This window comes from Monodelphis domestica, chromosome 1, assembly GCF_027887165.1.
Source record: "Monodelphis domestica isolate mMonDom1 chromosome 1, mMonDom1.pri, whole genome shotgun sequence".
Lineage (NCBI taxonomy): Eukaryota > Metazoa > Chordata > Mammalia > Didelphimorphia > Didelphidae > Monodelphis > Monodelphis domestica.
Genome location: NC_077227.1, coordinates 101,244,304 through 101,532,661, shown reverse-complemented (window position 1 = coordinate 101,532,661; position 288,358 = coordinate 101,244,304). Strand labels below are relative to the sequence as shown.

Below are 288,358 nucleotides of genomic sequence, written 5' to 3'. Positions count from 1 at the left end.
TGGGGTTGGGGTTGGGGTTGGAGTTGGGGTTGGGGTTGGGGTTGGAGTTGGAGTTGGAGTTGGAGTTGGGGTTGGGGTTGGAGTTGGAGTTGGAGTTGGAGTTGGGATTGGGGTTGGGGTTGGGGTTGGGGTTGGGGTTGGGGTTGGAGTTGGAGTTGGAAGTTGGTGAAGGATCTCCCTTGTGGACCTGTGACTCTGAAATTTGGTGAGACTGTTCTTGAATCTCTCCCTTTGAACTACCACCTGAGTGAGGGAAAAGGCTGGCTCTTTTTCCTGAAATTTTTCTCAGATAATTTTAAATTTTGGATTTTATGGCAATTTTATACCTCCTCCTGATCTCCTTGGCCTCCTTCAAGTCCCACCTATCTTCTACAAGGAGGTTTTCACAATTCCCCTTAATTCCAGGGCCTTCCCTCTGTCAATTATCTCCCATTTATCCTGCCTCTAGATCATCTGTACAGAGTTATATTTGGATGCTGTCTCCCCATTAGACATTAGTGAGTTTCTTGAGAGCAGGGATTATATATTGCCTTTCTTTGTATCTCTATCTCTGACACATAGTAGGCACTTAATCAATGTTTGTTGACCGAATGATTGAATATAAAGTTTTTAAAAATCAAGAGTTTCTTTAATGGCTTTGAATTCTAAATAAACATGAATACCTGTATAATGAAAGTCTGTGATATTTACAGAAATGTTATTTTGAAAGACAAGTCTGTTTTTATGAATTACCACTTATTCCCATGTACTTCATGTTTATTATTAGTAGTATTCTCTATACTTTATATGTTGTTCCATTTTTCACTTTTACCAGGGTATGTCTGCTACAAATGCTAAAACTTCGTAGAGCCACAGGTGAGATTTAGAGACAGGTGGACACCAAAGGTGGATGAGCAGGACTGGAAAAGATTCCATGATCCCTCACAGTAGAGGTGCTAATCCTTCCTGAACAACTCATACACTCTGCTTTCTTTGTAGAAAGATCACCATAGATCTAAAGCTGGAAGGGTACTCAGAGTCCATGTAATTAGTTGTCCACTCCTTTGATTTTGGAATCCCTACATGTCTTGGTTTTAATATAAGGGAAGTATGTAGACTAAGCTTCCAGACAATAGAGATCTATTTTGTAAGCCAAGAAGGAGCCATATAGATGAGCACACATATATGTTGGTTGTCTCTCGAACCGAAGAAGACGATTGTCTTTGTGCGTTTTTGTACACAAAGACACCTGTGCTTGAAGATTAAAGTGGAAAAGTCAATGCACAGAGACAGTCCCACTCTCTCGGTGTTGGAAGCCTGGGTCCAATGGCACGAAAGGTCGTTACACCTGGAGACTTCCTCAGCTGCATTGGATGGCCGTGTTGTCTTTTGTGCTCCATCACGCCCTAAGCACTTCACAGTGCCTTGCTGCATCGCCATCTCAGCCGTTGAACCTTCTTGTTGGTTTCTTCCGCCTGTTCTGCCGAAGCAGTCTTCACATGCTGGGTGAGCAAAGCCCTGGTTCACCAGGGATCGAGGTTGACCCAATGGCTACCCTCACAAGGTTTAGCCGGCCTGTCGAAGCCATTGCCCGGGTGTGGCTGCTGCCGCATGCTAGCAACTACTGGGAGCCACAAGTGAGAGCTGGGTGTCAGGTGAGGGTCAGAGGTTGGAGAGCAGCCCTAGAAGGGCACGACAAGCCCTCCATACCAGAGATATTACACCTCCCTGAGCACCCATATGCATACACACAAACACACACAATTAAAATACTGAATTGGATTGAAATGTGTTAGCAAAATAACTAAGTGAAAATTTAGCAGTAGAATTATAATTCAACCCCACTCCATAAGCAAGTAAGAATAGTCTCCCAGGGACTCACACTCCCAATGGGAAAAAATAATCAATCTCTTACCCACCACTTATTCCCCAGAGAAATTCATATGCTAAGATGAGGGAAAGCTACCTTATCTTGTAGCTGGGAGGTCCCTGCAAGCAACAATCCTTATCTCCTAAGTTATCATTTGCCAAATCTTTGTCTCCAAGGCAGCCATTTACTATAGCTGCCACATGCCTCTATAGCTGTGTTTCGTAAAATCTCTGATTCTAGAACTTTCACTGAGGCCACATGGTTGGTAAAGGGCTACCTTAGATTTTGTTGTTGTTGTTGCTTAATATAAATGGCTGTTATACTTTTATCATCTTATCAGAATCAGGCCAATTGGGCCATATCTCTGGGAAGTTATCTGCCACATTTCTGGTCTGTCTTTTTCATCTGTCTTCTCTACCTAGTTCACACCCAGAAAGTCCCCACCCACCCAGGCAACTTCTAGTAGATACTTCCTCATTCTTTACTACAAAAAGTTCTCAGTTCTTACTATCAGCTGAATGGGAGTAATTTTCTCTTATCAGAGACATTGATTTTCCCTATATTATATGAACCTCATATGTGTGGATTTTTTTTTAAGGCTAGGAGTAAACATGTTGACCTTTCTTCTTTGGTTCTTTTTATTTCTCTTTCCCACCCTCCAATCTAACCAAGCAACTTTCCAATTTCCTTCAGCTACTCTACTTGGTTTAAACTCTCTGCCTCTGCTACAATAGATTTGCCACTTAAATACCATCATCATAAATATTTGATTCAGTTTTGATATTCAATACCATCTCACCACCCTTAGTTGGAGGGCAGAACAAGAAACTCTAAAATAGCCCTTTAGAGAAGACTCAAAAATTTCCAGCTAACTTCCTATTTTCCATCAATTGCTCTGCCTGGTTTAGAGTCAAAGAACAACATCTCCACCTATACCATATCTCTCCCCTTCTTTTCAGCTTTATTTGATATATTGTCTTCCCCCATTAAATTGTAAGCTCCTTCAGGATAGAGACCATCTTTTCTTATTTATATTTCCAGCACTTAGCACAGTGCCTGACATTTGATATAATAAATGCATATTGACTGTTATATTGATTAGTTTCCTATAGGAATTAACTTAAAGGTTTGCTGTACCTGAAGAAAGTGCCAAAACACTGGTGGTGAAACATGATCTTCTGGTCTTTTTATGATATTCCTTCTGATGAAACCACATTTCTTTGGAGATCTCATAAAATTCAGACTCTTCACCTTCAAACTAGACAACCTCTTTACCTAGCCCTGAATCAGAGGGATTTTATTGCAATTGAACAGTAGTTTTATCTACTTTCAATCAAAAATAAGGAATGAATAGGTTGTCCTTTGTTCATAAGATATATACTACCAATCTGTCTTTAGAAAAGAGCAATAGAAACAAGCAGGAATTGGCCCAAAAGTAGCAGTGCTGAATGTGGACATGGCCAATGCAAGTCTGGCAGGGCAAATTGAATTTTTGTGGACCAAACAATTTTTGGAAAACTATTTTCAAGGCTGTATTTGTTGGCTACTCTTGTTATTTATACTTAGGATTCAGAACTTTGGATCCTCCTCTACATTATATTAAGGCTAGAGATGTGATGGTCTGTGTAAAAAAAAAAGATGGAAAATTTTGTTAGGAGAAGAAAGAGTTTTTTCCCAAGGACATTCTCTAATCCTTCCCTTCAAAAAACTATGCATTGTTTGTGAAAAACAAGTTTTGTTTCTTTTTCTTTGGCTTTAATATTCTTAACTATAGCTGGCTTTAGGATATAGTTGAATTTCAGTTAACAGTCATTTATCTTGGTGAAGCAAAGATGGCAGAGTATAGGCAAAACACCAATGAATTATCCCAACAAAACCCTCTAAGTAACTTTAAAATAATTCCCCAAGTCAAATTTTGCAGAGGCGCAGCCAATCAAAGGTCAATGTGAGACATTTTTATAGTCTGGGACAACTTGGGAAGTCAGCAGAAAAAGTCTGTGATAACTGGATAGGGACTTGCCCAGGCTAGGGCAGGAGCACCAGCAGGAGATCTTAGAGGATGTGGCAGTAATGTCAGGAATCACTTTGGAAGCTCTTAGTCAAAGATACAAAAGGCATCAAGCAACTAATCAAAGATATGGAAGTCCCTTTACTGGATACAGCTGGTTCTGATTGGCAACTCTAGTGATCATAAACAGTTATGTGTCACAGTTCCAGGGTAGAGAGGAGTGCTTGTGGTCAGTCATAACATTGCAGTGGCCAGGGTGACTGTTCCAAGGTGGAGAGAAGTGTTAGTGTTTGTAACTGCAGGGGAACAGGGGCCCTTCCTGGGTAAAGATCAAAGCACAGATCAGGAGAACAGTGATCACACCTCTCCCTACATTTTACCATTTTGGAAGCACCAAAACCTTAAGGCCTACAGAACTAATTCTAAAAAAACCGCAATTTGAAAAAAAGACTGAAGCCTGGACAGTGCTTCCCCACCTCCTGGATGAGCAGAGTCCAACTTTATCATAAAGTTGAAAGTCAATAATCAGACTGTAAAAAAGAACAAACAACAATGAAAAAAGAATTTGACCCAAAAAAAGCTACTACAGTGGCATGAAAGACCAAGACATAAAATCAGAAGACAATGATGTGAGAATAGCTAAAAGCAATATCTCAAAGAAAAATAATAATTGTAACCAAGGTCAATAAGAATTCCTGGAAGAGTTAAAGAAATAAAAGTGATAGAGGAAAAATTGGGAAAAGAAATGAGAGTGATACAAGAAAATTTTGAAAAGAGAATCAATGGTTTGGTAAGGGAACCCAAAAAAGTACTGAATAAAATAATGCCTTGAGAAACAGAGTTGGCTCAGCAGTAAAAGAGACATAAAAATTTCCTATAGGAAAAAAAAAACTTTTAAAAAACAGACTGGTCTGAATTGGGAGGGAGGGAGAGAGTACCAAAACTCACTGAAGAAAATAATTCCTTAAAAATTTGATTTGGACAAGTGAAAGGTAATGACTCATGTAATGTCAAGAAATAATAAAACAAAATCAAAAGAATGAAAAATAAAAGAAAATATGAAATATCTCTTAAAAACAACTAATCTAGAAAATAGATCAAGGAGAGCTAACTTAAAAATTATTAGACTACCTTAAAGTCATAATAAAAAAAAAAAGCCTAGATACTATATTTCAAGAATTTTTCAAGGAAAACTCCCCCAATATTTAGATCCAGAGGTTAAAAGAGAAATTGAAAGAATCCACCAATTATCTCTAGAAAGAGATCACAAATTGAAAACTTCCAGTAATATTATATCCAAATTCCAGAGCTCCCATATCAAAGAGAACATATTGCAAACAAACAAAAAGAAACAATTAAAATACCATGAAACCACAATCAGAATCATGATTTTGCAGGTTTCACTTTTTTTGTTGTTATTGTTTCATATTCCATGTTAGAGAAATAGAGGGCTCAGAAATGATATTGTGGAAGGGCAAATGAAGTAGGATAAAAACCAAGAATTACCTACCCAACAAAATTGAGTATATAATTAAATAGAGGACTTCCAAATATTCTTCCTATAAGGGCCAGAGTTAAATAGAAAATCTGGCCTTCAAATAGAAAATTCAAGTGAAATATAAGGTAAACATGAAAGAAATTGCTTATATTCCTATATGGGAGATGATAAATATAACTCCTAAGTACCTTATAATTGTTAGGGCAGTTAGAAGGAGTCTACATAGAGGGCAGAGGACACAGGCTTGAGTCAATTATGTTGGAATGAACTAAAAAAAAATTAAGAGATGAGAAAATGGAATATACTGGGATAAGGGGTAAGGGAGATGTAAAATGAGGCAAATTTTTTGCATATAAAAGAGGTTCGAAAGGAAAATTTTTATAGTAGAAAAGGAAAAGGTGGTGGTGGGGACAGTGCTCATACCTCAGTCTCAACAGAACTATTTCAAAGAGAAGAGAATATACATACTCATTTAGGTATAGAAAAATATCTCACCCAACAGGTGAATTTTGAATTTTTTGAGAGTAGACAAAATTATATATTTGCCCAAGATCAGGTAGCTCCTTGGTCTATTTTCCATAGGGAAGCAGGTAATGAAAGTGAAGGTGGATTAAAGGAGGCAGTGGTCAGAAGCAAGACAGACTTTTGAGAAGAAAGAGAATAAAAGAGAATAAATAATCAAAAGCAAATATGATAAAGAGAAAGAGTGAGTTAATCATAACTATGAATGTGAATGGGATATGTTCACCCACAAAAAAATGGAACAGGCAGCAGAAACTATATTCAAATAATTTGCTATTATCAAGAGAAATGCTTAAAACATAAAGACATACATAGAGTTAAAATATACAGCTGGAGCAGTATCTATTATACTTCAGCTGAGGAAAAAAAAGACAAGGATAGCAGTCATGATTCAAAAAAAAGCAAAGACAAATTTGATTTAATTAAAAGAGATAATTGGGAAACTATACTAAAAAGTACCACAGACAATGAAGTGATATCAAAAATTTTACAGCAACTTTCTCTGATAAAGGCCTCAGTTCTCAAATATACAAGGAAAGAAGTCAATTTTATAAAAATAAGAGGCATTTCTTAATTGTTAGTCAAAGGAAATGAATAGGTGGTATTTGTAGTCATATTTTTATAATGTTCTAAATCACCAGTGATTAGAGAAACCAACCTCATACTTATCAGATGTGACAAATGCTAGAGAGGATGAAGAAAAACAGGAATACTGATGCATTGTTGGTGGAGTTGTGAACCAGTCCAATGGAGGAGAATTGGGAACTACTTCCAAGGGGCTATTAGACTGTGCATACTCTGTGAACTGTCAATACCATTACTAAGCAGTATCCCAAAGAGATCAAATGAGAAATAAAAAGACTCATATATTAAAAAAGATTGATAGCAGTTCTTTTTGTGGTGGGAAGAAATGGAAATTGAGAACGTGTCCATCAAATGAAGAATAATTGAACAAGTTGTGGCATATAATTGTGATGGAGTAATATTTATGCTAGAAGAAATGATGAAGAGAATGGTTCCAGAAAACAACAACAACAAAACACCTATATAAACTGATGTAAAGTGAAGTGAGGAGAACCAGAATATTTACACAGTAAGGGCAATATTGTAACAATGATCAATTGTGAAAGACTTGGCTACTCTGTTCTGTTTAGTGATCTAAGATGATTCCAAAGGATTTATGATGAAAAAATGCTATTCCCAGAGGGATAACTGATGACTTCTTAGTACAAACCAAATTATAATTTTCTTAATTTTTTAGCTTTTATTTCTTTTTATATGGCTAATAAGGAAACATGTTTGGCATTTCACATGTATAATTAATTGGTATCATATTATTTGCCTTCTCAGAGGACATGGAAGGAAAGAAAGGGAAGAAAAGAATTTGGAACTCAACATTTAGAAAGAAAAAAATGTTAAAAATAAATACATATTTTTTTAAACTCTCATTTATCTTGTGCCTACTTGCTATCTCTTTAATTAGGAGAATCTAGTGGTTCTCTGTTGGGAAGAATTTAAGCTGTGCCACATGTATTTGTGATGTCATTACAGTGAGCAGACAACATGTAGCTGGGGTACATAAGGAGAATGGAAGGCAGAAGAGTGATCTATGAAAAAAAAGATAATTGTACTTTTAAAATAAATACTTACATGTGAATGTGTTTTAAAAAATGCAAGCTCAATGAAGGCAGAGACTTGACTTTTTGTTTTTGTATTCCCTGTGTCTAGTACAGTGCCTCACACCTAGCAGGCATTTGATAAGTGCTAGTTATTTTATTGATTCAATTATAGGATAGGAGACTCATTGTACCCTTGTAAGGATATTGGATTATGCAGAACCTCGGACCAGGCTATACCAGAGTTTCCAGGACTAGGCATGACAGAGCTTGTTTAACAAAGATCACAAGTGAGGCAGTTGTTGCTCCAAATACCTGGGCATGTTTTGACTTTCTCTTGATGCCCAAGGAATTAGCTAAAATAGGAATTTTATTTAAAACTACTTAAATGTGTCTAAAATAGGACATTATCTTGTCAGCAATTAAAGAGAGGCTTGCTTCCATTTTCTGTTCCTGATTTCTGGAGAGAAGCCCAGTTTAAAAATGTTTATATCCTCATGGCCTCCCACTCCAGAAAGCATAATAAAGATTCAAGTTAGAATTAGATTTATAATATGAAGACTCGAGATTTCATTTCTAATAAGATGTACTACATTCCCCTTAATAAACTTATATTTCTTCTATATAAATAGCTATCATTTGCAGATGTCCATCCCCTACCCTCAATCCATGAAACTGCAAAATATTTTTGATTCTATTTGGCTGCTTAAGTGCTGACAGATTTGTTTACAAGCTGAATTCAGTATTATTTTCAAGCTTTCTAATCAAAACTGAAAGCCTTTGTAATCATCATCAGGAGTGTGCTTAATCATAACCTCCTTACATTATTACTTAACTATTTCATGGGTGGGGTTTTATCTCCCCAACTGGATTATTAATCTCCTAGAAGAGAGATACTCCATTATATTATTTTTTTATAGTCACATTCTTATAGAGTGAATACTATCATATTTGAGTCTGAAGGCATAGGTTTGAGTCCTAGTTCTTTCGGTTAATGATACATGCTACATGATCTTGGGCAAGTGTATAACTTTGCTTACTCTAAAAGTGAAAAATCAACATTCATTTACTCAACATTTGTTAAGCACCCAGTAAGTACTATACCAAATACTGTACTCAGTGCTAAGAGAGATATAAAGTTTGTATGACAGTCTTTGTCCTCTTAATTGTCAGTCTAATAGCAGTATAAATCATAAACAGTAGAGTTTATAACAAAAATTATAAATGCACTAAACAGTTGAAAACAAAGTGCAAAGGTGAGGTCAGGAAGGGGAGAGGTCATTGTTTGTCATGGGATCAGAGAAAATCATGGAGAAAGTGAGAGAGGAACTTTAGAGTTCTTTTACCTACAAGATGTTACATTGCTCCCAAAATTAACTGCTTTTTTCCAAACCTGGTTTAGCTGTAGAGAGACTGACCCAAGAAGAAACTGATCTGAAGATACTCCATTTCCAGAGAATCTAACCTTAGAATTATGTGTTTGTTCTCTTCTGACCCATTGGAAAGAAACCAGGAATGAAGGGAGACAGTTGAAGCTATTTTTTTCCACTCACTCTTATTTACTGGGTCTGTGCTTAGTATCTATCCTAGCTCAATGGGGTCAATTCACTAAAAATCAATTCACTGAAGAAAAGAATTTTTTAAAAAGCAAAATTGGCCAAATGGAAAGGGAGGTACAGAAATTCACTTACAAAAAAAATTCCTTAAAAATTAGAATTGTATGTTGAAGCTAATGACTCCATGAAACATCAAGAAATAACAAAATAAAGTCAAAAGAATTTTAAAAGTAGAAGAAAATGTTAAATATCTCATTGGAAAAACAATTGACCTATAAATAGATCAAGGAGAGATAATTTAAGAAATATTAGACTATCTAAAAGCCATGATAAAAAAAAGCCTAGATATTATATTTCAAGAAATTATTCAGGAAAAGTCCCAAATATCTTAGATCCAGAGAATGAGAAATTGAAAGAATCTATCATTCACTTCTGGAAAGAGATTCAAAAATGAAAATTTCCAGGAATTTATATATAAATTCCAGGGATTCTACATCAAGGATGACATATTTCAAGCCAGTAAAAATAATATAAAAATTGGGAAGCCACAATAAAGATCATACAAGATTTAGTAGTTTCTATGTTAAAGGAGCAGAAGTCTTGGAATATTACATTCCAGAAGGCAAAGAAGCTAAGATTACAAACAAGAAATACCTACCCAATAAAACTGAATATAAACTGTTTATTTTTCCTTCAAGAAAAAAGGATTATTAAGAAAATAGAGAATTTTCAGGTATTCTTGATAAAAAAGACCACAGCTCAGTAGAAAATTTGACATTCAAACAGAAGGAAGACTCAAGAGAAGCATATAATCACAAGGAACTAATTACACACACATATGCACACACACACACACTCAATTATTTATAAAACTCTATCTTACCCAATAGAGAAATGAGAGCAGAAGGATGTAAGAAAAATGGGGGAAGGAGGTAGCAATTGGATAAGCAGTGGTCAAAAGTAAGACAGTCTTTTGAGGCAAGACAGGATAAAAAGAGAAAGAGAAGGAAACACAGAAGAAAATGGGATAGAGAAAAATGTACAATTAATGATGATCATAACTATGAATATGAATGAGATGAGTTACCCCATATCAAAAGAAGTGAATAAGAAAATGGATTAAAAAGACAAATCCTTCAATATGCTTCAGTCAAAATAAAAAGCAAACAAACAAAAATAGGAGTAGCAATCATGATCTGAGACAAAGCAGAAACAAAATTACATTTAATTGAAAGATAGTTTTTTTCTGGTTTTAATTTTTCTTACATTTTACTAAAAGGTATATCATAAACAATGAAGTCATTTTTTAAAATTTACAGTAATTTTCTCTGATAAAGGCCTCAGTTATCAAATATATAGATAATTGAGTCAACTTCATAAAAACAAGAGCCATTTCCCAATTCATAAATGATCAAAGGATATGAATACCCTTTGATTCAGCAAAACCACTTCTAGGTCTGTATCCCAAAGAGATCATAGGAATGACTACAATGATCCAAGATCATTCCAAAGGACTCATGATTTTAAAAAAAAGGTGATATCCATCTTCAGAAAGAGAACTTTGAGTGCAAATTGAAGTATAATTTTCTTTCTTTCTTTTTTTTTTTTTGCTTTTTTGTGATACAACTAATATTGAAGTATGTTTTGCATGGTTTTACATGTGTAACTGATATATTGTTTGCCTTCTTAGTAGATTGAAGAGGAGAGGAGGGATGGAAAAAGCTGGACCTCAAAAATTAAAAGAAAAGAATGTTAAATATGTATAAATTTTAAAAAATGAAAGATCTCAAAAAAAGATTAAATCTGTCTCTCTGTGATTTCCACCCATCATTCTACTTTCTGGGGCCCAGAAGAAGAAATCTAATCTCTCTTTTAAAGTTCAAATTTGACCTCAGATACTTTCTAGCTATGTGACACTGGGCAAAGCATTTAATCTCTCTCTGACTTAGTTTCCTCGACTCTAAAATGGAGATATTAATAGTATCAACCTGAAAGGATTAAGAAAATAATTTGAGATATTTGTAAAGTCCCTAGCATGCCATAGGTGCTTAATATATACTTAATAAAAAATTATATGAAATTAAATTTTTAAAAGAGTAAGACTTTACATTTATCCCTTTTATTATCATATTATCCCATTTATCATCATATTATATTAAGCTCAGCATTGTAGGATATCAATATCTTTTGGGATCTAGATTCTGTCATTTAACATGTTTAGCTATGTGCCATCTGCAAATGTGTTAATTATACTAACTACACCTTTAACAAAGTCATTGTTAAAATTTCTAAACAGATTCCTTAGGAAACTTTACTAGACTGTCTTCCAACTTAACATTAAATCAGTAACATTTGCTCTTTAAGTCTGGTTATTAAATTGATTTTGAATTCACTAAGTCTTTTTTTCACTTCATGCCAGGTACTCATATTCAGTGACACTGGCTTCTTGGATGTTCCACAAATAAGACTCCATTATTTGGGCTCTTGTAGTTTTCTCTGACTGTCCCTCCTGCCTGGAAAGCTCTTCTTCCTCATCTTTACTTTTGTATCTATCTCTGGTTTTCTTTAAGTCTTATAAAAAACTTTTATTTCTACCAGAAGACTTTTCCAATCTTTTTTAATTTTACTGTCTTCCCTCTGTTGATTATCTCCAGTTTATCCTGTACATAGTTTGCCTCCTTCAATAGAGGAAGTCCAAAAAGCCATTAAACAAATGAGTGCAGACAAGGCACTCGGTAAAGACGGGATCCCAACCGAGGTGTACAAGGCCTTAAATGGAAAGGCGCTCCAGGCATTCCACATAGTGCTGACCAGCATATGGGAAGAGGAAGACATGCCCCCAGAACTCAGAGATGCCTCCATCGTAGCCCTATACAAGAACAAAGGCTCACAAGCAGCCTGTGACAACTACAGAGGCATCTCACTACTCTCCACTGCTGGAAAGATCCTCACCCGTGTTATACTCAACAGACTCCTGTCATCTGTTTCAGAGCAGAACCTGCCTGAATCACAATGCGGCTTCCGACCAGATCGCAGCACCATCGACATGGTCTTCACAGTGAGGCAAATGCAGGAAAAATGCCTTGAGCAGAACCTGAGTCTCTACATTGTCTTCATAGACCTGACAAAGGCTTTTGACATAGTGAACAGGGACACATTGTGGGTGATCCTCAGCAAGCTCGGCTGCCCAGCAAAATTCATCAAACTGATCCAACTCTTTCATGTCGACATGACAGGGGAAGTCCTATCTGTTGGAGAGACTTCCAATCGCTTCAACATCTCCAGTGGCGTGAAACAAGGTTGTGTCCTCGCTCCGGTACTATTCAATCTATTTTTCACCCAAGTATTACGACATGCTGTGATGGATCTAGACCTGGGCGTCTACATCAAATACCGACTGGATGGCTCTCTATTCGACCTTCGCTGCCTGACTGCAAAAACAAAGACAACAGAGAGACTCATCCTGGAAGCTCTCTTCACAAATGACTGTGCTCTCATGGCCCACCAAGAAAATCATCTCCAAACCATTGTGGACAGGTTCTCCACTGCAACAAAACTGTTTGGCCTGACTATCAGCCTCAGCAAAACAGAGGTGCTGTTCCAACCCACACCAGGGAGGCCAACAAACCAGCCGTGCATTACAATCGACAGCACGCAGCTTTCTAATGTCAGCACCTTCAAGTACCTGGGCAGCACCATCGCCAACGACGGGTCCCTAGACCATGAGATCAATGCCAGGATCCACAAGGCCAGCCAGGCACTCGGGCGGCTGCGCTCCAAAGTCCTCCAACACAGCGGTGTAAGCACTGCGATGAAGCTCAAAGTGTACAATGCAGTGGTCCTCAGCTCGCTCCTGTACAGTTGTGAGACATGGACACTGTACCGGAAGCACATGAAGCAGTTGGAGCAATTCCACCAATGTTCTCTCTGGTCAATCATGAGGATCCGATGGCAGGACCAAATCACCAATCAGGAAGTCCTCGACAGAGCCAACTCCACCAGCATCGAAGTCCTGGTCCTCAAAACCCAGCTATGATGGTCTGGACACGTCATCCGCATGGACCCACAGCGAATACCAAGACAGGTATTCTATGGTGAACTGTCAGCTGGACTCAGGAAACAAGGTCGACCAAAGAAAAGATTCAAGGATCAGCTAAAGTCCAACTTGAAGTGGGCTGGCATTACACCAAAGCAACTAGAACTCGCTGCCTCTGTCAGAAGCAGCTGGCGAACCCACATTCACCATGCCGCCACCACCTTTGAAGATGAGCGACGTCGACGTCTTGCCCCTGTGCGTGAACGCTGACACCAGGCCACAACTGCACCTCCCTTAACAACTGGCATCCCATGCCCCATGTGCCACAAACTGTGCGCCTCAGCCTTTGGACTCCCAAGCCACATGAGGGCACATCAATAGATGATAATGCACAAAGACAGTAGTCATTCTTGGTCACTGAGAGACTACCACTACCACTATCCTGTACATAGTTTGTTTGTACATAGTTGTTTGAATGCTATCTTCCCCATTAGATTATAAGCCTAGAAGTAGCAGGGTTTGCTTTTTATTTGTTTAGGTTTATCCCCCCCACCTTTTTGTATTCCCAGTTTAGTCCACTGCCTAGCACATAGTAGGCACTTAATAAATTTTGTTAACTTCACTTTACTTATTATTATTCTACAACCTAATTTTGGGCTATATTTCCAATTGGGATGAGTTTTACTAAACATAAATCTCATCTTTTGTCCATTTTTCTTAAAGAAGAGAAGGCAGCTTGCCCTTTGATTCAGCCATAGCACTGCTGGGTTTGTACCCCAAAGAGATAATAAGGAAAAAGACTTGTACAAAATTATTATAGCCATGCTCTTTGTGGTGGCAAAAAATTGGATAATGAGGATGCCCTTTGATTGAGGAATCGCTGAACAAATTGTGGTATTTGATGGTTATGGAATATTATTGTGCTGAAAGGAATGATGAACTGGATGTGAACTGGAACAACACTCCAGGAATTGATGCAGAGTGAAAGGAGCAGAACCAGGAGAACATTGTACACAGAGACTGATACATTGTGGCACAATTGAATGTAATAGACTTCTCTACTAGCAGCAATGCAATGATCCAGGACAATCCAGAGGAATTTATGAGAAAGAATGCTATCCATATCCAGAGAAAGACCTGTGGGAGTAGAAATGCTGAAGAAAAAAACATTTGATCAATCACGTGGTTTGATGGGGATATATATGATTGGTGTATTGGCATTAAAAGATCACCCTACTGCAAATATGAGTAACATGTGAATAGGTTTTGAACTGTCAGCTACAAGAAGGGACAGGGAAAGGGAGTGGGAAATCATGTATCATGTAGCCATGGAAAAATATTCTAAATAAATAAATTATAAAAATTAATTATTAATTTAAAAAATTAAAATTATTCTTTTTTTTACTTTTAAAATTATTTTATTTGGTCATTTTCAAACATTATTCATTGGAAACAAAGATCATTTTATTTTCCTCCCTTCCCCCCCTCCCTCCACCCCTTCCATAGTCAACACGCGATTTCACTGAGTATCACGTGTCCTTGATCCGAACCCATTTCCATGTTGTTGGTATTTGCATTAGGGTGTTCATTTAGAGTCTCTCCTCAGACATGTCCCCTCAACCCCTATAGTCAAGCTGTTGCCTTTCCTTGGTGTTTTTACTCCCACAGTTTGTCCTCTGCTTGTGGGTAGTGTTTTTTTCTCCTTGATCCTTGCAGGTTGTTCAGGATCACTGCAATGACACTAATGGAGAAGTCCATTACGTTCGATTGTACCACAGTGTATCAGTCTCTGTGTACATTTGTCTCCTGGTTCTGCTCCTCTCGCTCTGCATCACTTCCTGGAGGTTGTTCCAGTCTCCATGGAATTCCTCCACTTTATTATTCCTTTTAGCACAATAGTATTCCATCACCAACATATACAACAAAAAATTAAAATTATTTTTAAAATTATAAGAAAAAGAACCTTCTAAGGTAGAAGATAAAGGTTTATAGAAAAGAAGAGGAGGCAACACTCAACTTGAATTTTGAAGAACTAGATTTGAATTCAAGCTTTACTATTCACTGTGACCCCTGAGAAAAGTCTTATCCTCTCTAGGTCTCAGGATTGTTGGGGTTTTTTTTAATAAGTAAACTGAGAAAATTGGGCTTTTGAATACTGAATGCTCTTAAAATATGGTTATGTTTGTTCCCTTCAGCATTATAAAGTCATAACTTGGTGTCTGAATTTCAAGTGTTTCTCTGAGTCACATACTCTATATAGGATATGTGAAAAGATCATTAAATAAATAAATGTCAAAAGTCAATATAAGAAAACCAGGATACTAAGAATTGTATATGATTAATAAGGAAATAATTTTTGTGGAATAGAAATGGGCAATTTTATATTTTAAGGACCAGATTCTAAAAAGTTGTGAAGTTTCAGGTAAGCTATTTAACAAGAGAAACATCTGATTAACTAAGTAAAGTCAATTAATAGAATTAGTATTTGTTTCCCTTTAAATATTAAAACAGGAAGAAGCATGCATTGTATTGGCTCAGAATGTATGTTTTTGGTATCAGTAGTGACTCAGTGTTCTCCTACCTGAAGGGTGCATTTCCTCAGTATGATGAATCATAATATCCAATATCTAATTATGCAAAAATGGAATGACTCTTCATCCACCAAACCACAGACCTAGAAGATGATACTCCTTCAAATATATTTTCATATTTCCCTAGGCAGGAATCTAGGACCCAAAATAAACTGAAGTAAAATAAATGTAGATGTAACGGAATGATAAGGATGAATGAGAATAGCTCTCTGATTGATATTTTAAAATAGTGGATATCTTTAGGGAGCTGTTCTACATCCAGTAAACTCTAAAGGCAGAGATTGTCTTTGTATTGTATTGTATAATATGTGCATATTGCTTTGCACATAGATAGATCAATAGACAGAGCATTTAGTAAATGTACACTATGTTAAAGGTAGTATGCCAACAACCACTGGAAATACAAATACAAGCAAACAAGGGCATCCCCAAATCCTCAAGGAACTGGCATTCTAATGAGAGAATATAATACATAAAAGGGAACAATAGAATGGGGCAAAGTGGTTGGTGAAGAGGTGGATAAAAATGCTATAAAATGAATCCATCTGGGGTGAAGTGAACATAGTTGGGGCCCTCTGTAAAATGAAGCAGTCACCAATCAAGAGAGCAGAACTTCAGAAATGTTTGTCAAATTGAATAATTGTACAGATTTGTTTTTAATGGTTGGATGACTTCCTTCATTACAGCCCTCTCTATATACATTCTTATCCAGTGGTATTTTTGTTCATGTCTTTCAGAATACCTACCACAGAGAATCCACCTAATTCATTGGAGACTTTCTTCTGGTTCTTTTCATAGTTAATGGAAACTGGGGCAGCTAGGTTGCACAGTACTTAGAGTCAGGAAGTCCTAGATTCAAATTTGGCCTCAGATACTTTCTACCGGTATGACCTCAAGGAAGTCATTTAATTCCCATTGCCTACCCCTTACCACTCTTCTACCTTGGAACCAATACTAAGACAAAAGGTAAGGATTAAAAAGAAAAACGGTTAATAGAAATCATTGCAGCACCTGTCAAATGTCCTTTTTCAATTTATCCATGTCCTTGATATGATGCCATTTCTAAAATGCAAGTTAGGTTTGGTAATTTGCTTTAGTCTATATATGGCTACCATTCATTTTCTTTGTATTAATCCCAATTTTGATTCTTCAGAGATGGTGGTGTTCATAGCTCAAAGCCATATGAAGTCACTGGGAAAATATTAGCATTTAAAAGGTAGGTTTTGTATAAAGAGTAGCTTTGGTTTCATTGGAAATAAAGTACCATTAAAAAAAAAATCAAAGTAGCACATTTGTTTCCTCCTATTTAATTCTAAACTCATCTTTTTGTTCTTATATAATGACTATCAGCTAAAAAATTAAAGAAGTGGCCCATTTAACAAATTTATTCCACTCATAATCAAAACAATATATTCTATGAATAGGAACTTCTAGAGGAGTTAACTATCTATAAGGAATCCCTTTTCTTTCCTACTTGTATTTGGGCAGGATATCTTCCACAAAAATAGTGAATGCCTATATGGTTGCCTTTTTTGTATCTCTCCTGCTATTGATAATAAGGTTATCTCTGTGCTTTAAGATGTAAAGAAATATTACATGACTTTAATATGTAGTTATAATTTCTTTTTTAAAAATTCATTTACGATTTTTCTGTGCCCTCGTAAATGGTCTATTTTTGGTCTATTTTTGCAAATACACCATATGGTGCCAGGGAATATGTATATTTTTGATGTTCCCATTCAGAAAATGTCTTGTCACTTAGTTCTAAATTTTCCAACAGCTTATATAGTTTTATATTTTCCCTTTTTTTTGACTTTCCACCACATTTCTCCCATATCAATCATCTTTTCATGATAATAATGTCATCTATTACTTTTTGCATTCCTTTGACATTTTTATCTATTAGAGATATCTTGAAAATAAATGTTTATCTTCAAAAGTATGTAAATTCAAGCACAATTTTTTTGGTATTTTCTTGTTCAAGCCAAGTAATTCTTCTCAACTTTATCTTCTAAAGTATCAGTTCCGCTTTGTCATGTAGCACATTGGGCACTAAAGCTGTAGAAGCCAAAAGTGATGAGCCTGCTGTCACTGATATTGAGAAGTGATTACTAATTCCACTTTGCATTTCTTGATTGTCCTCCTTCCAGTTATTTCAATAGATATTTATGAAATGATCTTGCTAAGTTATTCTTCATGCCAAGCTTTTTATAGGTTTACCTTTTCCTTTCATTGATAGTCAACATATTAATCTTAACAGATTCCCCACTTTTCAGATTCAACAGCTTGTTTAAATAGATTACATTGAAGTTGTAATGTCATAGTATCTTTTTTTCACCTTTATTCTTTTTTCTAATTTGGTTTTGATTTTCACCTTTGTTCTATTTGATGTCTTACTCAACAGTTTGCAAACTCCTTGAGGATAAGAACTGCCTTTTTCCTTTTTAAAATTTGGATCCCCAGAGCTTAAAACAATGTCTTACACATAACAGGTTCTTAATAAATGCTAATTGAATAAGTGACTAATTAATTGATGGAGAGAAATGGAGGAGGAATCATGGAATGCATTTCTATATACACTCATTCAGATATTATTTAAGGAGAAGAAACAATGATAATATTCTTGGTGTATTAAATTTAGCTCCCACTATTAGGTAGACTCAATTTTCAGAATCAGAGAAAAACAGGGAAGGGAAAAGGTAGAAAATTTGTTATAACAAGGCAGTACCCATTCCTTGGTCTCAGAATTCTGCTACTACCATTGTGAATGGCCAATCTCCCTGTTTCCATTAACTAATCTATAAAATGAGTAGATAAAACGAATAATATTTTACCTTTATATGATGTTTTATATTTTATCTCATCCTAAAGAAAGTCAGGGTAGGAATTATTAACCCCAAGTTACAGAGTGAGGACCTGAACCTAAAATCCCCTTCAAAATGACCATAATCTAGTTTTAGGTAGCAAAATATATCTTTCTTCAAAGGTAAAAGTAGGGATTTAGACTGGGTGATCTTTAAAATCCCAGCTCTAAATCTTAGAATTTTGATTATTTCAGTTTATGAGTAATAAGCTTAGATGCCATCACAGAACAGTAATGTTGCCAAGGGCTGTCAACATGGACACATGATTTTAATGGAAAAGTAATCAGTAAATAGCAATAAAGTCAGTATAATAAAAGAGATTAAATGGGCAGATTAGAATGTCAGACATTCAGTAGAAACTTTCTGAAATGATTCTCCCTGATATTTCACTCAGTGGAGAATTCCCTGTTATTGGAAATTTTCATTAACCTGAAATGTATGACCTTGAATTCAAATAGCTAGCTAGCTGGCTAGCTATAAAGATAGATAGATAGATAGATAGATAGATAGATAGATAGATAGATAGATAGATAATTGTATTTCAATATAATTGGTTATTAAATATAATCAGTACTTCAATATAATTGGGTCGATTATAATGCTTTATAGTACATTCTTTGTGCTATTAAAAACACTATTCTGAAAAGACATCTATATAGGCTTCACCAAATTACTAAAGGGGTTCATGAAACCACAAAGGCCAAGGATCTCTGTTCCTAGAAAGAATTCATGCATCTGCTATGTGAATTTTAGATTTACTCCCCCCTGCTTAGTCTAACAAAACAGGAATGTCTACACCCCTACTTAAGGATTAAGTGTTGAGAAGGATGGCCTATAACAGACATGGTAGCAAATGACAAATCAGAAACAACTAACAGACCCTCTGGGCTGTCCTAAGTCAAGCTTAAGCTACCATTGGTACATATGAGATGCAGGAAGTGATGTAAAAATGGTCTATATAATTTGTGTCACTTCCTCTCTCAGGGTTATTTTTTGTGGAGAGGTGACTCTGGCTCTGGTGGCAGAGAGGTGGCTGATGGCAACGTGCTGAGCGTCTTGGCATCTTGGTGTGGCTGCAGCTATTGTCTGGATTTGGTGGTGAGCATCCTTAATACAATACTGGGAGAAGCTTAGTAGCCTAGTTCAGGTGAGGCATCTTCACTGAGCTCTCTCGGAGTTTAGGCTGATTCTTTTTTTTCCTCCTTTAATTTCCCTAAAAATGCTATCCTCCTAGGAGGCCCCTCATCTTGGAGGAGGCCTCGTGGCTGGAAGGTCTCTGAACTCCCCTTGGCTCAGGCTAAGCCGGAGAAATCCTATACCCTTTTCCCTCGCTCTTCTTCTTAATTCCTTCCCTCTATATTAATTAAACCACCATAAAATTTCCAAACTGACTTGAGTATTTTATTTGGAATTTGAATTAAATCCCTGGTGACCAATTAAATTTATATTCAATCTCAACCCTAAATTTACCCTTACATCTGTGTATAGGGAATGGGTGAGTGGGTAAAGTAGATGACCTCTAAGGTCACATCCAACTATGAGATTCTATGGTTTTATTAAACTGTTCATATGTTATTCTACATTCTACATCTTTCCTGAAAAACTCATGGTATGTATTGATTCTCTAATATGTTTTCATTATCAAAGTTGGATGGCTTATAAGCATCATCAACAAAACACTCTTATGGGACATGTACTATATTCAGGACTGAGGACTATGCACTAGCTAGGTTGTTTTGTCACTCTGAAAAGGAGGTCTAAAACATGAGGCAGATCATAGGAAAATTAAAAAAAATAACATTACTAAATTATTTTCTGTAGTTTTTCACTAAAGCATAAATTCTTAACCTGGCATCTGCTTCTTTGTTAACATTTTGATATTGTATTTCAACATAATTGATTTCTTTTGTATTCTTTTGTCTTTCATTTCATGCATTTGAAAACATGATTCTTAAATGAAATCCTTAGGATTACTCAGGCTACCAAAAGGGTCTATTACAGATACAAAAATGGGGGGGGGAAATCTGCATTAAAGTCTTACTGTGATGCCTCAGTTGATGTGGAGAACACTTTGGGTTCTTGAAGACTGTATGGTGGACCTCTTTCTCTTCTTGTATCAGGACCAGCTGAGGCAAGTTAGGAGAGAGCCATCACTTAACTGGATAAGGGGAGATGAAATTTTATTTGCCCATAACAACTCTCAAAGACTTTGGAGGTACATGTTGGTTTGCTGTTTTCTTGTATCCAAAATGCCAGCAGAATGTCATGTATGTGGCTCGTACCAAATAAATGTTTATTAAATTGAATACTACTACATCTCAGAGGAGTTGTGTTCTGCTACAATGGAGAAAGTTCTCCCTCAGACTAAATGACAGGCAATTGAGGCACAGAAAAGGTACTTCCTTTGAGAAAAGGAATATAAGAACAAATAGTTTGTTGTCAATCTACAACAATTTAGAGCAAATATGAAATGTGAATAACATGGAATCTACAGAACAAGAGCTCAACTCAAGGATGTTTTCCTAGCCTAAATACATTACATATTTCATATTATAGATTTGGAGAAGTAATTTCCTATTAAGAAAAACTCTTTTTAGTAAACCTTGTAAAACATCACTTAGAAGGAATCAGGACAAATATACTGCTTGCTAATCAACACATTCCTTTATAAAACTGCACACATAAGACAAGAAGTATTATTTTCCACCCAACTCACTCATCAGTCTCATGTAACCTTTATTTCATTGACTCAAAACCTCACTTACCACAAAATAATTTATCAATAAAACTTTGTTGATATTTGTTCCTTTTTCTTTGAACATTCAGTTCTATAGCCCAGCTGGCAATTTGAAATAACCATCTCTCTAAATCCTTTCTTAGCTTAATGTTAAACAAGAGCAGTATTTTTTAAAATTTTGCTTATACCCATAAAGAATGAATTTTTAAAGATAGGACAAATGATGGATACAATGGGGAAAAGCACGGCATTTTCTGGCCTTTGGTTATTCCTAGATGCCAAGCACTCGAGTATGCTGAGAAGCCATGTATTATAATAGACAAAGTGATAAACTTGGTCTCAGATAGCTCGAAAGCTGGAAGGTACCTCAGAGTCTGTACAGTCTATTTCCCCCATTTTACAGAATGAGAAAATTGAGACCCAGGGAGGTTATGACTTGCTCAAGGTCACAAAAGTTGTAGACACTGGAGACAGGATTTGACTGATGACAGTGTCACTGCTCTTTCTACTGTATGACACCATTTTCCCTAAAACAAGAAACATTCAAAGATTCAAATCCCAACTTTTTTTGTATGAGACCATTCCCTCTAAATGAAGAAACACACATTCAAATCCCAACTGTTTTGTTGTTATTATTCAGTCATTTCACTTGTGTCTGATTCTTTGTGACCCCAATTGGAGTTTTCTTGGCAAAGATACTAGACTAGTTTGCCATTTGCTTTCCTAGTTTATGTGATGGATGAGAAAACTGGGATAAACAGGGTTAAGTGATTTGCTTACACACAGCTACCTTTGATTGGATAATCTGTGATCACACAGCTAATATGTGAGGTCATATTTGAACTTGGGTCTTCCTGACTCCATGCCTGGCACTCCATCTCCTAGCTGAGTATGGTGGCAAATAGAATGATCTTGGACATCAATAAACCTCTATGAGCTTCAGTTTCTTCATATATAAAATCACCATAATATGTTACCTACCTTATAGGAGTATTGCGAGGAAAGCAATCTCAGAGCACATTACGAATGGAAAGTGTTTTTACCATGCTTATGTTTACTGGGTAGATCATCTTCCATTGTACTGCCAACCCAACATCCCTAGGGTTTCCACTATCTTTGCCAGTCTTTAGCTCACAAGTCCTGGAAACTCTTATATGTTTGACCTAAAAGTAGAGGTTAAACAATGTGTGCTCCATCAAGCTTAACAACAAAGATTTTTAATCCAGCGGGCACTGGATTCCAGGGTTTTCTCTGCAGAGATCAGGATACTAGTAAAACAATTGATATTCCAAAGCCACAAGATTCAAATATTCTGAGAGTAAATGGTGATATTTTCTCAGGTTTAAGAGATAGGAGCCTCTACGCAAAATCCAGCCAAGTCCAAAGCCTAGCCATTCCACATCAGACTAAAATCAGGTATGGTTTAATCAAGTGAGATCTTATAGAGTCACAGAGTCAAGGACTCAGCCCTAGTTTGACAGTTAAGATGAAGGTTGGAATCCCAACTCAGGCACTAACTTCTTATTGATCTAGAACAAATCTCCCTATTACATTGGGATTCATTTTCCTCATCTGAAAAATGAAGATATAGGATTATTTCTGAGGACCTTTCAAACTCTGGCATTCTGGTATTCCTTAAACTTTTTGCTTTTAAATTTCAGGCCTGGAATCTCTCTGGGAGAAGGAAATAGCCCCTTTGGGGGGGGGGGTAAGCCATTAAAGTCTTAATTACTTATAAATTACATGTGCAAAGAAAGTTTCTACTGAAAGGAAAAGCTAAGTGTTTAAATGTCTATCCTGTTGTTTAAATGTTAAAACTGCAGAAAGATTCCCTTCTGCAACATCTGTACAAATATGTTTTTGCAGTGCTTCAGGAATATGACCAAATCCATTCCAAGTTTTTAAAAGCTTATTGTGAAGGACTAAAATGCTCTTTGAATGTTTCCTCATGGCATGGAATTAATCCAAGATTGTCAAAGGTTATGCCAACGAAGCACAAGCCTTAGGAAATCATTAAAGTCCTAACTTTCCATATGTACATATTTCCCCTTCATACACTGCTTGGTCTGGGCAAGTTGCTTTTATGTTACACTTTACCTCCTGTCTCTGTGTCCTTCCATTGCCTGTCCCCCATGGCTAGAATACATGCCTTCTTCATCTCCACCTCCCCGAATCCTTCATTTCTTTCAAAGCTCAGCACAAGTACCACCTTCTATAGAAATCTTTCCTGAATCCTCAGTTGTTTAACACCCCCCCATAATTATCTTGTATCTAGTTTATATACACTAAATGTGTATATATGATTTTCCCTAATAGATTGTAAGCTCTTTGAGGGGAGAGACTTTTTTTATTTGTTTCCTTAAATGCTTGGCACTTAATAAACACTCAACTGATTGATTAAAAGATGGCCCCATAGAAACTTGTCTGTGGTCCATTGCTCAAGTTCAAAGAGGCTCATCACCAGATTGCACAAAGATTGGCCAAAGTGTGTCCCAAAATCCAACTACTACATCCTAGAGGAGTTGTAATTTACATTGGTGAAGGTGGTGTTGCAGCAACAAAATCATAACACAGAAGTGTTGTCCCTGGAGTCAGGATGACCAAGGTTTGAATCATGCATCAGACACTGACTAGCTCAGTGACCTTGGGAAAGTTACTTAACCTTTCCTAAGGAATTGTATTTTGGATATTTTGGATGCATTGCAAAAGATCAGCAGGTATCCTAGTACTGATGCTGAACAAAACAGGAGATAATAGTTAATATATTCTATCAGTCCCTTTTTCTTCTCTTCCTCTTTCTCTCTTCTCTTAATCTCTTTTTTTTGATGTGCCCTTCACACACACATATTTTATTTGAATTTTAAAACTTCAGGGAAAAGAGATGAAGCTTCACCCTCAATCAAGATATAAAACAAAAGCACGGAGCCACCAACAAATATTAGGATCTGGGGGATTTTATACTGAGGCTGACCAAAGGACGTGGTATATGCTCTACAAATGCACTCATATAGAGTAAGCAGACCTCAAGAATCTTTGCATACACCAAGGGAGAAGAAGCATCAGCCTTTCTACCTACATATTCCCTTTCTTCCCTCCAGATGAAGGGCAGGAATCACCTGCCTATTCCTTAAGCCCAGAAATGACATCTAAAGGCATTAATTAGCTAAAACTTTTAGGACTAAAGAGATTTCTGTGCCTTTTATGCAATCAGTATCTTGTATGTATTTTATACCTAGATACTCAACTGTACTAAGCGTCATTCTCTCCCAATCTCTACACATATTCAGTTAATCGTTCAATTAAATTTATACTAAATACCTACTGAGTGCATTATGTTATGCTCTGTGAATATGAAGATGGAAAATGCCACTGTCTCTGCTCTCAAGCATCTTGAACTATAATAAGGATGAGTTCAGCTCACAAACACTTTAGCCCATGAGGAGTTAAAAAACATCCTTGTATGAATGAATTGGACATTCCTCAATAGAAGCCATCTGGATACCTTCCAAACAGATGACATGGGCATGTGCTTTATTTCAAAAGATAGTCACATTTCATCACCCTGGGGTCTTACTTCTACAAAGAAACATTTTTCATCCCATCTAAGTAATGGATGCACTTCCTTCTTTGAGGGACTCATTTGATATCTGCCAATTAAACATTTTAATGTAGACAGAGAAGGCAGGAATCAAGTTGAAGATTAGCACGGTGATATAACATTTTGGAAATATTGGTTGGAAGAAAGAAGAGGGATCAGAATGACCAGTGCCCCCAAACTTAACTTAATAGTGAGTAGAAAAGAAAAATGCATATGAATTTTTCTAGAATAAATCAACACACCCACTTTTAATTATTAAGTAGTCTGTATGCAGGCAGGTGGCTCAGTGGATGGATAATGCATCAGATCTGGAATCAGGAAGACCTGAATTCAAATCCCACCTCAGGTGTTACTAACTGTATAAACCTGACCAAATCAATGAACCCTGTTTATCTGTTTCCTCATCTTTAAAATGAGCTGGAGAAGGAAATGTCAAATCGCTCTGGTATCTTTGCCAAGAAAACTCTAAGTTTGCTCACAAAGAGTCAGACATGATTGACAAATGACTCAAAAACATCTAAAAATAGGCATATATGGATAAATCAGTATTAGTGAAAATAAGGAGCTGAGACTTGACGCCCTATTGGTCTTATTCCATAGGGTAAGAATTCCATTCCCCAAGCATCATTCCATTTGTGGTTTTCATGACCCTGATATATATTTTTTCTTCTTCTATTGGTCGGATAATGCCTTCTCAGTCTTTTAGATCCACTCACTTTAGCTCTGTGCTAGGATTCTTCTTTATCTTGAACTCTAACCTGGCATTCTATCAATTAAACATCTCTAACTGGAGGCATCATAGGCATTTCAAATACAATATATTTAAAACAAAACCCATTATCTTTCTATCCAAACTTGTCACTTTTTCTGTCTTTGTCCGGGGTACCCAAGTTCACAACCTCAGGGCCATCCTTGATTCTTTTTTTCTCTCTCATACAACTTATAGTCAATCAATGGATGTCTTATTGACTCTACTGCCATCATGGGCTTCATATCTGCTTCCTCCTCTCTATTTACATGGCCACTGCTCAATGCATCCACAGTGGATGGAGTGTTAAAGCTGGAATCGGGAAGACCTCAGCCTGAATCCTGCCTCAGATACTTACCAGCTCTGAGACCTTGGGAAGGTTATTTAACTCCTCCTGCTCTTAGTTTCCTCATCTACTGAATGGGGATAATAAAAACACCCACCTCACAGGTTTGTTATGAGGTTCAAATTAAATAACATAGGTAAAATGCTTCGCAAATATTAAAGCACCACATAAATGCTATTCTTATTATGCTTAGATCAGACCCTCACCCTCTTTCTTCTGGACTATTAAAACAGCTTTCTAATTGGCCAGCCTGCTTCAAATTTCACCCCTTTCTCATCTATACTCTACCCAATTACTAGTGTAATCTTGCTAAAGCACAAGTCTGACCATGTCACTCTCCTGCTCAAAAAGCCCCAGTGGCTCCCTATTACCTCAGGAACAAAATAAAAATTTCCTATCTATGCACTTAAAGCTTTTCATGATCTGGTTCCAATCTACTTTATAACTTCATGGACTCTATGGTCTATGGTGTACTGGACTTTTTGCTCTATTCCATTTATTTGATATTCTAACTCCCATCTCTAGTCTGTTCCCAATTCTTGGAGGCACTCCTCACCTGAGTTCTTTGTTCCCAAACTTCCTTTATAATTCAGCTCAAATGCTAATCCCTATATAAGGCAGTTTTTGCTATCCATCCTCCTCCCAAATTACATTGTACGTATTTTATATTACTTCTCTGTATGCATGTGTTTTTCACTGTTTGACTGTAAGCTCCGTAGGGTTAGAACATTTGTTTTAATCTTTGCATTCCTACTTCTTAGCACATTTTAGGTGCTTAATAAATACGTATTGACTGACTGACGATGAAGACCCTTTCAGACATGGACTAAGACATTGCTCACTTACTAGACAAAGATCTTCAGAGCTTCTCACCCATGCTAAACAAACTCCAATCCATCTGTGAGCAGGAGCTATTGAAATAGCCCTATAGGTCTTACTAACGTGTAAAATGAGAAATCAAAGTGTTGCATATCTAGATTAGTCACCAAGGCAACCCCACTGCTAGAGAAGGGAGTTGTGCTTTTGAAGTAGATGCTGGAGAATTTGAGGGTAACAAAGATGAATTTATGAGCTTGCTAACACAGGCAGAGCTATTTACAAGCAAAGTCTGCCCTTCTTTTATCAGTGAGGCAAACCAGCTGGCTAAATTTGTCTTGACACTGAAATCTGAGGAAAGGGATAGAAATTGGTTCACAACATGATCTCTCATCAAGCCAGGAAATGATAAAGAAATGCTGCCATGGTCTCTTTTAGGTATAAACACGGATCAAAGATCCTAATTCCTTAGAGACTCAAGTCTGGGGTTAAAAAACAAGCATGGTTAGAAAATTGACTGGATCCTAAATATTGGCCGTGTTTGGAATATAAACAATTGGTTCCTTTCTTGGGTTGTAGGTCCCGTCCAGAAGGGCTAATCATTTCCAAGAGTTTAATCAACAAGCTGCTGTTTTATTCCAAAATTATTTAGCTCAGATCTTTCTGAGAGACTTCTCTACCTTGCTAAAAAGTGGATAGCTACGCTAGAGAATTAAAATTTTCAACTATACAGCTGGGCAGTAGGAAGGAGGAAGAAAGGAATAAGCGTTTATTCAGCACCTACTATGTGCCAGGCACTGTGCTAACCCCTGGAGATACAAAACAGAGGCAAAAGACAATCTCTCAAGAAGCTCACGATTTAATGGCAGAGACAACAAATAAACAAACATGTCAGCAAACATGTTGAATATGGCAGAATGGTAGGGGAAATAGCCGAGGATGCAAATCACATAATATTTAGACCCTCTAAAATAGTAAATATTGTTACTAAAATGTTGTTTGATAACAAGTACATAAAATATGGGAGGAATTTAATCAGTATAACATTTTCATAGTACATAAACCCAGAAGATAGAAGGAAATTGTGATTAGAATAGCTCATAGCTTTTCTTTTGGAGAGACTAATAAATTAGCTGGCAAAATATCTCATCATGAATCCAAAAGCAACCTCCTTTCATGGAACATTCTGTCATCTCCTATTTCAGTGCTTATAACAGATATTTGCAGTTTATGCAACATCTATTGAAGAATATGAAGAAGGAAAGTAATTCAATTTAAGAATTCAATATGATTTTCCCAATTAAATTACTATACCCTTTGACTTAATGGCTTCAAAGCAAAGACAGGAATAGTTGAGGACAGCAAAACATGTCTGAAAATGTGGTTCAGAAATAAAGAATAAGAGAGGCAAAAACCATACAATAGACCATAGGTAATTCTCACATCTATAAACCATAAAAAACTACTTGAGAAAAGAATTAAAAGGTACTGGCATATAGAAAACCAAATTAAATTAATTAAACCAAATTAAAAAATTAAATTAATTGTATTATAATGAACAGGAAATTATCTCTTGAAAGAGGTGTTGCTCTTGAATGCCATCTCTATGTAGTCTGACCATCATTTTGTTGGGAAAAAAAAGATCAAAATAATAGAAAGCTAAATGAAAAAAAATGAGGAAAAGTTATAGTTTATAATTAAGAACTTTGGTCTTTAAAAAAAAGTTATTAATGCCCCCTCCCTCCAAGGAAACAAATGGAAAAAAAGATTTAAATACCAACTATAAAAATTTAATACAGGAAGTTAGCCAATATAAATTCATTTCCATAACGAAGAGACCAAGAGAGACCTTAGTCAGCAAACACTTTTACTTGCCAAAAAGAGACATATGGCAGCCAAGGGTAACACTGGTTTAGAATATAAACTTGCTTGTAAAATCTTATGGAGAAAGATTGTGGAAATGATGAGCAGTATCATTTCATAAAACAGTGAATCAGTGGAGGGGAAAATCAGTTAAAAGAAAGGTTGGAAAGAGATTCAACTCAGAAAACGCCTCTAAAGGGCTTCAAGATGTAAATCAAAAAAGAAGACATCAAAGAAATGAAAGAAAATATCTGGAAGTTATTTTATAATTAATTATTTTCACCATCAAGGAGCTACCATATTTGTACTCTAAAATCACTGTCTTTTTTGTGTTTCCCAAGGAAGTGGAATGATACTTTCCAAAAATGGAAAAGTTAACTAAGCAAACTAAGTATACTGGAGGAAGTCTGTGCTGAAGATGATAAAATATTGAGAGGATTTAATGATTAGTGTTCATGGTATCTGAAAAAGGAAAAAATTCTAAGAACCCTGAAATTACAATTTTTAAAAAATGTGATAGATCATCAGTGACTAACAAACCTTATGTTTACTTTCTTTTCTGCAAAAAGTTTTTATGAATATAATCTGTATATACATTTATAGTATTATAAAAGATCAGAAAGGGTTGCCTAAATAAAATTTCACATCTTTACCATTGTGCAAATATGTAAAGAATACAAAGACCCATTGTACTTACTGTTTGTTAACTATAAATGAAAAGCTTTTGGTAGAACAAAATACTACTTTAAAGGCTCCCTTCCAAACTGCATTATAAACTTTTTTTTTCTCTATCACTTGAAGTCTATACAATCAAAAAGTAAATAAAGCCCTGATTTGTAGCATTGGCCAATTTCTGATTTGTAAATGTTCACACTGAAAATTTGACAATTGATTTATTTCGCACCTGTAGAAGCTAACTGCAGCACATTCCTGTTTAGGTGAGCAACTTTTGGAACTAATTTATTAGTATATATAGCTACATTGGTATTAAAAAGTGTGACAGAGGCAGGCACATAAGAAAAGTGCCAGGCTGAAGGGTGTGTGGAACTGATCACCTCCACCAGGGAGGGGTCCCAGGGAGTTTGGAATCTGGAGGACAGTAGAAGATTCTGTCTGGGAGAGCAGTTGGTCTCTCAGTAGAGAGAAGCCAAAGAGAGAAGATTGAACAAAACTTTCTCCTTAGGGTCACCCACTTTTTCCTGCTTGTGACTGGAAATCTTTCCCCCCTCCCCCAACATTTCCCAATTGAAAAAGACTATTGAAGAGAAACCTGAGAAAGACATTTTGAATCTCTGTCAGATTTTACCTTAGCTCCTGTTGCCCTGGGTTTGAACTGTGGCCAAGGGGCAAAACCCAGGGTCAACCAACCTGAATATCTCTCAGAGGGTTCAGGCTGTCAAAGCCTGAGTTCCCCCCAAACTTGAGGAGGGAAGGGAAAGGGTTTTAGACAGAGACAGGGAACCCCTTTTTCCATTTTCCTTTCCCATTCTTTTCCTGCCAGTTTCCTTTGTATTACCCTGATTGAGTTGACATTAAAATATTTATCTTTTCCCCAGGCTGTGAATCAAGTGTGAGTGAACAGATCAAGGGGGTACATTTGGTCTTGAGTAGTGGAGGGGGGACAAGAGGGACAAAAGCAAATCTGGGAGAGCAGCCATTGATAAGGAAGGAATGCAGAAGGGGGCAAATCTTCGAATTCCCTCTCCTCTCTCTAAGCCAACCTAAACATCAACTGTCTCTCCTGAACCCCACTTTTAGAAAGGAGGTCTCCATTCTTTTCTCTCTCTATTCTGAAAAATGGAACCCTGTCGACTACAAAAGATGGAAATGTGTATTTTCCACCTTTTTAATACTAATTATTTTCCAGTGATGTCTTTCCATCTGTAAAATGGCTGTGTCATGAAGCACAATAGTTTTGAGAATTTTAAATGTAAAGTCATCCAAAGAGAAAGAGTGGAAGACATATTGAGAGTCTGCGCATGCTGTAATACATAGTAATCAAAGAATTACAGTAAAATTTATCATTAAAATAAATGTATCAGCAAAACACAAATGTACTAGTTATTTGATGAAACTAAGGGATAGTGGATCAACTTAGGTACAAAACACACAGAAGTAAATAATACCAGTAGTCTAGTATCCAATAAATTTAAAAAAAAAAAAACATTGGCTACTGGGATAAGGACTAGATAAAAACTGTTGGGAAAAATAGGACAGAAAAATGGAAGAAATTGGATTTAGACCAAAATGGATATGTTACCTAGATTTAAGAGGTCACATCATAAACAAAAATGTGGGAAAATATACATCAGATCTATGAACAGAGAAAAAAATGTTCAGAGTTCTAAAAATGATCACAGATGACAAAATGGATCATTTTTGATTAAATAAAATTTAAAAGTTGTATCCCCCAAATTCAAAAATGCTAAGATATAAATGAGAGCAACTAGTAAAAATCTTTGCAGCACATTTCTCTGATAAAGGTCTCATTTCCAGAAAATACAGGGAATTGATTCAGATTTATAAGAATTCTAGCCATTCTCTAATCCTGAAACAGTCTAAGGATATGAACAGGCAGTTCTCAAGGGAAGAAACTCAGGCTACTTCTAACCATATTTAAAAATGTTCCAGATCACTAATAATTAAAGAATTTCAAATTAAAGCAATTTCAAGGTTCTGCCTCCATAAACAGTCTGAGCATATGAACAGGCAATTCTCAAGGGAAGAAACTCAGACTATTCATAATCATATTGTTTTTTAATGCTTCAGATCACTAATAATTAGAGAAATGCAAATTAAAGATGTTTTGAGGTGTCTGCCTCACACCCTTCAGACCAGCAGAAAAGATAAAAAGAAAATGACAAATGTTGGAAGGACTGTAGGGAAACAAGCACACTGATGCATTACTGGTGGATATGTAAATGAGTAAAACCATTCTGGAAAGCAACTTGGAATCATACAAATGCCCTTTGACCCAAATGCAAAGAAGCCAAAAAAAGAGAAAAAAAGATCTTATGTTTTCAAAAATAGCTATAGCAGCACTTTTTGCAAAAGCTAAAAATCAGACACAATGGGAATCAGTTGGGGAATAACTAATTGTCTTAAACCATTCTCTAAGATAAGGTCAAAATGAATACATGATATAATTATAAAAGGGGATATCGTAAGCAAATTAAAATAACAGGGACTATATTACCTATCAGGTTTATGGAGAGGAGATGAATTTATTAATAAACAAGAGATGGGGAGCATTAGGAGATATAAATGGATAATTTTGAGTACATTAAACTTAAAAGATTTGTATATATAAATAAATATTGTTAAGATTATAAAGGAAGTGGAAAATTGGGGGAAATTTTTCATAGACAGTATCTTGGATAGGAACATATGTAAAATATATAAAGAACTTTGTCAAATTTATAAGAATAAGAGTCATCACCAATTGGATAAATGGGCAAAAGACATGAACACACAGTTTTTAGATGAAGAAATCAAGGCCATGTATAGGTATATGAAAAAAATGCTCTAAATTACAACTGATTAGAGAAATGAAAACCAAAACAATTCTGGGACATCATCTCACACCCATCAGATTGACTAAAATGACAAAAGGGCAAAATGACAAATGTTAGAGGGGATATGGAAAAATGGAAACACTAATGCACTGTTGGTGGGCTGTGAACTGCCAACCATTTTGGGAGAGGCATTTGGAATTATGTCCAGAAAGTAATAAAACTGCTTATACCCTTAGATCCAACAATAAAGAATCTATACATTCCAAGATGCTTATAGCAGCTCTCTTTGTGGTGGCAAAGACCAGGAAATTGAGGGAATGTCCATCAATTACAGAATGGCTAAACAATTGTGGCATATGATTGTGATGTTACTACTGTGTTATAAGAAAGATGGCAATATTTATATTTTTTTAACTTGGAAAGAACTACATGAGATAATAATGAATCAAATAGAACCAAGATAATATTATATAAAGCTACAGATTTGATATTATAAAAATAATTATGAATGTTCACCTCCAAAGAATAAACTGAAAAATGGAAGCATGAAAGACATAATCCATATATAATTCTCTCTTTGCTGGATGATGCCTTATGTGGTATGGGAAAGGTAGAGAGAGGATGAGTTGTCTGGAAATAAATTTTATTAAAAAATTTTAAGTGATGAATTTAGTTTCAGAACACCTAAGATCCTTGGTTCAGCTTCTTGCTACTTCTATAATCTTGGATAGGTCATTTAAACTCTCTTGGTCTCAGCTTCTCCATCAGTAAAATAATGTGGTCAGACTACATGATTTCTAAGATATCTTCTGATTTTATTTTATTTTTTATCATTAACTTAAACATCAATATTTTATATACAAAGAAAAGTAAACAAAAGGATCATTTAAGAAACTGTGAACTTCTGTTATCTATAATTTTTCTCCTCTGATTTTCAATCGATGATCCTAGGATTAGCTCTCCATCTTTTTTTTTTATTATTTTGAATTTTTTTACATCAAAAGGAAATCAACCAAAATAATGGCTGGGCCACTTCCTAAAATCTTTGGATATTACAAGCACCTTGGCTCCAAGACAGAAAAGAAGCCCAGGATTCTCAATTGTATGGCTGTTTTCCCAATTTCCTAATTTGAGTCAAGGGCCCTGCTGTGAAACTTCAACAAGCTGTGAAAGCAATAAGACATTCTGGCTTCCAAGAATGGAAATCTGCAGTTTGTCCTGAAAGTAAGAAGCCAAAATAAATTAGCTTAAAACAGTTTCTCTTGCAATTAAAAAAAAAAGTGTATTTTTTTTTAAAGAATGGTTTTGTACTTCTTTCAAGAATGAAAAATCCTTTGGAGCTATATCATCCCTCCATCCCATTGTGTCAATTTACTGAACCAATTTAAATAACATTAGTCATGATCCCATATAAACTTGCAGAAAAGTACAAAAGTACTCTCTGGAGGGTTAATAAATACTTGATTGGTGACTGAGCTAAGCACTACCCCCCCCCCCCAACAATCCTACTTCCAACAATCCTACTTTCACAAGACATTTTCTATTTTTACAAACCTCGTTTACATAATTATCTCATTTTTGCTGGCTTTCTCTCATTCCTGGAATTCTCTACCACCCCCCATCCTTTCTCTGTTTTCTGGCTTTCTCTCAGCTAAAAGACCACCTTCTCCTTAATGCTCCCCAAGCGCTTTTTCTCATATAAGCATAGTTTACAAAGCAATGAGCTTGCAACTGCAACTCCTGAGTCCTCTCCTCATCATGAACCCATACTAGTTTTCACAACCCATTGTATGAAGTTCACTATGCTTTATCAGTGATGGCAAAAATTCTCTGCTTTGCTGGTAGCCTGGCTCTCTGTATGGACCCCACACTGTGCTTTATACTCTCACCTACAATCACATTCTTTATATTCTATAAAGTGATCTTATTTATACAATAGATTTGATCATGTCACTCCTTTGTGTAAAGATCTTCACTGGTACTCTCTTATCTAGAGCCCTTATCTACTTGTCGTTCAAGGTTTATCCAATAATTTCAAACCAGTTACCTTTCCACTAAGGAAAGTCCTAAAAAGAAAACTCCTATCTCACTCTGATCTTTCTAAAGCTTTATTAAAGCAAAAGCAACCAGTGGGGGTTCAATGAAATTAACGAACACTTTCACTTGAACTAACAAACACACCCTCATTCAGGAGAGAACCCCCCCTTCCTAGGCCCAGGATTGGTCCTTATATAGACCAATCACTCGCCTGGAAGGGGTAGGGTGGCCCCTCCCTAGCACCGGATTGGTCCAATTCAAAACAAATCCCACGCCAGGAAGTAGGGGGCGTGGCCCCTCCGCCAGCATGGGATTGGTCCATTCAAGACGAATCCGAATCCCATGCCAGGAAGTAAGAGGGATTCCTGAGGCATGTTAGGGGATTCTCCGCCCCCTCCCCCAACATTTTGAAAGTCACACTAGCTTTAACACATAAAATTCCCCTCCACATAGTCAATGGAGGATTCTTTTCCACACCAAAGATACATTTTGCTTAACCATTACCATTACTTTGATCATAGTATTCCCTATGCCTAGAATGTCTTCTCTCTGTTTCATTCCTGTTTGAATTCCTATCCGTACTTCAAAGTAATTCAAATTTCACCTTCTTAATGAAGCATTCCTTCAGTAGTGAGTGACCTTCCTTCTTAGACATTACAGAATACTTTAGTAATTATCTAATGCATTTTATCATTTAATGTGTGTATCTTGATTTTTATTTTTATTTTATTTTTTCACTCACAGGTAGAAACATTTTTTGACAATTATCTTCTGACATTTTGCTATTCAGATTATCTCCCTCCCCTTCACTTTCTCACAAAGGTCAAAGTGGTAAATAGGCCGATATAGGTTATGCAAGTGCTTTCTTGCAATATGAATTTCCATATTCCATAACTAGAGACATATATCACAAACTAGTCCAGTATCTTTGCCAAGAAAATCCCAAGATGGCGTTGCTCAGAGTCAGACACAACTGACATGACTCACCACTAACAACAAAATGGTGGTCATGGGGAAGAATCAAGAATCAATGAACAAATAAATAAATAGAGGAAAAAATATGGGGGAATGGCAGAATTTAGGAGGAAGACTAGGAAGGTGGAAAGTCCTCCATTCAGGTCCCATTATCCCTCTTTGCTCTCTTGGGGATTTCTGCTATTGTTATCATAACTTTCCTGAATAATTCTATCATGGTTTATTTTATGCTTCTGAGCTCCCAACAAATCAAGATTGAGCTAATTTCATCCTCAGCATGAAAGTTGTCATCTTCATGTCAGTTACTTTTCTTAAGCCCTTAACTTCTACATATCACTGGTTCCAAGGCAGAAGACTGGTAACAAAAGTGGCAGAAGAACTATAATAACTGCAGCTAGCATCAACCTCAACAGCAACACTAAAATCTACACAAGCAAGCTGATCTATTTCAAGAGTAATTGCAAAAGAAAGGGGGCAGCTGCTTCTCACACTGTGAAAGTGTGTGCTGTGCCAGGGATTATCACTACCTATATGTTACTAACACAAATAGGTATGTGTTTGATAATGCTTATGCAAAGGCAAAGTGCACAGATGGATTTTAAATGTTATCACGAAAAGAATATTGGATATGAAATCAGAAGACTTCAGCTTATCATGTTGATATCCATGAAAATGCATATAGTTTGGAGGAGAATAAATGCAACAAAAAGAATGAAATCAAGGTAACCAACATCCTCATATAAAAATTTTGTCAACTGGTACTTTGTTTCTCACAGCAGACCAAACAGCTGTAAAATGAATGTCAATAATCTACGTTCACCAAACTTGTCAATTAGCCAAATTAATCAAAAAGTCAATTAACATTTTCAAAAGTTGTGTAAAAAAAAGAGAAATATAAAACATGAAATGATGAAACAAAGAAAGAGGCGTTAATTAAACAGAAGGAAATAAGACATTCAGAGACACAAAAGGATGATTTTATTACATGAGATTGAATTTGATATATATTTTAAAACTATACATAATAGTTTCTGACTTCATTAAAAAGTGAGTGAATAAATGAAAAAGATTTATTAAGAATTTACTATGTATTATTCCTTGTGCTAGAGGTTGGGGATAAAAATACAAAAGGCATTTTGTATTTGAGGTAATCTTGACCCTTTAGAAACTATATTCTAAGAGAGACATAATGGGTTTATGGTAATAGTGGCCAAGGAAGGATACTATCATCCGAAAAGTCATAGGGATAGTGAGTAGAATCCCTAGGAAGTAGATTCACCAGCCCTTGCCAAAAGCAATGGTAGTATCGAATTGATGATACTTTCCAAAGGAGTATATGTGCATACATATGTATGCATGTATGTATGCATGTTTTGTGTGTGGCAACAAGGCAATTAGTAACATAGCTAGGGTGAAGGCTGGAAGCAGAGTCTGGGGGTTTGTGACCCACTAGATATAGCAGGCTGGCTACCTAAATTTGGGTTCATTGACTCATCAATCTGGCCAGGGAGGCTCCAAGGTAAAAGTTCTAAAATTAGGTAGAATAAGTCCCCTAAGACATATCTCTGGAGTACTCGTGGCTTAGGTGACCCAGTGGTGGATGGTGGAGTGATGAAATCATGTATCCTTTAGCCAAGGCATTTTGGAAACATTTATCTATATGTTGAAAACTGATAGGAAACTTCTGGCTGCATAATTTCGAATATCATGAAAGCTCATTCATTATTTTAAGTCCTTTTTTAAAAAAGAGTAAGGGTAAATTTTGCAGAAATTCTGAACGTTTGAACTCACTCTTATTCCCTGTATAAAACACACCCTAAACACAAAGCAGAAACAGTTTAGGAACAGAAGGTTTGGCTTGATGGGAATTCACATTGGGAAATGGCACAAACCAGTCTCTGTCAGCTTGCTGATAGTGAACTGATTGTAAATGTGACCAAGTGGAAAACTTTCTCTGCTGCCAAACTATTCATTGGAACTTTGATAAGGTGATAATTTAGTAGTGGGTAAAAGTTCATAGAATTACTGAACTTAGAGAAGGATTTTTTTTTTCATTTAAATTCTTTGTTATAGAGGAGTGCTCTCTGGGACTGGGAAAGGGGAAGAATGTGGGGGGAAATGTGGGTGTTATACCAACAAAAGATATCAGTAAAAATCTATTTTTTAAAAACAATTAGAGAAGGAAAAGATGTGTTCTATCATTCTATCCTTTGTCCTGCATCACAAAATGTACTTTGTTATGTATCTTAAAGCATTTCAAATATGGTGAGAATGCTATCTGTTCTCACCTCTGCCCCCTAAAATCTCTGGCTTCCTTCAAGGCTCAGTCAATCCTTCTGCAGGATATCTTTCCCCATATCCCCAGCGGCTAGTTAGCTAGAACCTTCTCCTGTAAAATTACCTTCATTTATTCTCTATGTACCATATTATTGTTTAGTTGTTTCAGTTGTGTCCAATTTTTTGTGACCCTAATTGGGGTTTTCTTGGCAAAGATACGGGTGTGGTTTGCTATTTCCTTCTCAATCTCATCATATAGATGAGGAAACTGAGGCTAACAGGATTGAATGATTTGCCCAGGATCCCAAAGCAATTTAATAAGTATCTGAGGCCAGATTTAAACTCAGATCTTCCAGACTTCAGGACTAGTGCTCTATCCACTGCCCCACCTATGTATGTAGGTAATTATTTACATTCTTTCTCCAACCATTAGAATATAGGTAATTATGTCATCTTGGACAAGTTCTGTGTCCTCTGTTTGCCTCAGTTTAGTTTCATCAATCATAAAATGGTGGTAAGAGCATCTGCCCTTACAGAGTTGTTGTGAAGATTTAATGATATATTTGTAAAGTAAACACAGTGCCTGGCATAGCATATATGTGCAAATGCTCAATATTGTTATTGTATCTAAGTTCCTCGGATTTAGGGTTGGGGTTTTGCATTTATTGGAATCCCCAGTGTTTAGCCTAGAGACTATGGCATATTATATGGGATTGATAAACATTTGGTAATTGATTAATTCAAATATGGTTACAATCACCCTTTTTCTTGAAAAAAAAATTCGCAGATTAAGATTTTCCTCAAAGTAATTTTCTATTAATAAAATTTAAACTCATTTGAATTAGATTTCAGGTTGATAACCTTTAACTGTCCTCTCCCTTCTTTCTATTCCATCTATTTTTAAAGTCAAATTCAATTCTCAACTAACCCTTCCAGTAAGATTTCTCCAGACTAGTAAAATGGACTTCTCTCTAAGGTCAGTTCTGCTCTCACTTTCACTTTCACTTTCACTTTTTTTTCTGGTAGGGGGAGACCTTGAAAAAGGGGAGTGGGAAACCCCAGACTCTGAGCCATGGGGCAGGAGCAGGAGGAGAGAGAGCACATACATATAGGAGTCAGCAGGTGTTTGCTCATATCTGTGATATTGGCCATCCACGGTAGGTCTTGGATGTATATTCCAGGGTCTTGCTGTATTAAAAGTTGGCATGTCTATTTACTGTGGTTTCAGGCATATTATTTAAATATATTAATATTATTAATTACATATTTAAATATATTATTAATTATAGTATTAAATGTATTATATATTATTAATTAATAAATTAATATATTTTAATGTAAATTCCTTGAGTGCAGACCATCATATATACAGAAGGTACTTAATGTTTGTTGTTTCTTAGATCACTCACTTATTGGCACTTAACCTCATTAGTGTCACAGACTTAGAGCGAAAAAAGACCTTCCAGGGCATTGAGTCTATCCACTATGCTTTCCAGATGAGGTTCAGTAATTTACACAATGTCACACAGCTAAGAGTCAAGATTTGAAGTCAAGACTTCTTGACTCCCATTCTATCTATTTTGCAACCAAAAAATCAAATGCCCTTTTCAGTTTGTGACTAAGATATATTAGCGATTTCCAAATTCAAACTACCTGATGCACTAAAGGAAATCTCAGGAAAACAATTTTTCCTATAAGGTAGCAATATTTAAAGTCAAGTCAATCACCTTCTTCAATTTCTGTAGCCCCATCTAGTAGAACACAGGATAAAGGGCCTCGCCCAAGTGTGGGGCTTGGTAGGCACACCTACTAACCCATCACTTTCTTCTAGACATAATTCAACATCAAAACGATATTTATCTTTTTTCTCCCAGATTGGTTTATTTGGTGCTGCTGATGTTAGAACTGAAGCCATCTGTCCTCCCTTGTTAAGGAATTTCAAATGGTGACAAAAAAAAATCTTGGCACTGAACTTCTAATGACTTCTGACTTCTCACCTGTTTTTTGTCAAAACGTTGCTTTAAAAAAAGTCAAATGCATATCTGTAAATGTACCAAGACAACTTGGAATCAGGACAAGTTTCTTATGTATAAAAGTCAACAGTCTTAGGAAAGAAAGTTTAGGGAAGAGTTTCTTGGACAATCTTCTCTGTTGACACAAGAATAGGTGAGATATTTAAAATAATGTGTGGTTTTATGCAGGTGCTTTCAAAATGTTTGATATTAACCAGTGATGAGATAACGATAATATCTGGGGGTTGGAAGGACCCAGAAAAGCCATTTATTCTATTCCACTGCCTTCAGAGAGGATTTTATTTAGAGTCTCAGTTGTCTGGGATATATCATACTTTATTTTAAGATAGAATTGGAGGAATGCCTCTGTTTCCCCAACTTCACCCCTCCAGACAGTCATGTCAATACTTAAGAATCAGGATGTTGTCTAACCAAAATTCCTCAAGCTCCTAGACAAAGAGACCAGCTGGTCACCATCTTTGGTATAAGCCTTTTGCTTATACAATTTTGCTTTAAGATTCATATTAAAACACTCTTTTCTCCAGTCAAAATAATCTGAGATCCATTTATCTTTATTCCTCAAGTCTTATTGCCCAACCCTTGGTCACCTTTATGCAGTTCTTAGGAAGCCTTTCCAAGGTCTCTGCTTCCCTCTGGTTCTAAGAAACTGAAGAAGATATGAATGCCAGAGGAGGGAAGTAACCAGTGCTTTCAATTTGCTACATTCTAGGCAGGCTATCTATAAGAATCTACTGTCCTTTTGAATTTGGATAACCTAAATTGTATTCACAAAATAAGATTCCATGAATGCCACCTGGAAATATTCAACCAATGAGAATTTATTAGGTGTCTACTACGTACCAGGCACGGCGCTAGGCATTGGAGATACAAGACAGGAAATGAAATAATTCTTGTTCTCAATAGCTTTTATATATATATATATATATATATATATATATATATATATATATAATTATATTCAGAATAAATCTGTACAGAATAAATTTTTTTAAAATACGAGGTAGTTAAATTTAAAGAATATAGGGGAGGAGGAATTGGAAGGATCAGGAAAGGCTCCAACATGGTGTTTAATTGAATCTTGAAAAAAGTGAGGCAGTGATATAGAATGAATGCAATCTGGACATAAAAGATAGCCATAGCAATAGCAGACCAACATAATGGGAATAGGGCATCTAGATGATACAGTGGCTAGAGCACTAGGCCTGCAGGCAGGAAGACCAGAGTTCAAATCTGGCCTCAGACACCTCCTAGCTGTGTGACCCTTGGAAAGTCACTTAACCTATCTGCCTCACTTTTCTCAACTGTAAAATGGGAGTAGCCATAGTGTCTGCCTCCCACGGTTAAGCATTTCTCAGACTGCCTGGCACATAGTAGGTGCTTAATAGTGGGAAGGGAATAAGCATCTGTATAGAGCTCACTAATAAATGCTTGCTCCTTCCTTCCTTCCTTCCTTCCTTCCTTCCTTCCTTCCTTCCTTCCTTCCTTCCTTCCTTCCTTCCTTCCTTCCTTCCTTCCTTCCTTCCTTCCTTCCTTCCTTCCTTCCTTCCTTCCTTCCTTCCTTCCTTCCTTCCTTATCTCTCTATAATCTCTCTCAGTGACCTCTTCAATTCTTGATAGATTTAATTCTCATATCTATGCAACGTGGCTTCCGACCAGATCACAGCACCTTCGACATGGTCTTCACGGTGAGGCAAATGCAGGAAAAATGCCTTGAGCAGAACCTGAGTCTCTACATTGTCTTCATAAACCTGACAAAGGCGTTCAACATAGTGAACAGGGACACATTGTGGGTGATCCTTAGCAAGCTCGGTTGCCCAGCAAAATTTGTCAAACTGATCCAGCTCTTTCATGTCGACATTGTAATAATTAAAATAGTGGAAGACTTAAATTGTTGCAGATAAAAGAGTTGGAGCTTAAATTGTGACCGCAGAAAATATGGTTTCAAGACAGTGTCTTGTTTTAAATCAAATATAAGGTGGTCACCAAGGAAAAATTCCCAATTATTAAATATACCCAAGTCAGCTGGGTTTTATAGAGATTTTAATTCATACAAATGAGGAATTAAAGAAAGGGAGAGAGAGATAAAAAAGGAAAAATAGAGAAAAAAGATAGGCCAGCCCAGGCCAGCCCAGTCCCAAACCCTAAGAGAGAGATCAATCAGTCTTTTATCCACTCACCACAAGATTTGTCCAAGCAAGCATTCTAGTGTTCAGAGAGACACCAGTTCAGCTTCCTCCAATTCAGCTTTCCTAGCTGACTCTTCTGAGAGAGAGAGACCCCAGAGGGACAGAGTCTCCTCAGAGGGAGTTCCAGCGAGAGTCCTTGAGATTGTCCTGAGAGTCAGCTTTTCATCTCCTTTTAAAGGGAATTTTCTCCTATGTCACCTTCCCTAAGTTCTCACATCTACCAATCACAGTAGACGTTTTCCAAAGGACAGACCATTCTTAATTCACACCTAAGAAGGCTTGAACTTTTCATTAAGTTAACACCTGAAAAACCTCTGAGTAAGTTTCTCACCTCTTTGCTCCTTGTAAATTCACAAGTTTACTGACCTTTATAGGTACTTAGCACCCTTTTGTATTAGATCTAAAAATAGGCACAGCTTAAGAACTTTTTCCTTACTATAAGTATGGGTTTAAGTATTTTTCATTGTTCAGCAAGGAGTTTCTTCCCCTAAAGCAGGCTTAAGTAGGGGTGGAGTAGAGATCTCACATTCCTGATATAAGTTCCTTCATTGTTTAAAGTGGGGAATGGTCTTAACCAAATCTTATGAAGTAGGGTCTGAGAATTTTTAAGGTTCACAACATGGCAGGGGAAGTCTTATCTGGTGGAGAGACTTCCGATTGCTTCAACATCTCCAATGGCATGAAACAAGGCTGTGTCCTCACTCCAGTACTATTCAACCTATTCTTCACCCAAATATTATGACATGTTGTGATGAATCTAGACCTGGGCATCTACATCAAATAACGACTGGATGGCTCACTATTTGACCTTCGCCGCCTGACTGCAAAAACAAAGACAACAGAGAGACTCATCCTGGAAGCTCTCTTTGCAGATGACTGTGCTCTCATGGCCCACCAAGAAAATCATCTCCAAACCATTGTGGACAGGTTCTCTACCACAACAAAACTGTTTGGCCTGACTATCAGCCTCAGCAAAACAGAGGTGCTGTTCCAACCTGCACCAGGGAGGCCAACTAACCAACAGTGCATTATAATCGACGGCATGCAGGTTTCTAACGTCAACACCTTCAAGTACCTGGGCAGCACCATCGCCAACAATGGGTCCTTAGACCATGAGATCAATGCCAGGATCCACAAGGCCAGCCAGGCACTCAGGCGGCTGCACTCCAAAGTCCTCCAACACAGTGGTGTAAGCATTGCGATGAAGCTCAAAGTGTACAACGCAGTGGTCCTCAGCTCACTTCTGTACAGTTGTGAGACATGGACACTGTATCGGAAGCACATGAAGCAGTTGGAGCAATTCCACCAACGCTGTCTCCGGTCAATCATGAGGATCCGATGGCAGGACCAAATCACCAACCGGGAAGTCCTCGACAGAGCCAACTCCACCAGCATCGAAGTCCTGGTCCTCAAAACCCAGCTGCGATGGTCTGGACACGTCATCCGCATGGACCCACAGCGAATACCAAGACAGGTATTCTATGGTGAACTGTCAGCTGGACTCAGGAAACAAGGCCGACCAAAGAAAAGATTCAAGGATCAGCTAAAGTCCAACTTGAAGTGGGCTGGCATTACACCAAAGCAACTAGAACTCGCTGCCTCTGACAGAAACAGCTGGCGAACCCACATTAACCGTGCCGCCGCCACCTTTGAAGATGAGCGACGTCGACGTCTTGCCGCTGCGTGTGAACGCCGACACCAGGCCACAACCGCACCTCCCGTAACAACTGGCGTCCCATGCCCCATGTGCCACACACTGTGCGCCTCAGCCTTTGGACTCCAAAGCCACATGAGGGTACATCAATAGATGATAATGCACAAAGACAATTGTCATTCTCGGTCACCAAGAGACTACCACTAACTAACTATCTATGCAACAGATTCCCAGATTTAGCTAAATAGTGTCTGCCTCTCTCCTGAGCTTCAATGTCCCATTACCAGTTATCTATTGGTCATTTTAAACTATATATCCTAGAGAAATCTCAAAGTCAACATGCACAAAAGAGACTTCATTTCTATTTATATATACATATGACAGACCATGAAAATATAATATCAATAAAATAAAGTCTCTTTTGTACATGTTGTTATGGATTTAGATAGAAAGATAGATAGATACAGATATAAATAAATGGAAAGAGAGATGATAGAGAGATAGATGGGGAGATAGAGAGATGGAGAGATAGATGGATAAATAGATGATAGGAGATCTTTAGGGAGGATAGAGAGACAGGTTTGGAGATGATTTTCTTGGTGGGCCATGAGAGCACAGTCATCTGCAAAGAGAGCTTCCAGGATGAGTCTCTCTGTTGTCTTTGTTTTTGCAGTCAGACCAATAAATAGATGAGAGAGGGAGGAAGAGGAGGAGGAGAAAAAGGAGGAGGAGGAGGAGGAGGAAGAGGAGAGAGAGGGGGGATAGAGAGAGAGAAGGTAGAGAATTTTGGAACTCAAAATTGAAAAAATTGACTGATACATGATTAGCTAGTATACCTTGACAGAATGTAAACCCAAGAACAGGGCATGTTTTATTTTTATATTTCTTTGTATTTCTAATGCTTAGGATGGTGTCTGGTACAATGTATACATTTAATAAATTCTTGCTGATTTGTGTTTTTTCATCTATAAACTAGATAACCTCTAAGATTTTTCCCCAAATGTATACTGTGAACTTCTTTATTATAGCCTAGCTGTCAGTAAACATTTTAACCATGAGCATCCACTGAAGGCAAACATCAACTCTTCGAACAATGTTTTTAGACCCTGTTTCAAGAACAGGGGCAGTTGAGAGAACGTCTCATGGCTTTAAAGCAGGGGTGCTGCTGCTAAATGTTGAATATTGGGCTCTCAAAAAAAAAACCCACCATACCACCACAGCAAAAACCAACACACACACACACACACACACACACACACACACACACACACACCAATGTAGCTTCTTGAGGGCTTGGATTATTTTTTACCTCTTTTGGTAGACACAGGACTAGTACAGTGTCTGGAACAGAGTAGGTGATTAATAAATGTTTAATAAATAAATTGAATTGAAATGCACACTTGACTTAAATCTATAACATTTTCTCTGTCATTCACTTTCTTATGTCTAGACAATCAGTGCAATAGTAAGTCAAGCCCAATCTGTGGCCTTTGTGTATTTCTGCTTACACTGAAAATTTAACAGTGGACTCTTTTAGTCTCACCAGCATACCCCTGCTATAAAGTCACACCTTTTCTATTTAAATACCTAAAAGATTTGTGATTCTTTCATAGCAGGGGTTCAGTGACTTGTCCAATGTCACATAAACTAGTGGTATATTTCACAGGTAGCTTTCTTGATGCCAATCCTAGCATTATATTTACTATGTCAGCAGTCTTTATATTTTAAATATTGGATTAATTACATGCTGATTACTTTAAAGACACTTTGGGGGCTCAATGTGAATTAACATTAAAAGTGAATTATTAGGTAGTAGTAAAAACCACTATTAAAATATGTTAAACTAATTTAAATGGGGAAAGAGTAGAGATAACTCACTGTTTTGGGTTAATGCTTCTCAGTGTCCTATACTTAGACATTCTATCCAGTCTTCAGAATCAGAGTAGTAGGAATTTGGGGAGTATATTACAGGATTATTATTATTACTATTATTTGTCACTAGCTATTATTTTTACCATGTACAGAACTGTTGAGGTAGAAATTCACTGCCACTGATAGACAACTCATCTAAGTCTTTTTTCTCTTTCTAATTTTCTATAAGCATATATTGGCCCCCAGTGTTCTCTGAACCAAATATTACAGAATGAGACTAATAGCAAAGCCCAAATATCAGAGTAACAAAATTTAATCATTGAGATGAAAATGTATGTAGTAAATATAGCAATGTAGCAGGAAGTAACAATGACTTGTCTGTATGCCCTGAACTGGTGTTCTCCAAGCAAATTCTTACAACACAAATCTATTTAGTTCTGATAAGAAAAAAAAAAGTTCATGGAACAAGTCATCAAGGAACTTCCTAAGGAAAAAAATCCCCAGAACCAGATGGATTCACAAGTGAATTCTACCAAACATTTAAGGAACAACTAATCCCAATATTCTACAAACTATTTGACAAAATAAACAAAGAAGCTGTCTTACCACATTCTTTTTATGACACAAATATGGTACTGATTCCCAAGCCAAGAAGATAAAAAACAGTGGAAAAAAAGTATAGACCAATATCTTTAATGAACATAGATGCAAAAATATTAAATAAAATACTTACTAAAAGACTATAGCAAATGATCACGAGGATTATTGACTATGATCAGGTGAGATTTATACCAGGAATGCAAAGCTGGTTTAATATTAGGAAAATCATCCATATAATTGACCATTTCAATAACCAAACTAAAAGAAACCACATGATTATATCAACAAATACAAAAAAGCCTTTGATAAAATACAACACCTATTCCTATTAAAAAACACTAGAAAGTATAGGAATAAAAGACCTTTCCCCAAAATAACTAGTATTTATTTAAAACCATCAGCAAGTATCTTCTGCAATGGGGACAAGTTAGAAGCCTTCTAAGTAAGATCAGGAGTGAAGCAAGGATGTCCGTTATCACCACTACTATTTACTATTGTACTAGATAAGCTAGAAGTAGCAATCAGAGAAGAAAAAGCAATTGAAGGGATCAAAGTAGGCAAGAAGGAGACTAAGCTATCGCTCTTTGCAGATGGCATGATGGTCTACTTAGAAAATCCAAGAATATCAACCAAAAAAGCTAGTGGAAATAATTAATAACTTTAGCAAAGTTGCAGGATACAAAATAAACCACATAAATCAAAATCATTTCTATATATTTCAAACAAAACTCAGCAGCAAAAATTAGAATGAGAAATTCCATTTAAAATCACTCTAGACAATATAAAATACTTGGTAATCTATTTGCCAAGACAAATTCAGGAATTATATGAGCACAACTACAAAACACTTTTGACACAAACAAAACTAGATGTAAGTAATTGGAAAAACATTAATTGCTCATGGGTAGGATGAGCTAAGATAAAAAAAATGACAATTCTACCTAAATTAATTTACTTATTCAGTGCCATACCTATCAAACTACCAAAAAACTTTTTATATAGAATTAGAAAAAAATTATAACGATCTGGAAGAACAAAAGATCAAGAATACCCAGGGAAATAATGAAAAAAAAATGTGAAGGATGGAGGCCTAGCAGTAACAGATCATAAACTGTAATATAAAACAGTGGTCATCAAAACAAATATGGTACTGGCTAAGATATAAGAAGGGTGGATCAGTGCAATAGACTTGGAGTAAATGATATCAGCCAGCTACTGTTTGATAAACCCAAAGATCCCCGCTTTTAGGACAAGAACCCACTCTTTGACAAAAAACTTCTAGGAAAATTAGAAAACAGTATGGGAGAAATTAGGTTTAGATTAACATCTCACACCCTATACAAAGATAAATTCAAAATGGGTAAATGATTTAAATATAAAGAGGCAAATTATAAGTAAATTAGGTGTATTCCTGTCAGATCTGTGGGAAAGGAAAGAATTTAAGAGCAAGCAAGAGATAATAGAGTATTATAAAATGTAAAATGAATAATTTCCATGATATTAAATTAAAAAAGCTTTGTACAAACAAAACCAATTCAACCAAAATTAGAAGGGAAGCAACAAATTGGGAAAAAATTTCATAACAAAAACCTCTGACAAAGATCTAATTTCTCAAATTTATAAGGAATTAAGTCAAATGTATAAGAAATCAAGTCATTTCCCAATTGACAAATGGTCAAGAGACATGAATAGACAGTTTTCAGATGAAGAAATCAAAACTATTAATAAGCACATGAAAAGATGTTCTAAATCTCTTATAATCAGAGAGATGCAAATGAAAACAACTTTGAGGTACCACCTCACACCTTGTAGATTAACCAATATGACAGTAAAGGAAAATAATAAATATTGGAGGGGATGTGGCAAAACTGAGACATTAATGCATTGCTGGTAGAGTTGTGAATTAATCCAACCATTCTGGAAGGCAATTTGGAATTATGTCCAAAGGGCTTTAAAGGAATGCATACCCTTTGATCCAGCAACACCACTACTGGGTTTGTACCCCAAAAAGATTATAATGAAAAATGTTTGTACAAAAATATTTATAGTTACATTTTTTTGGAGTAGCAAAAAATTGGAAAATGAGGGGATATCCCTAGATTGAGGAATGACTGAAAAAATTGTGATATCTGATGGTGATGGAATACTATTATGCTGAAAGGAATAAAGAACTGGAGGATTTCTATATGAACTGGAAGAACCTCAATGTTTAATTAAATTTTATTATTTAAAAAGCAGAACCAAGAGAACATTGTATACAGAAAGTGAAACTTTGTCAAAGTATCCAATATAATTGACTTTACTACTAGTAGAAATGAAATGATCCAGGATTATCCCGAGATACTTATGAGAAAGAATGCTATCCATATTGAAAGAACTGTGGGAGTAGAAAAACAGAAGAAAAACATATGACTTATTATTTGCTAATATGGGTATATGATTTGGTATTTTGGTTTTAAAAGGTTGCTCTATTGCAAAAATGAATAACATGAAAGTAGGCATCGAGTGATAACATTTGTATACCCCAGTGGAATTGCTTGTCAGCTCTATGAGGTAAAAGGAAAGAGGAGAGGGAGAGAAAATGAATCAAGTAAATATGGAAAAAATAGTTTTTAGAAAATAAACATTTAAAATGGAAGAAAATCCATGTATCCAAGTACTACAAGTGTAAAATGGAGATTTGAACCCCAGACTTCAATTCCCAGAAGTCCTTGGTAGTTCCAAATATTCCCTATAATATCACCCTGAGTCCTCACCTGAGTGTGAGAACACAATTTGTATTTAAACTGACTCTCCACCTACTTCGCCTCTCTCTCTACTTCCGCTTCTAAGCACACGCATCTCTCAAGATGTAGAGTAAGTGGCGGTGAATGGACTTTTCAGTCCTCCTAGACACATGCCTTTCTTATTTTGTATTTTCTTTATTTCTTAATCTTTAATAAACCTCATAAAAATATAATATTTTTAGCAGAGAAACTAATTTTAACTGTTACAGTTATGGCGACCAATGTGAGATTTAAAATGGTTGAGGTCTTAAACTGTAGTGATTTAAATAGTAGAAGATATAAATTGTGATAGATATAAGAGAGGGTGAGTAAATTTGACTTCAGAAATATGTTTGTTTCACTACAGTGTCTTGGGTTTTAAAATCAAATATAAGGTGGTCGCCAGGGAAATATTCCCAATTATTCAAATACCCAAGTCAATTGGGTTTTATAGAGGTTTTAATTAATAATACGAGTAATCAAAGAAAGAGAGAGTAAGAAAGGAATAAGTGTGAAGGGCCTCAAGCCAATATGGCCTAGACCTGAGTCTTAAAAGAGAAATCAGTCAGTTTTTTTATAATTCACCATAAAATCTGTCTAAGTAAGGATTTCTAATGACACCAGGCCAGCAGCATCTCAGCTGCTTTCACCAGCTCCCTCCTCCATCTGAATGTTTCAGAATCAGTCTCCTCAGAATGAGTCTCTCCAATCTGAATGTTTCAGAATCACTTCCGAGCTCTTCCCTGAGCTCTTATTTTTAAGGGCAAAATCTTCTCTGTCACCTCCCCTAAGTCCTTACATCTACCAATCACTGTAGATGTTTCTAAAGGACCGCCCATTCTTAGTCCACACCTAAGAAGGTGTGGATTTTTGAGTAATTCACACCAGGAAAGCTCTGAGTAAGTTTTCCGGTTCTTTGTTCCTTGTAAATTCACAAGTTGCTTGACCTTTATAGGTACTTAGCTTAAGAAAAGTATGGGTTTAAGTACTTTTCATTGTTCAGAAAAGAGTTTACAACTTTATCTTCCCCTAGGGCAGACCCAAGTAGGTAAAGTAGAATTCTCACATTCCTGCTTTAAGTAGAGTTCACTGCCCAAATGGGGAATGGTTTTAATCCAATCTTATAAAGTAGGATCTGGGAAATTTTAAGGTTTACACCAAGTGGGACGAGAAAACTCTCAATTAAAAAAAAAAAGATAGCCTAGATAGTGATTTTTAAGCTATGTTTCTCCAAGGCTTTTCATAAAAGTCTCAAGATCTCCTGCCTGCAGCCATCTGCTTTAGACTTTCTTGATTCAATATCGCTCACCTGGTCTCAGCCCTTCCGGCCCAGCTCAACCCAGCTCTAGGACCTGTTTGACCCAGATCTCACTCACTTGGTCACAATCTACCCACCTGGCCCCAGCAAACTCTAGCCTTGGAAGCAGATTGCTCATCGCCCCAGGCCCAGGACTCACTTCCACCAGCTGGTAAAAAACAGGGGTGATTCTCCTTAGGCTACAATTAGCCTCCATGTGGCAAGGGGCAAGGGATAGCAGAGAGGGAGAAAGAGGAGAAGGAAGAGACTTTTGAACTTATAAGCATGACTACTTTAAAAGGATACCATTTGACTATATTGATTCTTTAACTTAGCTCACCTGGGAGTCAGGGGGAAAATTCAGCTCCCTGCAACTCTTTATCCAAATTTGAGATTCCTAAAATCCACCCTTTCTATGGGGGGACAACACAATGGCTCGGTGGATTTAGAGCCAGGCCTAGACAGGGGATGTCCTGGGTTGAAATCTGGCCTCAGACACTTCCTGGTGGTGTGACCCTGGGCAGGTCATTTAACCCCCATTGTCTACCCCTTACCAATCTTCTGCCTTCTGACGATAGGCATCTAAATGGATAATAAAAAAAAAAATAAGGAACTTTAAAGAGACTGGAGGTTATATTTTTAAGGCATTTCAGATTCTATGTTTTATAAAAATCTCAGTAATCTATTGCATTTTGCTGATTGTTTTGTTTAAGGTTTAACTTTGTGATTTTACGTTCATATATTACTTCATTCAATACTATTCTGTTACACTGAATCATTTTAATGTACTGGGTTTTAACTACTATTAAATTCTGTTTCTTTTCCCCTATAACTATACTGAACAAACATTATTGAGTAAGCTCATATAAAAACAGCTTTTCTATTTCTGACTTTGTAAATTGTCACATAGAGGATAGGTGGACTTCATCAGAAAATTGCTAACAACCTTTGGAAAATTTAATGAGCTAAATATCTCAAATTGATTTTAAGGGTTCTTTAGACACGATTTTTAGAATTTTTCTTAACAATCTCTGGTCATTTTGCTTGCCCCTAACACAAGGTAAGGCACATTTTAGTAGCTGAAGTGAAATACAATTATAATCCCAACTCCCACATTTATAAAAAATGTAAATGGAAGCTGGGAAGTTAATCCCAGGGCATTGTACCCCTAGAATCCTCCCCCCCCAAAAGGGAGAATTTCTCATTTATAACTCTTCATCTCACTACTTTACTTCCACCATAATGATATCTAGATTTCTTGTATTCTATATTTTCTTAGCTGACACAGTGTGTCAATGATTATAAGCTACATTTTTGAATTTTTAAAACTCTTTTATTATATTTCTCTTGCATGTGCAAAATACTATTTCAGTTTTTTTCTCCCCTTTTTATATTTGAAGCACATGTCACCAGTATTAGGATTTTCTTTAACTTTTTTGATTTTGTAGTAATAGAAGTTTAAAATACATTTGCTATAATGTCAATGCTTGCCCCAAAAGCTTGAGACTATAAAAATGATGCCACTAATTGTTTTAAAAAATTATGGGACTTTGCTTAATGATTCTGTCTGATTCCAGGACAAGATATACAAAAGAGCCATTGCACAGGGCCAAAGAAACCAATCCAGGAAGGATTGATGCACTTCTAAGCCAATACAAAGAACTTGAACCTAATGTGAAGATTCCACATTGTGACACTTAACATACCTTAAGACGTAGGCCTTCCTTGTAGTCACACTCATTGTGAAAATACTTACAGACGAGTATCCCAAACTTGGCTCCTTACCTGGCTCCTATAATCTAGTCCCTTTTCTGTCTTCCATAGTGTGGCAAACTTTCTGTAGTCCTGGCTACTGTCTGGGTAAATGCTTACTTGCTTAGATCATTTTAATTAGACCCTGATTCAAGGACCTGTTATAGATTTATTTTTCCTTTACTTGGAATTTTTACACACAAGACTTTGATAATCTATATTTTCATCCAGAAATTGTCTTTTTTATTTGGATTTTTCTGATGTCTTTTTAATTTCTCTTGCCAGTTGCTTCATATACCTCATAACTCAGTCATGCATCCCTAAGTGATCCTGTGTTTTACAATCACCCTCTTCAAGGGGGAATGTAAAAATATTATTATTTTAAATTTCAAAGTTTAAATTCCTTTTGAGAAGAATTTTAGGTTAAGAAACATACTACCTCTCCAATCCAGAAACTGAACTGTTTGAGAAGACACCATGAAGATGCCTCCAGACCACAAGCTGCACAAGAAGCTCAAGAATGAACTTTGGGTTAATAAACTTCATAAAAATATAATACTTTTAGCAGAGAAATTAATTTTAACTCTTACACAAGTAGACTTGGTTACAATGGGAAAATAATACATTTTCCAAAATGCTGAGGAATCAAAGGGGACAGGTGAGAAAGGTACCAAGTAGGAACCTTTTGAGAGAAAGATGGAGGGGAAGGTCAGAGAGAGGGAGAAATAAATGGAAGCTGTTTAGAAGAGGAAAGAAAGTCATCTGTGCATGATGATGGGTGTCTCATACAGGGATGCAGTGAAATGGAGGTGACTAACAGGAGCAGGGTCAACATTGGTAGTTGGGTCACCATATGAGACTTCTTGAGCCAAGGTAGGATCTGCAGATGAAGCTACTACTAAAATGGACTTTATTTTTTTTATTTGAAAAAATGTCATTTAATTAATTAATTTAGAATATTTTCCCATGGTTACATTATTCCTGTTCTTTCTCTCCCCTCCTCTCACTACCTCCTGTAGCCAATGAGCAATTCCACTGGGTTTTACTTGTGTTATAGAATGGACTTTATAGATAAGCAGAAGTGACAGACACAAATAGAGAGATATTCCAAGAGAGAAGAGAGACTTGTTAGTTAAGAGGGGTTACTGCTGTGCTCTTCACTGAAGCAACATTAATGGAACAGTTAATTTCTGGTGCAGCTTATATATTAGACAGTTTCCTAGATTCTAACTAGATCCAAGTCTGCATTCATTACTGCAGTTCTAGGATCCAGAGTTCTTTCTTCCACACTGTTGGTCCTTTTGAAAAGATGACTCAAAGTCTTCTTTTTTATTGACTGATCAAGTTTTGTGTGTGTGCATGTGCTCCTCTGTGTGTGTGTGTGGGGGGGGGGTTGAGGAAGGATTCCTAGTGAATATACTTTTTGTTTCAATATGATATTCCAGTTTTTCCTTTTATTTCTTTTATACACAGAATAATCATGTGATATTTCAAGTTTTTGAAAACCTGCAAGTACCAGAGAAATTCATATTTGATCTTGTAGGTAACAAGCCTTAGAATTTATTGGGGAAGGGGATGTGGAACGATAAGGTCTAGAATGGGGAGAAACCTCAGACAATTAGGAGACAATTGTGAAAGTCTAAGGGAGTGGTGATGAGGGTCTAAAGTTATGCAAAGTCTCTGAATAATGGAGAAAGGATTAGATATAAAATGTTGTTGAGGATTAGCAATATTTAACAATCAATTGCTTATATAAGATGGGGGAGAGTGGAGAATCAAGGATAATGCTGCAGCGGGGAATCTGGGATGCTAAAAGAATGGTGGTGCCCCTGACTCAAACAGGAAAATTCAATAAAGAAGTAGGTTTGTGGAATAGCTATTAAGTTATGGTTTGCATCTATTAAGATTGAGGTTTATTCTGGATATTTAGTTTGGAATGTCTAATAGGCAATTGATGAGAACTTGAATTCAGAACTCTTGGTGGTTGGATATATAGATCAGTTAAATAATTTGTCCAAAGATGATAACTTATCCATAGTAAACAATAAAGTCTCCAAAAGAACAAAAAAGGAAACTGAGCATACATCCACAAAGCTAATACATTCCCCATATCTGGGGATAGTGGCAGATTCAGGGAGTAAGATTTCCTCAAGGGAAAGAAAAGCTCTGACTATGGGTTTAACAGAGGCACCACCAGTCCTTAGAGGCTAGAAGAGAGCTACACACAAGAGAAACTTAAAAAGGACTTTATGAAGAAAGAAATTCAGGAACCAGAAATTTGTCAAGTACCCCTTTGGCACATGTGTTCTCAACATGCGTGTCTTGCTATCAATGTCCTTTAATAGTAAAAATCCACTCTTTTTTCCTTTAAATCTTTACTTTCTGTCTCAGTAACAATTGTAAGAAAGAAGGACACGGGCTACTGGGAAAATAGGATGAAATGACTTGCTCAGAGTAACATAGCTAAGAAGTGTCTGAAGTCAGATTTAAACCCAGGTGCTCCCCACTCCAGACCTGGCTTTCTAGCCACTGTGCCACCAGGCTGTCCACTCTTCCAAGGGATCTTGTGTATGCAATATATCCCCAGTATCCAGGGGGTGGGAGAGAGATTCATTCCAACTGTTGTTAATATATTTGTTTGGTAAATATCTTTTGTAAAAGCTAGATAAACCTAATTGATAGTTAATGGGAAGTACGCCAATGGAAGCATGTAAATGACAATACTAGACACTCCAAACTTTGGGGGTTATCCCTAGAACCCTGAGAAGAAAAGCAATCAACTGACCTTCTGGGAATCCCAGTGTGACAAAGTGATAAGATAAGTAGCTCAGAAGGGAGTGCTATAGTCACACAATTATTAAATTTTAGTTCAAAGCAACTATATGACACTACCATACATAATGGATTCTTATTTCAGATGAAATGATTAAATAAAAGTAGAAGCTCTAGACAAAAGATAAACTAAATTTTAAATCTGGCAGAATTGGAGAATATATTACTCTTAGGAGGATGTTACCTTTGAATGCCACTTACAGATTAATAATAATAAAAATAATAATGTTTCACATTTACGCAACACTTTATGTTTTGCACGGTACTCGATTATCTCATTAGACTAAACAAATAAAGAATAAATGAAGTTACTCAGGTTTTAAAAATTATATGAAAGTTTTATGGAGATACTCTATATCCCTAGCTATGTTTTGAAAACTAGATCGTTGATTCAAGGGAAGCTTGTTTTATTTACTATGATCTGTAACTATCTTTCTACAGACTTTAACACTGTCCACTTAATGTTCCCTTTCATTTATGCAATTTGTTTTTTTTCTTTTCCAATCCCTAACCTTAAAGGGAAAGACCTAGCATCCTAATAGTTTGCATCTACCCTCACAATGAACCTGAATGAATTGTGTGAAGATTGGATTTGGCTATCTCCTGATTGTAACAATGAAGGTACTTAGCTCTTCCTTGACAGCGAAAATAAAATTATAATCCCCTATCTATTCTTATATTTTTAATACCCAAAGTGTTAACTCAGTATTTAAAGTAGATCTACCCATTTTAACTACAAAAAAGGTGTTAACTAGCCAAAAGAGGTGTTAACTAACTACAAAAGGTGTGAACACCCATTCCATACATTGAGTGGGCAGTTCTGGAGAGGAGCTCATCTGCTGTGATTGGTAGATGTAAAATTTAGGGGAGGTGACAAAAGAGAAAAAGATCTTTAAATAGAGGAAACAGAGGCACACAGAGATCTAAGGATCAGTCACTCAGAGTTGGACTGGGAGAATCAATCACTTGAAGCTGGACTGAAAGACAGACACTTGAGGAGAGATTAGAAGACAGACACTCAGACTTGGAGTAAAGACACTTGGCTGTGGAACTGGATCCCTGGAGGAGCTCATGCAAAAGACCTCAGACTGATTTCCTTTTAGATGGTTACCATGGTCTTAGAGACTTCCAGTCAAGATGGCGGCTTAGAGAAAGCTAAAGTTCAGATCTCCGGAAAACCCTTCCCGACCGATCTCAAACTATAAGCTCCTAAGGAGCCGAAATTCAAAACGATCAACAGCATAGACCCTGGGAATCCTCCTCCTGGACCTGGACCTGGATCAGAAGGCACAGCCCCCCCTCAAAAGCCAGAACCCGAGATCACTCGGACCTAAGTGGTAGGAGCGCAGAGTCCAAGGCTCCGGAAAGCCACAGCCCCGCCCCACTCAGAGAGCAGGGTCATCTGAAACAACAACAACCCTCAGGGCCTTCTATCCGAGTCCCAGTGAAAGTCACTGCCTTGTCTGAAACAACAGCAACCCTCAGGGCGGGCAAGACAGCCTCACGGGCTGGATCCTGCTATCCAAGTCTCAGTGAAAGTCACTGCCCTCGGAGCTCCGGGAAGCCGCAGCCCATCCCCTTGCAGGCCGACGAAACAGCCTCACAGCCAGCTATTCTGAAGGCAACTTCCGGAAAGCAACCCGACCCAGAGAGCCGGGGGAGAGTGTGGCCTCCTGGTCCGACCCTTCCACTCCAGTTCCAGTGAGGCATACTCAATTTAACCCAGGGAAACCTCATAGAACCGACAATCTGCCCAGGACTAAAGCCTCTGAACACCAGACAGAGATAAGAAAAGCTAATCCTCCACATTCAGAGATGGCAAACTCCACAGAAGCACAGAAGCCCCAAAATACCAAGAAAAATAAGAAGAAAGGGGCGACTTTGGACACATTCTATGGAGCCAAAATACAAAACACAGAGGAGATAGAATATGATATACAAGAAAATGCTCCAAAATCTTCCAAAGGAAATGGAAACTCTCCACAAACCCATGAAGAATTTGAATCAGAAATGACCAAAAAGATGGAAGCCTTCTGGGAGGAAAAGTTGGAAATAATGCAAAAGAAATTCACGCATCTACAAAACCGGTGTGATGAAACTGAAAAGGAAAACCAGGCTTTAAAGGCCAGAATCAGGCAGCTGGAAGACAACGATCGTGTAAAAGAGCAAGAATTAATAAAGCAAAGCCAAAATACCAAGAAATTAGAAGAGAACATAAAATATCTCACCGACAAGGTGACAGATCTGGAAAATAGAGGGAGAAGAGATAATTTAAGAATAATTGGACTTCCAGAAAAGCCAGAAATAAACACCAAACTAGACATGGTGATACAAGATATAATCAAAGAAAATTGCCCAGAGACTCTAAAACAAGGGGGCAATACAGCCACTGACAGAGCTCACAGAACACCTTCTACACTAAACCCCCAAAAGACAACTCCCAGGAATGTAATTGCCAAATTCCAAAGCTATCAAACAAAAGAAAAAATCCTACAGGAAGCCAGAAAAAGACAATTTAGATATAAAGGAATGCCAATCAGGGTCACACAAGACCTTGCAAGTTCTACTCTGAATGATCGTAAGGCATGGAACATGATCTTCAGAAAGGCAAGAGAGCTGGGTCTCCAGCCAAGAATCAGCTACCCAGCAAAACTGACTATATACTTCCAAGGGAAAGTATGGGCATTCAACAAAATAGAAGATTTCCAACTTTTTGCAAAGAAAAGACCAGAGCTCTGTGGAAAGTTTGATACCGAAAATCAAAGAGCAAGGAATACCTGAAAAGGTAAATATTAAGGAAAGGGGAAAAATGTTATCTTCTTCTTTTACTCAAACTCTCTTCTATAAGGACTACATTTATATCAATCTATGTATACTAATATGTGGGGAAAATGTAATGTATAAATAGGGGGTAAAGAAAGACCAAATAGAATAATCTTTCTCACACAAAGATTCACATAGATGGTTACCATGGTGAGTGAAAGGCTGACTTAGTTTCCTTGTCTTTTTGGAGGTGTGAACCTTTGAGAAAGGCCCATTGCCTTAAGACTCCTTTCCCCTGGCTGGGGCTTAGAATTTCTACCTGGTTCTAAGCAGAGAGCTCTCTCTTTCTCGCTTGCTCTCTCTCTCTCTCTCTCTCTCTCTCTCTCTCTCTCTCTCTCTCTCTCTCTCTCTCTCTCTCTCTCTCTCTCTCTCTCCTCCCTTTCATCTCTTCCTTAATATCTTCCCTCTATTATAAATAAACTACCATAAATTCCTTTAGTAATTCATTTGGGATTTAGAAATTAAATCCCTGGTGACCACCAATTTAATATTAAGTCCAACCAATGAATTTTAACAATTGGAGAGGTATAAGTAGTTCAATTTAATTTTTAGTAGATTAAGCCTTAATTTAAAAAGAATTTTATTTTAACATTGCAGGCTTGTCCACATACATCCCATATAAATATATAAAGGTGGGGTCAAAACTATCTGACCTCATTTAAGCCTTGGTACCTTAATTTGATGAGCATTTGTCTCAAACAATCAATAATGGAAAGATCTTAGACAAAGTGATAAAAGGTCTTTGAGCTAGAACAAGAAATAAGTTTGGAAAGTCAAGGAAATCTGGCCATACTCAAAGAATTGTCTATAAATTATCAAGGCAATTGAGAAGGAATTGCTTGCCAGAAATTGGAGAAAATGTAGATTTTTAGCATGCTATTGAGAAGGAATATCCCACTTTCCCTCCCACCTACCCAAAAAAAGAGGTAGAAACTTCATCTTTAGTGTTGGTCAGATCTCCCTGCTGCCTCCCTTCTACCCATTCTTTGCCTAGAGGAGGGCTTCAAGGAATGTGAATCATCTAAAGCAGTGGTTCTCAACTTTTCTTATGCTGTGACCCCACAATACAGTTCAGTTCCTCATGTTGCAGTGACCCCAAACCAAAAAATTATTTTGTTGGCTACTTCAAAACTGTAATTTTGCTACAGTTATGACTCGGAATATAAATACTTGATATGCATTATGTATTCTCATTGCTACAAATTGAGAGGTTGAGAACCGTTGATCTAAAGGATTTAGATGTCCCATCTTCCCATCACTATCCTAGCATGATCACTCTGAGATAGCAGTGGTTAACAGTAATGTTTGCATCAGGAACCAAGAACAATCTGGACTCAGCTCTATAAGGAGTCAAAGAAGGAAACTATACCATAACTGAAGAAAACTTCTTGAGCATCCTACGAATAGCAGTAAAGGACTTTAGACAATCCAGGAACTGTGAGTTACATCTTTGCCACATATATTTTCTAAGTCTGAGTCTACTTTTGCTCAGACTCTGCAGGTACTTACAAGAGAGTTGAGTAAAGGTGTTTGGGGTGTGGAGAAGGATGTTTTGTAATAACTGTTCTTATTGTATTATCTTAGTAAATAATTCTCTTAAAAATCTTCTTAGAGGTTAGTGACCAAACTGATTCTCAATGGATAATTTTGGGGAAGAAGTATACCAGTGTTGGCTCAAGTCAGTAGCATTAGAGATTTAAACCACAAATTTAAACCTTTAGGGGTATTCTAGAACCCTGAACGGAAGATGAAGTCAAGCTCTGAGGATCCACTGGAACTTTGATAGGCTACACATTAATACATTAATACACACACAAAGGCACAAATAAGTCTTGGCTTCTGAGCAATGTACTAGGCACTTGGAAATACAAGTATAAAAATTGTGACAGTTCCTTATGTGAGCAACATACACATATACATATATAATTATATATGCACATATGTGTATTTCCTATATATAACTGGTACATGCATATAAATATATAAATTTATGTGTATGTGTACACATAAATATGTGTGTGCGTGTGTATAACTTGGAACTATTATTATTTGCATTTTAACCCTAGTAAAATTGCAAGTCAATTAGAGACCAAAGGCTGAGATAATGACGGTTTTGTTTGGATTTTAGATATGTTTTGTCATTTATTTGATTGAATTTTCTGTAAATCTGTTTTTTTGTAGATTGTTTTTCAACAGGAATAGGACAAGGCTCAGAAAAAGAAAGTTATACTATTTCCATGGATTAAAGATACTAATAAAAAAAAATCTGGCTAATTTAGCAAAACAAGATTATTTAGCCTTTTTTCCCTTTCCAGACACTGTTGCTCTACAATTTTATCTTCTTATGCCATGTGATATGAAATCAGAGCCCAGAGCCTCAATAGGAAGTTCATAGTACTTCTTTCAAACAAACTCGAGTAACAGTTTAGTAACATTATCTAACAGCTTGTTAAGTTGTTTTGGTACCATCTTTGTGGAATTCAGCCCCCGCTCCACATTTTTAAATGCCGACATGTTTGTAACCAATCACATAATGTCCAGTTTATTGAACTCCATTTTAAAAGTTGGAATATATTTGGGATAAAGCAAATACCCTTGTGAGTTATTTGGAATAAAATAACAATAGTTTACAATAGACCTTTGATAACAAAATAATCCCCAAATATACAAGGTCTACTTAATTTAAATGGGCTTTTGAAAGACTTTATTCATCTTCACTAACTTCACTCCTGGTAATTATATGTATATAATTATTATATATAAACATATATAATAATATATATGTTTTAAGAATGTTCTTGTCCTTTTTATGTTTTAGCAATGAATGGATTGTTTTTATTACTTCAATATTCTCTCTTTTCTCACATGTATGGTAACATAGTACCATAGTATCATATGGTTTAGCATTCAAATTTTCTAAAATACATTCAGTAAGTCTCCCTTAACTAGACTGTGAGATTTATGAAATCAGAAGTCATTTCCCAGTAGGTTTTTAAATTCCATATACTACCTAGCACAGCACTAGGCATATAGTAAGTAGGCTGTAAGTAAATATTTAAATAGGGCAAAGATCTCATTAATAAGCTCATTTCCTCCAATAATTCTGATTGCTGTAACTCCCTTTCATGTCTGTCATGGCAGAGGGTCAACCCAATGTTCTAGTGGACTTTTCTTCCTTAAGTTCTCTTTATAGTCTATGGATGTCCATAGAAGATACAGGCTGTCCATCAGTCACCTCTCATTCTTGCTCTAGAAGTCCATCATTTTTGCCTTATGTACACATTCCTTGGATGTCATCAACTAGCGGTGATGAAGGCTTGCACTAATGCCAAAGAAGACAATGGGAAGCCTATGGGAGATGGTCTAAAGGAATAATCAACAGGATGTGGAAACAGAATGGAAATGGAGCTGAGGGAGAGAATGAGGAGTTGCAAAGCTGGGTGATGGGGAGGATGTTGGTGTATTTGACAGTAACCAGGGAAATAAGAAGAGGAGAAGATGTGGGTGGAAGGAAACAGATTCGTTTGGAGGGTTCGGGGAAAGATGTTGAGTTTGGTTTGGGATAGGTTAAATTTAAGATATCTACAGGACATCATTGAGATGTCCAAGAGGTAGCTAATGTGTGTAACTCCTTGTTTGTAATATGTTACTGCCTGCTCACCCCTACACTGTGCCTTCTGAGTGAGCATCAACACCAATTCTTCACAGCCTGGGGTAGTCCATGACTTACAGCTATACCTTATCATCAAATCATTAGTGTTAGAAGAAGGACCTTTGTTTCAGAGAGAAGCTAGGAGTCATTAAAACATTTTTTTTTAATTTTTCAAAGGCAATCCAATTCATTCCATTCTCCTGTTCAATTCTTATCTAAATTTATTGTTTATTTCTAATCCAATAATCCAATAGATATTTATTAAACAATGACTAGGGGGACAAACAGAGTACTAAGCATTGGGGATATAATTGAGAAAGACAATTCCTGCTTTCAAGGAGTTCACAGTCTAATGGAGTGTAGCATTTGCCCAGTCCTTTAGATTGTAATCCCCTTGAGTGCAGGGACTGTTTCTTAGTGTATATATACATATTTATATATATATATATATACAAATATATTTGTGTATAAATATCTTTATGTATGAATATATACACATATGTAAATATATTTATTTATATATACACATTGAACATATATGTTTGTATGTGTATATATATATATATTTTTTTCTACATAGATGGATGAACATTCTAAGCAAACAATACCACTGCATGTCATAATCTGGATAATAGGTTTTCTTCATCTACTTGCTTTTCCAGTGTGGGTACTTAGGGCAAACTCTTGTAAGTACTAAAAGCTATGTTGTTTATAGATCATTTAAAAATTGTGATTTTTATCACAGGAGAAATAAATGCTATTTGATTTATTTATAGAAGGGGAAAGGAGTGAGGAGGAAGGAAACAAGTATTTATTAGATGTCTATGATGGGCCATGCAGTATATTAAGCAATTTACAAATATTATTTCACCTAACCCTATATAGGTGGGTGCTCTTATTAGTCCCATTTTAGAGTTGAGGAAGGCTATCAGGCATTAAAGGCTTAAGGACTTGCCTAGGGTCACACAACTAATAAGGACGTGATACCTGATTTGACCTGAGGTCTTCCTGACTCCAGACCTGGTGCTCTATCCACTGTCTACCCTATCTGGAAGGAATCTTAATTATCCTCCCATTGCAACCCAATTGGTTACCAACTCATCAAAAAGAGTTGCTTCTATGGAGTTCACTTTCTAATGTCAAGGATAAGTTCTGGTCATGTTGCTCCTTAGTGATGTGACTTTGGCTAAATGGAAGGACTGAGTTCAAATCCCACTGATGACTGATACTACTTGAGTGATCTACTTAACCTGAGCTTCAGGAAACAGGAGAGACGGCCTCTGAGGTCTCTTTTACCTCTAAATCTATATTCCTGTGGTCTTGTTGGATCTGGCGTGCAAACTGGGGAGCCATTCTAGATAACCTCTAAGCTTCCTTTTAGATCTTTTAAAAATATAACTACGTTCAATGAAACAGGCATTGTAATGCATAAACATAAGGAACTGGATGTTTTGTGTCAGAAACTCAGATTTCCAGTGAGCTATATATAACACTCAAGGGAAATTTTTATTTCTCTTTGCTCCAGAATACATCAATACACATTTGGTAAAACACTTCTTAGAATCTAGATGGATTTTCAACTTTCAAATAAGATCTCAAAATATTTGGCTTATCAGAACATGAAAGATAATGTTACAGGGATAGATTATTGGGCTAAAGACTATTTAAATGTCTTTTCCCTCCCCACTTGAAAAATTCAGAATGTGATGATATTCAACTTGCAAGTCCAGACTGGGAAAAAAGGTATAACATAAAATTTTATTTTGGAATTCATCATAGGTACAATCTAAAAACCAAAGCAGGATAATGAAGCCCTATTTATAAATGTTTATGGAAACAATCACTTTAGATTTTGGTGACAAAAGTAGTTATATGTCAATAACTGGTTCATAAAAAATTTTTTAAATAGAACTATAAAGTCTCGGGGAAAGTTACTTTCATAATATAACATGAATTATTTGAAGTAGGAAAATGAGTCAGAAGTCAAGTAAAGAAGAAAAAATGATGAGATTGAGTACGTTAAAATACCAAGAAGTTGAAAGTCTGTCCAAGTAGTCATAGACTTAAGCTGAATCTCATACACAAACCATTCTACTATTATCCATAATACTTTTTCTGATTTAAAAGGACTTCTATGTTAGCATCTGTTCTAGATCACTGCAAAATGAATTGGTTGAAAAGCTACACATTGGCCAGAGAAGCTGTAAACGCCAATGTCAATGACGTTTCCAAAATAGATCATTTTTGTGGTTAGTTTCAGAAGATGATTCTCTTTTGAAGTTTCTTTTTCTGGCTAGTGCTACCTATTTTCAGGCTTAAAAGAGGAAATTTTGAATGCATTCATTGCACTTAATTAATTTTCAAATATCTATTGGGCAACTACTATGTCTGTGGCCTACAGCCAGTCAGACCGTAAATAGAATGATTATACAAAGCAACAGTTGTGAATAAATAAGCTCTATCAAAAACTTGGTTCACTTGAGCCATACATTTTAAAATGCAGATTTACAAGGCTCTGACATCAAGTTGGTTCAGCATTTCAGCAATACCACATCACACAAACTTAAGGCAGTCTTTGGACACTGCACCTATGAATTAAAAGTGCCAAATGAATAAGGGGTTGTCAGAATGGTTTCATAAAAATGGAATAAGCTAATGACTTCGTTGCATCTGCTTCCTTTTACTTTTCTCTTTACATGGATTTTAGGCCACTATAGAGTGGATCCCACCTCTGAAACATATTGCCCATGTGATCTTGGGTAATATATGTAACCTTGTTATTTTCTAGGCAACTCTGTAAGACTAAGTGGTGGTGATAATGCCGACTTGCTTTGATAGCAGGGATTTTTCTCCTTTATAAACAAAATCACAAGTCCAGTCTCCATCCCTATTCTATAAAGCAGTTACTGATTTTGCATGTGTGAATAGAATAGGGAGAAGAAAAAGGCAATAGAGTTATTGGCTCTTAAAATACTTTAGCATAAAAATCCACCAACAAAGACTTAGTTAGTCATTGTTTTAGACAAGGAGCACTTAATCTTTTTGGTGTCAGGGAACCCAGTGGCAGTCAGAGGAAGCCTATGGATCCCTTCTCAAAAGGTTTCTTAATGCATAAAGTAAATGGGATTTCAAAAGAATCCAGACTTATGGGTAAACATGGTGGCAGTTTAGATGCAGGACTCTTCCTCTCCTCACCACCTACCAATATAGACTACCTCAAAAAGCCAAAAAAATAACCCCAAATTCATATGAACGAAGGGACTCTACAGTAGGGCTCAGCATAGAAGGTATGTGGGATTTGGGCATTTCCATACCATAAGGAGGTGAAAAAGCTTCCACCAAAATGCGAGCTGATTAACCCTTCCCAACCCCACCTATGGAGCCAGAGTCAGAGCCAGTGCACACTAGAATCAGTGAGTGAGGAAAGGGCACCTCTGGAGCGAGTGAGGGGCACCTCTGGGTCCTTAGCAGCTGATTGAGACTACTGAGGACCTACCCCTGAGAGCAGCTAGACATGAGGCCCCAACAGGCTGAGGAGCACAGACCATGGGCACTGTCAGGGAGAAAGCACAGAGAGGGGGGAGCAAACAGGGAAAGCTGCATAGACTTGAGAGCTATCCTCAGCCAAAATCCTTGTTCTTTAGCTCCATACACAGAGAGCCTGCCCATCTCACTCAGATTTCTAACTGGAAAGGGAAGGAAAAACCATCACAGTAATGGCAAATAGTGCCCAGGAACAACTTCCCAACACCAAGAAAAACAAGAAGAAGGGGTTGACCCTGGATGATTTTTACAGAGGAAAAACTCAGGCTACAGAGGAAATAGAAGAGGAAATACAAATAAATGCACCAAAACCTTCCCCCCAAAATGGAAATTGTCCACAAGCTCTTGAAGAATTTAAATTGGAGTTTATCAAAAAGATGAAGCCCTCTGGCAAGAAAAGTGGGAAATAATTTAAAAAGAAAATAACAGTTTAAAAGACAAGAACTCCCAATTGGAGAAACAGCTCAAAGCCATGAAAATCAAAATAGACCAAACTAAAAATGAAAACCAGTCTTTAAAGACCAGAATTAGGCAATTGGAAGCCAATGATCTTGCAAAACAGCAAGAATTAATAAAGCAAAGTCAAAAGACTGACAAAAGAGAAGAAAACATAAAATATCTCACTGAAATGATGATGGATCAGGGAAACAGAGCATGAAGAGACAATTTGAGAATCACTGGTCTACCTGAAAATCCAGAAATAAACAGAAATCTTGATATCATACTACAAGAAATTATCCAAGAAAATTACTGCCCTGATGTTCTTGAACAAGGGGACAAAATAGACATTGAAAGAGGTCATAGAATACTCTCTACACTAAATCCTTAAAAGACAACTCTCTGGAATGTAATTACCAAATTCAAAAGCTTCCAAGCTAAGGAGAAAATTTTACAAGAAGCCAAAAAGAGACAATTCAGATATCAAGGAGCACCAATCAGGATTGCACAAGATCTGGAAGTTTCCACACTAAAGAACGGCAAGGCTTGGAATATGATATTCAGAAAGGCAAAAGAATTGGGTCTTCAAGGATCACCTATCCATCAAAACTGACTATATACTTCCAGTGGAAAGTATAGGCATTCAACAAAATAGAAGATTTCCAAGTATCTTTAAAGAAAAGACCAGAAATAAGTTGAAAGTTTGATATCCAAACACAAAGATCAAGAGAAACATGAAAATGTAAATAAGAGAGGGAAAAGGGGGAAAATGTTTTTTATTCAAACTTTCTTTTTTAAGGGCTTCAATAAGATCAAATTATTTATATCAGTATATGGGGAAATGTTATTTGTAACTCTCAAAAATTATATTCACTATTATAGTAATTAGAGGAATCATTCCCAGAAAGACATTGGGATAATAAGTGTTATAAGATGATATGCAAAAAAAAAAAAGAAAAAGGGAGGGGAGAATCAAGGATGGCACCAAGAGATACTTGAAGAAATAAAATAAATAGGATAATCTTTATCACATAAAGATACACATGGGAAGGGGAGGGAAAGAATACTCTTATAAGAAGGAGAGGAAGAGAGTGCTAATAGGTAATACTTAAACCTTACACTCAGTGAAATCATTTCTGAGAGAGAAGAGCATCTAGATCCACTGGGGTATTGAATTCTATCTTATGCTACAGTGAAAGTAAGAAGGGAAAACTAAGGAGGGTGGGGGGCAGGGAATACAAAAAGGGAGGAAAAGATAGGGGGAAGGGAACTTAACAGACACTGAAAAAATAAGAAGGGAACAAAAAGGGAGGGGCCAGAAAGGGAAGCTTATAAAGGGCGGGGATTAAGGGGACTGATTAAAAGCAAACCACTGGTTTAAAAGGATATAGCAAAAAAAGAAAGGACTGAACCAGGAGAGGATATCAAAATGCTGGGGAATACATAAGTGACACTTGAATGTGAATGGGATGAACTCACTCATAAAATGAAAACAAATAGGAGAGTGGATTAGAAATCAAAATCCTACCATATGTTGTCTTCAAGAAACACACTTATGGGGGGTAGACACTCACAAGTTTAGAATTAAAGGTTGGAGCGAAACGTATTGGGCCTCAACTGATAGAAAGAAGGCAGGAGTTGCAATCATGATATCTGACAAAGCCAAAGTAAAAATAGATCTGATTAAAAGGGATAGGGAAGATAACTACATCCTGATAAAAGGCAGTATAGACAATGAGGAAATATCACTAATTGACATGTATGCACCAAATGGTATAGCATCCAAATTTCTAAAGGAGAAACTAGTGGAACTGAAGGAGGAAATAGATAGTAAAACTATACTAGTGGGAGACCTGAACTTATCACTATCAAATTTAGATAAATCAAATCAAAAAATAAATAAGAAAAAGGTAAGAGATATAAATGAAATCTTAGAAAAATTAGTTAATAGATATATTGAGAAAAATAAATAGGGACAAAAAGGAATACAACTTCTTTTCAGCAGTACATACTACATTCACAAAGATTGAACATGTACTAGTTCATAAAAACCATGGCAAACAAATGCAGAAAAGCAGAAATAATAAATGCAACCTTTTTCAGATCATAATGCAGTAAAAATAATAATCAGGAAGGGAACATGGAGAGGCAAATAAAAAATTAATTGGAAATGAAATAATAGGATTCTCCAAAATCAGTTAGTTAAAGAACAAATTATGGAAATAATAATTTCATTGAAGAAAATGACAATGATGAGACATCCTTTCAAAATTATGGGATGCAGCCAAAGCAGTACTCAAGGGGAAATTTATATCCCTAGCAAATTATGAAGGGTGGAGGTCAATGAGTTGGACATGCAAATCAAAAAAAACTTGAAAGCAAACAAATAAAAAGTCATCAGATGAAAACTAAATTAGAGATCCTAAAAATTAAGGGAGAAATTAATAAAATCAAATAATAAAATTAATAAAATAAAAAGTGAAAGAATTAATGACCTAATAAATAAGACTAGAAGCTGGTTTTGAAAAAACAAATAAAATAGACAAAGTACTGGTCAATATAATTTAAAAAAAAGAAAAGAAGAAAACCAAATTAACAGTATCATAGATGAAAAGGGAGACCTCACCTCCAATGAAGAGGAAATTAAGGCACGCATTAAAAACTATTTTGCCCAATTATATGTTAACAAATATGGCAATCTAGGTCATATGGATGAATATTTACAAAAATATAAATTGCCTGGATGAACAGAAGAAGAAATAGAATTCTTAAATAATTCCATATTAGAAAAAGAAACTGAACCAGCCATTGAAGAACTCCCTAAGAAAAAAATCACCAGGGCCTGATGGATTCACAAGTGAATTCTATCAAACATTGAAAGAACAACTAATCCCAATATTATACAAACTATTTGACATAATAAGCAAAGAAGGAGTTCTACAAAATTCCTTTTATGACACAAATATGGTACTGATTCCAAAGCCAGGCAGGTCAAAAACAGAGAAAGAAAACTATAGACCAATCTCTTTAATGAACATAGATGCAAAAATATTTTTTTAAGTTTATTTAGTCAACTTAGAACATTATTCCTTGGTTACAATAATCACATTGTTTCCCTCCTTCCCCTCCACCCACTCTTCCCGCAGCCAACAAGAAATTTCATTGGGCATTACATGTGTCCTTCATCAGAACCCATTTCCATATTGTTTACACTTGGATGTGCATTTAGAGTCTACATCCCCCACAATATGCCTTCAACCCATGTATTCAAGCAGTTGTTTTTCTTTGGTGTTTTTACTCCCAGAGAGTTTCCTCTGGATGTGGAAAATGATTTTTCTCGTAGATTCCTCTGAGTTGTTCAGGGTCATTGCATTACCACTAATGGAGAAGTATATTTCATTCTATTGTACCCCAGTGTATCATCAGTCTCTGTGTACAATGTTTTCCCTGGTTCTGCTCCTCTCTGCAATAGATGCAAAAATCTTAAATAGAATACTAGCAAAAAGATTCCAGCAAGTCATCACAAGGGTCATTCACTATGACCAGGTAGGATTCATACCAGGAATGCAAGGATGGTTAAATATTAGGAAAACCATCCACATAATTGACCATATTAACAAGCAAACTGACAAAAATCACATGATTATCTCAATAGATGCAGAAAAAGCCTTTGACAAAATACAACTCATTCCTATTGAAAACACTAGAAAGTATAGGAATAGACAGTTCTTTCCTAAAAATAATAAACAATATATATCTAAAACCATCAGCAAACATCATCTACAATGGGGATAAACTTGATGCATTCCCAATAAGATCAGGAGTCAAATAAGGATGCCCATTATCACCTCTATTATTTAACATTGTACCAGAAACACTAGCAGTAGCAATTAGAGAAGAAAAAGAAATCGAAAGTATTAAAATTGTCAACAAGGAGACCAAGCTATCACTCTTTGCAGATGATATGATGGTCTACTTAAAGAATCCTAGAGAATCAACTAAAAAGCTATTGGAAATAATCAACAACTTTAGCAAAGTTGCAGGATACAAAATAAACCCACATAAGTCATCAGCATTTCTATATATCTCCAAAACATATCAGCAGCAAGAGTTAGAAAGTCCATTTAAAATCACCCTAGAAAATATAAAATACTTAGGAATCTATCTGCCAAGACAAACCCAGGAACCATATGAACACAACTACAAAACACTTTCCACATAATTAAAACTAGATCTAAATAATTGTAAAAACATTAATCGCTTATGGGTAGGACAAGCTAACATAATAAAAATGACCATTCTAGGCAAACTTATTTACTTACTTAGTGCTATACCCATCGAACTACCAAAAAACTTTTTTTTACTGAATTAGAAAAAAAAAACATAATAAAGTTCATTTGGAAGAACAAAAGATCAAGGATATCCAGGGAAATCATGAAAAAAAATGCGAAGGAAGGTGGCCTAGCAATACCAGATCTCAAACTATTCTATAAAGCAGTGGTCATCAAAACAATATGGTACTGGCTAAGAGACAGAATGGAGGATTAGTGGAATAGACTTGGGGTAAGTGATCTCAGCAAGACAGTCTATGATAAACCCAGAGATTCCAGCTTTTGGGACTAAAATCCACTATTTGATTAAAAACTGCTGGGAAAATTGAAAGACAGTATGGGAGAGATTAGGTATGGATCAACATCTCACACCCTACACCAAGATAAACTCAGAATGGGTGAATGACTTGAATATAAAGAAGGAAACTATAAGTAAATTAGGTGAACACAGAATAGCATACATGTCAGATCTTTGGGAAAGGAAAGATTTTTAAACCAAGTAAGAGTTAGAAAAAAAATCACAAAATGTAAAATAAATAATTTTGATTACATCAAATTAAGAAGTTTTTGTACAAACAAAAGCAATGCAACCAAAATTAGAAGAGAAGTAACAAATTGGGAAAACACCTTCATTAGAAAAACCTCTGACAAAGGTCTAATTACTCAAATTCATAAAGAGCTAAATCAATTGTACAAAAACTCAAGCCATTCTCCAATTGATAAAAGGGCAAGAGACATGAATAGGCAATTTTCAGATAAAGTAATCAAAACTATTAATAAGCACATGAAAAAGTGTTCTAAATCTCTTATAATCAGAGAAGTGCAAATCAAAACAACTCTAAGGTATCACTCCACACCTAGAAGATTGGCTAACATGACTGCAATGGAAAGTAAAGAATGCTGGAGGGGATGTGGCAAAGTTGGGATATTAATGCATTGCTGGTGGAGTTGTGAATTGGTCCAACCATTCTGGAGGGCAATTTGGAACTATGCCCAAAGAGCGATAAAAGACTGTCTGCCCTTTGATCCAGCCATAGCATAGTTATGTTTGTACCCCTAAGAGATAATAAGGAAAAAGACTTGTACAAGAATATTCATAGCGGCACTCTTTGTGGTGGCCAAAAATTGGAAAATGAGGGGATGCCCTTCAATTGGGGAATGGCTGGACAAATTGTGGTATATGTTGGTGATGGAATACTATTGTGCTCAAAGGAATAATAAAGTGGAGGAATTCCATAGAGACTGGAACAACCTCCAGGAATTGATGCAGAGCAAAAGGAATAGAACCAGGAGGACATTGTACACAGAGACAGACAAAATGTGGTATAATTGAATGTAATGGACTTCTCCATTAGTGGCAATGCAGTGATCCCAAACAATTATGAGAAAGAACACTATCCACATTCAGAGGAAAAACTGTGGGAGTAGAAACACCAAAAAAAACCACAACTGCTTGATTATATGGATCGAGGGGATATGGTTGGGGATGTAGACTCTTAATGAACATCCTAATGCAAACATCAACAACATGGAATTAGGTTCTGATCAAGGACACATGTAATACCCAGTGGAACTGTGCATGCGCTACAGGAAAGTTGGGGTTAGGGGAGGAAGGATAGAATATGATTCTTGTAACCAAGGAATAATGTTCTAAATTGACTAAAAAAAAAGGAATCCAACTATACTGAAATGAAGTTATCAAAGTTATAATTTTTTAAATGTTATAGATCCTTTGTTAAGAATCCTCACATTAGACAGACTATTATAGAAAGTAGGTTCTATGTGTGAATTATTTGTAGAGTTATTCAGTTATAGTCTTTAAATATAATGTTTCATGCTTTAGATCAAAAGCTACAAAACAAAAATTATTTCTGGCTGCCATTAACAGTGATGTTGGGACACAGAGCTGTCTTCACATAAGATAATAAAAAGGTTGAAGCTGTTCTTATAACAGCATGCCTGGATTTTAAAAGAAAAACATTCCAAATGTCCAAAAAACTTCTTGCCAATGGAAAAAAAATGATAGTCATAAGAAAAAGTAGTTACTTGGGAATAAAATGAAAATGAGTTGCAAATACCTCCAACATCATTCCATATTTAGGCCTCCAAACACGGGCATTTTTAAAGAATTTACTTAAAATCTAGTCCCTAAATAGTTTTTAATGAAAATGCAAATAATTATGACAAAATTACTTGTGATATTTTATAATTGGGAAAGTAAATTAAGAACCAATGCGGACACAAGAATTTCTATTAGGAAACTACCTTCCCTCTGAGTAGAATGGGAAGTAGTACAGGATTTGGAAACAGGGGAATATAAGTTTGTGTCCATGCTCTTTGTCATTACTTGTGAAACTTTGGACAATTCATTTCCAGACTTCAGTTTCCTCATCCTTTAAAATAGAGATTGAAATAAGATCCCCTACAGCTGTAAATTCTATAATCCTTTACTACTTTCCTCTAAAAATGGGCATTATACCATTCTAAAACCCAAGAAGACAAGAAAATAAGAATTTAAAGGAATTCATTTTATTATAGGGAGAACTAAAATGATTGTACTAAATGTGTTTTCCATAAAAGTATATATTTAGAAAGCTAAAAATGGACACTATTAATAGGGATATAAACTGTTTAATTTGTTGGGGAGAAAGATTTATCTTAGATCAGTTACTCCAAGTCTAAGAGACAAGTTTAGAAATAAATTAATTCTTATTTAAAATAACATGGATACAATGAAAATGATAAAAAAAAATACATAACATGTAATAGAAATAACCCAATCCTTAACTATCTAAACAAGCAGTTGATAGCCAAAAATTGGAGATGGACAAGATAAATTACATTGACACTAAGTATAACTTTATTATACTCAGCAAACATCTGGCTAAATTGCAAAATAGAGAAAATGTCTGCTAAACACAATACCAAGTTACAATATAAAATCATTTGTAAAATGCTAGGAAGGATGATAGATGATTATGAACAATATCATCTCAAAAGGCAAGATGAAAATGGACAAGGTAGCATCGGCTTTTTAAAAATTTGGCAAGGTAATTGCCAAATTCAAGAGCTTCCAAGAAAAGGAGAAAATCCTACAAGAAGCCAAGAAGAGGAGCTTCAGATATAAGGGGGCTCCCATAAGGATCACACACGACTTAGCAGCTAACACACTAAGAGACTGCAAAGCATGGAACACGATATTTAGAAAGGCAAGAGAGCTGGGTCTCCAACCAAGAATCAACTACCCAGCAAAACTGACTATATACTTCCAGGGGAAAGTATGGGCATTCAACAAAATAGAAGATTTCCAAGCATTTGCTAAGAAAAGACCAGAGCTCTGTGGAAAGTTCAATATCCAAGCACAGAAAGCAAGAGAAACATGAAAAGGTAAATATGAAAGAAAGGGAAAAGGAGATAAATCTTATCTTTTTCTTTAAGCCAAACTCTCTTCTATAAGGACTACATTTACATCAAATTATATATATTAATATGTGGGGAAAATGTTTTGTGTAATTCTCATAAATTGTAGCATCATAAGAGTAGTTAGAAGAAACATGCATAGGGAAAGATTGGGGCATTAAGAAGATTTGGGGAAAGTGGGGACAAAGAAAGGAAAAGGGAGGGGGGAACCACGATAATACTAAGATTAACTTCAAGAAATACGGGGGGACTCAATAGAATAATCTTTCCCATATAAAGATACACATGGGAAGGGGAGGGGAAGAACTCTCATATGAGAAGGAGAGGAAGAGAGCTTGAAGTGGAATTACTTAAACCTTACTCTCAGTGAAAGCAAACCTGAGAGGGAAGAACATCTAGATCCAGTGGGATCCTGAATTCTATCTTATCCATTAGGGCAAGAAAGAAAGGAAAATTAAGGAGGAGGAGAGGGGAGGGAGTATAAAAAGGGAGGGAAGGAGAAGGAGGAGGGGAAGGGAGCATAAAAAGGGAGGGGATAGAAAGGGAAGCATCTCAAGGGAGGGGACTAGGGGGACTGACCTAAAGTAAATCACTGGTTCAAAGGGAGAAAGCTAAAGAAGAAAGGTCAGAACTAGGGGAAGATATCAAAATGCCAGCAAATCCACAAATGACAATCATAACTTTGAACGTGAATGGGATGAACTCACCCATAAAACGTAGACAAATAGCAGAGTGGATTAGAACCCAAAACCCTACCATATGTTGTCTTCAAGAAACACATATGAGACGGGTTGACACTCACAAGGTTAGAATTAAAGGTTGGAGTAAGACCTTTTGGGCCTCAACTGATAGAAAGAAGGCAGGAGTTGCAATCATGATATCTGACAAAGCCAAAGTACAAATAGACCTGATCAAAAGGGATAGGGAAGGTAAATATATTCTGCTAAAAGGGAGTATAGACAATGAGGAAAGATCACTAATCAACATGTATGCACCAAATGGTATAGCATCCAAATTTTTAATAGAGAAACTAGGAGAACTGAAGGAGGAAATAGACAGTAAAACCATATTAATGGGAGACTTGAACCAACCACTATCAAATTTAGATAAATCAAACCAAAAAATAAACAAGAAAGAAGTAAAAGAGATGAATGAAATCTTAGAAAAATTAGAGTTAATAGACATATGGAGAAAAATAGGGAAAAAAAGAATACACTTTCTTTTCAGCACCACATGGCACATTCACAAAAATAGATCATACACTAGGTCATAGAAACATGGCACTCAAATGCAGAAAAGCAGAAATAATAACTGCAGCCTTTTCAGATCACAAGGCAATTAAAATATTGAACGGAAAAGGTACATGGAGAGCCAAATCAAAAATTAATTGGAAATTAAATAACATGATCCTCCAAAATCGGATAGTTAGAGAAGAAATCATAGAAACAATTAACAATTTCGTTGAAGAAAATGACAACAGCGAAACATCCTTTCAAACCTTATGGGATGCAGCCAAGGCAGTACTTAGAGGAAAATTCATATCCCTGAGTGCATATATTAACAAATTAGGGAAGACAGAGATCAAGGAATTGGAAATGCAAATCAAAAAACTTGAGAATGAACAAATTAAAAACCCCTAGAAGAAAACCATACTAGAGATCCTAAAAATTAAGGGAGAAATTAATAAAATCGAAAGTGACAGAACTATTAAGCTAATAAACAAGACTAGAAGCTGGTACTTTGAAAAAACAGACAAAATAGACAAAGTACTGGTTAATCTAATTAAAAAAAGGAAAGAAGAAAGGCAAATTAACAGCATCAAGGATGAAAAGGGGGATCTCACCTCCAATGAAGAGGAAATTAAGGCAATCATTAAAAACTACTTTGCCCAACTATATGGCAATAAATATACCAACCTAGGTGATATGGATGAATATTTACAAAAATATAAATTGCCTAGACTAACAGAAGAAGAAATAGTTTTCTTAAATAATCCCATATCAGAAAAAGAAATCCAACAGGCCATCAAAGAACCTCCTAAGAAAAAATTCCCAGGGCCTGATGGATTCACCAGTGAATTCTATCAAACATTCAGAGAACAGTTAATCCCAATACTATAGAAACTATATGACATAATAAGCAAAGAGGGAGTTCTACCAAACTCCTTTTATGACACAAACATGGTACTAATTCCAAAGCCAGGCAGGCCAAAAACAGAGAAAGAAAATTATAGACCAATCTCCCTAATGAATATAGATGCAAAAATCTTAAATAGGATACTAGCAAAAAGACTCCAGCAAGTGATCAGAAGGGTCATCCACCATGATCAAGTAAGATTTATACCAGGGATGCAGGGCTGGTTCAACATTAGGAAAACTATCCACATAATTGACCACATCAACAAGCAAACCAACAAGAACCACATGATTATCTCAATAGATGCAGAAAAAGCCTTTGATAAAATATAACACCCATTCCTACTAAAAACACTAGAAAGCATAGGAATAGAAGGGTCATTCCTAAAAATAATAAACAGTATATATCTAAAACCATCAGCTAATATCATCTGCAATGGGGATGAACTAAATCCATTCCCATTAAGATCAGGAGTGAAACAAGGATGCCCATTATCACCTCTATTATTTGACATTGTATTAGAAACACTAGCAGTAGCAATTAGAGAAGAAAAAGAAATTAAAGGCATCAAAATAGGCAAGGAGGAGACCAAGTTATCACTCTTTGCAGATGACATGATGGTCTACTTAAAGAATCCTAGAGATTCAACCAAAAAGCTAATCGAAATAATCAACAACTTTAGCAAAGTTGCAGGATACAAAATAAACCCATATAAGTCATCAGCATTTCTATATAATTCCAACACAGCTCAGCAGCAAGAACTAGAAAGAGAAATCTCATTCAAAATTACCTTAGACAAAATAAAATACTTAGGAATCTATCTCTCGAGACAAACACAGGATCTATATGAACACAACTACAAAACACTTTCCACACAACTAAAAACAGACTTGAACAATTGGAAGAACATTAACTGCTCATGGGTAGGACGAGCCAATATAATAAAAATGACCATCCTACCCAAACTCATCTATCTATTTAGTGCCATACCCATGGAACTTCCAAAAATTTTTTTTACTGATTTAGAAAAAAACATAATAAAGTTTATTTGGAAGAACAAAAGATCAAGGATATCCAGGGAAATAATGAAAAAAAATACAAAGGAAGGGGGTCTTGCAGTCCCAGATCTCAGACTATATTACAAAGCAGCAGTCATAAAAACAATTTGGTACTGGCTAAGAGACAGAAAGGAGGATCAGTGGAATAGACTGGGGGCAAGCAACCTCAGCAAGACAGTATATGACAAACCCAAAGATCCCAGCTTTTGGGACAAAAATCCACTATTTCATAAAAACTGCTGGGAAAATTGGAGGACAGTGTGGGAAAGATTAGGCTTAGATCAACACCTCACACCCTACACCAAGATAAATTCAAAATGGGTGAATGACTTGAACATAAACAAGGAAACTATAAGAAAATTAGGCGAACACAGAATAGTATACATCTCAGACCTTTGGGAAGGGAAATACTTCAAAACCAAGCAAGAATTAGAAAGAATTACAAAATGCAAAATAAATAATCTGGATTACATCAAATTAAAAAGTTTTTGTACAAACAAAACCAATGTAACCAAAATCAGAAGGGTAGCAACAAATTGGGAAACAATCTTCATAAAAACCTCTGACAAAGGCTTAATTACTCAAATTTATAAAGAACTAAATCAATTCTACAAAAAATCAAGCCATTCTCCAATTGACAAATGGGCAAGGGACATGAACAGGCAGTTCGCAGCCAAAGAAATCAAAACTATTAATAAGCACATGAAAAAGTGCTCTACATCTCTTATAATCAGAGAGATGCAAATCAAAACAACTCTGAGGTATCACCTCACACCTAGCAGATTGGCTAACATGACAGCTATGGAAAGTAATGAATGCTGGAGGGGATGTGGCAAAGTGGGGACATTAATTCATTGCTGGTGGAGTTGTGAATTGATCCAACCATTCTGGAGGGCAATTTGGAACTATGCCCAAAGGGCGATAAAAGAATGTCTACCCTTTGATCCAGTCATAGCACTGCTGGGTCTGTAGCCCAAAGAGATAATGGACAAAAAAACTTGTACAAAAATATTCATAGCTGCACTCTTTGTGGTGGCCAAAAATTGGAAAATGAGGGGATGCCCTTCAATTGGGGAATGGCTGAACAAATTGTGGTATATGTTGATGATGGAATACTATTGTGCCAAAAGAAATAATAAAGTGTAGGAATTCCATGGAGACTGGAACAACCTTCAGGAAGTGATGCAGAGCGAAAGGAGCAGAACCAGGAAAACATTGTACACAGAGACTGATACATTGTGGTACAATCGAAGGTGATGGACTTCTCCATTAGTGGCAATGCAATGTCCCTGAACAATCTGCAGGGATCTAAAAAATACTACCCACAAACAGAGGATAAACTATGGGAGTAAAAACACCAATGAAAAGCAACTGATTGAGTACAGGGTTGGAGGAGATAAGACTGAGGAGAGACTCTAAATGAACACTATAATGCAAATTCCAACAACAAGGAAATGGGTTCCAGTCAAGAACACATGTGATAATCAGTGGAATCATGCGTGGGCTATGGGAGAGGGAAAGGTGGGGGGGGGAGGGGAGGAAAAGAAAATGATCTTTGTTTCCAGTGAATAATGTATGAAAACTACCAAATAAAATAATGTTTAAAAATTAAAAAAAAAAAATTTGGCAAGATATCCAGCTAGGCAAAAGGGTATTTAAGGACTAAATTAGAAAGGGGACAAAAAAGAGAAGAAAAATAGAAATGATTTGTAAAAACTGATCATAAACTATTTTCACCATCAAGTTCAGAGGACCACTACACTTGGATATTAACATCTCAGTATCAAAAGAACTCATAAAAGATATGGAAATAGTACTAAAAACAACAAACAAGTGAAAAGTAGCAGAACTGAACCAAATATGCATAGAAAATCACTAAAAGCAACACAATTGAAAGAATGTTGTAGGATCAATATATGAAGTATAGGAAGGAAAAGAAAGCAACAATATTATGGAAAAGTATTAGACCTTATTCATACCAGGAAAAAATGAGCAGAACATTATCATTACTCTTCTTCTATATGAAAATTTATGAGTTATCCATCTATATTCCTACATGTAATCTTGCATAAGGTTTATAAGTAGGAAATAAGCAAATTTTCACAGAAAAGTAAGGTTAGCACTTGAAGTGACAACATTCTAAATAAATAAACCAAAATCTTCCTGCCCTTACTGCTCTTTTGCTTTGAACCCAATGCTTAGTATTGATTGTAAGATAAAAGGTAAGGGTTTAAAAAAATCTTATACATATAATAATAAAGGGGTATAAAATGAGAGAACAGACATGTAAAGCACTGTAGAATTCAAAATTTTGTTGGCCTTGGCATTCTTTTACACTTTACCTTTTATTGTGACATGTAGAAAAAGCCTAGTTAAAACGCTATTTTCATAAAACAAAAAAGAAAATCACAAGTCTTAATCTCCAAAACAATAAAAAAAACCACACATCTCTGTGAGCTCATTTTACTTTTTATTTTTAAAATATATAGAGTATAAAAATTCCAGCTTGCAAAAAATGGAATGAATTTTATCATTAAATGTGTTACTACATATATAATAACGAATATGTAATACTTCTTTGTTGTTGTATACATTGCTGTGGTTCCTTTTTGTTGTACATGCTGTGGTTTCTCTTCTTCCCAGGAAGTAATTTGGAAATGAGGATAACTAAATATTCATCTGCAATGGCCAGATAAGGTCCTAAGAGTTACAAAAAGAGAAAAGAAACTTCTTGAAAATGGCCAATAGTCTGCTCTTGCTGTCTTCTCCTAGGCTACAGGCAAAAGATTTAAAGGAAGCTTTACACAGAGGGGAAAAATTTTTCACTTTCTCACTGAAGGCTCAGAGTGGTAGGCAGTCAATATACTGGATATCTTATTGCAAATGTAAATTATGGATGTAGAAAAACGACACTCATGTGGTTTTTAAAGTGCATGTGTATTCATGGTAAGAAGGTGGAGGAGGGACAAGCAGAGGGGATATATAGGCTAAGGGGGAAAAATCCACATCTGAGGTTGGTAAACGTAATGTCATTTTTCAGTTTTTTAATCAATAGCCAGCTTCATGCTTCCATTCATTAAAATATTTCTGCATTGTTTTCCTAGATTCCCAGGAACCAACATTTACTGTAGATATGATTTTCTGTGGCTTTAGCCACTGGACAAAGCGCTTCATTTCCACGTAGCTACTATGTTCACTGTAAGGAATTCCTGCAGTACAAAAAAGAAAATGGTCTTTGCTTTACTAAAATTGTATTTGCCAAAAAACAAATTTTAAATACAAAAATTTTTTTAAATTTCAAAATCTTTTGCCAAACACATTTCCTATCATACGTAAAAAAGATTTGTTTACAAGCAAACTAACTAATCTATATCTTTGCTAGATAGATATGGAATATCTGCTTCTATGAAGATTCTCTGAATCAGGCCCCTCTTCCTCATCTTAAGATTTTCTCCTTGGATAACTCTATTTTTGGTTAATAGTTTCGAAGTGTCTGGAATAAAATATGGAAGAAGAACAAGAAGGATGAAGAACATGAAAATTTTGATATCTGATAAGTCAAAAAAAAAGAGGGAAGAGAGAGAGGAATAGAAAGCTTCTCTTTACTGTCCCTGGCAGGCCAATGATTGTGGGGGAGCCACACTGAAAGAGATAGAGGTCTAAAACTAGAAATGCAGTTTTTAAAGGCTAAATGATATGCAGAAGAATATTTGTTTAAGCTTGCCTTTTACTGAAGAATGACTTTTGGTAAGAAAACCTGAGAAATTAAAACTAACAATAACCTAATGTCAAAGGTCTAAAAGTTAAAATCAATTTTTACCACAATACACAAAACTTGACACCTCCTGTTTTTAAGCTTAAAATAAAAAAAGAGTCTGAGCTCCCTGGTTATTGTCATTGTCTGCTATTTCAAGAGTTTTCACAGTTCCTTTAAATGTATCATTAGTGATGAAAATCAAGATAAAGATATTACTTAATTCTATGGTAGACAGATTCCTTGGCATCATTGAGTAATTTTACAAAATTTATAGGCATCTTTTTAAATAAATATATCTTAAAGAGCATTTAAAACACAGAATAAAATCTTGAAACACTAATGGTTTCTTAATGTATGCTAAAATATTCTGGAATTAGCAATTAATGTGTTAATTCTTGCTAAATCTTGTTTCAGTCTCTACTAAACTGTAAAGTCATCATGGATATGAAAAGTGGAATTAGCTTAATCACATACCATATATCGAAATATTTCCCTTGGTTTGGGGAACAATATCTGTTATAGAGTCAAATTTCTCAGAATGTGTCCATCCTGTAGGTCGGAAAGCCAGAATGCAATCATATTTCCCACCACACTTGTTCAAATGGTTCTGCAAATCCTGTCAAATGTAAACAGTATAATGATGTAAGGCATAAGCTGATGAGTAGTATGAAAATATAACAAAATTTTAAAAGTTGTACTACATTAACAGGGCTCAACCACAGAAAATTTCCATTTTTTCACTTGTTAAATGTCAGGTGGCAACAACTAAGTAACACTCCTAAAAATATCAAAATATTTTTCTTTGTTTACTTAGCTAAATCTAAACATTAAATCTAAAAACAGACTTGAAAAGATAGGAGACTGTAAATACATTCAGAGAATATATTTATCATTAAAAGTGTCCTTAGCCAGTTTAACTGCTAGGGACTAGATAAATAAAATGAGGACCAGGGGAGTTAAGTAATTTGCTTAAGGGCATACAGATACTAGATAGAAGAGTTGAGTCATGAACTTGGCTTTTCTGACAGTAGACATCAATGGGACCTGAACCTTCTGAAGAGAGGCAACTACTGATTCTCCAGGGAATATAGATCTATATCTATTCAGGGGCTTGATTTAAATAATAGAATGTCTTGAAACATTTGGAAAATATCACTTCATCTATAAAAATCTCATGTATCTCTTTGTTTTATGCCTTGCCTAAATATTAATGACAGATGATTGAAAAAGGTTATCTTCACTGTTAAAATCTTTCAAGGAATCCAACGTACTTTTTTTTTTAAAACCTTTACCTTCCATCTTGGAATCAATACTGTGTATTGGTTCCAAGGCAGAAGAGTGATAAGGGCTAGGCAATGGGGGTCAAGTGACTTGTCCAGGGTCACATAGCTGGGATGTGTCTGAGGTCAGATTTGAACCTACGACCTCCCATCTCTAGGCCTGACTCTCAATCCACTGAGCTGCCCCCTATATTTTTGATGTACATAAACAAGACATTTTCTTGAAAAATAATTTTTATGCCAGTGTTTTGTTCTAATACATTTTTTAAAAAGGCAATTTTCAGTCCATTGCATAATGGTAAGAGGTGGTCTACTATGTCTACCTGTCCTTACTAATTTCCTTCATTAAGCCTTTGATGCATGTATAGATTATTCTCATAAAATTTTATGTAGATGGGAAAGGCAACATATAGGTTGGTAGTTGTTGATATTCTCTTAGATTGCTGGGTTTTTTTTTCTATTATAGTTTCTGATATAAAAGGTTTTGGCACATGCCAGTAGGAATATTTTTTCAGTTTCCAAAGAATTGTGTAAAAATACAAGTTAATGTTTTACTACATTCATTTAGCACTAGGGATGTAGTCAAGAGACAGTGGCAAACTACAGAATATATATTTGAATTTCAAGGGGTTTGACCTAGATAACATGCATTGATGTTATTTGCACTGTTCAAAAGATATGCTTGTCCTCTGGATACAGGTTTGCCTTTTTAAAATGCTACCATTTTTGATGCAATGGAACAAGTTGGTAAAAGTTAGCATTAATCATCAACTAAGTATAACCTCACAGGACATACCTTTTCTGTTCTTGTTTTGTACTGATATTATAAAGTTACTAAATTGGAAGTGATCTCTGAGGTCACTAAATCCAATTCATACATGAACAAGAGATTCTCTACTATTCCCCACAACAGCTACTGATAATTAGTTATTGCAGTCTTTTCTTAAAGAACTTAAGTGAAAGGGAACCCATTTTTTCCCAGAGCAGCCCACCCTACTCTTGGATAGGTCCAATTATTAAGAAGTTAAAAAAAAAAGAAAAGAAGTTTTTCATTATGTTGAGCCTAATTTTTCCTTTCTAAAGTGTCCAATTCAGTGCTTATAATTTTGTTCTTTGGGGCCAGGTAGAATAGTTCAAATCTATCCTCCCCACAAAAGCCTTTCAAATATTGGAAGATAGCTATCATATCACTTCTGGGCCAAATATCCTCAATGTCAAATGGCTGAAATTGTCATCCATTTCTAATTATCTTGATGGGAGAGGTTCAAGGAAAAGGACTACTGAAGAGAAATACCCCCAAAAACAGATGACAAAAGAATGATTTAGTCTGATTTCAACCATACAATGAATAAGTATTTCTTGAAATTTATACAGAAAAAATATTTAATTTGTTGTTCAAAGTTTTACTTTAGCATAAATCTAGATATATGGTTATTAATTATATAAGAGACAACCAGAAGGCAATATGTGAAAGTCACATGTTGTTAGGGAATTGGGGGAAGAGACTGAATATAAGGATTACAGAACAGTTGCAAACCTGCACTAGTAGAGAGAATTTCCTCAGTGAGAGATCCCCACACTATTGAAAATATAGGTCCAGATTTTATTTTAAAGCAGCAAGTTCAAACTTGAGATAGATTTCAAATAGAATATGGTACAGTCTGGATCACAGATAATGTGAATGAATTGGATAATTGCATCCTAAAAAATTTGAATTCTTGAAAAAATAAAAAAAACCTTGAAAAAATAGCTCCTGAAAAAATATGCAAAATCAGTAAATCAGAAGGCATGGTGGAAGGGGAAGGTAGTATCTATTGGAACTTTGGGGTGGGAGGGTTGAAGGAAATGGGAATAAAGAATTGGGTGGTGAGGTATGAAAAAATGGAGGAGACAACTTAAAAAAATCAGTAACCTCAATAAGAAACAAAATAAAAAAGACAAATTTGGAAAAATATGACAGAACTGAAGTTTTAGAGCTGGGAGTTTATAAGTCATATAATCCAACCTTCTTCAATTTGCAGATGAGGAAATTAATACTTAGTGACTTGTTTAAGGTCACACATATCAAGAGGGAGAACCAGAATTTGAATTTGGATCGCCAACTATAAGTTCAGCACTCTTTATAGTGCATCCATATCTAAAAAAGGGGTGGATTCTAAGGATTAAGTAATAGTCTGTAAGGTTCCTTACAGTTTAACATCTATGATAGGTCATTTAGGCAGAATAGTACATAGAGTGCTAGCCTGGAATCATGAAGACTTGAGTTCAAATTTGGCCTCAGACATTTACTAGCTGTGTGATCTTGGGCAGGTCACAAAACCTATTGACCTCAGTTTCCCAATTACAAAATGTGGTTAATAGTAGCAGCTATCTTTAAGGGTTTTTGAAAGGATTAAATGAGATTATATTAATAAAGCATTTAATATAGTACCTGGTACATGGTAAGCTTTATATAAATGATAGCTGTGACTATCAAAAACAAATGGTCTGGAAAACAAGGTATAGAGAAAGAATTTAAAAATTACTGAGCAAAAAAGAAAAGCAAGATTAAACAAAATATCTGGATGCCAAGATTCAAGAAATTATCAAAGAAAACTGACCATATTGACCCAGAGCACATAGTGAAATAGTTAAATTCAAAAATGTGGCAACCAAATGTCAATTTCCACAATGAAAAAGTTCTGCAAAGGTTCTGTCCTGGGCCCTCTTCCCCCCACCCCCTCCATTATATTATTTTACTTGATGATCTCATCAATTCTTATGGATTTCAATATCATTTCTATAGAGATGATTCCCCAAATCAGTTTATCCAGCTTTAATTCCTCTCTCGACCTCCAGTCTCATATTTATTTCCACCTACCTATTGAGTGTCTCAAACTGTCTCATAACAATCTAAAATTTACTATGTCTAAAAATGAATTAATTATATGCCCCTGTCCTCCAAATCCTATCTCTTCTTAATTTCCCTTAATTTGTTGAAGATATCACTTCATCTCCACCCAATTCTCTATTCTCATTCCCCTCAACCTTCAGAGTTTTAACTGAACACCACACTTCCTTTCTACTAGGCCTTCTGGAATCCCACTTTCACAGGTAATAAACTTCCCTTTATCCTAAAATCTTTTCTTTTTCCCATTCTAAAACCTGGCTCCTCAGTAGTGACAGCTTACCTGGTGGAGCTTCATTTTTCTCAATTTATGGATCAAGACAAGGCAACTGGAATACTCCTTCCTCCCTGTGGACACTTTCAGGTTCTTCTCATACTTCCATCAACCAGTAAACCCTCTTCCTTTTAAGTTTATGAAATCCAAATCTCTCACTTAATCTATATTCTGGTAGCTATCCCTTTCCTCAATGAGTTCAATACTTGGCTCACAATTTTTCTCCTCTCAAATTTTTGCCCCCATACATAGGGAGTTCAACACACATATTGATTTCTACCAACACCGTAACAGTTGAGTTTTTCATATGTCCTTCCCATGGCCTTACCTCAGCCATATACAGTGGGTCAAACCTTTGAACTGGCAACACAAATGTATCACCTCCACATGCAAAACAAATGTACCACAAAGATCCTGAAATCCCCTTATCTGACCGCAATTTTTTGGCCTTCTACCTATATATTTCCTTCATTGAACCTTACACTTTGTCAACACCATGATGTGTAATCACTCTGACCCTTCAGTCTTCTCTCAGGTCATCATCCCTGCACTAGCCATTTTCTCTTCTTTTCCCCATCTTGATCTTTTAATAAATCAGTTAAACTCTACATTGTCCTGATTTCTTGAGCCTCTAGCTCCCTTATCATAATGCCAATTATGTTCTTCCAAGGCTCAACCTTGTATCACTCCCACAATCAGCCACCTGTTTTTTACACACATGCTGCTAAAAAAGGTGGTGGAAAAAAATAAAACCATTCTGACTGGGTCTACTACAAATTTATGTTGAAAAAATTGCTGGGTCCTTACTGCTAAGAAATCCCCTTATGAACTCATTATCCCACTCCCCAAAATAGCTCTTCCAAACCTTTTCATCCCTCCTCAAATATCCTTGGTTCCCCTACCCATGCCCTCTCAGCTGAGAACTTTGCCTCATATTTTACATAAAAAAATTGAGGCCATTTGCCATGACTCCCTCAACTTTCCTCTTTCTAATTTCATATCATTAAGATGTCTTCTCCCACTATCTCCTCTTTCACCCTTGTCTCACATGAAGAGGTGATTCTATTTCTTTCCAAGGCAAACCCTTCTACCTACATAAGTAAATCTCTACCATTCCATCTCCTCCAACAGATCACCCCTTCTTTCATTCCCACTCACACTCATTTATCCTCAGTCTCTTCCTGTTTATTGGCTGCTTCTCTACTTAATACAAACATGCCCAGGTCTCCTCCATCCTCAAAAAAACCAACCCTTTCTTGATCCTTATATCTCTGCTATCATCTGTGATCACCCCACCCCCCTCTAGTTTTCTTACACCTTGCTACCCAATACATACTCTTCAATCCAGTTATATTGGCCTCCTTGCTGTTTCTCACAAGATTATCCATCTCTTGGCTCTGGAAATTTTCTCTGGCTGTCCCACTAGTAGAATGCTTTACCCTCCTCTGTTCCAACTATTGATCCCCCTGATTTCTTTAAGATCCAACTAAAATCCTTTCTTCTATAAGAAGCCTTTCCTAACTCCTCTTAATTCTAGGACCTTCCCTCAATTTACTATTTATCCTGTCAATAGCTTGTTTTTACATATTTGTTTACTTGATGTCTCCCCTTGATTGTAAGCTCCTTGAGGATAAGGTATCCCCAGGATTTAGCAAGGTGTCTGGCACATAGCAGGTACTTAATAAAAATTTATTCACTAAATTGGAAATATAAAAGAGGGTAAATCTCAGTATTCATAAACTCTAGTGGTTCCCAGTTACCTACAGGATCAAATATATAGTCTTGTAGCTTTTAAATTTTTCTCCACTCCAAGATATTCCATTTTCCATCTCACTGCATTTTCACTGGCTTCCCTTTAGGCCTAAAATTTTCTCCTTTTTCCCACCTCCTACCTTCATTCAAATTTGAGTTAAAATCCCACCTTCTGCAAGGAATCTTTCTTTATCCTCCTTAATCTTGGTGCCTTCCTTCTGAGATTATCTCCAATTGATTCTGTATCTATCTTGTTGTTTGTATGTTGTCTCTACAGTTAGAATGTAAGCTTCTTGTGGCAAACAAAACCAAAAGAGCAACATAAACCTTTAATACAGTGATCAATATTATTAACAGAGATTTCAGAATGACATATGTAACCTTTTTCTTAGCAGAGAAGTAGTGGACTACAAATGCAGAATGATATATGCACTGTCAGACATGGTCAATGTGTTATTATGTTTTTACTGAACTGTACTTCTTTGTTACAAGCAAGGATTCTACTATGTGGAATACTGGAAAATAGCAATGACATTTTTATAAATTCTCAATAAGACATTTAAAAAATAAGATGGTAAGAAAGTTTGATGTTGATATTCTTGGCTGTCTTTACTAACCTTTCATGTAAGTCAAATTAGAATGGGACGTATATATTTAAATTAGATATAATTTAAATTATACACACATACAGTCACTGTTCTTCTCAAAGCATTCCTATAATTACATTAAATAGAAGAAGGGTTATATCTTTTCATAGACAACTTTGATTAGTGAGCCCAAGATTAAAAAAAAATGTTTACAAGGGTGGTTTAAACACGATTGGTAAAAATTGAGATTTGTATATGCATTGGAATTTTAATGTACTGTAGAGTAATGGAAATCAGCTAGAAAAGTGTTACTATCCAGAATAATGGAGAGTTGAATAATTAGGCTAAAGTGAATTGTTTTCCTCTTCAAAGAGAGACCATAATAACCCTTTTTAATAGTAAATGAGACAACATAGTAAATATCATAATTAATATAGATAATTAATAATAATATTAAACCATTTCTTAAAATTCCTTAAACAAACCTGCTTTTGAATATCTATTACTTTGACCAAGTTCATCTAGAAAATAAAGTTATATTACACTACATTTTGATTAGGTCTTTAAAATATATAAGAATTTCATTTGCATTATGATCTTAAATGTCAAAATACTAGATAGGATTAAAAGATGACAAGTGAAAAGCCCTGAAGATATATGTAGCAGTTATATGTTTGCAGAATTACCTTAAAATTAATTTGCATCATAGGAAGAAGGTGTACTAATGCACTATTCCAGTCTGTAGTAATGAGAGAATTAACTTCTTGAAGCTCTAAGCACTTTAGCGTTTTGTACTTTTCCTGGGACATGCTCACTTTGGAACCTAAAACATCAGCAATTGCTATTGGGGAAAAAATGAAATAACAAAATAAAATGTAAGATTAAAAAGTACAGATAATTAACTTGAAGTTAAATTTTTAAAAATTCAGCAAAATATAATTTTTAAATACCACCTCAGGAAAAAAAAATTAAGAATTTTATCAAATAAATTATATGAAATAAATTGTTGGAAAGGAAAAAAAAACCTATTTGTTACAGGGGTAGAGAGTGATAAGGAATACAGATAATATAGAATCTAAGAGTTAGAAGAAACCTCAAGGATCTATAGTTTAACTCATACCTTAATAAAAAGCCCCCCTTCAATATCAACTGTAAGTAGTTATCTAGATCTCACTTGAAGACATCTAATGAGGAGAGGGACTTAGCACTTTTAAAGTAGTCTGTTCTACTTTTAAATAGCTTTAATTCCTAAAGAAGTTTTTCCTTATAGTAAGTCTGAATTTATCTATCTCTTTATAATTCCTGTCATACTAAATTATCTTGATTTTTAAAAAGGTCATCAAATTATTTCACATCTCAGTTTTCTTGAATGAAAATAATTAAACCTATGGATACTTTAGAAGGATTAACAGATAAAGAAATGGATTTCACAAGATACTAAAGTAGTATAATAATAAAATGTCAAAAGACTTTATTGACTCCAAAAAATTTATAACTTCATCAAGTAAAATATTTAGTTTTAATTAGTCTAGCATGAAGGAAAATAGTTAAATGATAATCATTTTAAGAAACTTCACATTGGATCAATCATCTTTCAGGAAATTAAATGCTATAGAATATGAGTGTTCTCAAAACAGTTTCTAAATATCAAAAATGCCAAAAACATGCATCTCAAAATATGTCCACTATGCTAAATATTTTAAAGTTCAAATACATTTTATACAAATTTCATCTTCAACTCAAAAAGTAAAATGCAAATATTTTAAGGGATTTAATAGAGAAAAGTATTACACAAAAAGAATTAGACCATTATATGTTGATATAAATAAATGCAGATACATGCTACCACACACCTAGGAATACTTTCTCTTTTCCAATAGCATAAGTTCCACAGACAACAAGAGTACGTGGGGCTAAGGTTACAGACTCAAAGGCAATGTTGATAGCAAACTGGATAACTTCTTGCTGAGAAGGAAAAGTATATTCTGGGCTGCAATATCTGAAATATAAAAATAGGATCTGTATTAAGAGAACAGCCATGCCATTAAGCAGCAGTATAGTATATTAATATGACTGCGGTTTCTTTAATTATCTGCTGCTATTCCATTTGTTCTCAGCTAATGGTAATTTATTATTTCAATTCAGACATTTATAAAGCACCATGTAAAAGGTACTGAAATAAGTGGTAGGTAATTTCTTATCAATTTCTAAAATTTTAACTTTTAACCACAAATTTCATACCTATATACTATCTATTCTATTAAAAAACTCTTTGAGGAATATTTCTATCTGGCAAGTTGTTTTTATTATGCTATACATGATTCATTTTTAAAAATGCTACAATTATTTTAAAAGAAAATGTTTATTTTATTTTAATTTTTTTACTATACTGGGGCTAATGACTCAAATTGTATTTTGGATATAATTCAGGAATCAAAGAACTTTAATTTAAAAAAATAAACAAATTGTATAATTATTCCAGTGCCACATAGTGTCATGGAGGTTACCAAAGTTTATGCCAGTACAACACAAATTCTGCCATGTCTACTAAATGAAAAAGGCTGGTTTCTGATTGTATTTATGTATCTATATTCCTACATATATGAACATACAGATATACATGCAGCATATATTCCATAAGGGCAGAGACTGTTTTCATTTGTTTCTGTTCTCAGGCTATTTTTATTTCCTCTTCTTCCTTCCTCTGTAGACTTAGATCCAACCCCTGGGTCCTTTATTTTGCTAGAGGCCCCAGGTCTACCATATCACGTTATGCCATCTCCTCACCAATATGCTGCATGTTTCCTTCCCCCAGATTCCAGTGCCTCTTTATTGGTTATCTTCCACCTTTAAAATGCAAACCCCTTTAAGGCAAGAACTATTATGTTTGTTACCTTAGTGCTTAGCACATTTCTTGCCACATAGCAAGCATTTAATAAATGTTCTATCTATTTCAAGCACTCCGCACAGTGCCCCATCCATAGTATATTAAGATAAAATACTTGTTAAGACTTGGCCAGATTCCAGTCAAGCCTTCAGAAAATATAGGCAGCACCCCATTTATCCAGATATATAATACTATATAAACATAGCCTATGAAGTATAAATCATTTATAGTTCATTCAAACAATTATGTGCTGTGCTTAAGGAACTATGCTAGTGATATACCTGAGAATTTAACTTTACCAGCTACTCAAAGAAGCATCTGAATTTCAACAGTTTCACATACCCCATGGTTTCCAAAGAGAAGTGTCATTAAAAAATGTCATTTAACAACTAAGGGAGCACTCTCTTCAATGAAGGAACAAAGTAAGAAGTATCCTGCTCGATTATACAGTCCCTGGAAAACGAACAATACACAAACAAACCCTTCTTACGTTGTGTCTAAGTAAAGTGTGTGGACCTTCTGGTTAGCGAGAAGAGAGTAGCGTTCCATGGAAGGATCTGCTCTGAAGTCTCCAGTGTGCAGTATAACAGTACCATTTGGAAGATAAAAAAGGATCATGACAGCACCTGGACAACTAAAAACCAAGACATTATAAAGGAACAATTCTTGCAAAATACCCACTTCAGTGACAATAAATTAACATAAATTATTAATTGATCATGATACAAAATTGTATTTCATAGTAAAACTCTAGTAAAAAAGTGTAGTATTTGAAGGATATCAGCAGGAGTTTTGAAACTATTCAAAATTCTGGGAAGCAAGAAACTTCTGATTAAAATGAATCACAGGGAAATAAAATCACTATTTTTGGCAAAAAAAAATTTACTCCTCTTAACATCCTAACAAGAGAATTGTTGTGGTGGAGGAAGCAGGAGAGTGGAATGAACTCTTAATTTAGCATGAGAGAACTTGCACTCAAATCCCAACTCTACTACTTCTATCTACATGACCCTGAGTAAGACACATAGCATCTCTAAGCCTAAATTTCATCATCTTTAAAATGAAGGAGTTGGACCAGAGGGTTTCTAAAGTCCCTCCTAGATCAAAATCTATTGCTGGAACTAGATTTAGAAGATTTACATGTGTGACTGTAGGTAAGTATATGCATATACTTTTAAGATTACTAAGAATATCAAGTGAGAAAGAGTATACAAATGGTATATATTAAGTCAAGAAGCATTTATTAACTGCCTATTATGTGTAATTATAACATACAATAACTATGTACAAACAAAAGACATATAGAATAAAGTAGAAATAATCTCAGAGGCAAGGCACTAAGGTTACAGAGCACTGGGAAAGGCTTCTTGCAAAAGGTTGGATTTCTGCTTGAACTTGAAAGAAACCAGGAGGTAGAGAAAAGGAGAAAATTTCCCAAATGGAGGATGGACAACCAGTGAAAATGCACTAAGCTGGGAAATGGAGTATCTTGTTTGAGGAACAAGGAAGCCACTGGTATTGAATGACAGAGTGGAAAAAACTGAAAGAAGACTAAAAGATAGAGTGAGAGAAACCAAGATCATCAAACTATGAAATATAAAGGAAGAAGGGATGAGGGGGGTAGGACATAGTCTTGGGAGATATCTATAGTTAACGGGCAAAACCTGGATATAGATATAGTAAAGAAGATTGAAAAGGAAAGGGGGGAAAGGGAAGGGAAAAAACATTTTTATAGCACCTATTTTATGTCAAGCACTGTGCTAAGTGATGCTTAGTACAGAGTAGTGTTGTTTTTTGTTTGTTTGTTTTCTTTTTAACAAATATAATCTCATTCGATCTAATTTGAGCAGGAACAGTAAGACAGCAGTCAGAATAACCTTGAGAGATACCATGGTAGATCTTAATTGCCCTAAGTTAATATCATTGAATGATAAAGGATTGATCAAATATTCTTTAGAATAGAAAAGTCTCAACCCGTCTTAGAGTATCTTTAGATATTTACTTAAGGAAAATATCTGTTTCCAGTCAGCTCACAGGAAAAAGGTTATATCATGGCCCATCCTTAGTTCGCACAAGTAAAACTATTCTTAGGTACCTCCTTTGTCCATGTTAACCGTCATTATCTGTCTTTTAAATTCTCCTTAAATGTTCTTAAATCAGCAACCACACAAAAATAATAATACTCTCATATTTGTGTAATACTTGAAAGCATATGATTGATACACAAGGACCAATTCTATTGCTACAAACATTTTATAATTTTATATTGACAATAATCTATCAGGTTAATACTTTATTTTTCATAGTTTGGGTGAAAACAAATTAATGTGAAAAACTAAAAAGAAGGAAAACTAAAGAGACAACTTTTAATAACCAAGTAAACACTGTCCCCACATTCCAATAAATTCTAATACCCCAATTCACTTCAAATTCCAAGAAAACATGCTTTCTAAGGTTTAAGAATACCAAAAGCCTAAAATTTAACTGAAGGAAACCTCAGATGAATGGAGAACATGCTTATCTAGTAATATCAACTTACTTCTCACTAATGAAAAGATATTTTATATAAACATATATGTGTATATATGAGGAGAGGATGGTAATTTATAACTTCAGTTATAACATAAGATATAATCTTCAAAAAGAGATATAAAGAATACCATCAACAGTAGGCAAATCTGTTTTTATTTGGAAAATATTTAAGGAAAATAACATTAACTCTTATCTGTTAAGAACAGTTCAGATACAAGTTAGCACAGCCATAAAATGATAATTATAATTCCCAGAGATTCCTGTCACTTTAACAATTTCTGATTCTGTGACAACTTCTACTATTGTTTTAAGAGAGAGAAAACCCTCATTACTCAAAAAGTAATAGTAGAGTTTAAAAGTTGTAGCTATAGAAATGAGAAGCATGAGGCTATCAGAAAAACTTGGAAAGACTTACATGAACTGATGCAAAGTGAAATAAGCAGAACTAAGAGAATTGTACACAATAACAGCAATCATGCACAATGATCAATTGTAAATGCCTTAGCTATTCTCTGCAAAAAAAAAATGATTCAAGAGAATTCTGAAGGACTTAATGCTGAGAAATGGTACAAAAAGAGCTGATGGGAGTCTGAATGCAGATCAAAGCATATTTTTAAAACTTTATTTTTTCTAATTTTTTTATGGTTTCCTTTAAAACATGAATAATATGGAAATATTTTGCATAACTGTACATGTATATATAACCTGTATCAAACTGCTTGCTGTCTGAGAAGGAAAGGAGGAAGAGAATTTGGAACTTAACATTTTTAAAAGTGAATGTTAAAGGAGGTGGAGTCAAGGTGGCAGCTTAGAGACAGCAACAGTTCAGACCTCCATAAATCCTTCATCACTGGTCAAAAACACAAAGCTCTGAGGGGACTGAAAATCAAATCTAACAACAGGACAGAGCTAGGGAACCCTCATCCTGGACCCAACTTAAAAAGGTACACTCCCAAAAAAGCCTGATTTCTAGAACATGCAATTTTAAGGGGAAAGAAGAAGGTCCCAGGACCCCTCTCCCATCCTATAGCTCTGAGCCTCCAGAGGTGGCTGGAATCTATGGGCAGGCAAGGGCCCTAGTCTGGAGGGAGTACCTTGCGAGCAAATCTCTGCCAGGCTCAGGGCATAGATCACAGGTGGAATAGAGGCAGCTAGAGGAGAAATGCAGAGCAGGGAGCCCAATTCCAGCCAAGACACTCCATCTTACCCCCCCCCCCCGCCTTTCTGGAGGTTTTCGCCTGAGGGCACATCCAGCTTTGCAGATCAACTGCTCCTCCCTGGATCAATCTCATTAATAGGGCAGATAAGAAACCTTCAGAAGGCAGGGAAGCTCAAGCTACAACATTTCTCCCTCACAGACTGATCATAAAGCCTTTCTCACTAAGCTCTAAGGGCAAAAGCTGCAACAAACTACAGGCAACAACCTTGACAATAATGCGAGAAACCCAGTTCCTTTTCAGCTTCTGCTATCCACCTGGGTAGCTCTGACTAACCTGATCAATCAGCAGGACAGAGAAGAAGCCCCTTCAGGACAGAACAGTACAAACCCACTGATCCAGCACATAATGAGAGGAGCAAGACTACAGGCAACTACAGCGGGGAAAGAAGGGGGAAAATATGAGTAAATAACCGAAAAAGAAAAAAGAAATTATAATCAACAGCTTCTATCCAGGCAATGAACAAAGAGCAAATGGAACAGAGGAAGATCAAGGAACACCAAGCAAAAACACAGAAACTCCAGGGAACTGATTTCTGAAGAACTCAAAATACAATTCAAAAAACAATTGAGAGGTTGGAGACAACTGGGAAAAGAACTTAAAAGCAAAATAAATCATCTGGAAACAGAAAATAGTGTCTTGAAATCCAAAATTAATCAGTTTGAAAATGAGGCAAAGAAGATGAAAGATGAGGCAAAGAAGATGAAATATAACCTCCAAAGAAAATCAGACCAGAATGAGAAGGATGACCAAAAAGCCAGGGATGAAATTCAGTCTTTAAAAACTAGAATCCAACAACTAGAAGCAAATGACTTCACAAGGCAGCAGGACACTATAAAACAAATCAAAAGAATGAAAAAATCAAGGAAAATATGAAACACCTCATCCACAAAACAGAAGATGTAGAAAACAGGTTCCAGGAGAGACAACTTAAGAATCATTGTTCTACTGGAAGATCATGACAAAAGAAAAGGCCTGGACATCATTCTACAGGAAATTACCCAAGAAAACTGCCCCAACATTCTTGAGCAAAAGGGAAAAGTGGAGATTGAAAGAATCCACAGATCACCACCTTAACTGACAAGACCCAGGAATGTTATAGTCAAATTCAAGAACTACCAGACCAAGGAAAAAATATTACAAGCTGCCAAGAAGAAGTCTATTCAGATATCATGGAACCACAGTTAGGATAACACAGAATTTGGATGCATCTACACTGAAGAACCAGAAGGCAGGAATATGATATTCCAGAAAACGAGGGAACTAGGTCTACAACCAAGAATCAACTACCCAGCAAAATTGACTATATTCTTGTAGGGGAAAGTATGGTCAGTTAATAAAATAGAAGACTTCCAAGCATTCATGAAGAAAAGACTGAACTTGTACAGAAAATTTGATTCCCAAACACAGAACTCAAGAAAATCACCAAAAGTTAATTAAGAAAAGGGAAAAAACAAAAAAACAACAAAAAAACCCCATAACTTTTTAAGGGACCCAATAAAGTAAAATGATTTCTATCCCTACAAGAAAAGAGGATATTGGTAATTCTTAAAAACTGTTATTATCACCTGGGTAGGTAGAAGAATTATATTTAGAGGGAATAGTGACAAACTGTATAGGATGAAATGCCAATGCATATATACATGTGTGTTTATATATATATATAAATATATATAAAACTAGAGGTAAAAAAGGAGGTTAATACTAAGAGAAATGGGAAAAGAAATAAATTGAGGTAAATTTATATGTAATAAAGAAGCTCATGGTGGGAGTGGGGGAGAACACCAATACACTAGAAGGGTAAAGAGTCTGGAGATAGGAAACACTTAATTCTTAAGTGTACTGAAATTGACTCAAAGAGGGAAGAACAATCAGATGCATTGGGGTAGAGGATTGATTCACACCCTATAGAGAAGTAGAAAGGTAGCAAATGGACTGGTGGAGAGGGAAGCAATACAAGGGAGGGAGAGGGTAAGGAGGTAGTTTAAAAAGACCATAAAGAAAATAAGAGGGGAATAATAAGGGAGAGTGGTAGAAAGGGAAGTAAAATAAGGATGGGAATTAGGGGGACTGAATAAAAACAAAACATTGGTGTAGAAGGAAATAAAAGAAGAAAGGACAGCACTAGGGGTGAAAATCAAAATGTTGGGAAATACACAGCTGGTAATCATAACTCTGAATATGAATGGAATGAACTCACACATAAAACACAAGCAAATAGCAGGCTGGATTAGAAACCAAAATCCTACCATATGCTGTCTACAAGAAACACACATAAGGAAGGTAGACACACATAGGATAAAGGTAAGCAGACAGAGCAAAATCTATTGGACATCAACTGAGAAAAAGTAGGCAGGAGCCATAATCACAATATCTGACAAATCCAAATTAAAAATAGATCTAGTTAAAAGAGATAGGGAAGGTAATTACATCCTGATGAAAGGCAGTATAGACAATGAGGAAATATCAGTACTCAACATGTATACACCAAATGGCATAGCATCCAAATTTCTAAAGGAGAAACAAGTACAGCTCAAGGATGAAATAGATAGAAAAAACTATACCACTGGGAGACCTGAACATTCCTCTATCAGAACTAGATAAATCAAACCAAAAGATAAATAAAAGGTAAGAGAAGTGAATGAAATATTAGAAAAATTAGAATTAGTAGATATGTGGAGAAAAATAGGGACAAAAAGGAATATACCTTTTCAGTATCACATGGTACGTTCACAAAGATTGACCATGTACTAGGGTATAAAAACATTGCAAACAAGTGCAAGAGAGCAGAAATAATAAATGCAACCATCTCAGACCACAATGCAATAATAATTAGTAAGGGAGGCAAATCAAAAATTAATTGGAAATTAAATAATAAGATTCTACAAAATAAGTTAAAGAACAAATCATAGAAACAATGAATAATTTCATTGAAAAAATGACGAGACAACCTTTCAAAATCTATGGAAAGCAGCTGAAAGCAGTACTTAGAGGGAAATTTATATCCTTGAGTTCATATTATATATTTATATCCTTGAGTTCACAAATTAGGGAGGGCAGAGGTCAATGAATTGGGCATACAGATTAAAAAACTAGAAAGTGAACAAATTAAAAATCCTCAGATGAAAACTAAATTAGAGATCCTAAAAACTAAAGGAGAAAATAATAAAATTGAAAGACAAAGAACTATTGATTTAATAAATAAGACTAGAAGTTGATTCTTTGAAAAAATAAATAAAATAGACAAAGTACTGGTCAATCTAATTTAAAAAAAAGGAAAGAAGAAAACCAAATTGACAGTATCCAAGATGAAAAGGGAGACCTCACCTCTAATGAAGAGGAAATTAAGGCAATCATTAAAAATTATTATGCCCAATTATATGGCAATTTAGGTGATATGGATGAATATCTATGAAATTATAAATTGTCTATATTAACAGAAAAAGAAATAGGACACATAAATAACTCCACATCAGAAAAAGAAATTGAACAAGCCCTCAAAGAACCCCTTAAGAAAAAAATCACCAGGACCAGATGGATTGACAAATGAATTCTATCAAACATTCAAAGAATAACTAATCCAAATATTATACAAACTATTTGAAAGGATAAGCAAAGAAGGAGTTCTACCAAATTCCTTCTATGACACAAATATGGTACTGATTCTAAAGCCAGGCAGGTCAAAAACAGAGAAAGAAAACTATAGGCCAATTTCTCTAATGAACATAGATGCAAACATCTTAAATAAAATACTAGCAAAAAGACACCAGCAAGTGATCATGCGGTTTATTCACTATAATCAGGTGGGATTTATACCAGGAATGCAAGGATGGTTTAATATTGGGAAAACCATACACATAATTGACCATATCAACAAACAAATCAACAAAGTCACATGATTATCTCAATAGATGCAGAAAAAGCCTTTGACTAAATACAACATTCATTCCTTTTGAAAACACTAGAAAGTATAGGAATAGAAGAACCTTTTCTAAAAATAATAAACAGTATATATCTAAAACCATCAGCAAACATCATCTACAATGGGGACAAACTAGAAACCTTCACAATAAGATGAGGAGTGAAACAAGGATGCCCATTATCACCTCTATTATTTTACATTGTACTAGAAACACTAGCAGTAGCAATTAGAGAAGAAAAAGAAATTGAAGGTAATAAAACAGGCAATGAGGAGACCAAGCTATCACTCTTTGAAGAGGATATCATGGTCTACTTAAAGAATCCTAGAGAATCAACCAAAAAGCTAGTGGAAATAATCAACAACTTTAGAAAAGTTGCAGGATACAAAATAAACCCACCTAAGTCATCAGCATTTCTATATATTTCCAATACATCTCAGCAGCAAGAATTAGAAAGAGAAAGTCTATTTAAAATCACCCTAGACAATATAAAATACTTAGGAATCTATCTGCCAAGACAAACCCAGGAACCATATGAACACAACTACAAAACATTTTTCACACAATTAAAACTAGACCTAAATAATTAGAAAAACATTCATTGCTCATGGGCAGGATGAGCTAACATAATAAAAAAGACAATTCTACCCAAACTAATTTACTTATTTAGTGCCCTCCATACCCATTGAACTACCAAAAAACTTTTACTGAATTAGAAAAAACCATAACAAAGTTCATTTGGAAGAACAAAACATCAAAGATATCCAGGGAAATAATGAAAAAAATGTGAAGGAAGGTGGCCTAGTAGTACCAGATCTCAAACTATACTATAAAGCAGTGGTCATCAAAACAATATGGTACTGGCTAAGAGACAGAAAGGAGGATCAGTGGAATAGACTTGGGGTAAGTGACCTGAGCAAGACAATCTATGATAAACCCAAAGATTACAGCTTTGGGGACAAAAATCCATTATTTGATTAAAAACTGCTGGGAAAATTGGAAAACAGTATGGGAGAGATTGGGTTTGGATCAACATCTCACACCCTACACCAAGATACTCAGAATGGATGAATGACTTCAATATAAAGAAGGAAACTATAAATAAATTAGGTGAACACAGAATAGTATACATGTCAGTTCTTTGGGAAAGGAAAGATTTTAAGACTAAGCAAGAGTTAGAAAAAATTACAAAATGTAAAATAAATAATTTTGTTTACATTAAATTTAAAAGGTTTTGTACAAATAAAACCAATGAAACCAACATTAGAAGGAAAGCAACAAATTGGGAAAACACCTTCATAACAAAAACCTCTGACAAATGTCTAATTACTCACATTTAGAAAGAGCTAAATCAATTGTACAAAAAATCAAGCCATTCTCCAATTGATAAATGGGCAAGGGACATGAATAGGCAATTTTCAGTTAAAGAAATCAAAACTATTAATAAGCACATGAAAAAGTGTTCTAAATCTCTTATAATCAGAGAAATGCAAATCAAAACAACTCTAAGGTATCACCTCACACCTAGCAGATTGGCTAATATGACTGCAATGCAAAGTAAAGAATGCTGGAGGGGATGTGGCAAAGTTGGGATATTAATGGATTGCTGGTGGAATTGTGAATTGATCCAACCAATCTGGAAGGTAATTTGGAACTATGCCCAAAGGGTACTAAAAGACTGTCTGCCTTTTGATCCAGCCATAGCACTACTGGGTTTGTATTCCTAAGAGATAATAAGGAAAAAGACTTGTACAAGAATATTCATAGCTGCACTCTTTGTGGTGAAAAAAAAATGGAAAATGAGGGGATGCCTTCCAATTGTGGAATGGCTGAACAAAATGAGGTATATGTTGGTGATGGAATACTATTGTGCTCAAAGGAATAATGAACTGGAGGAATTCCATGTGAATTGGAATGACCTCCAGGAATTGTTGCAGAGTGAGAGGAGCAGAACCAGGAGAACATTATATACAGACTGATACACTGTGGTACAATCATTTGCAATGGACTTCTCCATTAGTGGCAAAGCAGTGATCCAGAACAATTCGGAGGGATTTACCAGAAAGAACACTATTCACATTCAGAGGAAAAACTGTGGGAGTAGAAATACAGAAGAAAAACAACTGTTTGATTACATGGGTCAGTGGGGATATGATTGGGGATGTAGACTCTAAATGATCACCTTAGTGCAAACATCAACAACATGGTATAGGTTTTGATCAAGGACACACTAATACCCAGTGGAATTACGTGTCGGCTACGGGAAGGGGTGGGAGTTGGGGGAGGGAAAGAATATGATTCTTGTACCCAAGGAAAACTGTCCTAAATTGACTAATTAAATAAAAATTTCAAAAAAAAGTGAATGTTAAAAATTGTTGTTACATGAACTTAAGAAAAAATTAAAACATTTCTTTAAAATAGTAGCTATAATAAATTGAATCTTCCAAATTAGTGGATACTAAAATCTAACCAAGTAATTATTCTTTTTTCTAAACATTTGAAGAATAAGCCCCCTTTGAGGCAACTTTCATACTTACTGATTAGCATCAAGCAAAACAACTTTGATATCATTCACTATACACACAGTATCCATTGGTAGGGGATGGAGGTATTGCTCTTGCACACAGAGCTTGCTCTTTACTAAATTGCTTGTTATCTGTAAAATAGAAAATATGTGTTATGGCTGCATTAAAAGTTTAAATCAGAATAATGTTCTTCCTCAAAGCTGGATCCAAACCCTTTATAGAATATATGAAATAAAAGTTCAGGACCCAGTGCCAGCTATGATACTGGCTACTAATACCCTATATAATGCAATGAGTGACTTTAAAAAAAATAATTTAGAGGCTAATACAATGCTTTTAGTAATTTCTTTTCTAGAATGGGTGAAAGGTCAATCATCATTCTCTTCAAACAAATTGCTTATATAATTGTAGATTCTTTATAAGTTCTTCCATGTTAATTTTAAGGCCACAAAGTTTTTCAATTTCTTACCTTACTACAATAAACTGGAAATGTAAACTTTTTTGACAACCCAGCATAATGGTCCGAATGAAAATGTGTCAGGAAATAAGCTGTACAACCCTCTATTGCTCCATATTGAAAGGCATCAACTGTAAAGCCAGTTCCTAAAATAAATTGTAAGTGGAAAAGGTCACATGAGACCCAAGACAATTAAAAAGATATTCAATTTTGAGCGAATTCAGTATTATTATCCTCAGTCCTCCAGCCTATTTCTAATCAATTGTTTTGGTTTACAGAAAGCTGAGCATACTGTAGACAAAGGACAAGGAATAGTGGCCCTTTTGAGCAAATTAAGTCTAATAAGTAGATTGAAAAGTCTGTTGTAAAGCTTTTTTGTTGTTGTTTTTTTTTTGTAAATGTCTGCATCAAATAAAGCAAAGCATTAAGATACTAGTCAATTTTAAAATATACAAATACTTGTCCTTATGGAAATCCTTTACTTCTGGAATAATTGACAAAAGAAAACTATTAAGATCTTGTATCTAATGAGGACTGATGCTATGACAGCAGGCAAAGAAACAATCTCACAAAATTTCCCTAGTGCTTCAATATTAAAGTACAGTGTGAAAATTCTGGGCTGACTCTACAATAAAAACCAATCATGTTAACTTTGTTCTAAAATGAAATGGCTCTATGATGTACACAAAAAGGTAAGGGGGTGTGTGCTTGTATATATGCATACGTGTGTATGTGTGCATATTGTGTGCATATATATATATATATATATGCACACATGCTCAGGGCTAAAATGTAAAGAAAGACTAGCACAATGGCCAAGATCTAGAGCTAAAAGAGCACTTAGAGGCCATACAGTTCAATCTTGTCACTGAAGGATAAGTAAATTGAACTTCAAAGAGGTTGTGACTTACCCAAAGTCACATAGGTAGTAAGAAGTTGAGCCAGGTTAGGAATTAAGTCCTCTGTCTGCATTACCAATGCTCTTTCCATTGCATCATCTTGCCTCCTGTAGGCACACTTTTTTTGGTGGGGGTGGGCAGATGATTTCCGTTATGTTTTTAAGCATGAAATTATTCACTTCAATTATGTAATTCAACTAGCATTTCCCTATTAAAATGGCTATACTTCCTTTTATATGAAAAAAGCAAAGATGAATAGCCAGTCTGATTTAAGAATTTCAGTAATATTATGTATACTATGTTGCAAAAAGAATGGAGAAAGTTCCAACTTTAAGTTTTCACAACATGTCTCCTGAATAAAAGATGTATTCATAAAAGCATACATTGTTTAAAAAAACAGAGGAAGAATGAAGCTCAGAAATGGTATGTGCATATGTGTGGAATTTACTTTAAGTATATATTAGAATATCAACTTACCTGGTATTTTCTTATAGAAGGGACATTTCTTTTTCCTCAATCCTCCTTCAGTAGTAGAAAATGAATCTTGCAACTTTGTTCTCCACCTCTGTGAACCACCTCTAGCTACTTTATTTGTAACTAGTTCTCTGTTATTCATGAGCTCATCAGTTTTTTTCATTTGTGTCTTTTCTACTGTAGATGACTTTCTAAATCTTTTTCTCCTTTGTGACTCTTCATGGGGTGATTCCACAGAGGTTTTAGTTCTATTTAGGTCCTGAATGTCAAGTTCTAAATTACCCAGAGATCCTTCCCTTTTCCTCTTGCTCTGTCCTGAGAGCTTTTCATTAGGACTTTCATTTTTTGTTCTTTTTGAAGCACTTTTCTCTGGTGTTTTCTCTTCCTTTGCTTTGGGAGGTAACCCAAAAAACACACCTATATCCATTTGTTTTAATACCTTAGTAGATGATGGTCTTGTATTAGAGCTAGGAGCACATGGCAGCAATATCTCTGTAGATATATGTGCAGTAGTTTTATTAGGAAAAGTTTCCATCTCTAAAATTGAAGCCTTAGTACTTGGCTTGCTATCCAATTCTTCCTGGCAGAAATTTATTATACGACTATTACTTTTACCATAGAAGGATCTATTTGATTTTTCTACAATTTCACTTTGAGTTGAACACAGAGAAAAAGTCTTTTCTTCCTTGCTTTCCAAGGACTTTGACATTTTACAGTGAAGTAATTGTTGAGAAGCCCGATTGCAAGCAGCTGATTCTTCAATAGGCATATTCCCTCTACTTGATTGGGATGAGAACAATTTTGACTCATCAGGGCCCTCTTTATTGACTTGATAATTAGTAGAATTCAGCTCCTCAGCTAAAGAAGTTGGAAAGCATTTGAAATGATTAGTAGCACATGCTGGCTCACAAAACTTGATCCTCTCATTATTTTGGGAAATAGGTTTAGACAAATCACTTAAACTGTGGGCTATATTCAATTCTTCATCATATTCATTTCGGTTTATGTAACTGTTCATTTTCTGGCAGTTAGGTTCATACTTCTCCTGTAAGGTTCTACAAAGTCTTCTAAACAAGATACAGCTGTCATCCTCATCTTCAATGCCGTAATTTTCAGAGTTTTCAGCAATAAACAGTTCCTTTTGTGAATCTTCTAGTTTCTCCTCTATGTCATAAGTTTCTTCATCACTTTGGAGTGGAGAAAAAGAGATTTCACAGTCACTGAGATCAGCTTCTGGCAGTGGAAGGTTCAAATGTTCTGAGCTATTCTGTCTGTCTAATTCTCCATCAGCAAGAGGCAAACCAGAGCTCTCAAGTCTGTCATTATCAACAAACTCTGTGAACTGCAAAGTCTGTTGGGATTTTGAGCCGTTTGTGGAAAGAGAAATTTTTTTATTGGTTTCAGTTGGAGATTGAAATTTTCTTGGACTCAATGTTATCAACAAGGGATCAGTTGAATCATTTTTTGCATTCTCTGTTTGTTTCTGACATTGAGTCCATCTTTCCTCAAGGCTACAGAGAAAGCCTGATTTAGTATCATTGGAACCAATGAGCTTGCTGTTTGGCATATATGTTGGAGAGCTAAAATGAACATTCCCCGCTCTACTTTGAGCTAGTAGGAAATGAGCATAGCGTGTGTAATGAGAAGGATTTGTAGAAGTACAAAGAAGACCATCAGGACACTCTAAAAAAAATTTTTTTGAGAGAAAAAATTAGGATCAAGTCATAGATAACACTCAATTATATTTGCAATATCAGATACAGTAAAATTTTTCTCCTCACAGATGGCTCACCATTTCTCACCTCTGTACCTTTGCATTGGCCATCTAACTTCTGCTTCAAAGTTCCTCTCAATCAACAAGTATTTATTAAGCCCCAAAGTGTCAGGCATTGTGTTTGGGGGGTTACAAATACAAAGAAAGAAAGAATGCTGGAATAGAGTTGGGCCAGAGCCCTAAGCCAAAGATCTGACTTTTATTTTATCAGCACAAAATACACAAGCCAGAGGTACGCAGACATGCCCAGTTTGTGTGGTCTGAGACATCTAGATTCTATTGATTTTTTAAGCATAGGCAATGATTCAAAAGAGGTTATGAATCGGGCCAGGCATTCAGAACATGAGTTCTGTACAGGGGTCCTGAACAGGGTTGATGAAATGGATTTTTAAAAATAGATTCCAGTGAAAAGAGTTATGACCAAAGCACCTCCCCTCTTTGGTGACTTAGTAATGACAGTGACCATCATCCACTTGTTGCAGCCTCTATGTGGCAAGTTAAGGGAAGTGGTACAAGCATTTTTCATGATCTCAGAAGCTCTAAATTTTATTAATTACTATTTTATTCTAACCCTTCACACCACATCTATTCCTTTCTACTCATAATTAATATTGTATACACAGGTATTTTTAATAATTAGGTCTAATACTTTCTATAAATCACAGTTATAGTTTATTAGCTAAGAAATAATATATGATCATTCAGGCTGATTAATGACATTAAAAGCAATAAATGGCAATTTCCTTTTTAATACCTATTTATAATGAACTTATATGTTAATAGAGATAGTAATAAGTACAAATATATTCAGTGAAAATGCAATAAATATTATATTATATATATGTATATAAATATATATATATATATTTATATACACACACACACACACACACACACACACAAAGTAGTTAAATACAAGGTAATATGGGAAGGGCGATACTAGAGATTAGGAGTTAGAGAGACCAATAAAGATCTCATGTAGATGCTGACACCCAAGCAGCTTCTTAAAAGGAAGAGAAGGGCTCAAAGAGGAAGGAATAAGGAGGAAGTGTATTCTTGGAATGGGAATCTGGTGCAAGGAAATGGAAGTATATGAGTGAGAACAGAGAGAAGGCTAGTTTGGGAGGATCACATTGTGTGTTAGGAGTAAATAATCATGACACCAGAAAGAAATGATTTAGGGCCAGGATGTAAAGTTTAAAAGCTAAACAGGTAAGTTTATATTTCATCCTGGAGCAATAGGAAGTAACTAAAATTGGTGAAAAAAGATAGTCACAAGAATGTGGGCTAGAAATAGAGTAAGTAAAGACTTGCATCAAGACCTGGTAGGAGGCAGTTGCAAATGATCTAGGTGAGAGGTGATGAGGTCCTGAATGGATTTTTAGTTGCTCTTCAAGATGCTGCTCTAACCATCTTCTACTTCAAACCTTTCATGGTTCCCCCCTACATATTCATCAGTGCCATCTCTCCCAAACTACTCAATATATTTGTGTGTACATATACACACATATATGAATAAAAAACTTTGTATATATTTGTACTAATTCATTTTATAATTATTCTGCTTATATTTATAAGTTTATATGCCATATATATTTATAAATACTGTCTCCAACATTAAAAATGTAAACTCCTTGCTAGTAGAGTATCTTTGAGATTTGTATTCTTTGAAGTTGTTTCATTGGTGTGCTGGCAAATATTTAACAATCACATCTCAAAAAAATGTACATAAAACACAAGTATAATCTGCATTATTAACATTTTTTTCCTGCCACTGTAGGTCTAGAAAAATCAACAAAACAATTAGTTAATCCCTGATTTGTAGCCTTTGCTAACTTTCAAAGTATTTCTGTTCACAATGAAAATTTAACAACAGTTTTTGAGAGCTAGCTCCAGACAGTCTCTGGAACATAGAAGGTCCTTAATAAATATTTCTTGATTGCTTCCAAATTTCAATAGTCAAAACAGCAGGAAATTCCTATCCTTATGCTATACAATTCTAATTATAAAAGACAACAGATTCCTAAACAAAAAGATGACAAAATTTTGACAATTTGTGATTTTAAAATACAAGCAATAGTCTATTTTTCCTGTTTAAAAAAAATGTCAGGGAAAATTTCCTTTTTCCTTTCCAATTTTGGCTATAAAGGCTCTTCAAAATTTATGTTCCTCTTTTTTTATATTCCTTCAAGACAGGCGGCATGGAATCATGGATAGAAGTTTAGACTTGGCCTTCAAGGTGACTTAGTTTTAAGTCCTTCCTTGGACAAATACTAACTAGATAAACAACAAAAATGTCACCAATTTTCTGTGTCCCAAGCAACTCTGTAAACAGTAAATTACAAAATGAGTTGCCAATTTGAATATGTAAAAGGAATTTCCCCACAGGAGAGTTCTCCAAACAACTGAGATCACAGGTTATGGCAAAAAAACCAAACAAACAAAAATCCTTCAAAGGGAAAAAATAGATGGTAGCTAAATTCTCATCACTTTTACTACTGAGCTGCTCAACAGGAGGGCAAGAAAGTCAACTAGTATAATTATCTTGTAGAACTGTAGAATATAAAATCAAGTTTAAGAAATTGTCAGTTTTCAGTTTTACTGATCAAAGGATCTGCTATTAGAATATATTCTCCCACAACCATATTTTTGTAATGAAGTTAAACAAAGCTTAAGAAAATAAGAATTTTAACAGGATATTGCTCTAATGCGTAACATTCAGTTATATTCAGAAATTACCTTATATAAATATCTCTGCCTATATTTAGACCTAAATTAGAAATGAAGACTAAGCTTGTAATAAAAATTAGTGTGACAATTAGGTCTTCTCATTCTAGAATAATTGATTCATGAAACTTGGAAAATATTTGTCATATCCCAAACTTAATACAATCGGAATACAGATTTACTAGGAATACTGTAGAAAACTTCTTAGAGGTTCCATCAGAAGGCATCATTCATTATAGCTTAAATTATGTTCAATAGGATCTTCATATCATACATAGTATATTTCATTTGTTATTAGTCTGTTGATTATATGTCACATGCCTTTGGACAAACTAACTTCTATGGTTTTGTTTTTAAAAATGGAGAAAATATTTGCACTATCTACTTCACAAGGTTATCATGATCATATGTAACATTTATATAAAGCAAATTGCAAATCTTGAAATGCTACATAAATACTAGCTATTAGCAGTTACCTTGTCTCCCAGTTAGGATCACAGACTCTTGTCCATAGACCCCTCAGGTAGTCTAGTGAAACCTACTACCAGAATAATGTTTTTAAATGCAAAAAATATATAGGAATACAAAGAAACCCAATCATATTGAAATAGATTTACTAGGGTTTTTTTTAAGTTTACAGATTAGACCCTGGTTTAAGAATTTATATACATTTAGACAAATCTGGAAGGTCATTCCTTATATTTTATAGATGGGAAAACAGATTAAGTTATTTGCTCAAGGTCACATAAATACCAGGGTTGGGACTCTTAGGATTTTGTTATGCCAGTTATATTGCCTCTGTACCTGAAACCTTCTGAGGATCTTCTACATATTTTATTATGATGAATGCATTGTGCACATTTATTGGTTTCAAAGCTAATATAATTATAATTTCTTTAGTGTTTTCATCAAATTTTATGGTAAAGGTGAAGATTTAAAAAAAACAAAACTTCTCACAAAAAGCTTCCTTACAAAATTATTCCTATTTGTACCTTTATTTAGAAGAGTTCCTTTGATAATTGACACTTTTTTGCCCTTCTCAAATCTTTTAAACTGTATTCTTAATATGTTCAAGTTAAAACATTTTCCTCATATTAATTTTCTTTCTTTACTATAACCAGGTAGCTCCTGTCCATCCTGGGGTTCCACTGCCTGATTCATTTTAACTTTCTGATGTAAATCTGGCACATCCCATCATTTTGATGGCTATAGGTCATTTTCCTTCACTGTAAAAGCTTACCTCTTTCAGAAGACTGTGGAGCATCCAAACATTCGGAAACATGCCACCGAGGTGTTTGACCCAGCAATAAAGAAAAAGGCATTTGGCAGCTTGGGCAGTATCCACTGTAAACCGGTTGCTGCTTTGTTGGGGTTAGTTTTTTATTTGTCTTTCCAAATTTTGCTTTTGTAGTTACCTTTCCCTGGGACTGCTGAATATTATCTCCACCACTTAGATTAGGATCAGACACAAGTGTCTGAGAACTTCTTTCTCCTAAACACAATTCATCATTCTTAGATTTTCCCTTAACTTCCACAGTTCTTTTGTTTCTTTGTATTTTACATCTTTTTGATTTGTACTTACTATCTCTTGCCTTTAGAACAGAGTTAGAAGCATCTGAATTTTCCAATTTTGATTTTCTTATGGATTTATATTCCCAGATATCTTCTTCAAATAAGTTTTCTTCTGACATGATAAAACAGTAGTATCATTAAAACAATATAATAAAAAAAGCAAACTTACATGAATTAAGCTCAAACTTTCATAGAAAATTATTGTAATTGCAATTAATGTCCTTTAAAAAGAAAAGAAAAAAAATCCCCTGAAAAAAGCTTAGCTTTAGAAATGAGTACAGTGTATCAATTTCACTGACCTTGGGAAGCCACAAATTTTGCTTCGAAGAAAAATTTGTAGTTTTTATACCACAATAAAATTTTAAAGGTTTCACATATGACTAGTTATTTGTAATCCCTGATTTATTCTGATGGTTAACTTGAGTAGTAAATATGAAAAGTCATATTCCTAAATCTATAAATTAGGACTATTTCCAAGTTCAAGAACTTAAGGAAATTTCAGAATTCCTAGTGAACAACTTTCTCCAAAATTCACTATTCCAACATAGAAATAGTTCTTTAAAAGGGATATCACTCTGTCCCAAATGTGCATAAGTCTAAATTACTCTCAAAACAAAATCATTAAAATTTTCTCCTAGTAACTAGGACAAGAACTGTTCCAAAGAGGAAATAGCCATATCTTCTTGTTTGGAGGTGGGTAAACAAAATGAGGATGCCTTTTAGCAGCAAGAAATCGCACTACTTTTATTCAATGAAGTGGACACAGAACAGATTCGGCTTCCGGGAACAATCCAGCATCTTCCACTGTACAAAGAAACAGACAGAATTCTGAAGTGTGAAATGCCTGGGTTCAGAGATCATATCCCTAACTCCTAGTAAATGAATCTCCAGAGGAGTCTGATTGCGAGGTGGCCACACTCTCCAAGCAAAGGGGAGCCACTTGATACCTTTCTCTAGCACCGCTTACCTACTTAAGAGTAAAGACAGAGGGGGCCCTCTAAGTGCCCAATGGTCAAGGCCTGGTACCATCCCTGTCCCAGGAGTGGGGGAGGGGCAGTGAGCCAGCATCAAGCCTTTTATTTTATCAATCTAGGAACCCGGCCCTCTGGGACCCCCGCCTGGCAGAGATCCCGGGGATATCCACACCTGTGCTTTTAGGGGCCCCTCCTCTCCCCACAGAACTGCAGCTGCATCCTCTCCCCCGCCTGCTTTCCCCACTCTCTCCCCTCAGTTCCCTTCATCTTCCAGCGCGTTCGGCACTAACCTTTCGTTCGTTTCAGCACTTTCCACACCTTGGAGGCCACCGACAGAATTCTTTGCTTATAATTCATGTGTAAGTCTTTTTGTCCACCCCAACTCAAAACGTAACTTCTTCCAATCTACTCACACTCTGATTTTCTTATTTTGTGCTTCTTTTGAGACGGGAACATCTTCCCGCTCCAAGAGCGGTGCCGAATCGGCCTATCTTGAACAAATACAGGGAGGTGGATGGGGGCTTCAGAGAAGAAATACTATTACCCGAGTCCCAAGACTTTGATTTAAGTGCGCATTTCCTTTTAAACCTAAACGTCTGAGATAAATTCATTTACCAAGGGCCTCTTTAGGATTGTATTTCCCGGGCGTTTTGTTCTCGAATCTGCCATTGGGAATACGTAACGTCCAGATGTAGGGAAATTATCTCAAAAAGGTAAAGGGGGAAAAGGGGATACATTAAATTCGTGTTGTGGTGTTTTAAAACGATTAGAAAATTAGTGTTTAAAACTTTAAAATAAAACAAAACGTAGTCCAGAGATGAATTACGCTGCAGTGGGCGAGGCGAATGTGCCGTGCTGAAACCTAAGGGCTTTTTAAGCTTTCTCTCGCTCTCTCTCTCTCTCTCTCTCTCTCTCTCTCTCCCTCCCCCACCTCCTCCACCCCAGGGCCTTAGGGAAGGGATCCTGCCCGCGCAGCCAGGAGAGACGCCGGGAACATGGCGGCCTCTGGAGCCGCGGGCCTCTCGAGCCTGCTGCACGTCCAGACCCCTCTGGAATACGCGCTGCTCGACGCCGTCACCGCGCAGGAGAAAGATAACCTGGTCTACCAGTATCTGCAGAAGGTGGACGGCTGGGAGCAGGACCTGGCCATGCCTGAGTTCCCGGAAGGTGAGGGGACCCTGGGCAGCCCCTCCCCTGCCCCGAGGCGGCGGGGAGTGAGCCAGACGCTGGGGCTGGGTATACCTGGCTCTCTGTTCACTTGATCCCTGTCTTATAGGAGGCGTCTAATAAATGCTCCTTAACTGTCAGATGTCTTTCCACCGGTGCTCCACCCCTCCCCTCGGCTTCTATCAACCCAGGTGTCTATGGATCTCCTTACCCCTGGATATCCTTTGGGTTGTGCTGCTGGGCTTTGTGCTAAAACTCTAGGGAAACAAAGCAAGCCCGAAACAGCCTCTTCCTTCTAGGAGCTTAGAGTCAATGAAAAAGTTACCCGGGACCTCATTTCACGATTTTTGCGCCCCACTAAGTGTGCTCCCACTGCTCTACAACTCACTCAGGGGTGCTTCCACTGTTATGCATCTTACTGAGTACAGCCAGAGCTCTTGCACCCAGTTGAGGGGTACGCCCACTGAATCTCATACTTCAGAAACGCCCATTTTGAAGGTTCCATTCTTGGAGATAAGGCACCCACTGCTGTTCCACGAAGCCCCTCTTTGGCCCTTCCTAACAGAGTGAGCGGAGAACTGAGAGATCATACATTGTTAATAAACTGAAAGTGGTTAAGCTCAGTTATCATAGTCTGGGAGGCTGGGGACCTTGCCTTTCCCTTGACCAAATGGCCCTCTTGTTGCCTGGCAATGATAGAATACTCTTAATAACCCTCTTCTTACCTAGAGCAGGGCCTGCTTTTCTTTGAGGAAGCCCTACTGGGTTTTTCACAAAGAAAGTTAAAGTCATATACTCAGGTTATAGATCTAAAAGTCAACAAATATCTTTAGTTTTTACTATGTTGCCAGGCACTGTGCTAAAACACTGAGGATTTAAAGAAAGCCTGAAGCATCTCCTGCTCTCAAGCTTACGATCTATAAACTAGATAGAACCAGATACCCATCCTCATATTTTACAGATGAAGAAACTGAAGCATAGAGGTTAAATGATTTGCCTAGTGTCACAGAGCTAGCTAGTTAGCATGAGTCAGAATTTGAAGGCATGTCTTGAGATTCCAATTTTAATGCTCTGTTATATCATGCTGCTTTTCAGTTCTACTTAAAAATGGACATTATAGAAGATACAGATTTCTTTTGTTTTATAGAAATTCTACTGTAACATGTACTGCTTAAAATAAATGAACCATTGGCAGGAGTTTGGAATTTTTTAATGATGACTTATTTTGTTGTAATGGTATTTGACTTCTAAAATACCATACCACTAAAGGCCATTGTTTGGTGCATGGCTTCTGAGGGTCAAGGGAAGCTGAGATTTATTACAAATTGTCCTTTTTTGTTTAAATTTCCCTTGGCTTCACATTATTTTTCTTGCTATAGATAAATATTTCAACATTGTACAATACTAAATTTTAGTAGGACACCCTTTGAAATAAAGTAAGATAGATAGCCTATCAAAGAAAATATACACAGTCTGTGTCCATGTTTGCCACAGATATATTATACCCAGAATACAAAAGCGTCTGATCATGATGAACAGAATATTAAAGCATTTTCTGTCTTGATTTGTTATTTTTTAAATTGATTTTGTAACATATAAATACTTTACCAATAAGAAAAGCTATAAGCAATAAATGAATGTCAGAAATAGTATGGTTCCTTTTGGCCCTTTTTTGGAAAAAGTTGGGACTTAACTAACTCATGATCTTATACAAATAAGCTATAAGAAAGACATTATGTCTTTGAGAAAAAAGGGACTAGACTTGGTGCCAGGAGACCTGGGTTCGAATTCTGCCTCTGATCTATAACTATATTAGTTTCCTCATCTGTAAAAAGAGTTCAATAATTGACATTTATATAATACTTTAAGGTTTACAAATTGCTTTGTATATAGTCTTCTATCTGTTCTTCACAGCAGCCTCTTTTAGAAGGCACTCCAAGGAATATCCCTCTTTAAAGGATGGTGTTTGTTATATCCATTGATACTTCTTTTTTTAAATTTTCTTAAGTTGTTGTAGTATATAATTCTAACTTGTATAAAGTTTTTCAGAATAGGAATTCAGTAATTGTTAAGGTCCCAAAACATTTAATTGCCTCATGTATGAGGTATTGTGCTAGATATCTAGGGCACAAAGACAGAAAGAAAAACAAATAAGGAAACCCCCAAAGATCAGCAACTATAGGTGTAAATTCAAGGTGAATAAGAAGAAAAAAAGCACTAAAGAATCAAGAAGAACTTCAGAGGAGAGATCACACTTGAAACCCAGAGGAAGTCAAAGGATTTTGAAATATAGAGAAGAGAAGGGAGTATATTCTAAGCATGAGATAGCCTTAAATGCTAGGCTGAAGAGTTGTTATTTCTGTGGGCAGTGGAATGTATGAACACTTTTGAGTAAAAAATCAAATCAGTGCTTTAAGATGAGCATAAGAGGTGATAATTGCCTATATTTGGGTAAGGGTAGTGGAAGTTGAGTGGAAGGTATAGATTTCAGAAATATGAAGACTTGGCAACTGATTGGGTTGGGGCAATGGAGAGAGGAATGGCATCATGAGTTAAAGTAACTGGAAAGATGATGATAACCTTTCAACCAGTCTGTAAACATTTTTAAGACCTTCAGCCTTCTAAACACTGTGTTAAGTTCTAAAGATACAAATATATAAAAAATGAAATTATCTTAATCTTGAGGAGCCTATATTTTTAACATAGAAAACAGACAAGGGCATGTACATCCTTGAATATATGTGCTTATATGTATATATACTTATACATACATACACAGAATATAGTTAAATGATATTTTGGGAGGGAGGACACTAGCCATTAGAAAGATTAGAAAAGAAGACTTAATGATGGTTGAGGTATGCTTTGAGGGAAGAAAAGTATTATTTGACTCACGTGAAGAAAGAGAGCAGTCTAGGTGTGAAGAACACAGGAAAGGCCAGTTTGGTTAGGTTGAACTGTACAGAAAGAGGAGTAATAGTGAGATTGGTACCAGACATTAAAAAAGTTTAAAGAAGGAGTGGGTTTAAATAAAATATAAATGCATTCCATTTTTAGACATACTGAGCTTGAGTTGCATTTGTAATATCCAGCAGGAAGTTGGCAGTGCAAGTTTTGAATTTAGGGGAGACATTAAGATTTGGGAGTCAAGAAAACCAAGGACCAAGACAGGGTCCTTGGGGAACATAATATCAGAGACACAACTAGGAGGCTGACCTTGACCAAAGGGGCCACCTCTATCCCAAAAAATTTAGCAAAGTGGAAAGGATCAGAAAAGATAGTGGGGAACTCGAAGCTCACTGGCTCACTTTGATTCTCTCAGTAAAAGGTAAAGTAATCTGCTGAGAAGAATTAGTGAAGTTAGAGCATTAATTCCTATTAAGGAATAAAGAAGTTAAAGAGAGGAAAAGGTTTGGAATTGCCACTTTCTGGAGTTGATGGAATCAAGGAAGATTGAAAGGACATATGTGCTGCAGAGACAGGCCAGTGGAAATTAATATGAATTTCTAGTGAACCCATTGGCATAGCTGTACAACTTCCTTCAGGAGCATCCAGTGACATAATCACCCAGGGTTAAGGGTAGGCATGGTGAAAGTGATAAGAGGAAGGGATTCAAAGGTTGAAGTTAATATATTGAACTAGTAAGCTTCAGAATTGAAATTAGAGAGAGGAAAATTAGGAAAGAGATGATGGGTTGGGTGAACTGAATGAGGCAGAGGGACATCATGATGAAAGTAAAGAGGGAGATTTAGTAGTTAAGCAAAAGAAGAAAGAAGGATAGGCCATTAGGATGAGAATGGGAAATTTCAGAGTGCAGGGTATTAGAAAGCATGATTGCTATTCTATCAGCATCTACTTGCATATAAACTTAAAAGGTCAGTGATTTCTTCGGTGTCGGTGTTCATACTACTGTATAGATCGAACTCCTTGACACCTTAATAATTCACAGTTGTGACCAACAACATGACCATGACCCTATCTAAGTTGTTAGGGTCATCTAAGAAGACCATAAACTCAATTGTAATTTAGAACATGGATTGTTCTGGACTCAAAAGCTAAAAAATTTCAGTATGGCAGATTCTGCTCAACTCTCTTCCTGGACAGAATAATTTGAGAAACCAATTAACACGTTGGAGTAGGACTTTATTTGAGTTAGCAATTTAACAACTACTAAAAAATTGTTACTCTGATACTCTGTAATCTTTATGTTTATTATCTATATAGCAAAACCTTTTTAATAGAGCAATGTTAAGCTTTTCAGTCTAGATTAAATTATCTTGAATCTAAATTAGTGGAATACAAATTCAATCAGGCATTACTGTTTTTGAAGACAAGGGAATGAATTTTTGCTGGATGTATTAATACTAGAAATTTGGCTTTTTCCAGAAGACTTAACATCTTTGGTCCCTATTTCTAGTGATGATTGAATCTTCTCTCAAATTGATGGGTATATTGAAACAGGAGGACAAGTTGACATATGACTTGCCACTTCTAAGTCCTGCCTTTTACAATTGCAATCTTTTCCCTCTTTGAAGGCTAATCTGCTCATTAATGTTGCTTGTTCCAAATCTTTGTTGATATTATCCACTATCTTCCACATAATTCTTTGTCAAGGCATTCATTATTTTACTCAATCTTTCTTTTTATCCTATCACCTACCTTTAGTTTTGGGGATTTAGTATATCCTTGGATGTCATGTCTTAAGACCCTGGCTTCCTAGCTTGTCAATCCTTTCTTCTCCCAAAGGCCTTTAGACTTATTCAGCCAGGAATAGTGCTAATTTTATCTTAGATCTAAACATCATCTGATTCTTGCTCTTTTTCCTCTATTATTTTGAACTTTGAAACTTTCTACCTTCATCAAAATTTTCTTTTTCTGGATTGAGAGCCAGACCTAGAGATGGGAGGTCCTAGGTTCAAATATGGCCTCAGCCACTTTCTAGCTGTATGATCCTGGGCAAGTCACTTGACCCCCATTGCCTAGCCCTTACCACTCTTCTGCCTTGGAGCCAGTACACAGTATTGACTACAAGACGGAAGGTAAGGGTTTAAAAAAATTTTTTTTCTTTTTTTTCTTATTGCCTCATGCCTAAGCCTATTATTCTTCCTCATCATTATGTATGATCCTACACCTCATTGCTTTCCCAGTTAATCCTGCTTGTTATGATCTCACTATATTTTCCTCACAATCTTACCCCTATGACCACCCAATATACACTATCCTTTGTCCTTGAATCTTTCATCTTTCTTTCACATTCACACTGTCCCTATACTTAAATCTGGGTTTCCCTACCTCCAGCCTTCTCAGCTACTATACCCATCACATAGGTATTGTTACTGGATCCACATGTTTTCTGTCTCAACTGGATTCTCACTGTGGTACTGAACTACTTTTATTCTTCTCTAATTGACTCCCTTATTTTACTCTTGGAGGTGAATAATTAAAACTTTTCTTTATCTCATTAAACCTTTACCATATGACTTTCCCTTCTTTTTTCTGTAGAAAGCTCTGACGCTTGCTTTACTGAAAGAACCAATTAGTTGACAACAATTTATTAATCAATTTGCCAGACACTGCTAGGTAAGTGCTAGTTGTAGACAAAAATGAAACAACCCCTGTCCTTATAGAGATTTAAGTTCTCTTGTGGGAAACAACAGACATTTTTTATATATTTCTTGGCAACAAAAACTTTTTAATCAAAAGCATTTATTATGGATGCCTGTTCTGTATAGGGGCTTAGTATACAAAATCAGAAGTCAAACTCGAATAGCCTACATTCTTGCACATATATAGTTAAGTATAAAACCCATAAAAGTCTATAAACGCATGCTCAATTGAGTCATCTTTTAAAGTTTTTGGCTTGTACCACAGTTACTAATTTTTTTTATTTTTTTTCTTTACAGTTTTAGTTGAATTATCCATTATTATAGTTAAATAATTAAAATTCTTTTATATTAATTACAGGACTAGAATGGCTGAATACAGAGGGTTCCATTTCTATCTACAAGGATCTTTGTGGAAAAGTAGTTGTTCTGGATTTCTTCACTTACTGCTGCATCAACTGCATCCACTTGTTGCCTGATCTTAATGCATTAGAACACAAGTACACTGATAAAGGTATTGTACTTTAGTTAGCTACTAACAGAATTTCCTGGCAAGCATAAAGGAAGTATAGCTGAGTCACTTCTCTATGGGTGACTAAACATTTGGCAAGACTTCAATGATTCTAAAAATAATTTCTTATCTCTGCTAAAGAGAACTTCATATATTCTTTCAAATTATCACAAAGGGTTAAATTTAGTTACTATGATCTGACTAATCAGAGAACCAACATTTAAAATATCATCTTATCCTGCCTTATAATTATAAAATGGTTTATTTTGTAATTATACGTCAGGATATGTTATATTGTGTTTCTACTATATATCTAAATGTATTTTTAAAAAATATTTTAAGTTAAACCATATAACCAGCATTCATAATTTTTTATTCTTTACTACATTATGGTACAGTTTTGAATTCAGTGTTACTGCTATCTGTTTAAATATAATATGACATGGACTAAAATATTCTACAAAGTACTATAATAGTTACCTTTTCTTTGGTTACAGCTACATATAAAATTTGTTTCGCATAACCCACTATGTCCAGTGTGGTGATCTGCCCCTGGCATGTGAATAGATATTAAGCAATATGTGGAATATTTGAGGAAACCTCACAGAATGGAGTAAAGGGAGAATGATTAGTAGGAAAGTTGAAGGGAATGTACCAAAAGGAAAAGTAGCAAGTACAATAAAACTTTATTAATTGAATTACTTAGGCAATATGGAGTTGCAATTTATTATTTTTTTTAACGACCAATAATGCAAAGGATATTGGACTCTAGTTAGAAAGCTGAGTTCCCCTTTTGGCTGTGCTACTAACCTTGTGACATCTAAAATGGGGGTTAGATTGGATGATTTCTAAGGTCCCTTCTAGTTCTAAAAATCGGTTATTCTTTAGGTGATGTAACTTTAAACTTTCTAAGGCAATTCAGAATTTTATCATACTCTAAGGATCACCTTTATGATTACCTAGTAAACAATATTATAGATTTCAAAGATATAAGAAATTATGCCCCTTTTCACTTGAACCTAGAATATTGCCTAGAAGATGTTTATTTTAAACCACTAATTTCAGATTTTTTTTTCCCTTTACTACAATCTTGATTGATAAATACATAATTGAGAACAAAAAATTCTAATTTATTTTTAATGGAGCTCCCCTTTTCCTTCTGGATCAAAACCAAATTTCCAACAAAAGTTTGGCATTTAAAGCCCTTTGCAACCTGGCTATAACTTTTCAAAGCTTTTACATTATTCTAATTTGCCACTTGCATATTCAAATTGACCATATTGCTGTTCCTTACACTCAGCAGTTCATCTTCTATCTCTGTACTTTTGCATAGGCTGTCCCTTAGGCTCCCTGTTTGTTCCTTATACCTGGAATGTACCCTTTCCTTATTTCTGCCTCTTAGAATCCCTAATTTAGTTAAAGGTTTAATTCATATACCACCTTATATATGAGACCTTTTCCAACCCCCCCTTTAGTTACTAGTACTTCCCCTTCTAAATTACCTCATGTTTATTTTGAACATATTTTATACATGTATGTACGTGTTTCCCTAAAGTAATGCAAGTTCCTTGAGGACTAGGACTGTTTCACTTGTTCCAGATATGTAGCAGTTTTTTAATAAAGTCTTTTTGATTAATTAATTGGTTCCCAATAGTTTTCAGTTTAACTGAAGGAGAAAAAGAAAGAAAGGAGTTTATTGACAGTGTAAGACTAAAGAAAGCATTGTCTGTGGGGGGATGGGAAGTAAAATTTACATAGAAACGAATGGCATCTTTTAATTTTAGAGGAAAAAAAGAGAGGATTGGCAGAAATAATTAGAAACTGCTTATATATTGGTTATCAATTTGGAATATGTAGCCATGTCTATTCTTTGCCAAGATAGGTTCCTTGGTGAATTTTTGCTCCCCAGGTAATTTATACTTAAAGTTTATTTAAAACATTTCTTAATCCTTCATGTGTTAAAGTAACAATATTATTTGACCATCCAAGGAATTCATTTCATACTATAATTTTAAAAAATCCTTACCGTATGTCCTAGAATTAATACTAAGTATTGGTTCCAAGACAGAAGAACAGTAAGGACTAGGCAAGTGAGGTCAAGTGTTTTGCCCAGGGACACATAGCAAGGAAATGTTTGAATCCAAATTTGAACTCAGGACTTCCTATTTCCAGACAAAAGAAGATACTGGTCAATATTAGAGAGATTATGAAAGGGCAGGCATGGGAATGTTTTGTTGATGGAGATAATCTGTATGATGATTCTGGAACTCAATCTGGATATGAAAATAAAGTGACTAAAATGTACATCCTCGGAAATTCCACTGGTAGTCATATACCCCAGAGAAGTCACTGAGATAAAGAAAGGCCCCATATATACAAAAATATTTATTGCATCATTTTTTGTGGTAGCAAAGAACTGCAAACCGCAGTTGAATTGGAGAATGTCTAAATAAATTGTGTATTGGATTATTTCTGTGCTATAAGAAACAAACATGATGAATCTAGAAAATAATGCAAAAACTGGCATGAATTGATGACAAAGTGAAGTAAATAGAGCTAAGAAGATATACACAATGACTACAACAATGTAAATGAAAAGAACAAACATAGAATGATTGAATATGAATGTTGCGAAATGATAAAATACAAGCTTGACCCCCAAGAAGAGACGTGAAAATACACTTTCTTTTGTTTTCTTTATAAAGGTGAGGGATCTGTAATTGTGGATTATGTTGCATATAACACCAGATTTTTTTGGATATATTGGTGAATTTTGCTGATTTTTTTCCTCTTCATCTTTTAAAAAAAGTTATAAGGGATAGTGTTCTAGAAGTAGAGGGAAGGGATACAGAAAGAAATCTAGTAAAAATAAATGATACAATAAAGTCTTTATTGAGAACTCAGCAGATGTTAAGACATTTTACAAATGCCTTTTCTCTCAGTGTTTCAGCAAACATTTATGGAAAAACTAGCATGCACCTATCCTTTGCTAAGTGATAAATAAACAAAGATTAAGCTAGACACTAATTCCCTGGATTTAGAGAGTTTATAATCCAGAAGAGAGAAGACAAAAGCATGTGAGAATGACAAACACATTCAAGTATATTTCTTGAATAGGCGATGGAGGGCTATTGTTTTTGAGAACTATTCTTCCTGATGTATATATTTGATCCTATTACGTTATTACATTTTGATAATTTTGTATGGAAGTAATTGTTCAGGCTTAGATACCATATTTTAGGATGTACATCAATAATTTGTAAAGTTTCCATAGGATCAGAATTGTAAATAACTTCAAGTTTGTGCCATAGGAGAATTGGTTGAAGTAAATGGATTTTCAGGATCGAGAAGAGCTGAGTGATTGTAGCTAGAAGTGTGATACCTATCTTCAAGTGTTTGAAAGTTTGTCATGTAGAATTAAGATTAGACTTGTTCTGCTTGGCCTTAATAAGTCATTACCATTTGCGGATGGAGAAGAAAAATCAACATTGCTTTAGTTCTCCATTACCATTGAGCTTCCTACCCCAAATAGGACCAGTGTATCAAATATCTGCTAGTCTTCTCACTTACAAGATCCTCCCAGAACCAAGCCTTAGCTAAGTACTAGGCCTGAGGCACCAGTTCTACCAGGAGACAAGTACAACCTAATATATAGTAGTAGTAGTAGTAGCAGTCTCTCGGTAACCGAGGATGACGATTGTCTTTGTGCGTTTTCATCTATGGTGTATAGATGAGTGTGCACAAAGACACTTGTGTGTGAAGGAGATTTAAGTGGAAAAGTCAATGCAAAGAGACAGTCCCACTCTCTCGGCGTTGGAAGCCTGGGTCCAGTGGCACGAAAAGTCGTTACACCTGGACACTTCCTCAGCTGCATTGGATGGCCTTGTTGTCCTTTGTGCTCCAACACGCCCTAAGCACTCCACAGTGCTTTGCTGCGTCGCCTTCTCAGCCGTTGAACCTTCTTGTTGGTTTCTTCCGTCTGTTCGGCCGAAGCAGTCTTCACATGCTGGGTGAGCAAAGCCCTGGTTCACCAGGGGTCGACGACCCAATGGCTACCGTCACAAGGTTTGGCTGGCCTGTCAAAGCCGTTGCCCGGGGTGTGGCCGCTGCCACATGCTAGCAGCTACTGGGAGCCACAAGTGAGAGCTGGGTGTCAGGTGAGGGTCAGAGGCTGGAGAGCTGCCCTAGGAGGGCACGACAAGCCCTCCACACCAGAGATACTACCCCTCCCTGAACACCCCATATACCTCTTCACAAACCATCTTAGAATGAAACATAAACTGATGCAGAATATGAGTTCATCAATTTCCTGGGGTGCCTATTACTATTTATTTCCTATCTCTGATGGCCATTCATTCCCAGTATTTGAGAGAGAATCCAGTGACAGTCTTCCTATCATCACAGCACCCACAATAGGTGGGAACTGAAGTTGAATGATACTTCTCCATCCTAATACTAGCAAATTTCCCCTTTATTTGCTAAGGGATTGTGATTGAGAATCAATGGCTACCTGGGGAAAATTTCCTTTTTATAATACTATCCACTCCATCCTCATCAGTCCTACCCTCCCCAAATTCTGGGCTGTTTTAAAGTCCCCACCCCTCTTTCCATTGTATCCTGTTCTAAATAAATTTCCCTTTATCTTAGGTATCATAATCTTTCCATCTTGCACTTATAGAAAAGTGACTTTCCCCAAAATACAATATATACTAGACCACCCTCTATAGTACCATATGTACTTTCTAATATACTTTGATACATAGATCCAGGTTGAATGACCAACTTTTGTTCTTCACTGCTATTTCTAGATCATCATTCTGCTATTGTCACTTAGCAACTTCTCTCAAGCTATGTCACTTTATCCAGATCTGTTCCTAATTATCTGCCAACCCTCAGGTCGTTCTCTTAAAGAGTTCAGATCCTGGATTGTAGTGTTCCTCTCTGCCCTAACACCTGCCCTGATATTGGGAGCATTTAATATATGTAGGTTGACTTCCAGTCAATATTTCAGTAACATGGCATGAGACCTAAAATGCTTATAATTGGAAAGTATACTAGTTCTATTTCTAATGATGATAAAAATTATAAATTTATATTAACAGAAGCAAAATATACTTCATGTTTTCATATGTAATTTTAATGAATTTTTACTAAACAAAATTTGCTTCTCTGGATGAAACTGCCTCTTCATATCATTATCTGATGTGACTTTGTTCTTTGGTAGTGCTATTTCTGTTCTTGAAGTGGCATTCCCCAAGCTATTTAAAATTCCAGTGGTTCAGTTCATGGTATCAGTAAGCCAAAAATGGTCAGCTGTGTGAGAAAGTACTTACTACTTCAAAAATAGCCTGAACAAGTATTAACTTTATAACTAACCTCCTTTCTTTATAAAACAAAGCTTTAAAGCTGTATATATAGTATCATAATGAATGATAATCATTTTTATAGTGACAGTAAAAGTTAATGATGAATATTAAGAGGCCTACTAGATACCAAGTAAAAGATGAATTATTGTATTGAATAGTTCTAGAGTTGAAAGATTTTTTTAAATTGCATGCACCATTGCTCTAATTCATAATTTAACACATTTACATCAAATTGTCCTACACCTACTTTTCTTATGCTATCTATTCACCAAAAAAAAAAATTGTGCACAATAAGGATACAAAAATCTATAGGATTACCTAATTTACAAAATTAGCATGTCAGCCATTGCTAGAGGAAAAAATGGTTTATTAAATTCAGTTTATTGTTTTATAAGAGCAAAAATCTTTTGGGAAATAAGTTAGAAACTGCCTTTTTTCGAAAAGACTTGCTAAGTGGGTATATCAATGAATAATCAGATTGGTTAGATTTAGCAACATATAACCAAACACAACTTGCAGTTTGTTTGGGAAGAACAATTAATTACTAAATTAACAATAAAAATGAGTGCTGTGGAATAAAAGTTGAGTGACTAATGCTGAATAATTATTTTTCTAATTGCTGAATAAATACAGATATCATCATAGAGTAATCCAACATGACAAATATTTTTTAATGTATAAAACAAAATATAGCTTTCTATATTAAATTTAATACATTTCCAAAATAGTTTTTTATGTGGGGAGAAGGCAAAGATTTAAACAATGAAAGTCCGTTCCCTAGAGTTCAAGTGTGAACAAATGCTGAGGTACTAAGGGCTCCTTTTCAGGACCTGTTATAAGTTAGTGAGTGGTTAGAAAAGCCCTCAACAAGTCTCACTAAATCAGAAAATTGGATGATACGTTGCCATTTCTTCTCTGACTCATTGTTTTTATCTTTGTAATCTGTTTCTCCTTCCCTCTGCCATTTGTAGTTAAAGGAAAAAAAAAAGAATTATTTTTCTAATAATTGTTGTTTCATCTACAGAAAAGAAGATAGAACAATAGTGATAGCACCTGTATTTCCTTGCCTCTTTTTTTTACTACTCTTTTTCGTTTGCTACTTCTATAACAACCTAATTTGGGAGAAACAACTTCATAGGCCTATCAGTTCCCAGACCCTTCTTTTCCAAAATCAATTTATCTCCAATTTATGAATGAAAAGTCAATTCATTGTGTAGAATAATACTTAAAAGTAAATTTTTAAGGATCATATTTATTCTTTGTTTTCTTAAACTGTTACATGCCATTTTATTTTTTACAGCTCTGAAACAGATATATAAAATAGAAAAGTTAAAATGTTATATAAAATTTAACCAGCTTACAGAAAACTTTAAATTGTCAGTACAATTGAAATCCAATGTATTGTGATAGTAAAGGATTAGGAAAAAAAAGTAGATGCCCATTTACTAGCAAATAATTAAACATATTTTGTTAAACAAATAACAGTATTACTGTAGAGTAAGAAATGCTGAATATCAGTATGGAGAAAGCAGAGCTAAAAAGCAATGTACACAATGACTACAACAATATAAACAGAAAGAACAACCACTAGAAAATCAAAAGTGAATGTTGAAAAATTATACAGAAAACAAGCATGACTTGAAAACATATATACAAGATATACCCCATCTCCTGGCTGTACATTGCACATTTTTTAAAATGACTTTTTCAGTATATTGAAGAGTTCTGCAAAATATTTTTTCTTGTTTTAAAAACAATTTTGTCTTACAAACTATTTGTTATGGAATTGTTCTTTGGGAAAAGAAAAGGTATTTATTTTTTTAGTAATGCAAAAAACAAAAGACATTAATAAAAACTTATTTCAAAATAAGGGATTCATTGTAGTCTTTGTCAATTTCTTGGCTAACCTCCACCAGCCATATTCTTTCATGATTTAAATCCATTTACCTTCATGTTTTTTTCCTGTCAAAAATGCATGACTATCTTAATTATTAAATTTTCAAAAAGCTCTTAGCCAGTCGGTGGGTACCATGTTTCATCATGAGTCTTCTGGAATCAATATTGTTTATTGTGTTGATCACAGTTCTTGTTTCCAAGGCAGAAGAGGGGTAAGGACAAGGCAATAGGGGTTAAATGACTTGTTCAGGGTCACTCAAGTAGGAAGTGTCTGAGGTTAGATTTGAACCCAGGACCTCCCATTTCTATGCTTATTTCTCAATCCACTGAGCCACCTAACTGCCCCCATCTTTACAATATTATTGTATGTTGTTTCTGTTCACTTTACTCTGCATCTATTCATTGATATTTTCCTAGGTTTCTCTGAAAAAAAGTCCCTGTTGTCATTTCTTACAGTACAGTACTATTTGAACTCATTCATATATCAAGACTTGTTCATCCAGTTCCCAATTGATGGCCACCTTTCAGTTTCCAGTTCTTTGGCATCAGAAAAAATCCTGTTACAAATATTTTTGTGCATCCTTAGGGTTTGTTTTGCTCAAGAACAATCCCTCCTTTAATCAGTCTTTTTCTCTTATGCTTTGCTTCTATCAAGCATTCTGATGGTGAAATCTAAGGGCATGATCCCTCTAGTGACTGCATTGTAAAAATTTGGTTCATCATAGTTGAGAATATTTGAGAACTAGAAGGCCAACATGCTTAAGAGATTATTTGCATAATATTGAAGTACTCAGGAATGAAAGTTGGATTTGGGATGGAGATGGGAAGATATCAGGTACTGAACTCCTTGAGGAGAGAGAGAAAGTAATTTGGAGACCAATAAATAGGTTGTAACAATAAGCAACTAGACTTTGAATGATAGAGATGAATGGAGTATCTTAAAAATAGTGAATTTCTTGGTGATAGTGATACAAGATAAAAGTGGCAAATATGCCTAATTCTTTTCCTGGCCCATGGGTTGGGTAGTTTGCAGTATTAGAGAAAGTAACCAAGGATACAATGTCTCACAGAAGGAGCCAGGTTTCCTTTGTGGAAAGGAAACAAGATTAACAGTTGGTGGGGGAAGGAGCAACTGGGAGTGGCAGTTGGGTCTTGTGACTTGCACTTCCTTCTTGCCTGGAGTGGCAGTTGGGTCTTGTGACTAGAACTTCCTTCCGGCAGGGTGGGACTGGCTTCCTGGTGTTGGAGGAGAGAAGAGCTTCAGCCCTGTCTGGAGTGGCATGCTCTTCTTGGTTCAGCCGGAAGACACAGGCTTCTGAAGGTTAGACCGGTTCTTGTTTGCTTTCTATCTACTGCTAAGATTCTGAATTATACAAAACTGGATGATATAGAGTAGAAGGGAGTGGGACAAACCCTCCGCCAGCCTCTGTGGCCTGGCCTCAGGTCTGAAGCTGAGAAAAAAAAAACTCCAATTCCAACTGGTTATTAAACTTTATATTATTTTAATTCGCAGTCAGATAAGTGGACTATCTTTTCTGGTCATAGAGGGAGCTGAACTTCAGTTCAGTCATTCAAAGACAAACAATCCTTATCGGACCCCTGCTGTTTCCTCTCAGCAGGGGGCATCTCCCTCCCTTGATTCATCAAACAATATACCCTCTCTCCTCTTAACTCCTCCTTACCCCATACAAACCTCCCATTATCCCTCATTTTTCCAATCCCATTTCCTTTCCAATAAATATTACACCTTAAACATAAGAAGTTTGAAAATGAGAAGAAGAAATATAGGACAAAGAGACAAAGAGGAGGAGTTGTGTGTGTGTTAATAGAATCCTTTGTTATCTGTCCAGTTTTATGTGACAGTTTGGACAATAGAAATTCTTGGCTGGGGATTTTGCTAAGTAAAATTTTTGAGTGATAAAGGATATCATTTTATAGACTGTATATTATTTTGGGACTCTGAAAACTGCATAAAACCATCTACAAACAGGAATATCTGGAGGACCTCACCATTTAGAAGGAATTCTCATTGATTGAAACTCTGTACTTAATCTTCCACGACAGTGTCAAACACTTAACAAACCTGTGCCTTCCTCTTTGCCATAATTTGGCACAGATAATACTTTTCTTATAGGAGAAATAGACTCTGGTATCATGGTCATGATTCAGTTTTGTTTCCTTAGCTAAATTATAAGTTTGAGGAAAGAACAGCATCTGGTACTTTTATATTCTTCCCCATACCCAGTGATTAACACATAGCATTCAGTAAAATGTGTGGTTGATTAATTTTTTAAAAACTTTTTCTGCTTTGGTATATCAATTCTAAAACAGAAGAGTGATGAGGGCTAGGCATTGTGAATCTTAAAACTGCTCAGACTCTACTTCAGAAGATTTGATTAAGCTATTCCCCATTTTTAACAATGGAGGTACTTGGTCAGGAATGTATTGAGAACTTTTAAAATTACTCCACTCTACTCAGATAGTGCCTTAGGGGAAGATAAAGTTGAAAACTCCTGATTGAACAATGAAAAGTCCCTAACTCATACTTATAGTGAAGCTAAAACCTTAAGCTAGGTCTATTTTTAGATCTAATACAAAAGGGTGCTAAGTACCTATAAAGGTTAAATTAGTACCTAAAAGGTCAAACAACTTGCAAAAGGCAAGCTTAACAAAACAGGTGTGAAGTACTCAGTAGATTTTATCTAATCAGAGAAGGTGAGAACAAAAGAAGATGAGAACTAAGAATGGGCAGTCCTGGGGAAAAGTGTCTACTGTGATTGGTAGATGTAAAAATTTAGGGGAGGTGACATAAGAGAAAATTTCTTTAAAAGGAAGGAACTTAGGAAATCACCTTAAAAGACTGATATAGATTTATTTAAGGTCGCCAAGGAATTCAGCTATGTAATTCCTAAATGAAACACTCAAGTCAGCTGCCAATTTTTATGGTGTTTTAATTACAAACAGGAGGAAGAAAGTATTAGAGGGAGAGAAAGAGAGAGGGAAAGGGTAGAGAAGGAAATAGGGCTTAACTACCCACTCTGCTTAGGCTGAGCCAAAGCCGGCCCAAGGCCCTGGATAGCCAAGGCAAAGAAAGAGATCAGTCCCTATCACTCACATGACCAAAATGGAGAAAACAGTCTGTGGGCTCCTCCAACTCCAAGCGCCAGGCTCCAACTCACTCTCTCCCTCCTCCCAGGAAGTCCCCAGAACTCCTGAGCTGTCCTCTACCTCACTTCCTGTGTCTCACATGTGCCAATGGTGGCTCTCGCTTGACCTAGGACCGCCCAGAGGTCTGTCCTTTTTGCACATGTCTGTTGAAGGCCATATTTTCAAATAATTAAATCTTGAGTTTTGCTGCAGCCCTTCCTAATCTTGTTACCCTTGAGTATGGTGGAGATTGTAGTTTCCAAGACCTGATTCTGTTATTGCAAGTATCTCTATTGTTATTGATCAGGAAATAGCTAAATCCCATCTTCTAAAGAATGGTCTGAATAGGGTTGAGTAGTTTTGAAATTCACACTTCCAAACTTTGATCTTTCCACCTCTATCTACCTGTAATGTGTTTTTATCTTACAATTTATTTTGTTATAACACCCAGTGCCTCGTTTGATCTTTTGTTGCCATTGGAACACAAATTTGGCAAATCTTCCCAAGCTAAAAAAGCTTTTATAGTGACAGAAGTCCAAGAATTGTCCTAGCATTCAAGACTCTTATCACCAGAAAACTGGTCACTGGTTGATGGGGGTTTGTTTGTTTTATAGCCACTACATTTCATAAAGACTGTCTGTTAAGTGATTTAGGTCAGATTTGCAATAAAGTATTTGTGGAAGAAGTTCTCTCACTGACTGAAATGCTGAAGGCAATTAAATACAAGCTTATGTGATCCTCACTACCCTGAGGCATTGATAGTGTAAATTTTATCTTTTGTTTTATAAATGAGGGCACAAGAAAAAGAAACTTACCCAAGATTAATGAGTTAATGTCAGAACTGGTACTCAAACTCAGGTGTTCCTGGCTCATGATGCTGTTTGTTTTTTCAGGAAGTCTTCTCTAAGTCTTTGGGGTCTCACTGAAATTAAGTGCTCTACTGTCCTCCTATCACTCACAGTCTGTCTCATATGCCTCTGTTTATGTGGTATGGTAGAAAGAACACTGGAATCTGAGCCAGGAGCACCTGAGTTTGAATTTTGGATGGCATTGTTCTGTTTGTATCCAGTACCAGAATCTAAGACTTCTTAATAAGTTTTATGGCCTCCAAAGATAGGGGCCTGACAGACCATAAAATAAGAAAACCAAATGGATGAAGAATGTCTTGTTGAGCTTATGAGATGTATTTGTATGAGCAGTACATTACTAGTCAATAGGATCATTTATCTTTATGTTGTTACTATAAAAATAATATTGCTAAAATATTGGTGTCACCAAGGTTTACAACAGGTACTACAAATAGACTTAGCATTAAATGGAAAAGGAGAATAAGTTGGATTACATTTGGTAAATTGCACAGTCAACAAAAACAAAAGCCAGAAAGTCTCTCTCTTTAAGGAGTTTGCATTTTACTTACAGACATCCCATATTTTTCATGATACAAAAACTTACAGATCCAGCAAAGTATCAAGGTATTTTTATAATAATACCAAAACAGGATTTGTGGAAGCATTTGGTTGTGAGATTTAACATAAATTCTGTGAGATTTAAAATAAAAAGTTAATGATGTGTCCTTAAATATATCTTTTTCTACCCTGGCTTGCTGACTCTGGCTTCCCTGGGTTTCCTATTTATCACAATTACTCTTTGCCCTCTACTTGAGCATTTGCATTTTCTCATATTCCTAGATTAAAATTGCAACCAGCTTTTGGAACAAAAGGCTCTCTCTAATAGTTTAATTATGCAGGGGTTATTATTGCACCTTATATGCATGATCACATAAGAGTTGAATTGAGAGTTTATTAATATACTTTGCACCTTAATTTCAAGAGAGGTTCCAGTTCAAAATATTATAGGTCAAGGTAAGTTATAAAAGAAAAAACATTTTATTTCTTGTATTATGTATCTCAGATTTAGAGATAAGAAAGTTTCTATTCAGAAATGCAGTCAGATAGGTTTTCAAATCAAGTTACATTTTTTATAATATAAAAATTAAATTAATTTGACATTTTTAACCCCAGTTTTTAGTCAGTTTCAAATAGTGACTTTCAAAACTCATTTGGAAAAACACTCTCAGTCCGACAGTGGTATTCTATTTATTATTTTTTTAATAAGCAAGTTTTTTACCTAAAGTATTACCAGCATAAAACTTTAGAAGAGACAAAATTATTTTTCAACTTGAACTTTTATTTGTAAAGTATTCTGATATTTTAAAGTATTCTGATTCTGTTCCTTTAGTTACTTCATATATATTTATATATACACAGAGACATATTTACAACTAAGTTGGCTTTTTCCTATTTTGAAATTTATGACTTCTTTACAGAATGACTGGGAATGTTACTAGAATGTTCCCTAAACAAATAGAGATTTTGGTGTACTAATTCACATATTTTCATAATCCATGGTAAACTAATTAGTTGACTGGCTCCACAGTATTTCTAATTTAAGACAAAGTAGGACTTGGATGATGTCTTAGGTGGTATGTTCATCAAATTTGCAAACACCACCAGCACAAGGATCCAAAAAGTTCATGACAGGCTTGAGCATTGAACTTAATCTCTTAAGACATACAATGTGGATAAATGTAAAGTCTTGCCTTTCAGTACAGAAAATCAAATTCATTGGGAATGTTTAGTATTTAGCAAATATCAAGTGCTTGAAAAAAGAGAATAAACTTTAAGTTTTATAGATGGTAGAGATATTTAAGAACATTTCAATTTGTGCATTAAACTACAGAATAAAAATGCTATGCATTGTCTGAAAGTCAGACATAGATAAGTTAATGATATCTATGGTTTCAGATCATTAAAATTCAATGTGGAATCCCTCAATCTTTTTTTCATCTAGAATGAATGAAATGTAGAGGTGATTTTTTTTTCTTGTTTAAAGTGTTTAAGGCAATCATTTTAGGGCTTTTTTTTTTTAAATTGTAAAACTTGATTCTTTTTCATTTCTCTAGATGGAATTAAATTTCTAGTTTAGAAATGAAGCTTATCAACTTCCAGTAAGGAACATATTATTCCTTGTTAGAATGAGAGAAAAAAATTTAGTGATTTTATAATCAAAATGACTTGCATTCAAAGCCACATACCGGAACTGTGTAACTAGAGATTCCTTTGTGAATATATCTGTTATTCTAGTACACTTATCTCAGTAAGGATGGAGAGTTATATAGAGTTCACTATGAACAGGCTATGGATCATTTAAGATTTTTTTCCTTGCCAAAAAATAAAAAATGTCATGGACAAAATAAAGAAAATAGTGCTTGAATTATTTTCAGAGCTAAAAATCATATTATAATTGTCAAGACTTTTTTGTCTTCACTAATGGCAAAAAACTTAATTTTTTGAAATTAAATAAATAACTGATTGTATACGTATGATTTGTTATTGAGATTTTAAATGAAATCTTTGAATTTTGGTTTAAGACTAGATATAATTGAGATGGTAATATATACTTTTGATGTCATTAAAGCATATGTAAAATATAGTTTTATTATAACCAAAACCTAACTAGTTTTGGCTTAATTTCCAGATCTACATTTATATTGTGTCTGTATTTCTTGACCTGCAAAATGGAAAAGAGCTTGTGGAACCAATTTTTTAATGATGATTAGGTTTTCCAAGAACCAATTTAAAAATGAAATAATAGGTTCAAAATTTTAAGTTTTGAAAAAAAGTGTTTTCAGCCCCAAGAATTTTTTTTAACAGATAGTATGTCAGAATTTTTCCAGCAAATATTCAAAAGACAGCATTAAATGTATACAAAGACATATATATATATATATATATATATATATATATAGTTGCTCAATAGATACAATCTCCAAGTATTTTTCCTATGCTTATTTGACATACTATACTGATTATATAATAGAAAGCTCTAGTCCTTAGGTTTTTTCAGTTGTCTTACCTAAAGAAAAGTGTTGATTATCATGACAGTTGAAACAAATTTGAAAGTTTGTGTCAAGAAAACATCTTGTTCAAATTGATATTACTCATTTATAATGCTTGGAAGGTGTCAGGTCTTGGGAATTCAAATTTTAAAAGAAGGAAAAATGATAACAGTTTCAAAATAACCCATTTCAAGTTATATAAAGTAGATGTTTTGTTGCAGTCTGTTTCCAAGGGATTTAAAGAATTTCTAAATGGAAGAAAAATTTCAAAATTTAATTCCTTCTGAAAAATCAAGGAAATATTATAAATTGTTTTTGGAACAAGATATATTTACATAATGTGGAAATATCAGTAGCTCTTTTTTCAGAGAAACATACCATTTCCAATGCCAGAAGTAAGACTATAACATTGGGTTGAAACTACCTTTTTCTTATATACTACAATGACATTTCCATATAATGAGTTTTAGTAACCTAAGAGAAAGAGGTCCTTTATCTGCTTAAATTTCTTTTTTGTGGAATATTAATTTTTATTATGTGTATTCTTAAACATATGTAAAGAGCTTCTTCATATACAAATATGGTAATTTGTACATGTTTTAATTGAATTAAAATATTAATACACTATTAGCAGATTCATCTACTTTTATGTAATTTTTGATTAATAGTATTCTTTCTATTAGTAAAACATTAATCCTTTTAAAAGTGTGAGAAATTTGTGCTCATACAATGTAGCATTTAACATTTTGCTTTTTCTCTTTACCCTTTTCAGATGGCCTTCTCATTGTTGGTGTTCATTCAGCTAAGTTTCCAAATGAAAAGGTTCTGGATAACATTAAAAGTGCTGTTCTTCGATATAACATCACTCATCCTGTGGTTAATGATACTGATGCTATTCTTTGGCAAGATCTGGAAGTTTCTTGTTGGCCAACCTTGGTCATCCTTGGACCCCGTGGAAACATCCTTTTTTCTTTGGTTGGAGAGGGACACAAAGAAAAATTGTTTTTATTTACTTCAGTGGCTTTAAAGTTCTACAAGGAGAAAGGGCAGATCAAAGATAATAAAATTGGAATAAAACTTTATAGAGATTCCTTGCCACCTTCTCCTTTACTTTTTCCTGGCAAAGTAACAGTAGATAATTTGTCTGATAGATTAGTGATAGCAGACACCGGCCATCACAGAATTTTGGTTGTGAGAAAGAATGGACAAATCCAGCACAGCATCGGAGGTAAAAAATGCATAAAATATGATGTGTAATAAACATTTTTATACTGCAAATTGTAAAAATGAGATAATTAAAAGTGAAAATTATGAATAAAAATAATTCCTAGAACATGTAATAAAATAATTTTAGCTTCTTTGACATGAAATTAATCCAGTATGACAAGTTTAAATGAAGGTGGTGAATACCACACTTGACCATCAGTATCATAGAATTGTGGTTGGTCATTGTTAATTCACTCATAATTTTGTCTCTGAAGAAATACAATATCATGATTTCTGAAAGTAGTTTTGTTTATAGAAATTCAAATGACATAAATGTATATTACTTCACTTTTCTATTAAAATACCTCTGAAAGTTATGGAATCTAGAACTTCATATTTAGATTATAAGATTTGGAAATGTAATTTGTTTAAAGGCTAAGAAGTAATGAATACAAAATAAAACTCAAATTTTAATTTCTGTAGAATGTCTATGTGTAGTAGCTTTTAGGATTTTTGGGAAAAGTGAGATTAATTTTCTAGCAGAAAACCACCATAGTGCAGTGAAAAACCTGTGTCAAAGGATGTAGATTGAAATCTCTTCTCTGATCCTTAAAATCACTGTGATCCTAAGCAAATAATTTCATCCAGCACAATGTAAAGAGTATTCTTTCATTTTACTTTTGCAAAATAAACATTGCCATAGCATAAACCATTTTCTTTAACAACTCTAGTTTCTTGACTAACTGCTACTTATTTAGCCTATTTTTAAATAATATCTGTTAAGACATTGTAAAAACAAACAACTTTGAAATACTTAAGAACTCTTCACAATATAGTGGCCAACTAATTCCAGAGGACTTTGGATGAAACATCCTAGCCACCTTTTGACAAAAACATGATGGTTTCAGGGTGCAAATTAAAATTTATTTTTGGACATGGCCAGTGTAGGGATTTGTTTTCCTTTACTCTGCATATTTGTTGCAGGGGTTTTATATTTTAGGAAATAAGGGAAGAAAACAAGCATTTATTAAGCTCCTATTCTCTTCCAGGCACTGTGTTAAGTACTTTACAAATAAAGTCTTATTTCATCTTCACAACAACCCTGTGATATAAGGGATATTTCTATTCCAATTTTACAAGTTTGAAGAAACTGAGGCAGAGTTAAGTGATTTGCCCAAGGTCAAACAATTAGTAAGTGTCTGAGGCTGTTTGAATTCAAGTCTTCACAATTCCCAGTTTAGTGCTATATCTTCTGAACCATCTAGATTTTTCAGTGTTAGGACAGAAGGTAGAAAGGGGATAAAAAAGATTTATTCATTGAAAATTCAATTTCAAAATATAAAAGTTAGGCTTACCTGCTATGTTCAACTAAAGCATCACTTTCTACAAGAGGCTTTTAATCATCCCTTCAACTGTTAGTGCCTTCCTCTCCCCATTACCTTGTATTTGTTTTGTTAATATTTTTTATTCAATTAATTTTTTTTATTTTGCTTCCCCTCAAATCCAAAATTCCCTCTTGTCATAAGCAGAGTAATTTTCATCATTTGGGAGCTTATTCTTTCACTTCATAGAACTAAGACTTAGTTACTTTGAAAATGTGTTTGTAATCTAAGACAATAATAAGAAAATTCAGGAATGCTCACAAAAGGTTTTATTTTAAAAGTTTCTTGGGAAAGAACTTTTGTATGCATTGAATGGGTATTTTGTATGAGTATGCACTGAAGTCAGGAGATGGTTCTCTCCAAACTTAGTGAGACTATATCGCAGGGGATGGACTAATAAATCTGTTGCTTTGCTACAGTTTGGAATTTTCACACTTTAATAAGAATTCCCAAAACTTGAACTTTGTTGTCATGGCCTTTTGGAATTCAGGGTCACCTCTACACCATAATCTGACAAAAAAGTAGGACTTTTGTGAAGTGGGAAAGGGGTGTAAATGGAAAAAATGTATTCGTATTTCTCTTTTAGAGCTCTGTAGCAAACTTTAAATGGCTCCAAGTCTATACTGAGAGACTATATATCATTATTTAGTAGATGATTAGCAACCCATCATTATGACCACATAAAAGTTTATCATGGGGGGCAGCTAGATGGTTGAATGCATTGAGAGCCAGACCTAGAGATGTGGGTCCTGTGTTTAATTCTGCCCTCAGACACTTCCTAGCTTTGTTACCCTGGGCAAGTAACTTAATCCTCATTGCCTAGTCCTTACCACTCTTCTGTATTAGAATCAATACTTTGATTCTAAAACAGAAGATATGGGTTAAAAAAAAAGTTTATCATGTTAGATGTAAGTATATATCATTAAAATATTTTGAGAAATGTAGAAATAAGTTACAGGAATATTTTTAAAAAGTGACATTTCCCCCTTTTATCTTGTTCCTATTTTGATTATGAAGATTGTACTGACTGACTTGTTTTGTATTTTAGGCCCCAACAGTGGAAGCAAAGATGGGACATTTTTAGAGTCAACTTTCAATTCTCCACAAGGTGTGTCTATAAAGAATAACATCATATATGTAGCAGATACAGAAAATCATTTGATAAGAAAGGTAATTGTTCAGTTTTTTTAAATTATCACATGCCACTTTTAAATATTCTAAATTATATAAACCGTGTTTTCTACTTGCTGCTTTATTATTTTAAATTCAAAGAAATGATTATAAATTTTAAATATGTCCATGTCAGTCCCATCTGTCTGAAAATAATCCTATTGTATTGAACCTATTCAGTCTTTATCTAGATTGTGTTCCCTTCAAAGCTTCCAATTTTGAGGGACATTAAAAAGGCAGAACAAAGATTTGCAGGCTATGTCATATGAGGAACAGCAGAATGAATTTGGGAATGTTTAGGTTGGAAAAGAGAATACTTAAGGGGCTAGGATAACTGAATTTAAATATTTGAGGGACTTTCTTGAGAATAAGGTTAGAATTATTTTATGTAGTTTTAGGAGGCCAAATTAGGACTGATGAATATTGGAGCCAGGATGATCAAATAGGAGGAAGAAGTATAGTCTACCTTCTTCAACACACCTTCTCTAAAAAGTCTGGAAAAGGCTCTAGAATTCCTGACCAAAAAATCCCGGAAAAATCAAAATGAGACATTTTTCAACTCAGGTTCTCTTAGAGAGACAAAGAAGTCCTGTGGACACTTAGAATGGGAGTTTATCCAGGATCATGTTCTATAGAACATTCTAACACCAGGAACTGAAAGAGGATAAGGCTGTGTACCAGGGCAAGATGAGGTCCCAGATTTATATTGGATCACTGAGACCTCATGTAGGAACAACAGTAAACTGACAGTTCTGCTACTAACCCCCTACCCAGTTCCAGATCAGAGATCCAGGGCAGACGTAGGTATGGACCTAGGAGTCTCGTTCTAGGGCGGGGGGTGGTCAGGAGTCCTCGGGAGGAATAAATATAGAAGTGAACAATCAGCTATGTGGCTCTGACCCCAGGAACAGAATGAGATGTCCCTGCCTGGAAGTTCTAGAAGACAGATTTTGAACCCAGTCATCTCAATAGCTGAGAAGTTTTAGAGTGACAGAACTTCAGGCTCCTTTTGGGTCTGAGACTATTTTTCTGGTTATTCCAGTTGGGCATAGAGTAGGTGCTTAAGTCATGCTTAACTCACATTTAGAACACCGATAGTTAATATTTATAGGGAGGCTAGAGACTTTGCAATATCATTCATCTGCCCCATTTTCTTCTGTCTGCAACTATCACTGTAGAAGTAGGAAAGGGGTTACAGAGGCTTAAAGACCATTTTGTATTTTTCTTTTGTTCATTTTTTGCCACAAACAAAGAACTCATCAAGTGATCAGCCTACTGATAACAACCCTTTTCCCATTTAACTATTCTAGTCTTTGGAAAGTAGACATAGTCTGTTTCTAGGATCATAATTAAGCCTTTTGAGCATAGCAGAATCTAGTAAGTTCTGTGATCTGCTGGCTTAGTCCTCAAGAACTTGGAATTTCTGATTTACTAACATGCTGTGATAGGGGTTTAAGAGTAGAACTTTGTGAAATCTGACTTTTCTCAAATATATGTAGTTTTTAGAGAATTGTGAATTCATAGACTTTCCTTTTCAAAGTTTCAACATTAGCCATTTCTGCATTAAAACTTAATGGCTGCTACAATATTAATCATTATATGTTTATGCCACTTGATTCTGAAGAAGAGCTCATGACATCATGACAAATTTTAGTTTTTGTGGACTTTTTCCATTCTCGAATTTGTTTAGAATCTATAAAAGGAGTAGCTTTATTATTCCTTGAATCAGTTCCAAGCTCATCTTAGTTTCCTTTTATTATGCTCCTAAGAGTCAAGTAGAAATTTTTAAATGCTATTTTAAAAAATCTCAGAAAAAAAGAAGTAAGAATTTTTATAATGTAGAATATTGAAATTTTAAGAAATAAAATAAAATTAAAAGTTTTATGCCTCCTGAATAGAATTAGCAACATATATTCAATGTGTAATCATCTTTATCAGGCACTAAGTATTTTAATTTAAAGTAAGCTTTAAAAATCTTAATTTCTTCTCAAATATTGGCGCCTTAGAGCATTCTTAACCCTTTTTGTGTCATGAACTCTTTTTGTGCTCTAATAAAGCCCATGGGCCCCTTCTGAGAATGATATTTTTAATGCATAAGATAAAATAATACGATTAAAAAGGAAACCAAATATATTGAAATAAAGTTATCAATTTTTTTTTTTAATTCATGGAACCAAGGTTAAGAATATCTGCTTTCAGGTTGTTAAGTTGCATTTTTTGGGTAATAGGAAGGAGGATAGAAGAGGAACAGAGCATTTGTAGAGAATATAATTCTTAATCAAGTAATAATGTAAATGTTTATTAAGTATCTATTATGTGACAGGCACTGTGCTAAGCACTTTAGAGATATATTTTATCTTTGCAAAAACCCTGTGAGGTAGTTGTGTTTGTGATCCCCATTTTATAGTTGAGGAAACTGAGGCAGACAGAAGTTAAGCGACTTGCCTGGATAAATATCTGAGGTTGGACTTTGAACTCAGGTCTTCTTGGCTCTAGGCCCAACCTTGTATTCACTGTACCGTCTGGCTGTGTAGATTATATAACACTGAATAAGTATTCATTCTACATTTTCTATTAAGATTCTTATACTCAGAGGGAAGGTGGAAAATATCATGAACCATATTAATTATGGACTTAATTTTCTATAGATTGATCTAGAAACTGAAATGGTGAGCACAGTGGCTGGCATTGGAATACAGGGTACAGATAAAGAGGGTGGTGCAAAAGGAGAGGAACAGCCCATCAGTTCACCCTGGGATGTTGTTTTTGGAACATCAGGTAAATTTTCTTACTTTGAGCATTATTATCTATGAAAGTCTACTTATGTACATTAAAAAATTTGTCTTTTTTAATGAGATTTTTTTAATACTTATTTAATTCTCCAGAGTAATGCCAAAATGGACTATCATTCATATTTGAAATATTTAAATTTTAAAAGAAATTAAAAGCACGTGAATTTCTAAATAATTGGGCATATGTATGATATCATTAAAATTGGACTTCAAATAGAAATTTTGACTTTTTATATTGGTGATTTTTTTTTTGTAATGGCCACCTGGTCCATAATCTTTTCTTTATTTTTAAAAGCATGATTAGCATATCACTGAACTCTAAAAGTATTTTGTAACTACAAATTGTTTGTCTTATTGTATCTATGCCAGGTTTTAAAAATATGTCTTTAGTTTTCACCAACTCGGCTTGTACAGTGAGAGATTCGTGTCTTAAAGGTCAACAACTGTCTTTGGGTGGCTTTTGCTGTTACCTGAATTTGAACCTTTTGCAAAGAGGATAATGTACCCATATCCCATTAACCTTCTTGACCCTTTAATCAGTATTCTCTTCAGAGAGTAGGTTAAATGTACTTATATGACCTTTAATGGTTGAGATCCAACCAATTTAGTGTACTATTCAGATAATCTGCGGTATGTGAAGTTATCTCTTTAGATAATATGCTGTGACTATTCTGTCATTTCCATTAACGTACCATAAATATCAAGTGAAGTATATTTATTCTTTTAAGTTATCCAGGTAATGTAGATTTTCTGTGAGAATAAATATAATGCTATGAAGCAAATATATTTCATTATTTATTGAGTAGAAATTATAAGATTTAATATTTCATACTTAAGGTTTGAGAAAACTCTTATTTTCACCAAGTTATTTCTTTAATTTAGGGAAGACAAAATACTAGTAAAATAAAATAGAATTTGTGTTGATCATCACATATTAAGGTCCTGGTAACAGCTTTTAGGTAAAATATCTAGATGACTATTGATAAAGAATTTGATACATCAATAAAAGTATATATTGTTTCTACAGATCAATATATTCTTGCTTTTTAAAAATGAGAGCTAAATAAAATAGCTTTTTCAATAACAGTGTTTTGATCATTTAAAGTAACTACCTTAATTGAAAACAATTAATATACAAAATGTATGTGTGCAGTCAAGATCCAGAACAATCTACTTTTTTTCCATTTGGAAGTTAGGATAAGAACCCATCATACTTGTCAATAAAGTAGAGAAGAGCTGAAAAAAGTAAAGAGTTATATAGGAATTGCTCTCAATTCCTGTAGACACAGGGACATAATAGCATATTCAGATCTAGACTGTGGTAGATATCTCATTGCAAGAACCTCTCTAAGCTTCTATTGCCAAGGAGACATATTTCTCCAGAAATATTTACCTATTTTAAAATGTATTCCAGGTAACCCTCTGTACTTGTTAGCCCTCTACCAGTGCTAATTAAGATCTTTGTGATATTGGGTAATCCTTTCTTCTAAAGAGAAATGGTGATAAGTAGCTAATCAATATTTTACTATTATCTGCTATTTTTCATACCATTTCACAGTTTATGCTATCATCATGTTTTGAGATACTTCTTATATTCCAGATAGGAAATTATATATCTTTAGCTTGTAAAAATAATAAAAAATATAATAAAAATAATCATTTAAAAACGCAGCTTTTTGGTTCATGGAGGTCAGGAAGAAAACAGACTATATCAATGAATAACTTTTTTTTTCCTGCTTTCTACAGTTTCAGATATATTTCAGGGAAGACTTAAAAGGGAATCAGTGTATAAGCTCAATATATAACAACTTATGTTCAGATTTCCCCATTCTGGGGCCAAAGGGAGGACTTTTCTTGACCTACTTAGCAACTCATTATTATTGTGTCTCTTCTTTTAACTTCCTAAAAAAAGTAGTACCTGCACTTTTGTCATCATCCACTCCATCCTCCCTACCTTGACAGTCTGTCTCTATTTTCCATAGGGTTCCCCAAACTGCTATCAGTAAGGACACTAATGATTTCATCTCCAAATCCTACGACCTTTGTTCTCACCTCATCCTACATAATACCCTTCTTTACCAGTAGTTCTATGATTCGATACTCTCATGGTTCTCCTAGCTCCTTAGTAGCTCCTACATTCTTTGCTGACTCTTCATCCTTCTTTCCCCCTTTATGTGAGTATCCCTAAAAGTTCTCTTCTTGATCCTCTATCTCTCCCTTGCTTTCATTCACTCTCCTGACTTTAATAATATAGAGGATTGATAAATATATAACCTTAGCCTCATTCTCTGCCCTTAAAGTGCTAGTTCTGATTTTCAACTGCCTACTGGATATTCCATTAAATTCAATATGTCTTAACCACTAAATTCATAATTTTAAAGTCATCTCTGATCCTTTTTTCTCCCATACCCCTCATATCTTTTTACTTAACAACTCCTGTCAAATCTACATCAAATATATTTCTTATATTTATCTCCTTTTGTTTCCAGTGCCATTAGGCTATTTCTGGCTCCCATCTCTTCTTCCATAGATTGTTGTTATAGCTTTCTAATTTATCCATTCTCATTCCTGAATATATCTGTCATATAACTGTCCACATAATCTTCCTAAGCTACCATTCTGATGAGGTTATTCCTGTACTCAGGGATCTTCATTTTGTTTTGTGCTGCCTACCTAATATAAACAAACATTTAATCTTGGCCACTATTATCTCACAATACTCCCATTCACATACTCTTTACTCAAGCTACCTGGACCATACTCCATCCTTATTTATTGTTCTGCCCTCTGCCATCTCTATACCTTTGCTTCCAGCAATCTCCATAACTGAATGAACAGTTTCCTAAATCCCTGTCCTTCCACAGTGTCCACTTGTTGAAGTTCCCTTCTTTCTTTAAGGTCCAACTTAAGTACCATCATCTCTATGAATCTTTTCTTGATTCCCATCTACTCCAAAAGTGTAAGTGTTTTCTCCTACCTCAAATTGCTCTACATGCTCTCTGTTCTCTCTTTTCTTTGTATTATAGTTATTTCTGTGCACAATTTCTCTCTCTTTACAGTTACATTGTAAGTTTAATATCTCTAATGCTTTGCAAATGGCATATATTTAATGTGTGTTGTATTGAATTATGTTTTTATGAAATTAGTATTTTTAAAATAAGATCTTCATCCTACATTTCTGATGATTCTGTCACTTTTTAAGTAATTAGGTTATCTGAATATATTCCATAAAGATTTCTCCTTTTAAATTCTAATTTGAGTGAGGTACTATAGTTTTTCAGTTTTAGGAAAGGTATCTCATCATGCCATCATTGAATTTGAATTAAATAAGAAAGAAGTAAAAGCAGTTAAATTTTCTGCACCACCATGTGCTATATTTTTTTTAATTTTATAATATTTTATTTGATCATTTCCAAGCATTATTTGTTAAAGACAAAGATCATTTTCTTTTCTTCCCCCCATTCCCCATAGCCGACGCGTGATTCCACTGGGTATCACATGTGTTCTTGATTTGAACCCATTGCCATGTTGTTAATATTTGCATTAGAGTTTCGTTTAGAGTCTCTCCTCAGTCATGTCCCCTCAACCGCTGTATTCAGGCAGTTGCTTTTCCTCGGTGTTTCTACTCCCACAGTTTATCCTCTGCTTATGAATGGTGTTTTTTCTCCTAGATCCCTGCAGATTGTTCAGGGACATTACACCACCCCTAATGGAGAAGTCCATTACATTCGATTATACCACAGTGTATTAGTCTCTGTGTACAATGTTCTCCTGGTTCTGCTCCTCTCGCTCTGCATCACTTCCTGGAGGTTGTTCCAGTCTCCATGGAATTCCTCCACTTTATTATTCCTTTTAGCACAATAGTATTCCATCACCAACATATACCACAATTTGCTCAGCCATTCCCCAATTGATGGGCATCCCCTCATTTTCCAGTTTTTGGCCACCACAAAGAGCGCAGCTATGAATATTTTTGTACAAGTCTTTTTATCCATTATCTCTTTGGGGTACAGACCCAGCAGTGCTATGGCTGGATCAAAGGGTAGACATTCTTTTGTCGCCCTTTGGGCATAGTTCCAAATTGCCCTCCAGAATGGTTGGAACAGTTCACAACTCCACCAGCAATGAATTAATGTCCCTACTTTGCCACGTCCCCTCCAGCATTCATTACTTTCCTTTGCTGTCATGTTAGACAATCTGCTAGGTGTGAGGTGATACCTCAGAGTTGTTTTGATTTGCATCTCTCTGATTAGAAGAGATTTAGAACACTTCTTCATGTGCTTATTAATAGTTTTGATTTCTTTATCTGAGAACTGCCTATCCATGTCCCTTGCCCATTTATCAATTGGAGAATGGCTTGATTTTTTGTACAGTTGATTTAGCTCTTTATAAATTTGAGTAATTAAACCTTTGTCAGAGGTTTCTATGAAGATTTTTTCCCAGTTTGTTGTTTCCCTTCTGATTTTAGTTACATTGGTTTTGTTTGTGCAAAAGCTTTTTAATTTGATGTAGTCAAAATTATTTATTTTACATTTTGTGATTCTTTCTATGTCTTGCTTGGTTTTAAAGCCTTTCCCCTCCCAAAGGTCTGACATGTATACTATTCTGTGTTTACCCAATTTACTTATGGTTTCCTTCTTTATGTTTAAGTCACTCACCCATTTTGAATTTATCTTGGTGTAGGGTGTGAGGTGTTGATCTATTCCTAGCCTCTCCCACACTGTCTTCCAATTTTCCCAGCAGTTTTTATCGAATAGTGGATTTTTGTCCCAAAAGCTGGGATCTTTGGGTTTATCGTATACTGTCTTGCTGAGGTCGCTTTCCCCCAGTCTATTCCACTGATCTTCCTTTCTGTTTCTTAGCCAGTACCAAATTGTTTTGATGACTGCTGCTTTGTAATATAGTTTAAGGTCAGGGACTGCAAGGCCCCCATCATATGTGTTTTTTTTCATTATTTCCCTGGATATCCTTGATCTTTTGTTCTTCCAAATAAACTTTATTATGTTTTTTTCTCAATCAGTGAAGAAGTATTTTGGTAGTTCAATGGGTATGGCACTAAATAGATAAATAAGTTTGGATAGGATGGTCATTTTTATTATATTGGCTTGTCAGATCCATGATCAGTTAATGTTTTTCCAATTGCTCAAGTCTAGTTTTAGTTGTGTGGAGAGTGTTTTGTAGTTGTGTTCATATAGTTCCTGTGTTTGTCTCGGGAGGTAGATTCCTAGGTATTTTATTTTGTCTAAGGTGATTTTGAATGGGATTTCTCTTTCTAGTTCTTGCTGCTGAGCTGTGTTGGAGATATATAGAAAAGTTGATGATTTATGTGGGTTTATTTTGTATCCTGCAACTTTGCTAAAGTTGTTGATTATTTCATTTAGCTTTTTGGTTGAATCTCTAGGATTCTTTAAGTAGACCATCATGTCATCTGCAAAGAGTGATAACTAGGTCTCCTCCTTGCCTATTTTGATGCCTTCAATTTCTTTTTCTTCTCTAATTGCTACTGCTAGTGTTTCTAGTACAATGTCAAATAGTAGAGGTGATAATGGGCATCCTTGTTTCACTCCTGATCTTATTGGGAATGCATCTAGTTTATCCCCATTGCAGATGATATTAGCTGATAGTTTTAGATATATACTGTTTATTATTTTTAGGAACAACCCTTCTATTCCTATGCTTTCTAGTGTTTTTAATAGGAATGGGTGTTGTATTTTATCAAATGCTTTTTCTGAGTCTATTGAGATAATCATGTGGTTCTTGTTGGTTTGCTTATTGATGTGGTCAATTATGTGGATGGTTTTCCTAATATTGAACCAGCCCTGCATCCCTGGGATAAATCCTACTTGATCATGGTGGATGACCCTTCTGATCACTTGCTGGAGTCTTTTTGCTAGTATCCTATTTAAGATTTTTGCATCTATATTCATTAGGGAGATTGGTCTCTAGTTTTCTTTCTCTGTTTTTGACCTGCCTGGTTTTGGAATCAGTACCATGTTTGTGTCATAAAAGGAGTTTGGTAGAACTCCCTCTTTGCTTATTATGTCAAATAGTTTGTATAGTATTGGGATTAACTGTTCTCTGAATGTTTGATAGAATTCACAGGTGAATCTATCAGGCCCTGGGCATTTTTTCTTAAGAAGTTCTTTGATGGCTTGTTGGATTTCATTTTCTGATATGGGATTATTTAAGGATTCTTTTTCCTCTTCTGTTAGTCTAGGCAGTTTGTATTTTTGTATATATTCATCTATATCCCCTAAATTGGTGTATTTATTGCCATATAATTGGTATGTATTTTTTTAAATGTATATTTTAAAAAAGTATTTTTTCATGATTGCCTTAATTTCCCCTTCATCTGAGGTGCTGTCCCCCTTTTCATCTTTGATGCTGTTAATTTGCTTTTCTTCCTTCCTTTTTTTAATTAGATTGACCAGTACTTTGTCTATTTTGTTTGTTTTTTCAAAGTACCAGTTTCTAGTCTTATTTATTAAATCAATAGTTCTATCACTTTCGATTTTATTAATTTCTCCCTTAATTTTTAGGATTTCTAATTTGATTTTCTGCTGGGGGTTTTTAATTTGATTGCTTTTGAGATTTTTTATTTGCATTTCCAATTGATTGATCTCTGCTCTCCCTAGTTTTTTAATATATGCACTCAGGGATATGAATTTACCTCTGATTACCACTTTGGCTGCATCCCAAAAGGTTTGAAAGGATGTCTCGCCATTGTCATTTTCCTTGATGAAATTATTAATTGTTTCTATGATTTCTTCTCTAACTAAACGATTTTGGAGTATCATATTGTTTAATTTCCAGTTAGTTTTTTATTTGGTTTTCCATGTACCATTACTGATCATTATTTTTATTGCCTTGTGATCTGAGAAGGCTGCATTTATTATTTCTGCTTTTCTGCATTTGTGTGCTATGTTTCTGTGACCTAATGTATGGTCAATTTTTGTGAATGTGCCATGTGGTGCTGAGAAGAAGGTGTATTCCTTTTTATCCCTATTTATTTTTCTCCATATGTCTATTAATTCTAATTTTTCTAAGATTTCATTCACTTCTTTTACCTCTTTCTTATTTATTTTTTGATTTGATTTATCTAAATTTGATAATGGTTGGTTTAAGTCTCCCACTAATATGGTTTTACTGTCTATTTCTTCCTTCAATTCTCCTAGTTTCTCCATTAGAAATTTGGGTGCTATATTATTTGGTGCATACATGTTGATTAGTGATATTTCCTCATTATCTAAAGTCCCTTTTAACAAAATATAATTACCTTCCCTATCCCTCTTGATCAGGTCTATTTTTGCTTTGGCTTTATCAGATATCATGATTGCCACTCCTGCCTTCTTTCTCTCAGTTGAGGCCCAGAAGGTCTTACTCCATCCTTTAATTCTGACCTTGTGGGTGTCAACCCGCCTCATGTGTGTTTCCTGAAGACAACATATGGTAGGGTTTTGGATTCTAATCCATTCTGCTATTCGTCTACGTTTTATGGGTGAGTTCATCCCATTCACTTTCAAAGTTATGACTGTCATTTGTGGACTCCCTGGCATTTTGATAACCTTCCCTAATTCTAACCTTTTTTTCTTTATCTCTACCTTTTAGTTCAGTGATTTACTTTGAATCAGTCCCCCTTGTCCCCTCCCTTGATATGTTTCCCTTTTTAGTCCCTCCCCTTTTGTTTCCTCCCCCTCCCCCCTCTCTTTCCCTCCCCTTTTGTTTTCCCTCTCCCCCTCGCCCCCTTGGTTTTCCCTTCTCCCTACCCTTATTGGGTAAGATAGAATTCAAGATCCCAATGGATCTGGATGTTCTTTCCTCTCAGAGTTGATTTCCCTGAGAGTAAGGTTTAAGTAAAAACTCTCTTCCTCTCCTTCTTAAAAGAGTTTTCTTCCCCTCCCCTTCCCGTGTGAATCTTTGTGTGAGAAAGATTATTCTTCTATTTGGTCTTTCTTTTCCCCCTATTTACACATTACGTTTTCCCCACATGTTAGTATACATAGATTGATATAAATGTAGTCCTTATATAAGAGAGTTTGAGTAAAAGAAGAAGATAACATTTTTCTCCTTTTCCCTTTCCTTAATATTTACCTTTTCAGGTGTTCCCTGCTCTTTGTTTTTCGGTATCAAACTTTCCACAGAGCTCTGGTCTTTTCTTTGCAAAAACTTGGAAATCTTCTATTTTGTTGAATGCCCATACTTTCCCTTGGAAGTATATAGTCAGTTTTGCTGGATAGCTGATTCTTGGTTGAAGACCCAGCTCTCTTGCTTTTCTGAAGATCATGTTCCATACCTTACGATCATTCAGAGTAGAACTTGCAAGGTCTTGTGTGACCCTGATTGGCATTCCTTTATATCTAAATTGTCTTTTTCTGGCTTCTTGTAGGATTTTTTCTTTTGTTTGAGAGCTTTGGAATTTGGCAATTACATTCCTGGGAGTTGTCTTTTGGGGGTTTAGTGTAGAGGGTGTTCTGTGAGCTCTGTCAGTGGCTGTATTGCCCACTTGTTCTAGAATCTCTGGGCAATTTTCTTTAATTATATCTTGTATTACACTGTCAAGTTTGCTGTTTATTTCTGGCTTTTCTGGAAGTCCAATTATTCTTAAATTATCTCTTCTCCCTCTATTTTCCAAATCTGTCACCTTGTCAGTGAGATATTTTATGTTCTCTTCTAATTTCTTGGTCTTTTGGTTTTGCTTTATTAGTTCTTGTTTTAAGACCTGGTTTTCCTTTTCAGTTTGGTCAAACTGGTTTTGTAGATGCGTGAATTTCTTTTGCATTATTTCCTACTTTTCGTCCCAGAAAGCCTCCATCTTTTTGATCATTTCTGATTCAAATTCTTCATGGGTTTGTGGAGAGTCTCCATCTCCTCTGGAAGGCTTCTGAGCATTTGCTCGTGTTTCCTCTTCCGTCTCCTCTGTGTTTTGTATATTTGCTCCATAAAATGTGTCCAAAGTTGCCCCCTTCCTCTTGTTTTTTTTTTGGAATTTGGGGGCCTTTGTGCTTCAGTGTAGTTTGCCATCTCTATATGAGTGGGGAGGATTAGCTTTTCTTATCTCTGTCTGGCGTTCAGAGGTTTTAGCCCCAGGCAGATTGTCTTTTCTATGAAGTTGTTGTTCTGTCTTCCTGGGGAAAGCCAGGAATTGCTGGTGTGTCCCTGTTACTGCTCTCCTCAGTTCCCTCCCGATGTTTCTCCGTTGCCTTACTTCCACGCTCTAAGCCTGGCTTGGCCCTTGTTTCTGTGCCTTAGCCAGCCAGATGAGCCTGCTCTCTGAGGGGAAGGACCCTGGTTACCTGGAGCTCCGAGGGCTTCTGATTAAGATTAGCTTTCTCTGGGTTGAACTGAGTTTGCCTTGAGGCAGGGATGTCCCTGAGACTAGGATGAAAGGATCCAGCCAGGGGGTTACAAGCTCCCCCCTCTCTCTCTGTTTCCCTGCTGTCTGGGTGCCCCTGCGACTGGGTCAGGTTGTTTTCAGGAAGTGGCTTTCAGAATAGCCGGCCCTGGGGTCCTTTTGCCAGCTCTGCGGGTTACTGTTGTTTCTGAAGACCCTGCTCTCTGAGGGGGAGGGGCCGCGGCTTCCCTGAGCTCTGGGTGAGGGCTCCTGATAAGAAGATTAGCTTTCCCTGGGTTGAACTGAGATTCAGAATGAAAGATCCAGCCAGGGGGTTACGAGCTCCCCCTTCTCTCTCTGTTTCCCTGCTGTCTGGGTGCCCCCGCGACTGGGTCAGGTTGTTTTCAGGGTGCGGCCTTCAGAATAGCTGGCCCTGGGGTCCTTTTGCCAGCCCTGAGGGTTACTGTTGTTTCTGAAGATCCTGCTCTCTGAGGGGGAGGGGCCGCGGCTTCCCGGAGCTCTGGGTGAGGGCTCCTGATGAGAAGATTAGCTTTCCCTGGGTTGAATTGAGTGTGCCCTGAGGCAGGGACCTAAGACTCAGATGGAGGGATCCAGCCAGGGGGTTACAAGCTCCCCCCTCTCTCTCTGTTTCCCTGCTGTCTGGGTGCCCCTGCGACTGGGTCAGATTGTTTTCAGGAAGAGGCCTTCAGAATAGCCGGCCCTGGGGTCCTTTTGCTGGCTCTTAAGTTCCCACTGCTGCCTCGGACTCAGCGCTCTGGGTTGGGGGGGATGGGACCTGGGACCTTCCTTCTGCCTACCCCTTAGGTCCGAGTGATCTCGGGTTCTGGCTTTTGGGGAGGGGCGTACCTTTTGATCCAGGTCCAGGAGGAGGATTCCTGGGGTCTATGCTGTTGATCGTTTTGAATTTCGGTGCCCTAGGAGCATTCGGTTTGAGATCAGTAAGGAAGGGTTTCAGGAGATCTGGACTTTAGCTTTCTCTAAGCCGCCATCTTGACCGGAAGTCTCCATGTGCTATATTTTATCTTGTTTCTCGTTTAAAGAACCACTATATTGTACCTTAGAAGTAACTGCATTTTCAAAGTAAATGCTGTCATTCCTTTTGGAAAGATGAGGAAAATGGGGAATGTATTTCTATAAAGAGTTAGAATATGTAAGGGGGAAAAGGGGTTTATTTTTAAAAGAGTTGGATTTTATATTTTAAGAGTGTGGTCACCAGGAATTTAATTAATTCCAAAGAGATTTTATTTACAATTTTATTACAAAATGTAGAAAGAGTGAAGCAAGAAATTAGAGAGAGGAGGAGGTAAGATATCTAGCCTGAGCACTAAATAATTTACTCCTGGCCCCTCTAGGCAGGGAGAATTAGTTTCAGACAGTCTCAGCAAAGCTGAGGACCCAGGAAGTGTCTCTCAAGAGTAGTTCTCTCTAGAGGATAGGTTTTTTTTTTGTTTTTTTGTTTTTTCAGAAAAATCCAGCAGTTAAGAGTCAGCTTTTCATTCACCATGTGTCAGTTCAAAGGATTAGGATCTCAGGTCCAGTCAGCAGATCAGAAAATGAAGAATTCTTCAAATCTTCACTTCCAAAAAATGAAGAACTGAATCTCACAGGAAATAACAGCTCCCTTTCAAGGCGCTTCTTTTGTGTCACTTCCTGTGTCTTCCCCTAATTTTACATCTACTAATCACAGTTGATGCTTTGTTTTAGGACTGCCCAGAAGGCAGTCAGTCGATTCTGATTCATCATCCACTGTCATACACATGGGTCATAGACCTTCCCCACTCAACCTATGAAATGGAGTGTTTGCACTTTTGGTGATTAAATCTAAAAATGGGTAGATCTCCATACTTAACTTTTAAGTACCGTGTTCTAAAAATAGACAAGGATTACAATTTAATCTTCACAATCAGGGGAGAGTTAAATATTTTCATTGTTATAATCAGGGGAGTATTAAATTTAATCTTCACAAATAGCATGAGGGAGGAAAAATCACTATTTGAATACAAGTCATTGTCCAGAAGTATGTCATATTTTGATTACTGAGAAGTGATTTATTTACTCTTTCATTTTCTCTGCCCTTTGTTTTTACTATATATTTCTGCTTTATTTTTGGTCATTTCATTCCTTGATAGTACCCGTGGCATGGCAAAGAAATAAAACTCAAAATAAGATTTGTCATTTAGGTAATTAAAAAATTTTTGTATTAGATTTTTGAAGATTTAAATATATCCCCTGGAATTTTCAAAACTGGAATTGGGCCAACAAAAAGCTAAATATGTAAGAACTGAGAACTTTTTTAATATAACCTAGGTACTAATAATAATCTGTGTATATATTATATTAACACTATCCTTGAAATTATTATATAAAGAGAAAGATCCTGTGTTCTACATCGCTCTCTGAATGCTTATTCAGGTGTTCTGTAAATTTGTTAAATAAATGAGAATAAATTTAGCAACTAGTAGTTTCATAGAAGTTGAAAGGTGAGCTTAAAATATTTTAAAACTTTAAATATGCAATTTTTTATATTCTGAAAAATTAGGATTTCATGCAGCACATTATTAGTCCCCTTAATTTATAGTCAATAGTCAATAACTAAGAATTGTAAAACTTAAAATTAAATCTTAAATATAGTAAATTGTGTACAATCTGACTTTTTGTGGTTTAAATAGAAGATGATTTTTCATTCCAGCTATATTTTTTCAGGAAGTTTTAGAGGATGGCATGTTAATTTCTTTTTTACATAGGTTTTTTATTTATTTAGTTTTCTTTTATTGTTAGATGAAAAATCGGATTGATTTTATTTCCATCTTCAATTTTTAATATTATTTTCAAGCATAACAAAAGTTATCATCACCTAACTAGGTTTGATTTTGGTTGAAAGATAAATTGAATGAATGGAAAAACATTTATTAAACATTTATTATGTAGTCACTGGATACAAATACAGAAGTGAAATAGTATCTACCCTCAAGGAACTTACATTCTAAAAGAGGGAAGCAAGTAATGGCCAAGGATGGAGTGTTTTGGATTGTAAAAGTTAAAGAGGGTGAAATGAGCCATAAGAGAGGTGATAGATATGTCTTTTCTTTTAATATTCATTTGATTATGATTTCAATGCTGGAAGAGGATTGAAGGAAGGGCAAGAAGATAGCCAGGGTGAAATTTAAAGCATGGCTGCCACTTGTTTTATTGTGAGCCATGTAACACACTTAGGAAACACAGTGTGGACCTTAGGGCAGGAGTTCCAGAGGATAGACCATAGAACATGGTCTCTGGAAGGTTATAGAGTTCAACAGCAGGGTAAATGGCAGAGCACAGTAGTCTGGTGGGTTGCATTAGAAAGCTGAATAGATGGCAAGAAGATGACTGAGGTGGAAAGTGAATCATGTCTGCATTAGGCAAAGTAACATGAGCCATAGGACGTATTCAATTCAGATGGGTCCTAGGTAGGAATGATGATCCTTTTTATGTGTGCTATCACTTCAATGGTTGATAATGTATGAATTTAATGTGATCTACATATATATATGATATCTATATATATTTAATGCCAGGAAATAATTTAAAAATTCATTATGGAATCAAAACCTCGACCTGCTTGTGAGTTTATTTACAGTTATATGTTGATAAATGAAGACCAATTTACCTCAGTGTGAAAATTTCCATTTAAATTACTTTTGAAAAAAGTCTCAGAATGGATTTATAACTATTACTTATTTAAGTGTAAAGTACTTTTTAGAAGTAGGTTACTTTGTCATTTGTATTTTTAAAAATAAATTGACTTAGATTTTATCTTAAAAGAATAGATTTGGGCCTACTGTTAAAAGTTAGAAAATAGAATGATGGAAAATTATTTATTTGAATTTATCTTTAGTTGGGGAAAAAGAGTACAACCTTTTCTTCTCTTTTACTAAGTTCTCTAACATAGATGGCTTATTTTACAGTATTTGTAATACAACTAATTATTAGAAATCATTTGTTTTCAAATACATTCTTGAATTAGTTTCTAAGCCTAAAGTCCAACTCAAGAGAGTACATGTTTCTTGACCTATTAAAGGACAAAGATCTGTCCTTGAAAATTGTTCAAAGATCACATTGTTGAAACAAAGTTGTGGTGTTTGTCTAGTGTTATTCCAATGCCAAATGCTCTTGACAGAAATGAACCTATTTTCTCTACAAATGAAATAAATCTAATTATTTTAGGCTATGATCAGAGACATGGAGTGACATTATTTCTTAGGATACTTTATAAATGTTACAAACTGGTATAATATGAAACAAAATGTCTTAAAATGTGTCTTGTGGAAGTTATAAAGTGAATTTTCAAATAGTTTGTAGCCCTCTACCCAAGTAAAATTAGGGAGCCTGAAAAACATGTTAGTGCACTCTCTGTATCTGAAACCATTAAGCAATCAAATTACTTTTGTTTTCAAGAAATATATTCTACCTTTTATTTACTTTATTAAAATTTCAGAAGACTCTGGAGATGATGTTCTATGGATAGCTATGGCAGGAATTCATCAAATCTGGGCACTTATGTTGGAAGATGGGAAACTACTAAAGAAAAGGTAAGCTATAGAGTATCTCATTAAAGGATTAAGAAATCTCACATAAAATCCTATGACAATATCAGAGTGTAGTGTCTTACATATCATAGGTACTTAATATTCTTTGGATGAATGAATATATAAATGAATGGCAGGATGTTAAACAACCAGAAAGAGCACTGGACTGCTATGGCAATTTTTAACCACGGGAAAATAAGTTATTTAAGGTACTATTTTGTTTTCATTGCATTTTAATTCAAGTTATCCTCAGTAAAATAATTGGGTAAATGCTATTGTAACAGAGTTCACCTAATTATTTATCAGTGGAAAAGGATATAAATAATAGAAGGTATGAGATTATTAGTTCAGCACCTACTACCTACAGATACAGCCTTTATGCTTGGTTAAGGTTAAAAAGTGAATTGACTAATCAGCATGCATTTATTAAGCTCTTGCTGTGTGCCAGGTTTTGTGCTAAATTCTTAAGTACAAATAAAGATCCCCCAAAACCAATCCTTGACTTCAGATCATACTTTTCTAAATGGATGTTGTGTGAGGAAAGAGATAATATGGAAATAGAAGACATGTTGGAGTAATCTGCAAAGGGAAGCAGTACAGGAGAACTGCAGTCTGTGCAGTTTGAGCTGTCATGAAGTAAACCAGGGAAACTAAAAGGTAAACAGGATAGCCAATGCAATGATATGAATGAAGGAAGCATTACACAAATGGAGACTAGACTATAGAAGATAAGATACAAATAATTGTAAGATATAACATCAGAGTATAATAAGAAAACCAAAAAGTTGAGACTAATGAAAAATCACAATGTCAAATGTGTGTATTTAGCTTTGGAATATGTTTATATGATGTTTTTACAATTGGTTTACCTTTTCTAGTTTTGTTTTATGTAATCAATAAATATTTATGCAGCACATCCTACACAACGTGCTTGGTGATAGGAATACAAATGCAATCAATGACATAATTGCCATAAGCAAGGAACTTACATCCTAATGAGAGACAAGAACATATATAAATAGAGATAGAATGAATACACAAAGTAATTTAAATGTAAGGCACTTGTGGTGGGGAGAAGAGGGAAACTAATAGTTCAAGGGATTAATTAAGGCTTCCTGTAGAAGGTAATGCTTGAGTGTATCTTGAAGGAAGAGAGGCATTCTCCAAGGAGGAAATAAGGAGGTAAGCTATTCCAGGCATGGGTGATAGCCATTGACTTTCAGGTATGAGTGACATAGAGATAAGATCAGTTGGGCTGAATTGCATAGTATAGGATTTGGAGTAACATACATTGAGAATGGAAAGGTAAGATGGGGACAGATTATGAAGGGCTTTAATAGCCAAACTAAAGAGCTTGTGTTTTATTGAGAAGCAGCAGAGAGTCATTGGAGTTTACTGAGTAGGTAGCTTTGCTCAAGGAAATTCACTGTGGCAGAAGGGAATGATAAGTTTAAATGAGGAGACTTGGGTCAGAAAGACCACGTAAAAGTTTTTTGTAATAATTGAGGCAAGATGGAACAAGGGTCTGAAATGGCAAGATGTGGCAACTAATTAGATATGGAAGGTGAGAGAGAGTGAGGAGTAGAAGAAAATGATGCTTCATCTTACTCTTCCCTATGTCTGGAAATCATTCCCTTTTCATTTTTCTGGTTTCATCTAACTCAACTAAAATTCATCAATTACTGGAAACCTTTCCCACCCACTCCTAATTCTAGTGCCTTCTTTTTCTTATTTACTTCCTTTTCATCTGCTGTATAGCTTATTTGTACTTACTTGATTGCTTATCTCCCTCAACAAATTGTGAGCTCCTTGAGGACGGGGACGGTCTTTTCCCTTATTTTGTATACCCAATACTTAGCACAGTGCCTAGCACATCAAAGGTGCTTTAAGTGCTTATAGTCTAACTTCCAAACCTAGGAAACTAGAATAGTCTCAGAAATTTTTTTTTACTTTTATTTTTTTATTTTATTCCACAGTTACATGATTCATGTTGTCTCCCACCCCTCTTTCCTTCCCCATTTATAGAGCTGAAAAAGCAATTCCACTGACTTATATATGTATTATTACCCAAACTCTATTTCCATATCATTCATTTTTGTAATAGAGTAATCTAATAAAACCAAAACCTCAAATAATATACCCATATAAACAAGTGATAAATCATATATTTTCTTCTTCTTTTCTCCTCCAACAGTTCTTTCTCTATAGGAGGATTGCATTCTTTATCATGAGTCCCTCAGAATTGTCCTGGTTCATTGCATTGCTATTAGTAGCAAAGTCTATTACTTATGATTGTCCCACAGTGTCTTCGATTACTTTTGTATAATGTTCCTCTCATTCTGCTTATTTCACTCTGCATCGGTTCCTTTAAGTTTTTCCAGTTCTTAAAGAAATCATCTGGTTCATCATTCCTTATAGAATAATAAATTCCAACACCAACATATACCAGAATTTGTTCAATCATTCCCCAATCAATAGACATCCCCTCATTTTCCAATTTTTTACCATAGCAGGGGCATCTTCAACAGAAATAAGAAAATTTGAGAAAGAGCAGAAGATTGGAAATGGGGGAGCAAAGATGATGAATTCTATTCTGGACATATAATGGTTAGTTTGAGTTGTGCCTATGACATGGAGTTTGAAATATATAATAGGCAAATTAGTAATGTGGGGCTGAAGCTCACTGAGGCTGGACATATAAATTTGGAAGTGTTGGCATAGATATAATAATGAAATCTGTGAGGAGCAATGAGGTTATTAAAAGGAAATATATTGAGAAAGAAGAGGACCTGGGATAAAAATGTGGGGCTGCAGAAGGGAAACAAGGAAGGGGAAGCCTCAACAATTCAAAGGGATAGTTATCCAGCAAAAAAAAAAAAAGATCAAGAAGAATAAACAAGAAAGTCAGGGAAGGTTACAAAAACCCAGAGAGGAAAAATTATTTAGGAAGATTGGGTAATCAGGAATGTCAAATGAAACAGAGAGAACAAAAAAAGATGAAGACAGAAAACACCAGCAGATTTGGCTATGAAGACATCTTTGGCAACTATTGATAGTATTTTTAAAAATATTTTATTTAATTAGATCATTTGGAATAGTTCTCTATGTTCTTTCCCTCCCCAACCCCGACCACCTTCCCGTATCTGATGCACAATTCCATTGGGTTTAATGGGTCATTGATCAAGATCCATTTCCATATTATTAATATTTGCACTAGAGGGATCTTTTAGAGTCTACTTTCCCAGTCATAGCCCCATCAACCCATGTGATCAAGCAGTTGTTTTTCTTCTGTGTTTCTTTTCCCACAGTTCTTCCTCTGGATATATGGATAGTGTTCTTTCTCATATATCCCTCTGAATAGTCCTGGATCATTGCATTGCTACTAGTAGAGAAATCCATTACTTTTGATTTTACCACAGTGTATCAGTCTCTGTGTACAATGTTCTCCTGGTTCTACTCCTTTCACTCTGCATAGTGATAGTGGTATTACTTGATGAAGAACCAGTCTGGAAAGATTTGAAAAACGAGGGAGAGAACAGGATGTGGAAGCAATAAGTACAGATAAATTTTCCTAGGAATTTTCTGGAAAGGGATGAGAGGTATAGTAGGACAGTTTGAGGGAATGGGAAGAAAGAGAATGTGTGTGCACTAAGTGTAAGTGTTCCTTGCTGAGCAATGGAAATGATGATTGCAGCACATTACATTCCAAAATTTATCCTTTTTCTTAAGTGAAAATGTTGAAGTATTCCTGGAAAATTCTATATAGAGCAATTTTTATACATTAAATCATTATAGTTTTGGTTACAAATTATTTTATAATTAATAATATTGAAAGATATTAGGCCTTAATTTAAAATAGCTTTTAACAATCTTCTGGTTTTCCCCTACCCCTATTTCTCTGTCACTATCAGTTGTTCACTCTTCCCAATCGCTCTGTATTTATTTTTTATGTATGTCATAATTTATTTATTTTACATATATTATTAGAAAGTCAGTTCCTTGGTTATTGGCTTGCTTTTGAATATGTATCTCTAGGGTTTATTACAGTAGCTGGCACAAAATATGAGCTGTTAATGTAGATTGAAATAAAAAAAACATTTATTAAGTGCTTACTACATATCTAGCATTATGCTAAACCTTGGGAATACAAATACAAAAGTGAGATAGCTCTTATAGTCAAGGATTTTAAGAGGCTATTTACAGAGAGAAATGGTGGCCAGAAAAGCTTCACAATTCAGAGTCTCTAAAGCAAATTTCTCTATTAAAGGTCTCATATCTATGATATATAAGGAACCCACAAAAGATAAGTGGTCAAAGGATATGAACATGCAGTCTTTAAGTGAAGAAATAAAAGCTGTCAGCAACCATTTTTTTAAAAAATGCTTGCCAGTAATGATAAGAGAAATGCTCTGATATTTTATCTCACATCCATCAAATTGGCAAAGATTATAAGAAGAAAATGGCAGATGTTAGAGAAACTGCAGGAATTAAACAATGAATTGGTTTAGCCAATCTGGAAAGCAGTATTGGAACTTGCCCAAGAAGGCACTAAATTGCCCATTTCCCCTTCAGCAATACTGTTTCTAGGTCTCTTCCCAAAAATGTCAAAAGACAAGAATCCATATGTACAAAAATATTTATAGCAATCCTTTTTCTTAGTACTTAGTAACCCCAAACTGAAAGTTAAAAAGGACAAACATCTATTGAGGAATGGCTAAACACATTATGGTATATGAATTTGTAAAGGAATATTATTGTAACATGAGACATAATGGAATGGATAGTTGCAGAGTAAATTGGGAAGACTTTTATGAACTAATACAGAGTAAAGTAAATAAAACTAGGTGGATAATTTGTACAAAGACAACAACCTTATAAAGAAATACAACTTTGAAAGCCTTTAGAATTGAGATTAATGATAAATCATGATAGCAGAGGACTGGTGAAACACACCCCTAAGTAAAGGACTGAAGAATGAGATTTTTTTTTTAATGTTCAGTGTGAGAACTTGTTTTGTTGGACTATACATATTTCTTATTACTTTAAGATTTTTTTCTTAATATTCAATTGGGAAGCATGGGAAAGAAAAGGAGCAAATAATAAATGAATGCAAATAAATTAAATGAAATAAAAAAGGAAGAGTGTTTCAGCCTGGAAAATCTAGTGAGTAGAGCCATCAGACAATTAATGAATCCTTTATAGGAGCAGTAGTAGTATTGATTTGAGGTAAAAGGCTGAGTGTGTGTGTATATGTGTGTACATATATGTATTTGTTCATTACACATATGTACACATACATATATTAGTATTTTTAAACAGAAGACAGCTTAAAAATTATTGGGTGTCTGAGGTTAGCTATATATCATATGCTCTCATGTTAAAGACAGCATAGCCCCAAGTTAAGATCTGGGATAATGATAGAGAGGGTGATGAATAGATTAACTGAGCTAGTTAATGATACATAAATATCATGAGACCGTTTACTACTTAAATCTAACACTATTGTAGTCAGATGTCTTATAATAAACATTCCCTGAATACTTGTCTTCTCCAATTAATGCTTTATATTTGTTCAACAATTTTTTTTTATTTACTATGTGCTAAATAATTCTAAATATCACTTCCAAGTCAGAAGAGCAATAAGGGTGAAGAAACTGTGGTAAAATGACTTACTCAGGGGTCACATAGCTAGAAAGTATCTGAGGCTAGTTTTAAACACAGGACATACCAATTCCATTCCTGGAGTTCTAGCCATCTAATTGTCTTTACTTTAGGTAAATTTTAAGATACCTTCCATTTTCTAAAATTTTTTGATGCTAAGATGCAGTCACAATTGTTAAAGTGTGAATCAGTTGCAACCTTTATTTTTCTTTTGAAAGACTATATCTAGCTAGTGCTTATAGTCATTTTGTCTCCTAATCCTGCCTCCACATTCAAAGTCTTGGTTGACCTTTGGAAAATTACTTCAATTCTTTATTACCAGTTTGTTTTGATGAAAAGTAAAGAGGATTTTTCATATAATTTAGTTAATCATTTGGAAGTGTTATAGAAAAAGAAATAAAACTGGAAAATGTCATGTGTGCATGATGGGTAAAAGATGACTCAGTTCTCACATGTGTTTAACATGCCAAGATTACAGGACATTGTAGTTTTGTTTAATAATCATTGATTTTGTTATCTGCATGTATTTTGTTTAGTAATTGAATTGTTTAAAACATATCAGTCTTGGTAAAATGCCTATGAATTTATTTTTGTTAGTGACTTGATAAAAGGAACTTGCCTAAGTTTTGCTGGAAGTGGAAATGAAGAGAACCGAAACAATGCATATCCCCACAAGGCAAGTTTTGCCCAGCCCTCAGGTCTTTCTGTGGCTTCTGAAGAACCTTGGAACTGCTTATTTGTAGCAGATAGCGAGAGCAGTACTGTCAGAACTGTCTCACTGAAAGATGGAGCAGTGAAACATCTTGTAGGAGGAGAGAGAGATCCCATGGTAAGGAAAATTACATTTTTCATATGTAATTTTATTATATGCATTGTGAATATGTCAGTATTAATTGAGCTTCAAAATTACCCCTGTTACTTGGGAAAGAGAAGGCCTAATTCTTACTCTCAATCTAATGTTGAAGTCACTACAGAAAGATCCAAATATATGACAAAAACACATCAAATACAGCCAACCACTGCAGACAGCTAGCTATTATCTACAGTTACATATATATGCTAAGCATACAAAGTAGAAGGAAGGATAATGGATAAATTGTATGAAATATTGGAGATGAGAGATTGCTAGAGATATCATAAAATTATAGACTCAGAGCTGGAATTACTATATGCCAGGCACTGTGCTAAGTTCTTTACATATATTATCTCATTTGGTACTCAGGACAACCCTATGAGAAGGGACCCTAAAGACCATTGATCCAACTTCCTTGTTTTACAAATGAAGAAAATGAGCCCCAGAAAGGTTGGACAGGCATCATTTTGTCATGTAGGAAAAATTAGACTGACTACTCAATCATTTATATGAACCTACAATCTTAGCAAGCATTATAAGGTAATAGAAGTTAGATGTTTTGTCAGCATTACTAGTCTTCCCATTTAAGGTATCCATTCAACCCTAATTAGACATAAAAAAGAGCTTTTCTTTGCCTCAACTTAGATAAATGAAAATGTTGTCTAACTCTGTCTAATATAGTTAACCAAAATACCATAGCAGTTTAATAACAAATGCTTTTTTTTTTTTCTACAAAAGAATTTATTTGCTTTTGGTGATGTTGATGGAGCAGGAATCAATGCAAAGCTCCAGCACCCACTTGGAGTGACTTGGGATAAGAAAAGAAACTTACTTTATGTGGCAGACTCCTATAATCACAAAGTAAGCATAATTATATAATACCCTATTTTTCATATAGAGCAATTAAAATGTTTAAAAATCTGTGAAAGCCTCCTACAAATGCCATTTTAAAATATATACTACTTTTAGTGAATCTTGACAAGCATATTCATTATTTTATTCTGGTTTCTTGATTTCATTTTTAGAAAGGATGCTATATCAGGGCCTTAAAAATGGGGAAAACATAAATAGATTTACAGTGGCCGTAATCAAGTATCATAAATTGCAGCTAATCAAAGCTACCTATTCAGTAAATGGGAGAGAGTGCATGTGGAAATATAGAGGTGGAGGGGAGGTGGAAGAGAGGTGGATGTGAAATACACCAGAAAAAAATTATCATGGAAAGAGACAAAGGAAAATAAGAAAAAATTGCTAGAAAGCTAAACAAATATGAATGTTTGTGTTGAAAAACATTTTCAGATATAATGCTGCAATTTTTCCCCTCTGTTTACAGAACTACACAAAGCACACAAACATAGCTTATGTGGTTTGTGACATCACACAGAATACTAATATTAAGTTTTAACACTACAGTTCACATTTGTTTATTTCTGGGACATCTTATTGAGAATTGATTAGTATTACTACTAAGTTAATAAAATTGTCAGTAATTATTCTTAGGAGAGAATAAAATTTCTTTCATGCCCCAATTTTGATTGAAAGATAAAAAATTTGACAGATCCTAATAGTTCTGGGGTTAATTTTTCTCAAGATGCATTTTACCCGTATGTTAGAAATTACAAAAAGACAACCTTTTCTTTTTTTGGAAATGATTGTTTTCTTCTACATATATGTAGTAGAGTATTGATAATTCAGAATTCCAAAAACTGGTAGAGTTCATCTAACACATCTCTTTTTAATCATTCTGAGAATAAGGCTAAATAAAGATTGGGTAAATGAAATCTTGGTGATACCTGAGAATTTTTGGACTTGAATTGCCAAGTTTCATGCATTCTTTATTATGTCTAAAGTCTTATAAATTTCAAAAATTTAAAGCATTTTGCTAAGTTATTACTGTTGTTAGTTTTGTCTTTAATTAGAAGAGAAATTTAAGGTTTTGGTTTTTTTTAGGGAAAAAAAACCTACTGTGATCCATCTTGTTTTTCTTGTACTACACAAAAAGATTTCTAAAATACTAATTCTTTTTTGAATATTCTTAAAATGGCTTCAGTATAACTCACCTAAATTATCTCCAAATGGCCTATTATAATAATGTTAGTAATGATATAACAACATTTTTTTTTAGAGAATCACAAATTGCTTTTTCATACTTGGACTATTCTCTTCTTATCCAAAAAAAGAAAAAGAAAAAGAAAAAAAATTGGTTCATTGTCTCTGAGGATCTCAGAACATATTTCTGATTTTGTAGTTGGACATTTGGTGGACTTTTGGGGTTTTAAAAATATTTACAGGGAAGAATTAGGGGGAAAGTGGAGATCAAGGACATTATTAACAAAAGTATATCTGCTTAATTATTACTTAGAAAAATTGGCAAAAATGCATGTGTCAATTTTGCTTTAATATTTAAGCCATTAGTAGTAATATAATAAACATACCTTGCATATGTTTTTCTGAATTGTTCACTTAAAATTTTTCATTTTGATTAAATTTTTTAAAGATTTGAATAAATAATGAATGTTTTACATAGTAAATTTCCTTCATCCTAAGAAAAATAGTTTAGGAGATTTTGAGTTTCTTGTAGTATTTATTCAACAAATATTAAAATTTAGATTCTTAAGTTTTCAACAGCTCACTTCACATAATGGCTAGATGTAGTCTATTATAAAAATGTTGTCTCTTAAAAGTCTATAAATTCCCTTCTCATATTTTCAACAAGGATATTTATCCATGATGTATGTGCATAGGTCATTTAATAAATATTTTGTAGCAATAAGAAAATAGGCATTTTGGAAGCTGCTGATGTCTTTTTGATAACTTTTTAAATTAAAGCACCTTCTGTATTGTTTTCCATTCTTTTCATATTTTCTCTGTCTTCTGATATCTTGAAAATCAATCCCTTAATGCTTTAAAATCCAGCAATAATTATTGTCTGTTGTTTGATCTTTTTTACAAAGCCTTTACCTTGATAGAATATAAATTTACAGGTTCCCTTAAACAACATGTTATGTTAAATGCAACAAGATTGTCTGGCAAATAAGACCATGGCAAAAATAATTTTGTTCAACAATCTCTGAATATCATGATGAGTCAAGAGGTCCAATGGAAAGAGACATGGGTTCAAATAATGACTACAATACAGCTATATTGAAGGAAGAATCTCAGTTTATTCATAGTTGTCTTAGATAAAACTAACTAAAAGTTAAACATGAAAGAAATTTAAAAATGAATAGAATCTTCTAAATCATGAATAGAATTGAACATTGGTGATTATTTAATGGAAATAGATTGTTGAGTAAAGTTATTTCTTTGATTGGATTTGCCAGAGAATCTTTGAAGAAAACCTGTAAACTCTATACCAAATTGCTTGCCTGCTCAAGAAGAGGGGAGAGGGGAAAAAGGATGAAGAGAATTCGGAATTCCAAATTCCATTCTTCTCCCCTTTCCCTCTTCCCAGGAAGGCAAGCAATTTGGTAACGATTATATAAATTGTCATGCTAAGCATATATTTCTTTATTGGCCAAATTGTGAAAGAAAACACAGACCAAAACAAAAACAAGAAAAGTAAGAAAACTCAAAAAAAGTATGCTTCAACTTGCATTCAGACTCTACTTGTTCTGGGTATATAGTTAGCATTTTTCATCATAAATTCTTTTAAATTTTCTTAGATCATCATACAGTATTACTGTTACTGTGTACCATACTCTCTTGGTTCTGCTCACTTCATTTTGCATCAGTTCATACAATTCTTTCCAGGTTTTTCTGAAAGCATCCTTCTCATCATCTTGTATAGGTCAGTAGTATCCTATTGAAGTCATATACCACAACTTGTTCAGCTATTCCCCAATTAATGGCATTCCCTCAATTTCCGATTCCTTCCCTCCACAAATCAGGCTATTATCAATATTTATGGACATCTAGGTGCTTTCCTAGATCTCTTAAAAAAAAAAACAACAACTCCTTGGGGTACTGTGAAAAGGAAAACTAAATCAAGTTTTGGACTTTCTGCCAATAAGGTGGAACAAACAGCAGTTGGAATGTTAGAAGATATTGACAAGAATGACAGTTGGTGGGGGGGAGGGGCAACTGGGAGTGGCAGTTGGTCTCCTGACTCTCTTTCTTCCTGGCCCTCGGACTGGAAGGAGCCTCTCTCCCTGCCTCTGGATAGAAGTGCCTCTATTCCTCATTTTCCCAACTGTGTGCTCTACCTGAATTCCTGTGATCATGTCATTAGACAAAAGGATTTAAGGGGAGCCGTTTGAACTGTAAGGCTGGTCTTTAAGGGCATCAGCCCAAAGAGACAGGCCCAACCAGCTCTGAAAGTTAGAACTTTTCTTTCTCTTGCTGTCTACTGCTAAGACTTTGAACTTAAGAAAACTAGGACAGATTAGCATAGATAGAAATAAAAGAAATCCTCCACCAGCCTGTGAGGCATGGCCTCATCTCAAAAGCTGAGAGAGACTCAAACCTCACTTAGGGAAATCCTAATTCCCTCTTCCCTGATACCTCCCTATAATCCAAACTTGTTATTAAAATTTATCTTTATTTAAATAACTGCAGTCAGAGAAGAGGACTATCATTTCAGGCTACATAGAGGGCACTGAACCTCAGGACAGCCATTCAACTATAAGCTGTCCTTATTGGATCCCTGCTGAGTGACCTTGGTCTGGGGAGAGGCTTGTCCCTCAGGGGTATCTTCAACATCACTCCATAGAGAAGACATCCCCTCAGGCTATCATAAGTGGCCCATTTCTCAGGAACCCCATTTTTCAAAAATAACATCTTAGCGGGGGGCATCTCTCTCCTTTTACCTCACCGGCAGCCATATTCCCTCTCTCCCTTCAACTCCTCCATTCCCTGTTACAAAACCTTCAGTATCCCCTGTTCTTCAATCCCAAACACATTTTTCCTATAAATATTACAGTACATACCCAGTAAGTAATATTACAGGGTCAAAAGGCATGCACAAAGGGGTGGAGCCAAGATGGCAACTTAGTAGCAATGGAAGCTGAAACTACTCTGGCAATCCTCCTACCAATCTTTTAAAAACTCCTCAAAATGGCAGGAGTCAAAAACCAACAGCAAGACAAATGAGGAGGCTCTCTTGCTGAACACAAATTGAAAGGTAGGCAGAGAGAGTTGATTTTCATGATATAGGGGGAACTGAAAGCAAACTGCAAAATTGCTGGCCAACCCCCACCCCCACCCCACCCCTCACCTACTGCACCAGGTTCTGTGACTGGGCATAGGTTTACTTTGGGATCTCAGGACAAGGGCTACATCAACAAAAGAGCACTTCAAACCCGCCCCTTTGAAGTCCCAGGTCTTGACACCAGCCCACAGAGAGGCCCAGAAATCATAGAACTGGACCCTTTCAAGCCTGCATTGCAGAGTTAAAGATATAGCCCTAGGACAAAATAACTCACAGTTCTGATCCCAGTAAGCCAGCAACAGAGGAGAAAGAATCAGCAGCTTTCAGAATGCCCAGTCCATAGGCAAAAAAATGCTGGGAAAATGAGCAAATAGCAAAACAAATATTTAACCCTCAAAGATTTCTATGGTGACAAAGAACAAAGCACAAAACCAACAGGGGATGGTGAGATACAAGCAACCACATGTACAACTTCAAAGAAAAACTGGGATTGGTTTCAAGCACTGAAAGAATTCAAAAAGGAAATCAAAGTCTAATAAGACTGGTCAAAGAAAAATGGGGAAAAGAAATGAAAGTAATACAAAAAGAAAATGACAGCTTAAAAAGTAAAATTGGTCAACTGGAAAAAGAGGCAGAAAAATCCTGAGAAGAAATGAGTTTTCTAAAATACAGAATTGACCTACTGGAAAAAGAGGCAAAAAAAATCCAACGAAGAAAAGACTTCCATGAAAAGTAGAATGGACCAAATGGAAAAGGAGGATCAATAAAATCATGGAAGAAACTCAGTCTTCAAAAATTATGCACAATTTTATAGCCCTTTGGGCATAGTTTCAAATTGTTAACCAGAATGGTTCAATCAGTTCACAACTCCACCAAAAGTGCATTAATGTCTCAATTTTTCCATATTCTCACAGCACTTGTCATTTTCCATTTCTTTAATATTAGCCATTCTGATGGGTGTGAAGTAATACTTTAGAGTTGTTTTAATGTGCATTTCTCTAAGAAAAAAGTGAGAGCATTTGTTCATATGACTATAGTTTTGATTTTCTTTTCATGTAGGAATAGTATGCATAGGCTCAACTGATGATTCATTAGTACATTTTAAATAAATGTCACTGAAAAATATTAAAAATCAACTAGAGAATATGCTAAAATTGTTAGATAAAAGAACAAATCATTAAAATGATAATCAAAATTTTAATCATTGAAATAATAATCAATTTTGTTAAAAATAACAATAGAGAGACATTGCAGAGTTTTAGAGATATAGCCAAAGCTACCCTTAGAAAAAAATTTATCTCTCTCAATGATTATTCCCAAGAAGGAGAAAAAAAAGATTAGTAAATATGGAATGTAGCTAAAAATATTAGAAAACCAATAAAATTTTAAAAATCAAAATAGGCATTCTAAAAATCAAATTAGCAGAATTTTAAAAAATGAACTAACAAATAAAAAGAACTAAAAAGGTGACAAAAAGGAAAATAACAAAGATTGGGGGCTGTGAAAAATCAGACACATACTATTGATTGATCTGTAAATGGGTACAGTTTTTCTAGAAAGCAATTTGAAACTTATACTCAGAAACTATGACCTTTGACCCAGCTAGAATACTGCTAGGCCTATACCCCAAAGAGATCAAAGAAAGAGGAAAAGACACTATAAAATGTATTTATAGCATCTCTTTTTGTGGTGGAAAAAAAAACCCAAAACCAAGCAATTGGAAATTTAAAAAATTCCCAACAATTTAGAAATTCTGAATACATTTTTATATGCACTTTGATATAAGAAATGAGGAAGCTGATGATTTCAAAAAGATGTGGACAGACTTATGTGAAGTGAGCAGAACTGAAGAAAAATTTATACTATAGCATCAGTGTTACAAAAGTGAATAACTTTGAGAACTTCTATAAATTAATGAAGAACAAAATGAGCAGAACCAAGAGAAAAATTTATAACAATAACACTGAAAAGAACTTTGAATGGTGTAAGTCCTGTGATCAAACAATGGCCATTTACAGTTCCAAAAGATAGATGATGAAATATGTTTTACTTTATTATGCATATTTGTTATAAAAATTTTGTATTTCTTTTCCCCCCTCGGTGGAGTGAAAGTGGGAAGGAGAGAAAATGGATTTCATTTTTTTTTTTTAATTAGAGAGGTAAGGGGCAGTTTCAAGTGTGAAATGTTGCATTTACTTCATATGGAGTTACTATTATTAGTTTTAATTCTTTTACTTAGTTATAAGAGATCTTTCTCAAAAAGGGATAATCTATAAATGTTTGTAATGGAAAAACAAAACACAATAAGATTTTTTTTAAAAAAAAGTAAAACATGGTTCATATTTAGGTCCTTCAGTTTGCAACAGATAAGGTTATTCCATTTGTCATCTATGATAAATTGGAATAAGATATACTCACCATAAACAGTGAAAATATAGTATCCTACTTCAGAGTCTTTAAATTATTATTTTTTTTCCTTAGATTAAAGTTGTGGATCCCAAAACAAAAAACTGCACTACAATTGCAGGTACCGGAGAGGCAAGTAATATTATTAGTTCAACTTCTACAGAGTCAACTTTTAATGAACCTGGAGGCTTGTGTATTGGAGAGAATGGTAATTTGCTATATATTGCCGATACAAATAATCATCAAATTAAAGTGATGGATTTGGAAACAAAAATTATTTCTGTGGTAAGTAGAAATTTTTTAATTTATAAATTAAATATTTTACTAGATTAAAATGATTATCACACTTCTTATAGAATGTAAAGCATTAACTAGACAAAATCCCTCTATATCAAATGATTGAAGAAAATTCAGAATAGTAAATAATTGCCCATGATATTTTTTGATAACCAGACTAGCAAGATTGCTTTAAAGATATCATATTGTTCTGAAAATAAATGTTACATCTGTGCTGAGAATTTGGAAAATATATTGATGCTTGGAGAAATATTGATGGTCCTACTAAAATAAAGTGGAGTTCTAGTTTTTTGTTTTGTTTTTTATTACCATTATTTGCATATATATCTTTATTTGTATTTATATGTGAACAAGAGAAGCAACCTAGTATAAGGGATTGAGACCAGCCTTGAAGTCAGAAAGAACTATGTTCATATCTTGCCTAGATACATAAAAGCTATGGGATGATGGGCAAATCACTTAACCTCTCAGTGTCCTCAGGCAATTCTCTTTTAAGACTAAAAAAATGTTCTCATTTGCTTTGCTGGAGAGAATTCTCATACCAGCAAGTTCTAACATTGATGAAATCATAGGCCTGGCATTATATAGCTACATACATATGTGTATGTATATATATGAATATAGAATACAATCTTTCTGGAAAACAATTTGGAATTTATACACAGAAATTTACTAATTTACATGCTCTTTGACTTAGCTATTGTTAGACCTGTATCCCAAAAAGATCAAAGAAAAAGGAAAGAGTACTTACTCTATATGCGAAATTATTTTTTATAGCATCTCTCTTTTTTTTTAATTTTAAACATTATTTTATTTGGTCATTTCCAAACATTATTCACTGGAAACAAAGATCATTTTCTTTTCCTCCCCGCCCTGCCTCCCACCACCTTTCCCTCTCCCATAGCCGACGCATGATTCCACTGGTTATCACATGTGTTCTTGACTCGAACCCGTTTCCCTGTTGTTAGTATTTGCATTAGAGTGTTCATTTAGAGTCTCTCCTCAGTCATATCCCCTCAACCCCTGTAGTCAAGCAGTTGCTTTTCATCAGTGTTTTTACTCCCACAGTTTGTCCTCTGCTTGTGGATAGTATTTTTTAGATCCCTGCAGATTGTTCAGGGACATTGCATTGCCACTAATGGAGAAGTCTATCACCTTCAATTGTACCTCAATGTATCAGTCTCTGTGTACAATGTTTTCCTGGTTCTGCTCCTTTCGCTCTGCATCACTTCCTGGAGGTTGTTCCAGTCCCCATGGAATTCCTCCACTTTATTATTCCTTTTAGCACAATAGTATTCCATCATCAACATATATCACAATTTGTTCAGCCATTCCCCAATTGACGGGCAGCCCCTCGTTTTCCAATTTTTGGCCACCACAAAGAGTGCAGCTATGAATATTCTTGTACATGTCTTTTTCCTTATTATCTCTTTGGGGTACAAGCCCAGCAGTGCTATGGCTGGATCAAAGGGCAGACAGTCTTTTATCACCCTTTGGGCATAGTTCCAAATTGCCCTCCAGAATGGCTGGATCAATTCACAACTCCACCAGCAATGAATTAATGTCCCCACTTTGCCACATCCCCTCCAGCATTCATTACTTTCCATAGCTGTCATGTTAGCCAATCTGCTAAGGTGTGAGGTGATACCTCAGAGTTGTTTTGATTTGCATCTCTCTGATTATAAGAGATGTAGAGCACTTTTTCATGTGCTTATTAATAGTTTTGATTTCTTTGGCTGAGAACTGCCTGTTCATGTCCCTTGCCCATTTGTCAATTGGAGAATGGCTTGATTTTTTGTACAATTGATTAAGTTCTTTATAAATTTGAGTAATTAAACCTTTGTCAGAGGTTTTTATGAAGATTGTTTCCCAATTTGTTGCTACCCTTCTGATTTTGGTTACATTGGTTTTGTTTGTACAAAAACTTTTTAATTTGATGTAATCCAGATTACTTATTTTGCATTTTGTAACTCTTTCTAATTCTTGCTTGGTTTTGAAGTCTTTCCCTTCCCAAAGGTCTGACATGTATGCTATTCTGTGTTCACCTAATTTTCTTATAGTTTCCTTCTTTATGTTCAAGTCATTCACCCATTTTGAATTTATCTTGGTGTAGGGTGTGAGGTGTTGATCTAAACCTAATCTTTCCCACACTGTCCTCCAATTTTCCCAGCAGTTTTTATGAAATAGTGGATTTTTGTCCCAAAAGCTGGGATCTTTGGGTTTGTCATATACTGTCTTGCTGAGGTTGCTTGCCCCCAGTCTATTCCACTGATCCTCCTTTCTGTCTCTTAGCCAGTACCAAAATGTTTTGATGACCACTGCTTTATAATATAGTCTGAGATCTGGGACTGCAAGACCCCCTTCCTTTGTATTTTTTTTCATTATTTCCCTGGATATCCTTGATCTTTTGTTCTTCCAAATGAACTTTGTTATGTTTTTTTCTAAATCAATTAAAAAAATTTTTGGAAGTTCCATGGGTATGGCACTAAATAGATAGATGAGTTTGGGTAGGATGGTCATTTTTATTATATTAACAACAATATAAATAAAATGAATGACTCTTTAACAAAATAGAAAATAACCAGATTATCAGAACAAGAAAAGAAAATTTTATAAACATATTTTAATGGGAAAAATTGAACTATCCATAAATGAACTTCCAAAGAATAAAACCTGAGATTGAGATAGAGATAGAATTTTGTTATAATTTTATCTTGCCCAATAAAAGTTCAGATAATAAAATTAGAAGAAAATCAAAGTAACATCACAGTTATGTATAGGGGAAGAGTTCTTGACCAAGCAAGGGATAGAGAAATTCATAAAGATTAAATGGATAATTACATAGCATCCCTTATAGCTATGAATTTCTTTTTGTTGGTGAGAATCAATTTCCAGGCCCTCTTTGGCCCGTCTAGCATTTGAAAGGTGAAGTTAACAATTTCTTGACTTCTCTAACTAGAGAGAAAGGGTGAAGTGGATGTCCAGATAATTAAAGCATACTATTATTAGTATATAATGCTTCTGCAACAGACTTTTGATCTGACTCCAAGATTATTTATCTGATACATCTTTTTGTTTCTCTGTTCTCCCCATCCTCTTCTTTCTAGATTTCCCTTAATATACAGTGCTACTCTGCTCTTCTGATCTACCCCTATTTTAACTCAGTTTGTTCTTTTTCTATAAGGTTTATTTTTCCCAAGCTATATTCCAGTCTTGGGCTTCATTTTAAAAAGTCTTACTGATATTAATTTAAAATTGTCTTTTTTATTTAGTTCACCTTCTTTATTACCCACACCTTGTGCATTTGTGTATAGCTATGGGAGACCATGAGTTTTATTTGTCTCCTTTTGTTGAAGTTTCTATCTTATGAATTTGCAAGTATCTCTCTCTACACTCTAGGTAGAATTATTAATAAAGTAACTCTTCAAACAAATTTGTACTTAGTAACTTTTAAAAAATATTTATAGCTCTCCATCATCAATTCAGAAACTGCTGTTGTTGATGGCCCATTTCTCGAAAAGCAGAAGACAATAAAACTACCCAAACTTCCTAAATCTTCTCCAAATGTTAAGCTTTCACCATTGACTGTATCACCTGGACAGAGTCTTCAGCTTATACTAAGATTAGATCTTCCTGCAGAAACAAAATTAACTGAAGGAGCACCCAGTTTCTGGTTTCTAACAGCTGAAGGTGAGTACATTAGTAATATTACTAATGACATATTATTAACATGCTTCTCCTCCCCCTTTATCATCTAAAATGATGTAAATATACACTAAATTACATTGGACCTGGAGTCAGAAAGATCTAAGTTCAAGTCTTGTTTTAGATACTAGCTTTAACTTCTTTATCTCTAAAATGGAAATAATAATATTTCCCAAGATTGCTGTGAGGATCAAATGAGATAGTGTACTAACTGCTTTGTGAGTTTCAACACTTATTAATATCTGTCCCTTTTTTGATAACCATTTTGGTGATCTTCATTACTCTTTAATGAATTTAATGAATTAAATTACTCTTTCTCTCATATGCTAAAAGATAATAATCCACCTGAAGCTACATATTGACCAAATTAATCAGAATATATATCTCTGAAATTATTCTTTGCCATTATTATGTTTGTCTTCAATGGAGCCACTATGAACAGGAAAATTTAAATGAGGAAAAACAATAGAAACTGCAGATTATTGGACTAGAAGATTTTTGGTCCAGCCCTGTCACTTGCTGATGTATGATATTAAACAAATGACAAGTTCTCTGGACCTCAGTTTTCTTTTCTGTAAGATGATGTTAAATTGGCTATGTAGGTTCTAAAATTCTGTGATTCTATGAAACTGCCCTTTACTCATTCACTCAGAGGAAGCAAAAAGAAAATAGACAAAAAGGATATAGAGAAAGACATTTGGATAAGATTCAAGAGGATTGAGTGAAAATTCATTTATATCTCAACTAGTGGCTAGAAGCTACTATCTACCCTGACAAACCAATATGTTATACTCCTAAAATTTCTGAAGAGCTTCTCCTATAAGTCATGATTGCTACCTCAGTGTTAAAAGGGAATGAAATTATGTAGAGAAGTTCTTTTTAAATTATATTTTTTTGTCATCATAGGTAGTAAGACTGGACACTTTAGTAAGTAAAATGATTGGCATTCATTGCCAGCTGAAGAAGAGAATCATGTGCAAGATTTCTTGTTAAGCTTAAACCCTGAAATCATTATCACTAGAGACACTGAACATAAGAGAAAGAGTGCTGAAGAAGAGACCAGAAAGCCTGGAATATTACCCATCCCTACATCTGATTCATAATTTGTAGAGGACTACTTCTCTTTCCATTTATTCATCTGCATGCCTCCCTTTCATGGATGTGTTGAATAAGAAAAGTTATGTGAACCTTCTTAATCATATAAGTTGTTATACCAATGCAAGGAGTTGTTATTATATAAAGAAATGTCTTTGATATACATTTTGCTTCCTAGTTAAACTTTTTGCAGGTTATTTCTATTTTAAAGATACTTGTCATAAAGATTAAATATACTTTTGTCTGAGATAGGTACAGAACTGATTTCAATAAGCTATTGGTCAAAACAAGGATTTCTTTGGAACAGATTTTGTTTTCACAGAAAAAGTTCAAAAGTTTTAAGTAGATCACTGAAATGTCACATCTGCAGGATTCCTTGTGAAAAGGACAATACCACATTAAGTGTTCAGTGGTACCTTCCATAGTTTATCTGAAAACATTCATTAATATTGCCCTTTGCTGGGTGCCTTCTATGTACCACTGTTTGCAAAAGCTTCATCCCTGGGTGTCTGTTCCACATCCCTTTTTTTTTTTTTTAAACTTAGTATGTTGGGTATGCAGGCAGGTTTTAATTGTTGGAAAAAAGCAGGGGGACACAATCAACCACTTTCAAACAGTAAGTCGTTTAAAATTACATATATTTGATTTGGAGTTTGAGTTTTCTGTAGTAGACATTTCACATCCCTCATTTACATCTTCTGTAAGCTCATATTAAAATTATTTGTGTTTGTAGAAATACATTTAGCTTATGCTTTGATCTTCCTAAAGTGCTGAACTGGCCATAAACTGCAGGGGCTCTCTGTCAGGATTAGATATAAAATTCTCTGGCATTCAAAGCCCTTTGTGATATATCTCCTTATAAACTTTTTTGTCTTCTTATGCCTCACCCAGAGATTTAGGACACTGGCCTCCTCAACAAGATACATCCTCTTCTCCCAGCATGGTACATGCTGGTACAGTCACATTCAGTGGCTGTCCCCCATGCCTGAAATTCTCTCCTCCTCTTCATTTCCTTATCTTCCCTGGCTTCCTTCAAATCTCAGCTAAAATCCCACTTTCTACACAAAACTTTCCCAATCCTTATTGCTAGTGCTTTCCTCTTGTTGATTACCTCTAACTGATCATAGACATGTATATATGTATTTGTAGGTCTTCTTTGTACATAGTTGTTTGCATGTTGTCTCCCCCGTGTAGCTGTGAACTTATTGAAAACAGAGAGATTGTATTTTGCCTTTATATCCCCAGGCTTAGTACAATCCTGGATGGATGGATGGATGGATGGATGGATGGATGGATGGATGGATAAAAGTTAGAGAAAAAGTACTGATGTACAAATAAACCATAGAAGATGGTCTCTGCTTTTAAGGAACGTATTGGCTAGGTTGCACAGAGGATAAAGAACCAGACCTCGAGTCAGAAAGATCAGAGTTCAAATCCAATCTCAAACACTTCCCAGCCCTGTGACTGAGCAAGTTACTTAACCTCCATCTACCCTAGATTCCTCATCTGTAAAACACGGATAATAATAGTATGTACCCTGAAAAGTTACTGTGAGAATCAAATGAGATATTTGTAAATCACTTAGCATAATTCCTGGCTTGTAGTAAGGGCTATTCAAATGTTGGCCCTTAGTATTAATGAGGGAGATAGCACAAGTGGAAGGTTTCATTTGCAAGTTAGATGGGAGAAGTCCTATGATCTTTAGGATATATCAGCTAAGTAGATATTAGTGCTTCTTCTTTAATGTGTTTTCTATTGATAGAACCATAACTGATTGTGTTAATTTAATATAAATCATGCCCTCTTATTCTGTCTGAAAACCCATCCTTGCTATTAGCCCTACCCTTTGGCCACACACACACACTATGGCAGGACAACAGGGCTCCCCGGCTCCCCTAAGAAGCTGGCGCTAGGTCCCATGTGACTCCTGGCATCCCAAACACTTGGGTCTGGCCCAGGCTGAGACACAGGCTGAGTGGCCTCATAAGATAGGGGCTGGAGCAGGCTTGTGCTCTCTTTTTGGGCTGAAGACTCTTGCTTGTGGAGTCAGGTAGCATGGTGAGTGGTTAACAATTAGGATGGCCAGGTGATCATATGATCTTTCTTTCTCTCTGGCTTTTTACTAATATATAATTATAAATTAACATATAGTCTCCAGAGAAATTTAATCATAAGTTTCTAATGTTGGATTATTTGATAGTGCTAAGGACTTGAGTGACAAAAATTTTTTTCCCCAAATCTCTATTAGTACCCACAGGAGCAATTGGCAGTGCTACATCTCCGTTGCTTCCCAGGATGACTGAGGCTACTGGGCTGAAAGCATGGCTGTTCCCAAGGCTCTTCTTAGGTTCAGGGACTTGTGATGGTTGTTTAACTTAGCTGGCATCTGTGACCTCCTGTCTCTCCCTTAGGTTGCCCAGCTTCTTCTGCTAGGCTGGCCCGCCTGCCCTGAATGTGGTAATTGGTTGCCAATTGATGGTATAGCTAGTTCCTTGTCCACAGGAGTTGCCTTCCCATATAATGACTGGAAGTAGGACTGTTAGTCTAGAATGTGTTGCCATTCCCAGGGCTCTTCTACTTGCCCACTTAGTTGTAGTAGTTCAGCAATTATTGCTGGTAGTAATGAGGAAGCTGGGTCTCCTCTGTACAATGAATTCTCCCCCCACTGATGACTGGAAGGAGGTCTGGTCATTTGGGAAACGCTGCTCTTCTGAAGGATCTTGGGCGCAGGCTCTCTGGGGAAATGATAGTCAAGTTGCTGGTAGTGGTAGTTTGACTTGTCTGTACATGCTGCCTCCTGTCTCTACCTTAGGGTGCCTTGCTTACCTTTCTTGTTTGACCAGAGAAGGACAACTGTTGGGCCTAGTAGGTGGAAGGAGGAGGAGAACTTGGAATTTTAAAACATGCTTTGGATAATTCATTCTTGGAGAATCAATAGTTATGTGAATTCAGACCATCCCTCCTGTTATCAAAAATAAAATAAGCATAATGAATATTACATTGGATTTAGAATTGAATCCCTAATCATTAGTAATGGAAATTATATTGGGGTTTGAATTGAACATCACATTAGTGATAAAGTCAGGATTTTAATTCCCACAGAACACATCACTTCCCATCTCCATATCTCTGCTCAGGCCTATAATGCCTTCCCACCTCGCCTTTACTTCTTAGAATCCCTTGTTTCCTTCAAAACTGTGCTCAAGGGATACTTTATATGTGAAGCCCTTCCTGACCCCCTTCCCCAACTGTTCCTGTCCTGTTCCCAAAAAAATGTCCTTGTATTTAATGTTGTATTTCATATTATTTTTGTACATTTTTTCTCTCCCACTAGAATGTGGCCTCCTTTCTTTAGGGCAAAGACATATCTTTTGTATTTAGAATACCTAGTACAATGTCTGACACATAGAAGGCACTTAATAAATGCTTGTTGATCCATTTATTGCCCAGTTACACCATCTAATACTGCTCCTCTGGCCATGGGGACACAGAGATGAGAGAGAGAGAGAGAGAGAGAGAGAGAGAGAGAGAGAGAGAGAGAGAGAGAGAGAGAGAGCGAGCATTCAGTGGAGAGGATAAGAGAAGTAACCCTGTGAAATGAGTCTAAAAAGACACATTGTTGTAAATGTATTCAATACACAAAATGTAATCATTGAATTAGCATGAGCCATCTTTATTGGGTCATGTTTCACTAATCTGCATATTACTTCTTTCCTGATATCCCAGGTGAAAAGAAAGCAATTCATTGATTGGTCTCTTTTTGACAAATTGTCTACCATGTAGGTTCTGAATTCAATAGAACTTAAAATATAAAAGAAATATGTCAGTGATGTAAACAATCAAAATTCAAAATATCTCTAAACTTAGGTTGCATGTTATGTATAATCATGAAAATTGTCTCATTTTGTTTTTTAAATTTTGATCAAATATGCAAACATGTTAATTTGGATGATCAAGACATAAACTTAATGGTGTTAAACTAAAGTAAAATTTCCAACAAAGAATACACATATATTATTATCTTTGCCCAATATATTTAGTGGCATTTTAACAAAACGTATTAAAATGTTTTAGACCAATCTCTTAATTTTGCAGGATTTAAAGATTTTGGAAAAGATGTACTTACCTTAACATGAAGTATTTACACACTTGTGATTAAAAAATGTTTTCTCTTCGTAGTTCATTAGAGGCTGAAGTATTTATTTTCAACTGAATTTACATTTACTACATATTGATTCCAAGGCAGAAGAGGGGTAAGGGCTAGGCAATGAATGTTAAGTGACTTGCCAAGTCACACAGCTAGGAAGTGTCTGAAGCCAGGTTTGAACCTAGGACTTTCCATCTTTAGGACTGGCTCTCCATCCACTGAGCCCCCCAGCTGCCCCCAGGAAGTTGGATTTCTAACAACTTCACCTGTATAAAACACAATTATCTGGAAGCGTCGGAATACAAAAGTCAATGAATATGAATATGACTTCTCACAATGCAAAATAATTGCCAAAAAGCAATAGCATTAATTCTGTACAAATTATTGCTTTGGTATCTTATTTATTTGATGATATTTGATTGTTTTCAGTCATGTCTAATCCTTTATGATCCCACTTGGGGTCTTCTTGACAAAGATACTAGAGTGGTTTGCCATTTCCTCCTCTAGTTCATTTTACAGATGATAAAATTATGGTCAATGGAGTTAAGTGACTTGCCACGGGTTACACAGTAAGTGTCTGAGGCCAGATTTGAACTGAGGAAGATAAGTCTTCCTGACTCCAGACCCACACAGTACTATGTTCATTTCATCACCTCACTGACCCCACCATCTGCCAGTGAATTTTCCTCTTATTCCCAGACATACTTATTTCATACAGGCTTTCCTCATGTGGTAATGAAGGAACTCTTTCCATTTTGTTTCTAATTTATTTGTTGATATTAAATTCTTAAAGATTTTAGTTACCTAGTTTCCTAGCCAACAGAATTTTATAAGTAGTTAACTAGATTGGAAATGAATTAACACAGAATTATATGGAACAGATACTTGGATTTCCCAGACCAAATGTCTTGTATTTTTTAATGTTCTGAAGAATATTTTTTAATCAGAATATCGTTTTTAAGTAATCTTAACATTTTTATAGAAAATTTGAGTTATTACAGCATTTTTGCAAATAAGACTTAATTTTGGTAGCATAAAGGCATTAGATTATGTATAATTGGAAAACTGCATTTCCCAGTAGTCCACTGACTTCCTGTCATTATGTACTTCTTGTAGGCAGAGGTATAAATTCAGTGGGGTTCCTGGTCTTGCTCTCTTTGCTTCCTAGGTTGCAACCATGGTAGTAAGCAGGGTTTTTGAACAGGTAGATTAGCCATGGTACATGGGTTTTATTTTGTTACCTTTTTATTCCTTTATTTCTAATGACCATTAATAAATCTTTTAAAATATATATTTTAATTATTGTATATTAATTTTAATTTTTATAATTATAAATGAAATTACCTAGAATTATTTGAAATAATTCTACTTCAATATTTGGTACAACTCCATTTCAATAAAGTGAGATTTATAAGTTTAATATAGCATTATTCACATAATGGAAAATATGAAGGCATAACAAAAGAGACTTTATTTTTATATATAAATGTTTATGATCTTAATGATTTATTTTTTCTTTCTCAGGTAATGAATGGCTTCTTGAAGGACAAACTCCATCAGGAGAAATTAGGAGTCTTTCTACACAACCAGTGATATCACTGAAGATTCCACACAGTTGCTTGTCATTTGAAGTGATTGTGTCCATCTGTGTGTGTCTTTATTATTGTAGTTCAGACAGCAGCGCCTGTATGATGAAAGGAATTTTATTTAGTCAGCCTTTACAGATTGCTAATACACACCACAGTAACATGCCTTTAGTAGAGCTGAGATATGTGTTTTAGGCAACTAATCTTCCACAATGCAGCCAGTCACTTTAACTTATTGCTCACTATTTTTATACAAGCAACCAAACAGATGGCTTTCCTTCTGTCCCTTATCACCTAGAGTTTAAGACAAAATAACTTGAAATTCATTACTTTGTGACAGCATCTGCTATTGAAGTGAAATTATGTTAATTTTCTACCTATTTATTATGTGGAAAAATTCAGTTTGTGGACTGGTTAAGTCCTTGATTATAGTTTGAATTATGGTTCTATAACATTACTAAGTTCTGAAAAGAAAAGTCATGTTTGAGGTCCATATTAGAACTAATAAAATTAGATGTAGTTAATAAGATATGAAGTGCTTTATCTAATTTGCCTTTATTAAATTCCCTAGTATCTTTCAGTAAATCTAGAATACCTTTCAGAGGAACCAAGATTAGGTCTACAATTTTGTAAAGAATTACCTCAATCCAAATTATAGGTTGTTTCTTTAATTTAAAATGGTTTGTTGATCATAGTTTAATTTTAAAGAGGAGCTAATGAATTTACTCATTGTTCTCTTCTGTGAATATCTGAATTATAATATGTATTTAAAATATAAATTTACCTATTTTATGCAAGTTCAGTCTGCTGCTCTTAATACCATCATGTTTGCCTTATGTGAAGAGAATAGCCTTACAACAAACAAACAAAAAATGCAGAGATTGCATTTAAATGCTACTGTTTTGAAAGCTACTTTTTGAACTTGGGCTGAAATACTTAGTTATACCAAACAATGAATGTGGTTCAGCAAATTTTGTAGTTTTGTTAGGAAAATTATGGTAACATTCAGTTGTTAGACAATTTCGTATGTTTGGCAATTGAATCAGATCAACATGCCGACTCATGATATATCTATATCAAAACCACGATTAGGAAAGTCAGGATGTAGAAGAAATACTATGTATTTGGTTGACCTTTTGATTTCTCTTTTCCAAAGTTAAAATTCTGCAAATGTTGTGTTACTTCTTAAACAATTCTTAAGTATTCAAAGTAGAAATGCTCCACTACTATCATTAGGTATAGTACATTGTAGAAACTAATTCTTCATACTGTCAAAGCAGAATTTAGTTGTTCTGATCATTTTTCTCTTCTCTTTTACTAAAAAGAACAGCCTTTGAGCACTTTTAGGACTGCTTTTTTATTTGTAAGCCATAAAAGCTTATACTTTTATGCCATTGAAATATATGTAAAATATGTACTAGAATGAGAATGACATTTTCACCCAAAATTATAATTTTAAAAATATCTTCAAAGCATTTCCTTTCACCTTTAGTTAATTGTTGAGATGGTTTGTCATCTCTGTTATTTCCTGCAAAAACTAAATCTGCTCACAATTTGATCAAATGTCTTGTTCTTCAAAACATCAAGGGAGCCACATTTATTCATTCAGTTGATAAATACTAATTGAGATGGAATATGAGGAGATTTGTATCTGCATAGCAGTGATAGGACATGAAGTGTAATTATTTAAGTGCTGCTGGCCCATTTTTCTATGTTCATAAATTATTTGTCGGTTTAAATGGTTATCTGCTGATATATTTCATGCTTGAAACTAGTTAAGGAATTTGCTTAATCAGGACATTTGAGTTAGATTATTTGCTAAATCTGTCTATCCTTTAAAAAAATTTTCAAAACTGTATAGTAAATTTGAAACAAAAACCATGGATTTTATGTCTTATTAGTTTATAAATTTCTTTCATAAAACACAAGATAGCATAATATTATTCCTATTGTCTTAAGATTAAAACTTGGCCAGAAAGAACAATATTATCACTTGATTTATTTATTGTATTTATCTTTTCCAGTTGGACAGGATGAGAATATTCTGGCTCAATCATCTCCTCTTCCAAAAAAGCATGGACAGTTTCACATGCTCTCCCAAAGAGATACTACACTTAACCTACTACTAATTCAGAAATATTTTCTTATGGTAACTATATTTAGAAGTATATTATTTTTATATAATAAAAATACATTCAAGATATTTATTTTTAGAATTATGATTTTTTTCTTTTGTTTCTTTCACATTAGGTTTTTCCCTTTAATAATCATTGAAGCATAATTTTAAAAGATTATCACCCAGCCATTTGCAACTGTTTTCTCATTGATAGCATTTATTTGCCAAAGGCTAATTGAATTAGTTAATAAATCATAGCATACATTTAAAAAAAACATTAAAATATCTAGTTTTGAAATGGATAGAATTTATATAAATAATCAGATTATATCAAGTATCCTACATAAGGAAGAAAGAATAGACAATTTGGAATAATATTTCTTCTGTTTTGCTGTGTTCACTGCCTTTTGAACATCTTTACTTTTTGCTTTGCAGCTGCTTAATTTAATTTTCCTAGAAAAAGTATTGATAAATAACATTTTGATGAAAAGAGATGGAACTACATGCCCACATTAAGGTATTTGCTTATATTTTTGACAAAATAAAATAAAAGATTCTTTTTACAAGGTCAAATAGAAGTAGTACTTATACAAAGTCATTCTATTGATCTGTAGCCATGTTGATTTTTAAAAAAAAATCTTTCTTAATAGCTACATCACCTAGATTATTTGTAAAATTATCTTTGATTTTATACACAAGAACTAACTCAGTATTACTGTAGTTTGTGCTAAAAATGTGTTTCTTTTTTGTAGTTATTTAGTAATTTCTGACTGTTCATGACTCTATTTGGGGTTATCTTGGAAAAGTGGTTTGCCTTTTCCTTCTGCTGCTGCTCATTTTACAAATGAGGAAACTGAAGCAAAAAGTGTTAAGTGATTTTCCCATGGTTGTGTAGCTAGTAAATGTCTAAAGCCAACCTTGAACTCAAGTCCTTCTGACTCCATCCATTGTATCACCTAGCTACCCTGAAAAGAAATATTTAAAGTATACTATTGTCTTTGTTAAATGCTTAATCTGTTTACAAAGAAAAAGCCTTACTGATTTTAAATATAGGGTTGCAACAAATAGTACACAATATACTACAGTGATACCTTGACTCACTTTAAAATTATCATTCCTAATAGAAGAGAAAGTTGAAAATTTTGAACTTCTAAATTTTTTATTATAGTGACCTCTTTATAGTGTTAGTACTCTTCTATCTCAGTATCATTTGTCCTTGATAAAAAAAAGTCAAAGTCAGTTATATCATAGAAATAAATAAGGCTTTTTATGCAGTAAGAAAATATGAAATGATAGTGAAAAAATTTTAAATCCTTGCAATAAACCATATATATAATAAATAATATGTTTTTTTTTCTTAACTTCTGGAACAACAAAAAAAATTCATTGGTCTATATTTATATTCAAGCTATTTATTAGTTTACTTTTAATAACTATCACCAATATTTAACTGGTTTAACTCTATTTTTGACTGAATTTACATGTAAAGACAGTTCTAAGTAGATGAACATAGTATAATTCTCTATCTTTGGGCATCCTCAAGATAGCCTATAACAAAGTAAATATTTTACAGCTTTTTAAAAAAAATCACATTCATATCGTTGAAAAAAACTGCCTGTTTTGTGCTCTCTTATTAACTAGTTTCAGCTTTCCTAATCTATATTTTGGAGAAATATGAAAAAAGGAATTGGTCTTTCCAATTTTGGTCTATCATTATTTATTTGCTATATCATAATGCCCTAGTTGCAGAACTGTTGTGTCTTTCTAGAATGTCCAATAATAAACTCCTCTTTTGTAGAATCCAAAGTAGATACATCTCATTCTGAATTTTATAGCAAGGGTTAGGATTTTATCTATTATATGTAGAGATCCAAATAAGAAATTAATCAATCATATATACTTTTCTCAAATGAAAAAGTTATATTTTCTAAAATTTAGCTCTAAAGAGAAATAAAGCTCCTCCTTTTATATTTTTCTAAAGACCTGATAATAAAGTCAGTGTTAGCCATAGACTATAAATATGTCTAGTAAAAAAAAATACTTAGAAGTGATTTCCTAAAGGGAAATCTAAAATACTGGCATTTATCATACCATTGACACTGCATTTGAAAAATTAGTATTTTTGTTACATTGTCTCCTGAACTTTGTTAATGTAGCATTCGGGGTCTGAAATAGCTCATTTTAATCAGATAATTCATTCCTTAGAGGTTTTGTAGCCCTTTTTTTCTAAGATTAATACAATGTCTAAAGCACTATGAGAGATTTTACATTATTGGCAGATATATCTAGTTCTTACTACCTCCCCTTGTGGGGTTCAATAACTTTCTGATGTAAAAATTCTAATATTAATATTTTAATTATGCTTAGAAATATAATTAAGACCTTGTTATAAAGACACACTTTAAAATGAAATCTGAAGATAGGGTTGTTTGGAATTCTTAGACTTTCATGAATATTCATATAAGAAAAGTTTTTTAAAAAGCGAAAGAGATCTAGAAACTGCTAGTTGGCCAACCTGTTAATACATTTTCAAAATGCCCAGATTTTATGTGTGGAATTGTATGAACTGTATTACACAAATAAAACAGATATAGAGTAACTGGCCTTCTTCTCCCTTGTTCCTACCCCCATGACAAATCAGCATGTGATAGTGATCCTGATTTCTCTTTACTATTACTTCTTTGTCCCTTTAATTATTAGGCCTTCTCCCAAAACAAGGTAGTGCCTATTAAATTGTCATTCAAAATCACCCAATGAAACCTTTTCAATTATCAGCTCATTGTGCTCGCTCATATATATGGTCTTCAAGACTGACTTCATTAATTCTTGTCACAAAGCCCTGGTCCAAAAATCAGCTTGAATTGATATTATTTATGTTTGTTTTTATTTTAATAAATTTTCTATGTAAGTTTTCTGAAGTTATATGATCTGTATTCTCTCTCCCTCCTTTTCTTCCCCCTCCTGGAACTGACAAGCAATTCAGTCTGGGTTATACATGTATTGTCACACAAAACATTATTATATATTATTAATTTTTAGTGAATTATCTTATAAAACCAAATCCCCCCCAAAATATACCTGAATAAACAAATGAGAAATCATATGTTTTCATCTGTATTTTTCCTCCAACAATTCTTTCTCTAGAGGAGGATAGCATTCTTTTTCATAAGTCCCTCAGAATTGTCCTTGATCATTGTATTGCTGTTAGTAGCAAAGTCTATCACATTTGATCATTCCACAGTATTGCAGTTACTGTATATAATGATCTCCTGGTTCTGCTTATCTCACTCTGCATCAGTTCACATAGGTCTTTCCAGCTCTTTCTGAAATCATCCTGTTCATTATTCCTTCTAGCATTAGTATTCCATCACCATCATATACCACAATTTATTCAGCCATTCCTTAATTGAGAGACATTCCTTTAGTTTCCAATTCTTTGTCACCACATAAAAGAGTAACTATAAATATTTCTGTACAAACAGGTTCTTTCCCATTTTTTTTAGAATTGATATTTTTTTAAAGAGTTATTCTGTGGTGGATTCTGGACTACTAGTCCAGAGACCATTATCAGCTTATGTGACCTTAGGCAGAGCATTTCATCTTCTTGGGCCTCAGTTTTCTCATCTGTAAAAATGACAGCAATTCCAGATCTAACTTGCAGTGGCATTCTGTGGTTACAGGCAGTTCAGGTAAAGCTTTCAACCCATCAGGTAGAGAATAGTTATAAGCAAGATTCCCTTCCCTTATTCTTACCTAATATGATTCTTTGAAATGAGATAACTGGACCCAGCAATATGTTAATTTGGTCAAAATCTTTTTTTTCAATTTCATTCAATAGAATGATTTAAAAAGATAATTTTAACAGAGCATTAATCTCATGCCCTGTGTGTTTAATCCCCACTTAACTGTAATCAATGTACCTTTCCAGTATTAGAAGAGCAGGTCAGACTAGCTGCTGCTGGTTCTCAGGCAGCTGTTTTGCCTGTAGATAGCTGAAGTAAAATAAAGTGGCCGTCTCTCTTCAGTTCTTCACAATGCACTCTCCTTAGTTCCTAACATTTGATTTGGTTTAATTATTTTCAAAGGTCAATACCATGAAGTCAGAGTTGGAAAGTTAAAACTGCAGATACTTGTTGTGGAATGTTTGCCTAGCTATAGTTAGCCATTGTTTGATATGTACCTCTTCTTCACTGGCATGCTGCTTTCAAGTATAGCTGAGGACTTTTTGTTCTACAGAAAACCCCAGGACTAAAAGGAAAAATTATAGGTATTTCTAAATCTGCTTCCCTATTTGGACTACCAATTATATGCCTTTAAAAAAAACCCAACAACTTCAGCCATATGTCCTTCTAACAGTTTAACCGAATTAACCCAAGTTAGTTTTCTTCAGGTCTCTGTAGCCCTCGGGTGCCTGAGTGATTTATAATTAAGCAAGATTGAGCAGTTCAGGTTTGTTTGTTACCTGAAATACTTAAAATTGCCATCATAATGTATGAATGCACAAGACTAATGTAATGCACTGTGCTTTCTCCCATCCCCCAATAACCTGGAGTATATTTAACATTTAAAAGAAAAGCAAAATATCAGGATCTTGAAGCAGGAGAACAAGTATTTATTGCATTTGCTTGGCTTCATTTTATTTGAATTCTCATAAGTAGTTGAACAAAAACTGAATGATAAGGGAGTAAGAAAATGCTTGACTTAAAGAAGCCTTATGAGACACTGCCATGTAACAAAATATGCAATTATTGGTATTTTGCCAGTGTTTGTACCAGTGGGGGAAGTATTCAGTGGCTTTATGCAATAAGTGTACCCACTGTTTCGGCAACAACTATTTTTTTCTGATAAAGGATTGAAATGTCTCCCTAACTAAATATCACTAATTCAGTCATTTAGACTGACTTATCCATTTAAAAACGCTCCACTGTTTTCTGAGCATACCCTCAATTTTTACACAGCCATACAAAATATTTTACTAGTGTATGTTCATATTTGAGGAGAGTAACTGGATATACAAGCACCAAAGAATAACAGGATTGCTTTTTTGTGAGTTTGCAGTGATCATATTTCAATTATCCATGAGGAATCATGGCAAATATGAACAGATAATTTATATTGAAAAGAGAAGTATAAGTGTATTTATATCACCTTAAGTTTGTGTTTTATTTAAGTATTAAATGACTCTCAAAGCATATGCCAATTGACAGTGGTGTGGCAGCAGGAAGCCACCTAGGCTTTTTAAAATTGCTGTAGTTAATCCAGCTATGGATAATGGATAATTTAAGATTGACTCTGACTTCTTATTATTATTTTAATTTGAACAATTTGGAACATTGCTGCAAATTGCATCTGTGAGCTGTACAAATTGGGGAGCCTTAGACTTTTCCCTATTGTTTAGGTTATATAAAAAGTTAAGAATTTTGTTTCTGAGCATACAGTTGGACTGTTATGCTGTCTTTTTCACATCTCTCATTCCAAAGGTTTGATTGAAATAATTTTTTTTTATTTTGTTCTGCTCTCCAAAGATAAAATGCAGCAAAGTTCTGTTTAAATAGGACACAGAGGCTAGAAACATATGATGTTATCTTTGAACAGACTTGTTCTAAAAGAATATATGCTGTGTATTTGTAAAGTACTTTATGTGGACAGATGAATATTTTTATATTGTGCTATTCATTTTAATATTTCTATACTTTCGAGCTGGTGTTCTTAATTTTCAATATGCATTTTTAAAGCCATGTAATAATGAAGTTGAAGACTGCTGTGAAAGAACAGTCTTTATTACTCAATCAGAGAAGTATAAAACTAGTGATTGACCTGTTTTAGTAGTATGCTTCTATTGTAAGCACTAAAATCAAATGTCTCTTTTTCTAAAGCTTTGTACTTTTTTTCATTAAACAGATGAAATATTTTCTCTCTAAGACCATTTCTGTTTTTATGCCTTTTTGTTTTCTTGTACTAAGCTATTTCATAAAAGAAATTTTACTATATGGATAATCACTTAAGTCACATAACTTAAAATTTGAGATTTAAGGAACTAGTGGGTAACATTGAAATTTCAAAATGCTTAAATTTGATTGCTTCAGTCTAATATATAAAATTTCCATTTTATATGGCTATAATCATGATACTTAAAAGCTTTCTCATATTTCCATAAATGAAAGAACCCAATTTATGAAAACTTCCCTGATGTTATCCTTAAAATCATTATATTTAAAAAAAATCAGACCAGTTGGAGATGCTCAATATGTGTTGTGTGGAAGAAGCTGAAAGGAAGCATATTAGCAGTTTTAACATAGATGGTGAATGGTCATGCATTAATAAAATTGCCTTTCTCCAGAGGAAAGAACTAAAACCAAATCTGTGAAAATTAGAGGAAATCCAGTAGTGAATCAGGCTTCCCAGTGTATTATAAATATACCCTTCCATCTCAAGAGATTAGATGACTGTCAGTAATACTCTATAATGAATTGCTGCATTGGATGGGAGGTTGGGCTAAACTAAGATCCTCCTTCAAATATTCTATTATTTCTGTTTCCTAAGAACAAGAATATACATGTTTTTTGTAGCTATGATGGCAGCCTTAAAGGTTTATGGCATCAGTGAAGATGTGATTATTATAACGTGGGACTTGCTCTTAGAATAAACTTTCTTAAATAGGCCCATTTCATGTTTACAGTGAACAGTGCAGGCCACAAGCTTAGTTTAATGCTGACAGATTGGAAAGTAAGAAATTATTTTATCATTTATAGATCTATATAATTTATAGTCATTATAGCTAATAAGAAGGTGCTATAGTAGGTAGAGACCTGGCCACAGAGCCAGAAAGATAGGGGTTCCGGTTCAGCTTCTCACGCATATTGGCTATCACTTAATTCTTGGGTGTTCTTCTAGGCAACTATAAGAGGAAGAGAAGGTGCCCAGCTGTATAGAGCTCAGAGGGAACACCTTTATCTGGGTTTTTCTTCTGTCAGTAAAATCATAGGTCAAGTCTCAATCCTTTTCACTAATAATTATTAGTAACAATTCCAGGATGGTAATGTTTCCTCCCCCCCCTTTTTATTAATTTAGAATTTTTTCTATGGTTACATAATTGATGTTCCCCCCTCCTCTTCCCTCCCCACTCCTGGAGCCGACAAGCCATTCCACTGGGTTATACGTGTATCATTGTTCAAAACCTATTTCCATATTATCCATATTTTCAGTAGAGCAATCTTTTAGCATCAAAACTCCAATAACATCCCCATTGAACCACATGATCGATCATATGTTTTTCTTCTGCATTTCTGCTCCCATAGTTCTTTCTCTGGATGTGGATAGCATTATTTCTCATTTCTCTAGATTGTCTTGAGTCATTGCATTGCTGCTAGTAGAAAGATCTATTACATTCAGTTGTGCCATAATGTATCAGTCTCTGTGTACAATGTTCCCCTGGTTCTACTCCTTTCACTCTGCATCAATTCCTGGAGAACTTTCCAGTTTGCATGGAATTCCTCCAGTTCATTGTCCCTTTCAGCACAATAATGTTCACAAATTAGAAAATGAGGGGATGCCCTCCAATTGAGGAATAGCTGAACAAATTGTGGAATATGTTGGTGATAGAATACTATTTTGCTCAAAGGTATAATGAACTGGAGGAATTCCATGTGAACTGGAACAACCTCCAGGAAGTGATGCAGAGCAAAAGGAGCATAACCAGATGAACGTCGTACACAGAGACTGATACACTATGGCACAATTGAATGTAGTGGATTTCTCTACTAGCAGCAATGCAATGATCTAGTCAATTCTGAGGAACTTATGAAAAAGATCACTATCCACATTCAGAGGAAGAACTAGGAATAGAAATAGAAAAATAACAACTGCTTGATCAAGTGGTTCGATGGGGATATGATTGGGGATGTAAATCACACTAGTGCAAATATTAATAATATGGAAATAGGTCTTGATCAGTGACATGTAAAACCCAGTGGAATTGCTTGTTGGCTATTTGAGGAGGTTGGGAGGAATGGAGGGAAAGAACATGAACCGTAACCAAGGAAAAATATTCTAAATTAATTAAATAAACTTAATTGTAAAAAATCTAGTTAACAAATTTGGGGGCTTGGGGTATTAATTCAGTTGTATTTTATTTTCAGTTCTGAATTCTCTCCCCTCTCCTACACAAATAAATTTTGTACATCTTGAACCCTTAGCTGTTAAATATTTTGATTGTTTTAATTTTTGCCAAATAAGTAAATTTAGATACAAAATAATACCACCATTCCAAAGCATCATAAATGCATCATGCAGAATTCTTTTTCTTGAAATATCCTTTGTGTGTTGATTACAGATTAAAGACCTTTTAAAAAGTAAGTTTAAACTTTAATTTGAAGTAATTAAAATGGTTCTATTTTATATTATCCTAGATCTCATTTTTAAATTTGTGACTGACTAACCTCACTTAAGTTATGTTACCAAGTAACATCAATAGAAATGCATTATCCCTTCTGTCACTTTTCATGGCACTTGGGATATATTTAATATTTACTATACCATATTCTCCCTCTACTGGTAACCTTTGAAATACTTGACATTAAAATTTATTACAGCTCTTAAATTATAAAGACATTTCTAAATTACAAACTTTTACTCTTTCAAGCACATTAAGTAATCTCTTATTAGCATTAGTAAAGTGGAACTTCTATTTTCCAAAATCAGGCTAAATCAAGCAAATGCAGAGGAAAGATAAGTACAAATCAAAATATGCAAACCCATATTTTTTAATTTTATTTTTTCAGTTGACAAGCATTTATATTCTCTGCTCCCTCTCTCCCAACTTAAAAAACAAGCAAACTTTTAATACATTTTAATTGACCTAAAATTCATTTAACATAGAATCCATCTTTCACATAGGTGTACTTCATGGTTTACAATCCATATCAGCTACTGATGGTTTAGTAGGTAAGAGTGGAAATACTTAGTGGAAAACCTTGTTTTAATTTTTAAACCATAACCTGCAGCTCCATCATTTCCTTTTAGTCAGGCCATATCTATTAGACCTAATTAGGAATTCAAGATAAAGTAAATTTTAATTCAAAACTGCCCATATTTAATCCAAATCACTAGCATTTTCTATGTTTCCTCTTTTGGTTCCCAAATAATTTGTATTTAACTAACCATAGAAAATGGATTTAATCAATAGTAACCAATAAATGTTAAGCAAAAGCTATGGGACAAATATAGTACATACCTTTCTAAAAAAAACAAAAAACAGGTTTTTTTAAATAACATAAATCTAGCTGTGTAGTCAGTCTACTACCTTCCTGTCAATAATCACCATAAATTATGTAGATGAAGAGATCATAGAATTCTTAAGGGACACATCCAGCTCCATGTTTCTGCCAATGTGTAAAAATTAAATACTTCACTGCAGGAGATTGGAAAAAAATTCCATAATTCTATACACCAAGAAATACATGCCACTTTAAGTTATACTTGTTCTATATTTGGCATTTCATTTCAATGACTACAACAGAGCCCCTTAGTAGAGTCGACAGGATAAGGAGGATAAATATTTGAAGTATATTTTGTCTCCTCATCCTGGAAATTGAAAACAATGGCTTACCTTATGTTCAGGAAACTGACATGGCCTAAGAATCTGCATTACGAGGGTTCTCAAGGTCATTGAGTCTGCCCCCTTTGTTAAAAATAGGTTTAAGCCAAGAAGGCAGACAGCCATTTCATTCAGGTTATTAATGATGTATGTTCAACAAGTAGGAAAAATTTTGAAGGGAGGGGGGAAGGTTGGTTTAATTTGTCTTATCCTCCATTGAGTTGTTTTGCAGTCTTGTCCAACTTTTGGCAACCCCATTTGGGGTTTTCTTGGCAAAGCTACTCGAGTGGTTTGCCATTTCCTTTTCTAGCTCACTTTATTAAAGATGAAGAAACTGAGGCAAACTGGGTTAAATGACTTGCCTGGGTCACACAGCTAGCTGTGAATAAGAACAGATTTAAATTTAGGAAGATGACTTTTCCTGTCTTCAGTCCCAATGCTATCCACTGTGCTACCTAGCTGCCCATATTTTGAATGGAGAAGGAACTAGTTAGTATATTTTTAATGTTGATACCTTGCTATTCCAAGTACTGTGATGCCATTTTTTTTTAGCCTTCAATTTTATGATTTCATCAGGGTAGCAAAACCCTAGTGTGGACATTCTCCCAATGCAGATCAGCAACCTACCAGCAACTCAAGTTTTAGAGAGTTGTTTGGGACATAGTATTGTCACTGAAGCAACACATTCATGAAGCCATATAGATATTTCCAATAATAATCCCCCTGCCAAATTCTTCTATAATAGGTTGAGGTTCTATTGTGGTAATTAAAAAGGTAGCTTGTCAGAATGGATACTGTTCCACTTAGTGGCTGGAAAATCTCCATTTGGATTCAGTCTTTAAACACTCACTAGGTGATGGAGAACAAATTGTTTTTATCTTTCTGCCTCAGTTTCCTTTTCTGTACAAAAGATAATACCTGTTGTTCCTATCCCACAGGGTACTTGTGATGCCCAAATTAGATAATTTATTGTAAAATGCTTTGCACTATATAAATGTTGGCAATGATAATAATCTAACCTATTTTTAGAGGAAACTCTACAACCTCTCTAGAGTAGACATTCCAGCTTTTAACAAGCCCATAAAGAAATTCTTCTATATATCTAATCTAAATCCCTTCTATGCAAAATAAGCATTCCTCTTGTCCTTTGCTCAAAGGAGATATATAGTAATCTCATCCATATCTGAAGACTTCAATTTTCTCTGCCTTCTCTTACTCAGGTTAATTAATTGTAGTGACTCTAAAATATTATTTAATTCCTTTCAACAAATAGGGAAATATATATATATATATATATATACACATACACACACATATATGTATATACACAAATATTTAACAGCTCTTTCACAACCTCATGTTGCTCTCTGATGAAATCCATCTTGAGTTTTTCAGGATTTTTGCATCCTAAAAACCAAGCACTATATGAAGTTTCTTCTCCAGTAAAACTACAGGGCTGAGTTAAGAATAGGAGAATTTTTATTTCATATGCCTTGCATTTCCACTTATAGATTATTTTGTTTCATGAGCCTTTTTAACAGTTTGTAGGATAATAGAATTATACCTCATAGACATCTAGAACTAAGAATGGAGGCTGTCAAAGATTAAGAGACTTGCCCAGGATCACACAAGCAATGTGTCTGAGGCAAAATTTGAACTAAAGTTTCTCCTCTTTGATTCCAAGGCTAATAGTGCTCTATCTGTTGTCACCTAGCTTCCTGACAATGTCACATCCTATAAAGAGGTCAAAGGGGATAAAATAATCTTAAAGTAGTTTCAATCAAATGGTGAGGTTGGAATACAGATTGTAAGGAGTTGAGATACAATTCACTTATGTTAAGAAAATGGAAGCAACAAGGATAGACAATTCTTTTATTAAAACTCAGAAATTGACTCAGCCAGCAAACTCTTGCTCTCTTGGCCAAGAGGCAAGACATGGAAGCCAAGGGCAATACAGGCTTAAAGTACAAGCTCATTTGCAGAACATTGCAAAGGGCAATGGTGAATCTCACAACATCCCTTCCAAAACAGGGAGAAACAGTAAAGAAGGAAATGGACCTTCACAAATCTTGACGTGAAACTATAACAGATCATCTCAAAATTATCTAGAAAGGAAATAAATAAAATGGGGGGGAAAAAGAATATAAACATGTAGAAAGGCACAGATTTGCTACTATTCTGATAGCAATCTAGTCTTACCATCAATGATAGTGGAACCACTACATTTATCAAAGGCATTTTTCAATAGAATATTGGAATGCACTTAGCACAGTGCTTTGGCATATAGTACATGTTTAATGAATACTTATTGACTGACTGGATGGCTGACAGAACAAAAAGTCCTTGAGAACAGGGCAACTTTTTATTTTATGCTTTCTAGCCCCTCACGTAGAACTCTGAACATAGTAGGTATATCACAAATCATTTCTAATTTCATTAAAATCTCCCTGGAAAAGTAGAAATAGTACTTAAGAAGAAGTCAGGAAAAATTGTTGAACCAAAACAAACACACATGAAGAACCTATAATGGGAATAAACCAATTCTGAAATCACTGAGCATTCAACTTTTCAGATATCTCACAAAGAGGTAATACCAAAAAGAATGAGGGGAAAAAATCACATATGGTATTATCACACACATACACACAATAAAAAAACATGAACAACTAACTCATCTGTCTACTTCATATTTGTAAAATCTTCATGGAAATAGTTTAGGCACATATCTATGTTATCTTTAATGAAAACACACCGAGGGAAAGTGGCTTTTTACATATTTGTTCTATAGTGAATATATCTTCACAACAACAGAATTGAGAGATAAAAAATACAAGATCTAGCTGTGCTTATTACTTTGTGGGGGGGCATTTTGGTTTTTTTTTTTATTGTACTTGCTATTTCTCATGGTGTAGGGACTTGTCAGGGAGGAAACTCCCTCAAAAAATACAATGTACAAGTCCTTTGCAATTTATTTTCTCAGAAATTTCCCTAAACTGAGAGGTTAAGTAATTTGATGATACGTGTCATGAGAAACGTTTGAAAACAAGTCTTCCCTGATCCAAGGTCAGCTCTCCATGCCTTATTACAAGCTGTCTTCTCTCTGTGTTTATTATTAGTTGACTTTTATTAAAAGGCACTTGACTCAACAGAGGAAAACATGGCATTAAAGGTTCTTGAAAAATAGTCTCCTATGCATAGAATAAAAAGATTACAGCCCCCCAGCTGACAACACCAAGAAATGTTATAGCCAAATTCAAAAACAATCAGATGAAAGAAAAGATAGTACAAGCTGCCAAGAAGAAGCCATTCAGATACCATGGAAACACGGTGAGGTTAACACAGGATCTGGCTGCATCCACACTGAAGGACTAAAAGGCATGGAATACGATATTCCGGAAAGTAAGGGAACTAGGTCTACAACCAAGAATAAAATACCCATCAAAACTGACTATATTCTTATAGGGGAAAGTATGGTCATTCAACACAACAGAAGAGTTCCAAGCATACATAAATAAAAGACCAGACCTGAACAGAAAATTTGATGTCCAACGACAGAACTCAAGAGAATCATCAAAAGGTAATTTAAAAAAGAGGGGAAAAAAACAAACAAAACAACAACAAAAATTTTATAAGAGACTCAGTAAGTTAAAATGATATGTATCCCTATAAGAAAATAGGTCATTGGTAACTCTTAAAAACTGTTGCTATCACCTGAGCAGCTAGAAGAATTACACTCAGAGGGAACAGTGGCAAACTGTATAGGATGAAAGGACAAGACATAAATAGGTATATAGATATATGCATACATAAATACATATACATGTGTATGTATATATATACATGACGAGCTAAAAAAGAAAAGAGGTTATGACTAAAAGAAATGGGGGTAAATTTATATGTCACAAAGAATCTCATGGCGGGAGGGGGGAGAACATCGATACACTGGAAGGGTAAAGAGGTTGGAGACAGGAAATACTCAACTCTTATGTACTTTGAAACTGACCCAAAGAGGGAAGAACAACCCAATCCATTGGGGAAGAAAATAGATTTGCGCCCTATAGGAGAGTAGAAGGGTAAAAAACAGACTGGTGGGGAGGGAAGCAGTACAAGGGAGGGAGAGGGTGGGGGGGGAAATTTTAAAAAGACTATGGGGAAAATAAGGGAGGGAATAAAAAGGGAGGGGGGTAGAAAGGGAAGTAAAATAAGGGAGGGAATGGGGGTGGGGGGAGGATGACTATAAACAAACATTGGTATAGAAGGAAATAGTGAAAGAAGAAAAGGCAGGACCAGGAGTAGAAATCAAAATTCTGGGAAATACACAGCTAGTAATCACAACTCTGAATGTGAATGGAATGAAATCCATAAAACGCAAGGGAATAGCAGAGTGGATTAGAATCCAAAACCCTACCATATGCTGTATGCAAGAAACACACATGAGGAAGATAGATCTGCATAGGGTGAAAGTAAGAGGATGGAGCCAAACCTATTGGGCATCAAATGATAAAAAGAAGGCAGGAGTTGCAATCATGATATCAGACAAAGCCAAAGTAAAAATAAATCTAGTTAAAAGAGATAGGGAAGGTAATTACATCCTGATAAAAGGCAGTATAGACAACGAGGAAATATCTGTACTCAATATGTATGCACCAAATGGCAGAGCATCCAAATTTTTAAAGGAGAAACTAGAGGTTCTCAAGGATGAAATAGATAGAAAAACTATACTAGTGGGAGACCTGAACCTTCCTCTATCCGAACTAGATAAATCAAATAAAAAAAAATAAGAAAGAGGTGAGATAAGCAAATGAAATCTTATAAAAATTAGAGTTAGTAGACATATGGAGAAAAATAAATAGGGACAAAAAGGAATACACCTTTTCAGCAATACATGGTACATTCACAAAAATTGACCATGTACTAGGGCACAAAATCATTGCAAACAAGTGCAAAAGAGCAGAAATAATAAATGCAACCTTCTCAGACCACAGTGCAATAAAAATAATAAAAAGTAAGGGTACATGGATAGATAAATCAAAAATTAATTGGAAATTAAACAATGATTCTCCAAAACCAGCTAGTTAAAGAACAAATCATAGAAACAATAACTTCATTGAAGAAAATGACAATGGTGAGACATCCTTTCAAAACCTATGGGATGCAGCCAAAGCAGTACTGAGGGGGAAATTTATATCCTTGAGTTCATATATAAACAAATTAAGAAGGGCAGAGGTCAATAAATTGGGCATGCAAATTAAAAAACTAAAAAGTGAACAAATTAAAAATCCTCAGATGAAGACTAAATTAGAGATCCTAAAAATCAAAGGAGAAATTAATAAAATTGAAAGGCAAAGAACTATTGATTTAATAAATAAGACTAGAAGCTGGTACTTTGAAAAAATCAAATAAAATTGACAAAGTACTAGTCAGTCTAATTAAAAAAAGGAAAGAAAAAAACCAAATTGACAGTATCCAAGATGAAAAGGGAGACCTCACCTCTAATGAAGAGGAAATCAAGGCAATCATTAAAAACTACTATGCCCAATTATATGGCAAAAAATATGGCAATCTAAGTGATATGGATGAATACTTACAAAAATATAAATTGCCTAGACTAAAAGAAGAAGAAATAAATTACCTAAACAACCCCATATCAGAAAAAGAAATTGAACAAGCCATCAAAGAACTCCCTAAGAAAAAATCCCCAGGTCCAGACAGATTCACAAATGAATTCTATCAAACATTCAAAGGACAGCTAACCCCAATACTATACAAACTATTTGACAGAATAAGCCAAGAAGGGGTTCTACCAAATTCTTTTTACGACACAAACATGGTACTGATCCCAAAGCCAGGCAGGTTAAAAACAGAGAAAGAAAACTATAGGCCAATCTCCCTAATGAATATAGATGCAAAAATCTTAAATAGGATACTAGCAAAAAGACTCCAGCAAGTCATCACAAGGGTTATCCACTACAATCAGGTAGGATTCATTCCAGGACTGCAAGGATGGTTCAATATTAGGAAAACCATCCACATAATTGACCATATAGACAAGCAAACCGACAAAAATCACATGATTATTTCAATAGATGCAGAAAAAGCCTTTGAAAAAATACAACACCCATACCTATTGAAAACACTAGAAAGTATAGGAATAGAAGGGCCTTTCCTAAAAATAATAAACAGTATATACCTAAAACCATCAGCAAACATCATCTGCAATGGAGAAAAACTCAAAGCCTTCCCAATAAGATCAGGAGTCAAACAAGGATGCCCATTATCACCTTTATTATTTAATATTGTACTAGAAACACTAGCAGTAGCAATTAGAGAAGAAAAAGAAATTGAAGGTATTAAAATTGGCAATGAGGAGACCAAGCTGTCACTCTTTGCAGATGATATGATGATTTACTTAAAGAATCCCAGGGAATCAACCAAAAAGCTAATCGAAATAATCAACAACTTTAGCAAAGTTGCACATAAACCCACATAAGTCATCAGCATTTCTATATATCTCCAACCCAGTTCAGCAGCAAGAATTAGAAAGAGAAATTCTATTTAAAGTCACCTGAGACAATATAAAATACTTAAGAATCTATCTGCCGAGACAAACACAGGAACTATATGAACACAACTACAAAACACTCTCCACACAATTAAAACTAGATCTAAACAATTGGAAAAACATTGATTGCTCATGGGTGGGACGAACTAACATAATAAAAATGACCATCCTACCCAAACTTATCTATCTATTTAGTGCCATACCCATTGAACTACCAAAAAACTATTTTACTGAATTAGAGAAAACCATAACAAAGTTCATTTAGAAGAATAAAGGATCAAGGATATCCAGGAAAATAATAAAAAAAAATACAAAGGAAAGTGGCCTTGCATTCCCAGATCTCAAACTATATTACAAAGCAGAGGTCATCAAAACAATTTGGTACTGGCTAAGAGACAGAAAGGAGGATCAGTGTAATAGACTTGGGATAAATGACCTCAGTAAGACAGTCTTTGACAAACCCAAAGACCCCAGCTTTGGGGACAAAAATCCAGTATTTGATAAAAACTGCTGGGAAAATTGGAAGACAGTGTGGGAGAGATTAGGTTTGGATCAATACCTCACACCCTACACCAAGATAAACTCAGAATGGACAAATGACTTGAATATAAAAAAGGAAACTATAAGTAAATTAGGTGAACACAGAATAGTATACATGTCAGACCTTTGGGAAGGGAAAGATTTTAAAACCAAGCAAGACTAGAGTCACAAAATGCAAAATAAATAATTTTGACTACATCAAATTAAAAAGTTTTTGTACAAACAAAACCAATGTAACTAAAATTAGAAGGAAAGCAACAAATTGGGAAACAATCTTCATAACAAAAACCTCTGACAAAGGTCTAATTACTCAAATTTATAAAGAGCTAAACCAGTTGTACAAAAAAATCAAGCCATTCTCCAATTGAAAAATGGGCAAGGGACATGAATAGGCAATTTTCAGTTAAAGAAATCAAAACTATTAATAAGCACATGAAAAAGTGTTCTAGATCTCTTATAATCAGAGAGATGCAAATCAAAACAACATTGAGGTATCACCTCACACCTAGCAGATTGTTCAACATGACAGCAAAGGAAAGTAATGAATGCTGGAGAGGATGTGGCAAAGTAGGAACATTAATGCATTGCTGGTGGAGTTGTGAATTGATCCAACCATTCTGGAGTGCAATTTGGAACTATGCCCAAAGGGCAATAAAAGACTGTCTGCCTTTTGATCCAGCCATAGCACTGCTGGGTTTGTACCCCAAAGAGATAATAAGGAAAAAGACTTGTGCAAGAATATTCATAGCTGTGCTCTTTGTGGTAGCCAAAAATTGGAAAATGAGGGGATGCCCTTCAATTGGGGAATGGCTGAACAAATTGTGGTATATGTTGGTGATGGAATACTATTGTGCTAAAAGGAATAATAAAGTGGAGGAGTTCCATGGAGACTGGAACAACCTCCAGGAAGTGATGCAGAGTGAGAGGAGCAGAACCAGGAGAACATTGTACACAGAGACTGACACATTGTGGTACAAGAGAACGTAATGGAATTCTCCAGTAATGGCTTTACAATGTCCCTGAACAACCTGCAGCAATCTACGGAAAAAAAAAAAAAACTATCCTCAAGCAGAGGACAAACTGAGGGAGTAAAAACACCGAGGAACAGCAACTGCTTGACTACAGAGGTTGAGGGGACATGATCAAGTAGAGATGCTAAATGAGCACCCTAATGCAAATACCAACAACAAGGAAATGGGTTCAGAGCAAGGACACATGTGATAGCCAGATAAATCGCACGTTGGCTAGGGAAGGGGTGGGGATGGGGTATTGGGGGGGGGGGGAGGAAAAGAAAATGGTCTGTTTCCAATGAACAATGTATGAAAATGACCAAATAAAATAATGTTTAAAAAAAAAAAGATTACAGCCATCAAGATGACTTTAAACAACAATCATCTTATTATTAATATTAAGCAAACCACAAAACAAATGGACAAATCCTGGCCAAAAGTATTCACTATTGTCATAGAAGATGGCCTGAAAAAAAAAAAGTCAAAATGGAAGAGGAATTTCCTCTAGATAGCAAGCATCTCCAAATGTTCGTATTTACAAATGATACCATAATGCTTACTCAAAATCTCAGAACACTACAATAAGATTCTGTAAGAATATAAAAATTTAGGTTTTTTATGCTAATATGAAAGTTCCAAAATAATATTGTGCTCACCAATTTAAAAAAATATAGCTTAAGTCAAAAATGACTTTTAGTAGCTTTATTTACAAAGAGGTAGAAAGAGTGAAAGTGGGAAAATATAAAAAAAGAGTAGAGAAATGTCTAGCCTATCACCCTAAAATGTTCCTCCAGTGTCCATCTCAGCCCAGGCGGGGCTCATTAACCTTCAGCCAGAGGACCTGGTGTCTTCAGCAAGGGTTCTACCAATACAGACTCCTCTAGGAAAGCAAGACCTCTTCAGAATCTATCTCTCCAGAAGCCAGGAAAGGAAGGCCAGCTACTCAGCAGCAAGCCAATGCAGGATACAGGGAAAGAGTCCAACTCACTGACCCAGAGTTCCAGGATGAAATCCCAAAAGCCAACTTCCAAAGAACCTACTTGGATAAAAGGTTCAGGACTTTTTATAGTCCTTTTTCCATGTTACTTCTTGTTCCTTCCTCCACTTTATGGGAACCAATCACAGTCTTTCAGTTTGCCTAGTACTGCCCAAGGGGGTTGGCAGTGGCCTCTGGAGTTGTCATCCACCCTGGCAAGTGACTTGTGGACTCACACTCAGTATTAAGTAGGGATGCTTAAGTTTTTGATTGATTAATTTAAAAGTTGCTGATTGGTAGAGAAAGAAAGCTTGATTCACTTTTCATAACCCCACTGTGATTCTTTGGGAGACTAGTCTCCCCAATGAATCATTTAATATAACCAGGTTATGCCTCTAAAGATCTTCTAGCTACAGGTGCATACAATATTGCACTTTTCTAAGAGGAAACTACAATAGTTGGAGATAAGAGGTAAATAAAAGTGAGAGAGAGCAAAACCAATGTTTGCTAGGCATATTGACAAAAAGCCAATTGGGGGCATAAGAATTTACATTCAGAATAAATGTGTTCATTCCCCTTCAGTTCAATCAATTACATTCCAAAGTTCACTCTGGATCTTCTGATGCAGTGTAGGTTTCTTTATGGCACTTTCTCCAAACAGTTCATTTTCTTGATTCAAGGACTTAGAAAGCTTCTTTTCCTGAAATTTTCCTAAAAAATTTTTAAATCTTGGATTTTACAAAAATTATACAATTCACAGAAACTCTAAAGAGTGATTTCTTATCTATCCAGAAAAATCCAGATTATGCCTATTGCCCATATTATACCATGCAATTAAATGGGCAGTCCACTGAGCTGGTTCATTAGCACGTATAAATTGAGCACTATAGCTAGACAATAAAATAGTCCAAGAGTTAACTAAAAGGAGGAAAGGGGCTTGGGTTGCATTTGGTGACCCTTAAAAGAATAAACATCTAGTCTTCAGTCCCACCTTTTAAACTGACTGCTTTGGTGTGACCTTGAACAAATCCAGAGGAGAATGATGAAAGACTTCAAAATCATGCCACATGAGGCTTTTGGAGAAGAATAGGTAAGACATAGTATTCAGTGATGTGATATTTTTTTTTCTCCATCTCTTTCTTAAGTCTATAACATCAGCAAAAGAATAAATGAAGTCCTGATTTATAGCATTTGATGATTTTCAAAATGTAAATGCTCTCATTGAAAATTTAACAATTGACTCTTTTTTTTAAATGCTCTTTTTTCCTATTTAAAAAAAAATAAACCTTCCTTTTTTGCCTTAGAATTAATAAAAAGTATCCGTTCCAAAGCAGAAATAGTGATAAGGGCTAGGCAACTGGGGATTAAGTGACTTGCCCAGAGCCATATAGCTAGTAACTGTCTGAGGCCAAATTTGAACCCAGGACCTCACTCTCTATCCATTGAGCCACCTAGCTGTTCCAGCAATTGATTCTTGTGAGCTGATTTGAGCTGACTCTAGCACACACTGAAGTCAATGTTATTATGCTTTAAGAAACAATATTGGGGGCAGCTGGGTGGCTCAGTGGATTGAGAGCCAGGCTCAGAGATGGGAAGTCCTGGGTTCAAATATGGCATCAGACACTTCCTAGCTATGTGACCCTGGGCAAGTCACTTAACCCCCATTGCCTACCCTTACCGCTCTTCTACCTTAGAACCAATACTCAGTATTGATTCTAAAATGGAAGGTAAGGGTTAAAAAAATGTTTAGAGAGATTAAGAAAACATATGAACTGATACAGAATGAAGTAAGCAGGACCAGTAAAAAAGCAAATATAATGTAAATGGAACCCTCCCCCCAACAAATTACTTAAAATTAAATACTGTGTAGTTTTCATGACCGAATTTGGCTGAAGAAGTGATGTAGGAACATATTTTACTACCTTCTTTGCAGAAGTGGAAGACGATGAATTTTGAATCCTGCAGCTCCAGTCAGACTTCTTTTATGTAACTTTTTATTTTTGTTTAACTTTTGTTGATAGGAATGAGTTTTGGTCAAGTAAGGCTATGTTGGAAAATGAAGGATTTGTGGAAGGCATAAATCAGAGAATTAGTGAACAAGTAATGGTATATAAATGTGATGGAATATTGCAATGTTGATCTCTTTTCAGCATAATAACCAACCAGGATTCCAGAGGATAGACTAATGATGAAATAAGCTAACCCCCTCCTGATGGAGAGGGGGGACAGACTCAGAAAACAGAGAGACAAATATTTTTAAGATGTGACCAATGTGGAAATTTGTGTTGAATCACTATGTCTGTGATGGGTTTGTTTGAAAAGGAAATTAAGGTAATATTAAAAGAAAAGAAAAAGTATTCAGTGACTACATAATTATCTAGTCCAATCCACTCATTGTACAGGTGAGAAACTGAGATCCAGAAAAGTGATATATGTAAAGTGTGACAAAGGAAAGATTTGAACCCAGGTCCAATGCTCTTTCTAATCTACTACAGTGGCAATTTCCTGGTGATAGTTTTCTTTCACTAATGCTGTCCTTAATCACAATAATTGTTGAGTTAAATATTGGCTACCAAGCTTGTTCTAATATGGCCTCAGATTCACAGTGTGAACCTGGGTAAATAACCCTGTTTACTTCCATTTCCTCATCTGTAAAATGACTGTATAATTCATAAAAAAAGAACTGCATTTCCATATTGAATGGGAAGTCCTGCTTGGGCTCTTTGGCTTGCTGCGAGCATGGTGGCAGTGATAAGGTGGGGGTTTTGAAATGGCTAATTAGTCATGGGCATGTGGTCTTTATTTTGTATCCTCTTTATTCCTTTATTTCTAATGATCATTAATAATCTCCTAAAATATATTTTTTTACTGAGATTGATTTTAATTTTTACATTGATGGTGTCCAGAAGTGGAGAAAAAAATGTGTTGAGCCGTATTTCTCCTACCACAGCTTTTCACACACCCCCTCACCCCCCAAACTTTCAGAGAACTCCGAACTCTCTTTGGGACAGTTGCCTTACTTCTTCAGTCCCTACTTTTTGCCTGGTTGCTCTCCCTCTTGACCCAGATGTTTTAGTTTGAGGGACTTAGCTAGGGACTGTTGGCAGAGAAGAGATAAGTCTCTTCTCTCATTCATCTGCTTGAGCCTGAGTTCCTCATTCCTTGCTGCTGTCCTTGCTACCTAACCTGCTTGCTCCTAGTCCAGCTCCTGCTCCTGTTCCAGCTACAGGCCCAGCTCCAACATTGTTCCTGCTGGGAGCTGCTGCTGTATCTTAGGAACTCACAAACTTGGAGCCACTTTATGGGCAGCTGGTAAAAAAACAATGTATTTTCCTTAGGCAACAATTATCCCCCTAACTCATAGCAGAAGAAACGAACTGCTCCCTAGTATTTTACCTCAGGGGGGAAAGGGAAGGAAGGAAGTTACTCTTCCAAACATGAAGTAATTTATAAGCATTGTACACTCTTTGAAAGAGCAGTGCATTACCTATTTCAAATAGCTTCTAGCTTTAGGATGTTTTTTCATGAGTGCACTGATCCTTTTACTTATCTTGCCTGAGATTCAGAGGAGAAATTCATTTCCCTACAACCCTCTGCCATTTGGGCCTGCCCAGTCTCTAAGATTCATCTAGTTTGGGATTCCTCAAACCCACATTCTCCCTCACTATGGGAAATTCCAGAGCTCTGACAAAAGGAATCTGAATGGATAGAAAAAGAAACTTTAAAGAGACTGGAGGTGAAGATTTTAAAACTTTTCAGACTCCATTGTTTTATGAAGGTTTCTGTATTTTATTGTATTTTGCTGTATTTTGTATTGTTTTGTTTATGATTTAATTTGGTTGGTTGTAAATTCATATATTAATCTGATCAATACTATTCTGTTACACTGAATCATTTTAATCTACTGTGTTTTAACTACTGTTATATTCTGTTACCTTTCCCCTATAACTATACTGAACAAATATTCTTGAATAAGACCATAAAAAACAGCTTTTTCTTCAATTTTGGCTTTGTAAATTGTCACATAGATGATGGATGGACTTCATCAAAACTGGTTACAATTGTATAACAACCTTTGGAAATTTTAATGAGCTAAATATCTCAAACTGATTTTTAAGGGGTCTTCAGACATGATTTTTAGATTTTTTCTTTCAACAACTCTGACTGATCATTTTGCCTACCTCTGAGTTATTTGTAACAAGAGCTAAAGGGTCCATTTTAGTAGCTGAAATGAACTACAATTGTAATCTTCACCTCCTGCATTTGTAAAAATGTGAATGGATAGGACATAAACTGTTCATACCAAAGGAGCTGGGAAGTTGATACCAGAGCATGGTACCCCTGGATGACTCCCAAGATGGAGCATCTCTCATTTGTAACTCTTCAGCTTACTATGCCCTTCCACCAGAATGATCTAGTACAGAGGTTTGGTTTTTTTCTAGACTCCCCTGCCACATTTTTGTAATGATGGCAGTAATCGATTTTTTAAAAATATCTCAGCCAAGGTTGAAACATTGCTACACCTGAAAAAAATGTGACAAGTATCCATTAGCTTTAATGTCATACAGCAGACTCGTGTGAATTCTAATGATAGTGGTTTGTTTGCTATTGCCATTAAATGGGCTATTATAACTTTGGGGATTTTGATACTTCTTGAATGTGCTTTATATGTTGTATTATTGTTCTTTATAAAAACTGTTACTTTGTAAAGAATAGATCATGGCCAAGTTTGAAAGGGAAATGGATCTCATTTTTGGGTGAGAAACCTTTGTATTCTACCTTTCCTTAGCTGACACAGTGTGCCAATGATTGTAAGCTATATATTTTTTATTTAAAAAACTCTTTTATTATTGTTTCTGCTTGCATGTGCAATATACTATTTAGTTTTTATTTTTTTCTCTCCTTTTTGTATTTGAAGCACATGTCACCAGTATTTAGAAGATTTTATTCAACTTTTTTGATTTTGCAGTAGTAGTAGTAGTAGTCTCTCGGTAACTGAGGATGAGGATTGTCTTTGTGCGTTTTCATCTATGGTGTATAGATGAGTGTGCACAAAGATACTTATGAGGGAGATTTAAGTGGAAAAGTCGGTGCACAGAGACAGTCCCACTCTCTCGGCGTTGGAAGCCTGAGTCCAGTGGCACGAAAAATCGTTACACCTGGAGACTTCCTCAGCTGCATTGGATGGCCGTGTTGTCTTTTGTGCTCCAACACGCCCTAAGCACTCCACAGTGCCTTGCTGCGTCGCCATCTCAGCCGTTGAACCTTCTTATTGGTTTCTTCCGTCTGTTCGGCCGAAGCAGTCTTCACATGCTGGGTGAGCAAAGCCCTGGTTCACCAGGGGTCCACGACGACCCCATGGCTACCCTCACAAGGTTTAGCCGGCCTGTCAAAGCCGTTGCCTGGGGTGTGGCCGCTGCCGCATGCTAGCAGCTACTGGGAGCCACAAGTGAGAGTTGGGTGTCAGGTGGGGGTCAGAGGCTGGAGAGCTGCCCCAGGAGGGCACGACAAGCCCTCCATACCAGAGATACTACCCCTCCCTGAGCACCCCATACACCCCGATTTTGCAGTAATATAAGTTTAAAATACATTTGCTATAATATTAATTCATATCCCAAAAGCTTTTGACTATAAAAATAATGCCATTAATTGTTTAAAAAATATATTATGGAGCTTTACTTAATGATTCTGTCTGATTCCAGGAGAAGGGAATACAAAAAGAGCCATTTCACAGTGTCAAAGAAGCACAAAGTTCAAAAAAGACCAAACCAATAGAGATAGGATTGATGAACTTCTAAACCAATATGAAAGGACTTGTACCTAGTATGAGATTCAAGGTTGTAGTGCTTGACATATGTTAAGATGCAGGATGCCTTGTATCCACATTCTTTGTGAAATATTAGCTGACAAGTACCGAAGTTTGGCTATCATCCTGGCTCCCCCTATCCCTTAGAGTAAAGGTAAAATTACATTTCCCTATCACACAAAAGTCTAGTCCCTTTTCTCTCTTATAGTATGGCAACTTTCTGTAGTCTTGGCTGCAAATGGGTAAGTGAAATATTACTGCAGAAATTACTTTAATTGGGCCCTGATTCAAGGACCTGTTATAAATTTATTTTTCTTTTACTTAGAATTTTTATATATAAGACTTTGATGGTCTATATTTCATCCAGAAGTTATCTTTTCTCTTTTGTTTGGATTTTTTTATGTTTTTTATTTCTCTTGTCAATTGATTCATACACCTCATAATCCCAAATGGGGTCATGAAGAGTCAGATACTATCAAAACAACTATAATAACAACAATCAAATGAAAAAAAATTCTTCGGACACAAAATTTCTACTAATCCCTAGATGGTTTATAAATTTTGGTGGTAGAAGGTATATCCCATGAAGCATTAAAGTATAAGGGTAGGGTTCTATCAGAGGATTTAGAACCTAACCTTTTCCAAACTTTGCAAATTAACAAGAATGCACACTGTTGTTGAACAAATGAAAATAGACCAGCAGATCCTCAAGAAAGCAGACAAGATCTGAAGGATGTTTATTCAACTCCTGGCTCTTTACTCTACTTCTATTTTTAAAGGTTTTTCATAGGAAATTGCTTTTATGGAATACTACTGTCTTGAAAAAGATGGCACATTTTTGCCAAACTTTTAAAAATATATGTACTGTTAGAAACTTTGAAAATAGATTTTTTTTTGCCCTAACCCTAAAATATTTTCTAGTAGCCAGAACTACCAGAATGTATTTGCCTAACAACAAGGCATGGGTTAAAATTCTTTTCCTCTTGACCACTGGGTATTTTCAGATTTGTAGAGTGTAAGAGGTTTTACAATAATTCTATTCTATTCTGGAATCTTCATGGTGCAGAGGAGACCTTATTTTAGTAGAATGTGGATTGAACTGTGTAGTTACAGAAAGAAAGCAGCCAGATGGAAGTATCTGGCCCACATCCAGTCTCTGAGAATCCTATTCTGAAAGCTAATCTAGTTTGATAGGAGCATGATTTATGGGCAAGGACTTCCTTCCCCTAGTCCCAGGTGCCCTCAGAAGGCCTGGTTTGTCAAGACGTCTACAGAGTCCCCCTGTCTTAGTAGAGCAGAAATGAGCAACACAAAGCATTGAATTACTAGTCTAAAAGCCTTCTTATGTGGCAAAGCACCCCATCACAAAACCCTGAGCTAGGTGGGACCTCATATGCTACTTAAACCAACCAATACCCAAACAAGAATCATGCTCTGAAACAACTGTGGCTTCCACAAATAAGGCTTCCTTTCTTTGAACCGGAGTCCATGGGGCCATTGAACACGGAAGTGAAGGACAAAACTTATTGATGAGTGTTGCAAAGGCCACGCCATCGCTGTAATAGGCACGGAGGCCAGAGTTTGTTTTTCTGAGCTTTGATTTTCACAGGTCTTTCCATCTAAACTAGTTATAAGCCAATGAAAAGATAGCTGCTTGTGGTTAACAGATGATTGAGTGTGGAGGGAAGGAAGCAAAGGAGAAACCCTTTATTTGCTTTATTTCTCTGTTCTCATTTTATAACCCACCCTCCTCTTTCTCTTTTATTGCTTGTTAAATATAAAAAATGATTAATAATCAAAATAGGGAATGAAATAATTTTACTGTTAAAAGCTCAAGGAGTACCATTTGTATTGACCAGCATCAGCAGATCAGAGAAGGTTTTTGCTCCTTCCACTTTTTCCCATTTAAAAACAATGAAATTCCAAATTGACCTTCAATATCTTCCACGTAAGGCAGAGAAAGCATATTTGCAGGTGGAACAAATTCTGTGAAGTCAAGGCAGCTACCTGCTCCAAAACAACAACAGAGCAGTGGCCCCGCCGAGACCCAGCAGGGCTGTTCACAAAACAGAGCTTCGAAGACCAAATGACATGAAGCCTAGAACTATATTTGGACCGTTCTAAAACCGTATCTGAAAAAGTCTTCCATCAGATTGCTCTCATGTTGGATGAGTGACTGGAGGCCATCTGGCTAATAACTGCAGGTTTCCTGTAAGGGCGTTTCTTCACTGAACAACAAACCCCCTATTTAACCAGAGCCCACAGCCACTGGGGCTGGAGGCAGCATTCAGAGAAATCAGCCCCCAAATGAATGGGCAGCACAAGCAGCTGCTCAGCAGTTCGGGGTCTGCCCAGAGACTAGCCAGGGGGATCAGGGCCAAGGTGCACCCCATTGGGATACTCCGCTAGGAGGAAAAAGCTGTTTTGCTTCATACCTTTTATCAAGGTGGGTGAGCTAAAAGGCTGATAGGCAAGCCAGAGCTGTCCAAACACAGCTGCCACCCCCTGAACACGGGGAAATCAAAAGGCGCAATTCCAGGCTTCCCACAAGCTATTTTGTGAGGTGCCAGAGATGGAAGGAAGCTCAGAGATCTTCTAATAGTTCACCAGCACCCTCACCCCCATCCAAGGCGAGCTACTCAAGGGCATTTAAAAAGTCTTTATCTCCCTGGAAGCTAGCACGGTGCCTGACAGCCGGTCAGGGCTTACTAAAAGCCTGCTGATTGACCGATGGCTCTAACCCCCCTCATTTTGCAGGCAAAGGAACAGAAGCCCATAGAGGGGAAGCTCTTTCAAGGACACCCGAGTTCCTTGGTTCCAGGCAAGTCATCCTTTTCATTAGTCCCCATTTCTCCCTAGTCCTGAGTAGAGGACCAAAAGGGCCCTCACTGGACACCCTTCCTGGCTCTGCTTAAAACTTTCCCAGTTTGCAGAAGAAAAACATGTGATGGATCACATGGTTCAGTGGGAATAGGCTTGGGGATGTTTACTGCAAATATTAATATGGAAATAGATTTTAATCAATGACACATGTAAAACTCTGGCTATGGGAGAGGGGTGAGGAGGAGGGGAGAGAAAGAACATCAATCATGTCCCCATGAGAAAATATTCCAAATTAATTATTTTTTAAAATTCTCCCAATTTGGTAGGATTTGGGAAAAGACATAGCCAGGAAGTTCCTGCACAGGTAAGGATCAGACCTTTTATCAAGATGGATGAGCTAAAGGTTGACAGACAAACCAGCGCTGTCCAAACAAAGGTGCCACCCACTAAACAGAAAAATTAAAAAGTGGGAAATTTTAGGCTTAACACATGCCATTTCCCAGGGCTCAGAGATAGAAGGGATCTCAAGAGCCCCAAATCCAAGCTCTGTGGAGCGGAAGGGTCAAACCCAGAAATGAGTGCCAGGAATAGGAGTAGGATCAAAATAAGGAATCACAAAATCTGAACTTTCCTTCCCCCCTTTCCACCTCTCCCTGCCCCAATAAGAAGCGAAGATGAGGGTGAAGCTTCAGGGAGTAAGATCCTGAGATAGGCAACAGGGGGATGAGTTTGGCAATTAGTTATCTTGATATGCCAAACTCAATAGTTTGCAAGCACATGCACGTTTTCTTCCCCGGCCATGCCTGCTGGTTCTGCTCTCCTGCTAGTTTTGAATTTATCACAACTGGGTAGTTCCTGCTGCCCTCACAGGGTTCTCCAGTGCAGCATCTGGCCCTGAGCAGGAAAGGGCACTTTTCCATATGCCATATTTCCTCTCCAATGATTTGCCCAGATGTTCTCATCCTGTAACTCACTATCTTCTCTAGCCTGAGCTCTCCATCTTCTCCAAAAACCAAAAAAATATTCAATTTAATTCACCCACACAATTCACTTTCCCTAAAGATTTACAAAATATATTTCCCCATGCCTTTTGCCTTTGTGCCCTATGAATTTAAGTGTGACTCTACCTGGGAATTTAAACCTGCTCCAGAAGGCTGAGGTCTGCATTTGCCCATTTTCCTACTAAAACTTGCTAGTGCAGCTAAAAGGCCTTTCCCTCCTCCCTCCTCTTTTCCTTCTTTCTTTTTTTCAGTCTGAGGTATTTTGCTTAGTAACTCATGAAAAAATGGAAAACAAGAGATTTCCAGTGTGCTTTATTTCAAAGATCACTTGGTAATAAAAAACCTTATTCATAAGGACTTGGGGCAGGATGGCAGAGTAGAAAGAAATCTAGATTTGGAGTCAGAGAGGACATGGGTTCAAATCATAGCTTTGCTCTCTAGTACCCTCTGTGACCCTGACATAACTCACACCGCCTCAGTGAGCCTCAGTTTTCTCATCCATATAATGAGGTGGTCAGTATCTAAAATCTCATCTGGCTCTCAATCAATGCGATATCCTATGACCACATGGACTTGGAATTTCTGACAATTCTGAAAGGGAAATTATCACACACACACACACACACACACACACACACACACACACACACACACACACACACACGATGTTGGAGCTTCTTATCAGAATGAACCCTAAACACCTTTTTAAGTTTTATCCCATGACAATGGAAAACCAATGAGAAGAAAATCAGAAATCATTCTTCTCTTTCTTTTAAGGCAGTTTCTCAAATAGTCTTAACCAAGCAATGACCAACTAATCGAGTTTGCTAATGGATGTAGTTGGAAACTACAAAACTGAATTTTCATATATATTATGTAATTTTATATATATATATATATAATGCAATTCTATTCCTACTTCCAATCATTCATATCGCTTTCTCTCCATCATCCCAAATATGCCAGGTTTAGCTGTATAAAACAATGTACCATACTTGAAAGATTACACAACTGCCTTTCATGGAGACAAACACACACACACACACACACACACACACACACACACACACACACACAGAGGCTCAAAGGAAAGAACCTTCTGTTAGAGGCTGACCATGAAGTCAACACCAAGTATGATGAAAAGGGAAAATATTCAGCTTTCCAGTTGTCATTAGGCTAATCAATTGGTCCGGCGCCATGAAATAAACACCAGGACCCAAAAGAGCCAAATTCTTTGATGCTCATTCCCAGAATTTCTTTCTCTTTGCCATTCCAAAAATGCCTTCTTTGCTGATCCTTCACCTAGTATGTACAGTTAAAAAGGAAATTAATGTGAGATTATGTAAATGATTGGTGCTCTATGTATAGTATTTATCCTGTGTCATAAAGCACAGAGGACACCAATGAGCCCCAGCTCCAGCTCCATTGAATAGGACTGCCCAATGGAATGTTGTTCTTAAAAGGGCTCACTTCTCATCCTCCTCAAAGACTTATTTCTATTAGGTCTGGGAGCATATATATGTATATATACAGATATGCATACTTATATAATCATATATGTGCATTTCATATATATTTGTATTTGTATATCTGTATATGTATGTATAAGTGTATATAGAAATAGATACAGATATATGTATATATTAATGATTATATATTGTTTTATATTATTTATTATATATAATTATATATACTTATTCATTATATTTTATTGTACACTGTTGTTTGTTATATTATTTATCTATAATTTTATACTCTATTCTATATTATTATGCATAATAATATATATGGCAATAATGACCATTTACTTAGAAACTTGTATTTGCTTAGGTGGAGTCAGAGTTTGTTTTTTTTAAAACCCTGACCTTCCATCTTAGAATCAATAATGTGTATTGGTTCCAAGGCAGAAGAGTGGTAAGGGCCAGCAATGAAGGTTAAGTTACTTGCCCAAGGTCACAGAACAAGGACATATCTGAGGCAAGATTTGAACCCAAGACCACCTGTCTCTATATCTAGTTCTCAATCCACAGAGCTGCCCCCTGGGGTCATGGTTCCTCATCTGAGGTCCCTGAAATGAAATTTTTTTGATTAATGTAATTCAACATAATTATTGGTTTCCTTTATAATACTACATATATTATTATATTTTATATGATATATAATATTGTATACATTTTTCTGAGAAGGCTTCACCAGAATGACAAAGAAGTCTATGGCACACACAAAAATGGTCATTCATCTAGGGTATGTGATCATAGTTTGGGTCTATAGCTTTTAAGTCTTCCAAAAAGGAATGTCTATTCCCTTCTACAGGAAGGAAGCCACTTATTGAATCTCCATTTTCTGTCATTATTAATCCTGCAAACAAGAAGTAGCAGATGATAACAATGTATTTGATCCAAAGGAAATAAAGTGATAGAGATGAAGGTAGGGTGAGCAACAAATGGATGAGGAGCAAAGGAATAGTTCAGTTGGACAAGGAGAAGCTAGGGGCTAGGGCTACCAGCTACAGAGAAGGCATCAGCTTTTCTTGTTAACCTTTGTCCTGGGAGGAGGGAGCTATACCCTAACCTAGGAAGGAAAGGAAGGGGAGAAAGAAGTCCAGATTCCATGTATGCAGTTGTCTCACCAATGGACGAACTATTAACTCTTGGTCATCTCCTGGGCACCCCACGAACCAATCACTCCATCCTTCAGCAGTGACATACAAAAGTTATCATGTGTGTCATCCAACAGTCCAATCCAGGTCCATGTTTCCTCATAGCTCTCAGGATGGACAATAAACCTTTCTTCTGACTTTCTCTTTCCTAGAATCCTCCAAAACCAAGCTTTTACAATGTCACCAACTCCAGAGAAAGATCTGTTGGAGTCAGATGGATAGGGATCAAAGCATACTATCTTTCACATCCATGTATTAAAAGTTTTATTTTGGGGTTTTGGTTATGTATGAGTGTGCTCTTACAACAATGACCAATATGAAAGGAAGACTCAAGAAGATGTCCCCAATTCCATGATAATAAAAATATTTTTAAATCATGAAATTGGGGACATCTTCTTGAGTCTCCTGTCTTCATAGCAATATCCACAAGCCCAGGGGTTAGAATAACTGAAACTCCCATGAGCCTGATCTCATAGTATTGTCAGCAGCAGAATACAACTATCTTCAAACAGAATGTCAAGCCTTTGAGTGCTCTTAGCCTGCATTAGAAAATCAACATTTGTACTCCTCTTAACTAATCTCCATCCCTATCTAGATGGAGGTTATATTAAGGGGTCGAATAGCGTTGGGGAGACTAAAAGGATCTGAAATACAAAGTAGGTTTTTAACACCCAGTCTGCCTTGCTAGTCACTCTCTTGAAGTAATATTCTTACTTGGGCATTGGACGAGTGAGAGGAGAGGAGCCGGGAAAGAAAGGATCAGCAGAGGAAACCATGTTTCTATGGACTAATTTCCATGTAACTTGAGTCATTCCGCAGTGAGAGATGTGCTGAAGATGAGGTTTAACTTGGCTTAGAGAATTACAGAAGTGTATGATGTAAACCTGATCCAGCTCTCCCTTCCCTCCCCACCTCCTACCTGAAATGCTGCTCAGTGACAAAGCTTAAAATCCATTTCAATCCAGGGAACAGCAGTCTGTGGTCCTATTTCTGCCACATTATTATTGAGAGCTGGAAAATCACTTTAACTGGGCTGCTGGACATTTTCCACCAATGGCGGAGATAAGGAGAGAGTGGCGTGATCAGGCCCCATAGAGTACACTGAGAGCTCCAGTGATAACTGAGGTCACCATCTATTTACACAGCATGCCTTTCTCTGAATCCTTGCTGCCCCCAGCCTCCATCCCCACAAAGTGCTACATAATAGAAGAAATGAGTCTATACTTGCCCCCTGAGTCAGTATAATCTTTGCTCTTGGCCAAATGGCACTCATTTCAGAAAGAGTCAGAGGCAAGTGTGGAAATCCCTATTTCTCAAGTAAAGTTTAGCCCAAGAATCTGTTTTAGAAGAAGAAAAAGGAATTCCTTCTACTGTTCCATGTGTACTCCTCAGAAGGATCTGGAAACTTGGATCCAGTTTAGGCTTCCAAATCCAAAACAGAATTCTAGAACGTCACAGTTGGGAAGGACTTTAGAGTTCACTTAAGGAAGCCCCTATCTGAAGCAGGTATCCCTCTAAATCGATTTGTACTCACTGGGGCCAGGCTCAAGGGTGGGGTGGTAGAGGGGTGAAGCTGAGATAAGGAGACTAAATTATTTCCTTCAGGACCAAAGAACTGGTTAGTTATTCAGATTCCAGCCGGGATATATACCAGCATCCCAGTAGGATGATAGCATCCCATTCCTAAATTTGGGTTATTACAAAGGATGACTTTTCAATTCTCTGCCCTCATGTACATATCCTAGAAAGAAGCAGAAGGAGAAATATCAAAAAGAAATGAGTTGAAGGTTGCATTTGGGGGTGGAGGGTGGGGAGAGAGAATGTCAAGTCTGATTGCATCTCAGGCAGCTCAGAACTTTGCTACCATGGATGTCCTCCCTCAGGCGTCTTTTATAGTCTGTCATGAAGTAGCATGAACTTTGCATCATTTTGAATCTCCTCCCAGGTAACAGTAAGTTTGGTCTTACTTTTTCTTTTTAAAAAATCCCATAGAGTTCTCTGCAGTATTTTTTTTCTTTTTCACCAAACAGATTTTTTTTTTTTGCCCAGCATCCCTCATTTCAGAAGATCTGACAACCCCTCATAAGCCTACATAGTTAGTGACAGATCTGTGATTATATTCACACAGCCTTGTCACAAGAAGTGAGCTCAGGCTGTATCATTGATTTTAAAGCTTGCAATGAACTCTGTGGCATCCTAATGAAAATGCCCCAAGCAGCCTTAAAAAAGAAAAAAAAAATAGGTTTGAGCACATTGGTGAAAGAGGCTATCATTGATAAATAAAAAAGAAGAAAATGTGCACTCAGGAACAACCCTATAGGCTGAGAGAAATGAGAGTACAGGGGATATATGAGCCAGAAGGTATTGGGTGGGGTCCTAGAAAGAGAAAAGGCCTAAGGGTCAGGCAACCTGAATGAATTACAGACACAACTTGGCTCATGACCAACTATTAAGTGACTTATTCTAGGTAGCTCCAGAAGGCAGAATGAGGACTGAAAGGTGGAAATTTTTCGAGAGGTGGATTTTTGTGCAATAAAAAGCTTTTGTACAATTCAAGCTCTCTAAAGCTGGAACAGACTGGATGGCCATCCAGCATGATTTTATTAGCAAGGATTCATTCCCACTTTGGGTGTGAGATAAGACTAGAAAATAGGTTTTTTTCCCCAAAATTGAAGAATCTGTAATTCTTTGATCTTGTGCAATTTAAAGTATACTCTTGGAGTAACATACCAGGAGACCTTGGTTTGAGTCTTGGTTCTCTGATTTATAGCTATCTATTTATACACATGTCATTTCCTCTCTCTAAGCCACTGTTTCATCATTTGTAAAAACAGAGGTTGGGTTAGATGTTACTTTAAGACTCTGTGATTCCATAATCTTCTAAATTCAAAGCAAATTATTAGAGAAGCTAGTAACTTCTCTAAATGTTACCTTTCCCCCCACACCTAATAAATATCTTTTGGATGAGATGAATTGCAATTTGTTGAGTTATTGAAACTTAAGTTTATTGACATATTCCAGACAATGGGGAGCTTCACCCAATTTCTTTGTACTATAAATCTCTCCCTTGTAATCCCATGGAGTTATTATTTTATCAAATGGTGGACCCATGTCTATTAAGTGCTTAGAATTCCACTGAAAGGCATATGGTAGATAAAGGGACAATAGCCATAAATATTATTTGAATGAAACTCTCTAAGCACCCAAAATCTTCAATCCCTAGTAATGGCCTGCTTCTTTCAAGCAATAGCAATCACCAAATGCATTTGGACAGTGCCTCTGGGTTTGTTGTCATGGGATTTGACTAGACAGATGATTAAGCTTATGCTGATGCCTTGGCTTAGATGGTTAATTTCCACATCCAAGTTAAAACTCACTTATAAAAGAGATTCATCCAACCTAAAGTCAGAGCATGCTGCCCCGTTGCTTCATAAAATCTTCCTTTGAGTGAGTTGACCTCTTGTCAGTGTATCTGTTGGCCTTTTTGTCCCATCTCTGGTGAAGAAAATGTCAGCTTAAAATAAATCTTCCAAATATAGTAGGGTTTTTTTCCCCTCTTTGAATCATCCTGAAAAAAATAACCAAAGAAAGAACACAAAAAAGACATCTTTTGAGCCAGTTAGCTGTCAAAGATAATGCTTTCAGAGATTCCAGGCTAGGCACCATCTCAGAGGAGTTTTAGGGAAGCCCCAGACAAGCCTGAATTCCTTCAGGTAGCTGTCTAGTGAGTTCTAATCCTGATAATGTTCAATGGATGAAGTAATTTTAAAAAAATCTCCCTGATGTATTAGAATAAATCCTAAGTATCCCTTCTAAAGTAGAAGAGTAGTAAGGGCTAGGTAACTGGGGCTACATGACTTGTCCAGGGCCTCACAGCTAGGAACTGTCAGAGGTGAGATTTGATCCCCTTTTCAGGTCTGGATTTCTATCCAATGAACCACCTACCTTCTCCAATAGAAGCAGTTCTAATAACTATTAAATTAGCTGATAAGAAGAAATAACATTTCCTTCTCTGCAGGCCTTTGAAACAGAGATATCTGTGGGAAGTGCCAGCATTTGCTTTCTTACATTTCTGGAGAGAATAAGGATCAACTAGTCAGTGGAATACGAAGCTTACATTACTCTCTCTGAAACTCTGGGTAGAGAGAGACAACAAGCTCTTCTTACCTATCAATTGGAAACAAAATTGATTTCTCCTATCTCCTGAATTTTACCTACAGTCTAATTATCAGACCATACTACCTCATCAGAAATCAAAAGACACCAACTACATCACCAGGAAAAGAACGGAACAGTGGCAAACATTCTTTAATCTGAGTTTGAGGATGCTCCTTCTATCTTCCTCAAAAGTAATGTTGCTCATTTGACCTGCGAGGGGAAAAAAGACAACAACAATCATGCTTTAAACCCAACAAAGAAACTTGGAGAATCTAAGAGCTAGCCCATGGCCATGGCACTGAATAGACAATATCCTTTTTTCCCCTCCTTATCTTGTTGCAATTCTGCTAATTCCTCTATGTGGACCTGCCAGCAATCAGTGTAGCAGAACAATGTGTCCTGTGGCCAATTCCAACTCTTTTCCATCTGAAATGTGACCTTTGGTTCTTCCACAGATCCAGCTCAGTCAGGAGGTTTCATCAAATATAACAGAAGTTCCTCCATGCATGCAAACACATACACAGACACACTGTACTGTGATCAAGCTATTAAGGGCACGGAAGTTTATGTACTGGGATAGGGATGGGAATGGAGTTTAGGAAAGATCTCGAAGTACCAGAATCCAGAATCTTTGGTCCATCACCTAAAGCTCACATATGCATATGTATATAGATACGTATATGTATAAGGCTCTTGGAGAGCCTTCTCTCCCCTCTCATCTACCTCCGCCCTTTTCCCATATTCTAAACTCACCAGATTAGAGTTTGGAAGAGGAAAGAGGTATTTCTGGCCAGGTATAACAACAAGAGAGACATCCAGTATGGCTAGCTAGGCTCCAACAAATATACTGCTATACAATGAGATAAGATGCCTTAGAGATATAAGCTCTAGGTTGCCACTCAACTAGCTGTCACAACAAACCCAAACCTCAGTTTCTTCCTTTGCAAAATGAAGGTAGTTTTACTCTACCTACTTCACCAAGATGTTATTAGGATCAAGTGAAATAATTCATGTGTATACATAGGGATGGGGTGGGGGAGGAAGTTCTAATCCCCCACTCCAAACAACAAAGTCACAGACCAGATATCCAGATTAAATCAGAGGTGTAAACTAGGCAGGAGCAATTCCTTAATCAATCTATAGGAAGAAAATTACTTTGATTGTTGAATGAAGACAGATGAGCCACAAAGGAAATGTAAACAGTAGGTGGAAAAAATGAGATATATCTTTGCACCTAGAAACAACATGGCAAACCAGTTTGCAATGACATATTTACACAGCAATGAAGGATTCTTGAGAAATGACCTTGAAAGGAGAAGAACCTATTTTCTTCCAACTTACCAGGTAATGATAAAGATAAGAAAGGTGGGAGATCCAGAGTTCTCTTCAGTAACAATGTTCCTGGAGTAGTAATAGCAGAAGTCAATGACTGCATTTGGAGATGACAAACTATATCCATCAAAGAAAGGCAGCTTCAGGATTCTAGGAGAGCCCCAATCACCAGAGCTCAGCAAAGAGCTAAGGGGATTTTCATGCAAGGGAAAATCCTCCCAGGAATTGGACCATATATATTCTCTCAGTATGAGCTCTTTCTCCTCACAGTCCTTGTATTAAAAGGTAAAATATACCCTGAGTTTAGAGGGTGGTATTGTTTCTTTAATAACTGTCATTTCTATACCAACTTAGTAAATATGCTTTCCAAAAACTAGCTATCCAACTGATAAACAATGGAGAACAAACTAGTGGGGGCTCATAGGTGATAGTATTAGAAATTCAATCTCTTCAAGGTTCTCTCTAAAACTCTGAGAGGGGGTAATAGTCAGCCCCCTGGTGCCTGGACCATAGTATATATATATATATATATATATATATATATATATATATTTAATAAATGCCTCTTGAATGACTAATTGACCCAAACCACCATGCTGCAAGTAAGAATTGAGGAGGTAGTCCATAAGCTACATATTTAATGTACTCCGTAAACTCTAAAGCACTACTCAAATGCAACATTATACATCTACAGTTCCTTTTCTTTGATTATTCAGTAAAGTTGGATACTTCTTTTCATCAGAACCAAAGAAAGATAGGCACCACTATCTGTGAAGGTGGGTTTTTCTCCTCTGTCAACCTATCAACCTCTTTGTGACTTAGGAAATAGGATCATAGGCTCAAAACTTAGAGCTGAAAGGAATCCCAAAGACTATTATAATTCTAGTCTTCATTTACAGAGGGGAAACCTGAAGTTCACAAAAGTTAAATGGCTTCTCCAAGGTCACATAGATGATAACAGAGGTGGGATTAGAACCCAGGGCTTCTTCCTCTAGTTTTATTGATATTTCCATCATAATCAATTACCTGAAGCCCATAAAATTCACACAGCTAGTGTCAGAGATGGAATTTGGACCCAGCTCTTCCTCTGCCACCTTGCCTCTCCAGAGTCATAAAGTATGAGAAAAGACAAACTATAATGGTGCATATAAGTTATCAGAGAGAGGAGTGTGTCTACTGTCTTCTCTGAACCCTTAACAGGTGAGATAAATTCCTCTCTGAGATGATTTACACAGCCTTGTGCCTTTATTCCTTTGCTCAGCTATTTCCCCTTGAGCAGAATGCCTTTTCTAGAACCATTACTTGGGTGGAGCAAGGGAGTTTTGACCACAGAACTGATAGAACTTATGAAAATAGTTAAAATAGAATGATATTGAGTTGGAATAAGCTCCACCTAGTTCCCTCCAACACCAAACCCATGGCAGCTTCCTCAGCAACATCTCACACTTCTTACCACTTCCCCATGTCATTTGAGGGTATGCTTCCTACTGACTAGCTTGTTTAAGGTCTGTCATATATTTCCTAGATGCAGACATTTCCCTTTATGTCTTTGTCCCCTTCTTTGGAAATCTCCATATAGAAAAGCCCAGCTCAGATCCCATATCCTTATGGATACTCCATCTGCTCTGGAAGTAATAGTAAGGCAAAAGGATTCAGGAGGGACCTTATATATCATTTGTTCATTTCTTTTATTTCAAAGGTAAGTAAAGATGCATAGAGGGCCTGTCCAAGTTTGTACCAGTGTCAAAGAGAAGATTTAAACCCAAGTCTTCTGAGCTTAATTCTAATACTGTCCACCATATTTGAAAGAAGGGAAGGCTAAGGTAATCTAAAGGTATTAAGACTTACTTACCATTATAAATTCATAGATAGTTTAGGCACAGGAATCTTTCCACTCTCAGCATTCCAAGGTTCAAATCCCGAATCTACTACTTATTATCTGCGCCCTTGAGCACTCAAGTAGCAGCTTATCACTCCAAGACCTCAGTTTCTCCTTTTTAAAAATAAAGATGGAGATGAATTTAATGACATCTAAGGCTCCTTCCAGTTAGATCTGCCCAGAATAGGAGATTCTACATGGATAAATCATAAAGCAAATAATGGAAAGAAGAAAGCTGGGTGCTATTATGCAAAGCCAAACATAAGTGTTCACTTAGGCAGATCAGTAGCTTTAGTTGCTTTTGTAAACAAAATGAATACTGTACTGCCCTTTACACAGACTGCTGAAGCTACTGATTTCATTTGGATAAATGCATGCCCCTAATTCTGACCCTGGCTTCAGTCTGTGGTAAAGAACAATGATGTCTCTTCCTCCTCTATGCTCTTATCATCCCTTACCATTCCCTGAACATTTCTTTGCTGGGCATTATCAATGGTTTCATGCACACATTTATTTGTTTCCCATCTAATTTTTAAGTTTCTTCAAGGCAGGCAGTCTATATTCTATATATCTTTGTATTCCTCCCCCCCCCCCATGCATAATACAAATGGAACAGGCATTAAATAGTTGTTCACAATTCAGCAAATACACATTTTATGTTTATCACATATAAGACCCAATGCCACGCACCATGAGAGAAACAAAGAATGAGAAGACATCACCTTCACTTCAAAAGGAAATTTGTGTTCAATATGGAAGAGAATATAGGAGCAAAAGTAATTCTATCATGAGGAAAGAGGAAACATGCAAGAAGAGAAAGGTTCAAAAGAGGGACAGATATGGATGATTAGGGTATTTAGAAACAAGGAAGGAAGGTAGGTGCTATTATTAGCTTCATTTTTTATAGGTGAGGAACCCCAGCGAAATAAGTGGGTGACACAACTGGCAAGTATATGATCATATTGTACATCTTTGTATATAGTAAGTGATGTTGATTCTTTCAGTTGGATTTAGTGAGCATTTGTTAAGCACTTGTTATATGCAAGACATCCTGTTAAGCCCTGGGACACAAAGTCAAAAAAGGAAACAGTCCCTACCCCTAAACAATTTTTTAGCTGGGGCAGTTAGGTGGCTCAGTGTATAGAGAGCCAGACTTAGAGACAGGAGGTCCTGGGTTCAAATTTGACCTTGGATACTTCCTAGCTGTGTGATCCTGAGCAAGCACTTACTGCCTATCCTTTACCATTTTTCTTCCTTGGAATCAATATACGTTATTAACTCTAAGACAGAAGATAAGAGTTTAAAAAAAACCAACAACTTAATGTGTCCTAGTTACCCTTTTCTGGATGCTCTCCAGCTTGCTGATGTCCTTCCTAAACTGTAGTATCCAGAAATGAACAAAATACTCTAGATGAAGTCTAAGCATATTGGGCTTATCACCTCATTATTCCTGGAAACTATGCCTTTCTTAATATAGCTTAAGATTGCATTAGCTTTTTTTGGCTGCTGCTACATTAACGTGCTGATTCACATGGAGCCCACTAAAAATCCTAAGGCTTTTTCAGTCAAACTGCTTTCTAGCCATGCCTCTCCCATATTATACTTGTGACGGTGATTTTTCTGAACCTGAGTTTAAAACATTACTTTTATCCTTGCTGAATTTCATCTTATTCAATTCAGCCCTGAGTTCCTGCCTTTTGAGAACTTTCTGGATCCTGACTTTGTCCTCTGGTATGTTTTGTAATCTGGATATTTGATAGCACACTTATTGGGTCCTTATACAAGCCACTGATAAAAACATTTAATGGCCAAGGAGAGAACCTCGGGACAATCTACTGAGACCTTCCTGTCAAGTCAACATCAAACCATTAATGACTATTATTTCGCCCATTTAAAATCTATCAAAGAGTATTATCCTTTAGTTCACATCTCAGTCTTTGATTTAAAAATTATACAATATACTTAGTGAATTGTTTTATTTTTAAATATATAAACTCTGTTTACAGTATCCTTCTGATTTTCTTGTTGATTAATGCTGCAAAAAAGGAAATGAGATTATTCTGACATGACTTCTTGATGAAATCATGATAACTCTTCCATATCACTGCTTCCTTTTCTAGATATTTACTCCCTCTCTAATTCTCCATTCTAGAATTTACCCAGAAATAAAAGTCAAGATATTGGTTTATGATTTGCAGTCTCTTTACTTTTTATTTAAAAAAATTGAGATGATATTTGCCCTCTTGCAGCCCCACAGTACTTCTGCTGCTCTTTGTAATCTGTCAACTATTAGTGACAGTGGCTCAGTTGTCAAATCTACCTCTTCTGTTTTTATCATTACCCAAGAATAGGAATATAGGATATATACCCAAGAATAGGAACTTTAATAGGAAGTTCATCTGGGCTTCATGACTTGAAATAACCAAAAGAAAAATTAATTGGTCTCTTACTATTTTATTTCTTACTTTAGGCATCTACTCCCTGCCAGGCAGTCATTACAATGGGCTTATTTTCAGTTTAAAAAATGTAAGCAAAATTTAAAAAATTGAGATTTCTTCCCTTTTCTTTGTTGCCAGTTATGATTATCTCCTCCTTCCCCAAACAACATCCACTCCCTTCCTTCATCCTCTTCTTTAAAACATTAGAAGTTCAAATAAAATAGCTTTATTGTCTGTTTTCCTCATCCAGCTTGTCACTCTGAGTTTTAGTATTTCAAATGCTATTTTTTCCTCTATTCATTGCTAGGCTCCGCATATTAATTTTCCCTTACCTGCTTCCTGGTCTTTTTAAAAATGTAAGTTTGGGGGTGATTTCTTTGGATAACTTCCATTTTTCCTTTTTCATAATCATTTCCCTTTGTGTCTAAAGATTTTTTTTCTTTCTGTCCATTCTGGGCTGACTTTCCCTACAGAATAAAATGCCTATCCTTCCACTAAGTCATTTAGAACTGTCTCTATCCAAATCTAACATGCATTTCAAATTTTGCTTGGCCTACCTTTTTCCCTTTCTATCACCTAATCTAGAAAGGAGCAGTGACTTTCCTTCTTTCCCTCATTTCTAGTAACAACCAGTTCATCTCTGTTTTTTGTTAAGAATCAGATTCAGAATAAAATTTCCTTTTATTGTTTTCTCCATCTTTGGAAGAATAAAACTATCAAAGGCAAATCAAGAAGGTATTAGTTATTCTGCTTATGAAGGAGAGAAAGAAGTTCTGCAACCATCTGGATAATTGAAGTTCCTTGTCACTACTGAATCAAGTCTCTGGGTCAGATTTGTCATCTCTTTTTTTCCAGATGGTTTGCAGTATATTCTTCTTTTTAACCCTTCCCTTCCATCTTAGAATCAATACTGTGTATTGGTTCCAAGGCAGAAAAGTGTTAAGAATTAGGCAATGGGGGATAAGTGACTTGCCCATGGTCAAACAGCTAGGAAGTGTCTCGCCTGTCTCTGGGTCTGGCTCTCTATCCACGAAGCCACCTAGCTGCCCCTAGTTCACAGAATATATGACAAAACTATTTTCCCCTTCCCTCCCTACATCTTTACTCAAAAGTTTTCCACCATATTTCCCCTAGAGTACCTGGATTTTTTTCATATTAGTGTGCTTTCTTAACATAATGCTACTCTTTCTTTTAAATAAAGGATGCCCCATCTGGAGCAACATTACAGTCATGGGTTTCATGTTGCCAATGTCAGTGACACCCATGAGGTCTTGTTTGCCTCCTTGTGTGAAGACTTCAAATTCCTTTTGTTTGTTGCCTAAACTTTGGAGAACTGTGTATAGATATTTGAAATTATGGGTTTTGCTCCTTTCTTGAAGTTTTTCCTCTATGAACTTATGATTATTATAACTGTTATTCATTCTTCATCATAGCTCCCCTCTTTGGCATAGAGCTTAATATAAACTATATATATTATATATAGTTACATATTTATATATACAAACATTAATATATACCTATAATTAAATGCATGTATACATATATTTGCATATATGTATGTAGGCAAATTTCTTCTTTCTGCTGAGACTGATTGACTCTATCCTATCATATGAATTGTGACTCTATCTTATCATATGAATTGGAGATAATAATCCATAGACAAATGGATGCTGTTTTTTTTTCAAGAATATATTGAATTACTGATTTTTTCTGATTTTTTCTTATTTCTTTTCTTTTATTTTTTGATCAGAATATTTGATTTTTTTCTCATTTTTGTACTGAAGGTACACACAATTAATATTAATATTATTTTTCCCTGCAGTAATACAAGTTAATATATATACTCTTGCTATAATATCAATATATGCCTAAAAGCTTTAAACTATGGGAACCTGCCATTTATTGATAAAATATTATAGGACTGTGATTAATGTTTGTGTCTGATTCCAGGAAAAGGGACAAAAACAAGGAGCACAGACTAAACCTGAATAGTGCCAATAGAGCACACAAGAAATATTAAAGTGAGACTCGAGGTTGCGACGCTTAACTTATGTTTAAGTCGTAGGACTTCCTTGTATCTACACTCTTTTCGAAGTACTCAAACAAGTACAAAGCTTGACTATCATGCTGGCTCCCTATATCCCTGAGGAAAAAATCAGACAAGGGAATGACATTTCCCCATCAAAATAGAATTCTAATTCTTTTCTTCTTACATTATGGCAACTTCCTGTAGTCTTGGCTACAAATGGCTAAGTGAAATATTACTGCATTCTGTCCTACATACTTGTGGGATAGAAATTACTTTAAACTGGACCTATACAAGGTCTATTTTGAATTTTTCTTATGTTTTTGATTATTTGTCTATTCTTTTGATAATTGACACATACACCCCCATAACTGAACATTGCATTCTGAGCTAAACTTGATATTTTTTTTAAATACTTACTTCAGGGGGGATTGTATTTTAATTTAAAATCTAATAATTTTTGATTTTTTTTTTGTTTGAGATTGTATTTTTATAAAAATCCAAGAATTTTGTTTAAGATTTTACTTTTATAAAAAAAAATTCAAAGATTTTGATTCTGTTTGAGAAAAGATCTTCAAGAAAGAAGCTTGAAACTTTTATATCCAGAGAATGAACTGTTGCAGAAAGATGCCGAAAACCTACACTTCATCAAGAAGATCAAGAATGAACTTTGGATGTGATTGATTGGACTGAACTTTTGATTGAACATTTATTGTAACTGTACACATTTATGCCAAAAGGGACTGCCCCTAATTTGGCTGTCTGTCAATGCGCCTAGCAAACATTGGTTTTGCTTTCTTTTCTTTTCTATTTCCTCTCTCACTATTCTAATTTCTCTTAGAAAATTGAATATTGTGTATATCTTTAGTTAGAAGTGAATTTAGAACTACAAAATGATTATGTTAAATGATCAATGGGGAGACTAGTCTCCCAATGATCATCAGGGGGGATTGTAAACCTCAAAATTTCTTAGACTTATAAATGTTGGAAATTTCACCATTGGGAAATTTCATACTTGAAAAATTTCCTATTGATAGTGGGTCTTGACTATTGGAATGTGAACCCCATTGGCATGGGAGGTTCCTTCTCCTCCCTTCTTAAGATTACTTTAGGACAGAAACCTTTTGCTGAACAATGGAAAGGACTTTGACCTATGCTTAAGCATAGAACAGGAATTTCTTTGAGTCATGATTGATTTTAGAATTGATACAATGGAGATACTTAGAATCAATCTCCACCCTATTCAGTCCTAACAGGATTGAGTAAGGGCTGCAGCCTAGATCAAAATTTAATTATTCCAATCTCTACCCTACTCAGGTTAACAGGATTTAGAAAGGGCTGTAGCAAAGGATCAAAGATTTAATTATTTGAAAATATGACCTTCACCAGACATGTGCAAAGCCAGAGACCTCTGGGCGGTCCTGGGTTAAGCTAGAGCCTCCATTGGCACAGGGAAATTGATGGACAGGTGATTGGTAGATGTGAGGACTGAGGGGAGGGAACTTGGATGGTTTCCTTAAGGATAGGGGGGGTCTGAGGACTCGAGGTGATGGAGGAGTTTGTTGGAGTGGTTGCGGTGTGCTCTGAGAAGCTTGCGCTGAAGGAAGCTGAAGGTGGGGGCCCCGGAGACTGTTTCTCCATTTTAGGTCACATGAGTAATAGGGACTGATCTCCTTTCATTGCCCCAGCTATCTAAGGGCTTGGGCCTTTTGGTCCAGCCTAAACAGAAGGGGTATTTAAGCCCTATTCCCTTCTCTCCCCTTTCTCTCTCCCTCTATCTCTCTATCTCTAATTCCTTTCTCCCTCCTGTTTGTAATTAAAACTCCATAAAAGGTTGACGGCTGACTTGAGTTTTCATTAAGGAATTACATAGCTGAATTCCTTCGCGACCTTAAATTAATATATATCAGTCTTTTAAAAGTGATTTCCTTGTCACATCATTCATTTTATTTTTAAGTCCTTTTGGAAAAATGTTCATGACACCTGAAAAATACATTCTTATCAGTTCTTATTCAAGTATTTTTCATTCCTAGACAGGGGTGTATCAGTTTTATATTTTAAGCCAAGGTCCAGAAATTCACATTACCTTCTCAGATACAATCTTTTTATTTTTTTAATTTAGAAAAATTTATTTAATTAATTTAGAATATTTTCCCACGGTTATATGATTTGTGTTCTTTCCCTTCCCTTCTCCCACCCCTTCCCTTAGCCAACACGCATTTCCATTGGATTTTACATGTGTCATTGATCAAGACCTATTTCCATATTATTGATACTTGCACTAGAGTGATTGTTTAGAGTCTACATCCCCAATTATATACCCACCAACCCGTGTGATCAAGCAATTGTTTTTCTTCTGTGTTTCTATTTCCACAGTTTTTTTCCTCTGGATGTGGATAGCATCCCTTTTCATAAGTCCCTCTGAATTGTTCTGGATCATTGTATTGCTACTAGTAGAGAAGTCCATTACATTTGATTATACCATGGTGTATCTGTGTCTCTGTGTACAATGTTCTCCTGGTTCTGCTCCTTTCACTCTGTATCACTTCCTGGAGGTTGTTCCAGTTCACATGGAATCCTTCCAGTTCATTATTCCTTTGAGTACAATAGTATTCCATCATCAACATATACCATAATTTGTTCAACTATTCCCCAATTGGAGGGCATCCCCTCATTTTCTAATTTTTTACCTCCACAAAGAGCACCACTATAAATATTTTTCAAATACAATCTTTTTAGCTTATTATTCACTTCCTAAAAAAAAAAAAAGTTCCCTTCTGGATCTCCTATCATCAATGGGAAGCATCTAGAAAAATAATCTGCTGCTGTGGACTCCTGTTTTTTGCTCAAGACTCTGTTGCCTTTAGCAATACTTTCTGGGTTCCTTCTGGCAATAGCATGCGTGCCCACATGAATCCCCAGAAGTAGATAGTTTAGATAAGTCTTGAGACATTCTCTAATATGTTTTGTAAATATGTCTGGGAATACTACAGGTCCCTCTTTGTTATTAGTTTGACAAATAACTTCCTCATAGCCTTTAAGCAGGGAGATAACAACCACTGCTTCTCTTCTCTTATTCCTCTGACCCTAATTGAATAATCTCTCATCTACTAATGTCTGTGACTGTCCTTTATCATTTCTTGAAGAATAAGCACTTGGTTTATCCTCAAAGCATTCAGTTCTCTTCTTTTCAAGAAGAATCTTAAATCTGTTTACTCTGAATCCTACAATATCTCCCTTTCCTAAGAACCTATATGTACAAAATTTATAGCTGCACTTTTTTTTTGTGGTGGTAAAGAATTGGAAAAAGAAGTACCCATAACTGGAAAATGATTGAACCAGAAGGTGAAGGTTGTAATAAAGGAATAGTTTCATTAAAATCTGGAAGATGTGAATAGATATAAAGTGAAATGAGCAGAACCAGGAAAACAATGTATACAATAACAACATAGTAAAAATAATCAACTTTGGAAGACTTACGAACTCTGATAAACAAAATAACCAACCACAATCCCAAAGTTATCCACTTCCAGGCAAAGAGCTGATGGACTCAGAATTCAAATTGAAGCATATTTTCTCTTCTTCCCTCCCCTTTTTTGGCATGACTTATGCAGGAATTTGTTTTACATGACTATAAATATTTGTAAAGTTTTCTGGTTTTCTCAATAGATAGGGAAGGGAAAGAAAAAACAAGAGAATTTGGAACTGAAAATAAAATAAAATTGAATTTTTAAAAAGTATACAAGATGTCCTTTCCCTTCCCTCCTTCCTCTGTGTAACATTCCTCCATTCTTCAACATCCTAAAAGTATCAAATTTCCTCTAAACTAATTCAGATTTTTTTCTCTTCATTAAAATGTTTCTTTTTCTTTTTTTGTTTTTAGGAACACATCATTCCTCTGATAACCTGAACTGTGCAGAGGCATTCTTCAAGTGCCTTCCCCTTTTCTTCTAGGAGAGAGGTCAATCAATTCTTGGAACATAGAGACTAGTTATTTGGCTGTGGCAAACAGACAATTATGATACAATTTAAATCACTGGAAATTTTTCAATTCTCCTTATACTTATTGAAATTCTTAACCTTGCCATCTGAGCTGCTGGTAGATATTTACACTTTACCCCTAAGCTTCCATTAACAACTACCCCCACAGCCTTTTTATCACTTAAAAACTCAAAAACCACAGCCAACTTTCTTTCCTTTGTTAGCTGTTCCTCATGTCCTTTTCTCTTTCTCAATAATTTTCTCTCACTAATTCTCACTTGTATTTTTTTCTTTCCTTACTAACATCTCTTCTTGAGTCTATGTGCTCTGGCCACCCAGCTAAATTTGGCCAAATCCTATTCCTTTTGGCATCTTTCAATTTCTGCTTTTCATGTAGAATTCCCAGTTTGAATGGCCTTTGTCCTCACTAATCCTCTTTGCTCATAGATATCTAACCCTCCTTTAAATCTAGGCCTGAATTCAGGAATTTTGTACTAATTTGACCATCAGAAATGGTGATCATGATCAAGTGTGAGATCATGGCCTTTCCTATTTTCTAATATCACTGGTAAGTTGAGTTGTTAATCAGTAGCAAGCCTGCCCTAATGCCTTCAATTGTAATATCCTGCCAGTGTTGAGGGTTGTAGGAATTTTGGAAGGGATTGAGTGTGGTTTTGTTGGCACTTCCTCTGCAGAATCAAACAAGAAAAAAGGTCCTTGTATCTTAGGATTCAACTTATAGAAGTCTTTCGCTTTTTCTGAAAGATTGTGCAGGGTAGAGCCAAGATGGTGGAGTAGCAGCCCTGAAAGCTGGAACTGCTCTGAGAATCCTCACAAAACAACCTTAAAATAGGACCTCAAAATGAATACTGGAATGACAGAACCAACAAGGAGATGTCATGAAGTAATTCTCGTGCAGAAAATAAGGTAGACAGAAAGGGTCTATTTCTGTGGGGTGAGAGGGGAACTAGAATAAAACCATGCACTGAGGAATCCAAGCTGCCCAGCCCTCATCTACTGCCCCAGGCTGGATAGAATCGATGTATTTAAATGGTTTAATGCTTGATTATCTTCATGGGGAGAAGTTTTAATCCTGAATCAGTTTAATATTAAGACATCAGTTGCCCAAGCCCTTATGGAAGGCAAATTAAATTGTAATACCAGCTTCAGTGAATAACATGATAATAAAAAATAACAATGATTAGAAGTCAGGAGACCTGGGATCTAGACCTGACTCAGCCACTGACAGCAATATGACCTTGGATAATTCACTTACCTTCTTAGGTGCTTAGTTCTTTATGTGGGGGAAAGGGATGGTAGAGAGAAGGCTGTGGGAGATTACAGTAGATTTTTCTCCATCCCAGTTCCAAATGATTTAAGAAAAATAGGGGTACTTGGAAAATAATACAATATGAATTATGTACAGTGTGGATGAAATATAGAAAACTAAAATAAATGTTTAATTTTTATCTGCTAATTTGTATTATCCGTGCCATTAATACAGATAATATTCAAGAGTCCCATGTCCATGGGACTACTTGTAGGTACAAGCAGTTTCTCTTTGTACTCTGTGTACTTGTATGTCATGCCTCTCTCTCGACATTTGGACTTCTTCCAGGACTGGGCTACTGTCTACCCTGGCTCTCTCACAAACCCTCAATGCATGTCGATGCACATGGAGTTTGGCCATCACCAGCAAACACATCTGGCTCAGCGCCTGCTCCAGTATTAGCTGAGGCCAAACTGCTGGAGGAGATAGTATGAGAGGAAACCATTGGCTCAGGACTTAGTATAGGCATGCATTGATTTACTTAGTAGGTGTGTTCTAAAGACATGGCATTATCTGGCTTAAACTTGGAAGGGAACCAACTCCCTCATTTATGGGAGGAAACTAATTCCTATAGAAACTAAGCCACTGTCCAAGGCCATTTACCAATTCATGGCAAAACAGGTCTCCTGACTCCCAGGACAGTATTCTTTCTGCTACATCACTCTAGAAGGAAAAAAAAGGCATTGGGATGGGGCAACTTCATCTTTATAAATCACATATAAGGTTTTATTTTGACCACTCCTTTGCAGTTCTCATGTTCTAAATGACATTATAGTTATTAATTTAAATGCAATTTCCCTTGCTGAGTGACAAATTCCTAGAAATCAGGGACTATGCCTTATTTCAGCTTTGTGTACTCAGTGTCTTGCACATAGCAGACGTAATAAATGTTTGAATTAAATGGTATTGACTCAATCTATAGGAATTCACTAATCAATGGAATTGTCAGATGACTCTTTATAAGTGGCTCCCCCATATTTTTGCCTTATAATTTATTTTTTCTTCTTTTATTTTTTATTGATACCATATATATTTTTTTACTTCATATCCATGTCTGAACATACCTCTCTCCCTACCTTCCCTACCTTCCCTACCCTTAAAACAAAGAAAAATTTTAAGTACTTCAGCAAAACAACCAACTCATCAACAATCTGTGCCATATTCCATACCTATCATCACTCATTTCTGAAAAGAAGGGAAGAGAAAGGACTTCAGACACTAGCTTTGATCTTGGGCAAATCTCTAAATCTGCTCTATTTCCTCAACTGTATAATAAGAATCATAATAGCACCTATTTCCGAGGAGAGTTGTGAGAATAAATTGAGATAATATTCATTAAATGTTTAGCACAGTGCCTGACACATAGTAGGGGCTTAAATTGTTCCCTTCCTTTCCTTCTATAATCCTAATTCTTGAGATTCTGTGATTCTATAATGGGACTAGACACTTCAAGAAACTATTACTGTTGGATGCTAGCCCATTAATAGAAACAATTTCTGCTTAGCTCATTCCTTGTATTCTTTTTTTTTTCAACCCTTTACCTTCCATCTTAGAATCAGTACTATGTATTAGTTCCAAGGCAGAAGAGTGGTAAGGGCTAGGCAATGGGGGTGAAGTGACTTGCCCAGGGTCACACAGCTAGGAAGTGTCTGAGGTCACATTTGAACCCAGGACATCTCATCTCTAGGCCTGACTCTCAATGCACTGAGCCACCCAGCTGCCCTCTCATTCCTTGGATTCTTTAAGGTGACATCACAGGGGAAAAAAGTCAGTGTCAAGTGAAATTTGTCTCTGAAGCTCTGAACTTTTAAGTAAACTTTGCATCCTGAAAAAGGAAGATCCATTAAAATTTTCTTGATTAAAAAAAAAAAAAAGAATAGTACTGGATTCACCAAACTACAGACCAGTAAACTTGATTTGAAATCTTGAAAAATCCTAGAACATATAAATGGGATGGTTAATGAAAACCTAAAAAAGGAGATATTGATTTTTAAAAAGTGGTAGTGTGACTTTTTCAAGAATAATAGGTCATACGTATATAAAACCCAGTGCAATTGTGCATCAGCTATGGGACGGGGTGGGGGAAGGGAAGGAAAAGAACAAGAATCTTGTAACCATGGAAAAATATTCTAAATCAATTAATTAAATAAATTTAAAAAATAATAATAGGTCATAGATAAACAGGATGAATTCAGAAAAACCTGAAAAGACTTATATGAACTGATGCAAAATGAAGTAAGCAGAACCAGGATAATGGTGTATAACATAACAGAAATATTGTACAATGATCAATTGTGAAGGACTAAACTATTATCAGCAAAACAAGGTTCCAAGAAAACCCTTTAGAATTAATTATAAAAAATGCTATTCCAAGCCAAAGAAGGAATTGTTGGAATCTGAGTGCAGATCAAAGCATGACATATTTCACTTCATAAGTTTTTTATTACATGTGTGATATGTGCCTCTAGTCACTGCATGGAGAATGTGGAAATCTGTATTTCATGAAAGCCCTGGTATAACTTTCTTGAAAAGGGCACACTGACAGCTCTTGGGTCATAACTGAGATATGTGCTACCACAACTAGTGAAGGAAGAGCCTAACACAAAATAGGTAGAACACTGCCAGGCTAAGATTAAGGTTTTTTGTTTATTTTCCATTTCTGGTGCTGAATTAAATCCACTGTCATATTCAATTCCCTAATTTTGGATTACACATATCTTATAACTCTTAATGGAGATTTAGTGGCCCAAAATCAATTGGGACATGGGAGGAGGGTTGAGTGGTTTCTCAAAGGAATTATGCAGGAACTGTATGCTGATTGGGAGGATGGACTCTACTTCGCTCCTAAAATTCTCTCCAGATTGATCTGTGAAATAATTTGAGTTAAAACAAAAAAATGAAGGTCAAAGATTTAAGGGAAAAGCAATCTACTTTCTGGGTGCTGTTTCTTCCTTTCTTAGTTGTATCTTTCAGCAGGAAGAAATAAAAAAGGAAAAATACTGGGCTTTGTGCTGTATTATGGTAAGCCAAAACCCCTCCTCTCTCTGTACGTAAAAAACATACAAAACTATTCTGCTACTTGTTGCTATAGAGTTCTAAAATTGGAAGAAGCCTCCTGATAATCCATCCTTTGCTTAAATAGCTTCAATGACAGGAAACTCACTGCCTAATAAGACAGCCCATTCCACTTTCTGACTGTTCTAATTATTTGGAAGTTCTTCCTTATATTGATCCCAAAATTTCTCCTCCTTGAAACTTTTATCTAATGATTCTAGTTCTTTCTCCAGGAGCCCCACAAATCAAATATGTCTTCCATATGACAGGCCTTTAGATATTTGAGGACAGTTTTCATATCTTATCTCCAAGGTAAGTATACCCCAGTTCCTTCATTTCATCTTTGTATGACATAGTTTTGTGTTCCCTGACCTCTGGAAAATTTCTGCAGGGGAGGGAGAGAAAAGCAAGAATGTCAGATGTCATATAGAAGGCTCAATGGTCTATTAATACTTTTTTGGTGGTGAAGAGAAAGTTGTATATCTTCTTCACAAGGATGATGTGAAATCTCTAATGGCCTGAGCATTACTCTGCATCCAGGAGTCCCCTGCAGAACCACATTTGGATGTTACTACCATAAGAAAAAAAATATTCAAAATGATGGCAGCAATGGAATAGTAACTAAAAATTTTAAGATTTAGTTTTCAAATGTTGCACATGTGTACACATCCACTCGTGGTTAAATATTGACCAAATCTGATGATATAATTAGTTGCCACTGATTCTATTTAAGTCACGTTGATCTAAAATACTGGCTCATGCTTGGTCCCCTTGACAATTTCCAAAACCATGTGCTTTGCTTTACAGTGTATTCCAAAATGAATTCAGTCTGTGTCCTTGTCCCTCGCTTAGGACTTTGGCTTTCTCCCAGAGCCCTTTGAGAAAGGTCATTCATACAGTACATTGGGAATACATTTATGGAAGAAAACAAAGTGAAGGCTGCTCCCAAGTGACCCCTTGGGACTTAGGGAGGATGAAACATCTTAGTTGATTTGGCAGTTCTGTGGCAGGGAGTGCCTTTTAAATTAAGAGTGTGCCTATGTGACACAAAGCTCCCTAAGAGCCAGTATGTAAGTCCTTTTAATCGACTGGCCCCCACTAAAACCAAGTAATTATGAGGTCTCATATTTATATACAATCAATTCTCAGATTATCCTGAAGAATAGATTCATGGGATCATAGATTTAGAGCTGGGAGGGATCTTTTAGCCTAACTTTCATTTTAAGGAAGAGGAAACTAAAGACCAAAGAGTTGAAATTATTTGTCCAATGACATATAAGAAACATCAAAGTGAAGTTTCAAATATAAGAAATGTAAAATGTTTTCAACTTTTTGAAATGCTCATACCATCTCATTTTATTCCCTCCAATCCCAGAAATAGACAGAGAAGGTATAACCATTTTACATACGAGAAAACTAAGGTTTGATGATCTGAAATTAAGTCAACAAGTATTTATTAAGTACCTACTATGTACCAGGAACTGTGTAAAGTCCCAGAGACACAGAGAAACACATACACACACATAAAAAACAAATTCTTGTTCTCAAGGGACTCAAGTCTAACAGAGGTTAAATGGTTTGCCTAAGGCTACACACCTAGCTGGTGACATAATTAATTCTAAAGCTTAAATCTCAGTCCAAGAGTTTTGTTTGAATAACTCAAAATGACTTCCCCTACCATTGACCATGCTCCTTCACCTACCGCCAACTGGTTTGTATTCAAGGAACTGAAACTAACTGGAAAGTTAAATCTGTATATGAGAAAACATACACACAGAGAGAGAGAGAGAGAGAGAGAGAGAGAGAGAGAGAGAGAGAGAGAGAGAGAGAGAGAGAGAGAGAGAGAGAAAGCTTTGTAAGGTCAAATTAAAATTACTTTCCTTTTGGATTAGCATTAGCCTTGTATTATTCAGGACATTATGATGGCAGATAATTGATATAATTCATACTTGACAGTAATTTCTTGCTCAAAGCACTTTCACGGCTATTATCTAATTTGTTCCTTCAGTATCTCTAGGAGATGGCAAGGGAGGAAGGGCAGGAATTATTATCCCCTATACAAACCCTTTGCTCCATCAGATCGATCTGTTCTCAATCTCCTTAGCATTCTTTCCCTGTGAGTGGTTAAAATTGTCTATATTCTTTGACCCAAATATTTCACTGCTTAGCATATAAACCAAGAAGGTCAGTGGACAATAAGAAAGGCCCATATATGCTAAAATATTTATAGTAACATTTCTTTTGTCATCAGAGAGTTAGAAACAGAATGGATGTCCATACTGAGGGATGGCTAAACACAATGTAGCACATGAACATAATGGAATATGATTGTGTGGTAAGAAATAAAGAATATGAAGAATTCAGACAAGTATAGGGAAATGTATATAAACTGATGAAAATGAACCAAGAAAACAGTGTACTCAATATCAGTTAAAATTGAATGCTATTAAAATATAATAACCGAACTAGAGTCCAAATAAGAAATGTGAGAAGAATGGAAGAGGATAGAGATGGGCACCACTATAAGGGATACTTTTAAATAATACTTTTAATAAAGGCACTTATTTTTTTAATTATCATTTCTTTTTACTTTCTAAAAAGTAAAAGAATATATGTAATATAACAAAAATATAATACATATGATTTGTTATAAATATGTAATAATGTATAATAAATGTTTGTCAAAGACAAACAAATTCTCATGTTAGCTATATCCAAAATTCTATCTCATTCTTTTTTTCTCCCTCTCTCCCTCTCACCCTTCCTCCCTGCTCCAGAGGGCAGTTAATATTCTATGGGTTGTACATGTATTGTGGAATGAATATTTCCATGTCTGTGATGTTGTGGAACAAGACATATATTGCTTACACTAGAGAGGAATTCATGGAGGAGGTCAGGTAGAAAATTGTATGCTTCAGTCTGTATTCAGACTATCTATTTCATCATGAGTCTCTTGGAGTTGTCCTGGATCTTTCCATTGCTGCTGGTGGTTAAGTCATTCAGAGTTGATTATCATGCACTATTGATGTTAGATATCCAACATTCTCCTGCTTCTGCTCATCTCAATTTTGCATTACTTTATAGAAGTCTTTCCATGTGTGTGTGTGTGTGTGTGTGTGTGTGTGTGTGTGTGTGTGTGTGTGATCATCGTGTTTGGCATTTTTTGTGGCACAGTAGTGTTCCTTTGCAGACATGTGCCACTACTTGTTTATCTGTTTCCCAATTGTTGGACATCCTATCTGTTTTCAGTTCTTTTTTACCACAAAAGGGAGCTGCTGTAAATATTTTGGAACATGTAGTTTCTTTTTCTTTTTCCTTGATTACCTTAGGAAATAAATCTTCATGGCTGTTGAAACAAACAAACAAACAAAAAAAGAAATGTAAGAAGGTACTTTCTACTGTAGAAGAGGGGACATGGGAGTAGAACATTCAATGTAACATTGGAGGGTTGTTTTTTTTTTTTGATATGTTGGCTGCTTTCCAGAATTTTTTATTCTTTGCCAAAAATCATAGGTAGGTTTTCAGACTATTTCTTCATGGGTATTGTTATTATTGTTGTTATACTGTAAGCTTCTTGAGGGAAAAATTTCATTTTCATCTTCGTATCATCAATAGGTGCTAAGTAAATGTTTTTGGAATTTAAGTGAATTGCCAATGAATCATTTTTAAGGGGCCTGACCTTAGTGATAATACAGACTATGAGAGAGAGCATTAGAGACTGCAATACAATCACTACAGACTGGAAATTTTTAACACCCACTAAATACCTCACAAGACATGATCTGGTAGCTAGATACTCCATACATCTGGAGTTGCTACCTTTTGTGGACCAGCAGATGACAAATCAGACTTCAAAATATCCTTGGTGACTCAACCAATCAAAGTTCTGAAACCAGACTAGTATCACAACTCAAACTGTTGCCCAGTTATGACACTGATCCACAAAAAACTAAGAATATTTTTCATATGTGAGCATGGCAAATATTATGATCTCTAAGATATATAGATCAAAAAAAAGCTTTCAAAATATAGAGACCTGACAAGAGAAATAGAAATCCTATGAGAAAAGGATGAAGTATATATCACCCACATCATTCTCTCTGCTTGCATCTTAATATTTTTACTCAACTACAAAAAGCAGTTATTTTTAACCACCTATGAGAAAGAAGGATAGGGAAAAAGGAAGAAGGAAGGAAGGAAGGAAGGAAGGAAGGAAGGAAGGAAGGAAGGAAGGAAGGAAGGAAGGAAGGAAGGAAGGGAGGGAGGGAGGGAGGGAGGGAGGGAGGAAGGGAGGGAGGGGAGAGGGAGGGAGGGACAGATGGAAGGAGAAAGGAGGAAAGAAGAAGGGGAGGAGGAAGGAGAGAAAAAGAAAGAAAGAAAGAAAGAAAGAAAGAAAGAAAGAAAGAAAGAAAGAAAGAAAGAAAGAAAGAAAGAAAGAAAGAAAGAAAGAAAGAAAGAAAGAAAGAAAGAAAGAAAGAAAGAAAGAAAGAAAGAAAGAAAGAAAGAAAGAAAGAAAGAAAGAAAGAAAGAAAGAAAGAAAGAAAGAAAGAGAGAGAGAAAGAGAGAAAGAGAGAAAGAGAGAAAGAGAGAAAGAGAGAAAGAAGGAAAAAGAAAGTTAATATGACTAGTATTAGGTAGACTCAAGCCCAATTTTTGTGATTTCAACTTCATCACTCTCCTCTACACCATTGGAACTAAAAGACCCTTCAGTGTTTCATAGTTCAACCCACTGACTTTATAGGTGTATAGTAAGGCCTAGAGAGGTGATTATCCCAAGGTCATATGGGGTTCTGGCCAGATCGGGAACTAGAAGCCATGTTTCCTCATTCACTCCTCAGGGAAACTTTCATTCTGCTCTGCTTCCTCTCTGAAGTATATTTTAATAGAGCACAGCAATACACCAGCATTTTTTACAACTAGGAATTGGTAATGAGACAAATATTTTGAGCTAGAAGCGAATTTAGAAGTCATGAAGTCGAACCACTTCATTTTATAGGTGAGGAATAAGGCACTAGTCTGTGGTCACATAGCTAGCAAATATCTATAGTAGGATTTGAACCCTGGTCTTCTGACACCAAGTCCAGTGCTGTATCCATTGTATTACTCTCCTTTTGGTAATTGAGAGAGCATGAAGTCACTTAATCCATTCAATAAAGCCAGATCCAGATCAAGCTTAATATCCCCCCCACCCCCCCCCCCCCAGGTCTCTACCAAGGAACCAGAACCTATCTGCGCATTTCTCTATCTCCTTGCCCTGAATGATAACCCTTCCCCACCTCCCACCCCAGAAACAATGATCAAATCAGTAATTGCATTTCTACTTAGGGCATGAAAACTGCCTGCTCTATAACTCTACTCACAATCCCTGTGACTCATTGGAACAAAGGTCCCTTCTATGGCCACCACTAATCTCCTGTTAGGATGAAAGCTTGAATCCTCATTGTCTGGAACAAAGAAATAAATGTTCTTCATTCATTCATCATTCATTTACAAGTTGTTTCCTAAAAGTCGCAAATTTATTGTTTTTGCCCTCCTGACTACCTAATATAACTCTGTTGAAGACTCTCAGAATCCATTCTAGATAAAATGCACACATATTACAAGTCAGCAGAATAAACTCAAATAGCAATGAGTCCCTGCAAGGTGGTGTATTGACTTAGAAAACTACAATGTTTACATTTTTATTTATTTTGTTAAATATTTTCCAATTGCCTTTTAATCTGGTTCAGACCACTCAGGAGCTTTGCTTGCTGCATGTGTCTCACTGGTTTTAAGTTTGACATGACCAGATTCATCCAAGCAATGGAACATAAAGCGACATCTGGGGAATGAGTATGGTTTGCATTTAATCTGACTCATCTTCCAGACCTCCTTCAGTGCAATTAGAGGACCACCAGATGAGGAGTGCCTTGAGTTTTAAAGCCTATCAAATTCAACATCCAGGCTCAGTCATTTGTGTGACCACAGCCTATTTATTTCTCCTTTCTAAGCCTCAGGTTCCTTAGCTCTAAAATTGTTATGATAAGATAAAAACACAACCTTTGTTATATGGTTGCATGAGCAAAGCCCTTTGAAAACCCTTCCCTTCCATCTTAGAATCAATAGTGTATGGGTTCCAAGACAGAAGAGTGATAAGAGCTAGCTTAGTGGGGATTAAGTGACTTGTCCAGAGTCACACAGCAAGGAAATATCTGAGACCAAATTCAAACCCAAGACCTCTATCTCTGGGCCTGGATCTCAATCCATTGACCCACCTTGTTGCCCCCTAAATAGATAGTTAAAGCAATTAATTCATAAATGTTTGTTGAAATGAATGCTTGCTTGTTGCTTAGATGTTAGGAGGAGATCTAGGGTCTAGTTCCTATTCTATCACTAACTAGCCCTATGTGATCTTCAGTAATGATAATCCTCCCTTACAGTTGAAGAGCCTTTTATAGTTAAGAAATGATTTCAGATTCTCAGTCCTGGTCTGAGCCCCATCTTTCAGATGCCACAAGTCACACAGGGCTAAAGCCAGCTCCTTCCCAGTGGCCAGGAAGCCACAAGGTGTCCAGTCAAAGGGCAAGGCTGACAATGACAAATGGAATAAGGGGTATGATTTATATTAAATTCTCACAGCATAGAGTACTATTCTAGACAATAATTACAAAAGACCTAGTCCCTGCCCTCATGGAACCAATAGGGGGACCTAACCAATATATACATAACTATAATGCAAAAAAGATGGTATATGTGTGTTATAATTAAGTTTTTCTAGGTGACTCTATATTAATTTATAATTATTTACTAATAAAGGGGGAGAGAGAGAGGGAGAGGAAGGGAAGGAAGGAAGGGGGAGAGAGAGACAGAGACAGAGAGAGGGAGAGGAGAGGGTGAGAGAGAAAGAAAGAGAGAGAGAGAGCAAGAGAGAGAGAGAGAGAGGAGAAGAGAAAAGGGGTACTAGGCTATTTCACATTTTTATGGAAGACTGACAAAGGCTTGATTACTATATCTATCAATCAATTACCAAGCATTTGTTAAGTAACTATATAGTCCAAGCATTATGCTAGGCACCAGGGAAACAAAAACAAGATTGAAATAATATTTCCATTAAGTAGCTTATGTTTAATTAGGGAAACAACTTGTAGTTGTCGAAACACATATATATTTATATGAACACACATATATACATACACATATGTCTGTATGTACATGCATATGCATATCTTTGTAAATACAAGGCAATTTTAGCAAGGTAAATAGCAATTGCTTGGAGATCAGGAAAGGACTATGGTAGGAAATGGTGCTTCAGCTGAGATTTAAAAGAAACTAGGAATTTGAAGAAGTGGAGGAAAATTGAAAATATACTCCAGGCATGAAAAGGTCCAAGGAAACTAGATATCGAATATTGTATGTGGAGAACAGTAAACAGGCAAAGTTTAGCAGGATTGTAAAGTGTGGGGAGAGGAGTGATATATGTAATAATTTTGCAAAGGTAGTTTGGAGCCAGATTGTAAAGGGCCTTAAATACCAAACAAAGGAGTTTGTATTTTGCCTAAATATTATGAGCATTACGTTTTTAGATGATACAGAGCTGAGAGGCAAACCTAAAGCACTGGATGATATAATCAAGATCCAAATGGTTCTTGACAAATTAGCTCATTGGGCCCAATCAAATAATAAGCAATCAGCAGGGATAAGTGTAAAGTCTTACTCTTGGATTCAAAAAGTAAATTTTGAAACACAAAAGCAAATTATTTTATACATAGTATAAGTACAAGTAGTTATAATTTGGCTGAAAAAGAACTGAAGATTTTAATAGCCTTCAAGCCAAGTCCAATTCTGTGTGATCTGGCAGCCAAAAAGACTGATTACTTTTTTTAAATGATCTTAATTTGAATTAAGAAAAGCCTATTGTCTAGGACTAAGAATATTGTCAATGATAGCTCTATTGTACTCAGTTCAAGTCAAACAAAATTTACAATATTGGGCTAGGAACACTGTGTGCCATTTTAGGATTGATAGAAATAAGCTTGGGGATATCCAAAAGACATAAATGAGAAGAGGGGAAGCCTTGAGTTCATGCCACATGGCTCTAACCAAAGTAATCATGGAGGGCCACTCTCCAAATTATCTATGCTCAGACACTTCTCATGAAGTTGCGCATATGTGCTATGGATTTGCTGAAGACCTTGGATTGATAAAGCCATGCCTTATTGATCCCTGTGTCTGGGAGACTACTCCAAAGATGACTGGGAACTGAGCCAAGAAGAACCATCCCCTCAGTAGGTTATAAAAAGAAGGAAGAGAAAAACAAAAAAACAAAAACCTCTTTTGTATCCCTCATCATTTTGATGCAATTGGTTTGGGACTCTGCCAGCTCTCCCCTAGATTCCAGGCAGGGTGGGAGGGAATTTCTCTTGCTTCCTCTTCTCTCCCTAGAATAATGGTTCCAAGAGGACATGTCAGCAAGAACGTATACTAGCCCACTTGAGCGTGACATTGGATCTATGGTCCCTGCCTGCCTCTTCTGGTCACTGAACAGAAATCTTGGGAAACAGATAATTCTCACCTTGGTGTCTACCTCATGAGTTCAAGAGTTTCTGAGTCCCCAGAACCATCTGCAACTCCAAAGTGAAGATGGCCACCCCAAGGAAGATGCTGGTGCTGCAAACAGCAAGAAAGTTCAAGCCATTCTCTAACTGGCCAGAAGACTGATCTTGTGAGTCATATAGACAAAGAAAGGGAAATATCCCTTCAGCAGACCCACAAAGTGTCTTTGCTTCTAGAGAGAGGTGTGATGAGTTATTGTTTTATGTTTTCAGTATTTGTCATGAGACTGTGGTATTTTAAGCATTTCTTTTGTCATGGGGAAATACAGGTATCCCATCCACATCACAATTTCCCCCATTGTGGTTTTGATACATCACAGGTGAGTATAATAAATTGAAAGGGATTTGGAGAGAGTTTTGCAGAATTTACAGATGATATACTAAGGCCAACAGATGATACAGAAAAAGTTTAAAAACTATACAGCCTATAACCAAATACTTAATCCAAATTTTACAAAAAGTAATATAAACACCCATTAAAGAAAAAAAAACTTAGACTTTTTCTCTGGTATGAAAGGAAGGCCCAAAAATTTTACATGGATTTTCCAGATCACAGAATCTGCATTCCTTACCCCCACAATGTGGAAGGGATTCCTGTGCTATATACTATACCCAATACCTCTTTCATTTATTGAGTATTTTTTTAGAAACAACTTTCTTTAAGTGTTATACCAATTTTTTTTTTGAAAGAGTTTTTCCTGATGTAGGGGGCATAAACAACTAGAGATGAGAAATTGCCTGAATCTTCTCTTTTTATTGGGTGGGGGGAGGGGGGAGGAGAATCAGGACTGAAACCAGGCTATGTAATTCCAGATCTCCTTTCTAGGGAGGACTCCCAGGCCACAGACAACATTAACATTGGTTGAGTTCATTTCAAATATTTGAAAAACCATCAAATATAAAACGGACTGAATTTATTCTCCTTAGCCCCAGAGGGCAGAACTAGGTATAATGGCTAAAAATAACACAAGTATATTCATGGCTGATGTACAAAACAAAAATCAACAAATCAAAACAACATCCTAATCTTTAGTGCTGCCCAAAACAATAAAGGGCTCACCAGAAGTTGGTGGGTTATTCTTCACTGGAGATTTTTAGACAAAAGCTAGATGATTATATTTCCCTATTTGTTATTCAAATGTAGAATGAACTAGATAGTGTCAGAAATTCCCTTCAACTCAGATTATTTGATTCTGTGATTTTTAGAGAATTTCTTTTTCTTCCAGTGAATTTTCTAGATTTTTAGAGAATATTCTAATCATAATTTTACCACTCACTACCTGTTCTGCCTTGAACAAGGCACTTAATCTCCCTATGAATGCCTCTTTATCTGTAAAATGGATTAGAGGACCTCTTAAGGTCCCTTCCAGGTTTGAATCTCTGATCCTAGCATGAGGTGAGCTCTAAAAACTTCCAGTTCTACATTAATGATATAATGACAAAATGAACCGAAATGGTCAGTGAGAAAAAGGAAGGCATCAAAGATAACTAGAAAGTTGTTTGTTTGTTTGTTTTTTTAAATGAGACATTGAGTGAATGGTGGTAATAATAAAGAAAATATTTAAGACAAAAAGGAACAGGTTTTTAGAAGAAAGTTAAATTCACCTTTGGATATATTGACTTTGAGATACTAGCAAGACATTTAAACATAGATAGGAATCTTGTAGGTGGTCAGAAATGTGGATCTGGAGTTGAAAGAAGTTAGGATTGGATTTATAGAAGTGAAAACCATCTGCATGAAGGGAGATAACAAGCTGTAGGAATGAATACAATTGCCAAGGGAAAAAGGGTAGAGAGAGATGAATATAGTTTTGGAACCTTGGGGAACACCAGCAAAAAGGGTAGAAAGCCTTCAGGCAAACACAGAGATGTCATTGAGGAAGAAGTTCAAGGAGATTGAACTATCTTGGACACTATGGAAGGCCAGAGTATCCAAAGATGATAATAATAATAAGGAGAAGTCAAGGAGGATGAAGACTAAAAATAAAGACCACTGGATTTGGCAATAATCATGTCTTAAGTGATTTTCTGGAGAGTTGATTGAGTCAGGAGTCAGATTACAGCAGGTGGAAGAGTGAGTGACTGATGAGGAAGTGGAGATGTTGAATAATTTGGGGATAAAAGGTAAAAACTCAGTAGTTAAATGGAATAGAAGGGTCCAAGAAAAAAGTTTTGTGTTTGTGTGTCTATATTTGTATCTCTGTGAATTTTTCTCTAGGACTGGGGAAACCTGAATATCTCTACAGACAGATGGTAAGGAGCCAGGAAAGAGGAAGGAATTTATAACACATGAGAGGGGGAAGAGTGATTAATAGGCAAACTGAGATAATTTGCATCTTAATGAACACTGATTTGCATAGTTGCTAAAGCTAAAATTTTCTCCAAATCATCAATGTACAAATTCCATAAGCTCAATAAATATGTGCTCTTGTTTTCAAAGAAGAAACTGTGTGAGTTTCTGGGAACATCATGGCCCAAATTTAAAAAGCCTGAGTTCACAAGACTCTTGGAACATGTGAAAAGAAGAACATATCCAAAGAAAGAGACTTAGAGACCATCTCTTCCAACACCTTCATTTTATAGCTACAGACACTAAAGCCTAGGGAAGCAAAACAACTTATCCAAGGTCACACAGGCAGTAAAAAACAGAATCAGTAGGTGAACTCCTGTCTTAACTCTAGATTGATTTCTTTTTCCATTCTACCACACAGACTTTACAACAATAGCAGCAATTATGACAATAATAATAACAATCATAAAAATAAGAATAAGGATAAGAGTTAACATTTATATACAATCTATATGCAATCTATATACAATCATAATAATAATATAAATAAGAATAACAGCTAACATTTATATACTTTATACATAATTGTTATCTCATTTTATCCTCACAACAAGCCTGGAGTGTCGGTATTATTATTATCCCTATTTTACAGTAAAGGATACCAAGACTTAGAAAGGTCAAATATCAATTTAATTGGAAGAACTAGAACTAGATCCTATATTCCAAAGCTCCACCAGGAGTGATTCTTTCCACTAGAATACATTCTTTCTACCATAGCCTGTTACTTTTTTCCCCCCTCTGGACTTCGGTTTCATCCTCTATAAAATAAGGGTGTTGGTCAGGAAGAGCTCTAACATTCTATGGTTCTGTGATTACTCATTTGCCAACTACATTAAAAGCTAATTTCCCTGACATTTCTTCCCACCTCTGCCAAAATAAATAAATAAGACTTCTCTGGGAAATCCTTCCCAATTTCAGGCTTTACTGTTTAGGAAAAGGGGGAAAGAGAATGCTATATTCTTTTCTGGGAGCCACAAGTTGGCATTTTCCAGTGTTATTTGTGCTGTCTCTTCAAAGCTGAGCCACAAAAGTGGTAGGTGGTGGGGATGATGAGAAAAGAGGGAAACTAGGCTAATTCTTTTGAAACAGAAATTCCCCAGAAGTTCCAAAGAGCCTGTGTCCAGAGGGAACTTAAACTTTAAATTATTTTTCCTGGGACAGTTCTAACACTTGCTGGCAGAGACTTCCTCTCCCAGTAACATTCATCTTTCTCATGATCTCTGTTCAGCTAAAAAAGAAAAGTTTTAAAAACAAAACCCACAGCTCATAACATGGACAAAGAGGTTTTCTTTTTTTCTGTGTGTGTGTGTGTGTGTCCCTGATAAGAGCAACCTTCTGCTAATTAGTACATCCTGTTCTAGATGTCCCCACCTCCACCCCCTACCACCATCAAATCCCCCCCCATTCATGCTTCCTATTGAAGATTATGAATAAATAGCCCACAGGAGAATATGATTATCCTCTGGAGAAATAAACTGCCCTTGAAATATGAGTGTCATTCAGACTACAGTCAGAATGCAAATCCCACCAATCAGGATTCAAAAGCACCAAAGACTGCTGTTCGCTAAGTATGGTGGCCACCGCTGCTAATAATTGACTGATTTCTATTTCTATGTCCCTTCCCTGCCCATCTCCCCAATTCCATGAAATATTACACACATTTTCTATTGGGGATCTCCAAGAGGGAAAGCGGTCTCCCCCAGACACTGAACCATCTGTTGTCAATGATGATGGGTTTTACACATTAGTAATTAAAATTCTTTGGATGGAGTCCAAGACATACCCACCTTCAATTCAGTTCAACTCAATTTAATTCAACAAATATTAATTATGTTTGTGGATGGCAAAACTCTGTGGAAAGCACTGTTCTAGCTGCTAATGATAGAAAGATGAAAAAGGATAGTTCCTGCCTTCAAGGAGATTCTATAGCTATAGAAGAATAGGACAGGTATATAAGTATGTATAATACAAGGAAAAATGGGCTTGTTTACAAAGTTCTCCAGACCAATTTTGTGAAGAATAAAACACTTTCAGCAAGATAGCCAAATGACTGCTGGACTTCAAGTCAGGAAGACTTAAGTTCAAATCCTGCCTCAGACATAGGACCATAGGAGCAAGTCATTTTGCTTCTGTCTGCTTCAGTTTTTCAACAGTGCAAAGAAGATAATATTAGCACCTACCTCATAGGATTGTTGTCAGGATCAAATGCAAAGTGCTTTAGAAACCTTAAGATACTATGAAAATGTAAACTATTATTATTGTTGTAGTTGTTTTCCATAAGCAGCTTCAAGGAATTCCCCCTGGAAGCAAAGAACAGAATCAGCCAGAAGAGTGGACCCAGGAAAGTTGGCTGAGCAATAAACCAACAGAGATACTACATCTGTTGTAGTAGGGAGCTGTGTGAGAATTCTAGGGAGAGAGAAGACTTCTAAGCCCTGTAGTACCAAGCACTGTGAACTTGCCAAATATGTATCCTATACTACCATTGTATGATGAAAACACTGGATATAACTCATTCCCAAATGCTTCCTGTGGGAAACATACCTACCTATGGCCAATAATCTACTCTTCTCAACTATCTCAGCATTTAAGGGTTGGAAGGATATGGGATTTGAGATAACAAAGGTAGGTAAAAAAAAAAACAACAACCAAGATGATTAAACTCCATGTTATTTTGTAACTGGGGTGCCTTTGGAATTAAATAATGTAGATGAGACGTCCCAAACTACTTTAGGTTTGCTTTAACTGTCCTGGTCAGAAGAATAAGAGTTTTGTGTTTAATAGGCTCGTTAAAGTCTCTTACTCACTCTCCTGCCCAAGCTTGTTAAAAATGATGGCAAGCCAAAAGTTCAATGACATCATTTTTTTGTTTGTTTATATATCTACCTATGCAAAGCAAGTAATGATTCCAGAAAGAAATTGGGCAGGGCAAATGTGAGAGATTTTCTTTATTGTATTTCATTTTCAAGGTTGGCTTAGAAGATTTTGACTAATAGTTTTTTGGGGAAAGGAGAGGGTGGGCAAGAGGCAGGACCAGATTTGGGATTTCATTGATAGGGTGAAATTTCTGATGTCAAAATATCCTCTACTGATACAGATTGGCAGTCCATCTGTAAATTGTGGACATGGAGAATTTCCTGGGGCCCCTAAAAGGTTAAGTGACTGGCCTATGACCATTCTGTCAATATATGTTGGGGACAAGGTTTAAACCCAGATTTTCCTAACTGTGAGACTGGCTTTCTTTCCACTATGCCACACAGCCTTTTGGCTCTTAAAAAAAAATCCTCCTTAAAACAGTATGAGCTCATCCCAAGAGTGGAATTTAGGTCCTGAGAATGCAGAGTATATATAAGTCTCTAATTCAACTCAGTTTAATTCAGGTAATGTTTATTAGACTGTTACTATATTTGAGGCACTAGGCTGGGCTCTCAGGATTCAAAGTGTGGGTTTTAAAATTAATACACAATAACTATTATATTTTATAAAGTTTTATTAATAATAACTAAAGTAAAAGAACTAACTGCCAGCCAGATCAATGGGAGAAAAGAGCATGGGAAGAGCCATAACAAACTTAAATAAAATCACAGTAAAGGTGAGGACACAAGAAAAGGGAAAAGGATTCTAGGTAATACAGAAAGGAATTTGGGGTAATGTAGTTTTTAGGGGTTCAAGAATTTCCAACTATTCCAAAGACAAAAATGAACTATTCCTTACTTCAAGGAGCTTACGTTCTTCTGGAGGGAAACAATCTGTAAGTACTTACAAAGTGTTTGTATGGATGTGTGCTATAGATATAAAATATAATTATATATATGATATATACAGACAGATGTATGTGTGCATTATGTTTGATATAGTTATATTACCTATAATAACCTATGTATTATATGTATGTTCTATATAACATATAATATACTGACATGTTATATTTTATAATATATAATTGATATATACCTTGTTACAAAGTTTATAATAGTGTAACATATTCTAATATAATATATATGTCAAATACAATGTAGTAAAATATGGTATATGATGTAATATGTTATAACTGATATATTAAATTATGTTTAAGGTATATACATACATATATACACAAACACAAATGTGTATGTGTGTATGTGCATTTGTGTGTGTGTGTGTATTATTTAATTAAAGCTCCCTTTGACTTATTCCTCCAACCAGCTGGTGATGGAACTCCTGGTATCCATCCCCAGAAGTTTTCTATATTGTGTTCTAGGTGTAATCCTATGGGTCTACACTGGTGGATTTTTGATAATCAATCAGCTAGTCGACTCACTTAGCAAAGACATTTACTAAGATGGAATAGTACAAACAGTACCCACGAAACATTACTTCCATCTATGTAGGTTCAGTTTTTTCCCAGTTTTTACAGAAAACAACAAATTCACAAGTATCCTGAATCACAATATTTCTTCTCTATATTGGGGGGAAAGAGTCGAGCTTCTTTTCTGCCCCCAGAAAACATTTTTTAAAACTTGATTTCATCAATGTGGGTACCAACTCTGCTGATACAGATCACAACTCTCTGAGCCCTGAGAGATGATTTTCAAAAACAGTAGCTTAAATCAGAGGATCTGGCGTCAAATCCTCTCTGGTATTCTGTTACCTGCACAAGTCTCTTAACTTCCCTGAATCTACAAAATGAGGGTTTTAAACTGATAAACTTGAGCTCTCTTCCAATTCCAGAGCTATATGATTGATGATGTTAATGATGATAGTTGCTATGGACCAAAATATTGTCAATTGAAGTCTGGTAATCTGAAGAAGCCCTCCAAATGTGCCTAGTCTGGGATTTCTATGACATAAATCTATTGAACAATTTGCCATCATAACCACACTTGGAGACTTTGCAGTTTGGGAAAACCCACTAGAATTTGTATTCTGGTATTATTACCTCTATCCATAATGAAGCATTGGAGTCAAATTTTAGAGGGGATAGGCACCAAAAAAGAAGGCAGATTATAGTAATTTGTACAAGTAATCTCTCTGACTTGAAGTCTGAGACCTTGCTTGATAATAATAGTTATGATGATCATTTCAGTACAACTCATGTTTATAGTGTGCCTCATAGAAAAAACACTGTATAGCTAGAAATTAATTTTATGTTCATTATTTCACTTCATCCTCTGAGGTAATAACATATTTATAGGATGAGAAGTGCTTTACATGCTATAATATTGCTCATTTGGGGCTATAGGATGTCTCTTCAGGTCCTTGTGGGTCCCTCTTCTGATGCTTTAAAGGGTTACATAAAATGAAAAGTCAAGAATGCCATCACAATTCTTCCAAGACCCCAAGGAGGAAAACTCCTAACATTTAGGCAGAGGTTGGCTCTCTGCCTTAGCTTACATTTATATTTATATCTCTCTAACCCCTGGTTTCTTTTCTGTTGAGGAAAAATTCAGGTTACTACAAATATTTGGGCAATGAAGCAATAGCAGATGTTAAGAGTGTCTGTTAATAGACAGGCACCAGGAGGGGAAGTTGGGCAAAGATCAGACCTTTTCTTAGAACTTCTCTCAGTCCTTGAGGAGGTGGGTACAACAGAGGGCACTGCTTTGAGTTTTCTGCTTCAGGATACCCATAGGATTAATGGTGCTCCTTGACATAATTTAGCCTCACTTTCTCTTTCTCCTTTCAAAGGAGTTGCCTGTGCTGCTGATGCTTTCCTGATCAGTTTTTGATGTCTCTACTCCTATCTCTCTGCTGCCACACCTTTGAAATCTCTCATTATTCTGAACTAGGAATTCTGAAACTCCTTTTATATGGACTGCTCAGGGCAGGGCCTGATCCCTCACCCAACCAGAAAAGAATTCCTGTTGCACTACCTGAAATGGCTTTGATTGATTCAAGGAATTATTCAGACCTTATCCACCCCAGCAGAACAGTCAAGCTCTGGTGTCTCCAGTTAAATGTAGCAGGGCTTAGCACCTTAATGCTTACTTTAAATGGAGTGAGCTTATTTGATTAATACCTTTACATGTGGGTAATTTCATTTAGACCTCACAACAACTCTATGAGAGAGGCACTACAGGTATTATAATCACACACTTCACAAATGAGGAAATGAGAATCAGAGGCACAGGTGAGATTTCAAACCAGATCTTCCTGTCTCCAGCTTCACTATTCTAGACACTAAACCAGTCTATCTCTTTAGTAGTACAAGCACTATAATTACTCTTTTGATATATGAGGAAAATGGGCTTGGGAAGTGTTATTGATTATACTGATGTAGCAGTATTGTGTTATGGGTAATATTGTTGTCCTGGGGGTAAGAGACTTAATCAGTCCTTTCTTCTGCCTCCTTCCCTAGGGCATGACTTCACAACTCAGGCAAAGCTTGGTTTTCCTTATATAGTCCAGTCCAATGAAGAAACTATGGTAGGAGGAAATGGTCAGTCATCTCCCATACCAGTCACAGCCTCACTACCTTCTCAAATGCTTATTGGTTTGCCTAGAAAATTATTTAGATTTCCATTTTCTTTCTAAATGGGTCTTCCTAAAATGCAGATTTGACCCTCACACCACCATCTTTTCCTCATACCCACCATCCAATAAACTCCAGTGATTCCCTCTTTCCTTCAGAATCAAATATAAAAGCCTCAGTTTGCCTTTTAAAGACCTTTCTCACCTGACTCCTTCCTTCCTCTGCAGTCTTCTTAATCCTTTATTCTCTTTCACATACTCATTGATCCAAAGACACTGGACTTTTTGCTGTTCCTCACACATGACGCTTCTGAATTTCATTTTCACTGACCATCCCTCATGCCCAGAAGTCTCATCCTCTTCCTCTCCCCCTACTGGCTTTCCTTGTTTCTTTCAAATTCCATCTAAAAACTCACCTTCTAGGAAAAAAAAAAAACTTTCCCAGTTCTCCTTAATGCTTGTGCTTTCCACCTATTAATTATCCTCTATTTACTTTATATGTGACTTGTTTGTACATAATAATTTGCATGTTGTTTCCCTATGAGACTGTGGACTCCTTGACTATAGGAATTATTTTAGGGCTTTCTTTGTATCTCCAGCACTTAGCACAGAGAGTGGCACATAGTAGCTACTTATATTGTCCTGTTGACCTGCCCTTGGAAGTTCTAAAATATGAATCAATAATTCTCATCTATTCAAATAGTTCTAGATCTCCTGTCTGGATTTTCCTAGGGGATTTTTATAAGGTAGACGAAATTTCCTTCTCTCTCATTCCCCTTTCTTTTATCTCTCTATTTCATTTGCAAAAGGATGGGTAATACAATGGTTGACCACATTTATCTTTAAAACAAAAATTCAGAAAAATCACACCTCAAACAGGAATCAGGAAGTAGGGGCAGAGTGGGGAATCACCAGTTTGGGGTCTTCTCCTGTGAGTGAGCTCAGCAAAATTAGATCCCTTCCAACATGCCCTATGACCTGAGAATCTGAGACACTTTTGGATCTTATTGTGACTACTCTGATTATGTTTCCATGGCAAGGCTCTGATTTTCCTGATCTCCTTAAGGCTATTTCCCAAAGTTTCTCCTCCTGCAAGGTTTCTCTCTAGATCTTCCCTCAGTTGCTAGCCAAGAGGATGAATTAACTAGGTGGCACAATGGCTAGATCTCAGGAAGTTCAAACATAGCCCTAGATAGACTTACTGTGTGACCCTGAGCAAGTCATTTAATTTTTGTCTGCCTATTTCTCTGTAAAATAGGGATAATAATCCTTGACCAACAGAAATTTATCTCCTTGGTAACCCCTAAGGGGCATTATGCTTCAAGGCCCTATCTCAAGTAAGTGGCAGCCTTGGGGTTCAAGGCTAAGGGTTTTGACCCCCAAGTCCAGTCCTATTTCCAGTCCCCAACCCCACTCCCAAGAAGGAACCTTTCTAGGCATTGAACATAAAAGTGACATGATTCGAATGGCATTTTAAGATGGTAAATACTATGTTCCACAACATTTGTGAGAATTCCTTTAGTCCAGCTTGCATTTGGCATTTGCCCTAATCTTTAAACTTCCAGATGACTACATTTCTATGAGGAGAGAAAGGTGTTAAAAATGCGTGGCATTCAAATTAAGATAATCTTGGTAAACAAGTCATGGAACTTGCAGAAAAGATAGCCTATATTTTTTCCAAACAGAATTATCTCGGGTCTGAATAAATATTGCACTGGGTGTTAGCTTTGTCCCTACTGCCAAAGAAAAGTGAAGATTCCAAACAATTACTCAGATAATTTGAATCTCATTTTATAAGTACCTAGCTACAATTTTAGAGACTTGCTTCCCTGAAAAGAAAAAAAAATCAGTCACTTAATTGCTGAACATAAAATTAATGTTCCTTCGGAAGTTTCTTTTCTTTGCAATGAGGCGTTCCCTGGGTTTTCCTTACCTTTCAAAAGTGCTAGTTCCTTTGAGCTGCCACATTCCTCATGGAAAAATTCCCCAGAGGAAGACAAGGAAACTGTCAGCTTGGGGGAGGAAGTATTTCTTTTTTGAAATAGAGATTTAAGGTTAAGGTCAAAACCAATCTCATCAAAAATCACATTCCCTAAATGCACACATCTTTACCACTTAGCTCAGCTGGAAAGAGGGGAAAAATGGTCTGGAACTCATCAATGAAGAACTTCTTTCCATAGGTTATAGCTGCTTGCTTTTACTTTCAGATGAAAAGACCTTGAGGATGCAGCTGCTAAGGTTAGGGGTTTTTTGTTTGCTGTTTGTCATACCTACTTTAGGAAAAAAGGAAATGATAAATCGCAACAGCTTTCTTTTTGCACATCATTGAACAGTTAATAAATCACTTTCCCATCCATTGTTTCATTTGACCCTCACAATAACCCCATAAGGTAAGAACTCCTTGGGCCTTTGCTTGGGCTGTTGAAGGAGCTGACTCTTAGAGAGATTAAGTATCTTCTTGCCAAAGGTCACAGTTTTTGAGTGGTGGAACTTGGACTCCAGTTTAGGTCTTCTGATTCTTCCCCTGCCTCTTTCCAAGGAGAGTTGTTTCTTTGGCACATCAGTGGGAGGAATGCCTCGAACTGTCAATCTCCAAAGGATGAACTTTCATCCCGAGTTATAGTGGAGGTCTCAGCTTGGAAGGAGAACTTTAAAAAGCCCCAATCACAAGGGGGCAGCTGGGTAGCTCAGTGGATTGAGAGTCAGGCCTAGAGATGGGAGGTCCTAGGTTCAAATCTGGCCTCAGACACTTCCCAGCTGTGTGACCCTGGGCAAGTCACTTGACCCCCATTACCTAGCCCTTACCACTCTTCTGCCTTGGAGTCAATACTGTGTATTGGCTCCAAGACGGAAGGTAAGGGTTTAAAAAAAAAAAAGCCCCAATCACATCCTATTCCGGTGAGTTACTTGTCAAATTACCTTTAATGAACATGAAACCAGCACCCCAATCGTGGTTTTAATTCATTTAAAAAGAATTTGCCAAGTGCCCGCTGAGTCCATTTGTACTGAGCAGAGAGCAAAATCTTCAAAACTAATGTCTCTCCCAAAAAAAAAAAACAGGAAATTTTGGTCTTTACACTTTTTGAAAACAGTGCCAAGGAATATTTGACTTATAGGAACTGGAGGAGCTACAGAGAGAGCAGAGCTCTGTCTTCTGTGTGGTCTCCTTTCCAATCTGGCTTTCTCCACTCTTGCTAAGGCTGCACTTTCCATAAGATCTCACCATGGGCAACCCTTCTAAATGGATGGATAATTTATTGTTCTCCTCTCTGGCTTAATAAGAACCAGTCAGGCAAAAAAAAAAATTGCACTTTTTTTGCCAGAATAAATATTTCAAGTTGCCTGAAAATTATTCATTAAGTGAAGTTAATGAAGAATAATAAAATGGAGAAATTCCAACAAAATATCAGGTTGCCGAGTCTTAAACCTATACCATTGGCCTTCAACCTTTCTGTCTAGTGAGAAAAACTGTAGAGCAGGACTCAAAAGGGAAATTTAGGGGATGTTGACAGCACCAACTTCTTCCCCTCCCAAGTCCCACCATGAGTTTCATCTGCCCTCCTCCTTAGACATTCCATGGCATTCTGTGTTCAGTTCCTTCTGCCTGGTATTGGTAGACGTTTAATGACAGTGGGAGAAGGATGTAAACATAATAATTTCTCAAATAGAAGGCTTCAGGCAAAAGAAAAGAAAAGTTTCATTCCAGTGGGAATGAATGTCAAGTTTTGAAGTGTTAAGACTAAAATTCTCTGGAGTCCGTATCTTAATTTATATATATATATATATATATATATATATATATATATATATATATATATATAAAGTAATTTTAAAAAACAAATCAGAGAAAGAAAAGGCACCAGCCACATGTGGCTGACTGTTCCCTTCACAATCCTCTTCCCCTTACCAGCACTTTCCAATTCAGGCACTCTCCTAATTGCCTTCCCCAAGCCAACTGTGCAGGCATGCTACAGCCACCTCTTCTCACTGTGATGCTGAGGCAAAAGAGACCTCCTCCCTTTCCTTAGTCCATTTAAGGTACTTATGACATCACTTTTGTGAGTCCCTCTAATTTGACAGACTCTGACCTCAGTCCAGATCAGAGGCGATTCTTCCTGACACCAGGAGTCACATGGAACAAGAAACAAGTGTCTTCTGGATGCCAGCCAGCCATAAGGCTTCCCAGAGTGCCCATGCCTTCCCCTACACACTCTTCCCATCTTAAGTAGTTTCTTGACAGAAAAGCACCAATCTTTGTTCTTCATTCTCTCAAACGGTGGGACTAAATTGCAACCTAATTCAATTGGAGAATGGGCTATTTTCAAACTCAATATGAAACTTTCCCCTTTGAAACTTTAAAATCAATCTTAGGACACCAAGAAAAAGAAAAGGGGTGCAAAGTTAGTGTTAAATTCATACACAATATGATTCTGTACATGTGATGGTTCCAATGGGCCATACCCTGAAAGGATCAAATCAAAAATCAGTTTATATCTATAGCTAGTAGATAGCTGAGACATAGAAATCTAGGTTTTATTACATATCTTTAGAGCACCTTCATGGAGCCATACTACCATCTAAGAGTTTACAGTCTAGCTGCCATTAGCCCTCAAGAAACATGAGATCAACCATTTTTCTTCCGTCTCTTCTTTTTCTACACTTGATAGTCTGAGCTTTTAGGCTTCTGAGTTTCTCTACCCAAGCCTACAATCTATCTTTCTCACTCTCTTCTTGGTTGGCTGTCACTCTGGATGCATCTAATAAACATTCATTCAAATTAAGCTGACACCATTTAGTGAGTTATCTACCCCTCAAAGGTTAGGCATATATGCCTGCACCCAAAGAAAGCCAATTTCTATTCATAGTATTTCAGACATCAATTATAAACCATTGAGCAGGTGAGGGAGATACTTTTGGTCAAAGATGAGTGGAGAGAGGTGTTCTCACAGTCTCCAAATCAATAGCTACCTATATACATCAAGTGACCACAGTAATTGCTGCTATTATTTTGTTCCTCATGGCCACATTCCCAAAATATCTGCAAAGCTTCCTTTTAGATCAGTTAGCTAAGCCAAAAGAAGGTGGACAGCGCAATTCCTGACAAAGCACTAACTAGGATGGATGTATCAGGTTCATGATTCCAAAGATGACGAGTGGAAAATCTCTTATTGGCTGACCTCTTATTGGCAAGGTCTTCCAAAAGCACAGGGCACAGCTAGCTACTTTTGCCATGGTAACTCTCTTAAGGGCAATGACCAGGAGTCTCTGAAGGCTGGCATTCCCTTTGTGACTGTATTTCTGACTTTCTGGACTTTAACACCATGCTTTAGCAGCTGCCTCATCTACACTACATTAGGGTCTCTTCATCCTTGAATCTCCTACCCCCTAGGATGACTTCCTTCTCCCCTTCTTGAGGTCTTTTGAGTGCTACCCCTGGAAAGAGGACCAGACTGGCCAGCCTTCATTCCCTTCCTGATCTGTTTCTGACATTCCTCCACCATCATGGCTCTGAGGGAGTACCTTTATCGCTCTACCCCCTTCAGAGATAGTGTGTCATCTTCTTCCATCAGAAGGTAAGTTCCTTGAAGCAGAAGCCATCTTTCTGATGGTATGTAAGCCTCCAGGATTTCATGCTATGCCTGGAACAATATTAAGTGCTTAACAAATGCTTCTTGCTTTACCTTAACACAGCCATAGCCATGGTGGCACCTTCCTCTACATTACTTTGCTCTGTCCCAATTGAACTTGTCCCAGACATGATTTTGATGGTTTATGACTCTAGTCCATGACATATGATCAGAGAATCATAGAGCAAGATATAGAAAGGCAATCTCATCTACCCTCTTCATTTTACAAATGGGGAAACCAAGGACCAGAGAGAAGCAATTTGCTCTATGTCTCAGAGATCATATAAATCTATGTTCTTTGGCTTCTGCCCTTCTACTGTGGATCATTCACTGTAATCAACTGTTTTTGACTCAAAGGCAACAGCAAGTCATTCACAAATTTTAATAGACAACAAATGAAGATTATTAAGGGGAGAAAATATGCTTGTTTTGTGGAGTCAACCATGACACTCAGGCAACAGTGCTTAGAGGGAAAGGCTTTTCAGGAGCAAAGATTGCTGGAAACTGCTGATTCCTTTTGAGGAATGATACATCAGCATGATTTGTAAATGCAAACCACCCACACACTGGAAATCTGAAGTGGTTGCCCTTAGAAACAGAAATAAACTACTGCCCAATTTTGAAGCCCTGTTCACTGTCTAAGAGAAAACCAGTAAAGAACTTTCCAGTGCAAAGCACAGGTTAATGACACGTAATTACTCAGAGGAAACAGGGGTTCTATCTGTTATGGGGCAAATAAAGCACATTACACTTTTAAAAATAAAAAAGATGTGAGTACAAACTTAACTGGTTATAAAATGTGTCACATCAGAAGTCTCTTTGATATGAACCAGCATAGAAGATATTTAAATATCTAATATTGACTAAGATCTCATGTCCCCCTGGAGTAGATTATATTCTGACTGATTTGACAAATGCGTTTTATTCCCTTGACTGAGCATTTGGTCACCATGCTCCCTAGCTATGACTTGTTCTCATCACACTAATTTTCCCTTCAATTAATTCTTCCCAAACTCAGCGAAAAATGCAAAATAATATAAAATACCTGGGATTCTGTCTGCCAAGACAAACTCAGGAACTATATGATTACAATTACAAAACACTTTTCACACAAAAAAATGCCAGATCTAAACCTTTGGGTAAACATTAATTGCTCATGGCTGAGCCAATATAATAAAAATGGCAATTCTACATAATTAATTTCCTTCATCAGTGTCCATCAGATACCAATCAAACTACCCAAAATTATTTCGTAGAGTTAGGGGAAAAATAATAAAATTCATCTGAAAAAACTGAAGGCCAAGAATATCAAGAGAGTTAATTGGAAAAAATGTGAAGGTGACTTAGCTATGCTGGATCTCAAATTGTATTGTAAAGCAACAATTATCAAAATAATCTGGCATATCTAAGAAGTAGAGGATCAATAAATTAAATTGGGCACATAATGTAAAATAATAAATAACCAAAGTAACCTAGTGTTTGACAAACCAAAAGATCTAAGCTTTTGGAAGAACTCACTCACTATTCAACAAAGACTGCTTGGTAAGCTAGAAAACAGAATGACAGAAATTGGGCATAGACCAACACCTCATCCCATATACCAAAGAAAAGTCAAAATGAATACATGATTTAGAAATAAAGGGTGATACCATAAACAAATTAGGGGAGCACAAAATAGTTTACCTGTTAGACCTATAGAAAAGGGAAGAATTTAGGTCAAAACAAGTCATAGAGAACATTGTAAGATATAAAACAAATAACTTTGACTACATTACATTAAAAGGGGTTTGCACAGACCAAACCAATGCTATCAAGATTAGAAGGGAAACATCAAGCTGGTGAAAAAATTTTATGGCAAGTGTCTCTGACAAAGGCTTCATTCCTCAAATATTTATAGAATTGATTCAAATCTATAAGAATATAAAAGATTCCCCAATTGATAAATGGTCAAAGGATATGAATGGGTTATTCACAGATGAAGAAATTAAAAGTTTCTTTAGTCATGAAAAAATGTTCCAAATTACTATCAATTAATTAGAGAAATGCAAATTAAAACAACTCTGAGATACCACTTCACACCTATTAGGCTGGTTAAAATGACAAAAAAAAGAATAATGATAAAAGTTGGAGGGGATATGGAAAAACTGGGACAGTATAGAGCTGTAAACTGACACAATCATTGGGGAGAGCAATTTGGAACTGTGCCTAAAGGGTCATCAAACTGTGCATACCCTTTGACCCAGCAACACCACCAATAGGTCTGTATCCCAAAGAGATCAAAGATGGGGGAAATGACACACTTGTGCAAAAATATTTATAGCAACTTTTTTTGTGGTGGTAAAGAATTAGAAAGTGAGAGGCTTCCCATCAGTTGAGGAATGACTGAACAAGTTTGTGGGATATGATTGGAAAGAAATACTATTTTGACATAAGAAATGATGAACAAGATGATCACAAAAAACCCTGGAAAGACTTAAGTGAAGTAGTGCAAAGTGAAATGAGCAGAACCAGGAGAACTTTGTACACAGTAAAAACAATTAAGTAGGATGATCAACTATGAATGACAAATATCATCACCAATGCAAAGATCCACAACAACTCCAAGGGTCTCACGACAAAAAAGGCTATCCACTGCTATGATAGCGTATGATTGCAAATTGAAGTATGTCATTTTTCAATTTATTACATCTATGAATTTTTTAACTTACACTAGAGTAAAATTCATGTCTTCTTTTAAAACATGCAGAATGTGGAAATATATATTGTATAGCACATATGTACAACCTATATCATATTACCTGTCCATGTGGGGAGGGGGAAAGCATGGGAGGGAGAGAACATGGAAATAAAAAAATGTCAGAAAATGATTATTGAAAATTGTTTCATGATGTAATCTGTAAAAAACCAAAAATTAATTTAAAAAAGAAAATATCAAATAAACAGCAGGCTACATTGCATTTTCCTCACCATATGAGTTAGCCCTTAGTATATACAGTGAGGCTCCAGACTATCAGTCCCAGGCAAACTAAGGCAGCTGGTAGTGCAATGGATAGGGCGCTGAGCCTGGAGTCATGAAGATTTGAGTTCAAATCCTACCTCTGGCTGCTGTGTCAACCAGGGCAAATCATTTGACTATCATAAATCTCAGTTTCCTCATTTGTAAAATAAGAAGGATTCCTATAATTCCTCTGCCTAAATGATCATTGTGAGATTCAGGTCAATAAAATATTTGTTTAGTACCTACTGTATGCCAAGAACTGTGCTAGAAAATGGAGTGGAGTGTGGGGGGTAGGGAAATGACAAAAATTAAGTCATCCCTACTCTCAGGGAGCTTATATTATATTGGGTGGACACAATAGAAATAAATATAGCACATATAAAGTAAAACAAAGCTATTTTTAAAAGAAAGAAAGTGGTAATTGGTGACAAAGAGAGGCTCAGCAAAGGCCTGAGAGACAGAACAGTGAACTGTACTTTTAAGGAATCTAGGTATTTTAAGAGGCAGAGAAGAGCCAGAGAATTCCAGACATGAAAGATGATGTGTGTAGACACAAAGACAGCAAATGATGTGGTAAGCACTTTGAAAACCTTAAGGAAGTATACAAAAGGCATCTATCACTCAGGTTCTCTGACAACTTAGGTTGTTGAGTACTTTTAAATTAAAGGCTTCCCTAGCATAAAAATGTCAACAGGACTAGGCTCTTCATGCTATTGTCATGGACCTAAAGCTAAAGTTTTTGTGGATTCTCTCACCTCTTTATTGCAGCCCTCAAAAATACATCATTTTCAGTCATTTCTTTTTCAGAGGTGGGAAGGAACTAAATCGCTTATCCCAAACCACCAGAGTTGGGAAGTTGGGAGTTGGTGACTTGGAATAGGTGAAATCATCCTACCTGGTGAGTTTCCAGACAGCTTCTCATTCCCAACACTCCTGTCTCTGAGATCTTAGACTGGATCCATACACTTGTTACACTAGAATAAGGACAAAGATTGGAGAAAAGATGGTGCCCACCATGATCTCTCCAAGGTACATTTTAAGAGAGACCTCATAGAGAGTAGAACTATGAAATAGAAAGAGCACTGGATAATAGGTTAGGAGACCTACATTTTAGCTTCAGTTCTCTGGGAGGCTTGGGCAAGTAATTTCACCTCTGGGATTTTTAGTTTCTTCCTTTTATAAAATGAGGAGACTGGACTGGAAGACCTCAGAAGATCCCGCCCAGTTCTAACAGTTTGATTTCAGGAATGGTTCCCAATTCTTGCTCTTTTGTCCTGTTCCTTTGCCCACTCCCTCACAGTGAGGATTTTAAATGTATGCCTTTTGGGATAATGGAAAAGAGAACTAATTTATGTATATATTGAAGAAGAATAGTTTTAGGGGGAAGATTGGGATTTCTTTCTATACTTCTCCAGCTTCTCTGCCTGGCCTTGGCTCCTTTAATTCAACAAAGATTCCCTACATGTTGATTATGTGCAAGTAGATTCTAAGAATACAAAGGTGAAATAAAAGGCAATCCTTGTCTTCAAAATGCTTACTTTCAAGTAGAAAGAATGAAATGTATGCACAGGTAGATAAAAGGAAAGTAAGAATGTATTTAGGTACATAGAAAATGTTAGTGACACAAAGAATTTAAGGAGGGATGGATCCTGTCTGGTGAGGGAAATGCTAGGAAGCTTCCAAGAGGAGCTGATTCTTAAAATAAGCCTTGAAGGAAGAAAATTTCAACAGGTGTAGCTATAGAGTGAATTTTGGCATGGGGGATAGGGTGGGAGTTAGCATCTGTAAATGTACAGAAGCAGGAAAGTCTGGAAAAGTTTGGAAAATAGCATGTTCTTCAGTCTGGCTGAAACCTAGACTGCTTGAAGAGAGTGATTATAAAATAAGGCTTAAAGTCTTGTCGGCAAACTGTTCCTCTACTTCTTGGCAGTTTCTGGGATTCTATGCTCTCCTTTAAATAACACCATGTGTTTACCCTACCAGTAAAGACTTTCTGCTCTGAGGACTGGTAGTAGATGGCTGCCAGTGGTAAAGGTGTAGACTCCTTGACCAAGAAGTTTACATTGTATTCCAAGGGTAATAGGGAATCAGTGAAGGTTTTTGAAGAATAACATGATGAAACTTTCATTCCTAATGAAATCCTCCTAAGATTATTTTATTATTAGATGCAGGCTGGCCTGGAGAATCCAGAAGATTGGTTGGAAGCCTAAAGTTTAGGTCACAAGGGACTAAACCAGAGTGACAGCAGTGGGAATCAAAAGGTGAGGACAAATGGAGGCAAAATTGTGGAAGATTTACTAACTGATAATGGATATGGATAGAAAGAATGAGACAACAATGATTCCAAACTTTTGAGCTGGGTGATTAGGAGGAGGCACCAATGACAAAAGAAACAGAGAGAAAAGGTGGATTTAGAGGATAAGAGGACAAGTTTGGTTTGGGAGCTGTTGTATTTGTGGAGTAGGCAGAACATCCAGGTGGAGGTATCCAAAAGGCAGTTTGAAATGTAGTTTCAGAGGGGGATGAAAATGGGGTTAGATCTATAGATTTGAGAGTCTTCTGCCCCTAAATGGTAACTGAAACTTCCAGTGGATGAAGTGTAGGGGGAGAAGTGGGTTAAGGTCAGAGACTTTTGAAGATCCCTTACACTTAATAGGTAGGAGACCAAAAAAGCTGTGGTCAGAGACATATAAGAAGCAAGAAATAACAGTGTCAGAAAGTCAAGAGAAGAGAATGTCAAGGAATGGCTAGTTAATAGTGCCAACCATTGAAAGATCAAGGGGGACACAGCACTAACCTTTGGTAAAATTATGAAGTTTGTCTTTAACCTCTTTTCATCTCTGTTTCCCTTCTTCTAATAATGCCCTCCACCTAAGACCTACATATTCTATCATCTCCTATTGTCCACTGACTACCCAGAGCAATACATATCAGTACTCTGTTAGCTTTCCCTTCTTGGAAGTGTCTGGCTTCAAAATTATTTCTACCTTCCCTACCCCCACCTCCATACTCTTATTTTTTCAGGTCTCATCGTTGAACTTGCTCTCCCAGAGGACATTTTTTTCAGTCTAAAGCAAGACTAACAGACAACAGCTTAATGTATTACGGTTCTTGGAATCATATGAATTTAGTAGAAAGCTTATTGGTAGCATTGTCAATTCAGACGTGGTAATATTTTAACTCAGTGGTAGCAATGAAAGAAATTTAGCTTTAATGGCAAATTTGCAATAGTATAGGATCAGTCCATTTGGGAAGACCTTTAGGGGTACTAAAATGAATCACATCATCTACAGTGCCTGACTGAAACATATCTTATCTCACAATTGGTATATCTGAGCACCAAAATCATATTCTTTCTAATGGTCACTGACAGATTTCTGAAAAAGACCAAAAGGCTGAGAAGGGTTTGTCCTTAATGCTTAATGCCAAAGGAATAAGATGAATGGATAGTATGTTTTTTCCATGCATCTGATATTTTTCCTGGTCATTGTTTGGTAGTATGTTTTGCAATCCACAGAAGATGACGGAACCCCATCCCACCAATCTGACAAATTCACGGCATATTCAAGGCTTTCTCCTTTTTTTGGCCACATCTGTTTGTGTGATAGAAGCAAGGTCAGCCCAGGTATGACTGCTTGCCTTGCTGAGAAAGAGGAGGACTAGCATGACTTCCTTTGCTTGATGTTGCTAAGTTATTAAAAAAAAATAAAACCACAGGTTCCACAATAACCTTTTAGATATGACTAGACTGCACCATCTCCCCAAAGCAGTGGGTTGGAGTCTAAAGAGAGAGACTGGGTGACAAGAGTCAGTGGGGCATGAAGGAAGCAGCAGCACAATCAGAAAGAAAAACAGCCAGAGAACAAAATTAGCCTTTCTGTTTAGCTTCTGATAGCTTTCTAAAGAAAGCATTTTTAAACTTAGAGAATGGCATCCACCCAGTAGCTCTGTTTGTTTCTGTCTCTCTATTTCCCCTCTTTCTCTCCTTTCTGTTTTCTCTGCTTGGCTCTATCTCTCTTTCCACCTCCTTTACCTGACAGCTCTACCTTCAAGCTATTGCTCTCCATTTCTTCTTTCCTTTTACTGTCTCCTTTCTTTCTCCCTATTCTTTCAAATCTGCCTCAGTCTTTTTCTTACTAGGTGTCTCTTATTTTAATCTCTACTTTGTGTCTGTTCATTCATGGCTCTCATCATTTGAATCCAACTTTATAACTACTTTGTCTCCATTTTTTTTCCCTTTCTGTCTCCTCTCCCCTTTTCTCTATCTCATCCATCTGTCTGTTGCTCTCTCACACGTTTTAACTAGGTCAAACCAGACAAACAGGGGATAAGTTCTACGTTCAAAGGCTTGTTGACACCTATTTATAGTGAGGGTGATTAGCAACCACAGAGCTTTTCGGTTAATCAAACAGGCATGAGGCTCAGTGCCAATAAGCTAAGAGGCTTATTACATAGGACTGGCTCCATTGAATCCTGCTGGAAGCCAGCCTCCTGTCTCAGACACCCAGGCAGGTGCCTATTTTAGTGGATTCACTGAGACTGATAAGAAATGGGAGGTTTTTTAATGTCTTTTGGTGGCAGTGAAAATGGTGATGCTGCCAGCTTGGGAACTAATTCACCCTGGATTTCATAAGTTTGGTTTGGGGAAGTAGTTTCGAATATCACTTACTTGGTTGATGGTTTTGAGTTTTGTTGGCTGGCTAATTGGAGGTATGGGAAGGTTCTGCAATTGAAAGCAGTGTGGTATATCTGTTAGATTGTGATGACATAGTTCAGAGTAGTGGGGAAGGTGCTGAATGTGGAGTCACAGAAAGACTGGATTGTCACTTATTCTCTGAAACTCAATGTCATCATCTTTAAAATGAACACAGTAGCATCTGCTTCGCAGAGCCAAATGAGAAGTGGTCTATATGTAAAATCTGATATAAATTATACCTATCATTACTAGATAACAGCAACCAAGAAATCCAAAGGATTCTCAGTTTTCATTTTAGTTCTGCAACTAATGAACCACTTTACATTAGGGAAAATCACAACTTCTCCTTGCTACAGTTTCCTGAGGAATTTAATGGTGGTGCACCTATCCTACCTGGCCCTGAAGCATGACATGAGAGGCTGACAAGGTTCACAGACTACAAAGAATCACAATCCAGAATAAAAGGGAAACAATTTGAAAACTTGTATGATTTCTACCCTTGGAGAGAAGGAAACAAAGTCTTCTCTCATAACCTAAAACAATGCTTGTACTATGTGCAGAACATTCAAGATACTAGAAAGAGTTACCCCCAAAATGGAGATTTCTGCCCTTGGGTTGCTATGGGATTGTAAGAGGAGAATAAGACAGATAGACAGACGGACAGACACATACACACTTAAATTACCTTACAAATTGTAGGAACTTAAGAGATCTGTCTCAACTACACAGGAAAATGGGAGTTACATCAAAAAATGCCATGCTGAGTCCAGACCACTAGACTAGTCTCCTCAGCATTATATCACCAAAAAAGACACCATGAGATGGTTTTTTGGACAGCATTGTCAGTTTCAAAAGGTTAAAGATGCCTCCTTCTAGATAGATCTGTGATCCTCTGAGCTACCAGTTTATAAAAGTATCTCCCATGAGCTTATAAAAACCTGCTAAAGCAAATAATAAAGTATTTTTAAGTGTTCATGAGATGTTGACTAGCTTTAGGATCACTTAAAAATTCCTTAACTTCCATTTTAGAATCTATACTAAGTATTGGTTCCACTCAGAAAAGCAGAAAGGGCTAGGCAATTGGGATTAAGTGACTGGCCTAGGGTCACACAGCTAGGAAGTGTCTGAGGTCAAAATTGAACCTTGGTTCTCCTGACTCCTGGCCTGGCTCTCAATCCATTGGCCTGCCTAGCTGCCCCATTAAAAGGATTACTTTTGATGATTCAAAAAGAAAAACTGCAATAAATCTTGTCTGCTAAGACCCTTAAGAAACATCCAAATACAGAACAGAGTAAAAGGCAGCATAGATTAATAGAAAGTGCACTAGATAGGGCAGCTGGGTAGCTCAGTGGATTAGAGACAGGAGGTCCTAGGTTCAAATCTGGCTTCAGACATGTCCCAGCTGTGTGAGGGCAAGTCACTTAACCCCCATTTCCTAGCCCTCACCACTCTTCTGCCTTGGAACCAATACCCAGTATTGATTCCAAGACAGAAAAGGGTTTAAAAAATAAACAAACAAAAAGAAAGAAAGAAAGAAAGAAAGAAAGAAAGAAAGAAAGAAAGAAAGAAAGAAAGAAAGAAAGAAAGAAAGAAAGAAAGAAAGAAAGAAAGAAAGAAAGAAAGAAAGAAAGAAAGAAAGAAAGAAAGAAAGAAAGAAAGAAAGAAAGAAAGAAAGAAAGAAAGAAAGAAAGAAAGAAAGAAAGAAAGAAAGAAAGAAAGAAAGAAAGAAAGAAAGAAAGAAAGAAAGAAAGAAAGAAAGAAAGAAAGAAAGAAAGAAAGAAAGAAAGAAAGAAAGAAAGAAAGAAAGAAAGAAAGAAAGAAAGAAAGAAAGAAAAGAAAGTGCACTAGACTTGGAGTTAGGAAAGACCTCAGTTCAAACTGTTCCTCTGACACATTCTAGTTGTGTGACTGCAGGAAAGTCACTTAACCTTGATCAGCCTTAAATTCCTCATCTCCACAATGGAGATTAAAATGGCCCTAGCACCTACTCACAAGATTTTTGTGAGGATGAAATGAGATCATGTCTGTAGAGTGCAGGGACAATAGAGTCATTTGTTCACAGAATAGGACAAATATCCGCTAAAATCTAAGAAATATTTCTTAAGCACCTACTGTTTCCCTGACACACAAAAGACCATCAATTGCTCATTATATTGTTAGCTCACCCTATCATATCTGGGTAAGAAAAGAAGTTATTTTTTAATTAAATTTTAAAGTTTCAAGGGGGCACATAGTAAGCACATATTAATAATAAATTATTAATAATAATAACTAAATGCTTACTGATTGATGAATAGATTATTTGGTTCATAAAATACCCAGAAATGTATTTGTAAAGCACTATTATCACTTTTAGAGAAAGACATTTAGTCTCCTTCTTTCTCTCTCTATATGTGTGGAACATATATGTATTATTACATCAAGGTGTAGATAGAATGCTTAAATTATTGCATTTGGTTTCTAAAAGCACACACGGGTGATTTTAGCCATCTGAAAATAGCATTTCCAACAGAAAGCGCATAATTATGAGCAGATAAAAGGAAAACTACAATAAGTAATAAGGTTTCTTAGAAATGATCAGCCAGAGGAACTATCAATATGTATTCAAGACTTCAGTTTCTTATTGCACATTGCAGCAAATTTCATTATTGTTCCTTCTCTTAATACAGTGCCAAATCACAGGTCCATTTCAAAGGCACCTGTGCTCGCACTATTGTGTGTGCTAAGAGAACTACAGATGCTTTTTGTGGATATTAATAGCTTATGCAGATTATAGACCACCAGAGTTTGGTTATTCAATATTCTAGCTTCTCCAAGTGTGAGTCTATTCACAAGCCCTACCTTTCCGATTCCTGGTACAATTGCTAGAATTGAACATATTCCTCTGATTGAAAACCTTTCATAATGAAAAAGCATATTGTTGTTTTATACCTTGAGCTAAAATTATCCTTTAAGAATTCTACAAGGTAATGTGAAGCTTTTTCAATCCATTTTTCTCTAATATCAATAATAGAGTTTTGTCTCCCAACTATAGGAGCAGGAATTATCTTTTGCATTCAGTTAATATGCTCCAGCTTGCTAATCACTTTGTTTTTTCATTAACTGGTGATGGACTCAGACTAGTGGGTCCTCAGTCTTTACAATAATCACAGGCTGAATTTGCATCCAGATAAGTTGGTTTAAGGAGGAATGTGAGCTCCAAATATTTGCAAAGTTGGCCAGAAGTCTAGAAAATCAGGACCTTTTGGAAAACATGAATTCCTCTTTCCTTGCCCCCAGAGAAAAATGTAATGCAGTAATACATAACTATATAACATTGTTCTATGCAGACAAATCTTACAATTAATTTCTTGGTCAATTCCAACACTCTCTGTTTGCATTTTTTAGGGATTCAACAGCTGAGACTTAGAAAGTATGTGGGAAAGTAGTCAGTGACTTTTCTCCCAAATGCTGTGCAGGGCTCAGTCACCCTTAGCAAATCATCCCCAAGTAATCTCACTGTAATTAGCTGACCTTGTAGTAATCTTGTTTTCAAGATGGCATTTCCTTGGCACGAATTTTAAGTCATCTAATTAGTGTTCTCTCGGGCTGCTTCACGAACCTGAATGAAAGCCCTTCTGAGCACAGCAGGATCTGTAAGGCCGGGTCAAGGGACCAGTTGTGTGTCTGCCATTTCTGGGGTCACATGGAGGAGTCCCGGAGATGCCTCCTCTGAACTCCTACTGCAGTAACTGTACCACATAATTTAGCACTTCATTATAAACAGCCTTGTTTTCTTCACTGGCTTATATGTCATCCTCTCGAAGAATAACCCCCACTCCTTCGCAATGCTACCTCCCCCAGTTTGCTGTGACTCATGGCATAGGAACTCATGGCTGGCCAGTAGGAATGGGATTGGGAAGGAGGGAGGGAAGCAGAGAAGTGGGTGAGCAAGCTTTGGAGAAATCCAAAGGTGAATGTGATGTGACCATCAAACTTCTAATGCTCAGGGAGGAAGTGTGCCAAACTGCATGGGAGTGATTCAGAAAATTCAGGAGAGAGCAAGGAAGGGAAGGGTCCAAAGGAGTCTCTCAACCTGCCTGGGCTGGTCCTTTTAATCCATCAATCCATCAGTGAGCATTTATTAAGCACCTGCTAAATGGTATAAAAGCAACTACAGTTCAATGGTTAAGAGCACTGAGCCTGGAGTCAAGACATCTTAAGTTTAAATCTGGCCCCAGACATTTACTAGCAATGTGACTTTAGGCAAGTCACTGAACCCTATTTGTCTCAGTTTCCTCATCTGTAAAATGAACTGGAGAAGGAAATGGCAGACCACTCCAATGTCTCTGGCAAGAGAATCCCAAATAAGATCACAGGGAGTTGGAGAAGACTAAAAAAGTACTGAACAACAACATAATATGTTAGGTGTTAGTGAAATATTTCTTGCCCTCAAGAAGCTTACATCTTCCTGGAAGAGGAAAAGCAGGAAACAACATACATACATAAGAAAATGCAAAATATTCAAAAGTAAATACAAAGTTATTTGTGTCTGAGGAAAGAAGAGGGCTGGGAAGAAAACAAAAGGGAATGCACATAGGAGAGGCTGGTTGAACTGAGTTTTTAAAGAATCCAGAGATTCTAAGAGGTAGAGATGTGAAGGGAATGGTTTCCAGTCACGGTGGACAGGCTGTATAGAGGAATGGAGATGGGAGATGAATTATCATGTATGAGCAACGACAAGAAATCCAATTTGGTTGGAATATAGAGTATATGAAAGAGAGTAATATGTAATAAGCCTGGATGAATAGAGCCTGGGGGAAGATTATTCAGGAATTTGGATGCAAAACCCAGAGCCTTTTGTATTTTATCCTACAACCAAGAGGACACTGGAGCCTTTTAAGAACAGAGGAAGGATGTGATCTGTAATTTAGGAATATCATTTTCACAACTGTGTAGAAGAAAGTTTGGAGAAGGAAGATATGGCGTAGAAATATCAATTAAGAAAGCTACTACAAATGTTTAGCTGAGACATGGTGGTGGCAACTGGGTTAGTGGCCTTTTGGGTGGAGAAAAGAGATTTTGTAGAAGTAGAATTAATAACACATAATTAATTGGATATTAGCCTTCTTCACATTGAGAGCTTACACAAGCCAGCCAACAGACACTAGCTATAGGAAACTACAGCATTTCACTGAGCAATATAACCATGAACAAAAGTGAAGAGGATTCAGTGGCTTGGTTCTCACATTCTCCCCATGACTGGTTATCAACCTTCCATGATGCCATAAGGAAAAATGCAGATGGAGGTTGACTAATAGGAAAGTTTGTCCTTTAATGTCCCAGGAACTCCTGAGTTTGAGATGTATCCATAGATTTGCTTAGGATTTCTTAGATTTTGGAGGAGCTTCTGATATGCAATCTATACAGTAATTGTTTTCATGTAATTGGTCTTATTCATTTTGCTTCATTGATCATGAGCATATTTCAAACCATGCATTTATGCTATGCTCATGTCTAAAGAGCAATGAAGAACTGCAGTGAAGGGAAGGGAGAAGTAGTCTACTACTCAGTTGGAACTGAGCTGAGATATTAATAGGATAAATCAATCCAACTCAGACGCCTAGTCTACTAGGGGGAGCAAGAAAGGGACAGATGTAGGAAATAGAGACAAGCAGCTTTCTGAGAACCATAGAGACTTTGGTATTTACCCTTGGTCTTCTGATATTAAGAGTATGTAACTGCCACTGTGAGGGCACTCACAGGCATTGATTTTCATCAATGAATAGCTTTAGATACCTGGAAAATGACATCTAGTATTTAAAGTCTTACTTCCTGAACTATATTGTAAACTAAGAAAAGGTAAGAGATTGGATTTAGAGTCAGATGATCTAGGTTCATTTGGGGCTTTGCTACTTACTACCTGAGTAGGTGGCAATGCTTTAACTGTTCATGTGTTTTAAAGGTCTCTAGGACCTCTTCTATCCTTATGGGAAGTGCTAATCACGAGAACGATTTGTTTCAATGGCCATGAAGGCAGCTGAAGTAGGAGTTGTGGAGCCCTTAGAGATTGGTCAGATATCAAAAACGACAAGATCATCCACTGTATCTAGAGCCAGCACCAGTTATCCCAACTTTATCTTGCCACCGGACTTCAATAACTCCAAAAGAGAGAATGACACTAATGATGACTTTGAGCAACTCTGCCTCACTTAAATTCAATTCCCATGTAAATCAAGATATCACCTAAGTCAAGACATGTTGGGAGGGGAGAGGGCAAAGGACAACTCACTATTTGCATGATCCTAGACAAATCACTTAACCTGTGTGGGCTTTAGGTTCTTCTTCTGTAAAGGGGGCAGGGGAGAATAGTAGACTTTAAGGTCCTCCTGTTCAGTTCTGTACAACTCTTCTTGACCCTATACACTATAGCATGCCAGTGCTGTCCATGGGGTTTTCTTGGCAAAGATGCTTGAGTCATTTGCCATTTCCTCCTCCAATGAATTAAAGCAAAAAGAGGTTAATTGACCACTGAGTCATCTAACCAAGTAACCTTTTAAATCCTTGGATCTTATTCATTCTGTCATACTCACACACACACACACACACACACACACACATCTTTCCCCCCCTTTCTATCTCTGTTCAGCAGGTCCCTCAACAAATGGCAATCAGACTGGTGACTCACCACTCTGGAGAGCTTTATAGGTTTTATTGGTTCAAGGAGTCTAGAGATAAAAAAGCTTTTTTTTTTTTTTTAAATGGTGCTACATTTATACAGGTGTGAGATAACCAGAGTTTATCCTGGGGTGGTAACTATAGGAATGAAAAGGAAAGGGCAAAATCCACAATTTGTCAAGAAGTAGTAAGACTCAAAGATCTATTTTTTTTTTGAGCCAGGAAGAAACCAAAATCAAAATGACTACAATGAGTCAGGAGGGACAGTCTTCTCAGCATCTTGGCTGCCATATGTAAGTGTGAAATGCCACCTCATACACTTACACTCTCAGTCCTCACTTTGACGATGTTGGCACTTTCAGCTACACAACATGAGCCCTTCCACCATTTCAGCTATCTTTTTATGGAGTGATGGAGATGGCAGTCTTGTTTGTTTGCTTTGCAGAAGTCAGTGGCGATGTCCTCTCACACTTGTGGCATTTGACCAATCAAAACCTCACTTGTTCACACTCATTAACATTGCTGATTGACATCCTGCTTGAGAATTTCTTGAAGACCAAAAGCTGAGGTCTTTGTGTACCATCATCGATGGCCATCTTAACCCTTACAAATGTTTTCTCTCAGGACTTGAGGAACTGCTGTACAATCTGATCCAAGATAAACAACTAAATTAAGCCTTGGGAAAACGATGATTTTGGCTTGATTGTGGCTTTAATTTTATTTTCTTTCTGGGAAATGTAGGCTATTCCTTTCTGACTACAGAGAAAGGAGTAAATGACTCTTCAGAGAAGAGAAGGCTTACGTTCAGCTCTACATCAAAATGTCTTCTAATCTCGGGGCACTATCTAGGACAGTCTATATTTTCAAACTTCAGTTCAAGTTCAAGTCCCTTGGTTGCCTTAAACTCAGAGTTTGCACTGCTTGCTGACGCAGGGGGAAATGTGAACTTATTTTTTTTTAAAGAAAGTAAAGTAAAGCTTCAGGTCTCAGGGCAGAACTAGTCCTAAATTCAGTCCTGACAGAGTAGTTACTACATTTTCTTAATGAAAGGCAGGCAGAATTTTCCTTACTATGCTGATTTTATCTCCCCTGTATCCTATATTTCCCTTAATGAACATATGTGCATTTTAAATGCTCAATTCAATAGCTCTTTCTCTTTTGTAAACTGTTCTTGGAAAGATCCCAATGGAATCTGCAGATATTAGGCTCCCCACTTCCCCTATATCAGGGAGTAAATAGACTTGATCCATAGCCTTTCCGGTTCCAGGTCCTCAGCTCAAATAACAGAACTGCTTTCAATGTGAGTTGATTAGTTGTTAAGTACTCAATCCTGAGAAAGAGAGAGGGCCGGCAATGTCTGCTTTATATACCTGGTGCCTCTAATATGATTATGTTCTTAAAACAAGTCAAAACAGATGATGGGATTAAAAAAATCCTGAGTACTTTAGTTATAATCACTTCCTTGAAAGACATAGTCTATACAGATAAAGTTCTAGCTAGAGGTAGATCAGTATAGGTTGGTTGGTTTAGATCAGAGGTCCAAAATTGCCTATGTAGTCCATAATACTCCATATTAAAATATAACATAGAAATATTTAACAAAACAAATAAAAATACAACCAAAAAAAGGCATAATGTCAATATGTGGTTTTCAGAATCAAAATGTGACCCCCCAGGGATCCTTAAATATTAGTAGCCTTCCCTTTCTATTTGAGTTGGACACCACTGGTCTAGATGGCCTGCCAGAAGTCTCATTTCCATTCATCATTCTATGAAATCTACCTTATCTCCATCTATATTTTTATAACCTAGGTAGGAGCTTCAGAAGACTTGTGCCAGTCCCACAAAACTTCCTCTCTCTTCTACCCATCTGAATGCTCTCTTTTGTTCAAAACCCAGCTCAAAGATTTCTCTTCCATATTCTTGAGTCTCTTCCCTCATTGAAATAATCTCTTTTACCTTTCTTATTGAGCAGCTACATGGCAGAGTGAATAGCATTCTGGACCTAGAATCAGGAAGACTCATCTTCCTGAATTCAAATCTGACCTCAGATTGTTTGTCACATGGCCAGTCACTTGACTCTGTTTGCCTCAGTTTCCTCCTCTTTAAAATGAGCTGGAGAAGGAAATGGAAGACCATTCCAGTATCCAGTAAGAAATCCCCACCTGGAAAGGAGTTGGACATAACTGAACAGCAATAACTTTTCTTATTTTATTTTCTCCTTTTCCTTTGCATCATACTTAGTGTAGACATGTTACCTCTTCATAGAACACTGGAAAGAATACTAACTTTGAAGGTGCTGGAGGTAGATACAGAAACCCAGTTTTACTTACTTCTTACTGTGTGACCTTAAACATGCTGTTTGTCTCTGAACCATAGTCTCTTCATTTTTTTTAAACATTATTTTATTTGGTCATTTCCAAACATTATTCATTGGAAACAAAAATCATTTTCTTCCCCCCTCCCCCCCCCCCAGCCAACCACCTCTCCCATAGCTGGTGCATGATTCCACTGGGGTATCACATGTGTTCTTGATTCGAACCCATTTCCATGTTGTTGGTATTTGCTCTAGAGTGTTCAATTAGAGTCTCTCCTCAGTCATATCCCCTCCACCCCTGTAGTCAAGCAGTTGCTTTTCCTTGGTGTTTTTACTCTCACAGTTTATCTTCTGCTTGTGGATAGTGTTTTTCTCCTAGATCCCTGCAGGTTGTTCAGGGACATTGTATTGTCTCTAATGGAGAAATCCATTACCTTCGATTGTACCACAATGTATCAGTCTCTGTGTATAATGATTTCCTGGTTCTGCTCCTTTCGCTCTGCATCACTTCCTGGAGGTTGTTCCAATCTCCATGGAATTCCTCCACTTTATTATTTCTTTTAGCACAATAGTATTCCATCACCAACATATACCACAATTTGTTCAGCCATTCCCCAATTGAAGGGCATCTCCTCGTTTTCCAATGTTTGGCCACCACAAAGAGTGCAGCTATGAATATTCTTGTACAAGTCTTTTTCATTATTATCTCTTTGGGGTACAAACCCAGCAGTGCTATGGCTGGATCAAAGGGCAGACAGTCTTTTATCTCCCTTTGGGCATAGTTCCAAATTGCCCTCCAGAATGGTTGGATCAGTTCACAACCCCACCAGCAGTGAATTAGTGTCCCTACTTTGCCACATCCCCTCCAGCATTCATTACTTTCCTTTGCTGTCATGTTAGCCAATCTGCTAAGTGTGAGGTGATATCTCAGAGTTGCTTTGATTTGCATCTCTCTGATTATAAGAGATGTAGAGCACTTTTTCATGTGCTTATTAATAGTTTTGATTTCTTTGGCTGAGAACTGCCTGTTCATGTCCCTTGCCCACTTATCAATTTGAGAATGGATTGATTTTTTGTACAATTGATTTAGCTCCTTGTTAATTTGAGTAATTAAACCTTTGTCAGAGATTTTTATGAAGATTGCTTCCCAATTTGTTGCTTTCCTTCTGATTTTAGTTACATTGGTTTTGTTTGTACAAAAACTTTTTAATTTCATGTATTCCAGATTATTTATTTTGCATTTTGTGACTCTTTCTAAGTCTTGCTTGGTGTTAAAATCTTTCCCTTCCCACATGTCTGACATGTATACTATTCTGTGTTCGCCTAAATTTCTTATAGTTTCCTTCTTTATGTTCAAGTCATTCACCCATTTTGAATTTATCTTGGTGTAGGATGTGAGGTGTTGATCTAAACCTAATCTTTCCCACACTGTCCTCCAATTTTCCCAGCAGTTTTTATGAAATAGTGTATTTTTATCCCAAAAGTTGGGTTCTCTCATTTTGTCGTATACTGTCCTGCTGAGGTCACTTACCCCGAGTCTATTCCACTGATCCTCCTTTCTATCTCTTAGCCAATACCAAATTGTTTTGATGACTGCTGCTTTGTAATATCATAGTCTCTTCATTTGTTAAATATAAGTGAAAGATTAGATAATATCTAAGCTCCTTCCCATTTCTAAATCTATTAACCCTTGAACCCTACTAGATTATAAATTCCATAAAGGCAAGAATTGTTTCTTTGTATTACTCAAAGCACTTAGCAAAGCACAGAATAAGTGCTGAAGAAATACTGTTGAATAAATGAATGAATTTAATACTGTCAATAATAACAAGAAAAATGAAATAATATTTGTAATAATAACATGAAGTAACATTTATGTAATACTTTAAGGTTTACAGAGTACTTTTAAAATATTTCTTTTGATCATCATAATGATTTATGACTTAGGTACTAGAGGTATTATTACTTCCATTTTATATACAAGAAAACTGAGGCTCAAACAGGTTACCCTGATCACAAATCTGGTACAACTGCCCCTGTATCCTACCTCTCCAAGCCCACAAATAATGAAATAAGTACATAACAAAACTATCTAAATAGATATCCAGGGGAATGCTGTTTCCTTCAAAGTAGTCCTCTTGGAAAAGTTTGTTGCTTATTCCAATGCTGCTGCAATTTCTCCAAACATGTTTGGACTCCTCTTTGGGAACTGCTTTAATCTCATTACCTTACAGTCACAACTTGTACTAGTTTGTGTAACCCAGAGTGTCACCCCTTTTGGAAGCCAGGATGTTTTTAAACTTCTCTTCCAGGTTAGAAATGGTTCAATTTCTTTAAAGCCATCTATCAAAATATTCTCAAGGTATTCTAAATATTGAGATATTGCAATCCTTCCATGGGCCAAGATGGAAATTTCCCTGTCTCCGCGTTTACAAAAACACCAGAGAAAAGTAACCAGAAGATGCTGAAGTCAAGGAAATAAATGCTTTGAAATCTCAATAAAAGAAGGATACTATATGAATTAGAGGAATGACTGTTCTCAGCATGATTACACTCATTTGGGGGCTAGGTCTCTCCAAAAGTAGATTACTTCCATAACGTATGTCAGTATTGGAGATGTTTTTGATTATGTGTTCAGAAAAAGTGTGACCCTCAATAGGGTAACATCTGCCCCAAATGTCTGATTCACTGTTGTTGCTGACCTGGTCTAAATATTAACCTTCTCAAGATTACATGGCTAAATAACTTATTTGTTCTCTTAATATACACTTATTAAGCATCTACTTTGTAAATACCTTACTTCTAGATATTGATCAGGACACCAAAATAAATGTGATCATGCCATTCCCCTGCATGGTCCAGTCAAAGTAGCCTATTTATGGTTCTCCAAACTCCATCTCCTAAATCTTTTTGTACCATTGGTTCCAATAGTCTAGAAGGTAATCCCTTTTCACCTCCACCTTTTAGTTTTCTTCAAAGTTTAACTCAAATGCCATTTCCTCTGGATTTTTCTAGGGCCCCTAGTTATCAATTTTCTCTCCCCTCTCAAACTATATTGTATTTGTTTATCTGTAAAAAATTGCCTATTTCTGCAGTTTAATATAAGCTTCCTGAATGCAGAGTTTGGTTTTTGTTTTTCTTAGTATTCTCAGTACCTAGAACAACATAGGTGATTAATAAATACTTGTGGATTGACTCATAAGATATGATCACTGAATAGGACTGCATTAATGACTTTGGGAAGATGTAAAATAAGTAAAAACCAGTTTCCATCTTTGAGAAATGTGTATTTATGGCAATAGTTACCATATTCATCAGAAATATCTTAATGATAATAAAAATGACTCATTTATATAGTACTTTTAACTTTACAAAATACTTTTAAAAATTGATATTAGTAGTTGGTACTAAAATGTTGATTTAAGGTTGGCAAAATGTTTTATGTACCAGATTTTATTTGAGTCTCACAATGAGACTGTGAAGTTGATACCCTAATATTGTTGGTGGTGGTGATGGTGGTGGAGGTTCCACTTAAAATGAACTGGAAACTGAAGATGATAGAAGTTAAAAGACTTCCCCATGGTCACATAGCTAGGAAAAGTCAGAGGAATGGTAAATTGAATCTTCCCTGACCCCAAGATTGGCTCTTTTTCAGAGCACCTAGCCACAAGGATGCTGAGAGGCAGGTTGTGAAAATATTATTAGTTCCATTAGACAGACAAATGATGAAACTGAGGCCAAATGCCTTAGTCAAGGCCACATCGATATTACACACAGGGATCTCATCCTGGTCCTCTGACCCCAAATCCTATGTGCTTTCCCCAATGGCAGATTTACAAAGCAATGTATCGGTAAATGTGAAGGAATATGACAACCTCACAATTGCGCTGCACTCATTCCCACCTCTGTTCTTCCCCTTGTGCTGTTCCCTGTGCCAGAAATATTCTTTGTATCTCTATTCTAACTATACTTTGCAAGATTTCTACCTCTACCATGAAATCTTTTTTAATTGTTCGAACTTTCAGCCTTTTCAGTTTTCTCTGAATTCCTATGGCACTTTATTGGCTGAATAACACGTTAGTCTAATTACATACTATTTTGTCAATGTTTCATTTGTATTAGAGTTTTTCCACCCACCTGGATTATAAACTCCATAAGGGAAGAGATCATGTCTCCTACTTACTCTCCATCTCTTAAGAAGGCTAGGAACATAGGAAATGTTTATTGATTAATTAGAGTACAAACTAAATACAAAGGTCACCTGCTGGTGTCTCACCCACTAGAAATCACATTATTTACTGGCCACAATGAGAAAATTTTAAAAGAAAAAAAAACAACCCACACCTTTTGCTCACTACCAGCTGGCATACAGGCTGCATGCCAATGGTAAAGATCTTACACTCAGTGAACATTTTCATCCACTTCTCCAGAGTATTATAGGCTCAGTAGAAAGAGAAAGCATTTTTTTTTAAAGTCTTACATTCTGTCTTAGAATCAATACTGTGAATAGTTCTGAGGCAGAAGAATGTTAAGGGCTAGGCAGTGGGGGTTAAATGACTTGCCCAGAGTCACAGAGCTAGGAAGTGTGTGAGGCCAAATTTGAACCCAGGACCTCTCATCTCCAAACCTGGCTTTTAATCTGTTGAGCCACCTAGCTGTCTCCCCATCCCTCTCTCACCAAGGGGCTTTTTGAAAACAATTTGTGAGCCTGAGTTCCTTAGTATTTCTAGAATGTTTCCTGAGAGGGGTAAGGAATGTCACAGGCACAAAGACAAAAACAATAAGTAGCAGAAATTCAAGGAGAAAAAAAATGTATCTCAGATACATTTATTTCTGGCAACATTTGAATATAGTCTCCAGGTGGACAATATCTGCTTTATTTTTTTCCTGTCTGTTATTTCTCACTACCTAGAATAGTTCTGGCACAGGAGAGTCCAAGAGATGTTGACTGAGTCCAAAGAACCACCTCAAAAAGAAAGCAGAAGCCATCTCTACTTGATCTTTATGGTTCATGATGTGAGTGGCTCTTTCTAATTCTGTTATCAATTCTTTTTGACATAGTTCTGCCTTCTGACTAGCCCTTTCCCCCATCCTAAATCTTTTTATGGTGACCAATGAGACCAATCAAGAACACACATTGATAAGATGAACTTGTAAGGACCTCTCCACTTCAGGAAATAAAAAAGCTATTGTGGGGAGGCGGGGTCTGGAGCTCAAATCTCCAGACTCATTCTGCAAAAGGAAAGCCTGCAATAAGGGACCAAAAACTCTCCTGTGTCCCACCACCACCACCACCACCACCACTTCCTACCATGAAGGTTTGAAGATCAATTATTTGCCAATTCTCAGGTTGATCCTCTTCCCTCTTATCCATGAATCAGCACCAGTCCCATAAACTTGATCTGAGCACACTAGGTCCAGGCTCCCAATACCTGGTCTTACCTGGTCCAGATAGGATACCTATAAAAACCCACTGGATCTACTAATGTAGCCCTTCCCTGCCTCCACTAGCAATTTCAGGAATACCTGGCTCTTTCCATCCTCCCTGACTGTATCTTCTTGTTATATTTTCCCTGGCTTGTTTTTATTTCTTCTCATTTTTGTCATTTTTGCTCTGTCCTTCCTTTTACTGACTTTTGGAAACCCCAAACCTCACTCAAAGTACATTTAAGATAGGGTCATGCTATAATCATTGAATTAAATTAAAACTGATAGTTTGACAGAGTAGGTTGTAGGACCACCTCCCTACTTCAGGCATTTTTCCTAACTGTCCTCAATTCCTAGAATTCTCTCCCTCCTCATCTGTTTCCAGGTTTCTCTGGCTTCCTTCAAGTCCTAGATAAAAATCCATCCATCTACAAAAAGTCTTCCCCAGTCATCTAAATGGCAGTTCCTTCTCTCTGTTGACTGTCTCCAGTTTATCCTGTACATATCTCATTTGCATGTTGGCTCCTTCATGAGACTGGAAGTTGATTGAAATCAAGGACTGCTCTGACCTTTCTTTGGGTCCCCAGCACCTATTAGTGTGGTAACTGGCACATAGAAGGTGCTTAATAAATGTTTGTTGACTTAGATAGTTTGACTTCCCAGTTCTGTAGAGGTTATGACAAAAAGCCAAAGTGGCAGTCAAATTCTGCCTCTGAAATTGTGTTCTGGAGTTCTTTACACATAAATTTATGTATTTATGTATTTATTTGTTTATTAAACCCTTACCTTCCATCTTGGAATCAATACTGTGCATTGGTTCCAAGGCAGAAGAATGGTGAGGGCTAGGCAATGGGGGTTAAGTGACTTGCCCAGGGTCACACGGCTGGGAAGTGTCTGAGGTCAAATTTGAACCCAGGACCTCATGTTTCTGGGTCTAACTCTTAATCCACTGAGCCACCTAGCTGCCCCCTCTCCCCCGTGTAAATTTAAATAAGAAAAGGCAATGAGCACTCTGACTAAATATCCCGGTGTTCTGATGACTAGATGGGGTTAATAAGGATGGCCCTTGTTTCCTTGGTGAGAATCTCAGGGGCAGTAGCATGTGGCCTCTTTAGTAGTTAATACTGTACCTGTCGGAAGCTTTTCCTGCCCCATATTGACAAAAAGGATTAAGTTGCACTGGGCTACTCAGTTTAAGAGTCATTCTGATTGAAAGAACAAGCTAAAAAAGTTCTAATTATAGCCCATTGCCTTCCCTGGGTTATATGTTCCTACAAAGCCAACTGGGAGAAAAGAATCTCCCCTTTGTGTGCAAATGGAAATTAGATACCAGAAAAGGGTGAGCACTATGGGTCAAAGCTTATGGTATTTCCCTGTTCAGTGCATTTATTGCACTGAAAAGAACAGCATGCTTACATTTTTTCCTTTGTTTATGCCATATTTCCTTTATCAGTGGTTTTCCTTTAAATAAGTCACTTGGCTTTCTTTTTTCATTGGGGGGGTCAAGTGATCAGTAAGCTTTAAAATCAGGTTTACCGTAAGAATGATTAGGAAGCATCTACTTCTACTGTTCTGGGCCAGACTAAATTCTCATTGACTTCCTATTGTCTGGCTCCAGTGAGCATTTCACCTAAACCACAGGTAAGCAACTCCACACAGGCTGGGTGCCATGCTCCTTTGATCAATTACCAAATACTTCGTATGGAACTCAAAGCCTAATCTTTCCACTTGGATGGGAAGAGGCCAGGGGGCAGGGACACTGTCCCTTCTTTGTCCTGGGCACATGACCACTCTGGGATCTTTTTTAATTGACTCTAAGATCAGAAGGGCTGCTACCAGAGCTTCATAAATCACTCATGACTTCTGTCCTTTGGTTATCCAGGAAATTGCCAAGATCTTGTAGTCATACCATTACCAAGTCCTGCCCATCGCCTGGGCTCCAGCAAAGACATTCTGCCCCTTGGTGAAAGGAGCATAGAGCAGCCATTGTCATGTAAAATTAGTCTGGGCAAAACCCCAGAGAACATATTGTTGGAAACTGGCCTGTTCTCACTCAGCCAGGACATGTGAGAGATAAGCAGACTGTTACAGCTCTCACTTCTGCTTGTCAGCCTTTTTCCAGTTGAAGACTATTGTTCTTGTAGTTGTTTTTTCCTCTTTTCTCCTGAGGTGCATCAGTTACCCTGATTCCCAGTTTTCTGCTCCAGGGAAGGAGGTTTCATGATGGACTAACTCTGAGAAATATCTCCCAAATAGAGAGAGCTTAGGGAATCCAAGGAATGAGCCATGTGGCCACAGAACATATTGTTTACCAGTGTTCCATCGTAACCATATCTGGGCTCAAATTTAGCAGACTTGGCTTGGCTTTCCTCATAGACTGTCATCTCTTAGGCAAATGTCTCCCTTCCTTAAGACCAGCCTCCTTCCTGAGAATAACATGAGATGGACAATGTGGTATTGTCCTTCAGACCATCATGTAAAGGACATTTTCAATGGTACAACCAGAAGGCTTCACCTTCCTTCCCTCCATTCTTATGGAAACAACTATGTCTCTGGTCCCCCTGTTGACCAGAGCCAAGAGAATCTTCCACTGGGTTTCTCATTCCAAATACTTTTTTTAAAAATTGTTATTATTTTTCAGTTTGAACTCTCCTTACAAAGCAAGGTTGAAAGGCAAGACTAGCTAGAAAGTGGAGACGAAGGAGTTCAATTCTAGGAGTTAAAAATCATGCTCACATAAATCATTTCTAGAAGATAATTTCTGGATCTCCCCAAGAACTGAAGCTAACAGGAAAACTAGTATTCCTTGGCAGCTCAGGGTAAATTTTCCAGTTTAGGAACATACAAAGATTCTGTCATCTTGATTTCTTTTTTCAAGGTGGAGGGAGGGGGAAGAAGGGGTAGGGAGGAAGTATTAGAAATGGAAATATCAAACCATGGAAAAAGAACTCATGACCAAGACTTTGACCAAAATCTGCCCTAAGACACCTATAAATTTGACTAACTCTGAAGTGCTAGAGCCAAAAGCAAATCCCTCTCTGACTGGTTTCCAGGCATGATATTAAGGAGCCCATCATAAGTTAACCAAAAAAAAATGGAACTAAGAATATGTGTGCATTAAAGGATTTGGGTTTTATTTATATTTTCTTTTTAGTTGTTTTTTTTAAACCCTTGCCTTTCATCTTAGTATCAATACTGTGTATTGGTTCCAAGGGAGAAGAGCAGTAAGGGTTAGGTAGTTAATTGTGGAATAAGTGACTAGCCCAGGGTCACACAACTAGGTCACATTTGAACCCAGGGCCTCCCATCTCTAGCTCTCAATCTGCTGAGTTACCTAGCTGCCCCCATTTATTTATTATTTATTTAATCTTCAAGGAATGAAAAATGGAAAGGGAAGGGAAGGGAAGAGAAGGGAAGGAAATCTTTAGGTAAAAAATACTCTATCCTCTGTAATATTTTAAATAATTTTAGAAGCAAATTCTCAGCAATACTAATGACCTTCTAATGATTCTAGATGTGAAAGATATGATTTCTGAGGCCCTCTATATTTTGTTCTTTCCCTTGCTAACCAGAAATCAAGATAAAATTGCTTTGAAATGACAACATAAGTAAGCATGGAAATATGATTCTCTTCATGTCCAACTAAACAAAACAATTAAAAAGAAATAATAATAATTAGCAAATAGCATTTATAGAGTGCTTTAAAATGTGCAAATATCTTATTTAATCCTCACAACCACTTTGGGATGTAGTGCTATTATTATATTTATTTTACAGGTGAGGAAACTAAGATTAGTGGCAGGAAAATGACTTGATCAGTGAAACAGCCAATTACTGTCTGAGACTTGGGCATCAGATATTCCTTTCTCTGGGTCCAGTGTGGCATCCATGTAATTGCCAAAATACAAAGCTGTAATTTATATAGCACTTGGAAATTTGCAAAGCACGTTGCATATTTTTATTTAATACCAACAACTTTTTGAGGTAAGTTGTATAATAATTCACACCTTACAAGAAAAGGGAATCAGAACTGTTTTCCAGTCCACAATACAATGTACCAAACCCTATACGAGTCATTTAGTTTACTTAAGCTATTTCATCTTCCCCCAGTCACAACATTGGTAATAGAGAAGCAGGAGCATCATTATAAGAGCACTGTCAAGAATATGTGTATCTCCCATCTCTGGAAAGATGATCTGTGTCCCCAGCCCACTGCATCCTAAAGCTTGCTGGCTCCAGAATCTCTGGATACTGGATACAGTCTGGATACAGTCTGGATACAGTCTGCACCTGACGGCATCCAGGAATTATTGTCTCCTCACCCAAACACAGACATGTAAGAAAGAGAGGGAGGTTGACTTGGAGGGGTCTTTTGTATTCACACCCAATTCTGTTGACTTCCTGTCAAAAGGTATGTAGTAAGCCAACAAGAAATTGTCATAAAATAATACAAGTTCTGAAAGCCAGAAATGGGACTGCATCAGTCCAAGAACTCTACATGCTCCTAAGGCTTGGGAGCTCATCAGCCAATATGTCCTTACTCTCACTGTCTTTTGTTCTATTTATATGTTGTCTCTCCCTCAGTAGACTGCGAGCTCCTTGAGGGCAGGGATTATAATCTTCTTCTTCTTCTTTTTTTTTTTTTGTATTTGCAACATTTAGTCCAATATCTGGCACAAAGTAAATGTTTAAATGCTTTTTGATGGAGGATTGATTTTTTTTAATTCTTTACCTTCTGTCTTAGAATCAAAACTGTGCATTGGTTCCAAAGCAGAAAAATGGTAAGGGATAGGAATTGGGGGTTAAGTGACTTACCTAGAGTTCCATAGCTAGGGAAATCTTAGGCCACATTTGAACTCAGGACTTCCCATCTCTAGGTCTGGCTCTCAATCCAATGAGCCACCTAACTGCCTCGATGGATGGATGGATGGATGGATGGATTGGGAGTATTTAAAATTTTGATGATTAGGGGAGCATGGGAGAGATCCTATTTTAAGAAACTCTACATGCAAATCTTAAAAAGAGATTAAACTAATGAGTGATTATGTACATTTCAAAAAGATTTTCTCCTGTCTAGAAGCTTAATTATATCTACTAGATTCCTTGAGGAATCTAAGTGGCTCAGTGGATAGAACTACTAAAGAGAATTAAAATTCTAAAAGGGAAGTCGGTGAAGGAAGAAAGGGTAGTTCAAAAATGAAAATTTAAAAATATGAAAGGGGACAGCTAGGTTGCTCAGTGGATTGAGATCCAGGCCTAGAGATGGGAGGTCCTAGGTTCAAATATGACCTCAGACATTTCCTGGGCAAGTCATTTAGTCCCCATTGCCTAGCCCTTATTTCTCTTCTGCCTTAGAACCATTATTGATTCTAAGACAGAAGGTAAGAGTTTTTAAAAAGTGAAAACACAAAAGGAGGCCATTTCAGTGAAAAAGGAAAAGGGAATTGTATAAGAGACTGAAATGGATAATTACCAAATGACAATTTTTTAAAAGACATAAAACTGTGGGCAGCTAGGTAGCATAATGGATATTACTGTGTGACTGTGGGGCAAGTCACTTAACCTTGTTTTCCTCAGTTTCCTCATCTATAAAATGAGCTGGAGAAGAAAATGGCAAACCACTCTACTGTCTTTGCCAAAAAAATCCCACAGGACATTATTGACATCCTCTGGTCCACAAAGCCACAAAGAATAAGACACAACAGAACAACAACTAGATTCCATTACTAGAAATCTCCTTATAAAGGTTGTTAAAAGATCATTAAACATTGGACAGAGGGAACTGGGATATAGTGACAATAAAACTCAAAGATTCTGTGTTATGAAGCGCTGATGATTGAAGGTTAATCAGAAGATAAAACAATTGTAAAATTACAGTCTAAGCCTTCAGGAAAATATGGTTGTGTTTACAGACAACTTAAGAGTCAGAAAACCAGAGTCCTGGTACAAGATCAGTTCCCAGCTGTGTGACCTTGGCCAAATTATTTAGTCTCTCTGGGCTTTAGTTTCCACATTTATAAAATGAAGGCGGTCAATTCCTGAAGTTATTTCCAATATTTCCAATTTATTTAACATCCTACTGCTTTAAAGGTCATGTAGTATAGCAGGAACAAGGTCAGATCTTAAGTTAGACCTGCATGGCCTCAATAGAGTCCTAGCTGATCTACTTACTGGCACCACTAAGCTCAGCTAAGTGACACACTGATCCTGGAGTCAGAAAGACCTGAATTCAAATTCCTCTTCAGACATTTACTAGCTGGGTATCCCTGGGAAAGTCACTTCACCTCTGTCTTCCTCTGTTTCCTCAAATTTAAAATGGGGGGGGGTAATAATAATAGCACCTATCTCCCAGGATTGTTGGAAGGATCAAAAATATTTGTAAAATACTTAGCACAGTGCCTGGCACACAGTAAACATTAAATAAATACTCACTTTCTTCTTACTTGCTATTTGACTGAATAAGTCATGATCTCTCTGAGCCTCAGTTCCTTCGTCTATAAAATCTGGGCCATTTTACTTCTATTGCCAACTGAATGGGGTTGTAAGGATCAAGCCAAATAATGTATGTGAAAGTTCCATGAACACAGTGCTCTATAAATGCAACCTTTTAGTTGAGATAAGGTATACTAAGTATTAAGTACTAAGTGTTAAGTACTCTTCTCCCCACCCTTCCTTCACTTTTGCTAACCAGAAGTTCATTTCCCAAACCATGTTCTCCTAAACAATGTTCTCCTGAATTTATCTGACACTGGTTGTTCAAAACTACCATCTTCTCATCATGCTATGGAGATAGATTGGGCATGGTATCATGGGAGTAGATTGGGCATGCTACTATCATGAGAGTGAATTGGACATACTATCATGGAAAAAAAACTGGGCATGGTATCCTGGGAATAGATTTGGGCATAATACTCTCATGAGAGTGAACTGGGCATGGTATCATGGGAATGGACTTGGCCATAATACTCTCATGAGCGTGAACTGGGCATGGTATCATGGAAGAAGACTGAGCATGGTATCATGAGAATAGACTGGAGATGTTATTGTGGGAATGGACTGGACATACTACTATCATGGGAGTGAACTGGGCATATCCTCTTGGGAGTAAATGGGGCATATTGTCATGGGGGTAGACTGGGAATATGATCATGGGAGTGAACTGGCCATGCTATCATAAGAGTGGACTGGACATGCTATCATTGGCCAACCAATGAGTCAACAATCATTTATTAGTTTCTTACCATATGCCAGCACATGCTAAGCTATCCGGGGGGTAAAATAGGCATACCATCCTAATTAGAGAAGAGAGAAAACATGACTACATTGAAGCAGGGAGCAGAAAGGCTCAAGGTGACACTGCAAGCCAGGACACATCTGCCCAGTAAGCCCACTGATTACCCCTCCCCTCTTGGTTCTCAGTGCTTAAAATAGCATGAACCGGTGTGGCCACATTTTATCATGTGCCAGTCTGAGTGAATCAATCCCCTAAGGTATTTCAATAGCCAGCAAGGAACTCTTCACTGGCTGGGCTGAGGGCAGCAGCTTATTTATATACTTCCAAGCTCCACCTGGTCTACCATTAAAAGGAATTCTGCCTCTCCTCTTGGGGCCACATCCACAAGCATCTCAACTTGTTCAGAACTATCAGCTCTACTAATGATCCTGGATTTTAAGAAATATATTAGGAAGGTGGAAGTAAAGGAAGTGAAAAAAATAATGACTACCGTCACTTAGACCAGAGCTGGTGTAACAGAAACAGAATAAGACTGGGAGTCCTAAGACCTAGGTCACCACCAACTTGACATATGACTTGGGACAACTTATTTAGCCTCTCTGGGTTTCCATTTCTTTGCATTAAAAACAGAGGACTAGCTGGCCAAGCCAGTTCCTTGATATTCCTTGTATCTCCCAAACTTTGGGCATTTTTCACTGGCTCTCATGGAATGCTCTCCCTCTTCATCTCTGCCTCCTGGTTTCTCTGACTTTATTGAAACTCCAGCTCAAATTTGACCTTCTACAGGTAGCCTCCTAATTCTAGTGCTTTCCTTCTATTGATTATTTCCAGTATATCCCATTTACAGCTTGTTCATATATAATTATTTGCATGTCGTCTCCACACATTAGATTGTGAGCTCTTTGAGACCTGACAGGGACTATTCTTTTTTTTTTCCTTTTCTTTGTATACGTAGTCCTTAACACAATCCCTGGCCACTAGTAGGCACTTAATGTTCATTGACTGAACTACCTTTAAGACTCCCTGTAACTCAGAAGAAAAACATATTACTGATCACATGGTTCAAGGAGTACATGATTGGGGATTTGGGCTTTAAGTGATCTCTCTATTACAAATATTAATAATATGGAAATGGTTTTTGAACAATGATACACGTATAACCCAGTGGAATTGCTTATCAGCTCTGGGAGAGGGAGAGGGAAAAGGGAAGGGAAAGAACATAACTCATATAACCAAAAATATTCTCAATTAATTAATTTTTTTCAAAAAGACTCCCTATAACTCTAAATACAGTATCACACATTTAGAGATGAAAGACTATCTTAGAGACCACCTAGTCTCATTTTACAGATGAGGAAACCGAAGCCCAGAGAAATAAAGAGACTTGTCATAAAGATCACACAGATAGTTAGAAGTAAAGGCATTCAACCTAAAGGAAAACAACCAAGAGTCTTATGACTCTACCAATTTCTAATGCACTCTTTATGTTCTATAATGGTCTGTGTACTCTCTGCCCAGGTACAGCATCTCCAATGTTTGGGACACTCAGAATAATCTTCCCAGTAATTGGCAGTATTGGTATGTAGGAGTCATTCTTAGATGTCCCCAAGGTAGATAGATACCAGCCCCTCAAAACTACTGCACCTGGTGAGGATGTTTTCCTACCAAGAAGTTCTAGCATCACTGATTGCTCAGACGATAAATGACTTGCCACTGGGAGGCAAGACCTTTGGTAAGTAGATAAAACAGCAATATAATAGATTTGGAGTTAAAAGGGACCTCAGAAGAAAGGGAATCGATGAATTTTAAGGACTTCATGGGTCATGGGGTCCAATATAACACCCTTTGTCCAGGATTGGCTCAAAGATCTCCACAGATAACCCATTCCAATTTTAGGTAGCTCTAATTGTTAGGAGTAGCTAAGTGGTCCAGGGAATAGAGTGCTGGCCCTTGAGACAGGAAGACTCATCTTCCATAGTTCAAATGTAGTTTCAGTCATTTACTGTGTGAGTGTGAGCAAGTCACTTAACCCTGTTGGCCTCAATTTCCTTAACTGTAAAATCAACTGGAGAAGGAAATGGCAAACCGTTCCATTATCTTTGCCCTGAAAACCCCAAATGTGTTCATGAAGAGGCAGACAAAACTGAAGCAAAACCAAAATTGTTAGGAAAGTTTTTCTGACATCGGGCCTAAATTTCCCCCTTTGCAATTTCCTGCATTACTCTTGATATTGCCCCAGAAGTCACACTGAACAAGTCCACTGCTTCTTCCATATAACAATAACACATCCACTGACTTTTTTCTCCTCTGTAGGATAAACAGCCCCATCTCCTTCAACCAAGTCCTCATTTGCTGTGAGCTCACAGTCCTCCCCCATTCTGTTTGGTCTCCCCCATCCTGTTTGCCCCAATTGCCCAATCTGCCACTCAGCAATGCTCTGTCCAAAATGGGGAGCCCATAACTCAGCACACTACCCCTCATGTGGTCTCAGCACAACAGACTCTGGCCAGCTGTCACTTTCTTATTCCTTAACGCTCTCCCTCTTTGAAGTTAATCCAAAACAGCAGCAGCTTCCTCAGTTGCCACATCACAGTCCTGACTCACACTGTTGCAGGTCACCAAACCCCACAGGTCACTTTCAGACCGGTCACTCCCTAACCAGATCTCTCTCATCTTGTACTTGTGAAGCTGATGTTCTCGACCCAAATGTAAGACTTTATACTTATCTCTAGTGAATTTCAGTTCATTAGATTCAGCCTAATGTTCAAATCCATCAAGGAGAGATTATTGCATCGCTACCCCTCCCAGCTTTGCGTCATCTGCAGATTAGATGAGTGTGAATAGAGTGCCTGGTCTGGAGTCAGGAAGACTCATTTTCCTGAATTCAAATCTGGCCTCAGATACTTGCTAACTGTGTGACCCTGGGTAAGTCGCTTAACCCTGCTTGCCTCAGTTTCTTCATCTGTAAAATGAGCTGGAAAAGGAAATGGCAAACCACTCAAAAATCTTTGCCAAAAAAACCCCAATGGGGTTTCAGTCAGACATGATTGAAAAAAGACTGAATAGCAATGCTTTCTCTGTCTTTACCTAGCTATTGATCAAACTATTAATCAGCAGTCTAAATCCCTTGGACATTCCAGTGGAGACCAGAAAATCATGGAATTCTCTTTCTGGAAGGTCAAGACAACAAATACCCTCCTCCAGTCCTGACTTGTCCCAATATCACCATCAGTCATTCAGCAAACATACCTGCCAATTCTGCACCAATTGAATAGAATTGAGGCAGCTGGATGGCACAGTAGACAGAGTACAGGGTCTGGAGTCAGGAAGACTTGAGTTCAAATTTGATCTCTCTTTCCCTCAGTTTCTTCATCTGTAAAATGAGCATAAGGATAACACCTACCTCCTAGGGTTATTGTAAGGATCCAATAATATAATAATTATAAAGAGCCTGGAACAGTGCCTGGCACAAAGTAAGTGCTATAAAAAGGTTAATTATCATTATTGTTGCTGTTTAAGTCAAGTGCAACTCAATGCTTTCTTATTTAACCCCTCCTTACTTAAATTTACTTAAGCTCTCCTTACTTCATCTAGGGCAAAAATTCTTAAACATTTTTGAATTATGAATCCCTCTGCACCTATTTTAAGAATAATGTTTTAAATGAATAAACTACAATCCATAGGATTACAGAGGAAGCTAATTGCATTGAGACAACTATCAAAATATTTTAAAAACAGATTCACAGACTCCAGATGACCAATCTTTGATCTAGGATCTAAATTCGTTAGCCATCCTTGTTCTCTTATTTCCACTGAAAAACTTATTTTACTTGTTCAAGAAATCAATCCTCATCACTCCTTAAATTGCTTCTTTTTTACAATATAACTTTAAAAACCACACAAAACAACAACACCTTTCCTTGTATCTCTCAGCTCATTCTGAGATTTAGAGTTCCTAATGCTTTCCCAAGACAGTAGCCAGCTCTTAGATTCATCCTCCTTTACCTATCCTTGCTTTGTTCTTCTGTACATATCTTTTTAAAAATTCAAGTTTGGGGCACCTAGGTAGCTAGGTATCAGTGGATAGAGAGAAAAGCCTGAAGATGGAAGATCCTGTGTGACCCTGGGCAAGTCACTTAACCCCAATTGCCTAGGCCTTACCATTCTTCTGTCTTGAAATTGATACTTAGTATTGACTCAAAGACAGGGTAAGAGTTTCTTTTTTTTTTTTAACCAGTCTCTTCAGACAATTTTTGTTTTTCTTTCCCATTGGTACTGCTTATCTTCAGAATTCAAACACTTACCAGCTATATGCCATTGGGCAAGTCATTCAAACTCTGTTTACCTCAGTTTCCTCATCTGTTAAAAGTGATAATTATAGCACCTATCTCCCAATGTAGTTGTGAGAATCAAATGAGATAAAGTAAAACACTTAGCATAGTGCCTGGCACATATAGTATGTGCTCTATAAACATTAGTTATTATTATTTTATTATTAATTTACAAAGGTTTCCCATTCCAAATTAGTAGCCTTCATCCTGGAGAATTTTAATCCATAAAATCCTACCTAATCTTCCTATGAACTCCCTGAAATCTGCTTTCCTGAAACCCAAGATGCATATCAGACTATGCCCAGCTTTCCTCTTCTTTTCTTGCACAAACTCTACGAGGGAGTGGTTGCTTCTCCAAGAAGTTTTTTCCCAAAGCCACACTAGCAATCAATTCTTCCCTATTAGTGAGCATTAGATCCAGTAAAGAATGTGTCCTTGTTTCCTGTACCTTCTGAAAGTCATCTCCCTTTGAAAACTGAAACCCAGAGAGCTTTAGTACATTGCCCAAGGTCCCCCAGATAGTAAGTGAAAGAACAGGGATGTCAACCCACTTCCTTGGATTCCAGGATCCAATGCTCTTCTCCACCATCCCACTTTGCCTTCCTGTTCAGTCCTGATTCAGATTGTAGAACTAGTTGGAGCTGTTCACAGTCTACAAGAAGGAATAAGCTGGAAGAAGGGAATTCCCAAAATTACCATTTGGACATAATGGTCATCCCAGAATAAAGTAGTTCTGCATCTTCATGAATTCTGATGGACTTTGTCTTCGAATAATATTTTAAATGAATAAAATATAAAATTAAACATATAGAAATATAAAGAAAATCAACCTAATCAGTGTTATATACAGAGCTTTTTTAGACCATCCTTCCTTTTATTATGAAAATAAGCTCTTTAAGGCACTTGACATGTAATAAACCTTTGTTGAATGAATGAATGAACACAAATGAATCATCTTTATTGCTTCTCTTCCTCCCTGACTGGAAGAGACATTGGTCTGTTGTCAGAAGTATATGTTTATGAACCAATCCCCTCAAAAGAATTTCAGAAGGGATCCCCTTAAGCTTTCATTACTGAAAAAAGGAACAAGTCCTTCAAGTGACAGGAGCCCAATATTTGCAATTATGCTTATTTTGGTTCTTATAGAATATTATGATTCAAATTCTCAGGAGGCCAGATCTTAATTTTATAATTATTTATTAAAAAACAGAAAGCGCACAGAGAAAGAGAGAAAAGCAAGAGTGATGTGGCTGGCCACCTCCTCCATAAGCAGATTGAGCCAGCTCTGAGCCAGCTCTGAGCCAGACCACACACCCTCCTGAGTTCCTATTTCGAGGAAAAAAAGGCAAACTTCCTGTCACCTGTTATCAATGACCCCTTTCTGGAGCTCCCTGACTAGAGGACTCAGACCTCAATTAGAACAAGAGGTGGGTCTTTTGGATTCCAGGAGTAACCACGCAACCTTTAGAATGGCTGCACAATGCATGTGTACTTTTCCTCACATAGCATGCTATTTCCCAACAAGCTGATGACTTTATTACCTAAGAGAATCTTTGTTTACAGATAAAACAAAGAACTTGTCTCCAACCTGCCTGTCCTTACCAAAGACAAATGATGTAGACAAAAAGAGAGAGGATTCCATCTATGGTCTCACCCTTGTGGGAGATACAGTTCAAGTTTCAGCTTAAAAATAAAATGTTTTTTTACCTTTAAAATCAAAAGGTTGTTTTGGGGGCCAAAAATGAGTGCAAATTAAAATTAATTTATGACAAAAAGCCCTATCAGAAGTGATTCCAATAAATAGTGAAGACCTTATTTTGCTGGCAAAGAGAAGTATGTTCTAGTCAGTCCTGACTCTTATTACTAATTGTTTTATCTTGGATAAATTACTTAACCTTCCAACCTCCTTTTTCTCATCTATAAAATGAGAAGTTAGAATAAAGGATAACAATAATAATTCAATTCAATTCAACAAATATTTGTGAATGGCTTGCTATGTTCAAAGTGCTGGGCTATGTGCTGGGGCTACAAAGATGAAAAACAGCTCAGAATTTTAAACGATGAGTTTAATTCAAAGTAGAGAGTGATTGGCACAAAGGAAAGATCCAAATGAAGTCTCCTAGGAAAATTTGAGTAGGGAGAGATCAGGCAAGACTGCGTGGGAGCATGGTGTGAAGGAAGCAGCTGAGTTAGATCTTAAAGGAAAAGAGTATTTTCAAAGATCAGGTTTTGCTTGTATTCTGCCCTAAAGCAAGGAAGCTAGAGAGGGCAGGATGAGACCAAGGAAGAACTAATGTCCAGTTTGATGGTGATATATAGTACATGAATATGGTAAGTACCAAAGTAGGTAAAAAAGATAGACTGAAGTCAGACTGCAGAGTCTTAAATGTTAATTATAAGCAATGTAGAGGAAGAGGGGTGTAGCTAGATGATCTAGTGGATAGAGTGTTAGGCTTGAGATCAGGAATATTTGGGTTCAAATTCAGCTTTAGACACTTCCTAGCTGTGTGACCATATGTAATTAGGAATTGCTCCCCAGGGACTCTCTCTCCCAGCATCCCAGTTACATATCTACATTAGGTAACTAACATAAGGAAAATATAAATTTTGGGTAGCTCTGCCCTCTTGCTCTTCTGCTAGGAACGTGACTGTGGAGGCTGGGGAGAGAGTTTGGCAGGAAAGTTTACCCATGTGTTATTTTTTTACTCAAGCTTTTATATTTGTTCTTGTATTTCTTCTACTTCAAGTGATTATTAATAAATCTTATAAAATATAATACTTGGAGTTATTGGATATTAATTTAAATCTTACAACCATGAGCAAATCACTTATCCTTTTTGCCTCAATGGGGCAGCAAGGTAGTACAGCAGAGATGATAGCTCCTGGCCTGGATTCAGGAAGACTTGAATTCAAATTCAGCTTCAGATAATATCTGTATGACCATGGGCAAGTCACTTAAACATATTTGCCTCAGTTTCCTCAACTGTAAAATGAGATAAAGAAAGAAATAGCAAACCATTACATCATCTTTGCCAAGAAAACCACAGATGGGCTCTCAAAGAATTGGACACGACTGAAATGACTCAATAACAACATTTCGT

At 36.1% G+C, this 288,358-nt stretch overlaps 2 protein-coding genes and 1 long non-coding RNA gene across 10 annotated transcripts; 1 reads left to right on the top strand and 2 right to left on the bottom strand.

Annotated features, from left to right (window-relative positions):
- Positions 1 to 78,295: 78,295 nt before the first annotated feature.
- Positions 78,296 to 108,769, bottom strand: DCLRE1A (DNA cross-link repair 1A). Of its 4 annotated transcripts, XM_056803761.1 has the most exons (11): positions 108,630 to 108,769; positions 107,376 to 108,169; positions 107,034 to 107,285; positions 101,296 to 102,975; positions 99,932 to 100,065; positions 99,475 to 99,593; positions 89,759 to 89,902; positions 88,235 to 88,380; positions 87,068 to 87,222; positions 80,076 to 80,217; positions 78,296 to 79,053 (listed from the first exon to the last, which is right to left on the bottom strand). In XM_056803761.1, exons 2-11 carry the CDS (start codon positions 107,482 to 107,484, stop codon positions 78,893 to 78,895), a joined length of 3,042 nt encoding a protein of 1,013 aa, XP_056659739.1. In that variant the 5' UTR covers positions 107,485 to 108,169; positions 108,630 to 108,769; the 3' UTR covers positions 78,296 to 78,892. The 4 variants fall into 4 exon arrangements, with proteins under 4 accessions (XP_056659739.1, XP_016279794.1, XP_056659744.1 ...); XM_016424308.2 differs by having other exon boundaries at positions 107,034 to 108,169; XM_056803766.1 differs by lacking the exon at positions 107,034 to 107,285.
- NHLRC2 (NHL repeat containing 2) lies at positions 108,580 to 183,330 on the top strand. Of its 5 annotated transcripts, XM_056803778.1 has the most exons (13): positions 108,918 to 109,052; positions 109,285 to 109,506; positions 115,471 to 115,623; positions 130,700 to 131,155; positions 133,564 to 133,685; positions 136,334 to 136,463; positions 150,304 to 150,397; positions 156,653 to 156,884; positions 157,647 to 157,769; positions 164,539 to 164,748; positions 168,228 to 168,450; positions 177,318 to 177,442; positions 177,845 to 183,330. In XM_056803778.1, exons 2-13 carry the CDS (start codon positions 109,335 to 109,337, stop codon positions 177,923 to 177,925), a joined length of 2,121 nt encoding a protein of 706 aa, XP_056659756.1. In that variant the 5' UTR covers positions 108,918 to 109,052; positions 109,285 to 109,334; the 3' UTR covers positions 177,926 to 183,330. The 5 variants fall into 5 exon arrangements, with proteins under 5 accessions (XP_056659750.1, XP_056659756.1, XP_056659754.1 ...); XM_056803772.1 differs by lacking the exon at positions 108,918 to 109,052 and adding an exon at positions 108,580 to 108,698 and having other exon boundaries at positions 175,232 to 183,330; XM_056803776.1 differs by having other exon boundaries at positions 150,307 to 150,397; positions 175,232 to 183,330.
- Positions 175,158 to 181,443, bottom strand: LOC130455216 (uncharacterized). The gene is made up of 2 exons (XR_008913171.1): positions 181,330 to 181,443; positions 175,158 to 175,391 (listed from the first exon to the last, which is right to left on the bottom strand). It is a non-coding gene; the product is annotated as an uncharacterized LOC130455216 (long non-coding RNA).
- Positions 183,331 to 288,358: the final 105,028 nt, after the last annotated feature.

Excerpts from the sequence above, each read along its gene's own strand:
- DCLRE1A (XM_016424308.2), bottom strand. The coding sequence starts at position 107,484 with ATGTCAGAAGAAAACTTATTTGAAGAAGATATCTGGGAATATAAATCC. Across the intron at positions 102,976-107,033 it reads TCCACAGTCTTCTGAAAGAG|AGTGTCCTGATGGTCTTCTT; the intron begins GTAAGCTTTTAC and ends AATTTTTTTTAG. Across the intron at positions 99,594-99,931 it reads TTCCAGTTTATTGTAGTAAG|ATAACAAGCAATTTAGTAAA; the intron begins GTAAGAAATTGA and ends TCTATTTTACAG.
- NHLRC2 (XM_056803772.1), top strand. The coding sequence starts at position 109,335 with ATGGCGGCCTCTGGAGCCGCGGGCCTCTCGAGCCTGCTGCACGTCCAG. Across the intron at positions 115,624-130,699 it reads ACACAAGTACACTGATAAAG|ATGGCCTTCTCATTGTTGGT; the intron begins GTATTGTACTTT and ends TACCCTTTTCAG. Across the intron at positions 133,686-136,333 it reads AAAATCATTTGATAAGAAAG|ATTGATCTAGAAACTGAAAT; the intron begins GTAATTGTTCAG and ends AATTTTCTATAG.